Here is a 284,318-nt window from a genome sequence, read left to right as displayed (position 1 = left end):
GAGTAATCTTTGACAATACAATTTACAATTTACAAGGTGAAGGAGAAGGTGCACACACAGTATCTCCTTTTTGAATTATAAAGGTTTGTTATTCATTACAATTACAACAGCTACTGTGTTATTTGAGGAATAATGATACAATAATAAACAAAAACCTATGAAAACATGTGGCATTAAAGTTAGATTTAAATAGTTTGTTGCAGTTGAAAGATTTTCATTTAACACCGTTTACTCAGGTTTATTTGTCCAGACCATAATATGATGTGTTGTCAGGACATTTCCTTTATGTCAATTGTTTGTCCTTGTTTGACCTTGAAGGTGGTCGAGTCTGCAACCTACAACCACACACACACACAAGCAGTCAAGTGTAGTTTTGATTCTGCATTTTTTAAACATTTTTACTGCCACCTTGTGGTTCAAAATGTATTTGCAATTACAGAAGTGAAGCGTGGACAGTGTTTCCATTTATTATACAGGAAAAGCAATATTCCTAAATCTAAATGGTTGATTATAAATTAGTAAAGAGATTGATTATTAACAATCCAATTTTACACTTTAAGAAGATGAGTACAAAAAAACCTACAAAAGCATGAACTTTACATCAATACTACTACAATGATAAACTTTTATCTAGACAAGGTGCTGAATCACGCCAACTGTCATCCCTTCAAAGGGGCAGGGTTCCATTGTGTGTCTGCCTCCTTTCCTCTTCCCCCCTCCCTCCTTCCTCTTCTTCCCTATTTTTTTTACAGACTATTGTTCAAACATCTATATATCATGGAAATGTCTGTTTTTTTTCTCTTCATTTGATAAGTGTTTGAGACATAACAGCAAAAATTTGCCGCTATTGATATTCTTATATTTATAATGGATCACAATCCCCTTTTAAAAGTGGGTCATCATATAAGACTCATATAAGCTCTGCTGAAAATGTGCGTGAGTTCAAAGCATCTTCTTTTTTTGTCAGCATAGTTTACAGGGTTCACACTGAATAATAGTAATAATAATAATAATAATACATTATGGATTTATTGGTCATTAAACAATCAGAATGGGCTGATGCTTAGCAGTTTGTGCAGAATTTAACACAGAACAGCAATTTCCAACATGTGGGCTGCATGAAAGGTTAAAAAAAGAAGTGATTCTCAGTACTGTAGCTAAACTTCAAATAACCATGAAATATAAGCCACTTTTACCACTTTATTAGGCGTCCTCTGTTCCTAATAAAGTGGCTGGTGGGAGAAAATGACTATTTTTAGTGAACAATCTGGAACACTAATAAGAATCTTATGCAATAAACTGCATTGTAACCTGTGTTAACATAAAAATAATAATAATAATAATAATACTAATAATAATAATAATAATAATAATAATAATAATAATAATCCCCCCCCCCCTCCTTTGTGGTATACTTTAGAGGAGTATGTTAAACTAAAGTGTCCCAGGTATATTGAGGACAACCCCAAGGATTAGACCCTGTTCTGTCCTGGTGTTAACGTCCACCCTGAGTGATCCAATCATGCATTTTGTAGACCTGTACTTAGAGTGTGCGCTCACATGCACAGACAGACCCAAGCAAAGCCAGATCTGATCACATGTGGTCACAGGAGACATCCAGGACATGTGATCAGATCCCTGAGGATGGATGTCAATAGCAGGTCCTAAGGGGGCCAAAGTGTCATGTCACAGATCTGTTAAGGCAGCTTTGGTCAACAAAGTCAAAGGTTAAACAAACATCTGACTGTATAATGGATAACGCACAGGGGGCAGCAGTCTGTCATACACACACACACACTCACAGTACAGTGTTTTAATAAAGCCTTTGTCATGTGCCCAACTTAATCTGGTGCAATCTCGGCCTTTATCAAACGTAACCCTTGACTGCTCAATGTGGTCCTCAGCAACATCATAGTAAACTCTAGTAATATTTAGCATAAATGAAAAGCACACATTTTGCTTTCACAGAAACCCGCGCCTGGTTCATTAGAGAACAATCTCAGTTACTGGTTATTATCATGAGGGCAAAACCTGGACATGCTGTAGCTGTACTGCTCACAGATTATGCTCACTTTAACAGGGATTATATGCAATTATTTATTATTAGTTCAGGTGTTGCAGCAGCAACAGTTTTGGACACTTTGGATTAATCTTGTGTGGTCATTACATGATTATATAAAGAGACAGAAGACACTTTAAAACACACCAAAATGTTCATTTTAAAAAGATAATATAATGTTGTTTCTTGTGTTTTATTTGACATTTGCATTTTGTACTGTCTTTATACTTTGTATGGTGAGTGTCCTGAAAGGCACCTATAAATGAAATGTATTATTATTATTTCAAATGTAGCTTTTAAGGCAGTGGCACATAGGTATGAGACAATGTATAATGTTTTTGCACATTAAAATGACTGAGATTAATTTCCATTTTCAGGATAATCTTGAATAGAGAAAGGATTCATATTTACCAGGTGAAAAGTCCTCCAGCACACAGTCCTAGTGATTTATTCCCACAAGTGGAAACCTGAAACTTTCCAGTCATTCTCAAAAGGACCTGATGATATCCATTCTTGTTTTTCATTTTAAAATATGTTTCGCTGTCATTTATTTCTTGTTTTTTTTTTTGGTATAAAAGTCAGCATTTAGTGAATTTTCTTTTACTAACCAGTCATATTTTCTGTACATTTGCTAATATGAGTTTGTACTCTACTGTAGAGGTTGCACTTTGATCGTTTACTTTTACAATAAATGATTGAAGTGACACATAAATGGGCTTAATCGTTGAGAAGTGGCTCACAGCACCTGAGCTCCATTTGGGGATTAGTTAAAACAAATATACAAACACGCACATAAATAACAAAAAGCAGCACCATGGCTCTCATCATGATGTAATAATGAAGCGAAGTTTGAAATGCATGGATGAATGAATCATCATTTAAGATTTTATATAATTGCAACAGACAAACAGCAGTTAATCATGGAAATGTTTGCGCTACATTATTTAAAAATTGAACATGTAAATGGCTGAGGTAGTAATGTGAAGAAAACTATTTAATTTGATAGGACATTAAAAAAAAGGCAGTGAAATATGCTGACATTCAACACAGTAATTACTAAAGAAATATACACTCCATAGCCACTTATGTACATCTATACAGTTGAACATGTTCTTCCCAAATGTTTGAAAAAGGCAAAACATTACAAAGTTCAACACCACTACAGAACCTCAGTTATAAATATATAGTTAAACTGCTATCTCTCTCTCTCATAGTGTCAAAATTAAACATTATCTTTGTCAAAGAATGTTAAAAATGGTTAGACTGTCCCGTTAGATTTTACTGGTGTCATTTTAGTGGCCACTGAGTGTATGTGTGTATATATGAAGGGTTTCTTTTTGTGACACAGTGTAAGCAAAATGTTTCTTTAAATCGATATTATAACATTGTGGTTTTCATTCAAATTCACAAACATCTCAGTAAATGTATAAACATGAACATGGGTTCACTCAAGGCGAACGCGTTTCCTCGGCGACGCCGGAGACTCCAGGGAGAAGGCGGTGGGAGAAACGGGGCGGGACTCGGGGATGTACTCTGTCTGATACTTGTCAATATATGGTTTGGCCACGTGCCACACCTGAGGCAAAAATGGACACAAACAATTTAAACAAAACAAACAAAAAAAAAACACAAACATGGACAGTGTGTACGTCACAAAGACCACAAGTCCACTTGCCTTCTGGTCAAGTATGAGACGGTGGACGGCTTCGATGTCCGGAGACATGAATCTGTCTTTAATCCACGGTCTGTGAATGGCAGAACGAAGACAGTCAGAAGTGGAACAGTGGATAAAAATTAACCATCATTTCAGTGGACTGAAAGCTGTGTACCTTGGCCACATCTGTTTGACTTACTTGACAACGCTACGCACAAGTTCATAGACCTTCTCTAGTGGAGTGGTGGTGCGGAGTGGGCGGAGGAACTCGATACCCTGACAGGCCGCCAGTAGCTCTATCGCAAGAACTAATCCCAGAAAACATGTTGAGCAAAAATCATATAGACATTTTCTTTGTAAAAAAGGATACAATGTTTTTAGAATGATGTATTAAATCCAGCTTTTAGCGGATTAAATGAAAGCTTTATACAACTTTTAATGTCCCTGCTTTTGTTATGTTGAATGACAATACTGAACAATCCATGGTTATCTCAGAATCAGTGACACTGGAACAGGATTTTTTCCTGTGCTATTAGAGCAATTTTATATTAATTTAATCCTCATATATATATAAGAGATAATGAACTGAAATGGTCCATACTACACTTAGAAAAACATAACAGAGCTACTACCATGTTCAACAGTCACACACAAAAACATGTTTGTTTGTTTGTTTTCTTTTAAATATATTCCAACTATTATATCTTCTTGTGTATTTACATGTAAAAATAAATGTAACTACAGTAGTCTCTAATGTATTTAGAATTGTAATCTTTTAACTTGGAACACTGGAAGAGCCTTAAGTCCATGTAAATGTTTATCCACAGTTAGTGTACACTGGCATGATCTTTGCCCCGTCTCTTAACAGAATCATTGAACCAGTCCCAGTTGCCTGGTGTCAGTTTACAAGCTCATAGAAAGCTGGGTTATTTTTTTGTAGATCAGTGACTTGATGAGTTATAACTCGGGATTTGTTTCACTATTTACAAGTACAAGTATTTGGGATCCGTCTGTCTCTGAGTCTCAGTCCAATACCAAGATACAGGAGAGCAGCTCAGAGCAGCATTTCAAATAGGTCAGTGCAGAAAAACACATAATATTCCTGATTCAAAAAGAACAGACTCCACTGTCATCTGTGTGCACTGCTAACAGAGAGAGGGCAGGGTGCGACTCCTCTACCGTTTGTTTACCAGCTGCTTTGATACTGAAGCGTTTACGTTTACATTCTGTCCAAACACTGATGAACGTGGTTGTAAACTGGTTTCATAGCAACTTTCACCCACTTTGAGAAAACATTTATGAGAGTGAGTGTGAACCAATGAACTAAAACGTATCAAAATCCTATTAAAATACTACCAATTATAAACTCAGGTAATATGAAATAAATAGCATGACCAGTCTGCCACAAATAAAGCCCTGTTACACTCCACAGCTAATAATGTAGCAACATATAAAGACCTGCAGCTGGTGTAAATGGTCAGGTCACACTCAAAGCACCAGAAAACCTTAAATTGCAATTGCAGACAATGACTATTGTATAATTTTCTTTGTAAAATAAAAATAGTTTCATTCTTTTTCATTCTCATTACTTTGGTAGTTCTAGAGTCAAAACACGCCCACATCTTCTCTGATTTGATACTTCCCATCCCCATGACTACAACTATCCTATTAGAATTGGGAGTAAATGAAAAATGGCACAAACACAAACAAAAAAAAAGGAAAACCCTGACCTTGCTCCACATGCTCTATGACCCGCAGGGACTTCCTAGCAGCCCAGCCTCCCATAGACACGTGATCCTCTGTGGCAGCACTCGTGGACAGGGAGTCCACAGAAGATGGGTGACACAAAACCTTATTCTCTGAAACTGAACACAGTGGAAAAATGACATTAGAGTTAGGTTTCACATGAAAACCTTGGCTCAAGTTCCACTCTAGTGTATGTTTTTAAATACCCACCCAAGGAGGCAGCAGTACAGTGGGCAATCATGAATCCTGAGTTGAGTCCTCCCTCGTTGACGAGAAAGGCCGGCAGCTCACTCAGAGAAGGGTTACACAACCTCTCAATCCTCCGCTCACTGATCGAGGCCAGCTCATGGACTCCAATTGCTAAAAAGTCTAGAGCCTAAGAGAAAGGATGGAGCAATAACAAGAGAGGAGAAAATGAAAATGGACATTAAATGCACATCACAACATTTGTCTTTCTTTTGTATGAGTCACAAACCTTGGCTGGATATTCTCCATGGAAGTTCCCGCCTGAAATGGTCTCACCTCGTTCAGCAAACACCATCTTAGATTAGCTGTTAAGGACAATTCCTCATCAAGTGATTTGCAATGATTTACATTTTTGTTTTTTTTAGTGCAAAGACAGACTTGAAGGATACAGGATTGTCAGTGGCACTGTTGATTTCTGTGTTGATGATGTTCTGAACAAATGTTATCGTGTCGTTGACGACTCCGTGAACCTGTGCACACAGGGAGAAGTTATATGCTTTCATTATGAGTACTCACATTGAAATACGTTTGTGTACATACAGTATCAATAACAGTAATCACAAACTTGACTTGAAGTTACCTGAGGACAGCATCGCATGGTGTAGGCGTCCTGGACTCTGTCACAGAAGCGGTGGCTCTCTGGAAAAACACCACCGGACGATAAACCACAAGTACGACATGTTGAAGTGGACAATGAAGGAAAAATGTGACGCTAAAGGGAATTTCAGCCTCTGCAATTGAGGGCAATATAGAGTGCAGAACCTGCACCACATCATGCACAGCAGCTACATGGGGCGAGTGAAGTAAAATTGCTTGTTGGATTATGGCTGAAAAAGCCACGTAGCATCAGTTAAAAGTGTCAGAAGACGCTTCTACCGCTCAAAACAAAGCTGGACATTCAGCAGGGCTGCACAAATGTGTTTTTGTATGTATTACGTTACTGTCCAATAGCGAAAATATGTGCTCTGCTAGTAGAACAGTAAATCTAACACTCCCTAAACCACTGCCTGACTATGTGCCTGCATGTGCAGATAACAGCTGCTGCTGTTGCAATTACCATGCAGCTCCCGATTTCCTGGACACAGTCTGGACGCATAAATAAATATAAAAAAGCCTTCTACACAACAGATAACTTACTGAGATATTGTGGAAACAAAAATATATAATATACTACAGAATGTGAGACAGTAACAATAATAACATGTTCTACTCCGTTTGTTTTCTGGTTTCTGACCTGCAATCTCAGATGGATGGTGATCAGAGTCCAGCAGCGACCGGAAGCGCTGGGCCACTTCTATCTGTCCCGGATGAGGCCGGAGCTTATGGATGTCTATATGGGAGGAGACACAAAGTGAGAAAGGATGGACAAGGAGGACAAGATGCAGAAAAGCTGGAGCTCTGGAGGTAAATACTTTTGATCAATGTGGGGGAAAAAACAATTCACCACCACCGCAGCTGCTGCTCACCACTGTCAAAAGCCTTGGTGGTTCCCTTCAGCACCTCCAGAGTGAGAGCAGCGATGATGTCGGCCTGCCTGGCGATCGCCTGAGCTCGCTCCACGGCCTCCGCTCCCAAAGACGTGATCATCTGCGTCCCGTTGATTAGAGCAAGGCCCTGGGAGGAAGAAATATATCTAAATAAGCCACTCTTGTACTGTGTAACTAACTAATTGAACCAAAGTGTCTGAATAACGTCATTGATCTGGGATGTCTTTCTATTTCTATTTTTTTCATGATGTGATTTGAAAAATTTAAACACTGAATGGGTTACTTACTTTTTTTATATATCTCAATAAATATTGTACCATTGACTTGGTACAGAGGTATTTAACAGTGAGATTATCACATCATTACAAGCCTAATTGTAAGTAAACTGAAGCAATCAGGCAACTTAATGTATCCGTTATTTAACCAGGTAAAAGCAACTATTTTTCAAGAATGACCTGGTCAAATGCAAGAGAAGGTGGCTGTATTTATAATGTATTACCTCTTTAGGCCTTAGGGATATTGGCTTTAGTCCATGGGCCTCGAGAACCTAGGCAAAGATGAAAGGAGACGAAAACATGTAAAAAGTCAAAAGGTCATCAAAAAGCAAACATGTTTTTCAACCTTTCACTCTCACAAGCCAAAGACACACTTCCTACAGCATCAATTCAAGGGAAGTCCCTTAAATTGTTACTGTAGGGACATTTTTGACACGATTAGACAACAGTAATAAAACATGACATCAAAAATATTATCAAACCAATGCTCCAGGATCCATTAATTAATTGTTTTGAAACCATGATCTTACATATTTGGCGTCAGCCCATCCGCTCTTAGGAGACCACATTTTACCCTCTCCCATCAGCCCCAGGGCCAAGTGAGAGAGCGGCGCCAGGTCTCCACTAGCTCCCACCGTTCCCTTCTCTGGGACGAAGGAAAGGCAGGAAGCTGCAGGTTGTTGTTGATAGAGAAGAGCATTCGTGAGAAGAGTCATATGACAGGCAGCCACCCCATAATTGATGATTCCAGGTCTTTATCAGCAGTAAAAAAAAGTTAAGTGAGATGGAAATTTACCGTTGAAGGCTTGGATCATGGCATGAAGGGTTTCCAGAGAAATCCCACTATGACCTTTGGCCAGAACATTAATCCTCAGAGCGAGCAACATGCGGGTCCTCTCCGGGCTTAAGGGGTTTCCAACACCTGTACACCACAGCATATCACTGACAATTCTGACATTTATATTGTGCATAAAAACAACTAACATACTGCACGGAGCAGTAAATGTGATATTTTGAAATAAAAGTAGCTTTATTACCTGCTGAGTGTGATCGCACCAGGTTCTCCTGAAGCTCTCTGTACGGCAAGGACAAGACCATGAATTAGCACACAAGTAAGACTTTCTTCTCCAATAGCTGACAATGAAACAGATAATAAAGCAATATCTTTACTTAAGCTTGCTGACAGGAATGACAGTTCGGGCAAATTTGCCAAATCCTGTTGTGATTCCATAGACAACTGATGGCACAGAGAGAGACACAGAGAAGTGAACATGGCTGAGGTTTGCAGCAGATGGTAAACATTTAAATCAATGTACCTTTGTTGACAGAGTCTTTTATTCTTTTAATTTTATCTTAACCTTTGTTTTCCTTGACAATGGTGTCCAAAAGGTCTCTGGATTTCACAACTTTAGTTTCTGCCTCGGGAGTCAGCTGAAAACGTCAAGTAAATCGAATGAAAGGTTGAAGTCAACAATTACCATGATCAGCCGCGACAACAGACACAATGTGTTGATTATTACCTGTATCTTGTAGAGCCCTCTGCCTAAATTGACCAAATCAGTGGACGTCAGGCTGTTGCCATCCAAGGAAATAAACTACACATGGAGACGTGTGTCACAGATTACAGTCATTATGAAATATGATACAGTACTTGAAAATGGGTGAAGTGAACACTTACATCTTCGGGTTCTCTGTATGCTGCTGTACTAAACAAGTTTAGTTGAGGATAATATTCAGCAAAAACAGTAAATAACATGTTTTATTACATGAAATGCTACATATACATCCTCTCCCACCAGTCCCAAAGTCACATTACAAACTAACTGTTAATATTGTTTGGCTGACACTACACTATATATTCAAACTGCTGCACTTTTTAATTTTTAATTAAATGTTATCATTGCTTGACTTCTTTTTACACTGTTGTTCTTCATGACTCTGAGTTTAGGAAGCTGCAACCTAAATTACATTTTAATCTGCACAAATACAAATCTATTTTATTCTTTTCTATTACAGAAATCCCCCAAACCCCATTGTTATATTATTCACTTTATGACTCATAATTATGTTATCCTTCAAAATGACTCTTAGCCACAACTGAAAACAATGTGAGGGTATGGACAACAACATAAATCCATTATACGCATTTAATATTGCACAAAGTTTAAGGATACAGATGAGAAACCCCGGGCTGGCACGGGATAAAGTCAGGAGACATGGTATCTCCTTCAATAGCTGAAAAAACAGGATAATAACAGAAATAAATTAACACATTTCCTCTTATATGGTGATTTTGCAACGTTTCTTGCGCCATGGCACAATTACGCACAGATTACGCACAGCTACAGTGAACCATTAGTTGCCATAAATGTGAGGCATATACACTTGAGGCGTTTATTTTAAAGCAAGTCAGTCATTACCAAGCTCGACAAAGTCATTATCCTCCAGAACATCGTCGATGGTGTCATCCGCGTCCAACAACCCCGAACCCTGACACCTGCGCACAACGAAGCGCGTGTCCTTCACCTCGGCGATGCCGCCGTTGTCCGGTTTATTCTTCACGTAACGTTTCAGCGCCTCGAGTCCGAGCCACTGGATGGTGTTGGTGGTATCCCGGCACGGCACTGCCAGCCACTCATCTCGGATGTGGATAGTAAAGCGAGGCATTGCGCTTCAGCGGAACTCTGGTGCAGTGAGCGCTGCTCGCCGCTCTGCAGGTCATCACCTTCAGCCGCGGCAACATTTACCACCAATCAGACGCGCCGCAGGAGAGCCCCGCCCGCCGGGGGGGTCACACCTTCGCCTGGGGACCACAGGTCACTCACAAACCGAAACGTTTGGACATACTGACCTAAATGCCATCAGGTGACGCAATGAAAAAAAAAAACTATTTGCACAAAACATCAAAGTAAGTGTTCACGTGATAAGAGCAAAACAAAGTTACTGATAAAAAAAAGTTGTGAACAGAGAACAGTGATAATCTTACAAATTATGTTTTTACTTCCTATCATTTTAGATTAGTGTGTCAAAGGGAGTGGACACAATATTATGAATATGTGTGAATAAAGAGTCTTCACCTTTATCACTCAGTTTAAGTGGATTTGTATTCATTAAATCCCTTGAAAAACAAACGCCCCTCACGTGTAAGTTGTCAAATGATCTCAAATGCATTGAATTACGCAAGTCATTTGTCATTTGTTATGTTCATGGAGATGATCAAACGAGACATGGTGTGTTTGTCTGGCAGCAGCAAACACAGTCTGTTATAAAGTTTGCTCTCCTCAACTGCAAAGACTTCATTTGCACAACATAAAGAAGAACACAGGACAAACACCCTCATCTAAGTGAGAGCTAGAGATGTGACAGCAGTGAGTGGAGATCGTAATGCACCATCATTTCATAAAAGAAATTAATTTCACCGATCCTTTCCATGAATAGATCATACATAATTGCTGATTTTGAGGTCAGATACTATAATGAACTGGTCTTGGTCTTGATTCACTCTGCCAAGGTCTTGAAGCTGTCTCACTCTTGGTCTTCTTGAATAAGTCTCGCCCTGCCTTGGTCTTGATCTTAAGTCTATCTCACTTTCTTGGCCTATTCTGTTCCTGTCCTGCCTCCTGACTGAATGTCCATCCATCTTCTACCACTTTATCCTCCACATGAAGGTCGCAGGGGGCGCTGGTGCCAATCTCAGCTGACATAGCGAGAAAGGCGGTGTACCCCGTGGACATAATGCCAGTCCATCACAGGGACACATATGGAGACAAACAGCCATTCACTCTCACACTCACACCTATGGTCAATTTAGAGTGTCCAATATGCCTAAATCGCCACATCTGCATGTTTTTGGACTGTGGAAAGAAACCAGAGAACGCAGAGAAACACATATCTAAAGTATTTCACTGGCATCAGCTTTAATGTCTTGACTTAACTGGCTGTGTCTTGCATCACAAATTTAACACGGTTTCATAACAAAGCAAACATTTAGCCGGTCAGCAAAGTATTATCACAAACAAATATTTGCACTACAAACACGTAGCTTCGTTTGAAATATTAGAGCAGCCTGTGGCCAAGCGGAAAAGGAACTCAGCTTGTAACTGGAGGGTCCCTGGTTCAAGTCCCCACCAGGTCAAAAGGGCTGGGGTACCCCTGTGCATGGATCACGTTATTCAAATTCCACTGCTTCACTGAGCTGAAAACATCCTAAAGCAAATGGGTTGGTGTGATATCTGTGGCAGAATAGAAGGCCCATCCTCTGATTCAACAAAATCCATAAATATTCAGTTGAATGATATTCCCCAAATAAAACATGAGGGAGTTCTGATGAAATCCTGCATTAAAACATTCTTGTCCAAAGGTAAAAGAATGTGTGTCTTCTTCAATTGTTTGCCTTTTTTGGTTTGACCTTAAAACTAAAATGTAACTGCTCATATCCACGCAGCCTGAAATCTTAAAACAGATTTATAGTTTCAGCAGCTGTTCATCAATGTTTTTTCCCTGCAAACTAACAATACATTCATTTGAATTACATTTACATGCACTGAAACTGAACTGTCTTTCATGTTTCTACTGCTTGTCCTTGCAATATGATAATCGATATGCCAGGGCAAATATCAATATTTTTAATTAAGGTCCTTGAGTGAGTTTGTGACCTTGACCCATTTTGACTTTGTCAGTCATCATCTACCGCTTTATCCTCTGCCAGAGGGTCGCGGGGGGTGCTGTGCCAATCTCAGCTACATCGGGCGATAGGCGGGGTACACCCTGGACAGTTCGCCAGTCCATCGCAGGGCCACACACAGATAGAGACAAACAACCATTCATTCTCACACTCACTCCTATGGTCAATTTAGAGTGTCCAATTTACCTAATCCCCACATTGCATGTTTTTGGACTGTGGGAGGAAGCCGGAGAACCCGGAGAGAACCCACGCACACACGGGGAGAACATGCAAACTCCATGCAGAAAGGCCCTTGTTCCAACCGGGGCTCGAACCGTGTGGCCCCATTTTGACTTTGTGTGTTTACATATTTTATTTTGTCAGCACTTAAATGTGCCTTTAATTAAAAAATTAATATTAATATTAATATGAATTAATATGAGATTTCTGTCCCCTTCTCCTTTTTGCACGACACAAGAAAGAACCTTATCCTTGTTAAGATTAACAAGTTTGTTAGACGAGTACTTTTACTTGTTCTTAAGTAAAACTTTATCAAAATAGTGGTACTTTTACTTGAGTAGAATATTTCAGTCCACCTCTGCATTAACACACACAACAGAGTCAAGTATGGAAGTACTGAGATTTAGAATCCAGTCTTCAAAGTAACAAGGCGTACGTGAACGCACCGCGGCGGCCTGCTGCTGACTGATGATGATGATGACGTTAGTTCAGGGGCTGTAGGACTTTTGTGCATCCTCCGTGAGCACAGCAGCAGGCCCACAGTCAGCGCACAAGAGGAGGGGAGGGAGGAAAAGTGTGTGTGTTTACACAGACGGCAAACTGCCTGGGGAATCGTAGGGGAGAGGAAGTGAGCCGGCTCTGTGTCTGCCTGCTCCAACTTCCTGCTCTGAAAAAGAAAAAGCACAGGATCCTATTTCAGTCCAGCAGCACAACTGTGAAAGAAAGGGCACAAGTAAGCATGGACAAACACGGAGTCGCACAAGTTTCGCCGTAGAGCTTCGCGGAGGGAAAAGACAAAGTGAGAGATCGCAGGTAAAGTGAACAAAATAAACCCACTCTTTCTCTGTGAACAGCGCTTTTGTTGTCTAATGATGCCTCGGCAGACTGACGGCTGCTGTTAACCCTTCTGTCTGGTTCGGCTCGACTCTCTAAATGTTAGGTTATTTTTGAACGAGATTTGAACGAGAATAGCAATGGATTCGATTTAGTCATAGTTGTACCATCGTCTTCCGGTCCGAGCAACATCTTGAAAATGAGTCAGTGGAGCAGTGATCATCAGACAGACTGCGGTGTGCGCAACAGTTGCCGCAACTTTCAGCTCCCGGATACGAGAGCAGACACACGCACACACAACAGGAGCACAACTGCTAAAAACAACGAGAGTGTGGACACAATTGTATCATACTTATCGATACCCGGTAATATTGTGTTCATTATTTTGTTTGTTTGTTTTTTAAATACATTCTACAGATTTTGAATTTGCAGCCTTTTTTATGAGTTCATGACTCATCACCAGAGATGGAAAGAGCACTGAAATATTCTACTTAAGTAAAAGTACCACTGTTTTGATAACATTGTACTTACAAGGAAAAGTACAGGTCTAAACATTTACTCTAGTTCAAGTAAAAAAAAAGTAGCTTGTTTAAAATATACTCAGAGTAAAAGTTACTTAGTTACTTTTTTAACAAGTTTGGGGTTTCTTCTTATACAAATGTCACATGAATTGTTTTTAATTCAAGGCAAACCTCTACAAATTAAAGTGCTGACAAAATAAAATATGTAAACACATAATATATCAGTCAAAATGGGTCAAGGTCACAAACTCAGTCAGGGACCTTAATTAGCACCAACTCACCTGTCCTCATCATTCACCTGTCCTCATCACTCACCTGTCCTCATCACTCACTGCCAAAGTTACCGGTGTGTGATTTTTTATTTTATTTCAGGTCAACATAATTTTTACTCAGATATGGATTGATGATTTAAAACGTAGAAAAGTTCACTACTTCCAAAAAAACATATATATACTTATTGTATATATGTTACAGTATATACTTTATATATAAAAATGATTTTAGAAAACACAGAAAACCTACTCAATTACAGTGTAGTACATGTAATTCCACCTCTGCTCATCACATTGTGCGATGACATGGATCTAATAAACTTGAGATTGACAACAAGATGCACACTCACCAACCACTTTAATGGGTACACCTAGTCAGGAATCAAGAGGACCTGCAGAACCTCAAACCGAGCAACAGGATGGGGAAGACAGGTGATTTAAGTGACTTTGATCACGGCGTGGTTCTTGGTGCCAGACAGGCTGAGACTGCTGATCTCGTGGGATTTTCACGCACACAACCCTTTCTCTGGTTTTATGGAGGATGGTCTGAAAAAGAGAAAACACCGTGTAAGTGGCTGTTCTTAGGCTGAAATTGCCTCATGATGAGGTCAGAAGAGAACGGCCCGACTGGTTTGAAAAATGATTGAAAGGCAACAGCAACTGAAATAACCACTTGTTACGTCTGAGGTATGCAGAAGATCACAACAACACGTGATCCCACAACACCTCAGGCCTCGAAGCAGCCCGAAGACCACTGGGTCCATGTAGACTGACGCTGATGGCATCTGTGAAATCCCAGATTATGACACACAAGTTAGTATAGAACATAAAAACCTTGTAGCAGCACACACACGGTGGGACTTCATATCTAGTGTTGAGGAGCCACGAAGACAGAAATCACCACAACTGTTTCACACTGGTCATATTTTGTCTGGGACACCCTAAAATCACACACTGTACACCGGGCATTAGATGAGTAAACATACATGGATGGAGCCCTCTGGCTGTACTTTGCCAACCAAATGTTTTCAGACGAAATGCAGGTAAATATGGACAATTGTCTATATTTGTGACACACATACAGAGGAGAGAGCTCATTTTATTAAATGTGCAAAAAACTACCTGCCAATATTTGATTTGCAAAATGTTGTAATGGTACAACCTGGGAGTGTGCAAACCAACCCCTATCTTGCAAGGTCAAAAAAAGTTAAAATCCTGAATCCAAATCCGTGGCTGGATCACCACAGAAATCTAATCTTTTCATTCTTGGACCATAACCTCCACAGAAAATAACATCACAGTTAATTTCCTTTTCTTTTTGAGTTTTGCTGCTTACAGACAACAGAAAACAGGGCCTCTGTTGAACGAGTGGATGCTGAGTCTCCCCCTTGTGGCACTTCAAAATAAACCGCTTGGACTGTATGTTGGTGAGCTAGACGGCCTTTTTAATGACGATTTTCTCAGCTTGAATTCAACTTTGTGTGAGCACTTTAAATGATGATGTGCATTAACATATCACAGATATTGTCCCATCGTTAGTTCAGATATAAGCTCTTTTGGGCCCCTGTTGAATTTTCCACCGTCTGCAAAAGGAAGAGTGCACATTTAGTCATGGCTAAGTAATGTCTGCACACACCATCTAATCTCATTAGGAGTTTCCGTTCGGTCAACACAGTGGATGTCTTTGTGCGCGCGACGAGGCTCCTCAGTCTGAGCATCCACAGCAGGGCAGCGCATCCCCGACCAGAACCACCATAAGTGATGTTCTTAGAAAGTGTTATAACCCCCAGCCGCGGTTTGCTCCATTGTAGTGCTGTGACATAATATTCTCTCTGCATGTGGTGAACCTATCACTCTAATATCGGTGTGTGTCAGCTGCTCGGTGATATGTCGCGTTGCCTCCTGGTGGTCATTACCATGTCCACTGTGCTATTTGCAGCATCTTTGGTGTTCGTTTAGAAGTCATTCTGGTCTAATTGTAGAGCTGTCAGCTGTGTGCGGCTCCACGTTGGCCACCTTTTACTTTTTGCTTCGAAATGTTTAAAGGCCAATCTTAAATGTTGGTTGAGAGTGGGTTAAAGCGAGGAGCCATGGAAAGTGGACAATGATTTGATCTTTTGGCCCACTCCCTCTGGGATTTTGTGGGAAGTGTGGCATGACTGGGGGAAATGATCCCCTGCTGTGGGATCCCTTCTCCTCACCATTTGTCCTTGGAAGTAGAATAGGAGGAAGTCCTGACTTTGACAGGTTTGTAGTTTCACATGGCAGATAAAAAACTCAGGGGATAGCTGGTGTCGGAAGTGAGTTCAGCCCTGTCTTTCTCTCTTTTGTCTGGACAGAGATAATGGCCAGTGTGTTTTCATTGTTTCTGTGAACATCAGTCACTAATCACCTCTCACATCCACTGATCTGACCAAAGATAATACAAGGCGACGGTTGTGTCCATTGATACTGGACAACAGTATGTTAAAAGTGGAACTTTTAATTTAACTAGGGCTGCAACTAAAGATTATTTTCATAATCGATTAATCTTTTGATTGTTTTCTTGATTAATCGAGTATTTGTTTGGTCCATAAAACGTCAGAAGATGTTGAAACAATTCTCTCAATCCTGGAAACGATGATGTCTTGTTTTGTCCACAAAACAAAATGATTCAGTTTTAGTGATTTCTTTGTTATATGGAGTAAAGAAACCAGGGAATATTCACATTTAAAAAGCTGAAAAATTAGAGAGCTTGTTTTAATTATTTGTTGATGATTCATTTAATAATCAATCAATATCCATCCATCCATCCATCTTCTACTGCTTTATCCGAATGCAGCCATACATTTAATATAACAATATTCCACTTTTGATACAAACTAAAATATATTCTAATATATATATTTTAAATGAAAAGTCCAACATTGGGGAAAAAACACTCATTTACCTCAATAAGCATCACTTTAAACAATTCTGTAAATGTATTTATCCAATAAATCTAAACCAACTATGATTGTGATCAGACAGCTTCTAATACTGGGTGCTACATAGTTATTATAGTCTGTAGTAAAAAGGTATTGAGTGTCAAGTTTGAAGAAGAATCAGAAGAAGGCATTAATGAAACATGATGATGCCTTTAAACACTGCTACCAAACAAACTAAACAACTTTTTAAATGTCACCGAATTTCAAATAAAACGGTCACAAATGCCACCTTCCATGATCATAAGTCTAAAATATTAAAATGACTTATCTTTTGAATTAATTTATAAGTGAAATAAACAAAGATCTGAGTTCACACAGTGTTGCCCCACATGACTCTCTGTGGTTAGATTTTGACCAGTGACATTCCTGCGCTGCACACAGGAAGTGATTTGTTTTGAGTCAAGACAGACGGCGGCTGCGCTAGTAAAGCGAGACGGCAAGGGAGATGTTTTCTACCTGAACGCGCTGATGCCAAGAACCCAAAAATAAAACATAAAACTCACTCTTCAAGCAGATTGACAGGATTAATGCCTCTTGTCCCCGCCCACCACTGCGCTGCCGGTGTATGCACTCAAACACTCCCTCAGTCAGGTCTCACTGTTTTCACATCGTTTGTTTTCAGATGAAAGACGCAGTGTCCAAATAGAGTCAATTAACAGCAAAAACAAAGGTTATTTTTCAATAATTCCACTAATTGATAAATGGTCTAACTGTTTGAGCACTCTGTGGCGTTAGCCCCCTGTGCAGCCGGAAACAGTCCCCCCACCATTATTAATATGTGAGCTGGTAGCAGGCAGACAAGAGCTTGGAGGCTGCACATTCCTCTATTAAAGGAATAACCCACCCTGGGCCCGTCATACTTCCTGTGGAGAGAGGGCCAGGTTGAACCACAGCATATTTCTGGCTTGAGCTGTTGTTCCTCCTTATATGTGTTTTCTCTCTCTCTCTCTCTCTTCTGCTGCTGCTGCATTAAACTACGGTCTGTAACACACTGTTCTATTCATCGCCGGTCCACATGTGTAAGCTTACGCAGGCTAGTCCCTCTTCAGCCAGTCACCTCATATAGTCTGTGTGGGGAATCAGGGGAAAAAAGGGCATTTAAATGACATCTTTAAACATCTTGTTTTAAACTATCTCCTGAAAGATATGGTATGTTTTATCCGTACTTAATAGATAAGAATGGAAACGCTCCGAGCCAATCGGCTTGCTTCCTTGGAAAAACACAACTTGTATGGGGAATGATGATAAAAAAAAAAAAAAAAAACGACCTATGGGTGCTTTGACGTTGAATATTCTGCTCCATTTGAGACACAATTTGTCATTTGTTTGTGTCCCTGCAGGTATGGACAGCGCCATCACACTGTGGCAGTTCCTGCTGCAGCTGCTGCTCGACCAAAGCCACAAGCACCTGATTTGCTGGACGTCCACAGATGGCGAGTTCAAGCTCCTCAAGTCGGAGGAAGTGGCCAAGCTCTGGGGGCTCCGCAAGAATAAGACCAACATGAACTACGACAAGCTGAGCAGAGCCCTGCGCTACTACTACGACAAGGTGAGCTCGAGTGAACTCTGATGGAGCACAGGAGCCGCTTCTGTTTGGGGGTGGTGTGACTATTCATGGCGGAGCAGCGGAAAGGATGTAGTAGACGATAAGAGATCTTTGTAGTGCTTCTCTTAAAACCCACAGTGTCCCCTACAGTCACTTCCCCTTCCTCTTTCTCATCAAACACACAGTGGAGCTCTGCTTTTAATGTGACACTCAACACAAAATGGTGTCAGTGTGACGGCTTGCCCGGCTGTTCAACACCCAGAATTCATTTATGTTCTGTTGTTGTCTTGTTGATGATAGATGTCTTTTTGTAATTAATGCAGCACCAAGGTCAGCTGAGGTTGTTTTATTTAAAACATGCGATAGAAAATAATACTCTTTAACTTACAAACTGTAATGCACAACTTTAAAATAAAAACAAAACCATTGCCACGTTATGACAAAATCTATAATCTCCACGTCTCTCTCCGTGTTTGTCCGTATAGCAGATCTTGCGTTGCCTAGCAACACTCCTGCACTAAACACAGGAAGTGATTTGTTTTTGTCTTGCACAACTTTGACTGAAAACATGAAAAAAAAACATTTAAGGGGAGAAATGCTTCTCGACTCACCTGCTACTGCTCTGCTGCTGCTTACACTCAAATCCTCCATCAGTCAGGTCTGAGTCCGTCCGTCCGTTTTCAGATGAAGGATGCTGCAATCAAATAATTCTTTGTGAAGACCAAACCAACATTATCAACAACAAAAAAACATCAAAAGTCAGCTTTAAGTGAACTAAATGCTGTTTGTCTGTTCCACAGAACATCATTAAGAAGGTGATCGGCCAGAAGTTCGTCTATAAGTTTGTGTCCTTTCCTGAGATCCTGAAGATGGACCCGCAGGCCGTGGAGATGGGTCTGGCCTCTGGGCGCTTTCCCCTCCAGGAAGGAGAGGCTCCTGAGCTGGACGTGGAGGAGGAAGAGGAGGAAGACGGGGAGGAGGAGGCACAGAGGAGGGCCCTGGCAGCGCTGGGGGCTCAGCAATGTCGTAACGACTACCTCCGCTCAGGTCTCTACTCCTCCTTCAGCATCAGCTCCCTTCAGAACCAGCCGGAGCTGCTCCGAGCCCTGCGTGAGCGCCAGGAGGAGTCCTGCTCCGTCATCCGCTTTGGCACCAACGCCAACGAGAGGAGCTCCCCTCCCTCTGCCAAGCCAGAGTCCTACATCTCCCCCAGGCCGTCCAGGCTCTCCTCTCATTCCCATTCCCCATCTCCCCCCCATACCCAGCCTGGACGAAGCTGGGGCACTGGTGTCAAGGAGGGGGAGGGGGACTCTGACCAGAGCGCTCAGCCTCTCAACCTCTCCTCCGGGCACCGGGAGCGAGCTCTGCAACCTCCAGAGAAGAGAAGCAGCAGCAGCAGTGGTAGAAGTAGTTCTGTTGGTAATGGTAACCATAGAGATGAACTCCCACCAAAAAGCAAGAAGCCCAAAGCTCTGGAGATCTCTGCCCCATCCCTGCTGCTGGCAGGAAGTGACATCGGCTCCATCGCCCTCAATAGCCCAGCGCTCCCGTCTGGCTCCCTGACTCCTGCCTTCTTCACTGCACAGGTGAGATGATTTACCGGACCTTTCCTTAACTTGAATACCAGCTGGGACTGATCGATCTTGTAGTGATGGGTGGTGCTGATACCGAGAGAGACGACCTGGTACTGATCCAGTTTCTGGTTGTATGAATTGTAAATATGTGATAATCTCATTTTAAGCGCATGCCTAAACAATAATCAAATATATTTGATAATTCCGGGTCATAATTATTAGTTTTACCGGCTTACAGAAAAATCAAACACACAGTAACACACAAAACAGGCTGAAGATGAGTGAAACAAGAAGAGTGTTGCCATTATTGGACAATAATACAATTTCATGCCACAGTTACCCTGATCAAAAATAATCACAAGTCACAATATTTTAGGGATGATTGTTTAAAAAGATGCTTTCGTGCATTTTACTTTATCTGCTGAGGTTCAAAATTTGGCGCAAAGGTGATTTTAATGTCTTTGGGCTGTTTTGGAACTCTAACAGTGAGTGCATTATTGTACTTGATTTAGTCTGTGATTTACTATAGCCTCGTGTAACCTTTCATGATAACAAAACAAATTGTATCCAAGAAAAAAAAAATGCTGGGGCATCAGGAAAATTCCCAAATCTGAAATTGGATTTGTCCATTTATCCATGGATGACATGCTGGATGAAGCGTAGGCACCGTTTTCCTCCTCTTTCCTAATCTCATGATTCAGAGAGTCTACACATGGTGATGATATTAGCTTTGTGAGAACACGATCAACCATTCAATGTGTCACTCAGCCTTAGTTTCCCCAAAATACACAACAGTTTAAAAGTTTGAGACACTTTTCAGGACAATACTATACTGAAGAACTAGTACTATTAATATGATTTCTTGCTTTCGTTTAAACCTGCACCACACACACACACACACACACACACACAAAGACATTACTGTACACTATCTACATTACAGAAATAAGTGGAGAAATATTGTAAAACTTGCAACTGGCAGCATATGTAGGGATCAAAGCTGCTCAATTTTGTTTATAAAAAAACAAAAAAAAAATCCCAAATCCAGTTCCCTGTTCACCAAAATCGAATGATTTCCTCTGTTAGGCCATTTATCCCCAGAAAACGTCGTTAAAATTCATCCTCTGCCTTTTGAGTTCTGCTCAAAATCAGACAGGCTGTAAACACAACCTCCTCGGTTAGTTAATTACTCCTGAGATTGCTCCATAACCTGCCTTAATTTGTCTGGTTAAGATCAGACTCACCATTACTACACTATGACACATCGCTCCAAGTTTTCTTCTTTCTGCTCTTGGTCATTTTTAAGAAAAACTGGAGATCATGTCTGAGTGCCAGCCTCAGATGAACTAGTTAGCCCAATACTAATCCAATCTCAGAAAGAAGGACAATAATTCTGTGATGCTATCTGTGCCCATCCCCTCTGTGCACTGGTCTGGCAGGGGGTGGTGGCATGATCACATCCATGCAGAGAATGATGTCAGTGTCCCTTAAGCAATCAGAGAGCGCAACAGAGAGACATGCAAGGAAACCTGGCACGTTTGGAGGAAAGGCCACACTTATGTTATCTGGGCAAACTGTTGTTAAAAGTCAGCCATAAGTTTGTACTTCGTACTTTCGCTTTGAACTTGAAAGACAAATATTAATGACATCGTTTGTGGATCTACTGCAACTAGTAGAAAAATGTATGTAACACATCCAATATTTACTTTTTGACTTATTCTGATTGTTCAGTCTAAAACAACAGGATGACTTTAAAATTTGACAGTACAATTCTGTCACAATTTCATTTATTTAGGTCCAAAGTCAACTCTGATGAGCTTGTACTTTATTGTCTTTCTGCTGTGTGACATTAGACGTTACTCCTGAGGCTTAAGCCACAACTTTAATTTAGTTTAAACAGATTGTAAGGTTTAGGTGAAATTCTGTCTATTTTGCTGAAATCTAATATATAATTATATATTGATAATGATGTTTTGTTTTTAATGTACTGTAATGATTGTGTGAATGGACAAACTAAACACTTAAGAGTCAGATTGTAGTCGAGCTAGCCTTAGTTGGACTAACATACCTGGATGATGCCATTCATAGTCTGACTACTCCTGCATGTATACACGTAGTCGGACTACGGAGGCGGAGTCAGACGAACACGGCCAGTAAATAGTTTTTCTCGTTTTCTATACTCGGACTCAGCAAGTTGTCCGATTGCCTGTCTTAGCCAGAATGCGGCCTTAGCTCGATCAAACTGTGCATGTAAACCCCAGGTTTTCCTACATTCTAGGAAGGGAAGAGGGAAGTGAGAGATATTCAGCTGCAGCGTAACACTTTACCCATAGATGTTGCCAAATCCTATACGCTGTAGCTTTAATGGAACAAGAGAAAGCGCTCAGACAATGCAAACCTCTGCCAAGGCTGCTTAGTGTCCCACAGTATCATTACACTCCCCTATTTTCAAGGTTAACAATTGTTTAAAACATATTAAAAACCCCTGAATCTGTACCTGAATCTTCTTTGGACCATAAACCACATCCCCAGAATATTTCATTCAAAAGCATCCTTTATTTTTGGAGTTATGCTGCTCACAGACAAACGTGGCCAAAAACAGAAACTGCTTGGAGAAGGTAACGACGGCTTCTACGCTGAAGTTGCTCCAGAGAGAAGTGACGCTGCTGCGACGTTTGTCCGACACGTACAATCACCGTTTTCTGTTTATTGGGTCGCTAAAAGTGGGATCAGAGGAAAACAACCGATTTACAGAAATCTTCTCCAAGCCCAACCTATGAGAGCAGGGAAGAGGCCCTAAGTGATGCCATATGCTCCAATAATTCCATTAATAATGGGAGCAGGGCTGGTCCCTCTGCAACACTGGCTCACGTCTGAGGTGACACAGGGGAAAGTAAGGGGGAGGGGAAGGACAAGACCAGGGGAGAGAAGGAGAAATTGATTTCATATGTTTTCTCTCTAGTCTGCGTTCCGAGGGCTTGAGGACCCCTCTTCCCTCCGCCCTGATCAACAACAACCCCCACTGTCCAGCACCTCTCCTCCACACGTCACCCCTGTATTCTAGGGGGGAAAAAAAACCTCAGACTTCCTTCCTGCTTCGTCAAGTTTGTTTTTCCAAACGCCAATACACGTCCATTTACCGTTTCAGCATGTTTCGCATTACCAGAGCCCTCGGAGAAATCCTCTCCAGCCAGTGGGTCTCTGTCGGGTAGGGTTTTTTTGTCACTGGTTTTGCACTTATTTACATGAAGCCTCCCTCGCTCTCTCTCTCTCTCTCTCCCTCCCTCTCCTCCACAGACTCCCTCTGGTTTGTTGTTGGCTCACAGTCCGCTGTTGTCAGGCATCCACTTCTGGAGCAGCCTGAGCCCCGTCGCCCCACTCAGCCCCGCCCGGCTGCAGGGCCACAGCTCCCTTTTCCAGGTAAGAAACACTGTGGAGAGAGGGCGTGGTGAGAGAGAGAGAGAGAGAGACGAGCGGGAGATGAGAACAGAACAGGTTAATTGTTTACTGGTAGTAACAGTCGAGCAGGAAGTGGTGAGACTGCAGGTGAAAGTAAGAAAAATCCCCCGTTCTTTAAATCAGTCGTTAAAGCTGATGAGCCAAGGTAATGACTTTGGAAGATGAACCGGTTTACAACACACATTTTGGTTTATCTTTTATTACAAGTTGTAAAATGATTAGCTCCAGTTTTTATTGGCTGAAACTCCAGTATATGGAATCCCTTTATATCTACTAGTAAATAATTATCAGTAGTGCTCCCATCAGATTTATATTCTTATCTTTTTAAATTGAAATCATCAGCATAGAATTTGTCCTTTTTAGAGCAGTAACTACATATGTCTAAACAGAGCGGGCTTACCTTTTATTATTGTTTTATTGGGGTTATAAATTTGAACCAAACATGATGAAATTTGACTTTTTGAGTCATTAGTGAACACAAATTTTGGTTTTAAACCGTCTCCCTGACTTAAATGATATGTAGAATTTAAAATACAAACACAATGTTTTTGAGTTGTGAAAAACAACAGACATAAGCCGTGGTGAAACTAGATGTGACTTAGTGAGCAGGTCCAGCAGAGGTGTCCTGTTTCAGTGCTGTGAGCGGGAGAGGAAATCCTGTGAATACTTCCTGTTTGAGCCCAGGGGAGCCAGTTTGAACAGGGTGGACTGGTTTGAGAGCTGCTCCTCATTTGTGAAATCATACATATATATACACACACACACACCCCTCAACACACACACACACACAAGGATGCAACGGATTCTTTGTGAACAAATAATGTTGACTACTTCTTCTGTTGTAGAGGTGCAGGGGACAGAGATAAAGGCGAATAGGTACAATGAATTATTAAAAGAAAAAAAAAAAAAAAAAACAGGAAGCCAGAGCAGTGACAATGCTGCAGTTCCTCTCCGGAAAGCAGCCTTCATAGACCCTGTCCCCTCCTCACTAACTCTCCACCCCTTTCTCTTCCTCCACAGTTCCCGAGCCTAATCAACGGACACATGCCTGTTCCTCTGCCAAACCTGGAAGGAACACCCTCCTCCCTGCTCCTGTCCCCCAACACCCACAAATCCTGATCCAGGGTCTGTGAAAAACCTCCCATCTTCGTCCACCTCTTGTTGAAAGTCATTGTCACCATCACCATCGTCGTCGGCACCAGCAGTGACCTCTTGTCAAAACCCGCTTCAGAAAAGTCCTACGAGACAGTATGTGACCTCAGTTTATTTTGCACTTGAGTTGCGTCAGATTCCAGTGGTTGAAAGCACTTGGTTTAAAAAAAAAAAAAAAAAAGCCATATTGCCGCGATGTCTGTGAGGCGTCTGAGGCCATTTGTGATAAAGTGCAGCACATGCCCATGCGACCCTGTTCACGATGAACAGCAGTGATGTGTTGCGAGCTGAAAGACGCTAGCCCGCCGCTCATTCTGCGCTTCATGCGCAGTTGTTTTTAATCTTGCTAGACACAGATAAACAATGTTTTTTTTCCCTAAAATATTCATCACAATGCGAGACCGGTTGTTTCACTGGTGTGGTATTGTATGTAACGTATGCACTATGCTTCTCAGATAGTACCGGCTGTGCCTTGTTGTCCTTTTTTTTTTTCCCCTCTTTATTTCAAAAATATTTTAATGAAGACGAGATTTCAAATCAACGAAAAAAAAACAACTTTGTAATGCTTGTAATGTTCTTTTTTTATATATATATATAATGGACTTGGTATACAGTATGTATTCTGTATATTTTTTTGTATTGTGAAGAATGTCGTGTCATTTTCAATAAACGAAGCATTGAATGCTTGAACCCCGGTGCCTTCAGGTTTTACAGGAGCTAAGAAAACCGAGAAAAACATCCAGACCAATTGATGTGAATTCTGTTTAAACTTTTAGATTTAATTTTCTTTACTCTGGAAAAAAAAAAAGCTCATATGGAAGGGCATCTGCAATGAATTCCCACAAATAAAGTTAAAGAATATCATACAAAATATCTGGTAACACTGTTAAATAGACTGACTTGGTATCTCATTCACAAGGGGCAGAACTAAAGCTAGCGCTCCCTGAATGTGTGCTTCCTCATACAACAGAACAGACATGCAAAACAATGTTGAAGGTCATTAAAGAAAAAAACAAAACAAAAACGGAGCCATGTTTTTTTTTACAGTTGATATAGATGGGAATGGCAGAGAGGAGAACACATCTGAAAAGGATTCCAAGACCTGAAATTCACTTTGCTCCCTCTCTCTCTCTCCTGCAACTGGAGGATAAAAGAACAAGCATGAGGAGGTTGTTCACCACTTAAATGTTTAGGAGGCGTATCGAGATCCTGTAATGCCCTTTAAATTCCATGTTGCCACTTTCCTCCTGCATTTGTTCATTGGTCACGACAGAGACCACAGCGTCCTGGAATGATATAATGCCAGTATCTGACGAAAAGATTTTTTTTCCACAGAGCTTGGCAACATTTCACTCATAATGAGCCTCCAGTTAGGATAAAAATGATCAGTTATTAAATCAAAGCTGGCCTCGAAAACCTTCAGGGTAAATGGTCACAAATAATTTGTGCAGCTGAGGACAGCGCCGCAGAAACAACATGAAACCCTTCAGAGCTGCAGCACAAACGTCCCTCTGTTTGTCTGCTGCGGCGCCTCACACACACACACACGCGCACGCTCGCACCGAGGAGCTTCCATGTGCAGATTTTCTGTATGAAAATGGAAATAATGACTAAAAATACCACCACTTCAAAAAAAACAAAAGAAATTCAATCTATATACATTGCATGTACTCATTAAAGTGACTGAGCCCATTAGAATTCTAGACAGTAGTTGGATTTAGCAGCAAATTCTCTTCTCAATAAATATAGATGTACAGTATATAAATGTCTCTTTTGGGGCCAGGTTCAGGCCAAACATGAGGGGGGGGTGGAGTGGGGGTGGGTCGCAATGTGGACGATTTTCCCAAGTAATTTGGGGGAGAGGCGATGACAGTGATGCTCCATGCCAACATCCATCTCAGCTTACTGATCCTGAAGAGCCAGGACATCCTTCCCAAATAAAAAAAATACAGTCCACAGAGTCTAAAACAGCATGCTTTGTCTTCTGCTTTTTCCATTGCCTGAAGGGGAAAAAACACATTTTTAACACAAAACTATACCGTTTAAAAGTACTAAGCAACACTTTTCATACTCTTTTAGAAACTTATGCATGCATAGTATCTTTTTCTCCACACCCTTCAAATTGTCCCCTATCACAATAACATCATTAGTCACCTGATTCAGGATATGATGAGTTCCGATAACCGGGATCCCTCTGCAGATGCACCTCCTTCAGTGTAAATATGGATGTGTCTGTCACACAAAGAAAAAGAATCATGGAGATCAAACATTGTGCCAGGAGAGTCGTGTCTTTGTTTGGAGGCTGTAAGTGATCTTCACTGTGCACTGCAATATCCTTCTGCTTGTACCAAGTGTAGGCTGCCAAGTCTGCATTATTGCGTTGCCATTTCATTACTCACTCTCTGGCAGTGCGTGCACACGTGGCCCCAGGCTCCTGAAGTACGGCTGTCTCATTGCTTCATCAGCAGAGATCCTCTTTTTGGACTCGTACTGAGATTTTGGGCAGAAAAGAAACACGCGGTCATCCCCCCCACCACAATTAGAAAAATGGGGCACGATTGCATGCAGTTGTCGTGCCTCAATGCACTTCCTGCACAACCACAGTCCTAACATAGCTGCGAAATGTGTCATGCTGCTTTTAATATTGTTTTAATGCCTGTCAGATAATGAGAGACTCACTCTTAGGAATGACATCAGCAGGTCAATGCCATCAGTGTCCAACCTACAGGGAGGGAAGGGGAGAGAGAGAGAGAGAGAGAGTGAGAGAAAGAAGGAAGGTCAGTGGAGGAGGGAAGAGTCACAGACACATGGCGAGTGTAAGGAAGGAAAACACTCAACTATTCCACAGGATTTCCTTACAGGAAGCGACACAAAACACACACTGCTAACTAAACAAACCAATAATACTAATGTGTAACTCGCTAGGCGCTAAAAAAGCTCTACCTACAGAGCAGCTCTGTCTTTTACCTGGGTCTGTTCAAAAACAACTGCTCATTTCCATCTCCAATAATAAGAGGGCTAACAAGAAATGTGAGGGATCTTTGTTTTAGTAACTTTGAAGGTATTAACAGTCAACGTGTGGGACTTCAACAGATGCAGCATGCTATTAAAATGTGGTACACTAAATGTGGCGTAAAAGTTGAGTATTAACGTCAGTCTTACCTCGGTGCATGGTTTATCAGGGGCTGGATCTTATACTTGGGGAACTTGTAGGACTTGAACTCGTCGATAGAGAATATTCCAGGCCAGCTGTCCTCTGTTGGAGTGCCTGCGGAGGGACATTTAATCCACAACATTACAGTCATGCTTTACTAAGGCATGAGACGGGTGGGGGGCGCTCTCATATTTGAAGTTTCACAGCTTCCCGGTCAACAGAGGGCAGCACTTACCAAGCAGCCTGAAGATGAGATGCAGCTCATCCTCCACTGTGGAACCGGGGAACAGCGGCCTGCCGGCAGCCATCTCATAGAATATACAGCCCACACCCCTGCGAGGAAGACAAGGTCTGAGTGAGGACTTAACTCTGCAGAGTTATCACTGTTGAGACTCAATACAGATCACATTTGAAGTGTCACACGTCCGACGATGACCCACATGTGCGCACTGTCCTGCATAGTTGTTTAAATTTAAACAAGGGGCGGTTCACTTTAATGAACATCAGCAAGTAAACATACCATAACAACTAAGCTGATGGCACAGAGCAAATTTACAGAAGTACACACAAGACTACCATGAGGGAGAAAAGCACCACAAAAGAACGGATAAAAATAAATAGCAGCACATGCTGTAAGTAATCCAGTAAAAAAAACAGAAAACAGGGACCATATGGTCTTCAAAGTGCTTAAGGTGCCAAAATACTGTATGTAATTAACTGGTGCTAAAGTGCTGTGCTTGCTTTGTTGTATATAGCTTGGTAAAGAATAAATTGCACATTGTCCTTTTGTAGAAAGTTTCAGTCGTCAATACATAGACTCATACCTTTCGCATGGACATGCATCATATATATATATAAGCAACCACGTACTTGAGTGATAAAGGTCAAATGCAACAACAGGAATTAATGAGTTCTGTGACTAAAGAGCCCTGAGTCACATCAACGTTATCAAAAAAAGAAATAAATCAGATATAAATCACTTCAGCCTGGTACTGTTCACATAGTCAAAGTCTCCTTTTCGCAGATTTAAACAAGTGTGCTCAGAAGAACATACACGAGCCCACTTCACAGTGAGGAAAAACTAAATTACAAATTCATGACATGGATTCTTTGTGCTTCACGGCCGCATTTGCATGTGAACCTTCTGTGCGCGCGTGAGTAATCATACGGGAATGAAGAGAGTGTGAGTCGTGTTTTCTGACAGTTGTACAGGCTCCTGTCGAGCGAGGCCCACTCACCACATGTCTATCTGAGTGGAATACTCTGACGAGCCGAGCAGAACATCAGGAGGCCGATACCAAAGTGTTACCACCTCGTTAGAATATGTCTTTGTGGGAACAGACTTTGCCCTGGCCAGACCTGCCAAACAGAGACGACAAATATTCAGTCACAAGGGACACATTCAACAGAAATTAAAACCACATAAATTACTATTTTTATTATTGTTATTATTATCATCATTTCTCTATTTCATATTCACCCTATATTTGTATTATTGGTAGTATCACTTTAACGTTTATATATGCACTAGTATCTGTAATTTTGCATACATGTATGCTGTATGTACATATTATTTTACATGTGTGCATGTGTGAGCAGGAACAATGGAATATTTATATAGGTGTGATCATATGTACACAATATTATAAGCAGATAATGTTGCGAGTGCTAATGTATATACAGTATATATGTATGTGTTGTCTTTTATTTATTTGTGCCTTTATTTTCTGTCATTATTACAATTATTATATTACATTTGTTGAAAGTTTGGGTTGGGGTGGGGAGGATGAGTACTTGTTCAGAATTGTTTCTTATTTTGTAATCTATATAAAACAAAAAACAATAAACATGTTTGGGGAAAAAAATGAAGGAATTCATCACAGAAGTAAAACCATATTCAGCCATGTCATGCAGTGTTACAAAAACAAACGAATAGATTCTCAGAAGTGTAAAAAAATTATGGGAAACAAACAAAACTTTATATGAAGAGAGAGAGAGATTATTATTTTTTTTTTTACCAAAGTCAGCCAGTTTGAGTTCTCCTCTGTCATTGATGAGTAGATTCTGAGGCTTCAGGTCCCTGTGAAGAACTTTCCGTTTGTGACAGTACCCCAAGCCTCGCAGGATCTGAAGCAGAAAGAGCTGCGGAACAATGTTTTTTGATGAGTAAGTTGTTATTATTGCTAAATGCAGTTTCAAACAGTATGAATGTTGTTGCATGAATTACTTAAATCACATAATTTAAAGTTTATAGGAGGTAAAAAAAACACAAAAAAAAAACTACTACTTATTCATGGAATGTTTCTGGTAACATGTTGTTTAAACCACTGTTTTTTAACCACGTTGCCCTTAACTGAGAATATAGTGCAGGAGTAATGAGGGATTCACATTCACACGTCTATTTCACCTGTTTAAACTTGTTTAAATAATCAAACTATTAAAATCCATTTAGCTGCCTCAGTTTCTTTGAGTATATTGTATCACTGCCACCTAGGATTTGAACAAAGCTGTCGTTAACATAATAAAACTGTGCTTTTCATTTCAAAATTACAACAGCTAAATGTGTCAGTGCTTTCCAGCCCATTATAATCTTTTAATTTAATACACACACAGACAAAAGGATAAGACAACACATTTTACATTTCCCAGTATCAACACTCCACCACCAGGGGGCAGACTAACTGTGTTTTTCTTATACTGATATAAAGTCCTGGACGTTAATGAAGTTGGCTGGGCCAGCAGCAGTTTGCCTGTGACAGCTCACCTTGACATTCTGCATGCTTAGGATGTTCCCACAGTCGTCCATGTACTGCTTCAGGTCTTTGTCCTAGACAAGAGAGCGAGAGAGAGAGAGAGAGAGAGAAAGAGAGAGAGAACACATTAGAGTGGAGAGGCTACAAGTTTACAACATCAGAGCTAATCTCATGACTAATTATGATGTTAAACAGGTTTACTTTATGGAGGCCAGAGGCTTGGTTGCTCTTACCAGGTACTCGAAGACCAGTGTGAGCGACTTCTCCGTGTGGATGATGTCATGCAGCGTCACGATGTTGGCGTGTTTCAGGTCCTTCAGTAATGACACTGGAGGACGAGGGAAAAGAAAAGGTGACGGTTGTAACAGGTAGGATGTGATCATAACACTTTCATGCGAGGAAAGTAAAAAGTTAAGTTTTATTTGAATTTTGTATCTTTTGGGATTATTTATCCTAGCTTTTGTTATCAGCAACTTGTTTTCATTTTTTGTGTACAGTTAAAATGTCCAAATCAATAAACTGTCACTGAAATGTCTCTGTATTTCTCTCTTTTGTTGAGATGTTCTTACAAGAGATCTGTTTGGCATTTTAATCTCAACACCACCACAATGATATGCTGAGATTTTTGTTGGGGGTGACCAGGATGGACAGGATTAGAAATGAGCATATTCGAGGGACAGCTCGGGTTCAAAGGTTTGGAGATAAAGTAAGAGAGTCAAAGTTGAGATGTTTGGTCACATGCAGAGAATGGGGAATATACTGAAAAAAGGATGTTGGAGATGGAGCAGCTGGGCAGGAGGAAAAGAGGAAGACCAGAGAGAACGTTGTGAAGGAGGACAAGAGGACAGTCTGTGTTAACGAAGAGGACATAAGGGATAGCACAAGATGGAAGTTAATGATCCAACTGTGGTAAACCGCTAAAGGGAGAAGCCGAAATAATAAGAAGAAGAATCTCACCACCACAATCCCTGTGTGTTACCACTTAATAATACTTCTCAAAACTAGTATTGACGAGTACTGCTGGGTTTACACTGATCAACCTAATTATTTACAAAACCTTACACCCTACAGAAATGTCACAACATAGTGTCATGTCATAGTCACACTTGTCTAATGGTGCAATGAAGAAAACTTCACACATTGCATGTAATACCTGTTTCCGATTGCTGTACACCCCAGACTAACAACAATTCCCTTTTTCTTTTTCTTGTGTATGTGCTAACATGCACGTGTAATCATGTGAAACTTAGTTCAGACACTGTGTTTCCAAACACTCGCAACAAATTACCTCATCGCAGTAAATGTGACGGAACATATCCTGTAGTGGACGGGACAATACTGCTGCTCATCATGGACTAATATGATCTATCAACAAGTCTAACTGGACGTTAGTGGTCACACTAGTTCGTACCTTCTCGAATAGCTGTGCAAGGTGCCCCTTCCTCGTGCTCCAGTCTGATCTCCTTCAGTGCCACGAGGTTGTCGGTCAGTTTACTCCGCCCCTTGAATACTGTGGCGTAGGTTCCCTGGAAGACAGAAAAAAAGAAAAAGAAAAAAGGGTCAACACAGGCTTTCTGTCACCAGAAGCAGTTGATGTAAGCTTCAGTGAGTTTATACTACCTTGACATGCAATGGCTACTGCGATTACTGTTCATTTTCCCCAATTATAGATATGTACATTGTAAATGACTGTGTGAACACATAGAAAATACAAAGCCTGGCCGATGTGAGTAACTTAATATCATTAAAATAATAGTCCAAACCCAACTGGCTGTCAAAACTGCACTCAAATATCGAGGCAGAGCCTTAACACAAAAGTCTGAGGCCACCATTACACTTGTTGTTTGAGCAATGCTATAATGACATGCAGTATAATTATTTCTCAATCACTTTATTGGAACTCAGCCAGAACAGCTTGTACAGTTAAAGTGTCGAGTGTTTTGGTGTCCCCTCACACTTGAGCAACAGCACAACCCCCAGCTCTCTTAAACCAGGAGTGGAATCCTAATTAATGTTCCAGGTAAAATCTGGCTAAATCCTACGATTCCGTGCTGACAAATACCTGCTGTTACACCAGGTTTATTCAAGACATTGTTGTTTCAGACATGTATGTTTTAGACTTCTTATCTAGTATAGAACTCAAAACACTCAATTGCAGCCTTTGCCAAAAAAGTAAATTCACAGTTGGATATCCATGTTTTGCAGGGTAGTCTTGCCATCAGCAGCCAAATGTAAACTGTGACTGAGTGTGTGGATGATAGGTCCCAGAATGTCCCTGACGATTAGCACCTGGAAGAAATTTGCAATGAAGTCATGGTAACGTACCTCCCCCAGTTTGTCCAGTTTGATGTAGGTCTCCAGCTTCCCAAACCCAATCTCTGACTAGAGGGGAGAGACAAACAGCATTAAAGCAGGTAGCGTCTTTATTAGCAGTGACAAGTGTACAGACACCACAACAAATCCTTCTGATGGCCTTGAAGCAACACAGAGGGGAATGTGACGAGGTCATACCATCCCCAAACACCATCATAGTTAATCTCTTGTGACAAAGGACCGATGGCTTTTGGCTTTTTGCATGAGGCAGTACATGCAAATTCCAATTTTGCATGTCCTTGAATAGGTTTAATACACAGTTTTGGATATTCATTTAAGTAGCTGAAATTGCATATATATATATATATATATATATATCAAAATAAATCGTCTTTGGCTGAGGGAAATAATAACAGGGATTTCAGCTATGTTCTGGCATTTTATAGAGGAAGTCGTTAGTCAGTTAATCAAGAAAATAATCAGCGACATTAGTTGAGCTTTAGAAATCAAATATGAGGAGATAAATTGGACATGGTTCACACTTCACAGCCACTCAGTTAAAACACAAACACATTAGTTTTCTAACCGACACTAAATATTGAAAGACAGCAACCGCTTTTGCCTTCTTCAAAGTGCATTTAAAGTGATAAAAAAATGTATCTCCTGACTTTGTCACCCCTTAAGAAACTGTCACTAAACCATTTTGAATGAGTAAAACGTTGCTAAGTGTTTAAAATTAGGTTTCAAATCATGGAAAACTCTGCTCTGAAATGCTGGGAGTTTTTCCCCCTTGAGGAGGCAAACACAGGCGCACGCTTTAGTGGCAACCATAACAGTTGAACGCCGCTGTTTCGCCAGTGCTTGTACAGAATATGAATCTAAACTCCAGTATCAAATGACTTGTTTATTAAACATGTAGTGAAGTGACATTTTCACCATTTTGGTCACAGTTTAACAACATACTGTACACAAACACAGAGCTGGTTTAGCTAAAGTCCTTCTCCCTCTCCCTCTCTCTCTTTCTCTCTGTCGGTGGTACCTGCAGCCCCACAGCAGGAGTCTGCTCTTCTTTGTGTTCTTCTCGACTTCACTTCCGCATATTTAGAAATCTCAGCTTGCTGGCGAACGAAAGGCAGTGGTGACGGAGACGGTACTACTAAATTAAAGTGAACAGGTAAAGCCCTGATAAAGTGCACCGAGGGTTTTTTCACATGCTCTTAGTCACCCTTTTCTAACATGACGTGTAAAAAAATAAAGAGCAACTGCATTTGCTGTCCACGCACTTTAAAGTTCAGTGCTGCAGGAAAGCTATGACAGAAACTAGGAGCATGATAAGCAAAAGGCAGTGTCATCAGGTTTTATGGGTCCAGGTGTTGAACACATATAGTATTATGACGCAAGGCTGTTTAGTGCTTCATAAGAAGCATGAGTGCATGCAAATGCAGATGCCTGAGTGAAACTAGTGTCCATATCTTTCCTCTGTTTGCCTTTTTTTCAAAAGAATTACCATGAGTTAAAAGTAAAAGCTCAAGCTCATTATTGTGAACACCGAGTTGTAATGTAAACACATTACTTTATCTCCCCCTCTCTCTTTTCTGTTTCTTGCAGCCTTTAAATAAAACACAGGACTCTCTGTCAGTGGTTTCATTCTGCAGATTTTTCTACACAGCCCATCCTCATGTCTGTACTCTTCACTCACATGTGTGGGCTGCCAGTACTGTACATTTACAAGAACAGTTTGGAGACAAGACACCCATACAATTCATAGTGAAGAAGCTCTTATTTTAATACCTCTGGGGCTGTTAAGCCACTGTGTGTGATGTGCAGCACTTCTTCATGGCAACATTGCATTTGACACATTTTCAAAAACATACACAAAATGTATCAAATTATGTTTTTTTTAGGTAGCTGGATATAACAAAAATGATGTTGTTATTCAGATTAGCCACTAAGTCTTTTACTACCACCTCTTTCTTCTAACTGTACCCTTCTCTCTACCCCTCTCCATCCTCCCTCTCACCAGTGATGCTCTGCGGGAACGTCGGCTCAGCGGCTGGTCGAAGGGTGGGCTGCTCAGCTGTAGTTTCTCCAGGTAACCGTCAGGTATCCTGATGTCAGCCGGAAGGGACAGACGCTTGTTCAGGTCCTGTAGACAAAAAACAGACACATGCATAAATGTGAAGAAAAAAAAAAGACAGCAACAGAGAACCAATTAAAAAACAGTGTCAAAAAAAATAAGAGTAAGCAGAATGAACTATGAATAAACACTGATGACTGACAACTAAATGGCAGAAATCCAGAGTAAACAAGTAGAGTCAGTAAGAATCTGAGCTTTAGGCCTCACTGGTCAACAGAGAGAGCAGTGTGTGTTTTAATACTCATGTAGGAGCATGCATCTATATAGTTTTGTGCTGCAGAGTGTGCCTGTAGAGTCATTTAAGAGTTTCCATTTTCCAGAGCAACAAAGTACTCAAGCATGATCCCGATGAGTTGTTATATAAAATCAAACACACACTCTCAACTGTGTCTTTCCTCTATATGTAAGATTACTGTTAATGCGGTCTCTGCCTCTCTCTCGCACTAACTCTAGCTGCTTAAAATCAACTTCCACCCCCTCTGAGGTTAACACTGGTGACAGTAATCCCTCTTCCTTCAAACTGAAACACAATTACAGGCAATTTTGAACTTTCCACACATTCGTACAACGGGTTCATTGATCAATGTGTCACTGAAGCCTCTTGCACAGCTGAACCACAACAGTGACTCAACTAACAATAACCCTAAACCCAACAAGACAGACATGAGACATGGAAGAGAAAAGCTGCAAGACACATTTGAAAAGCCAGACACAGCAAATGTCTGGTTAAATCAAACACTCGCATTGTTTTCCATCAGTCAGCTAATCCTTTCAACAACTGTTGGAACAAAGAGATCAACACACTGATGGTGGAGAATGGATTAAGACAAATGTATCATTTGTGAAGTGGAAGTGTTGTTTTGTTTGCATTTATACATACACTTAAATATATATAATATATGTATATAATTTGGAGCAATTAAATTAATTAATTTAATGCATTACTGTAGAGCTAAAACAATAAGTTGATCAGAAAAAAAACATTTGTATAATTGTTGAAAGCTCCAATTGTGGTAATAATCATCATTTTCAATCAGCTAACTGTTTCAAGCTCTAAACCAATCAATCATGTCCTCATTAATCAATTCATGGCTTTTAAAATGGTAATACTTGCATTTGTTTACCTCTGTGATAGTGGCAGGTGTCTGGTATTAAATAAAAAAGAAATTGTATAAAAAAGGATTTTAGAATTTGTGGCAGTAGTTTCTCACAATCTTATGGGATTTTTTGGAACAAATTATTAATGACAGATTAGCGGACAATGAAAATCATTTATTTGCAGTCATGTTGACAACAGATGCTCGGCTTGAGCCCACGCTGCTGTGACGTGCATCTGTGTTTTGTTTTTTTATTATTATTATTTTCTGCTGTGATGTCTGTGCTGCAGGGCCACGATTGGTGGTTCATCCTCAGAACAAGCAATGCCACCCTCCTCTACTTGTCCAATCAAGCCGGCCTAATCTGTTCATCGGGGGCCCATCTGGACCGTATTACGGTAATCCTTGTGATGTAATCTCCGAAACAGCACTGCTTCCTCCACCGCAAGAGAACAGATACTGACGACACTACCTGACACTATTCCTCCACCTCTTCTGCTGTTACAGCAGCACAAAGAGAGAATGGGGCCACAAAGTGGTGCTTATACCAGCACAAACAATAAACTCTGTGTTAGTTGGACTCTAACAAAGAATAATCTGGTTGTGAAACAGTCACAGGAAGTGCGAGGTAGACTGCGCACAGACGCTCTCGATACAGAGACAGGTGACATGTCATGTAGCCCCAAAGACTGTAACCTGCTCAACTGCACGTTTACAGATTCTTATTTTCATGCAGTCTTGCAGACTCTGCTGGTATGTGCTCATAAATTGAAAAATCCCCACAAGTGTGTCCCAATCAAATGAACACTAAAATAAATAAAAATAAATATATGGGGAAGTGCAGACATATTTTAAGACTCATTGGAAATCTTTGAATGTATGTCAGATAATCTATATTTTTATAATCTATAAAAATAGAATCAATGGTAAATAAAATAAAGGTAAACATTTCACTTTCACCAACTCACTGTGAAACTGAGCAGTCAGTGTGCACTTGTAAAATCCCATTAGCAGCCATTAAGACGGATTTAAAGGGCTTGTCTTGGCTTTGACAGAAGTTGTACTTAAGGCCATTTAAAACAATAAAAAACCAAAGGTCACAGCAGAACTAAAATGAAACTAAAACAAACTGAGATATGCAGTATTTAAGTCTCCATTAAGATTTAAGGTTTAAAACTAAAGATGGAATAATGATTATGTTAAACATATAATAAAGGAAAGACTGATGTCATCTTTAATCAGGTTTTCTTTAATTATAACTGGAACCTACAGAAGCATGTGACTCATGTCAGTGTGTCACAGATCTGCTCCACACTGAGCAGACTTTACAGCGACTGTGAGACACAGCAGTGTGCTCCTTCCTCCTGCTTCACAACGCCTTTCATGTGTCAAACCAACCAGCGTGTGCAAAGCTTTCACTCTTGATCAGGTTGCCTTCAACAATGCTTCATCAAATCACGCTCAGTATGACGTGGCGCCCTCGCAACCGTGGTTTTAAGGTTGTGCAAGAATGAAAAAGTCCATGTGGTGTTTAATGAATGGAGGTGGTAACGGATGTGAATGGTGATTTTAGAAGTACATTGAGAAGCACAGTATGTGTGTTATATATGTCATAACTGAGGGCTGAGATTATAAGTGATTCATCATGAGTTCATCATAACTAACACAATATTCAATGCCATTGCTTGATCTGACAGAAAAACAACTCTCACCTCTGCAGAGATGCGTCTGTTCCCTCTGTTCCTCAAACAGACACCCGTGGGCGACTGCACCTCATCAGAGGAAGTACCCGATGCCTGGTCACTCTCCCCGTCCGACCCCATCTTCAGGTTCTCATGGACGATATCTAGAAGGGAGAGAGAGATAAAGAGTATTGGGATTTGAGAGATGCAGATTTGTAGAAAACAAGTCGGTGAGTCCAGCTGACCCTTTTCTACAACCAGAAAAGCAATATTTTTGTTTAACACACTAACAAGCCCATTAATCGAGTCGTGTGAAGCTAATGGCTGTGTCCCACAGATGATAAACACAAAAAGAATAATGGGTTAATTAAGTTTGACAGATATACTGTATATCAAAGTCCCTGCAGTGCTGCAGAACCTTAGACAAACCCATAAATCACAGTAATTATACCACGTTTACATAGTATAAACACTGCTGTCTCCTCCAGGCTTTATGTTCATATTAAAATCTGTTGCAAATTCAAATATTGTATATGAGCTTTAGGATCTAAGAGACAGGTTTGCCTTAGAGCGTCAAAAGTCATTATTTTCATTTTAGCCTTATCTAAAAAAACAAAACAAAACACTGTTTTACTGTGCGATTGAATATAATATAACTGGATTGACTGGCCTGGTAATTATGTGCGTCTCTGGCAACATATGCCTCTGGGAACAGTTTCAGCACATCTTACATAATACTATACATCACTCACTGCTGATTCAGCAGAAATACACCAATCAGCTACACAGGTTTTAGTGTAAAGCTCAGTTTAATATCAACAGGAAAGATGTATATTAAACCTGATCATAGCCTGTGTATACGTGGATAAGTGTTTATGTCTCACCAAGGCGACTGCCATTGCGAGGCATGGCCATGAGAGACCCCACTCCTCCTCCGATGACACTCTGTGGTCGTCGCAGCGGAGGTTTTTTGAAGGAGCCGGTGTACTGGTGAAGAAAGGAGTGCACACTGTGGGCAGATGGAGGACGGCCATTTCTCACGATGGGCTCTACAGGAGAAGACACAAAGACTTATGAGCAGGGTTTGGAAACAAGCACCATTCTCTACCGATTGTCCAAAAGGAGGCATTGAACGTTAATGTACATACATAATCAGTTTATTCTCTTTTTCAGGAGGAATATTTGCTGATTCATTGAAGACTTTCTGATGCAGGAGAATGACGGGTGAATCCACAGCATAAAACCCACAGTGCATAATCACTATATTACATAAGTGGTTTTAATCTACTGATGCCGATGTGCATGTTATATATTAACTGCTGTGAGTTAGATTGGCATGACAAACATTTACTATAGCACAACCACATACAATGGGTGCACTTAAATTAATGGGTTTTATGTAAGAAAGCTGAATTTGAAAGTAGAGAGTAGAGAGAAAGGGAAAACATAAGCTGTTATACAATAGTTAATACAGTAAAGTTCACAGGAAATTGTGACATTGTCATATTTATAAAACTCATGAAATCATAAATAAACAAAACAATTCAAGGGTTGGGTTATCTTTTTTTTTCCTTTAATATCACTTTTCTGCAATCTCTACTATCAAAAGTGGAGAGGTTACAGAGTTTAGTGTGACAAAAATAAAACAACACAACTTTTAGTCCTTTCCCTAACAGAAGAATAGCAAGAAAGAATGGAAGTGAGAGATTTACTGTGCACACAGCTGCACATAAAACACAGACAGTGGAGACAAAACAGAGCCCTGTGGTAGGTTTTTTGTCATTTATGAAGCTGGAACCTGAGTCTTAAAAAAATGTTTTGGCGTAGTTGGTAGGTTATTGATAACAGCATTGTGCTTTTTAATTGACCTGCTATGAAGCCTGTTGTGACTCTTTAATTAAGTTTGAATTAGATGACACATTATCATTATAAAAACCAGTCTGACGGTGCTTAAACATCACAGTTTCACAACTGTTCCTCTTTCCTTTCTCTTTTCTCCATTTTTCTCCTCTTAATCTAACCAGATTAACCAGATTTCCCCTTCACACTCAATGGATGTTTCTTCATGTCACTGTGGATTTTTACCATGACCAGTCTCCAGGGTCAACCGTTTTTTCTTATATACGTCTTATCATTAAAAGTAAAGTACACACGACTTGTGCTGCATATTCAAAGCATATTCAGAGTGCAGAGGGTCAGCTAAAAGCTTAAGAAATACAAAAGGGGATTGTGCTAGTACACATGCCTAAATTTGGTACATTTGAAGTCAGTTTTTTTGTTGTGCTTAGACTGTACTGTCCCGCGATTAACTGGCGACAATGAATGAATGACAGTCTACTGTCAAGGAGTCAGATTGGTCTCAAATTCCTTTTTTCTTATGACACAGATTCTAACACCCAGCCAGAGACACAAGGGACCAGTGACAAGAACAACAAAAAGCAGTTCAGCAGATGGTCTGGCCTCACAGAGACCTGATCTCAAAATGACAACATGACAGACACACTCACGACTGTTTGACATAACTATTCATGATGCTATTTATAAAAGCATTCTGTAAAAGATTGTTACACAGTATTATATTGGGTACTTCCTAGATTTCCTGTGAAAACATAAATAAAGTGTTACATAACCAGATCAGAACCAGAAACAGCCCACAATCACAGAGTTCAGATCACATCTGATCCGTCTACTCCGTGGTGTCTCTTCTTTACCCTTCTGACACAGACTGCTAAAATCTCCCTCACACAAGCTCACACACACACACACAGTTATGTGTCTCCTCTCACCAAGCAGAGAACACTCTGCACAAACATGGTGTTAATCACTACACAAAAAGCTCCTTACAAAGCCCTGTTAGTTCTTGGATGATGCGGATTGAAGAAGGGAAAAACTGAGGACAAGTCTGAAAGAAACTTGGAGGAGAGAGAGGGAGAAAGCTTGGTGTGCCCAAAACTTTGAGAAGAGGAGCTGGTGGTGGTAAAGATTCCTCGCTAGTTCCACCAAGTCATCCAAGTTGCCGGGGAAATGTCATGGGAACTCTAGAATGTTTCCAGACCCTGAGTGCCCTGGTAACAATTTGGTGGTCTGCTTTAGGGCTGCGATAAACGATTATTTTCATAATCAATTAATAGAGTACTTGTGTTCAGTGTTTATCAAACCTGGAAATGACAATGTTCTCGAATAACAAACCAAAAAAAAGATTTTTGGTTTGACTTATGTAGGAGCAAAGAATCCAGAAAATGCTTGTTTTAATTATTGAAAAAAACACTTAAATCAGTTAATCTATTATCAAAATAGATGACAATTATTTAGTTATCGATTAATAATCGATAAATCGAATAATCATTGCAGCCCTAGCCTGTTCCCTCCCTCCTTTCCTGCAGAGTTTGTGAATATCAGCAGAGATAAGCTGTGGTGCTAGTCTGATTTTATTTCAACACTAGTGTATCAGAATGTGTATCAAACTGTCGAGTATAAAAATACCTAACAGTCTGTGTTAGCACATGACTCTGCTCTATATGAATACAAAGACAGTCACACGTTAACACACAAGTCACTCTGAATTTGCACCACTGTCAGAAAAGAACTAAGCCAAGATAAGTGGCATAATTGCAAAAAAAGCCTTATTGTGCTCATTCACAGGGCTGTGCATACGACAGCTGTTTTTAAAAAAAATATTCAGGTTTATACATTTCGAGCCACTGCAATATTGCTCACCACTATCCTTGAGGCCATTCTCTTCAATGGTCATCTGCTCGGCCAGCTCAGACAGCGATTCATCAATGGTGTGGCTGCCTCGCAGCGTCTGGGAGAGACGCCTCTTGAACCGCTTCATCTTCTCCACGGAGCTCTCAGGAAGGGGAGGCCTGGAGACGACACAAAGAACATTTAGAGTGGTTGTAAACCATGTAAGACAGCAGGAATCTACATACATACATGTTTTAGCTACAAAAGAATGCTCCTGCTATCTGTGAGCTGTAGTTCTGCAGTGTGACATTTCACTAACTAAAATGAGTAATGTAAACGGTCTATCATGCAAAAGAAAACACATCACGCGCCTGTGGCCATGTTTCACAATCCCACATCAAGAGTCAACCTGAAACTTAAGATATGGGCTAGATCACCAGGTATCTCACTGGGTGAACAAAGACTCAGACCAGTATCCACTCTGATGTTAATTATGACTCAGCTCATTCAGGCTCATTACTTTACATTCTTGTCCCTGGGAAAACCTGACAAGTTGGTGAGAGATTCTTACGGTTGAGTTTAGAATACAGTCCATGCACACACCAGACCGCTAAAGCAAATCCTAAACCAGGGGATTTGCTGCTGAATAGAGCAGGACTAGCCTGGGCCACAGTGAGTCCAAATCTCACATTCCAGCTTCGTTTACTCATGAGCGCGAGTTTGACTGACAGTAAAAGCTAGATAATCAGTGAGAGGAAAGGAAAAGGCTTCAAATAAAGACAAAAATTTATCTGAGAAATGCGAACGTGTGGAAGGAGCACTGTTACGAGAAGCCTCTCCCTGTGACCTCAGTGAAGGGATTGTGACTCCACTCTGTGCGGGTCTGGACCTGTACTTGTCCGTCTGTCTGTCTATGACGACAATGATGGTGGCGAAGATAATAATGATGAGTAAAAGCAGACATGAAAACACATGAGCAGTTCAGTCCCCCAGGGTTCACTGCTGACAGTTCTTCCTCTTACAAATATCACTCATAACCTGAATTATTTGCAGTGACACATCAACTAAGCAGGAATAAAGAAGAAACGACGAGAACGTAGGACATGTCAATAGTGCCGAGATTGGCTGAAAATTACATTTTCACTCTAAATGTTGATGTCGAGCACCTTTTTTTCTGTTTGTACACAAACAGAAACTGCCTGTCTTGAAGTGCTGCTTTATTAATGGTCTAAAGGCCCATTTTTAAAATCCTCATTAGTCCAAAGTTTGTTTTTTTTCCCACATGAGAAGTTACAAACAACAAAACACATATATTATTCACAAAAGATATAAATCATTCATTATTGGAGATAACTTAAGGGGTGGAAAAATCAGCTTAAACTAGCAAATAAGATTTGACAGTGGAAGTCAGTGAAACATATGTATGTTTGGAGCTACAGCAACTAACAATAAGAAAAGAAACATTCCCTATACAACATAGATGGCAGCAACTGTCTGTCTGAACTGGGCGTAAAGCCAAAGCAAACTGTCAATAACAGAATATTAAAACTTCAGATGATGGGCATTTAGGCTATAGAAGAAAACGCATACTTCATAGACAGACTGAGATAGCAGTGAGGTACATGGAAACTCTGAACTAGAATAACCACGTATTATGTGATAAGTTGGTATTCCCCTGGAGTTGGTTAACTGGTTCAATGTATTTCATGCCATATATCACGTCCTTGATTTGTTTCTTGTTGAGAACATTTATTCCACCTCCATATCTCCTCTCAAGCTTACTATCTCTCTATATTGTCACAACACTAAACAAATAATAAGATAATCATTTCTTGGCATGTTCTGTGAGAGGAAACAAGTACATCTACCCGACATTTGAGTTTTATTTTAGCAGACAGCATCAATGTGGGTCTTTGCTCCCCATCAACTTGGCATTGCACTCTTACAACATCAGCAAAGTCAGGTTGGAATAAGAGAAAATATCTAAATCCATTCAACAGAACCAGAGACACCATCCTCGAATTTGTCCTTAATAAAATCCTGCACCTGCATTGCCCAGGGTCAGGGATTCAGGTGTGTTCTCCAGGTGTCAACTTACACATCCATGAGCCACAGACCAACAGTAGAGAGGTGGAGCAGCTACAAACTACACTTTTTTTGTTATAAATGCCAAGTCATACTTTCTACATCTGCCTGTGGGGGAGGTCTGCTGGGGTTTACATGATGTAAATTTCATCATTCAACCATTTCTACAGTGGTCCATATGGTTCATACACGCTCATACTCAGGTGACCCTTGTCTTGTATAGCTTTCATCCTAAATTTACACTACTTATCTATTTTGTGTTGTGTTGTGTTGAACAGGAGAGGAGGGTAATCATTACGCAGACCACCATAATGGCTTCACATCAATCTGCTGCACCTCATAACAAATTAGCTCAAACATGGCCAAGCAGTCTGTCATCTACTGCTCACAGCTCACTGCATTACTCCTTCACACTCCTGCAGCAGCCGCACACGCACACACACACACACACTCTGCACCAAGAGGGTTGGTCGAAAAAATTATTTACTGCCGACAGTTGCACTGGAAATGACAGTTTAGCTTACTAATTAAAAACACTGTTGATTTAAGTCTATGCATTAAACATTAGCACATTGATTATTGAACAAAAGAAAACTAATCAACAAACTGGACAACTGATGAGATGTTTCAGTCAGTTCAGCCAAAGCAGAAAAATATTTGTAAAATAGAACATGTCAGGTTTTCTCCTGCTGCTGGTTCGGCATGACGGGAAGTTATTTTAAGCTTTATATTCACTAAATTGTACACTTTTTTAGGCTTTATGAACTAATATTTGACAGATTCCACTTTAATAATTAATTTATTCTCATTCTCACATTTGATTGGTCAAACATAAACACTTTTATGTCTTTGGGCCAACCTAGATTGTTTATCTTAATTGGTGGGACAAACATACCATTTACTGCTGACTTCCATGGTAGTAGCCTGCACCGTTCTCTGTGAATGTACTGTATACAATGAGGAGGATACAAGTGAACATGTAAACATCTCATTAACAAACTGGATATAACAGACTAAGTGATTACAAATCACTTTCTGAGAGCATCATAGAAAGCCAACAATAATAGTACAAAGAAGTGGAAGGCGAGGGCTGTCTACTGTGGATCAGTAGCTGCTGACCCACGTTCCACGTTTCCTGGGATTCCTGGGAAAACGGTCTTCATTACCATCCGATTTTCTGGGCAAAAAAAACTGAATCCCTAACTGGGACTGGGAGAAGGGAGGAGGGAATGAGAGTTGCAGTGGAAGGGTCCGAGCACTGCGCTGATTCAAGATTTGTTGCCATGGCAACCCCATTGCTTTTTCCATGTTGAAAATGCAGAGCACTGCAGGGGACTACATGCATGCTGATTTTCCATCTCACCTCCCCTTAAACAACCAACAAAACCCACCACATGAATCTCACACTACAGACCAACTCTGACATCCCCAGTTCTATGTTAATCTGCATTTCCCATCTCTACTTTTCTGGAAAGCAGAACACATCGATGGGGATGTCAGGGAAACAAAAAGAGGGGGTGGGGTGAAGCATTGTGTATGCTGCAGTGGTGACGGTAGACATACAGCACGCCAAGCATCATATGGATTATGTCCTTTTCCCCCAGTAGCCATGAGCAAACAGTAACTGTGCTGATGATAAACAGAAGGCTACTAAAAAGGGTAAGGCCAGAGTTCCTGCTGTGAGGAACCACCTCCCCCACAGCAACCCAGTAATGCCAGACTAGCACTCCAAGCCAACATCGCAGTGGAAGTCTGTGCAATTGTCCCAACTTCCCCAAGATGAACCAATCACACCACAGCCTTGCTACAGGGTGACTGTTGCCCAAGCCACACAAACACACAAGGAGGAAGACAGAGGTCACAACCTTTGTGTGACCCCTCCAGGGTCAACTAAGTTTCCCAATGTCACTGCCTTTAGGGGGGCTGAGGCAGATCGTCTCCCGTTTCTGGTTGCCTCAATCGCACAAGGCAGTGGGAAACAAGCGTGACTGTTGGCATGATTCACGGGTGAGATCAGCCTTGCTTTTTCTAAAGAGCAGCCTTTTCTCATCCTGGCCGAGACAATGAGGACATGAGTGAAGGAGCTGGCTCCATTATGGGGGCCTTATATAAAGGCTGCATTGTGCACAGTATAAAGTAGGCTTTTTCATAAGACGCAGGCAGTAGTGCTGTGCTGTTTGGTGCTGAGCTGAGCAGTGTTAAGCATGACAACCAGGCATGCGTCTCCCACACAGCGCAGCAGCAGGTGAGACTTTATTTCTACAGTAAGATACATTTGAACTTCATCAAGGACAGACACACAAAGAGTCTTGTCATGTGTTTCTTTGCCTATTTAGATCTACAGTCTTTCTTCTCCATGCATTCACACTTGTCACCCGTGTCTGTAGAGCGGAGCGATGATGACAGACAGGACAGTGTATGTGTGTTTTATGTGTGTGAGGGAGACGCACACACCTCAGCCAGAGCCAGAGGCCAGACCGATGATGCAAAGGAACAGATCTCACAAGCAATAAGACTGAACACAGGCTGATTGACACTGCTGCTATGGTTACAAAGGCTTGCGTGAGGCCTGCTCCTCTCTGAGCTTTCTTTCAAAAACTGCATTGTACCAAGATAATAGTAGTTTTAATGTTATCAAGGTAACTTTTTAATATTAACAGGTAATTGTTTTCATTATCACTAAAACTTCCATTTTTAAATGTTAAAGTTTCATTTGATGATTGTGAAAAAATACTGAATAAGGGCGGCAACAATTAGTCAATCAATAATTCATGTCAATTTGACTTTGCTGCTTTTCTCAATGTTTTAGAGATCTGACCATTCATTTAAAAAATAAGTAATTATAGTAAATAATCACTACCTACGGCCCTAAAACAAATATCAATTTATACTACTCCCTTGCCTGACCTGATGGACTGTTCCCCGTGAAATCAAGAAGCATAGTATATGCAAAGGTCTATTTTAAACAACGAGCAAATAGTGTGAAAACTTTTTACATCTCATCCAAAAAAGCCTCTTCTTTTCTAAGTAGGTTGTGGTGGAATCCTGGTATTTACCCTCTGTGGGATAAAGTTATAGCTCATCATGACTGACCACAGTTAAAACTGAAGAAGCCTCTTGGATGAGAGGTGGAAAATCTTCAGGTCTCTACAAACAAGCCAAGTTGCTCCTGATTTGCTTTTAGATAAATATGACCTGGATAAATAAGAGTCTCTATAACTGACAGTATTCAAAAAGAAAATGCCATATGTTTAACGAGAGTGGCTGCTGTGTAGACCATCATCTATTGACTACAATGATTAAGAAAAGAGAGCCATCAGGATCTGCATGACTGACCACTTCATCACTTTTGCTACTAAGCTAGTCAAATTCCAAAGATTAAAAAGAAAGAAAAGGCAACAAAAACATTTGAGGGACAGAACAAGCTGACTGTCATGTTTACCATTGCTCTCAATGTGCTAGTTGCTGGCTCACATATACACATGGGGGCAACTAATAGAATTTTAACACAGAAGGACATGCAGAATACAGTGTATGTCAGGAATATGTACAAAAAAGATCAACAATGAGTTTGGAATACAAGAACATAATTCAGCGAAAATAACACATCTGCACCTCCACTTACAAGTGATAATACATTTTATGAATGAGATGAAAAAGGCCAGTATGACAGATAAGCCTTGTGGACACAGCTGGTTCAGAGCATGGTGGTGTGATCAACACATAGTCTGATTTTATCTGGCACGTAGCAGTAAAGTGCCACCTAACATGATGGACATTTCAAGCTTTTTGAAATACATCTAAGTTCTGCAGAATTTCTCCAGCACAATGAACAAAATAATGTTAGAGAGTAGAGACTGCATCTTGTGTGGACAAATTAGACATTGGGAGACAAGTCCCGCCCATAAATATACTTATCTCTGAAAGACAGATGAGACTTTAACATAGTAGAAATAGAACAGTGAGTACTGTGAACGTCCCTTGGCGCCTCCAATTTTGTTGTTTTTGTGTCTGTCAAATGATGTGCTCACTGGCATTTGGATTGGAATGATGTGAATGAAAGTTGGTCTTACATATAAGCAAGATGTCTTTGAGTTAAACTCATACAATATGTGTATGTAATGATCAAGCATGTCTTGAATAAACCTGGCATAATAGACTTTTTCACAGCAGGCATATGTTGACACGAACTAGTAGGACAAACACAGGCAGGTTAACAATAACATTACTTATGGCTCCACTCCAGATTTAAGAGTGGCAGGGTCATGCTACTCTTCAAGTGTAAGAGTAAGTGACACTAAATACTTGACACTTTAACCGATAGAAGCTAGGGTTTTTTTTCCAAAAATATTATTTAAAACTGCATACATGTTTCCAGTATTTTCTGAATGTGGTCCAAAAGATTGAGAAAGAGATAATTATATTGTAGTGTCATTATAGCATTGCTAAGACAACACATCTAATGGTGGCCTAAGACACCATATATTAATGGGTTATTGCTTCATAGCTGACAATTATTGGATTCTTTTCTATCAACATAATCATTTATTTCAGTTGTTGTTAATGTCAGTTTTATACAGTAACAGCAGGTGTATGTGTTTGAAGTAAATGGGAAAACATTTTTTTTCCCAAGCATGCTTCTTGATGCTTTTTCCAACAAGTTTGATAACGTCATCAAGAAGGTAGCTGACAATCATTTCTTGATGTTGAAGAGCAGGCGATTTTCTCCGCCAAGTGTGCAATATGGTTTTAGAAATTCTGTTAATTTAACTCAGGGAGTGCAAACCACCAACAAGGCTGCTCTATTTCCCACAATGTCAATGTGGGAAATAGCCATATCTCACTTAAAGCCATAAAAATTATGAATATGTATCACCAAAAATAAAAACTTTCTCCTTGGCCCATGTCCTAAATTCTCAGAAAACAGTATCCACATCCCAAAACATCACCTCCTTAGCGGAGGTAATAAGCAAACACTGTGATTTATAGCAAGAACTTAATTATGTACACTTCACCTCTAATTAAACACGGGAAGTCACTGCAGCTGAAATAACATTGGTGTGGCTGTGGATGAAGATGCAAATGTCTGCTTCCAAATAAAGACCAGGCATGTGTTCTGACAGCTACTGCATATCCTGCCAAGAGTGACGAGAAAAAGCAATATGTGTCCCTCACCTGTTTCAGACATTAATACAGAAGATGACCCAGATATAAGGTGTTAGGTTATTACTGTATAACTCAATCAAACAGGTTCACAGCCAGCTGGCTCAAGTCTTTTGAGGGAGTGGGGGTGTTTGGGCCCAACATACCATACACTTTCACATTCAGATGGAGATGGAGAATAAGGGAGTGAAAAAGCAGCAGTTGTGTTGTGGGGCGAGTGCCTGTGAGAGGACTGAGCTGCACATCGGTGCCTGAATTCTTGTGTTAATGCAACAGAGAAAAGAGGAAGAGTTTGTATTCATGGCTATCTATAGACAGGAGTGGTGCCTGTGACATAGCAGCTGCTCCCCAAAGAGAGGTGACACATTAACCTTCAGCCAGTTGTCTTGGCCTGCTGCTTCAAACTGAGCTCATTTGCTCTCAAACAAACACACATACATGCTCAAAAAATGCAAAAGACTCGACAAGGATATATGTTTGGTTTTACATGTGAGGGTCTGGCAAAAACACAATGTTGTGTATTCTCAGACACACGTCCAGACTGATATGCACCTATACACATACTGGACCATCATCTGATCTGCACTGGGACTCGAGGGATCAGCACTACGGTGCTACAGCTGTCTCTCAGCGGGTCAGGTTACCCTGTAACCTCCATCCCCAAGGCCTTCACCAAGGGAACGACCCCACGTCAAACCAATACACTGCCCCCACCAGCAGCACCACCGCTGCCCTCCTGCATGTACCAGGCTCAGAGTATTTTGAGCTCCACAGCGACAAAACCTTCTGGAGATCACATCTTTGGTGAAGCGTGTGACTGTTAAACCGAAACCTTCTCACAGGAAATGAGAAAGAAGTGCTTTGACAGCTCTTTCATTTAGACATCAGCAAAAAAACAAACTACAATTAGTGAAAAGCATGGCTGCACATCCACCTTTGATGCTTATTTAGTACAAAGACCACAATGTTTCCGCTGCACAGTATCACACAATACTGAGAAGCTGTTGGCTCTGAATGCTTGCTTCTTCTATTTTGTTTTTAAGCAAGGAGCAGGTATTTTCTAGTTCATATTTCTGCCACTACATATATAATTTATTGTTCAATAAGATTGGGTTGTTCTGCCGAACGAGAAAATGACTCGAGAGAAACATTGATATAAAAGTATGAGCTACACAGCGTTTAAAATAAACTCAAGTATTACTAGCAAATCAAAGTCTCTCAACTTGTGTTATTTAATGATAAATTCAATTGAGTTAATAGATAAGTTAATTAACAGAAATTTAATCAGATAATTGTACTAAAATTCATCCTGGGACGATTGGAAAGTTGCAGGCTCCACTTTGTGGCACTTGAAAATTGGAGATGGGCGTGAATATTTGACTATTCAGTTATTTGACAAAAGGCCTACTTGAAGCAACAAGGGATCATGGGAATTGTCCTCTTATTGTCTTGTTAGTCATGATCAAATAGTTACAAATACACAAAAAAAAACAACACACAACACACTGGCTAAGTAGTATCAAACATTTCACAGGTTACTCGCTGGAGACGGGTGAAGCCAATGACATAAATAAAGCGGCAACCAAAGTCAGTTACCTTGAAAAACATATAACAAGTTAATCCTTTTCAAATATTTTAAGGCAGAAACGTTACAAATGTTATCTTTAACCTAACCATGATTCAGAACGTAATCCTCGTTGAGTGTAAACAGATATACGCACTAACCAACTCTGATTTATGAGGCTCTTCTTGGATAAGTTCCCTCCTATTTATGTATCTTTCTGCAAAGAACTACAAGCCACTGCACTATGCCTTACACTCCAGTAACATCTTTCACTTGACTCTTCCAGATGTTAGTACTGAACTGGGGAAAAGAGAATTCAGTTTTGCTGCCCCTCCGCTTGAAACACTCTCCAAAAGGAAATCAAAAAAACAAAACTAATTTCATTGGAAGCTTTTCACTCCATCTTAAACAAAAGACCACAGAAATCCATCGAGCAGTGCTTGTGTTCCTGCATTCCCAACTCCCTACTCTTTAACTGTCAACTTCTTTGCACTTTTAAACCACTTTATTTAAATGTATTGTTTTATTGTTGTTTGTTTTATAGTTTATTAAGACCTTTTGGCCAGGTCACCCTTGTAAATGAGAGTTCGATTTCAATGGGTCTTTCACCTGCTTAAATAAAGTTTAAAGAACCCATAAAGTTCTACTGGTCCTGGATGAGTCGATTTCAACACCAGAAACGGTAATTAAAAGGAAACCAAAACTACACACACACACACACACACCCAGGTGAAGTTCCCTATGAGAACAAGACCTCGAGTATGGGGATTCATTAAAAGCTGGGATTCCTAGAAACTGCAGAGACTGAGTGCTCGTGCTTTTTCCAGTAGCAGGCTCCTAACATGGCCTTCATTCCTTCCTATCTGCAGCCGCAGCTGAGCTTAAACCTGTTCGAATGTAAGAGCAGTCAGGCGGATTCACTTGTGCTTCAAGTTGCTGGTGAAAAAATGTGGACCAGAAAGACAGGACAATCTGTGAAATGTGGGTCACTGAATGTTTTGGTAGCAACTATGCAAGACGATACACGCAGTGAGCCCTCCCCCCTTTTTTTTAAACAACTCAGCCACGTACAGTTCAATTCAGAGACAACCAGCACACTGTTAACATTTAACAACACAAACGTTAACTCGTGTGATGAACTACGAACTGTTTCAACACTCGCTCTTCACGATGGAGACCTTCACTAACATTATTCACTGACTTGTTCTATGATTAACCATTGACCAGGTGAATGGGACAACAATCAGCAGCTCACACAAAAACACGGCAGCAGTCACACCGAGGACCGTGAAGTAAACACTGCTGCTGCATTGTTGAGCTAGCTGCTTTCTCTTCAGCGCAGGTTTTGGTTTTAAATGTTTTTCCCCGTCTCTTTCTCTCTCTCCGGCGATTTACCCGCCGTATGTTTGTTTCTCTGCGGTAAATTCACACTCGAAACACACCGAAAATGGAGGTGCTCTCTCACCAGAAACGATGAGCGTTGCTCCGTCCGGTCTCCCCGACCTCAGAGGTTCTTCTCAGGCCGGACGCCGTCTTTCTCTCCGAGCGTGGAAACAGAAAGAGAAGAAAAACACCGACCGCTGCTTCTTTTCCTCCTCCGTCCCCTTCTTCTTCTTCTTCTTCTACTACTGTGTGGCTGCGGGTGGTGGACGCGACTTTCGGCTCTTCGGAGTCGCTTATGTCCGCGAGGTTGTGTCGCCCAGCAGCATGGCTCGTGTCCAAGCTTAAAAGTTTCAGCCCCGGCGGAAAATAGGACACGCTACCGTCGCTGTCGTGTGTCCGTGTGTGTGTTTCAGCTCGGACAGGTCATGGCAGCAGCAGACGGTGTTGATATGACTGGTTGGTTGATCTGAGCGTGTGTCCTCCTCCTCCTCCTGCCTGCCTGCCACCACCACCACACTCACAGTCATCTAAATGCCAGCGGGGAAACAGCGCCATCCAACTGTTGGTGCGTGAAATTACATCGTCACAGAGGCGGCCAGTGCAGCCCCACAGCGGCTCCTACTGGAGGAAACGTGGCACTCCTACTACTTTAGACCCTGTTTTGGTGAGAAAGGGATTGATTGTCAAGACCATAGTTTCAGGCGACTACACGTTTTCTTAACGACTGAACTGCAGAGGACAAGAAATTAAATATCATTTGTTGGTACTTTAAGAATGTTCATATTTTTATAAAGCTGAAGAGATTCACCCATCAAATTTCATAGCCTATAATTCCATCTAAATTTTACCAGATAATGAGCTAATTGTTGTAATTATACAGATTGATTGCCCCACATGCAACTTATATTTCTTATTATTAGTATTTGGCCGGAATTAACCTTTAAACTAAGCTAAAGGTGTTAGGTGGAATAACCCTTTACTTGTTACTTTCAGAAATGCAGTTAGAAACGGCAAACCCTTTTGATTTGATATAATTTTATATTCATTATTTATTTTTATAATTTTCAATGTTTTTAGTTTATCTAACTGTATATTTAAAATGGTCTTACTTACTTCACTTTCATATGTTGTATTGTACTGTATAATACAATAATTCACTACTAATAGATTACTGTAAACATTACAACACAATAAACCATTACTAGATAATGAATAAATGTACAAGGAAATACTCGATCCTTTAGACAGATAGTAGCTAGTCTGTCCGACAGGTTGTTGTGTCAACACACTCGGTCAAGTGTTTATGTAATGTTTGTGTGCTGTACATGACAGCACACAAACATTACATAAACATACGTGATTCAGTGTGAAGTAGCACGTGTCCATCCTGTTACCATGCAGTCGAAAAGGTAACCTTGAGCTTAGCTTCTTTGTTTTATTCATTTATTAGGATTTGCTATTATTGTACTGACACCATGACTGCAAGTATCGTCTTTATTAGTAGTACACATAGTCATCTTGAAAAACTGGGTACACATATTAAAAGTTTGGGACAGTGTGAATATACATGTATTTGCAGTGTAATACCAGGCACCAAAGTGTATATTCAGTAATATTAATACATAAACAACCCTTGTCTTTACACTGTGACTGTGAAAACTCTCATTCACTGCCATGTTTCACTTCAAACATAACATTTATTTGGACCATATTAGTGAAATGATCCTCATTCCTCTGCACTCTACCTGAGCAGAACACTCTCCCCTCACATACTTTCAGTCCCTCGATCCAACTATCACCTCATCCTGTCTCACAAAACAATTTAAACATTCACTCTTCTCTGGGACACAGCCAGAATCCAAGTGGGTGGAAAAACACTAAGCAAATAAAAGGCTTCAGTCTTTCCAGCATAACTTCTACACGTAAGCATAAAGACAGTGGCCTCTCTGAGGTGCACATTTCAGCCGCACCTGCAGATGAGACATTTCTGGGCAGTGGTTTGGGATGTCACTTTTTCTTTTTATTGCCAGAAATGTCAATTTTTTTTTTGCTATTTCTTCCATCTTAGTGCATATTCAAAGAATTACCTGTAGGGGGAAAAAAATAACCAGACCATCATGGACCCATGATACCATGAGACAAAAAGTAAATCTTAAAATTCAAATGCTCTAAATGCATAAGATGCATACACTGCCCCACATGTACAACAGAAGAATGAGCATACTGTCATTTTAAACTCCTGTTTTTATTTATTAAAACAATAAACCCAATTTGCATATAGATAAAAAAAAAACATTGTATTAACAGATCATATTTTCCTAAAACATGTTCTTCCTTCTTCCTTTTCTCTGAATTACAAGATATTTTTAACCAAATAATGTACATTTTGTGTTGTTTACTCTTGAGAAATGTGTTTGGAGACATATTTTTGTTATGACAGCCACTGTTTTCCCATTTTGAGGGTTTGTTTGTTTGTTTGAGGTTGCAGGCCTTTATGCTTTATAAAGCTTCTTTCAGTCTGGACAGTATGTTGTTGCTCTTTTGTATGTTGTTTGTTTTCTGTTCATGTGATTTGCACACAGGATCCAAATTATGACGTCATCTCACTGACTTTAATTGCGGCACAATGACAGAAGAATGGAGTGTTTAAAGGAGCATGACGTGATTATCAGCTCAAATTGAACGGACAGCACCTTCCTGTCCTTTCTCTGCAGCCTCTTATCAGATCGGCCAAGTCACTCCCTCCATATTCTGACAAGCGCTCAGTCGTCTTCTGAGCTCTCACACCCACCTCTCACACACACACACACACACAGATCTTACCTACTACCTCTCCTCTTCCTTGTCTCCCTCACAGTTAGTAAATCAGACACAGAGCTAAAGATGGCCTTCATGTATGCATCCCTCCTGGCTCTGCTCACTGTGCTCCTTGCACTCTCCTGTGAGTCTGATGCAGAAGAATGTTGGATTTTACTTTTTCTTTTCTTTAGTTGTGTTTTTCATGCACAGACGCTATGATCCTGTTCTAATTTTGTTTTTCTGTTCTCTGACCCAGTGACTCCAGAGGCCGACGCTGCAGCTGTGCCCAGCAGCACGGCCAGCGCTAAAGATCCACAAGGTGATGATGTGCATCAGCTGCAACTCTGTCTGCTGAACATCAATGCCTTTATGTTGTGAGGTGAACCTCTTCCTCCTCCTCCTCCTCCTCCTTCTTCTTCTTCTTCTGCTGCAGGTCCACCAAAGAAGATTTTCATGAAGGAGTCGGATGCCTCACACTTCTTCAGAAAACGCAGCAGGCGAGGCGCGAAGTCTCAGGATGAGATAAACGGTGAGTTCACCTGTGGTAAATCAACACAGTGTGTGTGTGTGTGTGTGTGTGTGGTTGTGTGTTGGTGTGTGTGGTTGTGTGTTGGTGTTTGCACTTCATCATGTAAGAATTCACATTTTGAGATTAATTTCCACACTCTTAGATCACAATGAACACCATGTTGTATTTGAATTGGTAATGGCATCAATTACAATTAATAAGTATACTTTTTGCACTTTAGGGGGATTTGCCTTACACCAGTGCTTCTCAATCCTGGTCCTGGAGACCCACTGCCCTGCATGTTGTACATGTTTCCTGGCGCAAACACACCTGATTCACCTGATTCTGAATAGTCAGCTCATCACCAAGCTCTGTAATGGCCCGTTTATTTAAAACATGCAGGCCAGTGGGTCCCCAGGACCAGGACCAGGACTGAGAAATACTGTCTTGAATAAGTTTAGAAACCTCTGGTGTCAAGTCAGAGTTAAAGAGTTAAACACATGATTTATCTTCAGTTTTAGGAGTAAATTAAATGAGCTTTAGCTGAAGGAAAAACAGGTTTAAATGTGTTTTTTCGATGACTATGGAATCCAGCAGCCATTTACTGTTTTCTGGATCAGAGACCTCCGACCTGTCTGTGTGGTCAGACAGTAAGCAGCTGTGGAGCTGCTGGAGACTGCAGCAGGAGCCAAAGGGCTGTATGGAGCTGACACACACACACACACACACACACACACACACACACACCAGTAAAGACATGTCAATATTTTACTCAAAAGTTTTGTGGAATTTCACACACTGTACAATGTTTGACATTCTCCAATTGATTTAAAAGCTTTCTTATGTCCAGTACTGCCACTGGAAAGGTGAGAGCACACACACACACACACACACACACACACACACACACAGAGAGAGAGAGAGAGACTGCTGCTCTGGATTGAGGTTGTGTAACTGTGAGACTGTGCGCATGTAACAACAACACGACACTTCTGCACTGCAGGTAAAGGAGAAATAAAACAAACACAAAGTGGAGAACAGTGAGTGAAAGGACTGAGATGGACGAGTGAGTGGGTGAGTGTTTGGGAGGTGAATGTGGAATGTGCCGGCACACAGGCACAAAGAGGTCAGAGAGAAACCGAGAGAGAAAGTGAGACGGATAAATTGTGCTCACTCTCGACATGAAAACACAGAATGTCTCTTGCAGGCATATGAAATCTGCAGAGTTAAAACGTTTGATGTGTTTCATAAAAGTGTGAGTGGGTGTTGTAGGGAAAGTTTTTGACATTCAAATGTAGACATTAGACGACACATACAGTAAATGTTTTTGTTTGACTGAAGGGTTTGTGGAAGCAGGACAGTTCAGTTTCCCACACAGTCAGTACAATCTTTCTGTATCTGGATCACTACCGATATCTAACAATTACCTCCTTGGGTTACAGCTAACATCCTCAGAAATCTGCATTCATTCATTCATTCATTCATCTTGTGCAACTTTATCCTCCACATGAGGGTCACAGGGGGCACTGGTGCCAATCCCAGACATAGGGTGAAGACCACAAGTCAAGAGTCCTCAGAAAGTTTCATTTGATTAAATCCACAGAGAAATGGTGGCAAATAATAATAATTTTATAATTTAAATAATAATACTGTAGGTTATTTCATTTGCACCTTACACTTGAAGGAAATAATAAACCAAATATTGTATATCTCCACCTTCATACTCCTTTTAATCTAAAAAATCTCTAATCCTGATTAGAGAAATGCAATTCATCTGTAAATATAAAAAAAAAAGTGACACCTTTTAATTTGCAACGAGGAGGCTTAAATTCTCAACATGAGCGTGTCCAAAGGTGATATTCTGATGTCCAACGTCCTCAGCCTCACTTCTCTGTTTTTATATTCGTCTAAATTCTAATTGAAGCCAAAGCATTTATATTTAGCAGCATCTAAAGATCTAAAGATCTCCCCCCCACGTTCATGAAAGACTTATTGAAAGCTATAAATAGGCTTTCTGTCCACACTGGCACTGAAGATATTGTTTCCTAAAAATAATTCCATTGTTCGAGATGTGCGACCAAAGCATTGTCTCTGTGTAAAATATATTCAGTAAAAGTAGATGAGTTCAATAAATCAGGTCTTTTTATACAAATGTCCCTCTCTTTGCACCTAAGAGTGAAGGTTTCAATAATCTGTTAAAATCTGAAAAAGATGAACAGTAGATACCTATTTAAAAAAAAAAAAAGCATTTAATGTCATTGAGTTAGCATGTGTTTGTATTTATCACCATTTAAACTTTCTTTTTGAATTCATTCCTACTAAACACACTGCACTCAAACTGCGTCATTAATATTTTTACTTTCCAGTCGGTAACGAACTAGAGGAGCTGAGCCTGTGAATTAAATGTAAATTCTCTGTGTAAATGGACGTAGAGAATGCAAACCTGTCCTTGAACATTGCTTTCTACCCACACACGTCTTTGTGGATGGAGGAGAAAAGGCTGAGACATGAGTCACTTGTGTCTCCTCATCACTCGGGGATCCAGGTTGTGTGTGTGTGTGTGTGTGTGTGTGTGTGTGTGTGTGTCAGCCTTGGATACAATCACCTTGTGTGAATCACAGCCTCATCACAAATACCAGCCTCAAGTAGTTCACAAAAAAGCATTGTCTCTTCAGACTCGGTGATTCAGGTCTGTGGTATGTTTTTAAAGGTTGCAGTTGTGTAATGTTCAACAGTCATTGTGTTGACTGAGTGTTTTTCTTGTAAATGAGATTAGAATTGAAACTGCGGGTTTTTCTTTGTTGCTGCAGTTTATCTACAAACATTTCCCAGGATGGAAAGTCATTTTCTTCTTTCTTGACTTACTCTATACCAGAAACATATGGAGTCCTTGTCAATGTCAAAGATAAAACACCTGATAAGTGCATTGTTTACTGTGTGCTTCCAGCTGAGCAGAGGCTGGTTTTGGCCGCAGACGAACGCAAAAGAGAGTTTCACGAGGAGAAGAGGAACGAGTTAGAGAGCTACTCCGAGGAGGACCAGGACGGTATGTGAACTCCTCGTACCTGATGCAGATGAGAGGGATGAGGGTTTCCACTCATCCGCTGACACCTCCTTTCCTTTCAATCCTCCAGAACAAAATGAAAGGAGCAGAACGAGCACCGAGCAGTGGAGGGAATTTCACTACGATGGGATGGATCCTCCGCATGAGTACAACCGTCACTCCGTCTGAGTCTGAGAGACAGCGAGAGCGAGAGAGAGAGAGAGAGAGAGAGAGAGAGAGAGAGAGAATACATGTGATGTGACATGACTTCAAAGAAACATCTTGAGCTTCACGGCCAAGCTTTTCACCACAGTTGCCGGCAGTCGCTTAGTCAAGATATTAAGATGTTTTTAACTCATTTTTAACCCTTTTGTTGCTGATGCTGGCTTTTCATCTTCATGACAGGCCAGACTGTTTATGATATAAAAAAACACTCTCTTCAAATTGACTAAAACCCTCTTTATGGATACGTACTGAAGTGGTAATGCCTTTATATATGTATATGTATATGTATATATACATGTATAATTTGATGAAAATAAAATAGAGAGAGAGGCATGATGAACTTTACTCATAATCAGGTCAATAGAATTTATAGGTTAGAGACAATTTCGATTATTTCTCATTTCATGTTTAATCTGCTGTATATTTTTTATGATCAACTGATTAAATATTTGCTCTCTAACACCCAAAGTTTACAGAAGCAAAGAAAGTCAATTCAGTATTATTGTTTAGTGGATTTAAAGCTGTCATGTCTGAAAAGGTGGAACCGATGATTGTTAACAATACATTTAAAGGGTTATTCACAGGCAAAGAAATGCACTGAAATGCATAGTTTTCATAAATCATGGATTTACCCATGTTTGAGATCAGTTACAACCCATAAATGTCATCAGCAAGGGAAATAACAACAGGCCACAAAGGAGAACTATTTAAAGTATGTGGTTCCAGAAGCAGAATGACTGTAAATATGCTGTTTCCATTTAATATATATTAATCCAATTTGCAATGGCATTAGATAAATTGTAATTTAAATAATCTGAAAACATTTAGAATAACTTTATTTTCAGTCTCGGTCAAAAACAAAACAAAACAAAAAAAATACTAAAAAAATTACACATGCAAACAAGCCTCTTTTTTAATACATCAACTTCTACAAGTACAAACAACAGTTCAGTGACGATATGTATTACATGCACACTGAGGGACTTTAAATGCACCATATTCAGCTTTCTTTTCATGAGAAAAGGGAAACGGGGAAGACAAACAGATCCAGGTAAACTGTCGTTGTTGAGATTGTATTTACAGCAAATAGTGGTTCACTATTCAATATTTCATATGGTATACGGAGGGATTTAGCTTTTCTCTGTTCAGTGCAAGAGAGAGAGAGAGGGAAGGAGGGAGGGAGGGAGGGAGGGAGGGAGGGAGGGAGAGAGAAAAGAGGCTTTCTGCTAAATTCTACAGGCTGGTATGAAAGCACAGTGATTAAACACAGAGAGGCTGCCATTTCATGAGCAGAGACAGAGCAGGATATTTTACACTATACTCACTTCATGATTCCACAATTGGAGCGATTGTTGTTCAGGTACATTTACAATTTTAATTTAAATCCAAATCTGTAACCCAGTGCATTTCACGGGGATACAACGCGTTTAGAGTGATTGACGTGATCTCATATGTCAGTAATGTTGGATTTTTGCAAAGGGAATATTTGTCAAACACTCCCAATGATACATTAGCATAACATGCAGGACTTTACAGCTATATTTCAGCAGCAGTGTCTGACCTCTCTGAGAGGGGGTTTTTGGTCAGATTCACGTTAGACCACATCCCTGAGAAATGGTCACTAAAGCCACAACGTGTGTGTGCCCTCCTGTGGTCAAGGAGGATGTCACAGTCACAACAGAAGTAGTTAATCAAATCAAACGGCAAATACAAAGTAACACCTATAAGATACTGTGTCTTTATCCATCATGTTCAGTCCTGTTTAATAGCACATTTACACATTCCTCAAAGTGATAGTCTTGGAAAAAAGTCATAATATATTGTATAAGAAAATAAATAATCCGATAGATTAGTGCAATGCACCGGCATCCTCAGCGATCACGCTCTGTGACTAAAGCACTTTCTCCTGCTTGTGTCTCATCGTCTTCCACGAACTTTAAAGCAAAGACACACACACACACACACACACTGTCATACTGTCGGTGTCAAGACCCTGTGAGCCGTCGTAGCAAAATACCACAGCAAATCAAAAAAGAGCTCAAACAACCATGAAGTTCAGAGTGCAGATGATGTCACAATTAGTTACCACAACTTGAAAGCTTATACTTCACGTATCACTCCACGCTACAGTTCTAGGATATTTACACAAGGCAAACAGAAGAGCGTCCATGTCTCAGGACACTCAGTCACAAATGACAGCAGGTTCAACACACCGTTCCCCCCCCTTTTTTTTTTTTCTAGCGTGACACTTCCCGGAACCACCAGGTTGTCGGTCTGATCACGATCCCTCCTGAACATGGCTTCACACAATAACAACTTCTGTCTCTTCCGTGTCTCGATGTCTATATGCGACGACAGGAAGCGAGGCAGCAGGTTTCGACTTGCTTGGACCACGACAAACGGAGCCGAGCCAATGCTCCTTAAATTCCTCCCACGGGTTGTCAAAAAAGAAGAGAGGCTGCGGGATGGGCAAACCGGGCAAACGACCTTAAATCACGAGACCTGGGATGGTTTGATCCGTCTCAGAGCTCAGTGGTCTCCCAGCTCACCTCCCGCGGAACCTGGCGTCATTTAGTCCCCGTGTGGATGACGGTAACCGTGGAAGGTCGTGGCCGTGACGGCTCGGCCACCACGGAGGTCTCCTCACATATAGGGGCTGGAGCATCAGAGTCCTGATTGCACACTTTAACAGCAGACGGCAGAGGGGCTATGGGAGGACCTGTGGAACAGAATATGGGACACGTTGAAGTTTAAAGTACAACTGGTTCAACTCTTCATTAGATATATACCTCTTCAACTGCATGTTAACATAAATATCTAATAAGCCAATCACACGAGTTCAGAGACTTTTTGCATGACATGGTTGTTGGTCTGGTCTGGTCTACTGTTTACAGAGAATGATCCGGAACAAAAGAAAACATCCAGTGAGCGGCAGTTCTGTGGGCGAAAGAGTCTTTCTCTTCTGACCTCTAGCATCATAAAGGTCAGAAGAGAAACGTTTGAAATGATAGAAAGGTTCGAACAGTGACTCAAACAACCACTCGTTACGTAACGATGGTATGTAGAAGATAATTTATGAGCGCACATCACATGAAGCCGACGGGCTCCTGCCACTGTATTCAGTATTCTGTGTACCTAATAAATTGGCCAGTGAGTGTAGGTTTTAATTATTTCAAAAAAAGACACCTTAAAACAGCTAGTTTGCAAAACTAAGACCATTAGTTTCTCTTTAAGATGTAAATCTTTAAAACAATAATGTAAATAAATAAATAAGGCTCAATGATTGCTGAAAGCAGCAGGACGCTGCGGTTCCCAGCAAACGTTATTCAAATAACAATAAATGTTGAATGTTCCTGCGACTTAATTGATGCACATTTAGTCCAAAATGCAACTTTAATGATTTAGACTGCTAACTTAAACGGATTCATGATGAGTCATATCATTGTTTTACTTCTGCAATAAAATAGTTCAACAGTTGCCACTGAGCTAAATGGAGATGGGAGTATGGTGAACACAGCTCAGCTGAGTGCGGCACTAAAAGTTGGACGTGTGTGTGTGTGTGTGTGTGTGTGTCTGATGCGTCACTCACAGTCCTTCAGAGAGAGCGGGGCACAGTCCACAGACTGGCTCTTGGTCGGAGCTCGGCTTTGAGGATTGGACATTGAGTTGTTGCTGGAAATGCTGCTGCCAAAGCTGGTTCCCAGCTGCAAACGCCTCATGTGGCGGATTACAGCTGTCGCATTGAAGGCTTGCTGTGGAGGGAGAGAGGGAGAGAGAGAGAGAGAGAGAGAGAGAGGGAGGGAGAGAGAGAGAGAGAGAGCGAGCATAACACACAGGTGTGAAGTTAAACATGGAATCCTCCATGGTTTTGCAAGAACAAAGAAGAACACTTAGAATACTTTGCAAAACCAAAGCAACAAATACTGCGAAAAGAAAACCAGGAGTTCACTCTCTTTCTATTTCACTTATACGTGTTAGCAGGCACAAAGGCTGACGCCTCTGTGGTTGTATCACTGCACATGTGTGAGGCAGCTCAGTAGGTAGTTGTGTGTTATTTTGGACTTCCTTCATTCATCATCTACCACATATCCTCCGCATGAGGGGGTGCCAATCCCAGCTGACACAGGGCAAACAACCATTCACTCTCACACTCACACCTACGGTCAGTTTAGAGAGTTCAGTTAACCTCTGCATGTTCTTGGACTGTGGCAGAGGAAACCCACACACACGGGGAGAACCACACCCACTACACCAACAGTTCACAAGAACCTGTGAACTGTGAGAAACTCTACTTCACACGATTGAGATTATCAATAAAGTTCCTATGACAAGGAATAAACTGTGCATGACCGACTGAAAAAAAGACATGTTACAGCCAACAATGAGAGTTTATGTGCAGGACATCGCACAGGATCGATGTCTGTGATTGGCTGCACATGCAGGTGAGTGATAGGGAGGCAGATCTATAACACGGTTACTACGGTGATTACATTTATAGGAGGTCTTGACTACAAAACAACACGGGTAAGCGACTCTACAACAAGTTATTTGACTCAGACGGTAACGCTGTAATGTCTAGAGCTGAAACAATTAATCGATTAATCGATTACTTAATTAATCGACAACTGTTTTGATAATCGATTCATCGGTTTGAAGCTTTTTTCATGATTAAAACAAGATTTCCGATTGTTTAAGCTTCTTAAATGTGGATATTTTCTTCATTTCTATGCACTGGATAACAAAGAAATCATTAGAAGTTAATCCTTTTGGTTTGTGGACAAAACAAGACATTTGGGAACATCATCATTTTCCGATCAACATTTTTTGGTTTTCTGATATTTTATGGACCAAACATTTAATCGATGAATTAAGAAAACAATCGACAGATTAATCGATTACGGAAATAACAGTTGCAGCTCTAGTAATGTCACAAGGTTGTTTTGATCAAAGTCATCGCGTAATGTAATGAGCTCCTTTTAAAAGCCACACTCTCAAACACGGCTCGAGTTCGTTTGTGTAATGTTTGGTGTTCTCGTGTATTTATCATGTCGACCGTTCTGTACTCACCCTCCATTTGCTTTTGGCAAAGTTTTTCCGCATCTGTCGACTGACGGACTCGTGTATGTTCTTGCAGAGAGCCGTGTCTCCAGCAATCCTGCAAATCAAAGTCAAGTCCTTGTAGATCACGCAAATAAAAATCCACCTTGGCCCCAAATGATTCATAGTTTCTGTATCTGTAATAGGAATTCACACACAGTACGGTGGGGTAATGGTTGTTTTTTTTTTTCACTTTCTGCCACATTCATCATAATATCTCTGTCAGGAAACGCCATTTCTCACTTGTTAGTGGTATCAGAGGGACCACCTGCCCAGGACCCCAAACACACATTACTCACTAACAGACATATTCATAAAGGCTGCTTGAGCAGGAGACGGCAGCCCATGCCAACTGACTCCTTGTTAGCTCCAGCTAAGGCCTGGAAAGACATCTTAATTGTTCATTAAAGCTTCCACATTCTTCAAGGATCCTTCAGGAAGCTAAGCCACTTATTGGCAGCCATTAATTCAACAGATTTCTCTCCGGAGGGCTGGTTGGCGAGTTTGTGGCACGAAGCCATGGTGATATGGAGGTCCTGTTCTCTGTGACAAGTGCATGAGTCTGGCTGGCTGCGTCACACCAATATTTAATCACACTGAGATGTAAGGTTCCCTGTGATTATCTGGGGTGGGGGACAGTGTGTTTCTCACCAGGGATGCTCGAGAGCCTGGTCACATGTGAATCTCTTCTCTGGGTCCTTCTCCATTAGGCAGCTGATGAAGTCTTTGGCTGTGAAAGCAATCGAAAAGGTCAAGAGCGCATCCGGCTGAGAACATGTGTCATTCTCTGCTGCACTGAAAAATCTAATGCTTCATTTTACAGGTCTGCTTGTCTGAAAGTTCCTAAAACTAATTACAAAGACAGGAAACATCACTACATTTTGTTTGTTTTTTTGGTTCTTAAAAAGGTCCAGCGTGTAAGAATTAGAGACGTTTAATGGCGAGCGGTTTAGCGAACTACGGTGGCCCTCACATACCAGAAAGCATGCTGTTCTTCTACATTTGCACAGTGAGCTTGTGCCATTTGGGCTGCCGTATATTCATGAAGGCACAAGATGGTGGCCTGGATAAACGACTATTAAAATGAGATACGAGAGGCTTATTATAAAAACAGATTTTTATATAATACAAAATTACTTTCTACCAATTAACCCCTAAATTTCCACACTAGAACTGTAAAGTGGCTGAGAGCATGTGAAAAAGTAAAAGTCAAAACTCCGCAGTGAAGAATTATGAGAGTGAGAACAGTTTTTCTCTGTCCATCCTGGATAAAAGGCTCCCTCCTCTAATGCTCGACCAGAGGTTTCTTTAAAAGTTGTTTTTTTGAAGAGAGGGTGAAAACGGCCTATTTTTAAGAGGTTGTTTCATATTGCACGTACTCCAATCCCCAAATTTGTGATTTATAATATAACCCCCACCCTGTATAAATAAATGTATTTGACTTGGCTGAGCAGGAAGCAGGAAATGACATGTAAACTCTGAGTTCAACAGGAATTTCCATGAAATAACAGGGACAGAAAAAACTAGGAACTAGGGACATTTATCATTTGTTAGTTTCTGGACTACAAACATAACATTTGTTTAGGGTTTTTATCTTGATTGTAAAGGGACGGCACGACTCTGTAACACAGCAGCCAATTTAACAGGTTGCAGTAGTTAAAAAAAGGAAGTGAAATTTATTTAAATTTCAGGGTGCATGCTGGGTCACCGTCACTGTTTCTATAGAGCCACTATTTACATTTAAGCATTTAGGTGGATCCAAGTGTAGAAGGAGATAGTGCGGGGTAGGGGGTAGGGGATAGGGAGTAAGTTAAGTGCTAGGACAGAAGATGCTCTTTTGTGAATATTTGTAAAAAAAAAAGAAGAATAAAGTAGTAGATGTTTAGAAATGTGTTTGTCATATTGTACATCACAGTCATTTTACTTGCTTGATTTATAATCAACTTGATGAAGCAGATGAAGGTGAACCAGGATGTGATGTTAAAGGTGAGAGTGATTTGTACACAGCTGGCGTTAAAGCTCCCGAGTTTCCTCAGGAGGAACAGGCGTTGCTGTGCCTCCATGTACACTGCGTCACTGTGACGGGGGAATGACACGTGAGAGTCAATCTCCGTGCCGAGGTATTTAAAGGCCACTACATGCTCCACGTTTGGGCTAAAGCACGTCGAAAATGGCTGCTGTGCAAAGGGCGAACGGTTTCTTTGAATACACCGCCGACATCGACACAAACATACACAGTACATGTCCGTGTCGTAGCTCACCAGAGTCTGATATGTCATCCCAGTACGGCGCGTCAAACTCGTAGTCCGCCCTGAGAATCTGCTCAAACAGCTTTGAATCGTTCTCATCATAGAAGGGAGGGTAACCGCAAAGCCTGGGGAAAGAAAGGGATGGATGATTGCACAACAACAGTTTATGTGAGTGCTGTCATCCAGCTGGTGTGAGAAACTTCTAACCCAAATCTAAAAGGATTAGCTGTGGCCTAATCTCATACACGGGCAGTTTCATTTTTATATAGCATGCAAGGAGAGGTGATTCAGAGAGATTAGAGAGACGACATGAAGACTAAGAGGAAAAGAAATTAGTCCATTTTCATATGATACGGAAAAAAAAACATACATGCAAACTGTAGATTTGTTTTGTGTCTGATGATGAAACAGCATAAATGATTTCATCACCAGTGGGATTACATCATGTCTTCCACTAAATTACCTTAAAATAAATGAATGCAAACAAATGGACAGTGAGACCTGGGATTTCCTACTTTATTTGATTAGTTTGGCGTATTGTGTAACACTTTCAATATATATTGTGTGCGAGAGCAGATCAGGGCATCACTATAATCTTAAAAGATATAAAATGTCTTAACAGAGCAGATTAGATGATTGTCCCTCAAACTTGTGATGATTCCTTTATTCTTAATAAACCTTCATCCCTTCAAATTTTGAAGCAAACATCCACATGGAAACAAGCCACTTCAAAGCCATACCACAAAAATATCAAACATGTTTAACCCAACGCAAGTGCACTTTGCACTTTGCATTACCGTAATTAAGCGACGGAAAAATTCCAATGGTTTCCGAAAGCTGAGAAGTTGCATGTCAAAGCCAACATGAGGTTATTACGGTAATTTCTATCACCGCCGAATTAGCGTCTTTGTCACCAGAGAGGAGAGAGTTGGAATAGTTTTATATATATTTTATAATATTTTTTTGGCTCGTTGTTGGACATTGAGACAAAGACTCAAACAAATGTTATTTTAAATGTTATTCAAACTACAGGGTTTTTTCTGAAGACTTTTTGTTTTTCTTCATTTTAAATTGTTTAAAACCATTTTAACATGCAGTGAATTGTAAATTTACCTGCCAGATATTGAAAGTGATTCCGGAAAAAAGGGCAAAACACTTAGTCACAGGACCCTTTTTAAGGTTAAAATAAGCGAAAAAAGGTGTTAAAGGGTTAAGACACCTTCACACAGGAATTAACACATAATGTGTGAAGCTGCTTGTCAATCAAACCCCAGCTCTAAACCTCACACATCCATTCATGCGTTCTAAATTAAGATTCAGTTGGTGGCTGAATTCATATATGACATTAGTTACTCACAGAATATATGCGATGACCCCAATAGACCAGCAGTCCACAGCTTTACTGTATGGCTTCTGAGCTAAAACCTCGGGAGCTGCAACACAGAAATATTATCGTTAATATAAACAAAATGTCTGATACATTGATTAAGTTCACTATGTGTGTCTCAGTATAGCAGTGTTTGAATCCTATGAGCCTGGCAACGTCCCTGCACTGCACACAGGAAGTGATTTTATTTTCATTCTTTTGCATTTATCCTTGATTTAGCCAGGGAGGTCCCATTGAGATACAAGATCTCGTCTTCCAGGGAATCCCGGTCAAGATAGCGGCAGAACAGAATAGAAGAGCTAAACGGAGGTCATTAAAAGAGACATTTGTTTTATGTCAACACAGACGGAGGCAACAGCAACAGGAGGCTAGTAAAGAGAGACGGCTGCAAAATGAGGTAGGACTACTACAACTGAAAAAGCTAAAATAAAAAACGAAAAGTGAAGTGAAAAAAACCCAGTTGTTTGGCAAATAAATACTTCCTTCCCCCCACCCGCCCGCGCTCTGCTGCTGTATACACACAAACGCTCCCTCAGAGGCAGGAATCACTAAAGGTTAAACACTGCAGCTTAAACAGTCAAAGAAACTAATACTGATGGAGAGAAAATGCCATCAGAGCTTGTTCCATGCACTTTGGCACAGAAACTGGAGAACAACGGGAACGCTTGGTGCAGCAGATGGCTAAGGTTAACCTGTGGCACTTAGACCGGCTCATGTTTTGCCAACTGCAGCGTCTAATGATCTCCGAGCAAGTTTCCACCACAGCGAGAGCTCAGAGGGAATTCTCACCCACGTATCCCGGAGTCCCGCAGGCGGTGGCCATCACGTCTCCTGTTCCCTCCATCTTTGAGAGGCCAAAGTCACTGATCATGATCTTTGAGTCATCATGGGGACTGAAGTACAGCAGGTTCTCGGGCTGAACAGAGAAGGAAAGGGTGTAATTATTCCAGGTCGAGTAATTTCAAATCACACACACGTCAGAAGTGGGTGAATCACACTGACAGCTCATGTAGTTCCCACACACCGGGTTATATACTGTAGCAGGGACTTTCCCTTTCTCTTCATGACTCAAGACTTCTCCCCAGCAGTACATTTAGAACTCTTCAAACGACTATGAATATGAAATGCTCGTCTACCTTCAGGTCTCTGTGCACTATGCCCATGGAGTGCAGATAGTTGACTGCGTCCAAAACCTGCCGAATGAGTCGACTGGCATCCATCTCTGTGTAGAAGCCCTTTTCCACGATGCGGTCAAACAGTTCACCTCCAGACACCCTGGCAACACAACGCAGCACATGTCCACGACAATTAAATCCTTTAGTTAAGGAGCACTTATCCTCATGGTGCTTTACAAACTTTACAAGCTCTTTAAAAAGGGCAGACGTAAGGTGGATCAGAACAAGGAATAAGAAAATATCATAACATGTTTTTCTGTGTGTGTGTGTGCGCACATACATTTAAAAAACAGTTTGAAAAAAATGAATGAATAAAAACACACGCACATACAGTAAAATGTGACATTAGAGATGCTGATTCCAGCAGAAACACAGCAGATTATCAAATCGACAAACTAGAAGAGAGACAAGGAGTGGATGTAAACAAACAAACACACACAGTGGTGGGCGTATGTACTTACAGCTGCATTATAAGGTACAGGTGGTTTGAGCTCTCATAGATGTCCTCCAGTGCCACAATGTTCTCATGCTTTATCCTGGAGGAGACAGCAGAGAAAATGTACTCATTCATTCATTCATTCATTTCACCACAGGACACTAATGAAGTGCACTTAGCCCTTTATTTTATTAAATATGGCCCCTCCAAATGAAAACAGCTTTTTCTTTGCTTCCCATGGCAGCACATTAACACATATTTACATTTAATGTGTGTTTGTTTATCATGTCATGTTTGTTAAAAAAAAAAAAATCATCCTTGTTATCATGTGGGAAAAAAAACCTTTTGTGTGTGTGTGTGTGTGTGTGTGTGTGTGTGGGGGGGGGGGGGGTGCGATTCTTAGAGGATGCTTATCAATGAGTCATGGAGCGGCAACCCCCGTCAGCAGGAGCACCTGAAGAAAATAATAAAGGATGGATCACGATGCCGCGAGTCTGTGTCCAGGCAACCGAGCAACAAGGTTTTAGGAGGGACAAAAACAGCCTCTGGAACGAGATATGCAGATGACGGAGCATATTCAGTGGGGCAGGTGGGTGTAAAAGAAAAGGAGGGGGTGGTAGATGTGGAGGTGGGGAGACTCTTTACTTCCTCTCTCAGTGCAAAATAAAAAATGTTGTTGCGGTTTCAAGGCTGTTTAAACAGCACGTACAAGTATGAATAGAGAGAGAGAGAGCGAGAGAGGGAGAGTGGGGGGGGGGGAGAAAGAAAAGAAGTCAAAGGATAGCAACTGTAGCCAGGCAACTACACCCAACAACGGGTGTGCTCCCTTCAATAATGACTGATATTTGAGCTTCTCTGTGGAATTACCCATCAGACCCTGGAGGTGGGTGGATGGAGTGTCACCTGGTGTCAGCGCAGTTCTGTCATACGCTGTGGTGTACGTGTGTGCGAGTGTGTGAGCGCGGAAGAACCAAAGAATGGTGGAGAGAGGAGATTTGACAAGAAAAGGCAATCAGGCCTGACAATGGCTGCGTTCAGATCGGAGATAGAGTTGTGCAGACACAGAAATGAGGTTGTTCATTCTGATTTTCCAATCAGATCGGTGTCACTTCCGTATGTGGTCCTAAATCAGAGATACTATATCTGATATGTGAATGACAACAGCCACATCAGAATCCACGAGGCACTGGAGGAGAGTGTCGTTCTCAAGAACTAAGTCTCACCCACAAATGTGTTGTTTTCTGTTGTTGTTAATGCAGTCGCGTTCGGATGGAAGACACTTTTTATTTAAGGTTGTGAAAAGTCAAATCTGATCTGTATAGAATCCGACTTCAACGCGGCTGGCGAGAGCCAAGATGGAGGAGAGATGATAGTCAAATCAAGCCAGGTGGCACTTACTTCCTCAGAACAGCGATTTCATTTTCGATGCTCATCTCCTTCCCCTTCAGTGCCTTTTTTGGGATGCACTTGATTGCGACCATCTTCCCCACGGCCTTCTCCCGCGCCATCACCACCTCAGAAAACGCGCCACTGCCAGAGAGAAGAAGAAGAAGAAGAAGAAGAAGAAGAAGAAGAAGAAGAAGAGGAGACATGTTAGCCCTGCTTCATATGCACTTGGGCAATATTGACAAAGAAAATCTATGGCTAGTGAGCACACAGAGGGCACTCAGAGGCCAACAAGCCAGAGTACACAAACAGCATATTGAGAACATTTACTGAGAACTGGCAAAGTCCTTGACTGTGGCCAGCAGCCGTCTGTGCTGGCTTACGCTTGGTGCTCATATGCTGCCAAAAGCATGGCAAACACTTTTAAAACACCCATTTAGATGGACAGATAGTGTGTCTTCCTCAGCCATCTGTCTCCATACTCAAGAGCCTTTAAAACAAATACTGAATTAAGGGAATATTTGCTCAAGCAATCAGTGTCTGTTGCTATGATACCACATTCAGGCCACTTTCATAATTCTTGCTGAGCATGCAGCGTGATTGCTTTCCCCCCCCCTTTTTTTGTTTTGTTTTCATAACACACCTTCACAGGCATCTTTAACTTCCAGGTGTCCTCAGTCAGGAGACCTTGATGTCAACATCTTAAAATGACTGAATATTTGATCCACTCTGGGTGATGCTTACTGGACCAAAGTCCAATATCGTCTAAAAGACTCAATCACTCCTTCACTATTACTGATAAACTGATGCAAAATATGTGTGGACAAAACAGAGGCTCTCTGAAGTACTGTGCTTCTATTCCAGGTGACACATTTCTGACACACATATAAAGTCATTTAACAGAACATTTCACATAATGCCCTTGATATAAATATCTAAAACTTAACTTTAGTCAGCGCCTCTCACTTCACTAAATCCCACCGTTGCTATCAACACTAATCCACGCTAATCCCTCACTCCACCATCACACAACATGGGGGGGGAGGGTCAATCAGAGCCACATTATAAACGCGCACTGTGCACGACACACTACCTGATCACAGAGCCCGGGGGCAACAAGGTGCAGCAGACACATAAGGGGCTTGAAGCGAACGCCCCTCTGACTTTGACCTTAATCTGATAGGTGGGACAATAAGTAAAGGCAGGGGCTTGTGTAAGGGAGTCAGTGCAGTGTATTTACACACACACACACACACACACACACTTACCTCTCTATAGCTGTGAGGGCTTTCATTAACACAATACATTCACTAGCCCCGAAACCTGGTTCCCTGACCGTGACCCTATGACACAGCTCATGAAAGTTGCAAACATGTCCTCACAATCTCAAAATGTGGGTGGGTTTAATTCAAAATGTGTCCTTGCAGTCTCATAAAGACACGCACACACACGCACACACACGCACACACACAGCTGTTGCCGTGAGGACAATGAGCATCATTTCTATTCAGAGCATGTGACCGACTTCCACAGCTGGACGGACATTTACAAAAACAAATTCCTCCACCAGCATGTTGAGCTTCTTTCTTTTCTTTCTCTCTCTCTCTCTCTCTTCTCAGAGCACGCTTTCTGCTCTCTGCAGCACGAGCCACACGGTGATAAAAAAAACCAAAAAAAACAAACCACAGCAAACCTGTGAAGTGACAGAGCGGTCTGTCAGAGCTCCATTTGTGTCACCATGCTCTCCACATTGACGAGCAGCAACATCATTTCCTGTGAGTGACAACATGACACATCCCAACCCTGTGACTTCCCTTTGCTCTGTCAAGTGCAGGAGACGCGATGACAAACGGCACCCGAAGCTCTCGGAGCATTCAATCCAGTAACTCATAATTTACCGGGGGGGGGGGGGAGTGTGATGTGTGATAGAGACTCACATATGGAGAAGTTACACTGCACACCTGCTGTATCTGCACACACACCAGACACTCAAAAGAAAAGATGTTGCCACAATTTAGATCTTTTCTTTGTCTCAGTGAATGAACCTTTCATTCCTATTTTTAGATTTTGGATAGATGCGATGGGTCCTTTGTTAGTTCCTCTAATAATTTCACAGACTCTACAATGATCAGTTTTTCTGTGGTCGATGCAGATCTTTTGTTCTCAGTGCAGCCAATGTCTGACATATGAGGCAGTGCATTGCCCGGTCTGACCAACGGCCTCTTTCTGTGTGGATTTTGCATGCTCTGCCTGTGTGTGTGTGTGTGGGTTTTCTTCAGGTTTCCTCTGGTTTTTCTCATGCTGAGGTTAAATGGACCGTAGGTGAGTGTGTGAGTGAATGGTTGTTCATCTGTCTGTATGTTGGGCTGGCAAACTGTCCAGGGTGTACCCTGCCTTTAGCCCTGTGTCAGCTGGGAGTGACTCCAGCTCCCTGCGACCCTCATGTGGAGCACAAAGCGGGAGAAAATGAATTGATTAGAGCTGCAACTAGCGATTATTTTCATAATCGATTAATCTGTCGATTATTTTCTCAATTAATCGATTAATCGTTCAGTCCATAAAATATCAGAAAACCTTAAAAAATGTTGATCGGTGTTCGTCAAACCTGGAAATGATGATGTTCTCAAATGTCTTGTTTTGTCCACAAACCAAAATGATTCACTTAATGACTTCTTTGTTTTCCAGAGCAAAGAAATGAAGAAAATACTCACATTTAAGAAGCTTAAACAATCAGAAATCTTGTTTTAATCATGAAAAAAGCTTCAAACCGATTAATTGATTATCAAAATAGTTGTCGATTAGTTTAGTAATCGATTAATAATAATTAATAATAATTGATTAATCGATTAATTGTTTCAGCTTTGATGAAATAACAGTTCATCAAAAAATTTAACTTAATAAAATAACTTTTTTGTTGTTGTGCACTAAGCTCCACTTTAGTTTCTGTCTCCTGTAGCATAAATAAAATCATGGTCTGTTGAGGTGCAACAAAAAAAAAATATCCACTTCATCTTCTAGTGCACTTAATTCATCTGTGGAGTAATCCTTGCCGTGATGTGGGGCAACACGATGTGACGAGAGAAAGCTTCACCTGAATTGGACCCTGTATTGAAGCACGTCTCGTTCTATTACACAAGGTTAACATGATTGTGTTGCTGCAAAACGCACCCGGTGTCCCAGACTGCACCACAGATTCAGCACGCTGACTCACATGACTGAATAAATAACAATACTAATGATTATTATTATTATTATGATGATGACATGAAGCATAGAGCTCCACAGCTCCTCGGCTGAGTGCGTGCTGGTCTGCAGTTACACACCACCACACTGACTCATGTGAAATGTGAATGTGGGCTGCTCTCTGTGTGAAAACAGGGACCGACGCAGCAGATGCAAAGAGAGACCTTGTGCCACATAATCATCCACAAAACTTTTTTCCGGGTTTTAGACCTCAGCTGCTCATCGTTGCGCGACTATGAAAATGAAATGCAGTGGACTCACAGTGTAGGAAGTGGGCGTGGGGGTTTCAGGGACCGAGGCTGGCTTATTGACATTCAAAAGGCGGTGCGCGTATTGCGTTGCTGCTGAGTAATCACACTGAATCATCTCGAGTAAGATGCAAAACCGCAGCTTGTTACACAACATGCAGGTGGAGCCACTGCCAGTTTCACCTACTGAGCTCACAAAGACACAATGTAAAAAAAAACACACATTCAGTCCTAAGTATGACCATAGACCGCGTATTAAAAAAGTGGTCGTCATCTTACAGTTTGCACGCTGAATCCAAGCAGGAAGTTACAGTTGTTTCTCTATTGGAATGGAAGTCTATGGGGAAATGAGCAAACCTTCTCACTTGATCGACAAGTAAACATTTCCTAATCTTTAGTTTCAGGTCTTCTTCAAAAACACAATGTCAATTTTGTAAATGATGTTCCCATTTGGAGGCGATAATATGACAATAAAACATGGCACGTATGAGTGGACACTGTGTGATGTCTAATGCAGGGGTGTCCCAGTGGCCAATGGTCTCTTTAGATGCTTTTTTTAAACGGTTAAAGTTACATGCAAACTCACCGTTTTATAATAACGTCATTCTCATTGTCACAATTATCATTTTTAAATGGTACTGTAACCAAATCCAAGCCACGCAAACAATTAATCGATTATTAATCGATTACTAAATGAATCGACAGCTATTTTGATAATTGATTAATCGGTTCAAAGCTTTTTTCATGATTAAAACAAGATTTCCGATTGTTTAAGCTTCTTATATGTGAGTATTTTCTTCATCCTTTTCTCTGGATAACAAAGAAATCATTCAAAGTTAATCATTTGGTTTGTGGACAAAACAAGAATACATCATCATTTCCAGGTTTGACGAACACCGATCAACATTTTTTAAGGTTTTCTGATATTTTATGCACCAAAGCAACAGATTAATCGATCATGAAAATACATCATAATACATCATAAAACTGAAGCTACAGGCTGTACAAAATCTGACTGTGGGCTGCACTTTGGACATGCCCGGTCTAATGGTTGTGTGTGTGGTTGCAAGGAACCAAGTTTGTGAAATTCCCGCTTCAAAACACTGTAATATGTCCATAAAATTGCAAATCTTGAGGCTTCGCACTGGCAGTTTGTTTTGCAACAGGAAGACCACGTCCACTTTGTGACGAAAAAATGAATAAAATGATGGTGGATCTAATGTGGTCGTAAATCTGGTGTAAAAATAAAGTGCAAATAGGTAGATACCAGATAATTTGATATAGCAGCACGCATGTCACGTTAACACTCATTTACACATTTTAGTTACACATTCAGTCATAAAAGTTGTACTGGCAGCAGATCTTTTGCAATTACACAAACACGTTTTTCTTCTTTTTTTAAAGCAGACTCTGCAGCACCATCTGCTCGGCGGAGATATGCTACTCTGTCTGCACAGAGTTTTTTTTAACCTCGACTGTCAGCAGGACCTTTTTCAGATTAAACGCATGAATCATCATCAACATCCTAACAGTTGCGCCCCAAGTTTGTTCCTTGGGTTTCGTTCATTTTTCTGTCTCGTTTTTTTTTTTAGAAGTCAAACTATCACGACCCAGTTCACAGTATAAATAATGACCAAACCAAATGACTGCCATTTCAGTAAGACCTACGAACAGACATTTCTCATATATTGCATTGAATAATAAGGTGGCTTATTTAAACAACAGTACTCACAAAATGTGCTGGTTCTCACATCTAACTAAAACAAACTGTGTATTCTTCATTTTACCGACGCCATCTCAGGCTACAGGAAATTATACAATTTCAATAAAGAATTCATAATTTATAGGCCAAACAATCAACTCTAGAAGATGAGTGGCACACTGACATGCATTCAATTTAACTCAATCTGCATTAGTTACCATAAACTAATGAATTACCACTATATCATGTTACTCAAGTACATTTTAATTATCTGAAAATGTACTAATATTACTTATCAACCTGTCTTTCCACATTTAATGTCATTGTGGTTATGGTCTCCAGCTTTGTCCCCTTAGACACAGGTTAGGAGGTGAGATTATTGAATTTATAATAACACCAACACACACCAGATCCAAGGCTACTTTCCAGGGATACGCACTCTGTGTTTACTAGACTGTCAATCAACGGAAAAACACGAGCAAGATGGTGAGTTCACAAGTGGGTAAGAGCAGCTGCCAAATAAACAGACAAAAATCATCCAACACACCAAAAAACATTTGGCAGAAATGCGACTGGAGTCACGGAGCAACGTGAATTATTCCAATAAGGGTGATGACGGCCTCGTCAACACTCTGTCTGCGGTGGATTTCTCAGAAAGAGGGGACATGAATACAAATGACAACACACAGCACACTCTGTGTCGTCTGAATTATTCAACTTTTCATCATTACAGTGAACGACAGTCCTCCCACAGTGAACGGAGCGCGTGGACAGTGGTGGTGGTGGAGAGTGGCAGGTAGTGTCTTCTTCAAAGTGTGCAACCAATGGCTCACACCATCCCAGTTGCCTAGCTGCCATTTCCACAGCTTCAGGCTGCTTTCAAGAACCCCAATATATTTTCTACACACAAGCTGTGCGCTCAGTCGATGATCAATGCAGGAAGGCAGCGGCGGACACGCGCCAGGGTCAGTTTAACAATGGCTGTACGATCGAGGCCTCTTGATTCCTTCTTTAACATCTCAGTCAGAGTTGGCAGACACAATGATAAAACAAAAGTGACACGAATGAGCGAGCTACAGCTGCAGCTGACGGATGATGATTTTAGCACTTTAATCTCAACATTTAGGGATTACAGAAATACATGTAAAAGCTTCTACTGCTAAATGAACGGCTGCTTTACTTAGTCACCAAGTAAGTCGGACCCATAATTAATTTAGACTACCCTTTTTAATGGATGGCCTCGTATTATTTACCATCTAGCACAAACTTCCATTCTTTATAACGATCCCTTCATTGACTTTAATAAAATGTCTATCATTTGAATGTTTACATTAACAAATGATTACATGGTTGGTTCAGTATCAGAACATTTCTAAATGACTGTAAACACATCTTTGGCATTTTGGTTCTTTGTGGTTCTTTATTGGCTACTATAAACTGTGATGACCATATATCACTGTCCCACTTCACACCAAAAATGAGACAAATAGGCACAAAGGTGGCTCAAAAACACTTTTCTTTCTGCCCGACACCAATGCCGCTACTTTGAGTATCGATACAACACCAATATTTAACATCTTTTGAACAACCAAGCTGTTATAAACACACTGTCCTGATGCATTTACCACCTATTCTGCAGCCCACAGGCTGTGCTCACTGAGGCAATTATGTGAAATTCAGGCGTTTGGAACATACTGTATGAGATGACTACATTTCATATGTTCATATTTCTTCTTTTTTCAAACGTCTGATCCAGTGATTTGGACCAGTATCATGTCATCTCAGCACCTTCTCCTTCATGTATCTATCTGACTTAATATATCACTATAAAGAAAGACACAGAGTTGAATTAGTGCATCCAAGCACAAAATAGCACAAGACAAACATTAAGTCTGTGTTATGCTGCACATTTACAACACTGTGCCCCCCCTGAAGACAGTTGTGGTCAGGTGACTTAATTTGCTTCCAAGTATCAGCAGCTTACAGGTCTGAAATTAGCAACGAGCAGCCGAGTTGGCGGCGAGGAAGGGCTTCAGTGATGAAGATCTCATTAGCGTACAACATCTGAAGCAAGAACACCAGGGGAGGACGTGTGGTCAGAGGCTTTCTGCTCACAAACTCCTCTGATTATCTGATCAATCATCACATTCACACACTGACTGTTTGCCTGCTGCTGCTGCTGCTGCTGCTTGGGTCCTTTCTTAACCTTTCTTAATTGCAAACTTTGGTCTTGCTAATTTGCTTTTAAATGAACCCATTTTAATGTTTCAATTTCAATGTTCACCATTTTTAACGGCTCTAACTTGAACAACTGTGCCACGCACTACGAAATAAACCGTCCAAGATTTGTAAGCGATGATGTGTGCAGCATTTATGAATTTATCATTAAGTGTATAATGAAACACACGATGTGTAATTTCTGTTGATCATGTGGAATCATGGGAACCGTTGTCTGGGGAGAGCCTTGGCAAAAGAACGCACGAAAAATGATAAGTAGTCGTCATCAATTAGTGATAATTAAACACGATAAAATGCAAAAACAAAGACAACACACTGGCTGTCTAGTAGAACCAAATATTTCCTTCCTCACTCTGATGTTTCACAGGTAACCGAAAGTCAGACGGCTAGCGCTGTGAAATACACGGTATAAAGGAAAGTATGTAGGAGAGTTGAGTGTTCATGTTGGTACTGTCTCTGTGATCATTTTGCAATTGAGGATAAAGTTGAGGACATCTTTAAACGGCAACCAAAACGCAACGGTTTGTTATGTTGAAGATGTAAATGGATTCCTATGGTTTTTTAAGGGCACCACTCTAAAAACATAAATTTATATTGTAATGCAGAAATGTTATCTATTATATCTTTAGAGCCTCAGTTAGACTGTGAGGTCATTTACATGAAAAGAGATAAACTATATTTTATAAAACAAACTAATCTTAAGTTAGTTACACAAAACTTCCTGGGCAAATTATACAGAGCAGATCTATGAACACTAGGTGTGGGAATCACAGGGTACCTCTCGATATGATACCAACTACATGGTCCACGATACCAATAATATCACGATACAACGATTCAGTGATTATCAATATGTTGCAAGACAATCATACGGCGACACATCACGATATCTGTCTCACTGAAGAAAACAAAACGTCTGCGAAAAGTTAAAAGTGCAGGATTTCTCTATTTAGTCACAACATGGAGAACAAAGTCTATGTATTGTACATGGATGGAGCATCTCTTAACGTAGCTTTCTCCGCCATTATCCCGCTGTAAACTCCCTCTTCTTCAGACAGGTAACTCTCAGTTTCCCTTCATCCTTTTGAGCAGCAATGAAGGAGGGGATGTCTCCTATAAGACACTGATGGGGAAACCTGATAAGGAATGTACAATTGAAAGTAAGCACAGGAGAAGGAGGAGGAGGAGGAGGAGGAGGATAATCTAGGTCTCTTCCTCTGACCCACAGTCCTTCCTCATCCATTTTTAATCCTCAGGTAAAGCTGCAGGGTTGCTAGGCTTTTCTGCCCTGTGTGACCTGTTTTGGACCCCACAACAGACACTCCCTGATTAAGACACAGCAGAGCTAGTCAAATGGGATGAGAACACAACAGAGGAACAGTGTCCAACTGGCCTGGAGATGTGTGCTGCGTTGCGGGTATTGAGGGATGTGTGTTCCTCCTACCTGCCTGTTGTGTGGACAGTAAATCACTAGGATTTACTGGTGTTATTCACTGGCCTCTCACACATAAATTAAGGCCTTGGGGAAATCAGAACTGGCTCAAGGTAGGAATGTCAGACTGTTTAGCAGAACAACTGAAGTGTTGAGTGCACTTCATGAATCACCAATCTGTTCTTTCATGATGCTGCCGTTCAGGAAAAACTAGCCGAGCAGGCTGAGGTTTGACAAAACCATTAGAAACCAAAACCATTAAAGACAAGAGCGTGCACATCGTACAACAGCAAATCACGACGAGCGTTTGTTTGTTTTGAAATGCTTGTGATTCCATCCTTTTCCAGATTATCTGCAGAATCGCAGTGACTGCAGGACTTATTTGGCATGGCCTTCCACTTTCTGAGGCCAAATTATTTAAAAGCAGTTCCCGAGGGAGACACGGCCTTCCCCGACTCCCCAGCACAAACATCACCACATCACTGCTCAGTCAGTGGAGGAGGGGCAAGACTTCAGGGGACAACAACCAGAGGGAAAACCACAAACACTCTTTAAACGTGTGGTAGAACCTGAGAGCCATTTCTGTCTCACATGCTTGATCATGTCATGTCAGTTTGCTTTAGCAGACTAGAGAGCTCAACTCAGGAGAATACTTTTTTTATCCTGTGTGTGCAAGGCCCTGGACCAAAGATGTCCCTGAAGACTTAAAGAGTGAGTCCAATGAAACTGCTGAAGCTGAAGAACAGTTCTAAAAATGTCCTCATACAACACAGTGTTAACTGTACACACACGCTTGCGTTTACATGCATGTTAACAGTCTGATTTTAGTCGGACTAAGACAATAATTCAGTTTTCTTAATGTCATGTAAACACATTAGTCCGCCTGACTCCTATCCCTAAGGACTGTGTCTCTCTATAAGCTAGAGCGTATTGAATCAGTTTCCTGTTGACCTTTACGTGACAGAAAAACAGACGTGGATCGTGCTGTGGTTCTGTATGTTTCGTACCTGCTGTACATGTTAATCGTGATACAAATCAGACGGAGCATGGATTGCTGCGTGGTTGCTGCGTTGTCCAAAGAAAGACGCTGCCGCCACCATATGATTTGCGGTCGGGCTGAACAATTTTAAATAAATATCTAATTGCGATCATTTTTGACAGGAATTGCGATAGCGATATCAGAGGGAATGGTCATGTTGACACGATTATTCTCATTTGCATTCGAAAAACAGATTTAAAATGATTACTGTGTGATGTTTGTGCAGATCCGTGAGAAACAAACATGTTATCTTCAGTACAACAGTACTGCATCTTATAAGTCATCTCCTTCTACTTCCGGGTCAAAGACCGGGCAGGGAATTTTGGTGCTATCTGACTCCAGTCTGACTAAGTGTATACTGTACATGCAGGAGTAATCGGACTATGAATCACACATATTATCCAGGTATGTTAGTCTGACTAAGACTAGCTCGGTTTTAGTCGGACTAACATGTTTACACGACATTAAGACCAAATTATTGTCATAGTCTTTAACATGCATTATTTTGACTAATATAAGTGAACTACTCAACAAAATATATAACATTTGTCTCATCTTTTGTTATCTTTTAACGCAGAGCTGTTACATACTGTATCTTTAAATGAGACAGTGCGATAACATCGTGTATATTTGTTGTTATGTGTGTGGCTGCTTTGCTGCTGCAGTAGTTTCTGAATGAACTGAAACATAATGAGAGGCGTCCACCCTCACACATGAGGCGTGTACAACCCACTGATGATGGTTCTGAGCATTTCAAGTTGAACCACCCGGTTCTCTCCGTCTGTCGAGCTACTAAAACAAATATTCAACAGCTGTCTGTCAGTCAGTCAGTCAGTGTGCTCCTCTCGTTTCCGTTAAACGCTACAATGTGGCGCTAATTGTGCACAACAGCCTAAAAGACAAAGTTTCTCGTCGCCCGCCGAGGCTTCAGCTGCAGCTGCGGCGTCTCGTTACTCACGTGCCAAGGACTTCCTTGAAGTCAAATATCTTCTTGATATCATCGACGTGCTTTTTCCACGAACCCTCGCCGGACTCGCCGTTTTCTTTCGCCATTGTGGAGGGTTAAGGGGAAGAGGAGAAGAACGGGGAGAGACGCTGCTGCTGCTGCTGCCGCCGCCGCTGGTGGTGGTGGTGGAGGAGGAGGAGGTGGTCAACACAGCCTCATCCAGTCAGAAAAAAAAAGAAAGATAAGAAAAAAAAAATGAAAAGAAAAGTAGTGCACTTCTGTGTTTCACCCAAATGCTTCCTGGCTCTCTGTGAGACACTGTTGCTTCGTCAGTTCATTGCAGACAGGAGATAATGTTCAACCAGCGGAGGTTATTTGACTAATCTGTTTGACGTAGCGGATCCCGAGCCTGAGCTTCCCCACTGTTCACATCACTGTGACGGGGAGACACTCACACTCTCCTCCTCCTCCAGGTCCTCCCCCTCCTCCTCCTCCTCCTCCAGCCGGGCGGGACTCAGTCATGTGCCGAGCGGCTCTGCGGTGATCTGGGGTCGAGCCACCTGCAGCAGCAGCAGCAGTGAGAGCAGCGGCAGCAGCAGGAGGAAGACGACACTTAACAGTCGCATCCGACTCGTAGCGACCGGCCTGTGTCGGTGGTGACAGCAGTAAATGAGGAGTGAAAGGTTGCTGCCCACGTCTGTCTGCCTGCCTGCCTGCCTGTCTGTCTGTCTATCTGACAGTGTGCACACAATGAACGATTGAAGTGTTCGCATTGCACCAAAACCACCAAAAACAACAAACTCTGTGTCTCTGCTGAGACCACACAGTCACGTCACACCAGGTCTGCTCTCTGAGGAAATGTTTTCATTTTGACACACGTTGACATTTAAAAGCAGGGGCGTAGCTGGGAGTTATGGGGGTTCATGTGGGCTGCAGTAGGTGAGCCTCAAACTTCAATAAGCTTGGGGTCACTGAGCGTCTTAAGTCATTGGAACTATAGTCCAACTTTCTTTTTTTTGGGGGGGGGCACATGTTTAGTAGATGTGAGCTTAATACTATATAACAATATTCCACAATATCTGTGATGATATGTCACAGAATTGGGATATGGTATAATTCACATAAAATTGATTGGAGGGCCGCAAGTTTGAGGCCTCTGCTGTGTTCTATGGCTACTGTCCACTCTGCGTCAGCATGTTCAAGAACCTGAATACCAATAAGTTTAAAAACACTGCTGTTGTAAAACTTTTTGTCCGTCAGGCAGAAACTTAGACCATTAAAAACAGTGAAACAGTAACTCGTATAACTTCCTGACTGGTTCTTTCCTTATCAGTCACTACTTAACTGTGAACAAAAATGAACAATTTCACACCAGAGCTGTTAGGTCTGCTTCAAACGGACCAGAGTTTGTTTCCTCGGGTAGTTTGAGCAGGCGTAAAAAAAGCTCTTCCGAACTCTGGTACGGACCAAACAAGCGGACTCTGGTCCGTCTGAAAACGTGGGTGGTCTTCTTGCAAGTGAACCCTGGTGCAGTTCGCTTACAGTGGGAAATGCCAACGAACTATCCAGCGAAACCAAAGAGAGGAAGTGAACCAAAGAGAAGCAGCAACAATAGCTCACTGTCTCGCCTGTAGCTTCTTGTGAAAAACCAATTGGGTTTGAGCACCAAAGTAAAAAGAGAAACCCCCAAGACCGGATACATTTGGTGTTGCTCAATCGTTTGTTTTTGTGGTGAACAAGATTTGCATTTTCGGTCCTGGCCACTCGATGAGCTGGGTTTTCTTCTTCCTCATGATTTTTTGCTTCCTGGTCAGACAAACCACGTTGTCCAGGTGGTTTGGTCTGCTTACAAAAAGTGCAGTGTGAAAGTGAACCAAACCAAATGAAGGTGTGCAAATGTTCAGCATTCTCCCAGACTATCCTGGTGTGAATGCACCCTTACTTTTAGTTTCTCCATGTAATCACATGTCATAACAAAAATACCCACTCTTTTCACAATCGTTTCAATGTTTATGCGTGTTTAAGTATAGAAGCGGATTACTGTAGCTACAAAGCTGAAACACTCGCCTGGACACTCGGCAGTAGTAGAAGCTCAATAAATCCTCTCTTGGATCCCTTGGAGATCCTCCTGCTGGTGTTAACACATTGTCTTAAGTCTGGCCCACACTAAAGCATAATCGGACAGATTTAGGTCCCGATCTGGCCCTTCCGATAATCATGGGTGTCTTCCGATTTAATGCTGATTTAAACAGATTAACTGGCCAAATGATCCTGTTGTGCGATGCATCAGATGCACCAGAGACCAAGTCTTCGTAAGTCCTCGTAAGTATTAAACATGTTTGACATTTACGACTGAACAGTTTGGGCATGAGCAGAATGTGAGCGAGTTGACTGGGAAACAGATGTTGCGTACTTTCGTTTAGAACCGTAACTTGTACGAGACAAGTTGATTCCTTCCTCTCAGCCATGACTTCCATGACTTTTGGTGTTTCTCAGCACAAAACATCGCACAGACACGACAGTCCGCCTCAATGTCTGTTTATATTCTGAAGTCATGTTCAATCACCCCGGAATCTCCTGCCTGAAATTGTTTGATTAAACGCCAAGTGTGTGGTCTTGCGTCTCGACTGGATTGTCTTTGCCGTGTTTGACACATGTGAACATGTGACGCTTTAGGTCGATATTAACCGTGTAATAGATGTATTCTATATTCATATTGTAATGCAAGGATGAACAGTTGAAGATATGAATGGCTTTGAACAAAAGGACCTTGCAGCGACATTAATGTATAACCCTTGGTCAAAGGCACTCCACAACCCTTGACTAGAGCCTTTGCAATGTGCTAATTGCATTGTTTCACGTATTCGATTTAAAAATGATTAATTGTTCAGTGCTGTTCTAAATGTAAGCAGTTGTGAGAAAAGCAACTCACTCAGACCACCTCTATAAAGCACACCTGGATTTAAAATTCACCACAACACCTTTATTCCCACTGCCAGAACAAAATAAAAAAAGGCGACTGACTCTTCCCAGAAGAGTTTGCCTTCACATTTTTCCCACCGTGAGTCAAGTATTACATCACAAACAACCCACAACAGAGCAAAGTACCACGGAAACCAGAGATTTAGGTGTTTTCGGTTGTTTTTTGAGTGTAAAACATCATAACATCACATTGGAAAAGGTGCAGTGTCAGCAAATGAAATGCCACAATAAAGTAGAAGAAGAAATGAACATGCTCACTCACTGTCAATCAAAGCTGAAGACTTAAAACCCCCATCAACTGCAGTCACCTGACCTGGAAGTGGAAGCCACACCCACTGCAGACAAAAGCCAGGTTAATTAACATTTAGGGAATAATTAAATGACTTTACTTAACAAGTGAGTGAACAAGCATGACTGACATTTCCTGAAAGAACAGCGCACAGATGTGAAAATAGATTTATTGGAAAAAAAATCTGATTTTGTGACTTTGATTATTTACATTAGCCCTTTGATGCAGTACCATGAACGTGAGTTCAGTCCCGGCTTATGCTCAAGTTCATACCATGATTTAATAACCAATAAAATAACCAAGCGTTAGACGCATTGGTACCAATTACGACTCCCAAATGTGTACCATGAGAAAAAACATTTAACAACACTGGTAACAATTCATGTTTGTTTAAAATGTGTATACATACACACTCACATTGCTAGTGTTAGTTCAAAACCAAACCAAACCATATTTAACCAGGATAAACGAATGAGAACTAAACTTGACACAATCCTGTGTGCTACGAACACAACGATCGGCTCCAAATCCTTTTGTACGACAAGGCCTTGATTCAGATCTGAACCATAATATGAGATGAGTGTTCTCTTACCAGAAAACCAAGTAAACAGTTCAGGCTTTACCTTCAACCCACATAGACATAACAATCAAGACCCATGTTTGACTATAATAGTACAATAAAAATCATTTTCAATGATTGAACCATTTGTTTCAAATCCAGCAACGCTGTCAGAAGGTGTAGCAGCTTCCAGAGATGACAGTGAAATTTATGTAGTGTCGTATTGAAGCCTGGCCTTTTCTGGTTCCCAGTCTGCTAAAGTCGCTGGCTACATCCGTACTACTGCGTTTTCATTTGTAAACCGAGCTTTCAGATTAAAAACGAGTACTACTAATGAGAAACAGCAACGGTAACATGGAAGAACAAGGATTTAAGAGTAATTAAGTGTAAGTGGACCTGTTTGTTTACAGTTGATAGTCCACTTGTGGCTGATAAGAACCAACCAGGAAGTGAATGCGGGTAACTGCGTCATCACTTTGAATAATCTCCGTTTCCGTTTTCAAACAAAAACGGAGCCAGTTGCAATTTCAAAGTTCTCCATTTTTGGGGCTGGAGAGACCTGGGGTCGTGTGAACAGCTGATGTATCCGGAGCAGAATTTGTGTGTTTTTGAATGAAAACAGAGTAGTGTGGCTGTAGCCTTAAGAGAAGGTCGCAGTGAGGATGGCCTCTTGTTGCTGGTGATGGAGGATCCCGATGCCGACAGCAGGAGCAGGCAGCGCGGGCCGACTCACTAACCGGAGCTGAGGACGACAGAGGAGCAGGTGCAGCTTAATATCAATCCATTAGGCTATGTATTATAGATTGAATAATTCCACATGCTGCTCACCTTGCGGGCCAGCTGCTTCTCAAACCTGGGAGCCACAAAAGACCAGGGACCCATGTTCTGAGGCTCCTCCTGACTCCAAATAAACTCTGTGGGAGGATCGAAAACAGAGAATGATACGATGTGAAGATGCAGGAATGAAACAAACGGATCAAGTGGTACCTGGAATAAAGGGTTTGTTCCAAAAAAATAAAAACTAATAATCCAGAATGACTTTTAAGTTCATTTTAACATAGAATAACACTCTGTGATGATACACGTCCCGCTGAGGTCTTTGAACTTAACTCTGAATTATTTCTAACATTTCATGAAACCAATGACTCATCATCTGGTCAACTATCAGCAGGCCGATTAAAAATGTATGTAACGGAGTTGGAGCGCTGCCAGTTATTATTATTATTATTATTGATGACAATCTAATCTGATGTTCTTAAAGAGGTGAATTCAGGATTTTGGTCTTCGTGTGAAAACTGCCTGTAAGTCCATCATCTTCTGCTAAATGTTCTACAGTTCATTAGAAGAGTAAAGTCCTACTTATTCTCCCAATTGTGTGCCATACAATACCCAGATATTCTGATACCAGGGGGAGAAACAGTTCATCTAATACAGTTAACAACGCACACACGCAGAGGATTTAGTGGGTAAACAGTCGTGAAGCTCATACTTTAGATGTTTTTGATGCATTTCTGGTTATCTCACGCTGTGCTGGCCACTCACATTAAGACAGCGGTGACTGCCAGACTTTTTATTAAAGCCTGACACACTCGTGAGTGCAGTTAAACTTACGCTGTGACTCACTCACAAACCTGCTTTTATGAACATTCATAACATTCTATGACGCTCAACATCAGCTGACAGTGTCCTTCATGGTCAGTGGTCCTTATCGACATGTTTACAGGAGAAAAATGCACCAACGTAACATAAAATAAAAAGCCCTGGCTGAATGTTCCAGTCGCAGCAAACCTTAACATAAGGAATTAATAACCAAAATGGAAAAAGCTGGCGTAAAGGTGCATATACTGTCTGTTAGGAGTGTGATGGAGGTCTGACAGGCAGACAGGAGAGATTGGTCAGTTGGTCAGTTGGTGGGTCAGTGCAGGGTCACACACACACACACTACAGTACCTGTAGCATTGGGATACTTGTTGAGCTCCTGCTGCAGAGTCGCCAGAGGGAACGGACACAGCTCCTCCACGCGGATGAGCGCCGTGTTCTGGTTTGCTGGCGACGCTTCTCTCTGTTTCAGCAGGGCATAGTAATGCTTCCCACAGCACAGCACCACCCTCTGGACACTGAGAGGAAAAACAAGGCAAAGTGGGCATGCGTGTCATTTACACTGGGGACACTGAGATGTACCCATCTCTTTCTGTAACATGGTCGATTTTGTCGCCATCACTTATTTGGTGAAATATCCTGTATGGACTACAGACATTTTTCACAGCAATTTTGAATATCTTAGAGAACATGCATTGTTCCACTATCACAGTGTTACTTGTTCAGTGGATTTGCTGCGGGTCGTATGCCGAGTATTTTTATTTTGTTGACCTAACGACTGGAGCATGGATCCCTGACCCAAGCCTGTTCAGGGTGGGTTCAGTCGTGTCAAAAGTACATTTTTGTTTGCTGTAGCCATAAATAAATAAACTTCAGCTTACTTTAACTGTGTCAGTTTCAGATTGCTTCTTGGACAAAAAAAATATAGGAAGTGGGTCGGTCATTATTCACTCGGGCTCGGTTAGATTTAGACAGAAAATTCCGAGCTGCACTCCACTGATGACAGCAGCTTGGACCCCCCCCACCCCACAATGTCCCACAGAAAATGTGTGTACCTCTGTGCCGAGACTGAAGTATCACCCAAAACTGGTTTAAAAGACGTTCCTGGTGCCAGCTCAGTCAGACTGGACACTGCGCCCTGTGAAAAGAAAAACATAAATCACTCCCTTGTATTTTATTTTATTCAAGTGAATAAGTTGGAGGATAATATGTTAAAAACTTGTCTACAGTGCTTACAGAAAACCTGAGCAGCATCTTGGGTGCAGCCACAATCAGAGGCTTTCGGAAGTTTCGGATCATCTGTCGCCTCAGCAGGTGGAAATACTGAGCGGGAGTGGTGGGGTGAACCACAGACATGTTGACGGTGTCATCGTCCACACCGTCCTCTTTACTGTCACACATCTGGGGAGTAAACACGGGACGAGTTAGGATATCATTGGCACTTCAGCAGCTCATGTGCAAAACACCAACACACAGCCAAGGAGAAGCTGCTGGAGATTCAGTTAAGAATATGAATTTAATTACATTCAGCAGCAGAGACTGATTATAGATGATGATGTACAGGTTTGTTTGTCAATAGCGGACATTTCTGAAATGGCCACATCAACCTGGGTGTTCTCCATAACACATGTTGGAGACAATGGTCAAAGGTTCTCTAACATTCGATGACGTGCCAGCTTTCCAGATCTAAATGTGACTCAAACTGACCAAACTCATCTTTTATGACACCTGACTGTTAATGTTTAGTTGTATGCTTCAGCATTATTGTGTTTGTACGGCATTTTACTTTCAAATCCAAGTAATAAAACCTGTGCTTGCATAGCCTTCAATCCAACTATGAGAAAACATGCATCGCTTTTTATAGATTAAAAAAGAAAGTATGACCGCTCATCCCGGGGTGACGACACACACTCAAGAGTCTAAAATGTCAATTCACGGCTAACGTGAGAGCAAACTGCAGAGTGCATTATATAGAGAGTGATGGGAGTGATTGAATAAGGGGGATGCATTTGGACACAGTCTGACATCTGATGTCTTCTGTCTGGTGCCCAATCAAGACACATTATCTCCATTGATTTGCTCTTAAGTTTCCTGTAAATAATACGCTCTGTGCTGCACTCTCTTCTTCTACAGTGGAGGAACGACACAGACTAAAATGTCTTTATGTAAATGTCTTTACCGTGGTCTTTTTTTAAAGCCTGCTAGTGCATGTTTCCTCAGTTCTTCTTCCTAATTCAAAACATGTCAGTTCATGTTGTCTTATTGAGATCTTCACTAGGGGTGTCACGGTAAAAGTAAGAAACAGTGGTTGACAAAGTACATTTTAACACGATCACAGTGCATGGCTCACTGTCCTGAACCTACATGACCTGACCAGAGCCACTGTTAATGTGATCAGGAGCAACTGTGTTTTTTCCTGCAAAAGCAATGCAAATGTTTTGAAAACGAGGCCGACTGGGTTAGAGGAATCAGGGCAGGTTATCGTCCACAGTTAACAGCCTTTTTTAGTAAAACTAATCTCTTCTTGTTCCAATTTTACTCCTGCAGCCTAACTCAAAAAAACAGAGGGAAATAGGCTGGAATGATAGCTGCACATTTTTGCTGAAGCTGCTCTTTACCTTCAAAAAACTCTGGAAGACAGACGTTTGATGTGTCCAGCTCAGTATAAAAGGAATTTTAAAGGCCGGTATGGACATGAGGAATGATTACACCAAATAAAACCTGTGTTAATGTTCACCTGAGCACATGACTGATGTTTTGAGACATGTGAACAAGTGTTGTTAGTAAAAAAACACCTCACAGCTACAGATTTTCCTCCATTTAATGACTTGTGAATGTTAAAGGAGACATATTATACCCTATTTCTCCAAGTTAAAATAGTTCCCTGGTGTCCTAATGAACATGTCTGTGACATGCTTTTGGTCATAATGCGCAGGGAATTCAACATCGCGTGTTTTATCGCCTATACTTACACTAAGGGGGACCACGAAAAAAGGACTGAGTATTCCTTTTCCACACTTTGGCGACTGGTAGGGCCTCCAGAGTCCCAAATATAAGTATAAAAATGATTAAAAAGTTGATTTTGCATATGTCCACTTTAAAGAATTGTGTCCTTTCATGAGATCACTACAACCATTTTATTCTGTTCGACAATTCCATGATAACCAAACGGTAAAGCAAGTGATCTGAGCGAGAACAACACTTGTGTGTAAAAATACACAAGGGTTATAAAATAAAATAAAATAAAATAAAATAAAATAAAATAAAATAAAATAAAATAAAATAAAATAAAATAAAATAAAATAAAAAGGGGTTCACTGTGAAACCAAGGCAGAGGTCAGAAGGCTGTCTCTGATTCATCCTGGGTACAAAACAATCTCTAGATGCATTGTGTGTTTAGAGTGGGATATTTTACCAATCGTAGGGCAGTTTTGGAGAGAGAGCAGATGCTGTGAGACCAATCTGTATAAAAGGTCCTGTACAGTGTCTAGCACTGATTTTCTGTCTGCAAAAAAGCCTAAAAAAGGCAGAAGTCAGATAATCAACCAAATAAAATGTATGTCAATGTCAGCAGAGAGTTTTTTTAAGAGCATTTTAGAGACAGAGAACATGTGTGGGGTCATTTTTCCTGAAATGGGTAAGTTGATATGACATGGATGCAGCATTACACGCCCACAGACCTGGAGGAAGCGCTCCATGCGGCAAGAGGAGTGTTCGGGTCCGGCACCATCGTAACCATGAGGCAGCAGGATCACCATCCCACACTGCAGCAGCCATTTAGCTTCACCTGGAGACATGGTTTTAAAATGTCACATACGAAGAGACGGAAACACTAAATCTAACATCACGTGAGAAAGGTTTTATGGCAGACGCTGACGAATAGTCAGGGGTTACCTCCTGAAATGAAGGTGTCAAAGATGATCTGTGCTCCGTTGAAGAAATCGCCAAACTGAGCTTCCCAGATGGGAAGAAGCTTTGGCTGTGCAATACTCATACCATATTCAAACCCAAGCACCGCCTCCTCAGACAGGGGGCTGTTACACACCTGAGCACGCATGAAACATAATAAGGATGCAACAGATGGAGATAAAGGCAATTTAAGGTCATACAGAAGAACTAACGTTACCTCCAGGAAGCCAGTCTGCTCAGGACTGATGTTGTTCAGAGGGATGTACATGTCGTTGGTGTCTTGACACACCACCATGGCGTGGCGCTGACTAAACGTGCCTCTCCCAACATCCTGTCCGCTGATTCGAATATTAAAGCCTGAGAGGGAAAAACTATTTGAAATCAACAAATCAAGCTCATGATCAGCATTAAATGTGTTTTTTCTGCCTGAGCCCTCACCTTGGCAGAGGAGCGAGCCAAAAGCCAGGGCCTCCGCTGTGGACCAGTCCAGTTTGGTGCCGTCTTCTAACTTATGCAGCCGAGCCTGAGTTCACACAATCCACAAGCTGTTGCTTCAGACCAACACAGGACTGCCAAAAAGATACAAAAGAGACTACTGTGTCCATACCTGTACATGGGTCTTTCCAAGGTGACTGTGCAGCTGAATTTCTTCAGGGACGGACACAGATTTCGCTCCGACAAACTGCAGCAGAGGAACGGGGACACCTGTATCCCAGGTGGTGACTCTGGCCTGGGGTTCGACCAGGTCTCCCCAGCGGCCCTGCAGGTTGGTGGGCGGCGGGCTGTACACGGTCATGTTGGCCAGCTTGTCGTTAAGCTTGCCGTAGTGTTTGGATTTGATGTCGTCGCGGTCGGCCTCGGTCATCAGACCCTCTGCGATCAGCTGGTCCGAGTAGGAGTCGGGGACGCTCTTACGGGAGCTGCGAGAAAGCAAAAATGGGACATTTAACTGAAGTATAAGAAGCAGTTAATAAAGTTAGGGATGGCTCGACATGACTTTTTCATGTCTGAAAAAGTCATGTCTTAAACTTGACTTGATCCAGACTTGATCTCGATCTTCTTTGGTCTAGAGCTTAACAAGTCTTATATAAACAGCGATGAAGGTCTCGCAGGTCATTCCAGTGACTGTCTCAGTCCTGATTAGATGCTAGAATCACCTCACCTGGTTCCTTTTGAAGGAACAATACCTTGTTATCAGAGATTCATTCAGTGTTATAATGCAAAGCAAACAAATGGAACTGACCGGATGATCTTGTACATGGCCGGGTTGGTGAAGAAAGGCTCGTCCATCTCGTTGTGGCCCCACTGGCGGTAGCAGATCAGATCCAGGATTATATCCTTCCTGTAGCGCCGCTGGTACTCCACCGCGAGACGTGTGGCTCGCAGCACCTCCTCTGCATCATCTCCATTCACATGGATCACAGCGCAGTTCACCATCTTACCTGTGATGTAAATATGACATCTTTATTGCAGTGTCATAATAATAATAATAATAATAATCACACACACACACACGTGATACCATTATTCGAGTGTCACTGACCAACATCACTACAGTACAGAGAAGACCTCCCCCTCTCTGATGGAGTGGTGTAGCCCACTTGGTTGTTCACAATGAGGTGGATGCTCCCACCAACTCTGTAGTGTGGGAGATTTGAGATAGTCAGAGTTTCTGGAACGATCCCTTGACCAGTGAAGGAGCCGTCGCCATGGACCTGTGGAGGAGAGGACGATCACACAGGGCGTCTTTGACATCTCACAGCTTTACGTGACTCTTCCTTTTGCTTTGCAGTTGTACCAACTTTGTCATTTTACCATGTGAGCAGTGATTATAAACTCCTGAAGTATGGAGGGCTTGTAATTGCTGTGTATTAGCTGGAGTACCTGTAGACAGATGACCTGGTCCCCTGGTTGAGCGCTGTCTTCGGGTGAATAGTCCCCCTCTTTCCTGAGCTGCTGTCTGGCTCGGGTTTTGCCCTGGGCGACCGGGTTGATAGCCTCCAAGTGAGACGGGTTGGGCAGCATGGTGACGTGAAGAGGATGTCCAGCTCCGAAATCCAACTCCACTGAGGAGGTGAGGTGAGAGAGAACATCCCCGATTGCAGGTGAGGTGTCAGGGAACTCGCTGAGGCCACGCATCTTCCGAAACATGAGCTGGAAAGAAAACATTGGTCATGGATTTTAACTGCAACTCGTGCAGAGGAGCCACAGAAGCCTCAGCAACAGGCTGCTCCTCCCAAAGTACAGGACCAACAGGCTGGGGGACTCGTTTGTCCCCCGGGCCATGAAACTGTACAACTCCTCACTGGGGGGGAGGAGGGCAAACTAAAAAAAAAACCGGTACGAACTAAACAAACAACAACCACAACAATAACATAATAACATGTGCAATAAAACCATAGACATGTGCAATAAAACCCTGGGCATTACGGGGTAACTCTAGGTGTGTGTGTACCTATGTATGTGTATATATATATATATATATATATATATATATATATATATATATATATATATATATATATACACATGTGTTGTGTGTATGTAGGTATACATACATATATATAGCATGGGTCACTTTCATTTTTATTTTTATTTTTATATTTTTATTTTTATTCTTATCTTATTTTATTCTATTCTTTATTTTTAACAGTGCTGTGTGTGGATGCTGGAGCTGTTAATTTCCCAGAGGGAACCTCCCAAAGGGATTAATAAAGTCGTCTGTCCTTGTTTACAGTGGGAGGAAATGAACGGTCATAAAATGTAACCTGACCTTTATCTAAGTCACAAATATAGACAATCACAATGTAAGTAAGAGCGTGTTATAATTTAGATTTAAGCTGGGACTCTTGGGTTTACTTTGAACCTCGGTGATCATTAATGTGTTATGACACTGTGGTGGCGTCTCAAAAATAGAATCTGTAACTAAAAAGAAAAAAAAGACTACATCTCAGTTGCCATTGCTCACAGCCTGTCATATTCTGCTCAAAACACATGTGCAATAATTGTGAGTCACTAGAGCTGCAACAAACGATTATGATCATTATCGAGTAATCTGTCGATTATTTTCTCGATGAATCGTTCGGTCCATAAAATATCAGAAATCCTTACAAAATGTTGATCGGTGTTCGTCAAACCTGGAAATGAGGATGTTCTCAAATGTCTTGTTTTGTCCACAAACCAAAATGATTAACTTTTAATGATTTATTTGTTATCCAGAGCAAAGAAATTAAGAAAAGAAGCAATCGGAAATGAAAAAAGCTTCAAACCAATTAATCGATTATCAAAATAGTTGTCGATTAATTTAGTAATCGATTGTTTCAGTTCTATGTGTCACTACACTTTTCTCCTGTTCTGCTCACTTCCACAACTAATTATGTGTGCAATTTAAAATATATATAAACATGTACACAGTAGGTTTAACATTTTTGTTTTAGTGGCCCTAGAGAGGGAGCAGCTGAAAGAAGAAAAATGTGTTTCTGCACACCTGTTCATCCCTCCTCCATTGTTTATAATATTGTTATTGGACTTGTGGATTTCCCACGTGTGGGATCAATTAATTTGAATCTAATTACTTATCTGACGTGTGCCCTGCTCTGTGTGCATAGAGATGCTCAATGCTCCGTCTGTATTAATGCATAAATCATGTCTTTGTTCATTAAAATGGCTGTCAAACCTCTGGTGGGAACATGAGCAGGCCTGTGAGGAGGTTCAGTCGACCTCTGTGGGGCATTCCGATGACGATGTCAGTGACGCCACTGTGGGCCGACTGGTGGAAAAGCTCTAAGAAAAAGCCCATCATGCTCTCTGCCCCTTCTCCTCCATAACGCTTCACAGTGGAAAACTTGGTGGCCAGGAAGTGGTCGAATTCCTACAGGTTGTGAGAGAGAAAAGAAAGGATTGACGCACAAAAAACACATCATAAGAGATTATATTGGGGGTTTTATCTCATCCTCTGTGCATCTACCTGAGACTCGAGCATGATCTTGGCCAGCCGCTTCCTCTCCTCTGTGGAGAATTGCATCTTCTTGAGCTCCTCAAAGCGGTCAGAAAACCACTCCCTCTCCTCCAGTGTGCTCAGCTGGCTGGTCTCCACTGACAGGTGGCCACAGTAAGTTTCCTCCAAGTAGGCCTGAACTTCTTCCAGTGAAGCCTCCGCCTTTCCAAAGTGCCGCAGAGCTACAGAAACACACACACACACACACACATATAATAAGCAGCAAACTCCACATGTGATAATAAGATAATAGAAGTGAGCACTGCTGCTGTCATAGGAACAATAATCGAGTGATAACAAGCACATTTCCTCAGGCACTTTGCAAAGAAGAAATATAAACAGACATTTAACTTTTTCTGAACATGTTCTTTTACTTTTGGTCCTTGAACATATGCTAATAACAATATTGTATTTCGTTTTACTTATTAAATCATAGGGATGATCACACATATAAAACGTGGAGTAAAGTGGAGTAAAAAATAAATAAATACAGCAAACCATTTTCAAATAAACAAATAAAATATTATTATCATTTTTTTCTTTAGCAAGTGAAGACAGCCAGATTAAATTTGGGATGTAAATTGTGTACATGCGGTCATTATCCTGTAACTGTGGTGTACTATACGTCTCCATTATTTACCCGAGGTGTTGAGCTGTCCTCTTACGGTGCCACTCAGCATGTTGATCTCCGGGACACTGTCAGCAACAGGCTTGTGGGGCTGTAAGGGGTTAATTTTAGCAGCCTTGTGTCCATGTCCTCTGTACGTCTCCACCACGTGGGCAAGAGCATGATCTGATGAGTACAGAGCAAACAACAAGACACTGTCAGTCAACCAAAACAAGGCCTCCTTCTCCATAATGAAAGTTCAAACAGTAATTGTATTATGTGTGTAAAAAAACAAACACTAGAGGAGAAACTCAAATTTGAAAAAAAACAGAATAAGGGACTTAAAGGGAACTCTATCTTCTAAAACATAAGCTGGAAAGAAATCGGCAACAGTGTTCACAGATTTTAATTGCAACTCATGTTTATCCTTATTCACTTTCTTCCCCAACATCTGATAAAATGAAACACAAGTACACAAAATTGCCTACCTACATTGTGTGTTTGCACCGCACTAATACAAATAATATGCATATGTAACAGGCCATTAACTAGGAACTGTGCTGATTATTAAAAAGGCAAACATCTATATCTTATATAATAAAACAAGAAACAGTCACAACAAGTTTATTTTGTTGGGTTTTCCCATGCAGGATTATCATGAAGTATCTACTTAGTTAACTAGTATCAGTTCAAACATGTGCACATCTTCTGAAAGCTTTAAAGTCTCATACAAATGACAATATGGACAAAAGGCCCCGCCCCTTTTGTTTCCAAAATAAAAAAATACTACTATATTTCAAGCATTTTTTTACAATTGCCCAAATAATGTTGTGAATGGAAATTATTAACTTTGACTTCAGTTTATAATTAAGTCTGTAAGTTAGTCTTACCATGCCTAGTTGATAGCCTGAATCCTGAATATACCAAAACTCTAATCAAATGTATTAAAATGATATTTCTGATTAATATTTCAACAAGAAATTCAAATATGACGCAGGCTTCCTGTTGGAGCACTTCCAAATAAACCACTAGGACTCTTTGCTGGCTGTAGCTACACTGTCAATGATTATCCCGATTATACGACTGAGTGTGTTTTATGGCGATAGCTCCGCGATGATAATAATAATAGCGTATATCACGCGATCTTCCACACTGACCTTGGTACAGTGCGATGATGCGCTCGTTGTCCAGCAGGTGGTCTCTGTCGGTCTGCTTGGGCCGGTATCCGTACACGCCTCTCTCGGTGTGATAGCGGCCGCTGAGCACCTGCCGGGTGACTCCCGGCGACAGTCTGCTCAGAGACTTCCTCAGCAGAAGCAGCGCCGACATGTTTGCAGCTACACTCGTTAGCCTGTGGAAGAACTTTCAGCTGCTACACGGCGGCCATGTTAGCCGGCGACACATGACATGACGGGAGGAGACGCAGCGGCGCGAGCCTATTGGCTCAACACGAGGAGGGTTTTTTTGTTTTTTTTTGGAATGCTTTATTAAACACCACAATCACAGACAAACACTAAGGCAATGTGATGTGTTTAGGTGTAAGAAAGACAACACTAACTCAACCGACCAAACTCAAGGTTTCACAAATCAGAGGCTGTGTTATAATGAATGTTTAGCCACTGTAGGATAGTTTAGTCCAGATTTGAGAGGTCTAGGCTTAGTGGTTTTTGATCTGGACCTGGTCTAATATGGTCTAGGTATAAAACAAAAATGGGGAAATCGCCACTTTAGCATGTTCACCAATAAAATAAAAGTTTCACAAATACAATAGTGAATTTACAGCATTACTTGAGTATAAGTACAAGTATCTTGCCAGAAAATGACTTTGGTAGAAGTCACTTAAAGTATATGACATTTACTGTACTTAAGTATCAAAGGTAGAAGTAAAAGGTTTTTGTTTTTTTAAAGTGTGGAATAATGATTTAGCCATGGTAGCTCAGTGCTAGGGCGAGTTGTGATTCAACTGGAAGGTTGAAGGTTCAATTTATGGCTCTGCAAGTGTGTCCTTGAGCAAGACACTTACTGTAAAGGAATACTTCACCAATTTGCATTTAGCTTTGTATTACTAGAACAGGGGTAGTATTTTTGAAGAATTGTGCTTCCCAACCTCAGTTTCCCCTGAGCCGAGAAATATCTTCATTCTTTATTCTTATTCTAACCCTAACCCCATGTTAAAGCATGAATGGGTTTGATCATCTATATAAATACAGACCATTATCAACTCTTCTTCTAATTTTAACAAAGATAGAGGAAATGTAGTGTAGGTAAAAGCAAATGTTGCTAGAAATATAAATAACAAAGTAAGTACACAGATACATGGATGTTGCACTAAAGTACGATCATGAAGTATATTACAAGTGTTAGTGTATTTCTTAACGTATTTGAATAGAACAGAATGTCTTGCCATTGCATTGAATCATAAACAGTTTTATTGTGATTTTAAGTGATTAACATACAAGGAAATTTGACAACAATTAGACAACACAAAATAAAAAGAGAAAACTAAGATTTGTATTTAACTGTACTATGCGTACGATTTATATAATGTGAAACAAATACAACAGAATTGCTATTAACAGTAAAAGTAGCAGTGTTTGTATGGGGGCAGCCAGCTTGGAGTCCTAACTCAAGTTCAGAGGTCGTTCCCGTTGAAGGAACACATCCTGACCTCGGAAAATTGCGACTACAAATGGAACGTAGCATTAGGGTCACTTACCAGCCCAAACTTACTGTATGTCTTCATCAGCTCATCCTCCTTAAAGGTCCAGTTTATGAAGAATTAGTGACATCTTGTGGTGCATCGGCAGATTGTAGCAAACTGAGGACTCACACCGCTCCCGTGCCTTTACCAAGACTGTGCTTCAAAGAGGATGTCGTTTTGTTTGCATAATGAGCTTCTAAAACGCTTTGGCTGGTTCGTCTGTTTGGGGCTACAAAAACCAAACTATTTTTTATTTCAAAGCTATTATACACTTCAATAAAACACACTTATGGGCATTATATTGAATTTCTGCATAAAATCCTACTTTAATATTACACACAGGACCTTTAAGCTTGTCAAGATTCAGTGATCTCTGATTATTGTTGTTGATCTGTCAGCATTTCTTTAAAGAGGCTTGCGTTTACATCTCTTCTCCTCTCTATGTATCTATAGTTTACAATAGAACATGCAGATTCATTCTTACATGCTCATTATTGTACGATGAATTTGCACTCTCTCGTCATGACATGTCACACTGGCTGAAGTCCACTGCGAACTCTGTACAGCTCTTAGGGTTGTTTTGGTTCAGTCCAAACATGTTTTCATTGTATTATCATTCTTGCGAAAGACAGATGTAAGTCACAAGTGTTTTTGGTTTTTTTTTTCTAATATTGATTTTCCAGTTTAGTACATGCTGACACACCTTAGATTAAAAAAAAATTACCAATTAGTCAGTGTCAACCTTACTGATCCAGGATGTGATGTTCTCTTAAAAAAAAAAGAAGCTTATCAACAGTTTATTATCAGGGGACTTGATATTTCCCCTGTGAACATTTGCAAAATCATGATTCTTTTATTACTTCTTTTGTAGGGATGTTAAAATGATGACCAGAACCAGGAGATTTCATACCTTATGTGGAGTTATTTCAAATGGAACAATCCTAGCCGTTTAACAGAATATCGTCATATTGTCCAATATCAATTTTGCCCGTTTTCTTCTTGGGGCCTCCATCACCATTTGTGAAGTATATCACAGTATTTTCTAGTAGAAAAAACCCCAAATCATGTTCATTTTATTGCTTGGAGAAGGCCTATCTCGATTCTCTGCTCTGCAAACGGTTGAGTCCACAGAAAGTCTTGCTTTACCAAGTATATTTCATGTTTCTATGGTAAATTAAAGTTTAGTCTCCATCTTTCTGTCATAAATGTCTTTGGATGACACAATTCAACCCTTTATGCATCAACCATAGACCCTGTAACCAGGAGCACAATTTAACAACCAAGGTGACTTCTGCACAACATTCATGGAAAATAAATGACTAGATAATAGAGGTCAAAGTAGGCTCCATCTAAAAGGAAACCATTTAATCACTAAGATAACCTTACCTTGTGCTGATCTGTACAGTAAATTAGCACAGGGAATATTCCCATCCCGCTGTGGTTTCTGATCACTGACAACATATTTTCATTTCAATTATGTCTCACTGTCACTTCATGTACGCTTTCCCAACAGAATAATCACCTAATGTTACTGAGGAGCTTTTGAAAAGGTATCACATTATATTTTATAATTTAAAGGATCAGTCTTTTAGCTGCAGACTTTTCTCTTCAGGTGAAAATAGTTTGAAGGTCTAAAGGTCGCCAATGAATGAAGTCAGTCATAGATTTCACCAACAAGTCATCCTTAAAATTTGGGCTTGAATCGCTCATTCGTTAGTGACCTAGCCTGTAAAATGATAAACAGCTTATGTCAGTGTTCGATCGAATAATAATTTCATGAATCCTGTGGTTTGTAAAATGTAAGGAAACAGTAAATGTTAGCATATTCAAATTATTTCTTACTACAAAAAAGCTATTCAGGTGATTTCTATGGAAAAAAAAAGTAGCATTAAATCATGACTGAGAAATAGGATGAAGCTAAATTTAAAAATTCTATTATTGGTTTAAGACCGATTTTTTTATTATATGCAACCATTGCTATCGACTCTGAAAATAATGATCTTGTCAACCCTCTAATTATTTCACATACTAGTCTAAATACAAAACATGTCAACCGTAAACCATGGGAATGATGGACTGATATCTAATTTGGCTGTACAGGCCATTTTCTTATAATTGCATCGAACACCTCAACCAGCACACAATCCCCCGCGGCCCCAGCCCGCTACTTTCTACAGAGAAGCAAAGAGAAGCACGATGAAGAGAAACAAGTTAGCGAGACACGACACACTGGGGAGGGAGGGGTGGTTTGTAAAATGTCTTTACAACACTGGACAAGCACAAACGCACAAAGACACACAGTCCATATTAGGGGAAATGGTTTAATTTGGAGACCAAGGCAAAGAAACACACCACACATGAACAAACATTGACCAAAAAAGAACACAGAGTCTTTCAGCTACACACTCCGCTATGGGGAAAAAAAAACCAAACAGAAAACGCTACACAGGTAAAAAGCAAGGCTCAAACTAAACAGATAGTTAACTCTTCAACTAACAATTATCCACACAAATTGTCAAAATCCTGATGACCATTAAACTATGTGGACAGCACAAATACCAACATGAAACCTACCACGATTTATTGGATCCCACCCTCCCCCCGCCCGCCCGCCCGCCACCAAAAATGAAACCGATCAACGAAGCCAGGAACACGCAGAGATCCATGTAAAAGCAAAATCAGGCATCTTTTAGAGACAAAAACAAAAAAATTGCTTGAAACCACCAAGAGGCCAAACTCAAGACCTGGTCAAGGTGAGGCCACATTGAGAGGCCAGACAATTTTTTTTCCAATATAGATTTTTTTTTTTCCTTTAATTTCCAATATAAAAAGCTTCACTGGTACAAAATACATATTAACAACCAGTTGTAGAAATCGGAAAGCCTGTGTAGGTCTTTTTTTTTCTTTCTTTTTTTCAAATCCCACCCAGTTTCAAAAAAATTGATATCGACTGAACAGAGAGAGAGAGAAAAAAAAAAAACTACTGTATGTATGATACAGATCACATCAAGATGCACCCACTTTGGCTTTCATCAAGACAAGACATCTATTAAATTATTGTTGAAACATGAACAAAGTCTTACCAATTATCAGACAAGAAAATAACACAGGAAGATTTGTTTCGATCTTCTTTTGGATAAAGGACAATATCTATAGAGATGCAAAGCTACCACACTGTCAAAAAGAAATAGCACTTCAGAATATGTAAATAACAGAAGAAGAAGAAGAAACGTGATTGTTAGAGCTTGAACAGGATTTGTAATGGAAGCCCCTGAAGTGAGTCTACTTCTTGTCCGGACTGCTAAGGACTGTACATTGTGCTTCCTCCCCCCTTTAAATTCATTCAGAAGAACCACTCCAACTCACACCACAGATATCACCACAGACCCGCAACCATTCCAGTGTTTAACACATGACCTCAATCACTTAACGTGGCTCCCGTTAATGTTTTTCATTTCCCAAATCACCACCTGATCACCACTTGTTTATATCGCAGTGCTAAAATACAGGTGTTCACACTCAACCTTCAAATGTATAGGGAAGTTTATTGTTTATCTACAAGTATTTTTTTTTTTGTTTTTTTGTTGTTTTTAACACCAGCTGTTCAAATTGAGTACATCACAATACACATTTACCAGCAACTCAACACATAGTGAGGGAAATAGAAAGGGGACATGAGCAGGTGACAAGAGCTTTAATGACACTGGCATAAATGAACAAAAAAAAAAAAAGGCGAAACTACAGCAATCTCTAAACCAAGGCCTAATAAGAATGTATAGGCAGTTTCTAGACGTATATATATGGCACTTTGAATATTGTATTGCATTTGGATAGAAAAACACACTGTAAAAAGCACATGCCCATATTAAAAAGTGAAATCAGTGGTACCTTGAAGTTTTTTTTGGGATCACAGTCACACACAACATTCTGAAAAGTGAATAGTTCCCACACATGTGCTTCAGTGTTTCCTTACAAAACTGCACTTTCCTCAAGCACTGTTTTCAATTTGGTACTTTTCTATTACTTTTTTTTCTTTTTGGAACTTATTAGTATTTCGAGAATAAAGTAAATCAAAACTGACCAAACTGAAAAAAGGTCAAATGTGACAATTGTGCATTTGTGTCGTAATCTCGTTTCTCACACACACAAAAAACCCCTGAGTTGACAACTTTTAAGCGCCATCAGGTACGCAATTTTAGGGAACCCTTCCCTTTAAGGGGGTGAAGTGGTGGTTGTTTTTTTTGTTTTGTTTTTTTTTTAAACCAGGATTGTTATTAACAGACAAAATGCCACCCTGATAAAAGTGTAAACTTTGTGCTGAAACAAATAAAATAAAAATGGAATGTACTTGTAAACCAACACTATTGTGGTTGACTTAGTGGTAGTAACGTGCTGTGTATGACTGAGAGGTGATACGGGAAGTCACAAAAGAACAATCAATGGAAAAAGAAAAATTTAAATTAAATGGCAAAATTAAAAAGCAACCGTGTTTTGTACGCGTGTGTCTAAAAACTGCGCAGAGACCCACAGGTTGTGTCATGTGTCCAAGTGATCTCTTCCTTCAGGGGCTCCCACATTTGCAATGACAGAGTGGTGTGTGTCGCAGCGTGCACGTGTGTTTAAGAAAACCAGGTTACATTACAGGAAGAAAAAGTGTGAAATCAAAAACACTTTGACACATGGGCACTTCAACAAAAAGTGAGAAAACAAGAAAGCATTGTCTGGCATCCGCATGATTAACAGATACTGTAAATCATCTTTCAGCATGAGGCATCCAAACTAAACCAAGAGTGAAACATCAATTACTTTAAATTATTAATGAGAAATTCACAGAAAGTCAACAAGACGTACCTTGAAATTTAACACTAATTTTTTTTTCTTCTTCTTTAAACGCAGGGAAAAAAAAAAAATAGCCTACATACTCAAAATGTGACTATTTATTTAAAAAAAAAAAAAGTACTTTTTCCCAAGAAGTTGAAATTACACTTAATGCAGAGGAAATTTGTCTTAAAGTGTTTTTAATCTACTAGAAATGACCCTCAAATGGTCACACCGGTCTGTCCTCTTTAAAAATGTAATACACTGAAGACCCCCCCATCCCCCCACCCCCAGACACAGATGACATTACAACGTAATCTACAAAAAACCCAACGTTTTGCCTGGGTTCTGTTAGTTAAACTTCTATAGATTCAATGGTATAAAATATAGGTAATCTAAGTGTGCATTTAAACCACAGATTGTCTATTTGTGAATCAGTTCTAAAAAAGTTGACTCATGTAGGTAGTCATTTCTCTAAACAGAGCAAATGTACCTGTTATTGTGCCATCAATAGTTTAAAAAAAAGTAAATACACTGGATATTTTTGTAAATGAAAAGAAAAAAAAGTATATTTTCAAATAGCCTTGGTGTAAATCTTCACACTGCCCGCAAAAGTAGAGATTACAGAGCACTGAGTTGTTGTTTTTTTTTACTGGTCAGACTTTCAGAAGTGTTGGAAAGTGGTCTGAAGCATGTTTTTTTTTAATATATATAAGCCAACATATTGCTAATGGCACCAAATAGCACAGCTGTGTGCCAATCCCTGTATTCAACTTTCAAGTGAAGTTTACTGAGAGAGGTAAAAATAAAGCAACATAAAAAAACAAAAGCAAAAAGAGAAAAAAGCTAAATTAAAATAAGAAATCCCACAGGTTTTTGTTTTAAAAAAAAAAAACATTCACAAAAACAAAACGTTTTTTTCTTTCTTTTAAATGAATTCAACAAAGGTAAGTTTTCACATTGATTTGTTTGACCTCTCTCCCACCTATCACATTTCTATACAGAAAAAAAAATACATGCAGAAAAAAAAAATTTCAGGTTGAGCTAAGGTCAAGGGTCAGTGGGTGGCCAGGTATTGGTCAGACGAGCTTAGAGAGACATCACAGACAATGGTGGGATGATGAGGCCAGGAGTTTGGCTTGGCTTTCAACATCATGAAGACATGCTAGGCTAATGATGAGCAAACAGGCATGGAGATTTGTTCTAAAAAAGGAACAAAAACACGAAAGGAAGAGAGAGAGAGAAGACAAAGGAGAGAAGAGAAAGTTAGGGGCACGGCACAAGAATCGTTTAGCCATGAGGCACAAAAAACAACAAAAACAATGCCAGTCACCACATACAGTAAAAAGGACAGTGCGGTAAACACCCTCCTCCCCTCCCCTGAGACCACCCCCCCCCCACACGCACAAAAACAATACACAGATTTTTAAAGAGGGGACGACACCACCACACACATGGCAGAGACTCTGACATGCAAACTGTACACTTGGCACCCAAAGAGATCCATCTACAGCCAGGCCCTCTGTGAGGACTTGGTGGATGGATGGAATGACTGGAAGAGGTTGTTAATAGAGAAGTAGAGAGGTAGCCTAGCTCAACATGACTTGATCATGATTGGACAGAAGATGGGAGACAAAGAGCGACAGATGGGGGAACAGAGACTTAACAAATTCAGAGTGAAAAAAGATTTTCACACACACAGAACGACACAAACGAGACGGAGACTTTATGTAAAACAGCCAAACACAAGTCGAAGCTCTGGGGTCTAACGTGGCCTTGGGCCTCGGCCGTTCAACACAACAACTGATCCTTAGTCAACCTGCCTTAACATGACCTGAAGGCAATGAAATGGCATGGAAACACACCTGATGCTCTCCATTAAATACAGTGACAAAATACCTCCAGCAAACACCGACTCCAGTGATAGTCATAAATAATCATACACATTAAAATATTCAACCAGACTCAAATTACATGAGAAAACCGCAGGAATGAAATACATTAAAATGTGGAACGATCATTGCAACAATTTTTTTTTTTTTTAGTAAAAGGGTAAGTCTCCCCCTCCTGTGGTGGCCTCCTTTCCCCCTGCCCCACTGAGTCTCTGCTGTGGTGACCTTGGCTGGAGGGCGAACTTACCCTAGCAGTGCTAGCATTATAGCTGGGGAGGGGGGAAGGCCCCGGGGCTAGGATCAGTAGGGTTTGCTGTCGTTTTTGGAGCGTTTCAGCTGAACCTTCAGCCTCTTCATTCCGATCTGGAAACCATTCATGGCCTGAATGGCAGCCTGCGCGGACACAGGATTGTCATAGCTGACGAACCCTGGGGGGAAAAAGGGTGAAAGACAAGTTACATAAATATATAAATATAGTAAGATGAAGAGGGAAAAAAAAAACAACAACTAAATGTTACATTTGTGGAAAGAACATTTGCCACAGTTGTGAATTTGTATGTCTTAAAAGCCAGTGTGTAAAAATGAGACATCTTATCTTCACAAATCCTGTTCTAGAAACATTGCAGCACAAAATGGTGGCCACCAAGAAGGAAGACCCTTGCATAAAGTACAAGTGCTTATTCTCAGGCTATAAAAACCAAATCATTAAACATTGACAGTGTATTACATTTCTGACAAAAACGTTTCACACTGGACTCTTGAAAATACATTTGGGACAGACACATTTGCTACTTAGCTGTCTTTACATTATTCAAAATGGCGACCAGTGAAAATCCACAAAAGACATTGGCACCAGGAGGACCAGCACACTTACCAAAGCACTTGCTCAGATTGGTCTGTTTGTCAATGAAGACTTTGGCAGAGACCATGTTTCCGAAAGGCATGAACATCTGCAGGAGATCCTGATCCCCAAACTCCTGGGGCAGGTGATAAATGAATAGGTTGGCGCCCTCTGGACCTACTCCAGTTGGTAAGAAAAAAATCAAACACTCAAGTTAGATACAAATTTGTACACAGGTTTGTAATAAGTAAAATAGCTCATCTTCATTTTACAAAAGATACTAAAAATTAAATGAACCCAAATTAAGATCATTAAGATTAAACCTAAATAATGCAAATATGTGGTGCCACAGTGTCCCTCCTGTAGTGTGAAGATCTGCTCACCTTCCTTCTGACTGCCAGCGAGCTGCTGCTGCAGGACAGACTGGCTGTAGAGGGAGGGCAGGGCGGAGGCTGTGTACTGCTGCATCCCTGAGTAAGCCTGGGTCAGAGCGTCCATGGAGCTGGCTGCTGAACCGTTGGCCATGGAGGCTCCCAGGCCTCCATTCAAGGCCCCCATACCTGTGATTCCAAACATTTTGAGCAAGTTGTAAAATGCCCCTTTTAAAAACAAGTTTTAATCTTGTGCGATAGTGTAACTAATACTGTGGTGGTTTATCAGTGATTTACAAAAGTAAGGGACAAGGAAGTGATCCAGTCTGTCTAGCTCTAGCCCTCGATTATCTTTCATTATGATAAATTGGGGATAAAGGGATCGACTTTGGGGCCGATTGGTCCTCAAAACCCACACCTGCCTGATCGAGTGATAAATGCGCTTATGACGTGTAGCATTATACATCTCAAAAGGGACAAAAATCCTTTTAATTCAGCAGGAGCGTACGGCATTTATTACGTAGTTGGAAGAAAAGAGGTTCTCACCAGTGACGCTGCTGGTGAGAGCGTTGAGGCTGTTGAGACCTACAGAAGTCCCAGAGAGACCCTGCAGGGTGCTCAGCGACGCCAAGGTGTTCATGGCACTGGAGCCTGCTGTTGAACAAGCTTTTGAGACACGATAAACATGGGAATTATGGTTACAAGTGTGAAAAGCTCAGGTTCAAAACACCTCCATCAATGTAAAACAGCATTGCCACATATTGTTCTAGTAATAAGAAAGTGGCAGTGATGGGAGGGCAGTTAAGTCTGTCTCCTGATGAGTGGTCATTACCACGGCAGCAATCTGCTAAACTCAGACAGAAGGAGTCAATGAGTATACATTGGCTACAGATTAAAAAGGAAATGAGGGCACTCGTAAAATTTTATATGCGGGTGATTCACTTCCATAAGATCAATGAGCAATGGCAGATGACTTGTGGATGAGGGAGGTTTGTAAAGCACTTGGTAGGTAGCCATTACAGCAGCAGGAGCGCCAATTTATGGACATTTATATCTCCATGGGTGAGGAATTTTAATGTGGCCTTGTATTTAAATGTAATGTGAAGACATTTAACCAATTGGAAACAAAACAAGGTCAAAAAGATCATCTATAAAACAGACATCAATAAGTAATTAACACAAACATAACAACTAAAATCATTAACGCTGGATCCAATGCGTGTGGATACAAAAAAAAAAAATCATCTTAAATTAGAGATTAATTACCTGGATTGGTCAGAGCTCCCAGAGCTCCAGCGTTTGTAGAGAGACTGGCGGCACTCGGGCTGCCAGAATTCTGGGCTGCAGCTGCAGCCGCAGCCAATGTAGCCAAGTTTTGCAGTTGAAGTGGATTCACACCTGCTGAAATAACAGAAAAAAGGGGGGGTGATTACGAAAGACTATGCTCTCATGTTCTTGCAGAAAAACCTGTACATAAAGACTTTGAAAGAACCAACTTCTCCCATCTATCTCTTTGCAGTTCTGTGATGGGATGTGTTTACTTTCTCTGCCTCCTCTATACATCTACAAAAAAAAACAGTATCTTAAGAAATGTAGTCTTAACTGTAATTATGCATATATTAACTAGATGTATCTGTTTAGTAATCAATCAATCGTATAGTTAAATAATACAGTGACACAGTCAATTGTGTAGGCCTCTACAGAGAGATTGTCTGCTCAGGCCTGGAACAGCAGCACTGATTATTAGTGTGTCACTGATCCAACAAATTTATATGATTTACTGTACTTGAATCCACGTGGTCGCTTGAGTCACAAGGTTTGCTGACATGAAAATTGACAGGTTTGTTCGCCAACGGAATATTTACCTCCAAGTCTCTGAATACCATTGAAACTGCCTTGGTTACTGGCAGATGAAGCTTGTTGGAGCAACTGTGGATAAAGAAGAAGAAAATAGACCAATAACCAAACATACATAATGTCAGTTGTGTTGCGATTATGCTCAACAAAAACAATTTACAGCTGGGAAATTATAAATTATTGTTTTAGTCTTGACTTTAATACACTCTAGTGAAACCTTCTTACCTAATGTGTAGTTTTGTTTGTTTGCAATTGATCTAATTTATTAGCATTCATTTGATTATGCAAGGGTTAAGGTTAGTTAGGTTTTGGGGCCAGACTGAAATATACCATGTTATTACACAGTTTTAGGGAACATTAAATACAAATGTCATGTTGTCTTGCTATACAACATTTCTGTATAGCCCACAGATGTACATGATATATAGATAGATTAAATAGCAGCTCTTCAGTTCTCTCCAGTTATTAATTCAGTGTATGCATACATATGTTGTTTGCTTTATATTTACATATAGTTTGAGTATTGCTTATACATGATAATTTAGTAAATATATTGAGAAACACTTACTGCCAGGTACTGTGGTGTGAGGCCCCCCAGGCCAGCCAAATTCCCCCAGGTGGAGGCGCTGTTGAGCTGCTGAATCTGCTGTACTAGCTGCTGCTGCAGGCGCCGCTGCTCCTTATCCCTCTGTGTGTCGGCAAACTTCGCCACCAGAGGTGAAGAGCAGCCCTGAAGCCGTGGAGAGAGAACACGTTAGACCAGCTCAGAGACAAACAGAAGAATGCATTTCATTAACAAGTGCAAGGATGCAGTCATTGCAGGGACTAAAAAAGGGACAGGGGGAGGTTATCATCTATGCCTCAAGAAGTATTCGTTTTGAAGCTAACAAACAAAAGGTCAGTCACACAGTCTGCCATGCATGGCTGGGCCAGGCCACATTCCAAAAAAGGGGCACAGGACAATACTACAGACACCAAAACGTAATAGTGCTTTAAAGCTGAATCGAGTCTACAAACAAGTAGACAATAAATGGAGACATAACATTAAACAAAGATATTTCAGTGGACACAAGGAAAAATACATTACAATACACAACAATCTCGCAAACAGACAGTCACATACTTTAGAGACAGACGTATGGACACGAGGCATGCGGTGCAAAAAGTATTTTGATAGTTGAGAGCCAGACAGGGACCAGGCTGGACAGGGAAAATGGCTTCTGTACCAGGACTACCTCCCATAGCAGAAAACTTGGGAGGTTATGATATGGAGGGGAATAGGTGGCGGCACCACTGGGCCCTGCCTTTGATCTGATAGGAGTGTTATGTTAAGTTGGGCTCCAATTAGACTTGGTCTGATTCTTCACTGGGGAGCCTCTGACCTGCTAGCTGTCAAATTACTGCTGCTCCACTTCCACAAAGACGACACTGGATACACAGAGATATGGACCCAGTTTCTGAAGAAATCAATTAGGGTAACTGCTCCAGTCTAAAGAACTTCTCTGTAACCTATATTTGATGCTGTGGGCTGATTTCCCTGTGGCCCAAAATAGACAGATTATGGTAGACTGTGATGGTAGGCTCTCAAACATGTTCAATAAATGTGATCCACTTGTAAATTCACCAAAAGTAGAAATGACTACAATTCATCATGTCCTGCTGTGTCCTGTTAATGCTACGTGCAAGGCAGTGTGTCAGGTTTAATTTAATTATTTTGCAGATGACAATGCAATTTTTTTCCATTATAGAGTGGTTTTGGAAATGATTTGTATGCTCTGCAATGACTGGGATTTGAATCTGCTTTGGACAGGTTTCTTTATCTTTCCAACACAAGGGGGCAGCAGAATGTAAAAAGGGGTGAGAAACAGGTGCTAAGGGGTACAGTACCTCCATAGTCTGAGAGTGATGCATGGTTTTGATTGCATTCTGTGCCATTGCCCTGGTAGCAAATGTGACAAACGCACAGCCTGTAGGGGGGGGGGGAACAATAGGAGAGGGGGGGAGGAGGGAGGGAGGGACAAGAAGAAACAAAACAAGACAAAAGGTTTGGACAACTCGTTATGAACCCCAAAAAACCACATTACAGTACAAAGAATGGCAACTCCCAAGCACACAGAACCACCCTCACTGGTTAGCACATGAAGAAAGAACACAACAAGGAAAACAGTAACAAATGTCACATGAGCACAGTGATCAACAGATTTAATAGCCACCCAGAGAGGCTCAACTACATGGTGTCATGGAGGAACACAAACTACACACAGAGTGAAAAGATTTGCTGCATAAAAAATAAAATCAACCTACATCAGGATTAAATTATCTATTTCAAAATGTCATATTGCGTACATTTACCAGAAAAAAAGCACATATTCATAGCTCACTGTGAATGTGTTTCAAGTGTACATCGCCGACTATCAGACTATGAGGCTTTTGCCGCAGCAAAGATCTATGTAGGAGATGCAACGACAGGCTAATTCTAGCCTTTGTAGAGTGTGAGGAAGGAGGCGGTAAAGGAGGAGCAGAGCTGAGCTGCCTGCCAGCTGAGCCCACGAACACCAGCAGCCAGTGGTTGCCAAGGCAACGGGCCATTGTGCTGGACCACGAATGCAGCTGCCATTCACTGCGAGATGTGGAGGCTGAGTGTCACAGTGACGGGAGGATGCAATGGGTGCTAGTGGAGGTGAATAGCACTTCATTTGAGGGTGAAGGGGGTTAAGATGGAACGGGAGGGGACTAGATAAATACTTGATAAGAATTTGTACTAGGTTGCGTTGAAAGTGGTGGCTGCGAGTACGAGAACACTGCATAAACCTACCTCGGCTTTGACCGTCTGGTCCCCGGAGAATTCTGCACTCTTCGATCTGTCCAAATGACGAGAACATCATTCTGATCTCGTTCTCGCCATATTTCTTTGAAACCATTCCGATAAACAGTTTTCTATCTTCTACCGCTGCAGAGGGATGAAAGAGAACAGCTCGTCAGTAACACAAAAAACAATTACAGAGCTATGAAAGCAGCAGTTCTGTCAAGCGCAAAATCCTTCACACCTCTTCTTCATACTCAAGATACAGGGCCCTAGAGTGCGACCAAAAATCTTTGCAGACACATTTTTCTTTGGTCACACTGGTGCACCTAACAGTTTCCAATATATTGATCAATACAGGTTGACACAAACACAGCCCCTGCAACCTATATCAAACGATAACATGAAAAACAATGTTAATGGTATTTTTTCATCTTCAACCATCTCGGTTTGCAAGTTTGGTAGATAGCATTAGCTTGCTAGCACCACTCTATTGGAACCCAGACATGGCACAGTATCAACATTATCACTCCCTCCCCGTTTATTATCTAACCAGCAAAGCACACTCCTGTGTGTAAACTGCGTTTGGTGCGACTGCAGCGTGTGTGCATGCAAGCGTGTTAGCACACAGGTGCGTGGGTGGGGTGGTGACTGACAACATACGCACTACAGTAGACGACACTACGCTACCATATAGTATGATAGTATTCATTACATAGTATGGTAATATATTTTCAATAGTTAGTACTAAGTTAATACTTAAAGTTCACCTTAGCGTTAATCTATTTTTTATTGTGTGAAAGTGTCAAGATGTAGACTCTAGAGCAGTGAAGATTTGCAACTTGAAGCTTTGTTTTCCCTCAGAGCCAACTTCTCTGGACTATATGATCCATTTATGCTCTCCTTCAGATCTTCTGATCTATTGTATGCCTGGCACTTTTTAAAGCCTTTAATCCTCCTGACCCCTGACACTATATGAAATTGTGCATTACTGCACACACCCCGACCTAAATTCTTCTTATCTCCATTTTTGGCATTAAATAGACAGCCAAGCCTCTAGCTATATTTTTATTTTTTTCAACTTGCACCCCAATTTTCCTGGATAAATGTGTCCTTAGCAGTAAAGAATCTAGTTCGAGTCACTCTGCATTTCAGGTCCACTTACCACTTGTTTTCTCGCTGTCAGCGGGTTTCATCTGTATAGGATGATGCATCTGGAAAGAAAGGGAAGGGAAACCGTTACAACACCCGATAGTGTTATATATTATACTGGTCTCTACCAGGTTATCCTTTATCACATCATACCTCAAAGCATTTCTCTCTGCCTCTCATTCTAAGACCATCATCCCACACCACTTCAAGATACAGTGGGGGTTGATGGCAGGGATCAAATTCTCCACTATCTAATTTCACTTCTCTTGTAGTGCAGACTTGTGACTGATTAATCGATTCCTACAAACAACACCGCTCATCGTCTTTGAAACTGTTATAAAGAGATGGTTGACAAGCAAGCAAATAATCTGTTGGGATTCAATGTACAGTATTTTTTTCCATATTTGATATAATCATTTTACTGAGAAAGGAGAAGCGTTAAAAAAAAACTTGAGTCATCTCTGAACATGTTATTTCTCACAGTGTTCATTTTGTGTGAGTGAATGCAGAACAACTGCTCAAATAAGTGTACTAAGTGAAAATATTCAACAAACACTTCTTCACAGACCTTCAACAAGATGCATTTTTTAGCACATTTAAATGCCATGAGATGCAAAAGAAGAAATAAATTTCGCTGTGAGATGCCTGAGCAGGTTGTACGTATGTGAAGTGGCGGGTTTGTTTTTGACAAGCACTAAAGAGAAGCAGACAGATGGTCTGCTCAGTATGGGTACTGGCTAGCGTCACTGCCCAAGGAGAGCAAAGCACAGAAGGGAGAGAAAACAGTAACGGGGAAACAAGCTTTTCCACAACCATGCAAACCAAACCCAGTCACATGCAGTCAATGCCAGAAACAGTATGACATGGAACTGGGAGGACTGAGCTGACCACACTTATTGTGAATGTCTCTCCGATTGATAGTCCTCCAGTGAAGCACCAGGCATGTACACTAACCCTACTACACTCATTTATCAACCTGGTTCAATATTCATCAGTTACCTCACTGACAGTGGCTCTTTTTCCAATAGACTGGACTATTGATTTAATTGACAGTCCGAGTTGTTTGGTATAGACTAAAGTGATTGAATGGAAAGTAATTTAGAGTGGTGTATGGGCAGGTTAAATTTGTTGACGTTTAACAAGCCACGGCACTTATTCCAGTAGACTGCTTTAATCTCTCTAGATAAATCAGGTAAGGAATTAGGAGACCACACATCTCTCGCCATGCTTCATTGTTAAAAACACTAATTTCTTGCCTGCATTTATAATAAAATGTAGATGATTCAGGATGACGAGCATTAATCGCTTGTTCCCCTTTTTGGCAGCTGGTTCATGTGCCTCACTGAATAACCTGCTGCCCGGACAAGCGCACTTTACCTGATGATACAAGTCTCTGTGTGTGCATATGTTGAGTGTGGAGGTAGTGCATATTGAGGGCTTAGATATTTCTCAGGCCAGACAGCAGAGAGCTTATTATCAGCCAGCCAACAGCTCATAGCCAGCATCAGGGATGTAGATGGGCTCAAGCAGCTAAAAGCAGTTCATTCTGTGCTTACTCACCCCACTTAAAGTCTTTATGTTGTGCAGTGCATTTTGGGCCTCCAGTGCAGCTTTTCTTGTATAAAAAGTTACAAAACAGCATCCTGCAGAGAAAAAACAGGGACAAACAATAGGCAGGAAAAATTAGATGAAACGGCTTGAAGTTATCTAGCACAGGCAGAAAATGTAACTACAGCAGAGCAGAGTTAAAATATGTTCTCAACATGTCACATCATGCACGAAATATGTCAGGATACTCTCAACACACGGCACACACAGCTCATGTAGGAGCTTGCACTGAGGACATTGGAGTTACGAGATCGCTGAGGGCTTTTTTGCGACATGGTCATAGAGAAGATGACAAGGTGAGATGGCGGTCAACACATTGATGCAGTCTACAGGTCAACACAGCTTGGGCAAGTCGGGGCTGGGTACCATCATGACAGAGTTGCCACACTGCATAAGAATCCAGTCACACTGGAGATACATACAAGAGCCATAATAGCACAAAGAAACCAGAGCAGAAGAGCAGAGAAGAGGAATCAGGAGGAAAAACGTTGTGGGGGAGGGGGATAAAATAAAAAGAGCGGGGGAGGGAGAAAAAAAAAAAAGCCTCTCATCCTTCCGTCCCAGCAGACTGCCAGTGGCGTTCCAGCCTGTCAGTTTCACTGGGCTGGGGAAGTGGAGCACTGCAGCGTCTTTGACCTACATAGTGTGTGTATTATGCCGTTACTGGAGCTCCCAGGCCATGGGGAGGGCTGTTGAACTCTAATATCATCAAGCTCCTCTTCTCTTTAAAAACCAGCTGAGTTCTCACTCTCTGCTGCTTAGCCCTTCCTCCTATTTACCAGAGCTAAATAAAACATCCAGAGAGGTGTGATGGTTATCAAATGATTCTTTTCATGACCTGCAGTAGAGGTGGCCTAAAAACAGCCACAAATCTGACAGCAGCTCATTGGATCTGTGGCAAAGTAAACAATCAAATGGAAGTGGGACTATTGAAGTTTGAGACAAATCAAAGTAGGACCGGCATAAACATAAGTGTGGGGTGCATTATTTGCCATGTAAAACGAGAACAATGATGGCACGGGGCTGAATTTAAGGCCCATCCACATGGGAAACGAATGTAGGCAAATCTGCACAGATTTATCTTATTGGTGTTTCATCCACACAGAAAGGGTGTATTTAGGTACTTATTCAGTTGCAGCCCTAGTAAAATAAGTGTAGAAGATTAGCAGTCAACCTAAATTGTAAGATAAGGGGAAGAGAAAACAAAACCTATTTTCACAGACACTTTAGTTGAATGAAAAATACAGATGAGTGATCTGTCCACACACGGTCAGCTATGCTACACATCCGCAGCTTGTTCTCGTCTTTTTTTTTGGGGGGGGGGGAGAAACATTGCTGGGGGTCTGAAAAGTCACATATAGCAACAAAGTCACTAAGTTGGCACAACAGTTGGGTCTGTTTGCTTTATGATAGCCTTTATTTTCTCTTTTATTTCCCTTCCTCTTGCCTTGGCATGATCCATTCTCTCAGTTTGTGTGATTGTATACATTGTAATGTGTATGTGTTTCTGGTTTAGCAGCATTACAGCACCATTTACAAGCTCGGCATTATGTACTACAGCTTTTAGAGTCATTCGATTTGTTTACGGGAAACCTTTTCAAAACGACAAAGAAAAAGATTGTTTACGCCTAATTTGCGTGTGGATAGGGCCTTATACTGGTAAAGGTAGAAGGTGAAACGATGGGCGTGGGAGTACAAATGCAACAAATTCACCTCACCCATGCTGGGAGAGCCAACTTCCACTGTGATCGGACCAGATCATCTATGAGAATTAATTAACATGGCATTAACATGTCAATAGGCTATCACAGCTGACACTCCACAGAGCAGGGGAGGGGGCTGTGCTTAAAAAAGGGAGCTTTGAACTTCTGAGCCTCCCACTGAGCTGCACAGTGATTTCTTATATTCATGTACACACCACACAATGAATAGTAAGCACCCTGGAGAATTTTCTGGTTTACCTTTGAACACATACAGGATTATTGGGTGTTGTTAGATACGCGTATATTTTGTTTAAGACGCCTGCTCACATGGACTCATGTGCTGTCCTTATGACAGAATGAATGTGTTGCTGCAAGGGCTTAATCACACCTAAGGCTGTTTTTGGCCTCATAGACAAAGGGACTTGAGAAACCCAAGGAACTAAAGGGAGTCTAAATTAGGGCTGCAACTAATGCTTACTTTCATACTTGATCTGTCAATAATCTTCTCAATGAATCGGTTCGATAAAAATTGTGTTCCCCAAACCTTAACAAAGATTGTTTTGTTCAAACCAAATCTGTTTAGTTATATGGAACAAAGAGAAAACTCAACTGATTCAATTCAATTAAAATAGTTAGCGATTAGTTTAGTAATTGATTATTCCATTAGCCCTAGTCTTAACCATAAAGTATGCATTCACTTTTGCACAATTTACCCTTCAACACCTGCATGTTAAGACTGATAACCAGTGAAAAACTAGCATTTTGACTGATACAAAGGCTGTGCTCATGAACGCAGATTCATGAGCTTTTAAAATGACTGCTATGCATCAGAAAGGGACCAAACATTATACATTTTTTAAACGTTTTTGCCTGTCAAATGCAAAAAAAAGAGAGGCAAACCACATAATCAGTCAATATTTGCCATGTCAGCAAATGTTGGTATTAAATATTTCGTTTTTCCATTTACTATATAGAGTGCAGAAACAAAGTGCAAATACGTAATTGTTGTAAAATAAATTTTAATCTGAAACATGAAATACTGTGTATAATTTGTTGATAAACGGTTATATTAATGAAGCAGCATTCTTCATACTTTTGGAAAGATTAAAGATTCATCTGGCCAACCATGGTGCATGATTGGCACACACTGGTGAATCAATAAAAAAATAAATTACTGATTGGCAGAGCTCAACCAGTCAGATGACATGGGTCACGAGCTGTTATCAAACATGAACTTCCAAGATACATGAGCATTTTCAGAAACAGACTTTATGGATCATTTATGATCCATAATGTCATTTATGGCAACATGTCTAAAAGCCAAAACACCCTCCCCAATTAATTAGTATGTTTACATACCTTTAGATAAACTAAAATTTGTCATACCAGACATCCTATACCAGAAAGCCACCTAACTAATAAGCTGAAAGGGGGCGTATCACCACCTAGTGTAGAGGAGGTTGACTTACTCGAGTCAATAAATTACATATCCACAGTAGTCCAAGTGAACAGTGCAGTCAAGCTACAGTAGTAGCTCAAATTTACTGGGCATGGAAACGTATCGAGTCTTAGTCCTGAATGAGGCGGATAAGGTCTGAGAGCCTGCTGTTCTTGACACACCTAGGAAACTACAATGCCTGGCCGGAGACATTCAGTGGTAGTCAGAGAGTTTGTAAGTCAGCTCAGCTTCAAATATGGTCCCACCACATTTCAAATCGAGAGTGGATTTGTGACTTTAGACAATGTGATTTGAGCAAACATCAGGGGAATTGTAATGATGTCATAAAGCCTGGACAGTTGCATCAGGGAAACTAGAAGCTTTATTCACCTTCAGTTAAGTTACGGGAGACTAAGCACTTCCAGTCGCACTTTGCAGCGAGCAGGTTTCCACTTCAATCTCCTTTAATTGCAACCTGAACTGAATTGCTCAACTCAAGCACCATTTCTAAGGCGAGTACAACGGTAGATTTTTTTAAATTCAAAATCGCAGTTGAATAATCCAACATTGCAAAGTAAAAGGGAAACAAATCTAGTATAAAGCAGGGTTTTGAGAGAGGAGTTTATTTAACCCTGAAACAGACCTTTGAACCATCTCATATTTAAGCACAAATATAGCAACAATGCATGTGCAGACAAGCAATGTGTGTTCTGAAGGAGAATGTGTTGAAATGTGGTGGCAGATGAGGTAATAACAGAGATTTGTGTGTTGCCCTTGCCCACAAAAGCCAGGAAAATGGCCGCAAGGAGGCCAAGATTTTCTCACCACTTTGGTACCAAGCTAATTTATTAACCAATTAATTTAATACTCAAGAAATAGTATTATACTCATTAAATAGAATTGCAGTTATTTAAAGAACTTTCAACAACTTCTGCGACATGGTAGAATGAACACTCAAATAATTGCATGTCCTTGCTGTACCTTTGCTTTGAGGGGGATTCTGAGTGCGATCACGGAGGATGTTGATCTGGTGCACCGCTCCATAGGGCTCAAAAAGCTCTTTAAGTTCAGTTTCTGACCAGGAGCGTGGAATCTGCCCAACAAACATTTTGATGGCATCAGGGTCCGGCTGGTCCAAATGCTCCAGTGACCCGTTCATCTTGCTGCCATTGCTAAGGAGGGAGAAAAAAAAACATAGTTAGCATGTAAGCTAGGGCTGGGTAAAATGGATAAATGATATTTCCGAATCATATCGATATTTATGTGGAAGAACCTATACCGATTCATGAAATCTATATCATGATTTGCGATTTGATTGTGGTAGCCTTGCGTGACAGACTGTTAGCTAAGCTAACATTGGAGTCTGCAGATCTGTTCATTACTTTATCATCTATGATGTAGAACTTGCTGTACACTGCTTTTCCGATGCTTTGGTGTCTTCTTCTGAAGAGCAAAGAGGGTATAGATGCAGGCCAAGCTGCACTTACAGCACCCCTGCTGGACAACTTTAAAATGCCTGGTCTGTGATAGATATTCTGAACATGAACTGATTTAGAGTTAAAATTAACACCCTTGGCATATCATACCAGTTTTTGGTATGAACTGGTATACCGCCCAGAACTACAAACACATATACAGTATTTGTTCATTAAATAAATATTAAATCAAACAGTAGAAATCCAGTTTTTTTAGGGAGCCAACCGGTGGGTGCTACATTAACTGTCATATTTTATGTTGTGCGTGTGTATTTTAGTCACAGCATATCTAAAAAGCTTAGTTTGGCAACAACAAAAAGTGGCTTCATGTTCTACTTCACTTGATCAATATTTAATTATCAGCTTACAATTACTTATCAAATGCAATGTTTTGCTTTCCAAAAAATCTAACCAATTGACCCTGAAATAAAAACTTTTACCTTGGTGATTGCTACTACAGCCATCCTATGCCACATCCATATCATTTCAATACTGTCAACATTTAGACAAAAGGTAGATGCCAAGACAATATGTGGTTTTCAATCATAAACCGTGTAAAACCCACTGAACTGCATATTAAACAACATAATGAGTAACAATTGGAGGTAACGGAGGGTAGTAGAGCAATGATGGAGATGAGCGAAATAATAGATTGTGCCAATTTCTTTTGAGGCCAGGCTTGGTGACCGAGAAAACACCAGTTTACCCACGACTACAGCAGCACCTACATGTCACACACAAAATCAAGCGAATAAACGGTTGCTGTCAATGGTTAAGGTGCGGGAAACTAGAAATGAGGCCAAAGCAACACACAACTATGGGTATTGTGGCAAGTAAATCATGTTAAGCATGAAACATCACTCCCAGTACATGCTCAGGATCAAAAAGAACAATTCATCACAAGTGAGGAATAAAAAGTGGGGAGTGTGGTGCACACACAGTTCAGTGAAACTGACAAATAGATACACTCATGTAAAATCATTTTACACACAAACCTTTGGACGCGAGCCATCCATCTCTTACAAATTGAGCCAAGCCGTTCCGCGGAAACACCAAACTCCTTGAGGGATTTAAATGACATGCTAACAAATCACACTTCAGTTCTTTTGAAATTCAAGTCAGCGCCTCAGTATTAACAGTTCCTCAATAGACTGTCAATACATTCAATGATGACATAAAAACTGGAAAAGACGCCACTGAAACAAAAGCCTCTCCACCCAAAAGAGGGCGAGTGCCCCCTCCTTCCACCTGCTTCGACAGCTAAACAAAACAGTGCAAAGCTTGAAACCTCCAAGATTCGCTGATTAGCAGTCAGCAATTTTGCGTTATATCTCCTCTTCAGGCGATTTGGCGATGGTACAGAGAGTAACCTACAGCTTCTTCAGCACAGCAGGGGAACAATCACATATTGTTCCCCCCCACTGGAGAACACTATTCACCGTTCCTCAACAGCACAATGGGCCAAGTCACAGAGATGCTGTAGAACACATAGAAGGCTACGTCTGCTGAGGCCACAGTACTGAGTGAAACCATTTATCCAGTTCTGCCACTGACACTCCGTCGCCATTTTACCAAGAGCCTTTGATGAGATCTCATTTTGAAAAAATTACAAATCTCACTTAAGAACCTGGATTTGAGTCTGTGTTCAAAACAAAGGCTCAAAAATGAACTCCCTTTACCCTGGGTAAAGTTACCATCTGCCTGCAGCTGTGCAGTCTCTAAAGAAATACAACTGCAAAAAAATATTTGGCAAGGACATCACAGCCATGCAAAAATGTCTGTCAGAAGTTTAAAGCACTCTGTAAACTTCAATTCATGTATTAAAAATCACCAATTCAAACCCTCTGCCCAAAAAGGGCTTTCAAGTGTTCCAGTGGATGTGTTGACAGCAGTGTCACACTAAAGCCCGATTTATACTCCATTGCTCAATACTTTTAATAAGTGTGACTTGACAAAACTGAACAAGTTGTGTAATGTTAAGGCATCAGTCGTTTCCAACCACACATCTCCAGCTGGCTTTTTCAGTTAACAGTACAGTCAGCTTGTTTATTTATATCCATACCTGTGAGTGCTTTGACGATGGATTGAATTTTTTGAAGTTGTTGATATAATTTAGAGGAAGACCTGCACACTGCAGGTGTGCAACATAAGAGGAAAGTGTTCATTTGACACATTTCAAAATAAATTCCACAGTGGAGTATAAATTAGGCTTTTACAAGACTCCACTTAATGCTACTGCTGCAAATTTTAAACAACTGTGGTGCATTTTGAAAAATATACTTAAGGCTAAATGGGGAAACTAACATATTGTAATAAAATAAGTTATGAAACTCATTCAACTTATACGAGGAAATCACTGTAGCAAGAAACTCTGGACCATGAAACAAGTGATGCCTTAACTAACCACTTAATTCACTACTACTATCCCTGGTTATTTAACTACCAGACAGGTGACAGTAGCTGATAAGTAGTAACAGCCATCAGTGAAACTAGAGTATAAAGCTGTTTAAGCAGCATAATGTTGTCAACTGGGCAACGGCATTATGCCAATACATTGGCAGCATTACTCTTAGCAGGTTGCAAAAGCGTGAGTTTCAAAGAAAACAGGTCAGAACGACCACAACATTGTTTTAGTAGACATGTTGGTTGTACTTTTTAAATGCCTCAGATTTTTTGCTGTACAAAACATATAATAAACGATGCCCAAAAAGCCTTTTCTACTCCCTAAACCAGCTGTTCTTACAGACAGTATTGATGAAGCATTTTTCAGAGCTTTCACAAACGGCACCGTATGTGGCAGCTCATCATGCTGCAAGACATCAAGCAGCAGCTGACAAGTCAGAGCCACGACAGTTGCATGCTTACTGCTGCACCACCCATAAGAAGAAGAAGGTGATTTATCTGGACCATGTGTGCGTCCTGTTCATGAGCTCTGACCGTGCAAGAATGCCAATGACACCTTTGCTGCGCCCATAATAGAAAGTCAGCCAATTTGCCTGCAAATGTACATGGATTTCCAAAGCTCAGCATTGTACATAAAGTACTGATAAATCGGGCTGGTGCAATTCACATGTGTCACTTTCTTTTTCAAGACCCTAGAACTTGCTTCTTTGCCTAGAACTGTTTTGACAACTAGCAGCTCACTGCTGTCATGGGTCACTGGAGATGTTTTGGTTTTTTTTAAAAGGCAAAGTTCACACTGATACACATTTGGACAGAGGGGGGGAAAAAATCCCTATACCCATAATAGTGATGAGATGTTTCTTTCTTTAAGGAAACCATTAGTCTTATAAGCAAACACCGAATGTGTTTCATGCTTTGGTAATATCTTTGACATCTGTCAAATAAAAAAATAAATAATTAAAAGACACCAACATTCTCTTTTTGACTCTACTACACAGAGATGCAGTGTGTTCTTTGACAAGGTAAATAAAGAGTTGACAAGCTTGGAATAAAAATATCCTCAAGACAGTTTTGAAGTTGTAACTTCAAAAACAGAATAATGCTTGTTGTATTCAATCAATTTGGCACGGAAAAAAAATATTTCAACTTTAAATACCAAGTGGTCAGACCTATGCAGTGCACCGTGGCCCTGCATGCAAGTAATTAAGATGTTTTCATCTTTGCATTGATTGATATTACTGTTGAATTTTCCCTGATGAAGACAGACATGTTCAATCAGCCTCTGAATGGGTTGTATGTTAACAGGCAGTCAGCGTCTGATATGAGGCCCTCCCCACTAGCCCCATGATGATTATGATTGTCATTGCTTAAGTAAACCATGTGTGAAAGAACAGTGTAGTCTTTAGAAATTTGAATAGGATGACTGCACATAATTATTCCACATGGTCTGCAAAAAAGATCTGTATTATTTGTACTTCTTAAATCAATTAAATCTTCTTAAAGGGCACCAAGCCTGAAAAGTCAGGAGTCTCCAAGTGAGGAGATGAGCAGTTCCCCATAAATAAAATGCAGCATCCACACAATTAGCATTGGGCAGTGCAAGGCTGCTGCAATTATGTTGTTATGTCACACTCATCAACTCTTAAACCCAACAGGGCTAATATGTTAGTTAAAATGCCTGTTTAAAACCTAAACCTTAGTAATTATTTTATTGCACCCAATGTAACCTATTAATTTTATATGGCAGTTACTATAACGTTATTATTGGCTTTACAAAAGTGTGAATAAGTCAGGGGGAAAAATCAATAGCATAATAAGAAAACACCTACCAACAATGAACATACATCCTGAGTGAAAACACAATTCAAACCAACTTGCCTATATTTGCTATTTCTATAATCAAGCAGTCAAACATAGTGTGACACCAAGTGTTATCATTACAGTACAGCAGGATAAACATCCTCAAGGAGTTAAACACACAAATATATTTGCTGACATTAATCAGCAGAAGTTTCACATGACAGTAATGAAATGCACATGTGCTGCTATTTTCAAATACCATGGTGTATCTAGTTAGCTTATTAACACCAGACTCTGTATGCACAATTCAAACCAAGTCAAAACTTGGTTTCGGTGTGAGTAAACAGCTCAAATGTCACTCTCTGTTCTCCAAGTAGAGACAAGGTAATCAGACTGAACAATGAAACAAGTTCTACTAACATCTCCGTCAGCATCAGACAGAGCAGGAATCTAAATTTACAGGCGGAGCTCACAAAAACAGCCAGCAGCATCACCAACGAGACAAACTGTCTACTTAAGGCAACAAAGGAACTTGATCACTTTAACAGAGCGAGCTCACTGCATGGACTCATTCAGCCATTATCCTGACCTGTGATAAACTGCAGATCATCTTTCAGACACTTCAATATATTTTTTGAGTTGCAAATGTTTTAAACTGCACTTCACCAATTTCATTAACTTCACTAATGAGCAAAAATTGTGTGTAGTTAAATAGTTATTGTGATAACCTTTTAGACCATATCATCAAGCTTGAGCGTGAATGCCCATAATGAAAATGCAATAATGTAAATTTCCCTTTGTAATTTTCAACAACCCAAGGTGATGTATGTAAATAGCCTGTTTTACCAGTCAAACTGGCTATAACCAACATTTACATTTGAGAAGCTGGTGCCAGAGAATGTTTGTCATACTGTCATTTTACAATTTTTGAAGATGTATTTGAGAAACTTCTCCTGACATTACAACCCAAGAAGTCTTTTTTTAAAACAAATCAGCTGATAACACCTCATGATTAAGCGCAAGCACACACTAATAGCTCACACGCTTGTATAAACTAATATCCAATTTTAGAACTTTCAGCACGGTTTTGCTAGATTTGGTTAATAACTCGGTCATGCAGTAGAGAGCTTTGTGAGCATGGTGGCAAATCTGCTCTTACGTAACCCTGTCCCGTAATATCTTTGTTTGCAAAGTTTGCTCAACCTTCGATCACACCGCCCCACACTACAGATGGGGGACATGATTAGGAGCCTTTCAAGGCTATGTGCACAATATAGCTCCAGGACAGTCCTGTTGTTACTGCAGTTCCGAAGTAGCAGCTGGAGCAGAGAAAACAGGTGACATCAGAGCCCTTATCAACATCTGGTTGCACAGGTCTCCCCCCACCCTCACAGCAAAGGAAGAGAACAGCTGCTCCGAGTAGCCACTGGACCCTGTGCCAAGATCCTACACTTTGCACAGATCAACAGCTCCCCAGCCACAACAAAGGGGATTCACTGTGACGCTTAGCTTAGCTTACTGACATCGCACGATGGCTGCATTTGCTGCCAAAAGACCTCACTTAAGCTTCGCTAGTCACTCTCACTGTCAACAATCAGAAGAATAAATCCATCCATTACAGATGGGGCGAGATCTATTCACCAGCTCACTGTTAGTATCTCAGTTATCTCAGATATTGTTGGAAGAAAAAAAAAAGGTCCTCAGAACACTTTTTACTTTCCAACCGTGCATATTACACACACACATTTACAGGATTTCCTCAATTAAGAGTTATAACAGGTTGCCTTAAAACTAAGTTATAATCCATCTATTAGTTATGACTTAATTTGGTTATTGTGTGGGAAATTAAAATGTCAATCCGCCTTCTTAGAATTAAGGTGACATACCAGTTACTATGACATAAAAACAGACTTTTCTATTATCAAAAAAATTAAATCAGTTGCCATAATTACTTTTAGGCTTGTGTCTGACAGAAAACTAAAAACGATTAATCACCAACCAGTCTAACAAATGTCAGTCAGGTAATTTGATCAAGGAAAAATGCCAAATAACCTAATGATATGCGACCACTGTTTAACTTATTTCATCCACCTTATTTCTTTTTGTTTGTCTGGGGGCAATTCTAAATTGTGGTGTGTAGGTTATCTGATAATATACTAGTTTCATAATAAATGATGCACAAATAAAAATTATGTATAAACTCAATAACATAATATATTTTGCTTCTAACTAGAGCTGCAACTAACAATTATTTTCTCAAATATTTCTTTGGTCCATAGGTCAGAAAATGTTGAAAAATGTTGATTGGCGTTTACCAAACCTCAAAATGATAGTCTCAGGTGCCCGAATAAATAAAATCTAATAATCGATTATCAAAATAGTTGATTAATTCAGCAATCGATTAATCATTGCAGCCCTGCATCTAACTCTGCTGTATCAATGTAAATTTCAAATGGTTAAGTCACCTATATAAGACATTTGATGAGGTTATCATGTGTGCTAGGTACACTGCTAGTTTTTAATACATAAAATTAACTGAGACTTTACTAAGATGTGAAAGAAGAAAAAAGGTTTCACTTTGAACCCGAGTGCAAAGTACAAAGATGACCATGAAAATTAAAAGGCAGAGTCTGTTGTTGCCTGATAAAGAAGAAGAAAAAACCATGAAAGTGCAAATATGTAAATCTAGCATAGTCCTGTTTAAAAGAGGGCAGTGGTTTCTGGAAATGTTTTCGTAAAAACAGGCTTGGCTGATGTTATGTTGAGGCCAACATGGAGCTCTGTGCTCGGTCTTTCCTCTGCTGTTTACATGTCCTGTCACAAGATTCCCATTAATGAGTCAGTAATGTAGGAACCACGTGTTTGGTGCCGCTCAGTAAGCACTCTACATTCAACATGGAGGAGGAACGGAACCCGAGAAACACAAGAGACACAGGGCTGCAGCTAACAAATGCTAGCTCAACAGCTAACAGCAGCCTACAAACATTCACATCAAACTGCCGAAAAAACACCACGTATCATAAAATACCAACAATAAAACCATTCAATTATGACGCCGTGTGGTTTATTTTACGTATATACAACATGTAACAATAGTTTTCGGGTGTTATTAGTTGTTAACGTGGTTGCACAATTGCACGTACGATGGCGCTAACTGGCGTCAACTTGGCTAGGTCTCACTTGTAAAGTAGGTTTTTAATTTGAATTTCAAATGTATTGTGCAATTAATGTTACATTAAATTATTAACAAGCCTCGGGTCAACTTTGCACTCTCCACTCGACGCCTTTCGGTCAGTATTGAACGATCTCGTAGCGGTTTTTTTGACGAGCGTGCACCAGCGTGGATAAACACTAATATGACCGAGTGTATCTTTAAAAGATACTCGTTTGTTTGTTTTAAAAAAGGGGAATCGATGCTGTTTTTTTCTGATCCGAGAAACCGAAACGCGTGATCTCCGGAAGCACATGCCACAGGACGATAGTAGCGCCGAGCAAACTGCGTTTTCTCGCAGTCACTCCCCGGGTAAATAACACACGTTAGCCTCGTACGTGTGTGCATGCCCTGCCATTGTTGGGAATGGTGCTACATCTATTAAATAATGTTTGCATTTAATTATTTAAGTGACTTCTGTTGTGGTTGAACTCAAGTTGAACAAACTACTTCCAACTATATGGGAGCGTACCGTGTCTGTAGCAATATTAGCACGCCTGTGAAGCTAATGCTAGCTAACTGAGGCTCGTTCTCTTTTTCCTCCCCGCTGCTGCTTCCTGTCTCACAAACGTTAAGAGGAGAAGTCCACATACGAAGATTAGTTGGATTACTTACAGTGTCTCGCCCGAAGTCATTAACCGACTTTCCGTCAGTGGGTGGTAATCTAGGTTGAACGCCGAAGTCATGCTCTGAACCGACACCGTCGTCTGTCTAACAATGAAAGGCGACGTCCGCTCGCTCTCAAGCGGCTCAACTAAACTAACTCCTGCGAGAAGACGAAGCAGAACAGGTGCAGAGAGAGAGAGGGAGGGAGGGACGTCTTCTTCAAAACTGCATGAGAGACAGAAGAAGAAGAAGCAGAAGAGGAGGAGGAGAAGGGTGGCGACCTGGTATCCGCCTTATTCCTTCCTTATTTCTCTCTGTCGGCCCTGGTTTAAACACATTCAGACTATACACTACTGTCTGTCTCTCTCGCTCTCTCCCTCTCTCTTTCTCGCTCACTCTCACACTCACTCACACACAGGTTTTCGCAGCTATTCTTCTTAGGACACTGCATTGAACATTGAATTCCATTAATTTGAACAGCCTACACATTGCGTTATCCCTAATCCTTAACCATCGCCTGACCATCACCTTAACCTAACCACAATTCAACTGGACCAGCAACTCCTCATTAATGAGGTTCTGCTTTATCAGGACCAGGGTGTTTTGGTCTCCACGAGGACTACTGGTCCTAACAAGATCAGTGTTTGTGCCAGAAAAATATCTAAAGAGCAAATACAAGTACACAGAGAGAGAGCTGCAGCAGAGCAGAGGCGTGGTCTTTTCAACAACAGTCTGAAACCATGCTGCTGCTGCTGCTCCTCACCCCATGTAAAATCACTCGGATTTTCCCACTGGGACAAACACATGGTGCTCTATTCAGAGTTTTATTGACTCATTTGTAGATAATGGGGTTTTTATCTGCTATATGGCATCAAATAACACACACAGCTAAGCATTGGATGATATGGAATTTTCCAGTCACAATTATCCTACCAGAATATTGTAGATGCTTAAAGCCTCGTCATCTATCTACATTTCATTTTCATCGGTGTATGTAAGCATTCAGAAAATGTGCACAAACAAAGAAGAATATCCGTGTTTGCTCATATGCAAATGTCCGTATTTGCTGTAACGTTACGAAAACATGAACTGATTCCTTTTAGAAACTAATGTTACAAAATGCCACTGACGGGGTCAAAAATGTTACATAATGCGATGTTGCAACACATGTAACAAAATGGTCAAGAATCTTCAATGAGTTTATTATAAATCATGTGGTCCTGGCATTCCTGGAAAGATCCAGGCTTTTTGAAACTTAGATTCAATCACTAGGCCTGTGTGGTGGCAAGATCGACAGCATTTTCATTGTCACTATTTACAGTAAATATTAACTGCTCTCCGTATCCGATAATGGATAGTCACTATGACCAACTAACTTACTGTGGTTGCTTTATGTTTTGATGCGCCATAATATTATATATTTGACCAATTCCAATCTTCAGAATGAACATGACGAGAATCAGATCGTGCGTTATGAAGGGAGGATGAATCAGGGAGCTCATGATTTTGATGATAAAGGCATTTATGGTGTTTAAATATAGTATCTGGGTCATTACCACTAAGATTAATAATGCTTCTTCTGTTTCCACATTTTCTCAGGCATCTGAATTAGGCACCTTGCCTTTATACAATAGTAAATAAGATCATTTCAGGCTTATTTTTTTCCGGGCGTTGAAAAACCTTGCAGTTAAAAGTGCGATGGTTAAAATGCAGTTTTTCACGCAGTCTTCACTCTTGCTTTTCCACAGGGGCATAGGTCATGTTCCCCGTTGTGCTTTGCTGTTGTTCCCCTGGGGGAGGGGAAGCCTGTCATCTATTGTTGTGCTGGACTTGCAGGCGAGGCCTGTACACTTGGGGGAAAGGTAAAGGGGGGGTTGTTGTCAAGTACTGTGTGCCTTGGCAGAGAGGCAGCGAGGCTGTGTGGGGGCCTAATTATCAAACCATTCATTACTGCTCCAGCAGCTGCACAATCCAAAAATATTATTCACTGTGAGTGTTAAGAAACACACCATTTACAAAAATCCGGCTAAATTCATGCATCCATAGCAATTCCGAGGCAACCTGGCATCCGCATAGATTCTGCTCTATTAAACGCTGCCTAAAAGAGGTTTGTATGCATATTGAGATATGCGACCTATTTTGCCATACACGCAGACGAGCCCACTTTGCAACATGCATTACCATTAAGCTTGAGGGGATGCTATAAAAGGGGAGTGTAAACCTCTCCGGAGAGTCAGGTTTCATTAAGATGGAGGAAAAATACAATAATGTCATCCCATCTGCAGCATCCACATATTTCCTTTGACTCAATTAGATCTCGGGGGATCTCGTTGAATAGATTTGTTATGGAAAAAAAGCAGCTTTCATGTAAAGAGCCACCCTGTTTCCCCCGTCCTGTTTTCTGTGCAGTACATATTGCCATTGCAACCGTTTATTTCTACTCCCTCCCTGTCTTCAGAGATAGCGGAGTGGATTCCAGAGGCCGGTGCTGAGTTGCTGGCACCTCCTAATACTAACCTCCTGTTCTTAATCTGAGATTATTACTACTGTAATCCAATCCAAATCCTCCACATGTACCATGCTTATGTTGTTTACATCAAATGTTTTCCCCCCTCATGCAGTGGAACTGGATTCCCACGAGTCAGTCATCTCATCTCCATCCTGCATTTAAATTTGCACAGTATTGTAAATAAAATAAAAAAACCAGGTCAGCGCCACGCTGTGTTTTGGGAACACATAATCCGGAATATGAAGCCGGGCTTTGTCTTTCTTTAAAGCTCTTGCAGAATGGCGACCAACTAAAAATGGAGAAAATGGAGAAACTTCATGTTATCATGGTTTCTGCTGTGCAGAGATAAACTGAGCACACACAATAACACCTCCTTATCAGTGCAAATTCCACAACTGTTCTCATTCTCTCTAAAGATCATTCGATATATTCTGTTCATATTTCACTGAAGACGTACAGTAAGGCCTGCTGTGGTTTGAGTCGAGATCTGATCTGAAAGATTTTTGTGTCTTTCAGTGGCCTCTTCTTTTCAGACTCACACACACACACACTCACACACACACACAACTGCATCATCGCTGACACATTCATCTTGTTTTCTCTCATTTATATTTGATGCAAATATAGAGAATATTTAATGTATATGCCAGTACACTGCTGAACATCCTGAATTATACGTATTCATTATTTGTGTCTCGTGAAGATGAGATTGATTTGAGCCTCTCTCTCTCTATACATATATATGTATATATATATATATATATATATATATAGTTATATATATATTCACTGTGAGAGTACACTAGCACACTCCTCTTCCCACAGTCACAATCACAGCAGGCAGATCACCTCAACTGGAAACAATACATCCTATGACAATATCCAGCCGAGACAAAGAGGCAGTCCAAATACAGACTGCTCCACAAAAGCTCGCCTAGATTTGAATGAGGGGGCCAACCCCAACCTACCTCATAGGCAGGTCCTCATTCCTGACAGAGATCCCAGCCGCAGAGGGGGGACAGCGCATGCTGTTGGCATACAAACTCTGCACCAGAGCCAGCTCAGAAGAGTGTTCCAACATCGGTGCTCTGGAAAAATCCACCCGGTGCAATGGACACTTTCTTTCTCTTTCCCTCTTTCCTCTGTGTTTCTCTCTCTTTCGCTGTCTCCCGCCCACCTCTTTCTCCTTGGTTTTAGTGCAGCAGAGCGGCGCCCACCCCCTCCACTGACTGGCGTGGCTGAAATAATCCTCTCTGACAGCTCATCATGCGCTAATGCATTGTGCTGCCTGCGGCAGCCCAGTTTGCAGCCTGTAAAGCTGTGGCCACAGTAGCACTCCTGCACTAATTGACACCCATATTAGGGAAACTTGGGGAAATTGGACATAGATGATTTATTCCCTCTGTCAGATTGGGAGGAAATTAGAGGCAGTGCCACAGTTGCCACAAGAGCTCATCCACAACTTCATGACTCTGTGAATGCTGGCTTGTTTTCGAATAAAGGAAAGTGCTCCACAGGCAAGGCGAACTCTAATAATAAAGGGATTCGTTACACCTGGTACCCCCCCCTCTCTCAGCACCTGCACATATTGAAGGTAAACATTAAAACCATTCTCTGCTCAGCCTCTGTGAGTGGACTGATAAAAAAAACACAAAACCCTGTGTGTGACAGGTGGAGAACTTTCCTTCACCTGAGCGGATGTGGTTAACACAGCGTGTCAGATCATGGAACAACACTGACCTACATAAAATACTATCCAGCATAGTTTACTCCGTATTGGCGGCATTTGCTGTATACATCACTACTGGCTGTCCTTATGCTCAGCTGAGGGCAGTATTCAGGTCATAGGGAAGGTAGTTTTTCTGAAAGACACCATGTTCATTTGCATTTGACAGAGTACATTTGCGTGTCCTATGAGCCACATACTGCAGGTTGGAATATGGTGAATGCAAAGATCTTTGGAGGTGCTGTACATTAGTGAACTTTGTAATGAATCCTGTCATAACTGACAGCACCTATTTTTTTTTCGTCCCTCCATCATACCATCCGATTAAAAATTAAAGAGCAATTTGTCACAATTTTTTTTGCCGCACAAAAAACCCAGGAGAAATTAAATCTAGGCCTCGTTGTCCCTTGGGTGCTGTGTCCCTGCAGAGTAATCTTGACATTAAGCAGGAAAGTCATCTGAAACAGGGTCATGTCATTGTGTGTGCTGGTATGAGTGCAGCCGAGCACTTCCTCTGATCGTGGCACAGATCTTCATTTCAGCCGTGGTCTATTCTGCTGACATGAATATTTTAAAGAGTGATGTTGAAATGCAGTTCTGTCAGTGCCACGGGCGTCAAGCAGAGCGCAGAATAACAGAGGGTCCCTCTCCACACACTGCAGTGAGATTACGCGGTGTGGACTGTGTCGCATGATGGTTGAAAGTTAACTCATTCAACAACACAAAATGGGTGCTGATGCATGCGTACAGTGCCGGATGTAAATGCAGCACGGCTGATGCACCGCTCTAGCAGGAACATGCTGAGTGCAAGTGGGTCTTGCTGCTTCCGTGCTGCGGCTGCCACTCACATAGGTCAGACAGCAGCATCTAAACAGCTCTGCAGGTGGTCTCGTCGTGAGTGAGAGTAACCACCAGCTTTCCCTTTTCCCCGATTGTGAGGCCCCGTGGGACTGCCACGCATGAGCAAATACTGTCTGTGTTTTTGTGGCTTAAAAAGTGAAACTGTCACAACTCGGTGCACATTGTGCACTGTAGCGTGTGTGGATGCCACGCACCGTTTGCATGAGCTTTAAACGTTTGTAAAAGTTAGTTTGTTACGTATGTATATACATTGTCATAATTATGATAATAGAATAGTTTTCTCTCACAGAATCATACTTTCTACTCGCTTGATGGACAGAAAGAGCTGAAAGTACCAGTTGCCAGTTACAGTTCTGTTTATCAGTGTGATCTGCAATCCAGGCTTTTGAAAAGACATCGGTTTTATTTGATTGTTGTTTTTTAAACGCACCCATTTGTCCTGTTTTGAGAGGGTGACCAGCATTTCATTTTATTGTCAGTCAACACTGAGTAGGCGAAGCTAAATAAAACACCTCATTTTCTACTTGGCCTGGTTGTATTCATTATTAACAGAACTAGTACATTACCGCTATACCATTCTATTTTGATAAATGCCAGATTGACATGAAATGTGGATTGTTTTGGAAATGTGACCCGCAGGTTATTGTCTCAAGAACTATTTTACTCACTTTTAGTTTGAGGAAAAGTTTGGAATTCCTAAATTGTTGTTTGTAATCTGTCTTTGATGACCTCTTGGCCAGAACTTTATCTGGTTAAATAATAGTTAAATAAAATAAAAAATACTATGAATCAAATTTCCACCCAAGTATAATGATTCAATCAAAAAGATTTTGAATTATAGCAGCCGTCTCCTGTTTAACAGGTTATGTAAATGCATCTGGACATGATGAGGTGAAGGTTTTTTTTTTCTTTCTTTCTTTCTTTTTTTTCCCTTTACAAGAAATAAAACTTTAACTTATGTCAGAAGTGTCAGAGCTCTACAGGTCGCACAGTAAAATTTATGGTCTAACAGATGCGAGGAAAAAGCCCGGCCTGTATGAATCTGACACCAGCATGTGTGATCGGAGACGGAGGGAGGACCTTTCACATCAGACACTGTTCGGGGAAGAATCTGAGGCTGCTGCTAAAATAAAAGAAGAAAACATTTTTGTTGATTTTTTTTCCCCCCTCCACGACAAATGTAAGAATTTAACATACTGTGTCCCTGTAATGTGTAAAGGGGACGGTCTGTGATGGCAACATGTTTTTCATATGATAAAGAGCTGCACCACATTGAAATGTCAGTTTATTTTGCATGGGCAGCAGCCATTTTACTTCCCCTTTCCTCTGGTCACACATCACTTTTCCACTTCCTCTTTAATTCAGGGTGATAGACACACACTGTGCAGATCATCATTATAAGCCAGTGGTGTGTGACGTGCACTCAAAGTGAGAGGGGTGAAGTTAAAAATTGAAAAGTGAATCATTCAGGACTGTTTTATAAATAGCAATGGCATCTAATCAAGGTGTCGTATTAGAGCATTCATTCTATTTACTGTTTGACTCTAAGTGCATTCACCAAATAAGGACATTGGACTCATTAGTGGTGGGTTTGCCGTTATATACCAAACTCAACCTTTTACAACGTAAATAAAACTGGTATTTGGATGAATTTTAATGGGCTTTTCCAGAGCACTTTGTCAGCAACGGCTCTTTCAAACACTCTGCTCTGCCAAAGACAGGTTTAAAAATACTGCAACTCGTTTTTAAATGACTTTCCAATGTGCCACATTATCTACCAGCTGCACTTCTGAGGTCAACCAGCCCCTCGATTGGACTGATTGTTCCCAGAAATAAGAAGCAGAGTAACGCTGATGCGCCTTTCACAGTTCGGTATATTAAGTTACACATGGGTGGTAATAAAACCTTCTTTTCTGCATGTGGAACATTTAATCACTCCTCTTTCCTGAAACATGTGCAAAAGGTTCGGTCAAACGTGTGTCATATAAGTGGCTCATCCACTGGAACCGAGGAGGTCACTATCTTAAAGCTCATTCTTCTCTGCATATTCTTAGGCGAGAGGCTTCCGAGCGGCTGTATGTTCTATTTACACTCCCAGTCATCAGTAGGTCTCCTAATGAAGGGTGACATGCCTGGAGCTGGTTTAATTTTCAAGGCATGCTGGTGAGTTAAAAATTCCACATCCATCAACTAAAAGACACCTGTTGCATTTCTGACATACACTCATACATGTGTGTGTGTGTGTGGGGGGGGGATGCGTTATGTGAGCCCCGCCAGGCTCTTCTATACATATCAGAAGGCAGCATGCCACGATGACTGTGCATAAAGAATGACACCATGTGGTTGTTCAGGGGAACTGTCGCAAAACAGCACAGGTTTTCAAGACGTTAAATCATTTCAGAAAACAAGTTTTAGACTCACAGTAACTGTCAAACCCTCTCGTGTACTCACAGGCCACTTTATTAGGTACACCTGTTGAACAGGTGTATTAGGTAAACCTGTTCAACAAACTATCTTATCGGCAAATCTCCACAACGCAGCGACTCAATGTACACATGGTCAAGACCCCCCAGGCGTTCAAACCAAGCATCAGAAATAGAGCTGAAACAATTACTCGATTATTAATCAATTACTAAATTAATCGTCAACTACTTTGATAGTTGATGAATCGGTTTGAAGTTTTTCCATGATTAAAACAAGATTTTGTATTGTTTTAGCTGCTTAAATATGAATATGCTCTGGTTATTTTGTCCCAGATAACAAAGAAATCAAAATATTGTGGACAAACAAAACAAGACATTTGAGAACATCCTCATTTCCAGGTTTGACAAACACCGATCAACATTTTCTGTCATATTATGGACCAAACGATTACTCGAGGAAATAATCGACAGATGAATCCATTATGAAAACCATCGTTAGTTGCAGCTCTAATCGGCAAGAAAGGTGGTTTAAGTGACACGTTGGTTCAAAACAGGTCGAGTATTTTCCAGAAACTGCTGATCTACTGAGATCTTAACACTCAACCAGCTCCAGGGTTCACAGAGAACACAGAGGTACAAAAAGGACTAAATATGCAGTGAGCAGCAGAGAAGATACATAAACATTGCTAATGCCAGAGGTCAGCAGAGAATATGAAGGCAACAGTAACCCAAATAACACTTATGCAGAGAGCAAACTCTCAATTCCCTCAAAACCCTCACTTCACACGTTGCCAGGTTCACATAATACCTAAATAAGTAGCCAGTGAGTGTGGGTGTAGTGTGGAATCACATGTTAGTAGAAAAGCACCAAAATCTAGGCTAATGCATTGCACAGACTGCTGCAAGGATGAGCTCAATCTGTAACCATAGGTGGTTCAGTTCAACATCAGTTTGTAAAAAAATATCTCCAATCGAAAACAAATGCAAGCCAACAGCGACTGGAAAAAGAGTGTATGTAGAGATGTCTGTCAAAGGTAAAAAAACAATTAAAGATGTAAAGATGCAGAAAATTTAGTAAAAAAAAGTACAGTTTTGATGGCAATGAGCTTTAGGTCTTAAAGTCTGCGAGTACACAGACTATTCATCTTTAATATTGAAGTATCAGCGAAATTAGTTACATTACAAGCATGGCTACATTATAATTCCGGGGGACAAATCCATATGAAGAAAAAAATAAAAATACAAACTTTAAATTTAAAAAATGTACAGAAAATGATTTGAGTTAAAAACCAATATCTGAAAATGGATTTAACAATTCAGAATCCTAAGGACAAAATGCACTTGGCTTGGATGTTGGTATTTACACTTTTATACACACACACATACACACACGTCTGGTGCCATCATCACTATGTACAATGATACTGCAGAAAACCGTGGGAAAGTTCGACATGGTGGTCATTCCTTTGAAGCAACATGAAGGAAAGAAATGTAGACAACATATGTGAGCTGTTCTCCAGTCCTGCTCTGTTTTAGCCCTCAGCTCACACAAACTGACAAGTCTCCTCATACAAACACAAGTGTTGTGATCTACAACTGGACAAGCAAACAATTTACTGGTGCACCAGAGGGGAAACCAGAGCTCATATGAGGACAAAGGCTGAATTATGTGCTGGTTGAAGCCATTTCTTCTTAGTAAATCACAATGCATCACGGCTGACATCGTTAAAAAAATCATTACAAGTTAGTATCAGCCAAAAATTTCTTTCTTTTTAATTTTACAGCAGTGCCACAAATGTTCAGTGATGGCTTTCAGTCTGGAAAAAAAGTCCAAAATGTGTGCTTTTTTTGCATAGTCTCAGTGTGGTTTGTGTTTCTTTTTCTTGTGTTTTTTGTCCTTCTTCTTGCTGGAACATTTAACGCAGAACCACGACTGGTCCTCGGGTGGCGCTGCGTGGATTCCAACACAGGGCCTGGGGGCAGACAGAGGAAGAGAGTTGAGCTGGAGGAGAAACTGCTGAGTAAACGTTTACTTTTACATTTCGATGGGGATGTGGGGGGTGCAGAGGAACAGATACTAATCGCAAACCATTACAGGATGTAAAGTAAAGTGGCCCAAAATTATTATGATGACACAAGCAGTTTGAAAACAGAAAGAAGAGTTACCTGTGATAAAGTTTTAGGATAAAAAAACCCCAGCATGTCCTATCTTTAAATAAAATAATAATGTGCTGATGTACACGCATTAAAGTGTTTATTACAAAATGTAAGTTATTTGCTTGCTATGTTATTATTTTCTCTCATAACTGACCCACATGAAACTATGAGGACAACAGAGATTACAGGTCTTAACAATTGAGTCACGAGTAAACACTTGTCTGAGTGGACATTATAACATTAACCCTACATTTGTAAACATGTACATTAGAGTGTTTTGTACTAGGGATGAAGCATTACTCACACAAACTACCGCATTACTATCACTAATTATCATACATCACATGAGAGGCTTCTCAAAATATGGAGCAACCAACTGAAAACTCACCCAAAAGTGAATTTTGTGTATGTTTACACTACAAATTCTGAACAATAGTAAGTAAATTGTTTGCTAAGCTCAACTAAACTCTTCTATTAAAAACACAAATTAGCCCGAAAATAGACAAATAAAAAGGGAAAATAATTGTCTTACCAATGATACCAATCATCACAATCATCACATCCTATCATGGGACTGCCATCATCAGGTTTGTTGCATCCAGGACAAATCCAGATCTTGTTTCCCCATTCGTCTCGAATCTTAGGATGAAACACAAACCAGAGGATGAAAAAAAACAGTTCCTGCATAAACATAATCATATTTATCATACATAACTCGCCATGTAATCTCACCTAACTGTAATTCATACACTGATCACCTAGACTGAAGAAAACCTGTTATAGCTGAACTGCACCGGAAATGCATGCATTTATGGTTGGAAATGAATAACATGTTGATACCACAATGAGCACTCACCACGTAGGCACTCACAGTTTCAGTAACTACGCTGCGGACTGGTGGTTTGACGGAAGTGGCAGGAGAAGACATGGGGCCCAGCGAGAGCAATGACACCGGAGCCGGAGCTACTGGAAGTGGAGACGCAGGTGGAGGCAGAATGGGTACAATTGGTGTGAGCATGGGAGGAGGTGGAGGTGTCCGAGGGCGATTCCCAGGTCCAGACTTGGCAGCAGGGGTCTTTGGCGCTGGTGTCTTTGACTCTGAATTCGGAACCACCTTGCTGATAACACTAGACATGAACAGAGAGAAAGACAAGTCAGCATCCTGGATATGTTATTTAGGTAGCCGTGTACGCAGCGGCGTCAGCAACATAAATAGCGTGACTTCATATCAGGTTGATACGGCATAGCTGGCCAACAAAAGCTGCGTTTCCACCACGTAGAACGGTACGGTACATATTTAGTAGTACCAAAATAACAAGCCCAAACCATTCCATATTTCGGTACCCTTCCCTTGGAGTACCGGAGTAATGGTACGGTACGGGTGGAGCTAGACCCGCGACAGTCAGCTAATTGGATGACAGAAAAGCATCACTCTCGTGACTGGTGTTTCTTCAACGCCCTCAGTCTATTCTCATACAAAGCTTGACGTCTTGTTGAGACGAACAGCCACAAACCGAGCTTAGCTGCTAGATGTCCTCCATTGTTGTCTGTCGGGTCACGTTCAATGTCATCGTTCATTAACGTTGTTCGTTAACGCCATGCTACGTATCTCGCTGGCGCGGCCATTAGGTACAGTGCACACCGCACACCCCGCCTACCAAGTAAAGGCACTGTTCTAAGTCAAAACACAAGCCTGACTGAGGGCTTTACTGTACCAAACCGAACTGTACCATGATGGAAACACGACTAAAGGGTATCGACGGAGGATGTCCTGCATTCTTGCGTTCTTGGCATGTGCAGGTACAGAAGGGTTATTCAGGTACCCTTCTTGATGTTTGACAATAGAAACACAAGAAGAATTGTGACGTACTAAACTAAACCACTCGGTGGAAACAGTCTATAATATGGTACAGTCTTGTTCTTTAACCCGTGCTTGAAAATAAGATCACAATGAGGTTAAAGATTAAATTCTATATGGAAACCAAAAAAATAAAAAATACTACAAAAATCTTCCCCCCCCCCCCCCCCAACAACACAGTTTTTTGTCATTAAAGACAGATTAAAACATTTTAAAATGTTAGATTTGCTAATTTAAAGCCAAATGTATGATTCCATGAGTCGGCTGAGGTCCCCATGACATTAATGTCGTCCGTATAGATCCACAACAGCACAAGTGGATGGAACCTATGCAGCCCAAACATTTGTGAGTGTACATGTCGACTGCACATGATCCAGGAGGGACATTATTATGGAGTGGAACAGAATGTTGGATTAGGTAGACATGGCACACTAGACTGACAAGGTCCCTCATTTTAGAATGACTGGAATTGTGGGCATGCAGGCTTGAGCAGAATGACTACACAACTCTGTGTGGACATGGAATGTTTAGAGAGGACCTTTTATGGTACACAATAGGCAACAATCAGATTTTAAGAAGTATTACAAGCAAACAAGACAACAGCTCTGACCTCACATTTGATACAAGCTATAGGTAGCTTGGCAGCACTTTGGTCAACTCAGTTGTTTTGAAAACGTGCTATAGAAATAAGTTTGGAATGGTTCTTGATATTGCATCTAAAGAAGCCTCAAGGAAAACCTCACCTTACATACAAAAGAATATTACTGATAAGATTTATTAGATGCTTACATTTTGTCTTGGCCTGCTCCCACTCTGAGTGTCAGTCGGGGGATGACTGGAGATGGTAAAACAGCTGGAGTTTCATCTTTTACCTGGGGAAACAAAGGCAAATGTAAGTGACATTGTGAGACACACCAAGACAAAATGTCAAACTGAACCAGGAAACTTACCTTCTCCAATCTAATTCTCTCTTTTTCCTTCTCCTTTTCCCGTTTCTCCTTTTCCCTCTCCTTTTCTTTCCTCTTCTCTTCTTTCTCCCTCTCCTTTTCTTTGGCCTTTTCCCGCTCCTTGTCCTTCTCCTTATCTTTCTTTTTCTTCTTCTCCTTCTTGTCTTTCTTCTTTTCCTTCTCTTTGCTTTTCACGTCTTTATCCTGGAGCATTGGAGGCAGAGGAGGAAGTATAGCGGGCATGCGAAGGCAAGCTGACGGGCTAAACAGTGGTAGGACTTCACCCAGAGCAAAGGGAGCTAGCGCAGACTGTTTCTGCCTGTCGTCCTTGTTTCTGTCTTTATTCTTCTCCTTCTTATCTTTGTCCTTTTTATTTTTTTCTTTGTCCTTCTTTTTGTCTTTGTGCTTTTCCTTCTCTTTTTTAGGGACATCTCCATCTCTGGACTTTATCTTGATGGACCCCTCAGGCAGATTCAGGTCTCTCTGAACAAAGTGCTCATCATCCTTGATTCCAAAATCCTTCCAGGGCATCTTGATATCTTTGGAAAACTCCTTGTTTTTATCCTTGTTCTTATCTTTATTCTTCTCTTTTACCTTGCCCTTGTCCTTTTCACGATCTTTGTCTTTCTGCTTGTCTTTATCTTTCTTCTTCATTTTAGTTTTAAGCTCCTTCTTCAGCTTTTTCTTGACCTCTACTGATGACACAATCTTATTCTTCTCCTCAAACACCTTGAGCAAAGGTTCTGGTGTAGGTGGTGAGGCTGATCCTGATGATACAAATACTCCTTGGCTTGGTGGGGGTGCAGACGGACCCCCCTGGTTGACCTTTCGGATAACCTCATTTATTGAATCGTCCATAGTCCAGTTTCCTTGGCCTATGTGTGCCTGTAGATGAAGAGGTGTTGATGTGTCTTTCATAGAGTTGCTGGCCCCACTCTGGTTTTTAGGTGTAGATGGCTCCATGATGGTCAGCCTCCTGGGGCTGGAGAGACCATTGCTATCTGAATCAGAACCTGATGAGAAAGCAAAAGGATCGGGCTCCCGCTCTGCACAAGCTCTGGCTATCACAGCATCAATTGAGTCATCTATAGCTGTGTTATCAGGCTCTAGTTTCTTGAAAGCACCTTCAGCTAATGCCCTGTCCTCTATATTTTGACGCATATGGATGTTCTCTTTGCCCATCCTCTCACTGATCGCAGACAGCGGTAGCTTGTGCATACTCTCTGTCTTGCTTGGCGGTTGAGATGCTTTGACTGAAACCATCTTTGGGCTCTTGGGGCTTTTAGGACTCTTAGTTCTGCCAGGTGATTTCTTCCTTTCCTTAGATGGATTTGGAGAATGGATGGGACTGCCACCCACCGGAACAGGAATGACCCCTTTAGGGGACTTAGTCCTTTGTCTGCCAGGAGATGAGACTTTAGGCTTCCTTCCAGGAGTGGTGAGGCCCTTTTGCTCAGGGTGTTTTGGTACTGCCAGCTGAGGTCTGAAGGAAGGCAGGGCTCCAGGGGGAGACTCAGGCGACAGGGGGTCGAGGCTATCATGAGAAGGCAGTATGCCTGGGGGAACACGTTGTGGGTTGAGAGAAGTGAGGGGCTCCCGGGGCTCAACCCCCCATTCTGGGCTGAGGCCAGGGTACATGCGTGGTCTCTTAGAAGTCGGCATCATGCCAATAGCTGCATCGGGACTGTCTAGGTGCCTTTTCAGTGGATTGTTCTCATCATTGACTGCCTCGTCATCTTCAATCTCCTCCTCATCCTCTTCCAGTTCCACCTGCATTGCTTCAGCTGAAGTGCCCATGTCAGCAAGGACCTCCTCCTCCTCTTCTTCTGGAGAGGGAAGCAACATAACATGACTTAAGCATAAGCACAGCATCTGTTTTAACACAGCCACTTCTTATTTTTATGATAACACTACCATCAAACCAATAAGACTAAGATTTTATATGTGCAGCTGCCACATTACGTAGACTTAGTTACAATTTAATAATCCCACTTTCATAAACGTTAAAATGGTCAGAAGAGTTGATTGTCTTGATGAAGAGTGTAGTTTCTGGTGCTGGCTAATGATATTTCTAATCAAGCATTCTAATCAAAATAAAGGAAAGAAAATATTGGAAACAAAAACAAAAACAGATTGTAGCCACTATCAACATTGGATAAACTTCATTACTTCTGCTAGATATATTAATATTGGAGGAGTGAACTGGTAATGGTGTCCTGACAAATTTATCAAACAATCTTAAAATGCTGAATACACACTCACACACAAATGTGGTGGTAGGGCAACAACTCTGTAACTTTGTAACTCACAATATTATCTGTGTTAAGAGCGCTATAACAAAGGTTCAATTTATATAACAAATTTGTTACCTTTGTTATAGTTACCTCTATATATCGATATCACGTTTAAGCTTTGCACACACTCCAAGATATAACATAATATATTATGACCTCCGATTTCTGACGTGTTTCTGTTTAAGTGTATTTTCTCAGGAAGAACCACAACTGACAGGTTTCTTCAACTTTTACGACAGAGCAAAACTCAATCTTTCATTATCTGGCGTTTATCATGATAGTTATTGATATCTATTAATCTGAAAACTTTTCATCGTGATCATTTTTGTGATTTTCGGCCTCATCACTCCACGCCATATGTGGTAAATGTTTTGAGATCTGACCTTCTTGTAAGGAGACCAGGGGTGGCATGTGATGTGGAATGTAGTCCTTCCTTTCCTCTGCATCTCGGGCTCCAGGCTGGGGAAACTGCAGGACATTGTTTTTGCTAACAGGAAAGAGTGGTGTCTGATGGGCAAATGTCACGGGCTCCAGGTTGTGCACATAGTCCTCCAGTTCACTCAGACTCACACCCAGCAGCTTGAAGGCCTGGCTGACATCATCCAGGACAGGATCTGTTCTTCCATCTGAAATTCAGCATCAAAACAGGCCAGTCAACAGAGGGAAGAATAAGTCCTGGAAAATATCTAGTTGCTATTTATCTGACAGATACAGATACTTTGATGGGCAGAGAAATGAAAAGAGAATTGTACTTTGTTCAATTTAAATATTTTTCTATAAAAACCACATTGTTGGTGTTAAATGTACGCGATATTTCTCAGTGTCCACATAGGTGTCTGGGTTTGTGTTAGCAACAAACCCAGAGCAGAATGTTATGGCATAGTGCATGCTTTCCTGATATCATACAGCCCTAACATGCTTTGCTATGTTCACAGCTACTTCTAAATCTACTAATCTAATGTAGATTTAAAATATAATGGAACATTACCACAGGAGACAGCATCAAATAACTGACCAATCCTTCAATGTTCTTACCATACTGCACACTGTATATTATACATTGCAGCCTTTGCTAACCGATAATTGCAAAGGCTGCAAACGGCACTTTTCATTTTAAAACCAATTCGTCGTTCAGCCCTAGTTCAACCTCAGATTAGGATCTGACGATAAACTGAGAGCAAAGGTTTGATTGCTGCTCATACGAAGAGGTTCCCTGACTGTTGTTGACATGCAAGCTAAAGCAAGTAATAATGCTCAACAGGTTTCACACTAAAAGTGACTCATTTACAGACAACACGGCAAACTGCTAACTCACACACACATACAAACACTGTGTTGTCCACAGATAGACAACATTTCGGTGACAGAATAAAAAACAAAAACAGAGAAAGGGGAGAAAAAAGCTGATTAGCTTTGGAGCCACTGTACTTTTTGACACATCAACCTTTGCTAGGTAGGGGGCGCCAGCTACAGAGCCAGTCAACAACAACGTGATCGACTTACTTCAGGTTTATAGGTTCAAAATGAATCGAGGCGGCACATGAAGTACTTACAGAGCTCGGTGTACCGGTGGCAGACCCTGGCCATCTGCAGGATATATCGCTGCAACACATCGGACAGCAGATCGCAGGCAGTGAGCTGAACGGCATCCCAGCCCAGAGCCTGGCAGATCTGCGCCACCGACACACGCAGCAGCGAGCGGGCATAGCTCTCGCACATCTCGCTGACTAAGTTTCGGTATTAAACCCGGTCAATTCCTCTTCCTGAGCATGTTTCCAGTCTTCATTTTTCACAAACCCCCGAGGGGCTGGAGAAAACCGGCCTACGCGGTTAATTTTAGACATCTACTTCAGTAAATATATTGGCGCTTTTGCCAGAGTCGCCATCTTGATTCCATCGATAGACCCATCCCCGATATTGAACCTGCGCATGCGCACTAGACCAGGCTCGTCCACTCAGGAGAAGGGTCAGGCTGCAGCCCTGTATCGCTCACGACACGCCCCCTACAGCAACTCAACCCTTGATCCCTAACCGTCACGGCGGAAACATGTCGTAAGTCGAAGGCGTGTCGTGAGCGCTACAGGCTGCAGCCGGATATTCTTGACGCTCAGCGCGTTACTGTGTTCGAGCGCTTCATCACCGTCCGACGGTGCGCAGAAATACTCTTTTATTTTATTTTTCCAGAAGAACTTGATGGACGCCAGCTGCTGTAAGACACCACCAACCAACCAAACTTTTTTTTATTCAGAAAATATTGTATTCCTACATTCATTTACACTTAAGGTTTTTTTTTGTTTTGTTTTGTTTTTTTTACACAATTAATTGTTTATATTTGCATTTGCAAATGGTTTAGGGCATGTATTGGCAGATATGGAAAATACTACCCATAAATATTTTGCATCATGAATAGTTGCTTGCTCATACACTTCTTTTTGTTTAAAAAGTGTTTTTTGTTAGCTTAGATTGAGGTTTTATAAACACCATAGGCCTTGCTTTTTCAAAGGCAGTAATATTTCTACAGCAGTCCAAACAGACGTGTTTTGCGTTTTTAAGTGGAAGCGTAGCAAACAACAGAGAGTGAAAAGAGTTCTGAGAGAGTGTATATTTCTTTTGAAGGCCTCGTTCCCTGACACTTGAGAGAGGGAGCAGTCTCACCTCTAGATTCCACTGGCTTAATGCCTTTGTCAATCACACATGATTATTGGCCAAAATACATGTGTCTGAAGCCATCACATTGATAAATCAATTAATTCTATTTAATGTGCAAAGCTGGCCTCTCACAATTATCTAAACCCCCCTCAGTTAATACTTCCTGGTGCCAGACCTGATGCAGTCGATAATCGATCATAAATGACGTGCAATTTGTAAATTATGGTCACATTTAGAGGTAGATAGGCAATAAAGGCTTTAATAAATGCTATATAAACAAAGTTCTAAATAAAGTAAACAAAAGTAGGGTATGCTACAAGGTGTGGCTAGTGTTGACCTAGTGTCGGTTAACTCATAAATCTACATTCATAAATATATTGTTTTTTATGGCTTATTTTATGTTGTAGAAATTGTTATGTAATCATATTACATTTTGGGTAATTAAAGGGATTTTTCAAATGATATACAAAAACCGCAGGCAAGTTTCAACATTTCAATGTTCAGGTCACAAAATGCATAATTGTTTTTATACATATTGAATATCTATGAAGCACTGCATGGGTAGACTTGTTTTTAAATGATTTTTATTGAATTTTAACAGGATTGAGGTATTTAGAGGAGTACAGCCTTTGTGGGGGAGACAAAGCAGTTTGAAGTTTCTCTGAGACGCCACCAGTTAGAGGTTCTGTTAAAAAAATATTCATCTTCTATCAAATCAAATTATGCAGACAGTAATCCTGGGGTTGAACAATTGCCTGCATCTGTCAGGCTGTTAACACTTTATTTTATCGTTTACTTCAATAACTGCTCACTGTGTCAAATGACAATCAATCATTTCTTGATTAGACTTGATTAACAGATTCATTTGCATAGACATTTGAACTGATCAAACCAATTGGAATGTTGCTTTTGCTGCAAAATGTTAAATACAATGCTTGCAGTCACTGTTGTGAAAGACATTTTATTTACTCCCAGTGACGCCCTCTTCTGGTGAAATTTAGGTACAAATAGTTTTCCATTGTAGTTTATTCTCATTTATTCAGCACAAGCTTGTAATTATTCTTCTTTGGTGACACCCGTGTGTAAACAGTTGCATGCATGGGCTAACGCAGCCACTCATGTCTGTGTCCATGTCCTTAAAGCCTGTTACTTAACTTGTGGTTCCCAAACTAGATAAAGATCAAGAAATTTTAGCCATAAGTCATACAAGAGCTAATAATTGCAGTTACATTTAGTCCCCCATGGAACAATTGAGGTGATAAAGTAGTAGCAGCATCATTTTATGGCACCACAGAAAGATCGTGAGATGCTCATCATTTTCTTCGAAGTGAAACAAAACATTTTATTCTCTGAACTCTCATTTGTGCTCTACAAAAATGTATGCTCATAGATTTTTAACACAATTCAAGATATTCATCATTAAGTTGTGTTTGTCTTGCTTGACCATGAGTTAAAAATCCTGGACAGTAACCTTCACAGTATATACACTAGCGACTGTAAAAATGTCACACATCATTAAGAACTGGCAAACTTCACTTCGTTGTACGGACCGGACAAAGCATTGCAAAGTTTACAAAATATCACAATACACAAACACTATAAACAATTATGTTGCACTTGTATAAAGTCAGATTATAAACTACATGACGGATTTACAAATATTTAAACATTACAAAACAACTGAATGGATTTATTACAAAATAAATACGCTATGCACAACAAAGCTGCAAATGCATTGGCATCATAAACTGAATGATAACCGCGTTTACAAATAAAGAAAATGTAAAACATGTTGAAACATTAATTATTGCTGCCTACATCGTTAGGCATGAAGTCATAAGTCACACTGGTGTGTATTTAATGTCTGGACAGTTTTGTCCTCACATCCAGTGAGTCTTGTAATGGTTGTGCGCTGAATCATCCATTGGATTTTTTGAATAAAAATATTTCACTTGAGGAATTTGTCAGGAAAGAGTTCACCGTCAGAGTGAAAATTCCATTTCTCCCAAATGTACCATCTGTAGTCGCATCTGTCAGAACAAAAAAAACACATTATTCCTTCTGGTAATAGAGGTTAACTGAGACATAGATCGACTCTGACAAGGAGCAAAAGTCATTAACACTGTCCTTTAAAACATTGAGAAGAGCGTATTTGGATCTCACCTGTTATGAAAACAGGGTAGCGGGCTGATATGTTATGGACCTGCAAGCGAACCAAACATGTGAGGTAGTCGGGCTGATGTCTTGACATGGCGTCACACTCGTGGTAAGGCAACACCTCCAGTATCCCAGCGTCTCGGCAAGAGTTTAAAAAGAATTGCTTCTCTTTTGCCTCTGCACTCAGCCTGCACGTGGGAGAAGAATACGTAAGTATGTATAAAGGGACAAAGTCGACTTTTTTTTCTTAAGGAGGCTTAGGGCCATTTAACATCTTCCAACCCCTGCTGTGCAGGGTTTACCGTTCAGCAGTGGCCAGATCTGGACAAGCTGATCAGGAAGGCCAGCTCAGTGATCGGGGCTGAGCAACTACTGGAGACACACACACACACACACACACACACACACACACACTATATATGTATATGTTATATTATTTAACTTAGTAGTGAAGTAGGGAAGTTATCTGAGGAAATGTGTGGTGTTATGTTTGTCTTGAAGCTGTTGTGGCACTGTAATTTCCTGTAAAGGATTATTAAAGTATCTATTCAGTATCTAATGTTGAGTCAAAAGACCAGATTTTAAAAGAAGAAACAGCATCAGCCGAACACTGAGAGATTTACATTTGACATAATTGCACACAGGTATTACTACACCACCTTTTAACTTAAGCTCATTAGTGAGATTGGCTTTTTAATTTTAAGGAGTGCTGGATTCCCTGGATTGGTATTTTGGGTCCAATGTGTTGAGATGGATGTTAAAAAATTACTTTTCTGGTCATATAGGCAGTACTTGCTGCCTTTTTGAATGCACATACACAAGGAAAACAACCTAAAGATAAAATGTTTGTGACTGAAAAGTTAGAATGTATTTTTTCTCCACTCTGTTTGTTACCGTTCCCTCATGTTTAAACTCCGAGACTCCAAGACCAGCTGCATCCTGCCATACTGGGAAGTGAGAGAAAGTTATTTTTTGTCAAGTTGCACCTACCTGGCATTTTCTTTCAGCCGTCGACTGTCTCTGTAGTGAACCATCCATTTCCACTTCCCCGTTTTGCTTAGCTCATGCAAGATTTCTGAGCATTTTTTCATGTTGCCTACAAATCAATACAAAGTTGAGATCATGAGTGGCACTTGGATAAAATATGAGCTCAAATAATACAATTTTATACAACAAAAGGTTCACATACAAAGACTGATGTCCCCCAATGCTGCTCTGTCAAACATGATGAAACCACCCTGAGTGAAGAGCTCCTGGTGGGTGAGATTCACAACGTCATCTGGTTCATCAATTCCAGCAAACTGCACACCTGGTGTCTTCTTCAACTCGAGCAAACGAGGGACCTTGGATATCAGAGAGCATGAATTGATGATTTTCTATTGCAAAAAGCCTGTTATAATCTTCTGCAGCAGATGAGCTGTTACCTTGGAGATGTGCTCTGCAATGTCTTCATTCCTGAGGATGATGAGTAGGGATGAAGAACTATTCTCACCATGGAAGAACTCAGTGGGCTGAATAGCAGAATGGCCCTCAGACTCCATCTGTGCCTGTTGAAAAAAAAAAAATAGGAAATACAAATTCTAAGAAAACAAATCATGAAATTACTCATTTGTCAAACTGACAAATGTCTACAATCAAATTCTCCCAAAACAACATTTGAGTGCACCTTGGAGTGTGATTATTTTTTTTTAACCTCACAATTGTGATGAAAGAGACACTAATATCAACACTGCAATCACGATGACTGAATATAAAACAGGTTTAATGCACATTCTTCCTTTTGAGCCCCAAAATGCCAAGTGCAGACACTGCCACTGTGACCCGGTGACATCAAGAGTGGAAAAATGGCTTTTAAACCCCTCAAACCAACCCAGAGACGGTCTTGGCTATCATTCTTGAAGTATTTAAATACACCACAGCTGAACATGAAATAAACAGCTGAACATGCATCAGTTTGATAATGGCCAGTTTTATGACCCAAACTGCAGCCCTGTTTTAATTAAATTTCTGACAGCTGTCATGCAGTCCCTATTCATAATCAATCTTTAAGTTGGTTACAATCAGCCTATTTTATATGCACATTTATGATAAATGCCAAACCTGAACATTTTGAAAATGGAAAAAAATAAGAAAGATAAAATTTTAATTGATATCCCATTATCAAATGCAAATAAGTGATTATGGAAACAAATTCAGAGAGTAAGGAATTATGAAGGGAAATTATTCTTTTACCTTTGTTTCTTTAAAGAGGTCGTCGTCAGATGTCTCCAGTATGTAAAATCTGTACTTTGTTTTCCAGGATTTCTTCACAACTGAATTGAGATAGCTTCGAAAGCTCTCATCCATCCTTCGTTTCATTTGATCACAGACGTCAAAATTATGACTTGGTTCCACATTTTTGTTATTTCTGTCTTTTTGGAAGTGCTTGGGTGTAGATTGGGCCTTCTTGGCAGAACAAACTTCATCCATCATTGTTTCATATGACCTCACACATTTTGCAGTCACCCCAGAAAGTCCACCATGTTCTTTTAACTTGTCTATTTCTGGTAATTCTTTTTCTTTTGTGGAGTCTGCCATGCCTGTTTTGTTGGACATGTCTACCTTGATTTTTTGTCCAACAAGTGACGGTGCATCTATGAGATCCAGCAAATCCTCCTGATCTTCTAGACCAGAAAAGCACACTGTCACAGGACTAGAATGAGACAAATTCAAATGGCCATGTGTGTCCTGTTGGCCCGTGGTTGTCCTCTTCCTTTTCAAAAGTTGCTTCATTTTTTCTGATAAGATGAGATGCTCCTGTTCAATTGATGCTTGTGTGAAGTCATCTTGTAGGCATCTCTTGGAAACCTGCTCCAGAAAAGAATACGAACTCTTCTGGTCGGTGTTAAACACTGTACATGTGAGGGAAGTTTGAGGTTCCTTGATGAGACTGTCCTCTATAGCACTATCGTCATTGGCAGCCACAATTGACGTTGAAGCTTTGGAGCAGTCTTTGAGTTTCATCTCAGAGTTGTTCTTACTTTTATGTTTTTTTGCTGATTTCAGTGATTGCGCTGATAGAGATGAAGTCCTGTTCCGTCCTTTGTACTGATATGAATGATCTAAAAGCGGGTTTTTTTGCAAAACCAAGTTGGCTTTAATGCTGTTGATATTTGACAGGTGACTACTTCTGGAGGAAGACTTATTTGATTCTTGCTTATCATTTGGTTTGGAATTTCCCATGAAATTTTCTGACCCTTCCAATGGCATGGTGATGGGTATAGTGCAGGTCACTTCAGGGTATTCAATGTGTCCATCTTTGGTGATGCGATCTGCTTGACTTTCATCACTCATAGAGGGTTTGACAGCCACAATGGGACGTCGACTGTGTGAAAAAGATTCATGATTTAACCCGGACTGTGATGTTTTATACCTGTCTGGGACATTTGCTTTCTTGGCTTGAAGACCCTCGGTAGGGGATCTACAGATAGGAGAAATACCTTGCCTTGTAGAGGAGCCCTGTAAATTATCTTTTCTTTCAAAACTGTCTTGAAGAGACATGTCCATTTTGTCTAACTGCAACTGTACACCAAGTACTTCCACTAACTTAGTTTTGAGAGGTGAGTTAGAAGCTGACACCACAACTGGTTGTAAATACAAAATCTTCTTGTTCTTTAAGTTCCTTGAAATGTGGCTTGGATCTAAACCAGCGGGTATGGGTTTACGGTTAGGGTTTTGATCAAGACCGTTTTTATTAACAGCCGTTTCAACCTGGGATGCATTGTTGACGTGGTTTGATGTGGAGAGGAACTTGTCTACACTTTGAAGAACTCGTAGGGTTCTTAACTCGAGATCAGGATCTTGACTGTAATGAGGACTGGGATCACAATCAAATCTGGACTTTTGACAAAGTTTTTGCTTAGCTAGCATCTTATCTTCTGCAGGTTTTGAGCCCATGTCGAGCTGTCTTGGAGAAGTGTTTTCACTGATTTTTGCAATATTGCTATCCGATGTAGGACCAGGTATGGACTCTGATGGCTTCTCATCCAAAGTTGGGGTAGGGCACCTTTCATCAGACTCACTTCCAAAGACTACTTGTTGGATGGTTTCAGTAACATTTAAAGGGAATATTCTATCAGAATACAACTTTTCCCTCCTACTATTAAGGTCAGGTGTTTTTCCTACCTCAGTCAGCAAGTTAGGGTCGACAGCATCACTAATAAGAGGTATTCCTTTCTGGCATTGAACATCTTCAGTTTTGTCTTGTGGGTGTGTGGTGTCTACCACATTTCTACCACTAAATGGAAATACAACCGCGCTTGAACTTATTCCCATTTGCTCATTTGTTTTGTCCATTTTCACACTTGTTTCTTTGGTTAATGCCTCTTCACACTTCTTCATAACCTCATATTGTGGTGGAGGAGAGTGGTGGTGAAATGATTTTTCTCGAGCTGTGTTGTCATCCATTCCCTGTATCACAACTGATTTTGTTTCCTCAACTTCATGGTCGTCACTACTGATACCAGAATTGACTTGCACTACCGTGTTTTTGCTTCCCGTTTCCAAGCAGTCCTTTTTCAGGGGAAATGACTCAGTTACACAGGACCCATCCAAAGAACTATAGCTCTTGTCAGCAACTGGTATTGCTACCTCCTGATAATGTTCCCCCTCATTCAAACAATGATCCATTTCTGGGGTTTCCTCAACTGCAGTGTCCTTGTTAATGGATTCTGTTCCACATGGAATATGAGGGGCTTTTTCTGAAATGACATGTTTATCCGTCAAAGCACTCTTCCCCAAGTTCAAATCATGGCAGGAATCTTCAGCTTGAGATGCTTGTTCATGAATTAGTGTTTGGAGGCTACAATCTGTTGGACCACCCTTCTCAACGGAATCTGGGCTGTCATGCAACATAGGTAATGGCTGATCATACTTCTCATTGCCAGTTTCCATAGCTTTTGCATCAATCTCATGTCTTCCAAATGCATCTTCATCTATAATCAGTTTTCCTTCATGTACTGACCAAAATTCCACATTATTTTCAGACTGGGTAGGTGTAGCTTTATGTTCCTCCCTTGAAAACTTTTCCTTTTCAAAACTATTGCCATCAATGCAGGAAGAATCTTTGTTAGCAGCACCTTCACCTGTACAAATCTCCATTTTTGGAGACAGTTCATTTTTGGCTTCCTGGCATGGATTCTCTTTCTCTGGACAATTTACCCAATCTTTGGTTTGACTTTCATTATTCTCATCTGTATGATCGATTTCTTTGCCTCCCATTGTGGACTCTTTTTCTTTACCGTGTTTGGATGAATCCAATGTATGTTGGATGTATGTCATCTCTGTAGTTTGGGGAATATTGGCATCACCTTTCATACATGTCTTCCCTTTGCTAAATCCATGTAGCATGTGGCCAATTCCTGAAGCAGCTGGGTCATTTTCTGTCAAATTGGACACACTTTTCATCTTTTCTTGTGGCAGAATGAACAATCCTTTTAAGGATGGCATACCAATGTCCTCCGAGCAGCCAGTTTTTTGTGAAGGAATACAAGTTTTGTCATCTTCACAGTGACTTCGGTGATCATCAGTTATCTCTGTAGAGTCTGCCCTTGTGCAACACTGGAAAAAGAAACAGTAAACAGAACATAAGAATTGAACATTATGAACTATGTATTCCCCGCCTATCGCCCGATGTAGCTAAGATTGGCACAGCACCACCCGCGACCCTCTGGTGGAGGATAAAGCGGTAGATGATGACTGACTGATGAACTATGTATTGCTATTCACTTCTTCGTTTCTCTTGGGCTTTTTCAATATTTTGATATTTTTGCTTTGATTTCTTTTGTGGTCTGAAGAAAGCTTCTAATAGATGCTGAGAACTATTTGTGTGTACATTATATGAAAAATGAAGCAGAACTTCAAAGCAGAACTACAGCATCTTGCCCGCACTTACGAGAATATCAAAACAGGGCACAGCCACTATTCCAACCTACTACAGGCTGTGCTACATTATAGTATATTGGCACATATTCCTTTGGAGTGCCAGCATAAGTTCAGACTCTACACATCAGATTATCTAAATGGGATAGCTAAGTCTTAATTGAAACATACTGTAACTATGACTATTTTATATCAGACAGACCAAATGAAAATTCTGACAAAAATCACAATTTAGCCTTCTGTATACCAGCATTTATAGAAACAAACCTGTAGAGTGCTTGCTTCCTGTAGTCCCAGGGAGGGCTTGAGTGTGCTCAATTTTTCACTTGCTTCTTTTTGTTCACCAGACACAGAGGCATTTTCTTGGTTGATATGTGGATCTGAAGTGACAGACTCTGCATTGGAGTTCCTTAGTGACAAATCCAAAACCGTGGATCCTTCATCCAAGACAACATTGTCCGAGTTATCCTGAGTGCTGGCTATGCTTGACAAGGCATTTGGCTTAAGCTCAGTCCTTAGTGGTGTTGGTACCGTTTGAGTGGACATTTCCAAAGACTCACTCTCTTCTGGACACGGGTTTGTGAAGTTCGAGTCAATGTGAAACAATCTGGGTGTTGACCGGCTGTAAAACAGACCTATCCACATGTGCACAATGAGCCGTATGTCTTCAGTGGTGTCTTGAATGGTGAAGTCCCATGGCCTAATATGAAATGCACAAAAAAAAGGAGTAGTTATAGTTACATCATTCTTAATATAATTTACAACATTCAGCTTTCAAACATTCATTTATTCATCCATGTGAGCATTGTGGGGGCTGCTGGAGCCAAACCCAGCCGACATGGGGCAAACATGGGGTAGACCCTGGACAGGTCACCAGTCCATTACAGGGCCAACACACGGAGACAGACAACCAACTCTCACATTCACACCTACGGTCAATATAGAGTGCATGTTTTGTAGACTGTGGGAGGAAACTAGAGTACCCGGACAAAACCCACTCGCAGTTTTAATATACACTGCCTGGCCAAAAAAAGTCGCCACCTAAAAAAAAGGGTCACATCGTTGGACCGCCTTTAGCTTTGATTGTGGCACTCATTCACTGTGTGGCATTGTTTCCATAAGCTACTGCAATGTCACAAGATTTATTTCCACCCAGTGTTGCATTCATTTTTCACCAATATCTTGTATTGATGAGCAAAGCCTTCTCCAGCACATCCCAAAGATTCTCAATGGGGTTAAGGTCTGGACTCTGTGGTGGCCAATCCATGTGTGAAAATGAAGTCTCATGCTCCCTGAACCAGTCTTTCACAATTGAAGCCTGATGAATCCTGGCATTGTCATCTTGGAATATGCCCATGTCATCAGGGAAGAAAAAAATGCATTGATGGAATAATCTGGTCATTCATTATATTCAGGTAGTCAGCTGACCTCATTCTTTGGGCACATAATGTTGCTGAACCTAGACCTGACCAACTGCAGCAACCCCTTACCCATTTGCTTAGTTAAATCCAGGTGGCGACTTTCTTTTTGGCCAGGCAGTGTATGTTGCACAAATCTTTAAATCAGAACATTAGCATTACTATTAAAGATAGGGTGGGAGATCATTGTCTGGAGCATTTCCTTTTGTTTAAAATCCTCTTCACAACCCAATTGTAACCCAGAAATTGATACATTGTCACAAAAATGAAAAATGTCAGTCAGCTGTGGAATGGCCTGAACAAATTAATTGGATTGTGATGCATCAATCAAACTGCCATCTGATCTGATCTGATGCCATCTAAATGTAGGCCACTAAAACAGTTTTTCCAGGATCCCCAACCCTACCTTCAGATTCATTGTAAAAATAACAATATACTGTACATACCCATGCAAGGCTCGCATGACACCTTTACTCTTGGGATCACTTGCTAACTTGCTGTCGCCATGAAAGTCATATTTTCCTTTCCATTGCTTTGTGACTTCAACAGATTTGTACTTGTTGACAAAACTGCGAGAGTGGCTAAACTTCTTCTTGCATTCCAAGTGTTTTTTCATAGATTCTTGTGTCCAATAGGTGCTTTCACCCCCATCTTCCTGACAGACAGAAGGGGGTACTTTTTCAGTTTGATTACCATACAACTGTTGGTAATGGTGCAGCAGCCTGGTAGAACCACTTAAAGGGGGTACCTGGAAAGGTGTACCTGACAAACCCAACACCAGAGGGGAAGACAGGGGCAATGAGTAATTATGTTCTTTGGATATTAAGTCAACCATTTCTTTGTCTCCCATGAGATGGCTTGAAGAACACTCAAGAGGTTGAATGGGTCTAGCAGCAGGCTGCCTTAGAAGAGCATGAAGAACTGACTCCTGTTCTGCACTGGCAACATCTTTTGTAAGTTCACACCTCTTCTTATTTGTCTCAGGTTTTCTCCCAAATGTTGCTTGTGGTGGAAACAGGTCATTACTGGCACTAAGTGCCAAGTCAGCAAGTAAGTTCAAAGCATCTGCAGATGAGCAAGTACTGTTCATATTTTCCTTTACAGTCTTCATGACTGAAATATCTTTAGCCTGTTCTTTGTACTTGGGTTTTTCAGCATCTAAGCAAGCTGGTGTTTGAAAATGCAACCACCCTGTGAAGACAAAACAAAGGAGAACGTATTACTGCCAGGAACCAAAATGTAAACTATGCTATTGTTTCAGTAGAAACAAAAAGAAAATTGGTTTGTAAAGCCACCTTTGGGTGCAGATGGATCATACTGGCAACAATGTAACAAGCAAGGGCAAAGCAAAAGCAAACTGAGCGTTGGCAAATAATTAGCAAAGCAAAGACAGCATAGTAGAAGTAGTTATAAAGACAGAGGAAATAAAATGTTGATCAGTTCCAATGGCATGCACATGTCTGGACTGAAAAAATGCGTATTAAAAAATACTGAAATATTACTTACATGTCTTTTTAACACATTCTTCAGAGACGCTTTGATGTTTTTTGAGCGTTTTCGTCCTACGCTGTTTTAAGAGAGCCGATGGTATAATTTGAGGTTGTTGTTTGCTTACAATTGTTTGTTCTTGTGTCTCTGATGAGACTCTCCTTTGTTGACAATCTCGACCCTCACTTTTCTGTACCTCTGGCTTCTCTATAGGAGTCAGTCCAAGGGCATATGCAAAAAGAGGGTCAACCGACAGCATTTCTGAAACTCCCTTGACAACCACATTGTCCTGGCCAGTCAAAGCCTCATCATTTATCTTCACTACCCCAGCATCAGAGTCACCTTTGCCTTTCTTGAGACAAGGCTCAGTGTTATCTGCAGAATCTTTAGATCCGTCTGTCATACATGTTTTTCTCTTTCCCCTTAGGAGAACTGATTTCAGTTTATTCAACAGTAATTTGCCTTTTAATGCAAATTTTCGTGGTGAGGTGGAATCAGTGTTCTTTTTTGTGGGTTCTTCTGACGAAGGATGGTCTATGACATCGGCCTTTGAGGAATGCTCACCATGTTTTGGATTCAAAGGCTGTGCACCATTGTTTGATTGTGTTACCGGGATATGCTCCTTTAAACAACTGGCCAGATTTTCAGTTTGACTCACTTCACTCTTGGATGTTGTGGTCTCAGTGTCCTCCACTGCTGTTTCAGTGCTAGAGTCTTGGTCCATTTCGACTTTGTTACATGCATTCACTGAGGCATCAACCAATTTCTTTTCTGGGTCATAATTTTTAAATCGAACCTGATCCTTTAAAGATTGTATCTGAACAGTAACTAGAGAGCCATGTGGGACCAAGATTCTTCCACATTCACTGACAACTGGCTTTAAGTCCCAATGCTCAATTTTCTTTCTGGGAGGACACATTTCATGTCCCATTAAAAGTGAGCCTTGTCCAATTTTTGATGACTTTCTCTTCTCTGCCACTCTCAAACCAACAGAAGAACATCTCACAATCTTATTTTTAGACGACAGTTTTCCAAATTTCCATCTTTGCCTTCTTAATTTTTTCCAATGAGTATTTGAAGGACTGCTTAGTTCCCTGGCCTGGTCTTCTTTCTGTCTCATGGAGATGCTCCCTGCTTTTTTGATGGTCTGTAAAGTGAGAGTCTCAGAACAAGCTTTAGGTGCCCTTTTTAGAACTATGGAATGTCCCCTTCGTAGTTTCCTTGGTTTTGCATTAATGAAGTGAGTGGCCTGAGGGGAATCTTTGCTTTTGATGTCCACATTCTCATCATGCAGATGGATCAATTCTGCAGTTTGCAATTTGGCTTCAGAAATACCTGAAATCTGAAAGTCATCATGCTTCATTGTTGACATGGTATTGATCAAACTTAAACTCTCATCAGTAACACTTCGTTCAGCTGAAGTGATGCTGACAATTAACTCTGCTGGAAGATCATCTGATGTCGCAGGAGTCAAGGGATCTTTTGCTGCTATACCATCAGTTTTGATCAGTACAGTCCAGTTTTCAGAGTCACTGGTTGCATCTTCTGGTTGCAAATCATCCGATTTATCATTTTGAGGCCCAGCTGTTAAGTCAACATGTGTTTCAATACTTGTCGTACAATTGTTCATAGATGTCTCAACATTTACAGTTCTTTGGCCTGTCACCTGATCTTCTGACCCATATAAGCGGTCTGTAGATGTCTCAACATTTGCGGAAGGTCTTTGTTCTGTCACCTGGTCTTCTGACCCCATACAAATTAAAGTGGTTTGTACCTCTTCAGGTGATGATGGACGGATGTAAACATCATCATCAAGGTCATATCTTTGCTCGTCTTGTTGAACTGCCATGATTTCTGAAGCCTTTGACAATGACAGTTGAAATGAGGCTGGTTTGCTTACGTATGACCTCAAGCTGTGCCATGCCTTGTTAGTCCACTCAGGTGATGAGTAAAGGTGTTTGTGGGCAGGCAGAATGTCATATTGTTCTGGAAAGATGCCAACTTCCCTTGAGGGACTTAATTCCAACCCAGGATTAATCAGTGCAGCGTAACTCTGCATATGCTTTACCAAAATCCCAGACAGCTCTTCAGTTGAATCACAGCTCAGCGTTTTTTCAACTTCACCCTCCGCATAATTTAGTGCTGGCAGAACTTGAAGGATTTCAGATGACACTGTTCCCTTTCTCTGTCCAGATATTGTGCCTGTGAGGAACACAAAATAGTTTGTTAAATGTCCGCATTGGTTGAATTGAATATCATTAATGCTAATCAACATGTAGTGCAATTGTTATTATTAGAGTATCTTAATTATCAATTTATTCAAGGGATGTTAATAAATTAAACTATCCATACTGTGATTACCCTTGTGTATATATCGGGAGTCTGGAAAAACAAACATAGCTTGCATGACCTCAGTTGCCTTTGACCCAGACCCTAAAACAAAAAAGGACATGAAACTGAAGTGGCTTTGAAAAGATAGAATTCAGAGAAATGTTGTCTTTAGAAAATCATATTAAGAAAATCATTTTCATATCTTACCATTGTACATGAGGAAATGGGAGGAGTGCAACAACATGAGAAAACCACCATCATTCAATGGAACAGGGAGAGCCTGAAGGAAAGAGTTAGCTCGTCAGTAAGTTTTTAAATGTATTAGTCAATGTAAATTACTTTATGACTAGTGAAATGATTCTTATGACTCTTTTCAATGATTGACAGTTAGTTTATTTCTTGTTTTCATGGTAATGTCAGTCTAGTTCTTTACATTTTTGCGTAATGGCTGAGCCAAAAAACTATACTGTTCTTTTTATGACATTAATTCACCTTTCAGTCGGAAAAAGGCCTGTATTAACAAAACTCACAAGATTTTTCTCCTTGATTTCCTGCAAAAGCAGAGAGAATGATTTGTTTTCTTCTGTCTCAGAAGGAACCAGCTCACACAGACTTAAGTAAAAGCCATCCAGAAAGACTGAAATACAGCAAAAGAAAAACAATAACAATACAGTACGATAATTCCTTTCAAATGCAAATTAGGTGATTTTTCTTTATCTTGAAAACGTACCTTCACCAGACAAGCAGGTTTCAAAAGCAGCCCTCGGCAACAGCTGCAACAACTCTAACATGTATATGGCTCTGTCAATTTTGACAACTGGTGGACTTAAAGAAAAACAAACAAGTAAAGAAAATGTAGCTTATATAATGTAAATGATGATGAAATAAAAAAAAAAAACAAGATATTTTTTCATGAGCACATTTTACTCACAGTTTTATAGGAATCAAGGCAACTGCTGCAGACCTAAGCCCAACATCAATGAACTGGGTACCGATTTGAAGTTGACCCATCCAGGCCACATAATGAAAATCTGAATTAAAAAATCAAATAGAGCAAAAGTCATTATTAGTAAGTTAAATACACTCACATACACTTTATTAGGTATACCAGTAGTACCAAATAATACACCAACTGCAGTACTATTGTACTTGTTATGACTTGAGGAAAAAACACTTACTTACCCAGTTTTTTCTCCTCACTGAAAAGAAAAATGAGGAAACAATTGATCATTTGTATTAAATACTATGGTATCAGGGATATACTATAATCACAGAACATGTCACACAATCATGTTACAGTACCTTATCTCATGTGGTGCATGAAGCGTTGCTTTGGTGTCCGTGTATGAAAACGACACAATGGCAAAAGGACAAGCAGCACTGGGAGATTTCGCCGTTTCACAGCTACCGTCATCCAACAGCTCATACATGTAATACTACAAGAAGAAAACATGTGTTTAAGCAGTCTGGTGTCTCGTCCTAACCTTTCCTTCTCAACATGCTGTCAAACATCTAAGTGCTCAACAATATTGGGTACAGTAGCACATATATGGACAGACAGAATTAGACATCTAAAAATACAAAATTCAAAAAGAAAACTTAAAAAGCTTAAGAAATAAAAATGTCCACAAAATGGTTATGTGTGATAAATAGCTAAATTTGTCATGGCAATGCTCCTATTTAAAAATGTCTAGTGTTTTAACTTAGGTGAGGAAAAAAATCAGTGAATAATCTCTACTGAATTACCTTTAACACTGCTAAATTAACAAAGTAGACACATTTACATACATAAACGTGTGTTGACATCACAGCAATGGGCCACATGCCTCCTTTTACCTGAGTTCTCTCAAAAGCAAGAAAGGAGCTGGTTTTGGCTGATACTGAGGGTAACTCTTCAGACACGTGGCAGTCGTATCCCAAAGTTGGTGGTGTGAGATTCTGTGTGTAGTTTTCAAAAACCCTTTTGACTCTCCCCTAGCAACAAAGAAACAAAGTTTATCATTCATAAATGATGTCGTCTCACCACCCCCATGACAACACAATGACTACCACTTCGCAACACAAATATTTATCTCAATACCTTTGTCAGCCTGAAGATGACAATGTATCCAGATTTCCCATTATACCAGCGATTCAGATCCAAACAGTCAGAGTACATTGATATGTAAACACCTGAGTAAACACAGAAAACTGAATCTTCAGGTAGAAATAAAAAAGGGGATGGTTGAATTAAGGTTTTAATGAGACAACAGATTTCAACAAATAACTTAGCAGCAACTTTCCAAACAATCCTACTGCAGCACAGCCACACCTTTACAGATGAATGTCTCACTGACAAGGACACACACACGTTTCACAACTATGATGTCATCCACTGCAACTAACTATGTCCTCACTTTACATTTAACAAATGGAAATCTAAACAGGGTTAAACATTACTGATAATTTAGGCACAGTGGAATTTTAAGTTGAACTCAAGTACATTTGAGGCATTAGACTAAAATTCAGCAGAAGTACATGAAGCCATGCATTATTCATTCATTTGCAGAATAATTAGTTAAGTAGTTTCATGGTGCAGAAATCAATAGGCAGTCAGACACTGGGTTATTTATTAAAAAAAAAAAGAAAAAAGCATTTTAAATTACTATACTATAGGACAAAACTATAGGACAAAAAAGAAAGTAAAAAAAAACAGTCAGGGACCCGTTCGACAGGTTTGGTGTAACTTTAGTACTCCTCCAGTCAGAGTGACTAAGGACAGTATATTCTTTACAAATTTCCACAAATGTCTTTGGCAAGTGGAAGGGAATTGGGCTTGTAACAGGATAGGTCAAGGGCTGGGGAGCCCCTGAGCAATCACCATTGCTACCCGGGCTGATACAGTGGGCTTCTTGGCTTGGACTTTGACCTGTGTTTACAGCCCACACTTAACACAGCCTAGAATGGGTGCCGGTCATGTTAAAATAGATGCAGGTGTAGATAAGAATAGATAACTTCGTACTAAGGTCCAGCCAGGTCAAACCAGGGAAATATGTACAGGTCTAAAACTGGAAATGTTTAGAGGGGACCTAAACCTGTAATGCATAAATGGGTTAAAAAAAAAAAAAAAAAAAAAAAAATTCTTTAACAAATCTAAGTTTCGGTGTAACAATACACATTCTTTCACTTTCACTTATATACATTTATACAGCCCCTGCACTTGCTTTCACTTTTAAAAGGGAGCACCAGACACTGAACATACCAACTGCTCAGCTTGAGCTGCACTGAAAAGGTCATATATACTGGATTCGACCATAAGGTAATTACTTGACTTTCTCTATCTATCTGACTGGGTGTCAAAATATAGAAAAAAATATGTATAATTTACCCTTCAAGGGATCTCCCAGAGTTGTGCAAGTGCTGTTTCCTGTGAGAACACCATTTCTTCCAAGTGCATGAGCCTTTTAACGAAAAATAACAATTTCAGTAACATCAAGAGATTTGTAAGAACATAAACCACTCTTATACTATACTGTATGTCTAGTCTGTACCTTGTTGACGTCATCAAACAGCAGAAATCCATAGGACTCCTTCAAATCCTCTTCTGAATATCCTTCTTGTCTCCTCTTTGCTCGGAAGGCATTATACTAATGAGGAAGGGAAATGAAAATCATATAATGCCGACTTCATTTTACTGCATTTAAGATTAGTTCCAAATCGCCATCATAAATGTATTTATGCATTTTACTTCACAACTGGACTTGGCGGGTCAGAAGATATAAAGATAAAGAAGATTACAAGTTAATTTTACAATATTTATAATTTGAAAGATATGTATAGCTCAAGATAAATAATGTAGATTGAATGACTGGCTGTAGGATAGTGTTTCTATCACATGTCGATAAAAGAAAAAAAACTAAACATCACAAGAAATACAAATTATATGTTGTAAATATATAAATAATAAAAACAGCAACACACTTTTAACTGTGTCGTTTCTTTTTTGATAGAACGTGAATGTTTGACTCTTTTTTTTTAATTAGCTCAAATGTGTAAAATGCCTGTAACCGTAAGACACTTGATGTTGAGGTATCAGACACGAATCCCTAACTCAAATGGTGAAGTTCTAAAGACTAAGACCAACCTTTTCTTCAAGTAGAGCATTCTCAATCAAGACAGCGGACTTGTATCTGAAAGACTGTCGAGACTCTTCGTACAAGTACGCACTTTGAATAGGAGCCACAATAGAGTTCTCAAAGATGTCAGAAGTGTCCCGCACAGGTAATAAAACACCTGGAAATCACAACAAAGCAAAACAATATGAACGCTTAACATAAGCGACCCAGTGAAATGACAGGGTGCTGTGTTTTCACTTTCACTAGCGAAAAGTTTCACAAGCCAGGAACAGTTTGTCCCGTGAAGGAACTACGACACAGTACGCGTCCTCACACGTAGACCCGTACAACTACAACAACAACAACAACGACGACAGCAACAGCAGCAGGTCTATGTCAGACATAGTGGAAAATAACTAAACGAGTCACATTCCGTGTCAAAGTTAAACACACGGACGAAATGATCACCTTTGAGCGAGGCATCGACATTTCCACTTTCCATCGCTGAACTCTTACGAAATCTGCTGCTCTTCCATTGTCCTTTGCGAAAAACACTTTGCTCTGGTTTTGAAAATTAAAATGACATCATGAAGTTTAGTTTGTCTCGTATCCAACGAACCTTCCAAAGTCATTTCAGCGTTTAGCGCAGATTCGTCACAGAAGGAAAACCAGGAAGTCACAAAGTAGACAGTCTAAAGCAAAACACGTGGGGACAAATACTACAAACGAATACAAATACAAATTACACACGCAGTAGACCTATTTAAACGTTAAAGCGCTTTGGTTTCCAACGTGTCTCCACGTACGTACTATCGGCCATTGACCGTCCTTTTCGAAAAAGAAACAGAAACCTATCGGGTGAAGGCATCCATCTTGAAAGTCGAGACCAAACTGCGGCAAGTGGTGAGGCAGCATAAAAGCTGTGCTTCGGTTAGTTAGTGCCTGCGCCGTTGTCGTACTTCACTCCATTTCCTGTTTGCCTTGAACAAAATGAATGATTGATAAACGTAAACAACCCCGTCAGACCTGTCTTTTCTGCCTAATGTGGTACAAAACGTGTTATGTGTTGGTGCGATTGTATTGAGCATTCTAGAAGGTAGAGAAAGTTGGGACTGGTGATATACAGTATATTCCACCAGCCACTTTATTAGGTACACCTCTTCAACTTATTTTTAACCACAACACTGTAGGTAATCCACCAATTTCATGGCAGCAACAGTGTGCATTCACCACATTGTACCCATATTCTAATGGCTAACCTCAGCATGGCAAACAAAGCTCAAATAATCTCTAATTGGTTTTTTGAACCTGAATAATTATTTCAGACAATAAATAAAGCCCATGGGCCAGTTAGTGTCTGTTTTAATACCTTCTACCTTCAAAGCTCACCAGTGGCCCACAATCAGGGAGGCACTATGGAATCCTCATTACCCTAATTTCTGTTATCTTTCCCTAAAACTACTTGACTACTACCATAACATTGTGTGATTCTATCTGTTTAAGGGTCCTACATTAAACTGAAAAGTCATTGTCACCTTACAAGGAGTATTTTAAAGTATTAGACAGTAGCACATTATTTATATATCACTGGCCCTTTTAATTTCTTAAATTTTCAACACTAACATGACCTAAAAGTAAAGAATTTTTAATGAATGTTTTCACAGTGCAAATTATTTATGGACATTGTGGACATTACCTTTCACTTTTCCGAATATATATGGTGTATAATTGCTTTGATCAATATTTGATGCTAACAAAGTATGGATATTGTTAAAGAAATAGAGATTACTCTCCCTTGCAAATTCTTAAAAACGGTATGGATTACAATTATTTTTCTTCATAAAATGAAAGTGTAATTTACTTTCTATTGACGTTTTAAACATAAGAAACGCCCTTTTTGTCCTCTGCAAGCACCTGTACCGTAATACCTAGAGTAAATTAGCACATGTTTTTTTTGCTATCTTCGACTAGCTTGACGGATGAAGGTGGCTGACTTTACCGCTGTCAGCAACCGAGCACCCGGCTTGTTTTCATACTAATGCTGCTGTCTTGTCGGTGGTTATTGCAGAATGAATCACACGCGGGGCTAAATCTCTGTGATTCAGGAGGAGGCGTAGAACTTTATGCTAACATGAAATGGAGATCACTCGGACCAGACCGTCCTTGTATGGAGAAATCGGTAAGTAGATTATAAAACGTAAAACCTGAGCAAAGGATCTGGAGGCTTTGTTTGTAGCTGCGACAACACTTTAAGACAAGACTTAACGAGCTGTCATGTCATTGGCGACTCGCGTTCGGTCTCTGTCGGCCGTATATGTTGGTCGATGACCATTAGTAAGATTTACATCGGCAGCAAACCGTAAATCCGTCAATAAACACTTGACAGTGTTAACGTTGCGCGGTCAACAGCAAATGTGATAGTATAGGTTTTTGTCGTTAAGCTTATTATTACAGTGTAATATTATATAACATAGAAAGTGTATAATATGCATTATACTGTAATACACAGTGCTACTGGTGCGTAAGAAGACATTACACCTGTAATGGTGTAATGTCATTAAAAAGTTGTTGTTATTGTCATTAAAAAGTCGATTAACCACTTCATAAGTGTTTGGCTCAGTTTCCTTAAATGGGATAATTTCATGTATGAAACATTTATTGTAACAGCAAATGAACCTACTAGCTAATTTAAAGCACACATTTTCATGGTTAGTCAAATGCTTTGGGGTTTTCTGACTCTAACTTGGATTGGATTCACAGTGAACTTAGATAGTTAAAAAAATAATCAGATAAACCTATGATGAAAACTAGACAAAACTCTCAGAAGTGCCAAGGCCACTCTATTCCCCACTGTGTCATACAGTCAGGTGATCCGTAATCTAGGTCACCATCAAAATCTAGTAATTTCTTCTTTAAATCAGTTATTACATGTATTTAAAGCCTTAGGTCATGCGGCATGCATATGATGTTATTGTGACCTTTTGTCATGTAAAGCTTCCAAATCTGATTATGAGTGATAAACACATTTCCCCTGAAATAGTCTTCAATTGTATTAACTACATTTTGCCTCATGTTCTGCACTTTAGAGTCAAGGCCAAACTAAACACAGCAATTTCCCAGCTTTACTGGAATGACTGAGTAAACTTCAACCTGAAGAGAGAATCTTATAAACCATATGTCAACACCCTCACACCCAGTAACCTTAAAACCCTCATACATAGACAGGCTCAGCCTTTGTTTGGTGTCTCACATTTTGCAGCTCATGGTCTTGGATTCTGGACAGACCGGTCAGCAGTACACGAGGCTGCTGCACAGGGCAGAGTCCTCCAGCTTCAGCAGCTGATCGAGGGAGGTGCAGCAGTTAACATCGTGGCTGTTGACTCCATCACCCCGCTGCATGAAGCATGTACACAGGGACAGACCCAGTGTGTTCAACTGCTGCTGGGCGCTGGTGCACAGGTGATTCAGAACTGTTTCGACAGCGAGAAATGGCTTAGGTTGTCGTGGTTGACTGACTGTTGTGTATGTGCTTTGTTTTGCCTCTGTGTCAGACAGGTGGATGCTCGTAACATCGATGGCAGTACACCACTGTGTGATGCCTGTGCGGCTGGTAGCCTTGAATGCGTCAAGCTGTTGTTGGAGTACGGAGCGACAGTTAACCCTCCACTGTTTACTTTCTCACCTCTTCACGAGGCATGCATGGGAGGTGTGTCTTGTTTATTTACTAGGGCTGTCAAACAATCGTTCTTTTCTTAATTGCGATAAATCACAGAAGTTCATAAAGCCTGCCCCACACGAGAGGATAATTGGCCAGATTTCGGTCCCAATCTGGCCCTTCCGACAGTCGTGGGTACCTTCCGATTTTAGGTTGATTATCTGGCCAAACGATCCTATAGTGTGAGGGTTTAATAGACACGATTTTAACGTGATCGAACGCAAATTTACGATATTTATGACTGAACAACGATTAGGGCGTGAGCAGAACCCCACAATAACGAAAGAGAGCGAGTTGTCCGGGGCTGCCCACAGTGGGACGAGGATGAATGTGAACAAAGAGGATAAACTTGTGCATTTATGGCAACAGTATTATTGTCTGTTCAATGTGTCCTGCAAGACATTTTGAAATCACGTTAAATCACACAAGTTTCTGTGAGATCCCAAATCCCTGGAATCTCGTCCCTGATATCGAATTGATTAAACGCCAAGTGTGTGATCCTGCGTTTGTCTAGTCTGTGCTTTCTCAGGATTAAAACATTGAAAATCATCTTTGAAAATCCTCTAGTGCAGGCATTAGGTAATCACAATTAACCACATTTTCATCACATGTTTAAAATTCTATTACTTTGAAATTTATTTAAAAGTTCATATTAACAATGTAAAGCAACTCCTCACCAGTGTTCTCTTCTTGATTCTCTTGTTTGGGACTCAAATGAATGCAAAGAAAGTTACTTTATTAACTTGTCTTTTAGCTTTATTTACTTTTTTCAAATCTTAAAAAAGCGCAATAAACTGGAGATAACACAATGTCTGCAGTTTTATTTATATTTGAGCATGTAGGAATATTTTTGTCGTGTCTCACAACAGGTAATTCAGATTGTGTTCAGCTCATGATTGATCAAGGAGCTTTCATGGAGGCCCATGACTGCCACTATGGGACACCACTTCATGTAGCCTGTGCCAGGCAACACTATAACTGCGCCAAAGTTCTCCTCAATGCAGGTGAGTCCATGTTTGTTCTCTACAAATCAAAGAATGGGAAAATTAAATCTAAGAAGAACACGTTGAGTTCAAACATTAAATATGAATAGTTTTTAATAAATTGGTCATTTTTTCCAGAAACAGTTTTGAAGATCTTACACTGAAACACATATCTGAGGGACATCATGATATTCCAGAAATGAGATAATCACACAGCAAAATCCACTGCATGGTCTCTATGGTACAGTAATAATATAACTGTAATGACTGCAATCTGTCTGTGCTTTGTAGGCCACAGTCTCACAGAGCGCATGCTGCACAGTGAGCCTTCTGTATCTGCCATGCAGTTTTATTCATTTGGTTAACTTTGCTAAGATGCTACACCGGTATGAACTCATCCCACATAAATGAGATTTTAGATTTATTTATTTGGAATAACAGCTTGTGTGTTTTCATGTTCACTGCTAGTAATATATAAACACATTCGCCACGTCTCACTGATGCATTTCTGTCTTTCTTCCACGGAGGGGCAAACGTTAATGCTGCCAAGCTACACGAGACTGCCCTTCATCATGCAGCCAAAACAAATAACGTGGACTTGGTTGAGCTACTTGTGGAATTCGGGGGGGACGTGTATGCCAGAGATACTCTGAACAAAAAACCCATCCAGTACACCAGTGTTGGATCTCCCTGTTACCTCTGCCTGGAGTTCTATGAGAGTACGTTTGTTTAATTAAAGAGTGATCAGTCACAAGTGGACACGGAAGTCTGACGATAAAGACCGACCCGTTGTCAGTGTGGCAGAAATGCGTCCACATGCGTCCTAAACCATCTCTCACTGTTGTCAGAACGATCGGATCGTGAAGGTGTTTTGGTTGTGTTGCACAGCGGTCTACTTGTGATTGTATCACTCAGGGTTTACGTTAGCACCAGTACTGTGTCTGAACGGTTCCTAAAAGCACCAGTGAAATGCAACCTCTGTTGTTTTCTCTTCCTCAGATACCCCGCTCAATCTACAGCAGATCAGCAGACTGGCTTTGAGGAAGGTGCTCGGCACAAGAGCATGTGAAGTTGTTTTCAAGCTTGAGTTGCCCAATCGCATCATACGTTTTCTTTCCCACATGCCACCTCCAGTTATTGAACTCCCATCACCGAGAGACACTCAGGATGTCTGAATCCTGAGATTTTAGAATAAATAAGCAGGCGTTCTACATCAGCAAAGTTAACTAGTCATTTAAATAATCATTAATGTTGTAGCTGATGTTTTGATTGCTGGGGAGAGAAAGCCATCCCACATACTGTGTACTATCAGGTTATGAAGACATAATGACTATATAGCTGGAAACACAAGTGTGATTTCATCCTAGATGCTGTTAATACTTTGCTATGATTGTATCATTGTATTTATTTGTACATATATATTATATTTTAATGTAAATGTGTAAATAATGTAGATGGTTTCACCTTTTATTGATGTTGTGTAAATAAATAGACCAAAACAATTTTTTCAGCAATGTGTATGTTAATACAATTTCATTAAAATATTTAGAATTCAATGTGGTTATTGGGTTGCTAACTAAATAGTAATCAGCAGTTTGAAGATGTTAGATCAGGAGCTTTGAGACGTGAGGAGCAAATTTGACTCTCACACAGGGCTCCTGTAGGACATTTATTTGTCAGAATGAATTTATAATGTCATGTCATGTAAATACACCACATGAATACACATGACTTGTACTGTATGTTAAATTGCTTGATAAACTAACATTTCATGTGGAGATTTTTGTTTTGTTTTTACAGCACTGATATCATCACATGAAGGAGCTCAGAAACATTGGCTATCCAAGAGCAGTTTTTGTTGATGCATAATTATGTTAGGAAAACAAAGACTCTGCTCTGTTACCTGACTAAATAAATTAAATACGTTGATACAACACACTTGTTATCGTCGTCGTCGTCTTCTACTTATCCAGGTCTGGGTCGTGGGGGCAGCAGCCTTAGCCAAGAAGCCCAGACAGCCCTCTCCCCTGCCACTTATACTAGCCCCTTTTGGGGGGATCCCAAGGCATTCCCAGGCCAGCTGAGATATGTTATCCCTCTAGTGCATCCTGGGTCTGACCCTAAATCTCCTCCCAGAAGAACATGCCAAAAACACCTCCCCAGGGAGGCATCTAAGAGGCATCCTAGACGCCTAGGCATCCTACCAACCCAGATTCCTGAACCACCTCAGTTGGCTCCTCTCCACATGGAGGAACAGCGCTTCTACTTTGAGCACCTCCTGGATATCCAAGCTCCTCACCCCATCTCTAAGGCTGAGCCCAGCCACCCTGTGGCGGAAACTCATTTTGGCCTTCTGTGTTCAAGATCTCGTTCTTTCGATCATGACCCAAACCTCATGATCATAGGTCAGATTTGGAACTTAAATCAACCAGTAAACAGAGGGTCCACATCACTGCAGATGCTGCTCCAATCTGCCTGTCATTTTCCCGTTCCATCCGTCACTCACTCGTGAACAAGACCACGAGGAACTCCTCCACTTGAGGCAGGGCCTCTCCCCTGGCCTGGAGTGAGCAAACCACCCTTTTCCAGCTGAGAACCATTGCCTCAGATTTAGAGGTGCTAATCTTCATCTCAACCACTTCACACACATGCTCTGCTCTCGATGAAGCTAAGAGGACCACATCATCTGCAAAAAGTAGAGACGAGATCCTCCCGCCACCAAACTGGACACCCTGGTTAGTTGAACCTCATATTGAGGAGGAGGAGCAATGTGGTTCTCCTCCTGGTTGTGGAACCGTGGACCACCTCTTTACCTTTGCTGGGGTGCTGAATGGTACATGTGAGTTTGCCAGTGCACATGTGTTTTGTGGACTCCTCCGGGGCTGCCCTTTGTCAATTCTGTTCATGACTTTTATGGCCAGAATTTGGGCTGGAGGGTGTGGACACAACACACTCTTTCCTGCATTTCCAACAACAGAAACTGCAGCAAGATGTCAGGAAAATGTGATCCTACCTGAAAGCAGAGAGGTCAACACCACTAGTTGCCTTGAATAAAGCAGATTTAGTTAGATGTGTAGAAATGGAGCATTAGAATAATATTTGGTTGGAATAATATTTTCAGTTTCCTGAGGGAATCATGAACTGCTCGATCAAGACAAAGCATTAAGGGGCAATGGTAAGATGATGGAAACAAATACCAGAGTTGCCGTTTGCATAAAACTTGGGTGTCACTCAAATCAATGGCACAATGTTTAGCTAAGAACTGAAACTGTCCTCAGAAAAGCTGTTGTGTTGGCAGCATTGCTATAAATAACACCAGTCCAACAGCTGACATTTGCAAAAAAGCCCCTATGAATACTTCCTACTTCCTCCATGAAAGGTACGTTTTTGGACACATTTTATGTCTGTCCATTGAGTAGGTTATTGTAAGTTTTTGTACTCTGAACTGAAAAATGTGGAATACCTTAGAGATACAATTCTTTTCAAAACCAAGAATGAACCTTAAAAAGAACCTTTACTTTTTTATGCAACAAAAGGTTGCAACACACTGTCAAACAACTATGTCAACAGGGAAAGGAAGTGACTAAGAGGTCAAAGTACAGCAGAGAGGATGTGTTGGAACAAACAATCTCTCACTCAGGATTCTTCTTTTAAGTACAAAAAGTGGTTTATTTTTTTTCCCCCCCAGCGATTAATAATTGCCACTGATTATATCTAAACTGATTTGCTTACTGAGAAATGTTTTACTGCTTTTAATTATATCTTATCTCAAACAATTACTGACCACTGTCGCTCTACTGTGTTTCGCACAGAAAGCCGAGGTATCAGTTTGTCTGTGCATCTTGGTCTATTGTCCGGGCACAGGTAACATTCAAAATACACATGCTGCTCTTCCTAGAGATGATTTGACAATATGATTACAGCAAGTGACTAGCAATGGGCAAGTGAGTAGCTGTTTTTCTTTTTTTACTGGGGTAAACACACAAAACTCAAATATACCCAACATTTTGCTGGTGTAAACATACATTTCAGCTACACTGGCTTGTAACACTTTTTTGTTAACTAATTACACTATTTAAAGACATGAGGTTTATATACATTTGGACGGACATGATTGGAAAGGAAAGTAGAGAGATGAAGTAAAAGAATGAAACTGCCACGTGACAAACGGGACACGTGGAGTCAATGTGCCTGTCTGAGAGGAAATCATGAGTGAAGCATCAGGTTAAATGTCTACACTACAGTTTCCATCCTCTTCTTTACCGGGCCTTGTAACTTCTGGTCCAGTCTGGTTTTGGAGAGTGTCTGAGGTCTGAGCTTGGGGCCCAAGGCCGGTGGACAATTCTCATCTGTCTCTTTGTCACAGATGATGTCTGAGGAAGTGGAAGAGCGGCGTTTGGCTCTTGTGGCGTCTTCCTGTTGAGCTTTGGGTGGAGTCTCCTGTTGCTGGGCCATTGCAGCGCGTAGACAGTTGAGCCACTGCTGTTTGTGGTAGACGTCATTGACCTGCAGGGTGTGGGACTGGCCATGGGACGGATCCAGAGAACTGACACGGAAAATGTTCCGAACTGGAGAGAGCGAGCAAAGAACTGGTCAAGAAAGATCTGTTATGGCTATGAGTCTACACAATCCAGGAGAATGATATTAAAAAAATAAATAAATACATTTAAAGTTGTACAGTTATAGAAACACCCAAAAAATAACTTATGTATACATATGCAGAAAGTTAAATATGATGTGATAAAAGACAAAGGCACAATCAAATGACCAAAAGTGACCATGAAAATGTAAGTTGCCAATTCTTCTGTGGTTAATTTGGCATAAACCTGCCTGTGCAACAGCAAGTGTTGCAGAGAAGATTCAAGTTAAGATAAGATTAGTTCTGCCACTGAACACTGGAGTCCCAAGCAAACCTCTCCCTCACAGTTCAGGGCATGTTTACTGTGTAACAAGGTAACAGTCATGATTTTGAAAAACCTGGAAGATTGACAGAAGGCGTGGGGCGGAATGATAATTATACACTGCTCCAAAGGAAGAACAACAATGGTCGATTGTTTGTTGTGATTTATCCGTCTGATATTTTTATATGTGATCCTTTAGTCTATGAAAAGTCGGAACAAAGAAAAAATCCCAAAACAAAAAGGGTTTTATCTAAAACTCAAATAGAATAAATATACAATGAACCAAAATACAGAAATTGCCCCACTGTTGGAATAAGGTTACAATCAATAATGACATAAAAATGTCTCAACACAAGGGGCTTCATTAAGATGATCATTAGCTGAGCATTAGGGCCGATTTTGCTATTTACACAGTGCGTAATCTTGGCACAAGGCACAAAAGGGGTTGTATTTAGTGAGTTATTTTTAGGTGTGTTGTGGCACAACATCAAATAAGCCAATCAGAGTTTCACTAAGCCAGGTGTGGCACATTCAAATGGAGAAGGGAATGATTCTCTGCTGAGGAGATGGCTAAATGCGAAATAAAAACAATCGGAACTAAAAATCAGGGTTAAAAAAGAAAGGTTGAAGGCGGTGTTTCATAACTCGTCAATAACACAGTGCTTTCTGCTGCCTCAAGATAGCGAAATGCTAACATTGTGCCTGACCAAACCTTGTTTTAGGACCAACATACCCTCCACCACACTGATGAGTGCAAGTGCTTTTGCTACCTACACAAGGTGAAAATGAACTGCTGTTTGCGCCAGGCATAAGTTAGAACCCAAGGAGAAGTACAACACAAATCAGCTCACCTTTCTCGGAATTGGTGAAAGCCCCTCTGAACGACCCCCCCATGCGGATCTCTCCATCCTGCAGGTCTTCTAGAGCCAAGTCTCGAACTGGGATGGGTTGTCGATACACTTGGAAGCAGCTCCTGTCATTACGTGTCACTGGTCGGGTCAAAACTAGCAGCTCAGAGAAGAGAAACACGTGTAGCCTCTGTGGACAAACATGATGAACAGAGCCTGACATTTACTGTGAAAAGAGGCAAACAATGGTAATTTTAAAGCATGCAGATCATTATGAATAAAGAAGATAAATTCTGATTCTCACCGTGCCGCTCTTGATCCGCAGCTCACCATGACAGAGCAGGATTTTACAGTTGTCTATAAGAGGGTCCCGCTGCTTCTCATCCAGGTATTCCAGTTTATCTATGTAATACTGGCACTCAGACTCCCCCTTCCTCACATTGATTTCGGACAGAATCTCCTGGATTATAACAATCTGGATTGTTGAAAAAAAAAAAACATATCAGATGAAGGCTCAAAAAGCAGTATTATAACCTAAGTATAACCTACAGCCATGTGATAAATATAAGCCATACATTTTTATTTGTGATAGCAAAGACAAAGTAGAGTATCATACAGCTCTCTCCAGACTGACTACATCTGGATGATCAGGAGGAGTGTGTCTGAGGATCTCTCGCAGCAGCAGGGGGTATTTCACCAGGCGCGAACGTGGGATGTCCAGGAAACTCCAGAGGTCGAGTTTTCTGCTGAAGGGTGACTCCAGACAGCGCTGCAGGAAGTCCTGGACCCGACTGTCCTGCTTCTTCTGGTCTAACAGGGCTTTAGCTGCAAGCTGGTTGCTGCAGTAGTTTTTGTAAGCATTCAGACCTGGCAGCTGAGAAAATACAAAACTAGTTTCAAACTTTTTGTACCACACAATTAAAAGGACAGGTCCAGAAAATTAAGTAATAATAATTAAGTAATAATTTATTATGTCTACATATTCAGTTTTGAATTGTAATAAACAGACATTTCTGTTATAACCACTGAAAAAAGTGACATATTCTGTAAATTGTGAACGTACCCAGTTTATTACTATCTGTCCAATCTGAGCAACTGTTCCATCAGGACCGGTTCCCTCAGTCAGTTTTATCAGCAAGTCTGCAGATAAAACAGTGAGCACATGGTCAGAACCATTAGTTAGCATCTGAGAACATTAACTGTTAGTGATAACTTACCATCATGTAAGGGGATGTACGCATCCAGGTCCCCAAATATGTGAGACAGTTCCTCCTCTGTCATGATGGAGAGCTTTAACATTGGATCATGGTACGCCTGAAGGTAAACAAACAACAAACCGTTGACAACAGGGGAATAGATGTTTAGATTTTTTTTTCTCAATGTTTATATTTAAATTCTAACCTTTCTTGCGAGTTGGAGATCTTCAATGAGATCCTGCTCTCCCCTGTAAAGCTCATGAATTGCCTGGAAAGAGAAACATAACGAGAGACATTACTTTTCCTGCTATCTTTGGTTTTTACACTGTAAACTGTACTTTAGACTGTTTTTCACAACCTCTTGTCTCTTGATTTCTTTGGTGGAGAATGTGCTCTTCTGGTGGACGTCCAGCGTCTCAGACCACAGTGTGCTGTTTCTCCGTTTAGAGGGAGTGGGTCCTGCTGCCTTGCTGCCAGTTTTGAGGGATGTTCCTGGTGATTTGCTGTCTCCACGTAATGACATTGTCTAGAAAAGGAAAACATAGGCATCAAAATCAACTGAATACATTTTAAATTAGTCTCTTTCCAGAGCGTCATTAAATGTTACGTTATTTACCTGGAAGGTCTGACCAAAGCGTCGTACTGCCCCATTTTTGGAAGGAGATATCAAGTTGACGAGAGATGAAACTTTGGCCAAAGGTCGAACACGCTTGTTACAGGGTTCCTGGGAATCAAGGAAATTCATTTCACTGAGAATTTTCAAATTCTGTTGCATCTAGGTTAAATTTCGCGGTATTGTTATTACTGTATTCGATGTTTAGTGTGTAAACAACAGATTACATTTATGTGATTTCACTCAGATTGTGCCAGGAAATTCTCCAGTGTTAAATATCACAGTGGATTCAACTTAAATTGGATGTTTTCAGTAGAGCTGAAACAATTAATCTATTATAACTATTTAAATCGAGAAAATAATTGACAGATTAATCGATTATGAAAATAATCGTTAGTTGCAGCTCTAGTTTTTAGTATTAAAATGCAAGAATTGATAGTGTAAACGTGTATTAAACTTTAACGTTGAGTGTTTAAGCATTACAGTGGTTAACAACTGATAATGGCTAAGATTCATTTCACCATTATACTTGTTCAGACAAACACTGGTTGAGCCAGTTTGAAGGATGAAGGTGGGATTATGCTGAGCTTATAACGTTGTCTGTGTAGCTGAATACCTGAGTCATGCAGAAGGATTAAGTTTTGTTGCAGCATTCATTGGTGCTGGAGAGCACACTTGGGACCATCTGTTGTGACTCTTACCTTAAGGTCGAAGCTCGACAGACTGACCGTGTCATCATCCTTCTCTTTGCGCTTTCTTTTCTGTGGAAACATAACATGGCCTCCTTTTTACTTGTGCATCAAAAACAACATAAAAACTGCACATAAAATATTTCAATACATGAAAAAGCCACACTTTACTTTCCTATGTTGCATAAATGTATAAAAGTGCAAGAATGTTACCAGAGGAGAAAAACATGTCATTAACTCACTAGACTGAAGTCCCATGGAGTCCCTGGTGTCAGAAAGGTGAAGGAGCTGCCTCTTTGCAGTGGAGGTCTACAATAAATTAGACAAATACAATTATATTCACTTCAATGTACTTGATGTCTAAATGTGCCGAGTGCTGTGGATGGAGATAAAGCAGGGAAATTCAGAGTGAAAGGAAACGGGTCACTGGTTCAAATCCCAGGACATGTCAAGTGCTGTGGTGTCCCTGAGCAAGGGACCAACCACCATTTCTCCCTGGGCACAAGTGCTGCCCACTACTCCTGTGTTCAGGTTGAGTGTGTTCACTACCAGTGTGTATCATTTCACATTCTGCACTACGTGACGTTCATGTTCAGAGTCCAGTGTTTGTTTCTACTGTCTTAAGTTTTTATTTTCAAATTTTTTGGTAAAAAAAAACCCCCAATATCTATCAAGATGATCTGTTGTGGCGACCCCTAAAGGGAGAACATGAAAGAAGTATATATGAAAGTGGTTATGAAAGAATATGTATTGAAAGTGTTTAAAATGTTTCATTAATGTTACATTCAATAACTTCTTGCCACGTGTGTCATGGAGGACAGCATAGGCAACCTAAATATACAAATTGGCAAAATGTGTAAAACAAGTCTAAATTTTAGTTGTCGTTTTTTTTAAATGTGGACTATATATTTGAATAAATAGTCTGCACATATGGGTAAGGAGAGTACTGGCACTTATGTTTTATCATTCCATGCTATGTGTATAATGAACTTTTCTTACATTGCTGTTGAAGAAATTGTGATAATTACTGTTATTGAATTATGGTCTAGCCTGAATTACTACTTTGGCACTTTGAAATCATACATTTTGCCCATTATAAACACGAAGCATATATGCACTTGACAATCCTGTGCAGTGAATCTCTGCAATAACATGGAAAAATAATGCAGTAAAAAAAATCAGCATTGCTAGAATTTCCGAGCTGTACTTGAAGACATCGCATACCAGTTACCGGTCGTCGTCACTCTTGACTAACCAAGTGACGTTAGCTCTAATAACCATGTTCTCTAACCACACGGCTGCCGAATTAAGAGTAATTCTACATTTAAAGACATGACGCACGTACTTTTTGGAGTTATTTCTCTTTAGTGTTTGAGGAGAAGGCTCCGCTGCGCTGACGGTACTGCAAATGGACGTCCTCGATGACACTCTACGAATCTTCTGCTTCTTCTTCTTTCCCACCGCTCTTCCGCACACTTCTTCATTTTCCTCCATTTTGCGACAGCTCTCGTTCCTAAATCACTTATATTAAGGTGTAGTTGCAACAAAGCGAGTAAAAAACACGACGTCCCGCCGTGTAAAAACTCGCCTCGCTATGTACAAAGAAGAGAGAAGAAAGCAGGAGATCGATGACAACAGAACACACACACACCACGGCGGAAGTTTGAATATGGCGGATTGTTGGAAACGGACCAATCAGGAGAGGGCTCAGTGCTGCGTTGCTGCGATACCGCGAGATGGGAGGGGCCAGATAAGATTAAAAAAAGACATTGAAGGTGGCAGAGAATAAAAGAAACCAGGGTGATATTTCATATAAACGTTGTTATTCTTTTTTTTATTTCTTAATTAAATTTCTACACGAATATATATATATATATATATATATATATATATATATATATATATATATATATATATATATATATAACATAACAGCCCACCTGGATATATAACATACAATATCTACACATTAGGCCTATGATAGATATCTAGCTCCATCATCTCTGGAGAGTCTGTTGCTGTTTCCAAGCCCATAAATAAACTTGCCATCTGGTTTTTAGTCATTTATTTATTACAATCAACAGCTGATGAAAGATTTAGGTACTGATTATATTAACGTTAAAAAAAAAAAAAAATCAACAGTTTATCCTGGAATTGGTTTAAATGGGACACTTTGAGAACTTTATACTAAAAGTTTATTGTAACAAGCATGATGGTGACATGTAAGAAAAAGAAAAATTAATTTATTTTACAACATTCATGCCTCTGGAATGGTTTTTATTTTTCAGTATTTAAAAAAATACAGATTACCTCAGCTGTCACTCACACAGTGATCCATAAAACATTTCAGCTTTAAAAACTGTATTAGATTAAACAAATTCATTGATAAGATCCTTACATACAGACTTAGTCAGTATTTTTGAATGGAAAGCAACAGTTCATCTAAACAAACTTCAGACAGACTGGATGTATGTAACCTAAAGAATAGGCTTTAGAAGTCAGCACAGGAGTGCTTCCTTTTACCATTGGACAGTTTCTCTGTGCAGGCCAGTACAGAAAATAATTCCATAAAGCTTATATAATGCATCAATACTGTAGCTCAAACTCAGTCAATAAAAGCAATTATACATGAATAGGTGGATTCATAATGATTTCTTTATTGTACATGTTGAGTTAAGCAACAAGCAAGAGAGGGGGGGAAAGACACACACACACACACACACACTAAAGAGAAACACAACAGCAGCTGTGACCAGTTAGTGACTGAAGCAGGAGAGAACAGATATTTACACAAATGTGACCTACTTTCAGGCATCACAGGAACATGGTGTGTTTCAGTTCATTCATGCACAGTTAGCACATGCTGATAGTCCACCTCCCAAAACACTGATTTCATATGGTGCTAGAGACTAGTTACAAACATCTAAGCCACCAAATGAAATCAGTTTCTGAGAGCAGTCCTTGATTCAACAAGTGTCCTGATTGTTAAAGACCGAATGTTAGGCAACACAAAACACCGCATGTTGGACACAGGCTGAAATTGTTGATGTGTAATAACAGAGAGGCTCAGTTTGCCAGCTGGATGCAGATGATCAAAGGTTGTCCAAAGTCCTGCATCTGCTTCCGTCTGTGGTTGCATGATGGTCTACTCCGTTCTACAAATGAACAGCAGAGGGGGTGGTTACATCGTAAACCAAGGACTCACTCACACACACAAAAGCAAAACTCAGGACATTCCCACCCATGTCATTTACCTGGATCAGAGCAAATCAAATCACAACATTTAGATTCTGTCTGTGATGGAGAGAATGCTTTTCTGAGTTGATGTGTTTAAGCAACAGCTTGGCATTTTGTAAAATACTGGATATGGATTTTTACCTTAATGCAGAGAGTATAACAACTGCCGAAACAGGTCTCAGATGCAGGACACAAGACATGAAGAGGGTTACAGCAAAAGTAAATAAATCAAAATGCAGTCAGGTCACGTGAGGTAGCAGTGACAAAATTACTGAGCTAGTGTTTAAAAAACAAAATTGGAGAAGCAACATCGTGTTAAGCAGAGACTGGTAAGTGGTGCCTTTATATTGTGAGCTGATGAGATAATTAGAAACAGGTGTACCTATCAGGGAGTGGCCTGTAATCTCTGTGGCAGGAGTGGAAGTGAAGCTGTCTTTAAGGTCCACTGTGAAACAGCTAGGAGGGTTTATTGTACTTAAGGCAAAGGCCACTATGTTACAACTTCTACAGCAAACAAACTAGCAGAAGTTACCTATCTACTAACTAATTATCTAACATGACTATGATCTAATGTTTCACAAACTACAACATCTGTGCGAGAGCCTCATCAGCTGATGGACAACTCATCGCACTTGTTGACGACTACATCCTTTCTGGTATATGAGGGCCACCGTAGTTAACCTGTTTGAGACTGGCACAGGTAAATAGAGGGCAGCCCAGGGCCAATAGGAAAGGAATTGGGCTTGTATTGTGTGGTTACTTTTGGGAACTTGGCTCCCTTTCACGCAAACAGAGATACATATGCAGATGAGTGGTAAGTGCAGATTAGACTGCCTGTATAAGTGTGCATGTGCACGTATGAAGTGTCAGCCTCCTGTCATGAAAAATTAATGGATGGATTAATATTACATTTAAAATTGGAGTCCAGCACGTATTTCCTTTAAACTCTTAATTGTATGATTTGATGTTGCATGAATTAAACTAATCAAAAAATTAAGTCACTGGTTAATTGTCCTCTGTTTAACACATATACTCCAACCGCCTTCACTCTTTTAGTTAAGGTAATCTAACCAGCTGTAATGTCAGATTTGCAGTGCAGGAGAGTCTTGCCTGTAAGACTTGCTTGTCAAAATGTCAAGCTATTTTCATCCAAAGACAAATGCTCATATGAATCAATGCAGGTTAAACACACGGATACTGCCACAGTATTGTCATGGTAGCCATACTCATCATCTCACAGGGACTCATCCTCCATTTGAGGTTGATTATAACATCAAACTCTGAAGTCTAAAAATTACAGTTTTGACTTGAACAACAATCTGACATTTGACAGTAGACTGGTCGCAGGCAGCCTGAAAGGTGAATTAAAACCCGCACCACGAATAATCAGCTCAGAGCTACAGACAAAACAAAGATTGTTTACATGAAATGTAAAGGTATCAGGTTTATTAATAATCTACCTTAGGAGCTATGACTCACATTCGTTCCCAGATGGCATGCAGTCATTGGAACAGAAGCTGAAGGGAGAAGGTTTATCATATAACACACTGTTCATCACACCTCCGTCCCCCTTCCTTCCTGCCACCTTCATGGGCCAAATATCATCTGTGTAAATAAAAATCCAACATGGTGAGATGAAAAAGATACTGAAGAAAGTTGAAGTAAGTTCCAAGGAAAAGATCAGTCACAGACTGTTCCGATTTGCCCCCATCACAAACACACGCGCACACACACACACACACACACACACACACACACACAGACAAAAACAACACCAGATGAGTTTAGAGAAAGGAAATTAAATTCTGCCCTCCTCAGGCTTTGCTGGTAAATGCTATGCATCATCAAGCTGTGATGATGACTGAGCTACAGCTACTTTAGATTGACGACCCTACGAGGCCAGGGGCCGCCCAGAAACCGTAGTCATCAGCTTGACTGTCATCGCGCCAATTTTTCCGCCTGGTGTCATCAAGCGTCCGAGAATCCATTGTGAGTCAGTCAGTGGTCATCATTCATCTGTGAGGAGCACACGAGCCTCAGCAATGAGGAAGGGATGGTTGTGGTAAATCATTTCCTGGCCTCTCTGTGACCAGTCGCCGTTTCATGTTCTGTATTGGAGGCGTTCTTAACTGAGTTCACACACAGGACAAGCAGAGCACTTATCCTTAATGGCCAAACGTATGACCCCATGAATATGTGCAATCATGTGTTCGCCCTGAGCAGAGGTATGAGGAGAGAGTGGAGCTGCTGGAAAAAGGTTTCCTGTTCATCATGACACAAATTAACTCACCAACGAACATCTGACATTTAGGCCCGTGAAGTATTGACCGCTCTGTCTGACCAGAAGTTTGAAGTTCAGCAGGTCAGGGCATCATGAGTCAGCCACACCACAGGGAAGACTCAGAACAACAATTTGAGGAATCTCCGTTTCAAAGTGGCAGTGGATTTACTTTACGACAAAGCAGCACAAATAGCTGCATCATTTAAATGGATTTAGGCATGTATTGTCAAGACGAAACTGCTGACTTTCAAACTGAGCATCAGGACGGGGAAGAAAGGTGATTAATGTGACTTGGCATTTGGTCTGGTATTACAGTATTTCACAAAGTGGGATTTTTATGCACAGTCATCTCTCGGGTTTACAGAGAATGATCTTAATAAGAGAAAATACCCAGGGAGTTTCAGCTCTCTGGGCAGTAAATGTCTTGTTGATGGAGGAGAATGGCCACACTGGTTCAGTACAATAACTCAAACAACCAGGCAGCCTGACTGCATTTATTGGTAAAAACTCACACTGTGTGTGATCTTCTCTTCAAGCCAACGGGATAATAAAGAGATAAAGAGTATTCCCCCATCAAATTTTGAACTACTGCTTTAAGGCAATAAGAGATGGTAACAGGAATCCACGGGATCTTGTTGAGATCTGAAACCCAGTAAGGCTTCAGGCATTTGGCAAGATGGAGGTAAGCTCCACCTACCTCAGCTCTTTTTGTCCATACAGTCTATGAAAGGATGTGAGTCATGTCCAAAGACCTAAAGCAATAGTGAGAAATTAGTCAAAACATTTCCTGGACTTCATTTTTCCCATTAATTCATTCTATCTCTTCCTCTTCTCCAGCCCCCCCCCCTTCCTTTTCACCCACCTCTCCTCTCCTCTCCTCCTTTCTCTTTTCACACCGACCAGTCACTGGCTTTACATCTCTGAGTTCTGCCAGAGATTTCTCCATTTAAAAATGACTTTTTGTTTCTCTTGCCAAGTGTTTATGGTATTGGCCTTACTTTGAGTGCATTGTGCATTGAGATGATTGTATACTGTGATTTTGCACAATACAAACACAATCAAATAGAAATAGAAATTAGGGTGGTTACAGTATAAATACCACTTTTGTGTGTCCAATACCGATATCACAAAGTAATTTTAGGCCATTTATGAACTATAAGGCTGTTAACCACATATTTGTGCTGAGTCATTCCAAAGACACAATTCTCCAACTTTGTAACAAATATTGTTCTCCCAAAAAAGAAGAATTAAACAGCCCAAACATGACTCAGCTAAAATGCTTTTTGCTGATTTGTATTCACATTTTTACAGTCTATGCGTAGTGAAGCATGCGACGTATACAGTTTCTGGATTGTATCGGATTTTACATTTTTATCTGTCCGATCCAGTGATTTTGACCAGTATCGATACATATTCTCATCCCTACTGTGAATGAGGATGGATGAGTAACAGAAAGAGAACTTTGTCACGATGTGATAACCTGAAATGTGTCTCTACAGAATGTATTAAACATTCTGTATATTTGATGTTGGAGCGTGAGGAACAAGTGGAAGTTAAACTAAAATGAGTCTAGACCCTCATCTTTTTTCCTCACCTTTTTGCCTGAGATCAGTGACTGCGCAGACAGAAGGAGACTTTTGTCTGTCTACATCTACTCTTTGTCTCTTTAAACAGGAACAGAAGCTATTTCAATCTATGTCCCCATCAATACAAACTTGTGTATCATAGATCAGTGATTAGACTGGACTGGACTGCAGTTCAAAAATAGACTATGAAAGTGAAACTGCCTCGTCACTTTCTGTGAAAACCCCTCAACATGACGCAGTTTAACACAAGTTGTGACACAGGAGTGGGAGTGAGTACACACAGCATCTCTCTCTCGCTCTCTCTCTGTGACACAACATTAACACACACACACACACACACACACACACACACACACACACACAGGACGAGAACAGACAAACCCACTAACCTGTTGCAAATGATCCAACATTATTTCCTCCATACAGACGTCTTCACACTTGCTGGTCCACATGAAAACAAGTCCTGACACTGAACTACACTATTATACTGTACTGTACGAGCTGTGCCTCTGTGTGTGTGTGTGTGTGTGAAAGTGAGTGAGTGAGTGAGTGAAAGAGTGAGTAAGAGTGCGCATTGAGTTATAAGATGGAGATGCCACCAAGAGCACAGCCCCTTTGCCTCTCTCTCTCTCTCTCTCTCTCTCCTTCACACACACACACACCCACACACGCACACTCTCTCTCTCCCTCTCACACACACATGCACGCTCTCCTCTTTACAGACAGTGTGAGCTCCCTGTCCACTGCTGCTTTGCCAGAGTATTTATTGTAACTGTGAGTCAATAGAGCTCTCTCTCTCTCTCTCTCTTCACACACACACATTCTTGTACAGCACTCACAGTGAGGGCACTCATAGTCATAACCCTTTACCCTAACCATATCCATCATAATTAAATCCTAAAACATAGTCTTAACACCTTGAGTCTTAACTGTGGACCAGAGGCCTGGCTAAAATGTCCTCACAGTCCACTATAGACTTGTACATATATATAGATACAAGGAACTCCCCAGCCTCAAACCCTGACCTTACACTAAATGCCAAACCCTAAGACTTGGCCTCACCTCTCTACACTACAACGCTGTAACTCCATCCCTCACCTTAAAACTAAGAGTTGCTAAAATGTCCTCACAGTGTCAACACGACCTCAAAGCGGTGGTTTGTTCTCTCACACAGACACAGACACACACACACACACACTCACTCACCATGACAAAGCATACTTGCGAACACAAACAAACAGCTACTCAATTTTCACGCTTCACCCACATAACACTCTGGATGTGTTTACTCCACGCAGCAGTATTTCAGTTCTACACGTGCGGACCTGGATCAGACTCCTGACCTCCTTCAAATTGACACAATAACTGTGTGTGTTTGTGTGTGGAGAGACCAGAAGCTTGCAGCACTTGTGTGTGCAACTAACCATGACTCGGAGTAAACGTTCAGTTATGACCAGAACGACGAGGCTACAAACTTAGAGACTTCCTTCATGAGTAAAACCGCACAAAGTGGGGAATTTCCCAGCGAAAGCGGGAAAGGGAAGGGTGAAATTGTATCCGCATGGTGATGGTAGGTGAGAGGGCACGAGTCACACAGCAGGAACCTCACCATGGATTCCTCTGCTGTGACGGGAAAGGGAATAATTGTGCTCCTGTCAAAGACCAAAGGCTTTGTACAACTTGTTCATACATACACACACACACACTTCCTTTCTTCTATCCGTTCCTATATGGTGAGTCAGCTCACCATATAATGAGTCACTCCTTCTTGTCTCAACTCTCCAACCTGACGATGCCAGAGGAAGTGGCTGTGATGGCTGAGTCATGTCAAACTTTCACCCCGATTTCACCATAAACCTCTCTTCCTCCTCCTCCTCCTCCTCCTCCACTTCACTACAACAACATAACCCGCCCCTTTGATGCAGGTGTCAGTCACCCCGGCATCCTGCTACAGTGTTGTATGCACCTGCTGCTGCTGCTGCTGTCTCCTCCTTTAACCTCCGACTCGTACCCTCGTTGATTTCCTTTTCTTGTACTGTTCCAGCTGTGTATCAATCCATAGTCTTAGTTAGAAACGCTTCTCTGGAAGTCCACAAACCCACAGCCGACTTTCACCCGCGGCTCCAGTCCTCACCAGAGTTGTCATATGTTAAGGCAACTGTCAGAGACACTGAAAACAGATCCTTTCTTCACTCGGCTTTACTCCTCCTCCTTGTTGTCTTTTGCTCTTTGTGTAATAGTGACAGGCAGCACCCTGACCTGAGCTTCAGCAGATCAAGTCTGACCAGTCTACTGAACCAGACTGGGTCAATGCTGAAGGAAGCAATCTTAAAAAGTTCCAGTGTATAAGAATAAGGACTCATCCACTCATTCTTCCCTCCCTTGAGTCTGTTAGGGAACTGAGGTAGAATTTGCATTGCGAGCTTCCGCTTCAAAATTGGAAACACACACTTGGCTTATTTGTCTGTTAGTTTAAACTGCAGGAGTAATACGGCATAAGATGGTGGCCTCTGTATTAGTAGTATATTAAATGTTTTGACAATAAACCCTTCCACACCCTGATGTGACACGTGTGGTGATGAAGACTGATAGAAACATGGAAACTCAGAGAAGTCACTATCAGGGGAAATTACACAAAATCTTGTTGTCACAATGATTTATGGTTTATCGCTATAACAGCAGTTTTGACTACGTGCATTAGCCATCTGCCAAGTTTTAGTTCTAGGTAAGTCATTACCACTGATTTAGGATTGTAACAATTTCATTAGGGCTCGAGCACTCACACAGTGGTGCGAGGACCTATTGGAATTTCTGGAATATTCTCTTTTTCTTTTGAGGCAAATGTAAGTGAAGAAAATCAGAACATCAATCAGAACTGGCGAAAATGTTTTCTAAAATAAGGGGAATATGTAAAGGTGGTGCAAAATGGCTCAGTAGTGCCCCCCGAAGGTGAAACCTGGTAGGTCGTAGCCGAAACTAAGTTGCACCAAAGTTCCACGAAACTTGGTGGAAACATGCCACAGCCCAAGACCAGCAGAAAAGTCCGCTGAGGCCATGGCCTCAACGCAACAGGAAGTTGTCCATTTTGAATTTGGCGTCCATGTTGGCAATTTGCACGTTTCGTAAATGAGCAAGTTCCACCATTGTACCACCATTAAAAAATGTGTCAATTTGTACTAGACACATCAAAGATGAAAATTGATCAAACAGTCTCACAGATTTAAAAAAAAGGGTGTGGCCACGACAACCATTGGAATTTTAGTGAATTTTGACCATTCACCGCGAAACAGGAAGTGCCCAGTAACTTCACCATACATTGACCGATTGGCTCAAAACTTTATATGTGACACAAAAGACAGCTTTAATCTACTCTTGTCTTTTTAATGATAAAACATTAAGACAATATAGCCTCCTTATGCTACATATTTTTTAAGTACAATCACGTTTATAACCTTTATAACACCCTCCGGTTGCAATTGAACATAGCATTCAGGAGTTATAACAGACTGAACCGGTTTGTCTGCAAGTTTGTTAGCCAATTATAGAATAACATAACATTGGTTGGGTGATTCAAACAATGTATTTATAAGTTAGGTGAAGCTTAAGCTCAAAGATATAGAATAGGGAGTCAAAATTATACTGAAAAGGAGCATGATCTCGCACCCTCCTCTGAAGCCAAAATATATCAGCCCAAACCTTTTGCATTGTTCTCTTTAATCATCACCACATGATGACACTGACACTTTGGAGCGCATGTACGTGGATGCTACTCAAGTTTCACTCTTTAGCTGTGAGAAGCCACTACATACAAAACTGCTGATACAGTGGAGAACTGGCTTGACGAACACAGTGGAGCGTTTAACAGCTAATGAGACACACGTTCCATTGGTGAGCTGTGGTAAAGACCAAAATAAAGCTAAAAGGAAATGTATCAGGTGACTCCTGCATGACCATGATGGCGTTTTATTCAGATAGTGCTCTGGATAGAGAGACAGTATACGATGTTAGTAACAGAATAGACAAGGTTAAGATGAAACACAGGCATTTTTCTTACCCTCTTTAACATCTGTAATGGAAAATCAAAAAAGTTATACAACCAGACACGGATACATGATCACTGTGTGAGTCTGTGCATTACAAGTGGATTCTGTTGTGCCTACGGTGTACATGACCTGTGCCGTGTGCCACTGTTAATGTAATATCCCATCAGACATCACATTATCCCATGGGAGCAGCAAACAACACGATGACAAGAGAAAATGAGGTGGAAAACACACATACACACACACACGCGCACACACACACAGAGTTATGTAACAGTTCTACTCAAGTAGTCTGCAGGTTTCAGACACGTCCTTGGTAACTATCACTATAGCACCGCCACAGAAAGGACAGGATTGCATAATCACAAACTCCAAAGTCAATGAAAGCAGCAGCAGATCTGAGCCCACATGTTGAGTACAGGTGATAGTGGGAAGTGTCTAACGCTTGGATCAGTGTGATTCTACAGCCAAAGTGTCCATTTCACGAGTGAAATGGACACACAGCTCTGTGGCTTCACAGTTTAGTTTTGTCTTTTCATCAAAGCCCCCACAACTCCCACGTCCACAGCTAAGGGAAATAACTACTTTCCCTTCAAAGATTTGTTATCACAAATTCTGTCACTGATAAGTTGTAATGTGATGCTGGTGAAGGCAATATGCCAGCCTTATATAAGTGTGACGTGAATTATTTTGTTTTTCTCTCTGAGTGGGTGATAAGGTTACTGTGACAGGCTTTTGTCTATAGAACGAGAAACTGGACAAACACAAATCCGCCCACCTCCTTTGCTCCCGATTTTGTTATTTTGCTTTTTTTGTATTTTTGCTCCTCATACTGTAGTGTGCCTGGTCAACTTGCATTTATTAATCCACCCTCCTCATTTCAAAGGATTATGTATGTCCCTAGGAGAAATGCGTGTTTGTAAGTCTTCCAGCAGACTGCCAGCATTTCAAACACAGAAATTATGACGACTGGACTCTCATCACATCTGCCCCCACACACAAACACACGCTTAATCATACAAAGCTGATTTTAAATTTCACTTTGTTTACGTAGTCATAGGGTTAGCACTTTATTCAGCCACACAAATGCAATAGAATAGACAAAAACAAACCCAGCAGCGACAGAAGCAAAGTGCTTATACTGTACATGCTTGTCCTATATTATCCAACACCTTTGAAAAAGGAAAGAAAAAAGAAAGAAAAATATGTACCTACATATACTGTATGTATGTACACAATCAAATATTTTTGTATCCCTCAAAAATAGCACTACAAAGTAAGTACCTTTATTTAAGTACACAATCCTAAATTCATATTTGTACTATTCCATAATGTAACAACAGAAAAACATGTCAATTTTAAGACATTTTAGGCTTGATTCACAATTACATGAATCTATGCAATCATATTTACTTTCCATGTTTACTTTTCCTGTCTAAAGGCACTTAAGTCTTAAAGTGACTTATAATGAGCTTACCTCACCTTAACTCCAGCGTGTGCCCAGAATCACCAGTTCTACAGCAGCCGGTCACAGTTAGAGAGACACATTGCCACCAGAGGAGATGGACGCACAGATGCAACATCCAGGACCATTTCATCATCTGTGAGTCTGCCCACTCCCCTGTTCAAAGAGCAAATGTAAGGTCTGACTACAACCGGGCCACAAGAGTGAAAACAAAGCAGAGCTGATCTCTCTCTTTTTCTCTCTCTCTCTCTGTCTGTCTGAGCACAAAGACACAGTAGAGTTTAACGCTGTGAGCAGTTCAGTTAATGTTAAACGTGGAATCATTGTTACTCACCACTTGTGGTCAGGAAAATCCACATGCAAATAACACCCACATATTGTCACTAAATTGAAGTTGACGAGGTGAATGTACGAGCTGTCAGCGTAAACTAACCATTATACAGTAAGTATACACAATGTAGGCCTGTACATTGGCTTAACACCAGTAGTCTCTCAGACAAATGTAAATATATATTGTTTAACGCACACTTTTGAGCACAAACAAAAGAGCCACTCGAAGTACAGTGAACACTCAAACACCAGTGAGTCACTTCTTCTTTCGTTTAGTAGACGCGGCGAGGACGTGACGCAGAGAGGTTTAATATAGATTTTGTACATTTTGTACAGTTCATTTTAAGCTTTGGCCAACTGCTGTTACGTAATAACGTGAGGTCACAGAAACATAATGACGTCACAGAGCCTTGTTTTTAAGTGGACAGCAACAGAAAAAGTCTGGCTCAACAACACTGGCTGAACCTAAACAACGCACATGTAAAATGCCAGATGTCATACCACCACGTACATACTGTAGATAAAAGTGAATTATTTATAGTTTGCATTGACAGGAAATTGGGTTTTTTCTTTTTGGGATCCTAAAATAAAAGGTAACAGTAGTTTCTAGCTCAACGATTTACTGACATCTAACAGTGAGACTGAAGATTGTAATATAAGGGATTGTAACCTGCAAGAGCTCTTAGAGCAGGCTACCACCAGACAGACAAGGAGCATCTTAGTCGATGGCACTCAAATATTGTCTTGTTCTCTATTGTTATTCTGTGCAGTTTTATCCTTTGACCAAGCCAAATTTCTCCGAAGTAAGGCTAATTAAGTGACCTTGAACCTTGACTCCTCCACTCACCCGTCCATTTTCTTACTTTTTCTGTGTAGAAGGCTTCCATATCGAATGACAAAACATGGTGGCAAGCAAGAGTCTTGCATATAAAAGGCTTACTCTAAGGCTACAGAAACTTAAGATTTTAAGGTGATTATACACTTTACAAACATACTTATGAGTAGCACAATAACAAATTTCTTCTTAAAAAAAATTTAGAAGACTCTTAATGTGATAGAACAAACCAGTTTATTGACACCCATTCATATTTTGTGCACTCACCAATAGTTGAAGGTAAAAATTCCCTGAAATAAAATACTAACGTATGTCATGTCCAAATCTGCTCCTTCAACAGTTCTTACACTCGTTACAGCTTTCGACACTTTAAGGCAGAGATACTGCACCGATTCAGTACGGTAATGTATCCTTTCACAAAGATTCACACGGGTGTCAAAACATCTGCGACAAACGTCATAGTGTTGTCATTCACGACTGAAGACGTGACTTAAAACTAAACTGCATGTGTTTGTCGACTTGAAGACGCACAGGCGTCTTCATCGAGTGGTTCATATTAACCTCCAGTGCTCACTTTATTCTGTAGATGGGGGGGGGGGGAAAGGGGTAAAAGTAAGTCAAGTTAAAATATAAACGAGTAAAATAGTAAAGTAGAGTCTATTTATAGGTTCAGTTGTACCTTTTTGGCGTTGTCTACACACTGCATGTAGGCCGAGGCAATGCTGGAGCAGGACAGAGTCTTTCCTGCGTTGTCTTTGTAGCATTTTAAAATCTGACTCTGCAGGTCTCCACAAACTGGCTGGATATTGAACCGGCTGAGAGAGAGAGAACAGGAGAGAGCACGTAGATATCAAACATCACACTAGTTCAGTTCATGAATCCTCAAAACCTGTGAAACTTTCAGCGCTTTATATATTATTATCATTAGGACAAGGAATGTTTTAAGGGCCACGTTTAATTGCATTAACCCTGCTGATACACATTTTATCATTATAAAAATGCCATATCATGATATAAACAATATAGCCGACAGAGCCTCAACTTATAGTGTCCAAAATTGGGGATTACTTGGGGAGGTTGCATGTTGCAGCTGAATTTCCCTTATCACTGGAAAACCTATGAAGCGGAAACGGTGCCTGAAAAGTTGCTGTACGCACAAAATACAGAAAATGCTTATGCACATAAATATTCTGATTAATAAAACCATGCACACACACGTCCCACGCCAGTTTCCCTTTTTTCACAGTTTCACAGTCGAGCACATCTTTTCCGAGCTTCAGGTAACGCGCATACTTGACCATAAATAGTACGAAAAAATGTCCCAGATTAATATTCATTGATAGGGGAGTGTCCGCAAAGTCATAGCAAACGCAGAGAGAAGAAGAGGAAGTTCACAAAGTCCGAAATCGAGGCACAAAAAAAGGTTTCATACAGTGTCGTCAGCACTGACGCCAAGAAAAGGCGTCAGAGTGGCAAATGCTGTAAACGCAGAAGGCCAAGATTGCTGCTCCACAACATGCAACCTTACATACAACATGTGTATGCCAAGCACGGATTTGTTTGGTTTATAAATAAGCCTTGTTAAGCATTTATTTGAGAGTGTTCATTTATACTAATATTGATATTAACACTAGTTGATTTTACTGTTATTGTGACCATCTGCCACTCTATTAGCTTCTGTTTCCACTCTTTTATGTTTACTCTTTTCTAATCTTCCCTTTGAGGTAAATACTATTTGTGAAGTTATATATATACATATATATATATATATATATATATATATATATATATATATATATACATATATATATATATATATATATATATATATATATATATAGATACATAACACATTGGAACTCAATGATGGAAACAGAGGTGGATAACAGGTACAGACAGGATTTACATAAATGACAACATGACTTACGCAAAGCGGTTGTGTGTCTCCTCTTTGCCCTTCTGGAAACTCTCAGCAGTAACTTTGTAAAACTCGGCACACTGTCAAAAGGAGGAAAAACAACAAACATTATCAGCAAGATAAAATGATAAAATTATCAAAACTATCATTCAAGGTAAAAGGTTAATTATCTCTGACGTGTCACACTCAAAGTCATTTTCAGACATGAACCCTGGGTAATGTCCAGAGATTTGGGTCCCTGGGTTACACACAGTATGATGAACGTAGCAGGACATTGTCTGGGTGAGAAGCATTCATAACAGCAGCAGAATCTCCAGAGGATCCAGGTAGAGGAGGAACACTCGCTAATTCACTCCCTGTGGATCCACTGGAGTTTCCCCTGCTGCGTTCTCACATAAGCTTGCTCCGATATTCCTCCGATAGGAGAATCTGTTCAGTGCATGTCTGTAAACCAGTATATACAGTGTATATTCAGGGAGTACCAACATATATAGATCGTCTTCCATTTAGAGGGAAGTCCCTTATAATTGCTGAACAGTTTGTGGAAAAATAATGCTTATATCAGCATTGACTTACAGCTCATTTTCTTTGAGACCAATAGACCAAAAGTGGTAGAGTATTGTATGTCTGTGATTTTTTTTTTTGGTCTTAGTGCCCCTTAGTGGTGAAAAGCAAATCATACAGCTTGAAAAAAAAAATGAAATATAATACCTTTGCTTCAAGTTTTGCAACGTGTTCCTTGTAGAGAGTATTTCGTTTCTTTAACTCGCTCTCCCTCTGCTCCAGCTGCTGGGCCTGAAAGTCCACAGTTATTTAAGTAACATTAGCCACACTCATGAAAGCACAATATTCATAAAATCACTATATTTCACATGCATCCTTAACAGATGACTTTGCAGAATAAAAGCAAATAAAAGATAATTGTTCCCGGGACTAAATCCCAGAGGTGGAAACTCTATGGTGACGATACCTTCATTTATCATTCGTTTCAGCTTTATGTAAGCAACAATAACATCATCATTTTGATGTTATTTACACAGTAAATATCAAGATTATTTTGTATATATTCTGGTATTCTATGTTCATACTACATATTCTATTTTATTGAATGTTTTTACTTATATTGTATACACATAGATGTGAAGTGCACCTTTAAGTATTACCTTTTACCTTGACTGTCTTTGCTGTACAGACCCACAATGCAGTTTGGCAACACTTGACACATGTTTCAGTTGAAAAGCAGTGATAAACATGACAAAACCAGCTTTAATATTAATAATTAGTGTGAGAAATTAGAAAATATTAAGAATTATAACACATTTAGCACGTTTTCTACAGTAACAGCAGTGGTTCATGAGGCTGGTGATCATGAGGAATATACAGTTTGGTTGTATTCCAGTTCAGTGAATGGAAAAGGCTTTGCTCTACAAAAGAAAACCACCATGAATCACTACTATGTAACCTGCTGAGGTCACTGTTGCTCAGCACAGTGTTGTGCTGTAGAGTTTGCTGCCACTGTGGCCAAGTCTCCCCTGGATAAGAGGTAACTAAGAGTGAAAGTGAAAGATTAAAACATGCAAGAAATAAATTTCTCCCATCTTACCTTCAGCTCCATCCACTGGAACGAGACGACAGGGCAAGACAGAGAAAGAGGCACAGTGAGAGGAGCAAGAGTCACATTTACAAGAGATGTTGACACACACACACACACACAGTGCTGTGCAGAAGGTTTAGGAACTTCAGATGTTAGATAGGGAGGTATCTTATTGGTACAGAATCAATTATCCTGCATGAAAATTCATTAAAATCTATCTTGTGTGACCAAAAGAGAAAGAAGGCCTGGACACCACAGAACCCTGAAGACACCACAGAACCCTGAAGACACTGAATCACATAGGAGCTGTGACGGTTTCTCACAGGCTATGTTTAGACTGCAGGCCTAATCAGATCTTTTCACACAAACTTTCCACATGTTTTATTTTGATTTAAAGTGATCAAATCAGACACTTGCTCTTGACATCAAGACGCGGTATATAAATGCAGAAAAGCTCAGCATCGGATGAGACCAGTATACCTATATTCTAGCATTTTTTAACTGTTGTAATGGCTGACTTCAATGAGCAGTGAGGGGTGTGGTGCTCCCCTCATCAGTTTTGATGTTTTTGTGTGTCAAGTGATCCAATCAGTGATTCAAAAGTCAATATGAAATCTGATTTAAATAGTCAGAGCTTTCAGACTATTTGATTTTAATCGTATTTCAAACCTTTTTTTGCTGTCCAGACTTTTTAAACTAATCAAAATAAAATCTGTGCATCTAAGAACTGTTAAAAAACCAAACACATACATCCTCACATCATTTTTTTGTGAACAAACCTCTTGCACAGCACTTTACATAAAGAAGCATCATGCTTGTGTTTGTCATCTTACATAAAGCTGCGCCATGAGATGCTTGTCGTCCGTCTTCATTCGTTCCTTCACGAGGGCGTCCACCAGGTTCTCCATGTTCGCCGCCTTCTCGACCTCCAGTGTCCTCTTCACCTGCTCCTCGACCTGAGCCTGAGCCGCAGCTATGGCCTCTGCCCGAGCCTGAGCCCTCATCTCCTCCAGCCTTTACATGCGGACACACAGATCATAGATTAGAACAAAGCAATGAGTCAATTAATGGACTAGTTGATCTGCAGGGAGTTCATCAGTGAACGATTTAAGCACGTCACAAAAATTTCAAACAAAAAAGCCAAAAAAGCCTAGATTAGAGTTGGGCTTTCATTTTTTTTTCTTTTATCTGCTCATAACACAATTAGATTTGAGCTCCAGGACAGTTAGTTTCATAATAAATAAAGCTTTATTAATCTGATGCTTCCTATGTCCAAACTCTAAACCTTAACTTTTCAGAAAAACAGACATGGGTCCATCCTCCAGTGGACTCACCACCTGCAGGAGGAGCCTTAAGGGTCTGACATGGAATGTCACCTCTCTGGCAGGGAAAGATCTGGAGCTTGGAGAGATACCGACTCACCGGAACACACAGCATCGGCTCTGGAACCAAGCCTCTCAAGATGGTCTCTTTTTTAGAAGGAGTTGCTCCAAGTGAGGGATGTGTTTGTTGACACACCTTTGAGAAGTTGCAAGATCACACTACACTATCACACTACTCAGTCTCCCTGGGTAGGTCTACGCGAGGGTGCTGGAGAGGAGACTATGCCGGATACAGATCCAGAACACTGGACCAGCTCTATACACTTGCAAGGGAAGGGACATGGGAGTTTGCCCAACCAGTCTACATGTACTTTATGGACCTGGAAAAGGTCCCTCGAGGTGATATGAATTAGTCGCTGACTAATTAATCTGTCCCAAATGTGTTTGGTTACATCGTCACATGGCTTTTTTACACTGTGGACCTGGACAATATGGTTTTCAAACAGAGTGACACATCTCACGTTCTACCTATCTCACACTTGCAGTGAACAGCAGGAGGTGGCAGGTAAACATCAGAGCGACACGCTGCAAAGGCAGTACTAGTGGCAGCAGTGTCACGAGCAGCAGGGTTTCTAAGTGGAGGAGTTTAAGTAGCTAGGGGACTGCTGCTGACCAGATCACCAACAAAATCAGCAATACAGCTAAGCTAAACTGGTCTTGTGGTAAAAAAAAAACAGCTTCTCACTGTTGCTGCAGCTCCTGCCTCCTCTTGTTGACCTCCTCTTCCAGACTCCTCTGCATCTCCTCTTTGACCTGCTGCCTAATGTCTTCCTCCACCACTTCAGGTGAAACCGGTGCAGCTATTGGTGAGCACAGGAAAGATGTTTAGAGAGTTTGCTGGATTCAGTGAGACTTCATTCTTCACATCCAAACATTACCAAGCTCTGGTAGAACCTTTACAGTTTGCCATGTTTCTTAATACGAGCAATTAAGTTCTCACTGTGACTGATAACACTCGTTTAAATGCAGTCTAATCGAGCTAAGGCGTAGTCCGACTACTACAGGCATTCGGACAACTTGTGGAGTCCAAATTATTGTCTTAGTCCGACTAAAATTTTTCACATGCATGTAATCATACCTACAGGTTTTTGAAGTGTGGTTGAGAGGTATTGACACACTTTTAACACAGACTTTGCCAAGTGTGCTGCTGTTTCTATGAAGCAGTCTGGAACCACAGACACTTGCTCTCAATGTTAACATGGCTGCTAGGAGTGGCAGGTTGTAAAACTGATTTTAGTCACTTAAAAAAAGGCTCACCTAATATACTTATGCACCTGTGTAAGACAACCTTTTCCATTGTAATTTGAAGTTGGTTAAACACTTTCTTCCTGCACCAAAGTCCATAGAGGAAATCAATGATTTTACATGATGACACACAGGAGTCGTTGATCTATTGCTGCCTCCATCAGTAAGTATCTTTTTTGTTTTGAGCGACATAAACAAGGCAGAAACAGTCAGGTAGCTCCTGTGTCCCAGCAAGCCATAAATACTGATTTTCTCTAGGGACTTTGGTGCATTTGGTTAAGTGAGCAATTTACAAACTTCAGTTTCCATCCAGAAAAGGCTGTCAAATAATAATAAAGATGCATACATGTCCGGGTCCCAGACTAGTTCTGAAAAATGGTGGAGGTTAACACTCGAATCTAACTGACCTTGTGCAGGTGGAGGCACTGGGGTAACAGCAGGTACTTCATCCTCTACAACCTGAGGTAGAGATGGGATGGGGGTGGACTCCTCAGGAGCTGTTACTGTTTCTGATGGAGGTGGTGCTGGAGACTGAACGAGATGTTCACTGACAGGTGCATCTGCAGCTACAATGGCCAACTCCACACAGTGACACGGTGGGTGGGGCTCTTCAAAGGTAAGCTCTGGAGCAGGAGCTGCTACTGGCTCTGGAGGAGGAGGAGGAGGTGGAACAAGTTCACACAGAGGTGGTGGATGAACAACTGGAGCCACTTCTTCAGCCGGAGTCACTATGTCAGCTGGAGCAGATGGAACTAAAGCTGGAGTGGAATCAACCGGACAGGGTGGGATTGCTGGTTCAGGAGGTGTGATTTCAAGACTAAGTGAGGCTTGAACTACTTCCACTGGTGGGCTCGATGGAACGATGTTTTCAAGTAGTTCAAGGACTGGAGCTGCAACAGGAGGTTCAGTAGGAGTAGGAGCTGACGTTACAGTTTCAGAGAGAGGAGGTGAAGCTGAAGGTTCACATGGAGCTGCAGCGGCTGTGGATGACTCAACAGGCGGTGGAAGCACAAGTGACTCTGGGATTTCAAGACTAAGAGGGGCTTGAACCACTTCCACTGGTGGGCTCGATGGAACGATGTTTTCAAGTAGTTCAAGGACTGGAGCTGCAACAGGAGGTTCAGTAGGAGTAGGAGCTGACGTTACAGTTTCAGAGAGAGGAGGTGAAGCTGAAGGTTCACATGGAGCTGCAGCGGCTGTGGATGACTCAACAGGCGGTGGAAGCACAAGTGACTCTGGGATTTCAAGACTAAGAGGGGCTTGAACCACTTCCACTGGTGGGCTCGATGGAACAAGGGTTTCAAGGAGTTCAAGGACTGGAGCTGCAACAGTAGGTTCAGTAGGCGGAGGAGCTGGCTTTACAGGTTCAGAGAGAGGAGGCAGAGCTGAAGGTTCACATGGAGCTGCAGCTGCTGTGGATGACTTAACAGGTGGAGGAAGCACAAGTGAATCAATGGCTTTTTCTGGAACAGGTGGACTCCCTGGTTCTATGAGAGGAGGTATGAAGGCTTCAGGAGGAGGTAGAACTACTGGCTCCAATAAAGGAGTAGGTGGTGGAGGAGAGACAGGCTCAACGTTTGCATTAACATCTGGTGCAACAGGTGGTGGGGGAGGAGGTGTGGCTGGGACAACAGGGTCAGTCAGAGGTATAGTTTTGGTCTCTGCAGGTGGTGGAGGAGGTGGCAGCATTGCTATAGGTTCAACAGAAGTTGGAGGTAGAGAGTGAAACTTCACAGGAGGAGGAGGAGGCACTAGCTTTATAGGTGGGGGAGCGGGTTCTGCTGATGGAGGTATAGATGGGGCTTCCAGAGGAGGAGCAGGAGGATGTGTCACATTATCAGCAGATGGTGTGGACAGTGGAGTGGGTGTTTGTGTTTCAGGCGAGTGTGGAGGAGGACCTTGCTGTTGTGAGGACCGAGGACGACCGACAGGTGAAGTTTCTTTCATCCGGTGGATGACTTTGTCTGACAGCTGCGTGAGACAAGAGGATAAACATAAACAACAGATATTTACTGACGTGTAGTCAGGTCAAAGTTTTGACCTTTACTTATGGTACTTGGAATGGAATGTAGGACTTGTAAGTTTTTACTTGTAAAGTTAAAGCAATGAATCTGAACACTGGTACTACTGACAGGTATGTAGAATATGAGAGATAATTATAACATAATAGATCAAATATTATATAGTTATAAGTTCATAAAATGACAACTCATATTTGAAAGTCACAATTAAAATAACTTTTTATGGCCATTTTCTTGTTATGTCATAGAACACAAAATCCTGACACTGATCCACCTTTAAATGTAGTGGGTTTTTTTGTGAATTTAAATGTCTCACAAGAATATCGACTTGAGAGTGATTGAGAACAACTTGACAGATTGTAAACATTACGTGGATAAAACGTTGTGAATGTCAACCAAAAAAAATCTTAAAAAACAATACTTATTTCCATTAGACAGTGAAAATTAAACAAATGTTTTCCCAAATGTTTCTTTTTTTGCCCGAGTATTTCTTTCCGATTAGCAGCGAATTGATCAGGTGTGTGCTTGTAGTGAGTCACCCTGAGATTCCACTCACCCGAATGCCCTTCACAAAAGTTACTCCACCCTCCTCATGGGTGAGGTGACTCGGACTGTTTCCACCCATCCTCACCCACAGAGGCTGCAAACTCACTATCGGCACTGATTGATCGCAGCTATTATTTGATCCAACGTGGATCTGAGATCCAGAGTAAGCGAGTGCAAACAGCTACGTCAACGCCCCCTACCGTCGAACAACAGCAGCTGCCATTGGACAGCGCTGAGTAACGGCTCACCGTATTGGTCGAATGGGTCTCAACACCAGGAGAACACTTTGTCCTGAGAGAAGAAGAAAAAAAGTAACACTAAAAAGACCACCAGTACGTTTAAACATAACGATTTACCTCAATAACGTGATTAATCTCGTCAGTATAACAAGTCAACCTCACAAACACAAAGCAACATTTTCTCTAAATCCATGTTTCTCAAAGTGTGGTATGTGTACCACCAGTGGTACGCTAGCTTCCTCTGGTGGTACTTGGAGGAAAATCAAAAATACTGTTCCACTGTAGAGCAGAGGAATAAAAAACAACAAAAAGGAACAAAAAATAAAAATAAAATAATTAAATATGAATAATTAGTCACCTTCTTAATATATATCTTACTATTGTAATCTAATTTCACTATAGCAGTGACTGAAGTATATGTGAGGAAGAAGAGCATGATGAGCAAATTACCTTATTGAGAATAAATCTGCCTCCTGTGAGAAGTCCGTAGCTGACTTTGCTCGACGTATTTACACCACTGCTGTTACTGCCGAAGCGTATTGCATTCAACTAAAATATGTTTTTATGAAATTTTTGTGAATGAGATAGCGGAGAAGCTTCCCGTCTTGTTCACTGAATTGAAAGCAGAGATGACCCAGTTGTTCCGTTTAATCCAGTTTGATATCCAGTGAAAGAAATGTCTTTAGTTTTTCAATTCCTCATCCAGCATGATGAAAATAAATGGTGGTTGTTGTTGTCGGGTAAATTAGCCAACTGCTAAATTGAATAGTGGACCTACAGTAGAAGGCAGTTACATCAACATGCCACGTGGAACTAGCATCGTACGGCTCAGGCAGGCTGACTGGGCTACATGATCCTCCTGGAGTCCTTCCAGTCTATGGAAGCATATTGCAACCAGCTTCCGTTAGATGGGTTAGTAGGAAAAAAGGAAATCTCGTAAAAACAGCCTTTTAAAAAATTATTCAATACTCTTCCGTATGTTACTTTATGGTACTTGGTATATAAAGCTTGAGAACCACTGCACTAAATAATCACATACTTTACAAGGTTTAAAATGTTTGAAAGATAAGAGCAGTAAACATATGCTAGTTTAATGACTGAATTAAATTTCTGCATGGGGGCATTTAACTTCCAGAAAAGATAGGAAAAAGCTGCTGAGAATCTGACTTGTTTTTAGGTATGGTGATAGTTACTGATGATGGTACTGTGTACCTTCAGACTTGGTCAAACATGAAACAATACAACAGGACTAAGACAAAATTAACTTTTAAGTCACATTGTTGTGGAATTAAATCTTTCAAAAAGCAATGGACAAAACCCAGTTTCAATGGATAATTGATTTGTTTTTTGACTGACATTTATGTCATAGTAGGTTTTATACATTTTATATACCAAATACCGCCAAAGACAGAAAACACAAAAAAGTAGCTATGTTGTCATTTTAATTTGAGTGATTAGTAAGTAAACGTCCTGAGCATGTTTCTACGTGTTGGCAAACACTGGTCCAGTTAACCTGAGACACATGAGAAATAAGATGCAGCAGCTACATGATCTCTACAGATGATATGTAGCTCAATAATCCTGATTCTAGCTCCATCACTGTGTTCAGTGTAAACCCACTGATCCACACAATGTATGAGGTAAATAATAAACATCCATACAATGCAGACAAGAAAAGGTGAATTGTGGTTCATCTTGGTTTTGCATTTATACAGGCGAATAAGGTACCAACGTGAAATCTGTATAGCGAAAATGATCACTACACATAACAGATTACATGAATAGACCAAACATTGATTGATATGAATAATGTATCATTGAGCTATACACAAAAAACATCAGCTCTATAACTTGACAGAGTCTAAACCACAAAAAGAACATTATCCTACGGCTCACTTTTATATCAATATGCAAGTTCACATTCTTCCTTTTAATCAACTAAATCCAGCATCCAGATGATTGGAAATGCATTAAAACTGTTTCAAAATGATATTGCACATACATTAGTTATGCATTTAAACCTAACTGGTTTTCAATTAATTAATTAATCAGATAACAAAGCCCATCACGATTATCACTGGGCACATATTGATGACAACAAAAGTTTTGTTTTGTTTGTAAACCTTTAAAAATCCTAAAAATACTCAAGTTTTTAAAAAGATAACAAAAACCGGCTAATTTAAAATAGTTCCTTATTTAAAAGGTAGTAAATGTAACATTCAGAAATCCATATGTATTGGTGACACCAGTGGCTGGTAATGAAATCTGCAGATGTAGAAACAGTCAAATGACAGGTTTCCATCAAACATCTGCTTACTGAAGGATGGGTAATGTCAGCCTGGAGACAATGCATTTCTACAAAATTCTTGTGCTGCGAGCCAATAGAAAAATGTCTAAATTAAAGTGACCTACTATTGCACACTGTTGTCATGGTAGAGGAGCATAAGAGACGCACTGGGCTGCAGTGCTCTGGAGTGTAATATAAACCTTTCATTGTCTGGATTTACCGCAAATTCAGCTGCTTTTAAGACTAACCATGTCTTCAGCAAGCACCAGACATCATGTCAGACAGGTTTGAGAGGTGGCGTAATAAAATGTCGGTAACCAAAACATATACATAACAACATATAATATTAATGCAAACCAATAATATGTGATCAAAAGTTTGACTTAAACCAATAAAAATCTTTGCAGGGTAGTCGTCCAAAATCTGTCAAGCCATCAAAATTGTTGCTTTTCTATTCTTATCTTCTTCACTCAGCCTTCTTGTCCTTGATGGCAGGTCCACGTAGAGCTGTCCATATGCTGCTCAGTACCTCTGTGTACAGCAGCGTACCCAGAAAGACCACTGCCGTGCCCACCCAATGCCAGGTCGTGAAGGGATTTTGGAAGTAAATGATGGAGAAGATGAGGCTGAGGAATTTTCTCAGTGTCACCACCAGGGTGACGGTGAGTGAGGTGCACTCTGTGGTCAGAACGAAAACACCACGGATGCAGACGTATCTGAAGGAGCCCGTTAAAGACTTTAACGACTGTTGTCATAATTAGCAGTGACAGATTTACAAGTATGTTCTTCATGAGTTCTTTCTGTGTCAGCTTTGGTGACTGTGTATCTCCACTGCTGCTCTTAAGTGGGGTCCCTCAGGGATCAGTTTTCGGCCCTCTTAAATCTTTTCTTAAAAGTCATCTATTTTCATTGGCCTTTGACACTTTTTTAAATTGTTGATGTTATTTTAATTTATTTGGTTTTTTGTTGTTGTTTGTTTTTATTGTGTTTTATTGAATGGCTGTTATTTCCACCCATATTCTGTTGTATTTTATTGCTTCGTATGAGCTTTTGTCTTATTTATTCTGTATTTTATTTATTATGCACAGCACTTTGGTCGACTGTGGTTGTTTTAAAGTGCTTTGAAAATAAAGTTGGATCAGATGTATTTTTTTGAGTGTTTTGAGGATTAAATCTGGATAGCAACTGTTGTGAGATTTTCAGCTTTAACAAAGTGTGACTTCATATACACCCAGCTGCAATGTGTGTTAATCAATCTTTCAGACAGAATCAAACTTGTGCTAAAAATAATCAAATTTAATGGACGACCTAATTGTAACTCCTTAAACTGAAGCAATAAATCTGGTGTCCAGAGGCACAAGGAGGTAAATCAATGAATATTTACGTTCTTTTTTCCCTTTTAAAACTCTTTTTCTTAAAGCTGTAGTGCATAACTTAAATGTAATCGAATGTCTGTTACATTCTAACTATTGTCAGATGAGTTCACACAATGCAGATTAATAAGGCTGGGTTAAAAAAATACATTTTCCAATTGTATCGATCTTTGCTTTAAGATCAGATATTAACTCTATGTTGGTCACAAGAGATTTGACTATGATAAGTTAAGAGACCCTAGCAATGTTTTGAGGATAGAAGCTTCACACCAAAGATTTAGTGACTTTGTGGAAGCTGAGAGCTACTGAAGATTATGTAACACACAGTTCTTAGATTAAAATCATTTTTTAAAAGGATACTGTGTGATGACGTTGATCAGCAGGTAGAACCACATTACTGGCATGGTCAGTCCAAACACAGGGATGACGACAGGAGCTGCACAAACAAGAACAATTCACTTGACATCAGTGAGAAGAGAGAAAAATCACAAAAACACAAACTTTTCACCCGTCACTCACCGCTCTGAGTGAAGAGGTCACAGTGGCGATAGATGTCTGTGGCGAAAAGCAGGAAGCCTGGCAGTGGCAAGCAGTGCTGAGAAGAAAGAGAGATAATTAGGAGTTATCTGTGTGTCTACATCATTTAATTAGAGGAATACAAAACATTTGATTGAACAGTGACAAACGACTTATTTACAAGGTAGAAACTCAGAGGAAGTGTGACGTGTTCCTGTGGGAGTTTGAATGTTTGCGCGTGTCAGAGCGAGAAGAAAACTCACATTATAGAAGAGAGCCTCTTTGGAATGTTTGCCATACTGCTTGTAAAGCGTCTCCTGGAAAATGCCCATTCTCGCAGACATCAGGAGAGCAAACGTCAACATGGCGATACCTAAAAGACAAATATCAATATTAATTTTCATAATCCCCATCACTCAAACAGATGAATTAACCATGTTTGTGTGGCTTGTCTGTGCAAATATTTTATCACCATGATAGTGACACATTTATGTAATCACTAAACAGGTTGATCGGGGCAGTTGTAAAAATAGGTTATGTGCTAGGTGTGTATTTGAATACAGGGCAGGTGAAGCCAGATCCAAATCTCATGTGGTCACAGGAAGTGCATCCAGGACACATTTCAATTTATGCCAGGTGTGGACAGTTTTAATTATGCAAAAATAAGAAATGATAATTAGTTTGGAACCCAAAACTCACCAATAAGCCATCGCATGAGGACATTAAATCCGTCCTCTGATCCCTCACTGGCCACATTCTGCAGAAAAGAAGCAACAAGTCACAAATACCCTGTGAGTGCATGTGTGTGTATGTGAGCATCAAATATTTTACAAGTCAAAACTGCAGTATCTACAGAGCGAGCACAGAATATATAATATGAGGTCATTGAATGACAACCAGTAACAAAGTGTGGATAAATTGAGTTGTTTTGCAGAAGACTCACCACTTGTTTGGCAGACATGATGGTGCAGATGAAGATACCAGCTGAAACTAAAACTATAGACAGATATTTGCTGGTTGAATACCTGCAGACGGAGAGATAGAGGGAGTGTGATGCAAATAACTGCATTAAATCTGCAAGTTGAATGTACTGTGATGGTGCAAGCAAGAAACAAGCCGTCATTTGAAGGCAGTGATACCTTTTCTTCAGGATGATTATTCCCAGGATCATGTTGGCGATTAGTGATCCCTGCAAAGACACAAGCAGCAGGTCAACCGTGGGTATCAGACAGACAGATGGAGGTCAAGTGATAACAGGTCACATGTAAAAGTTCAAATGAAACACAGGAATCCATACCGATCTGAAGATCATGTGCAGTGGCATGGCAATGTTGAAGTTGAGAGCATAATTGTTGATCACACTGACTGTGAAGAACATTGTCACCATGATCACATAGTTACTGGAAAAAGAGACAATGACCCATGCGTGTAAGTGTCAGGTTTCTTTTAAGTGACAGAAAAAGGGAATTTCAATGTATAGGTTTTTTTTGGTTTTTTTTACCGGATAGGAATTGTTGGTTTCTTCCTCCCAAAGTTTGTTTCAAAGATGAAACCTTCTAATGCGATTAATAAAAACTGAGCAAAGGTGACAATGTTGCCGCATCCTGGAAACTCTCTATAAACAAAAGGGAAGAAAACAACAAAATAGTTAAGTACATCTTTATTCATCATCTCATATCTCATATCTCATTGTAATAGAATTTCTACCATCAGTGTTTATAGACTCTAGACTGTTTATTAGTGCTGCAATTATTAGATTATTATGTTTCTTTCAATAATTAAAACAAACTCAGATGTTTCAGCTCCTTAAATGTGAATATTTTCTGGGTTTTTTTTTTATTCATAGAACAAATAAGTAATTTTGACTAAATCATTTTGGTTTGTGGGCAAAACAAGACATTTGAGAACATAATATTTTCAAGTCCAAAATGTTGATCAGTGTTTCCCAAACCTGGAAATGATGCTCTCAAATGTCTTGTTTGTTCACAAACCAAAATTAATCGGTTATAATGAATTGATGATGTAAAAAAAATACAAAAGACAAAACCCCCCAGCTACTGCAAAATGACAGTACACAAAATAAACCAGCACTAAAACGCTTCAGGTGATAGAAAGGCCTGTTCAAACATGGGAGTCTTTATTTGCTTTTTTAAAACTGTCACTGTTGCATTTAAGCCAGAATGTGGCATTAAGGTGTGGCACCTACAACAACAAATTGTTGTAGAGAAAAGGATCATGGAGACATATTGTGTAAGTATTACAGCGCATGAGTTTTGTGAGGTTACAAGTTTCAAAGAAACAACCATGGAGCATAGATACAGCTCACCCAAGGGTGTTGACAACATTATGTGTGTGCTGTGTAAATGTGAGTATGTGTGCTTGTGTGTATTGATAACTAGCTGTATCAGTTCTTGGGATAAATGTCACTCTCACACCTAGGGGATTAATGTCCTTATATTTTCTGTCCTTTAATTCTCTCAAAATAACCTACCAACTCGCCTCAGACATGGTCCAACCTACTTTTTCCACTATAAAGCCCAACATGGCTGTAACTGATTCACTGGTTATCCGTTTAAAAAAAAAAAGGTGATTGGGCTTTAGGGCTGCAAAAATTATTTGATTAATCGATTACTATATCAATCATCAACTATTTTCATAATTGGTTAATCCTATACTTCTTTGATCCGTAGAATATAAGAATGGAAATGATGATGTTCTTGAATGTCTTGTTTCTCCACAAACCAAAATTATTCAATTTGAATGATTTCTTTGTTACATGAAGCGAGGATTCAGAAGTTGAAGATTGATCATATAATTGATTCATCGAATCAAGCAGCACTAAAGCCCAATAACCTTTTTTTCAGATGGACAACTAGACCTTTAAGACCTCTAAGACCTCTGGCCTGGAGATATATGGATAGGATGGTGGCTGATTATACAACCACTGCCTGAGCAAGTCATATGATAAGGGGCAACACTGAGGAGCTCCTTCTTGTCTGGTTTTAGTTGTAAAAAATGTAATCAGGCAGTCATGACTTTTTTTCAAAAAATATAACAATTTCAATATATAAACAGAGAGCGTCGGGGTAGTGGAGTTGTGTATGTGATCATAACTACATACATCCTTGGTATTTTAAGACGTGTTTGGAGTAAACTGATCGAATTAAACTACCACAGACACTTTTTCAGCTTAGCATATGTGGTGCAGCAGTGAAAAGGGTCCGCCCTCGAATAGTGTTTCGCTGCGCCACGTTCCGTTTATCATATACCGGTCTTCTGCAATGTGGAACAATTCAAATCATAAAATAAATAATTACTAGTTTGTCGATATGAACCGGTATACCGCCCAACCCTAAAACAGGTACACGAGATTCCTATGGATTCATTTGCTCATGACGTGTGACCTAAAGGCAAGAACGTTGTAGCCCTGAGGGCACAACACAAGAAAGAGTAGCCGTTTCTGATGGACACAGATAAAACACCTATCAGAAAGGGAAGAGCTAAACTACCTGAATATTTGTTAAAACAAAATGAGCATTACCAAAGTGTTTCCATCAGTTGTTTTGAAGTTATGTTCAACATTCTAACTTCTCTGTCCAACAAATCTTAAGTCTGCCACATTTAAAGTCTGGAACTTATGTTTGTTTGCATTTTCGACCTGCGAGCTGGGTTGTTAACAGTACTATATTAGACAATAACTAATATTACTGTAGATTCTAAAGTGTAGAACCAGGGGAGTCAGAACACACAAGAACACATAGGCACGAAGTTTGTTACTGACCTTACAAGCAGCTCCAGAGACACCACATTGCTACAGCATCCGATGAACACAAGAGCCACGGCTATTCCAGTCGCCATGGTGACTCGCTGCTGAGGCAACTCACTGTAAATGGAATGGAAACGGTGTCACTTCATAGAGCAGGTTTCTGACCGGTGCATGTTTGCATACGCACAGCGGTTTGTATGTTAGGGGAGGTCTTTCTTCCTTCAACTGAACCAACCAACACATCTGAACCTGAGATGGCGCTCTAGGTTATTGTTCGGTGCTCATGGGAATTGTAGTTCAACCCCTTAACATCACGGGGGAGGGAGGAGAGCACTGCGTGTCCCTGTCGTTCACCACGTCGCGTATTAAACTCACACATACGCGAGACTAAATACTCGAGAATAAAACGGAAGAGTAAAAATGAATGAACATAGTTTAGTCACTGTTCAGTTGTGCGTGGCGTGCTTACGTCATCAGTTGAGTCGAGGTGGGAGCTTTTCAAAAGGAAGAGCACTCACTGTGTCTTAATATCTGAACACCATAAACTACGCATGGGACTAATCCAGGGACGGTGCTAGAGCTTTACTGGGGCACAGGCCCCCACAAACTAATTGCCCTTTTTTTCTGGAACGCCTACTGCATGCAAACAATGTAGTATACAAGCAGTTATTATGCAACATATAACCCTATGATAATATTTAACTTTTACATACTGTATATGAATGCAAATAATACCTTTGAAAACTTACTTACATTTAGATTCTTCAATAATCCGGTAATTGGAGATGGAATAGCAGTGCAATATGATAACTGTCTTATTGAATAATAAAAGAAAATTGCAGGATTTGTGTATTTATTCAGCCTAAGCTAGTATCACTTTCACAGATTTGTACACTACCTTTTTTGTTTCTTTCTCTTTTTTTGTACATTTGTATATTTTTTGTACTCAGGTTATTAATAGTATTATATTTGATCTTGAGTCTTGAAATTAAATAATTTTATGTTACATAATTTTGTTATGTCATAAGCCCAGTGAGTGAAAAAGATAAGAGAAGATAGTCCTTAATTTGTCCCACAGTGGAAAAATTTACATCGTTACAGCAGCAAATTGAAGGGACTTTAGAGTGCCGTAATTTATTTATTAATTAATATTTATATATTTGCCCTGGCGTATTGATTACCATTTTGCACAAGGAAGGACGACGATATATCAGCAAAATGATAATTTGACCTACCTCTATTCTTTTTCCACTTTAAACTGTGTATCTCAGTAACATTTTGTAACAACAAAGTTATGTATGACATTAACGAAGCACTAGCAAATAAGTGGAAAAGAAGGGGTGAAAAAAATAAGAAAAAGAATATACACTCTTGTGCGCGGGGAGCAAAACCCCAATGTAGGTGGTGTCATCTTTCTAACATAGACGATCTTTGGCAGAAAACGTCATTACGTAGCTACAGAGGACGTGGCGAAACAAACCGCTAGCTTCATCGTACCGCTGCTGCTGCCGCTGCCGTAGAGACACCAGTGTCGCCACTAAGTTCAGCGCAAACGTAAAACGCTGTGGTTGGTTGATCTTCTAGAGAATCGCTGCCAACACCGCCGCCATGATCTCCCTCACTGACTCGCAGAGTAAGTGTGACTCCTCGCTGCTCTTTGTCTCTTTAACATCGCCTCTCTCTGGCAGAATCCGGTTCAGCAGAACGTGTGAGGATAAAAGCTCAAACATGATTGGTTCGAGAGCTTCGTGACGTCATAGTTCATTACGTCACGGCAGCGTATCAATGAAAAATAAAGTAGTAATGCCCTTATTCTGGATTATATCATCTGTGACTTGAAAATGTTGTTTTTTGGTTTATATTTTTGTATACATATATATTTATTTTAATCTAAATTGCATTATTGTCTTATCTTTTTGTTGATTTCATACTATATTTTTTAAAACAATCTTTAATAAAAATATTGTAATTACCACACTTAAACATTTCTTATATTAGATGTAATATTATATATTAGTTCTTATGTAGTATTTAATATATAACATCTATGTAACATCTATGAGCTGCCCTTTCTGTCACAAACCATTTTTATCAGTAGTTTATGATGGGTGTCATTATCAAATATTACATAATAACAAACAGCTCCTTTGTCTTGTGCAATCGACAGAAATTGGAATGGGGCTGACCGGGTTCGGGGTGTTTTTCCTTTTCTTTGGGATGATGCTGTTTTTCGACAAAGCCCTCCTCGCCATTGGAAATGTGAGTTGATCCGTGATGTCACCAAACCGTCAGATCTCTGCCCTGACGTCAGCCTTGTGACCTCTAATGTGTGTCTTTTTTTTGTGCAGATTCTGTTTGTCTCCGGTCTTTCCTTTGTCATTGGGCTGGAGCGCACATTCAGATTCTTCTTCCAGAGACACAAAGCAAAAGCCACTGGTTTCTTCCTGGGAGGAGTTTTTGTGGTCCTGATTGGCTGGCCAATCATCGGCGTTGTCTTGGAGATTTACGGTTTCTTCCTCTTATTCAGGTCAGCTGAAACACAAAACCGAAACGAACCATTAAATTGCGGAATCAGCGTGAATCATTCATGGTCTGATCTCAATCTCTTTAACAGGGGGTTTTTCCCGGTGGCGGTCGGCTTCATCAGACGAGTACCTGTGCTCGGCTCTTTGCTCAGTTTACCAGGAATCAGTTCTGTGAGTACCATGGTGAACATTAAACCATGTTGAACATTAAACACGATGAGTAGTCGTGATGTAGTCATGATGCACTCGTGCACGGCACGTTTTCTTTGCTTTTCCATTAGCCAGAATACCTGGTACTTTTTTTAGTACCTGCTCTGGCGACGTTCCAAGCAGGGCTGAGCAGATGCTATGCGTGACATCGTCATCAGACTGCCGAGAGTGCTGTCACTGGAAGAGGCATTAGCGCGACCTAAAATGCAGGGAGAAATCAGCATGTTTAATTTTGTTCTGGGGATAAAGAGATTGAAGATTCCCAGTGTCTCCACTTTTGAGGTCAAAGATATCCATGAAAGTGTAGTCGCAGGATCATTGAACAGAACTTTTTGTTTTCAGCATTAGAAGAGATTGAACTACCAGCTCATGTTGTTTAGGAGGAGCATGGCTGCTGACAGATGTTTTAGATTTACAGGATTAGATTATATGAGAAACATAAAAGTTTATTGTCCTGGGTTTTTGCGTCTCAGGCTGTATGCGTTTGGTCTGATGTTACTGATGTTTGCTGGATTTGGACTGTTTTAATGTTGCACTTTTATTATTTTATTCTATGATTATTCTGTAAAGCAGTGATAATCGATAATTGATATAACTAGTGTTATAATTAAACAGTAAATATTATGTTAATTATGATAAATAACCCTGGATTGTCTTTTTTTTTTACTTTCAGCTGGTGGACAAAATTGGGGAGAGCAACACGATGGTATAACAGCGGGCTGAAGAGTGTCAGTATTTATCATGGCTTCTAATAGTGACTGTATATTTCGGTTTTTGCCACTACATTACTGTGAACCAACATTTCTGTTCTGCACAGAAGACACACTTTTATCTGTGGACATTTGACTAGCATGAAGTTTCTCCTGTCGGAGGGGAAACAGTTTTGTATCTGACTGCCACATGGACACAGTTACCAAGATTTAGTTTTTTGTTTTTTTTACAATAAGGTCAGAAGAAGGTCTCTCCCTCTTTTTTTTTAATCATTCCAGTTTGATATTGATGGACTGATCATGTGGGACCACTGGATCTATTTGTAGCATCCACTCCTTCAGACTATGTGCCTGCAAAGTCACTGAGAGCATTGTTGATTTCCTCCATGACGTGTTACTGCAATTTTGTACATTTGAGATGAACAAGTGAAAATGTCACTGACGTAAAGAAGAAACCTGAGCTGTTGTAGAAAAGAGATGTTGTGGAGAAGTTTTACTGTAACTTTTGTAAGTGTGTATTTGAAATAAATTGTCTTTCATAATTTGTATCCTGTATTTATGTGTGTGTGTGTGTATAGTCAGTTTTACATGGGCTGCTACCTCTTCTGACTTCAAACTGCCAGCAAGGTGACTGAATACAGACAGAATATATTACTATATATGTGTATATACATATATGTATATATATATGTGTGTATATATATATATATATATATATATATATTTGCTAGTGCAGTGTATTTTTTTATAATAGTAATAATAGGACATTCAATATTAAATTTGACACATAAGCTTGTTTATTTTTGAAATTGAAATACATTATTATTCTGAAGTATACACCGTTCCGTATCAAGAACAAATACGTTTTTGAATATATTATCATGATGTAAATTGTGCTATAATTTTAACGCATATTGCCTACCCGCTACTGTACAGTTATTTTTTTTTCTCCCCTCTCGACCAGACTAGATACTCATTGGGCCCCAGGTCATTTAAGTTTGACACCCCTGCCTTATTTGAAGATCAACACCACTGCCAACTGTCACTGTTGCTGCCAATAATGTGAAATGAGTGTGCACAAGTGTAGTCATTGTCGTCACGAGCCCTGGGTTTTCACAGGTCGCTTTTTGTTGAACATTTATTCAGTTTAGACTTTTATTTTCTTTGTAGTTCAGTTTCTGGTTTCCTGTTTTCTTTGCTTCCTGTTTTATTTTGGAGTTTTTCTTTACTGTGTACCTTGTGTGTGGTTTTGCTTCCTGTCCTGTCTTCCCTGATTGTCTGCCCCTCCCTAATGAGTTTCACCTGTTTTTGATTGTCTCTGTGCTCCCCTGAGTCTGTGGTGGGTCGTTCTGTCACCGGTGTTCAAAAAAACATGAACAATTAAGAAAAGAGTCTTTCACAAAAGTAAAAATGTAAAGAGTGAAACATAAGCCGAAAAACAACATGTAGCAGAAACGTGGGGAGTTCAGCAGGAGCATAAAAAAACTGGAGAAACAGACAGGACTTGTAACCAAAGACACAAACGCCGGGGAACACAGAGACTAAATACACTAGGGACATCACATACAGGTTTGACAAACAAGACACAGGTGAAACTCATTAGGGCGGGGCAGACAATCAACAAAGACAGGAAACCAGAAACCAGAATGAGAACTGAAAACTCCACGTAAAGAGTGAAATGTTCAACTCAAAGCGACTTGGAAAATCTAGGGGTCGTGACAACTGTGGCATGAATTGTAATACAAAGGATGCTGCTGTCAATTCTAATCATAGTGTCACAATAATGATGACAATACTCATCAGACAGGCCCCCACACTTCTTGTTTTCATATCTCGTTTAAAAACACGTTAAATTTCGTTGGCTTTTAACCCAGAGCGAGTTGTGTTATTTAGCTTATTTTATTGGATTTAGCCCTCTTATAGTTGATTTGTATCATATGTACTGCACTTTGGTCCACCCTGTTGTTTAAAAATGTGGAATACTACAACTGGGTCTGGATCCTGTAGCCCTGGAGTCACGGGTAACTGCAGAGCGGGACAGAGAGGTTATTATTAAAAAAATAATCACAATATCACTACTGCTATATAATAGTAATATAACATTAGGTCTGTAGCCACAGGTACCTGCAATACGAGGACATAGAGGAAAGGCACAAACTATGGGACAACAAGGATAAGGTATGAGAACTAATAAACATGCAGCCTTTTTTATAGAAAGCATCAACAGGTTTGTCAGCGTTTGCAGGTTGTAGACAAGCGTCAGACACAGGTGTCCTGCAGGTGTCCACACATACTACATACAGGCTGTCGTCACATCAGCCTTATCCATGCTGCTGCTGCTGCTGCTGCTGCTGCTGCTTAAAAATACTAAAGTTTAAATGTCTCTCGTGTGTGGTTAATGAGCAGTGACAGTTTTAACAGCACCTGTCATTCTCATCAACGTATGACGTAATCAAAGTATACATGGGCCCGATCAGTGACGCTGACCGAGGTGTTTAACATCACAGCAGGGACGACGACGACAAACACAAACATTTCAGAGCACAAACTACAGCCAGAGGGAGAGCAGAAAAATAACATTAACAGTAAGCTATGGTTTTTGTTGTTGTTGTTATTAGTTAAAGTGATGTTGTGAGTGAAAGTAGTTGTATTATTATTAGTTTCTTAGGTTTCTATTATCTTATTATTTAAGTTTTCACCATTGTACTTCCATTTACTTGTAAGATGTTGAACATTTGAATTACAACTACTGCATTATGATAAATATGATTAATGTTTTTTTCTGTCAGAGTTAAGATTATGCCTCACATTATTTTCCTTGAAACGTTGCTTGTTGTGTGTATTGTGTTGTGTTATGTTCAGGGTACGTTAAGGATTGTCACTTACTGTGTAGAGACTGGAATAAATATATATTTATATATATATAAATATACATACAAATATATGGAATAAAGCTATAACTATTTGAAAAAAAAATCCAATAAATCAGTTTTATTTTACAATTAAGATTTGTACAATTAAATGTACAATTACTACTTTTTTTAGTTAGTTCATTTTGGTCACAGGTTTACACAATTAAATGCAGATTAATTTCTGTTGACACATATTAAATACACATTCTTATAGATTATATAGCAGCATTGTGCACATAAAGAAATACACCAAAAAGGTGTTGGCTTAAGCTCAACTTTATTTTGTTAATGTCAGTGCTTTTAATATTCAGACCCTTATAATCAAAGTTCAAGGAAAAATACAGACAAAATATGTCTCTGTCTTCATATATGTATTAATAGTCAAAGTTTTAAATGTTTTTGTCAAGTTCGAAAAGTTAATTTTAATGAATCTGTGCAGCTGTTTTTCCTTGATATTTGTTCTAAAAGTTGTTGTTGTTTTTTAATTAAAAAAAAAAAAAAAGCATTTCATTTACTTTCTCTGGTTGTAAACAGATAATGATTATCCACTAAGTTGTAGAATTGTAATGTCTGTAGTTTCAGGAATAATACATTTACATTAAGTACAATAGGTGATAATACTTATAGCCCGATTTTGAATAATGGAAAGTGTGTTTGTGTTAGTATATGGCATTAAGAAAGAACAACATATAATAAACAGACTAGTTTTTATTTAAAGTATATCTAGATTCATGTAATCTAACAAATACTTAAGATATTTTTGTTTGTGATTTCCTATTTCTATTGTGACGTTGTTAAGCATTATTTCTACTTGGTTTTCAACTTGACGGTTTGAGAATATAATACATTTAGTTTTATCTATATATTTGATATATATCATTTATCATTCATTACAGAGTTCAACAATGTCTCTTATGGTGACACTGTTTGTGGTGGCGTTTTTTACCCAGAGCTGGACTGCACCACAGGTGAATGGCAGCTCATTTGTCCTCGTGTTTATGTTTATTCTGAATCAAATCATGAATGTGTTGTCGTCATAGACGAACCTATTTGTCATTTCAGTGGAGAAATTGGACTCCTCAGGCTGTTCTATATCTCAAAGGAGCGCGTAAGAACACGTTCACAGCAGAATAAACACTGATATCAGTCTGATCAATGAAATATCTCCAATATCTTTAACCTGTGTTAAAATAAAAGGTTCACAAAGAGAAAACCGTGTTGCACTGTGATGTCTTTCAGAGAGACATCGCTCAGTGTTGGAGCGCGCCAACAGAGACAGAGATGACACTCTGCATTTAGGTGAGTCTAGTGTGTAAAACAGCAGTTGAATAGGTTTTTTACAGTACGTCTTTTATGTTTATTCTGTGTGTCTCTGTAGTGACTCACAGCCAGAACGGTGACGGACTGGGTTTATCTTGGGCTTCTCTGATCCTTCTAGAACTTCTGCAGCGACGTGTTGATGAAGGTAAAAACACTGATGTTCATCACAAACTCACTGCCTGAAAATCATCATTTCATCACCTTTTCTCTTCCTCAGGTGGACACAAATTAGACGATTACCCGGATGAACAGGCGCTGAATTTTTAGTATTTGTGAAGTGAGAGCCAGGCTCACTCACAATTTTTATTTATTATATTTATTATCTCCTTGTATTTGTTGTTATGTGCCTATTGCTGTTTGAGTTGTAATTAAATACGCCAGATCAACAGCCTTGTCTTTTTTTTTTACATCTTACATCTCAGCTCGATGAGAGAGGATTTCCTTTCACAGTGATACAACTTTTAGCCCGAGGCAACAATTAAGTGATTCTCACCCACAGTCGTTAACACCAGGATAAACACCAATCATTGAGGTGTCATCACATCATCGGTCACTAGAAGAGGACTGAGTTTAATTGGGAACTTGACCTGGTCGTCAATGGGTCAAAGAGAGGTCAACAGTAGAACATGGAACATGAACAAGAGTTCAGTGAATCTCACATAAGAACAGCAGAACACCTTTTGGGATGTCTTAAAACAGGCGATTGGCAGCGTGAATATGTAGCTGACTTAATATGCAGCATCTACATGAACAGTTGTTGTTTTACATTCTCTACAGGAATTAAATTTCTTTTTTTATGATTTTCTACAACTGCTTTTACAATGCAGACGGTGATGCTATGGAAACAACCATGATCTGTTTGAACAGGTGCTTTTTTTACCTAAATCTAACCACACATCACTGGTGTCAATCTCAGACATAGTGTGAAAGGCGGGGTACACCCTGCACAGGTCACCAGTCCATCACAGGGACACATATAGAGACAAACAACCATCCGCTCTCACATCTACGGTCAATTTAGAGTGTCCAATTTACTGTGGGAGCAAATCAGAGAACCTGGAGAATTAATGGGAACATGATTTATAAAATTAATAAGACCTGAAACAAACAATTGAGACCATTAAGTCGTCGGGAAAATGTTAACAGACATTTGTTAGACTCAATTCCCCACAGACTTCCGTTCAAACTGAATCCTTGTTGCAAGCAGTTGAGTTGTAGTATTTAGTATTTAGTATATTCATACATTTCTGGTTAGCTTTAACCAGCAAAGAAAGACTCCACACACTTTTTACATTTACGGTCTGTGGCGACAACACACAACATGATCCTTGTGACTGGGTTGAATGTCAGCATGCAGCAAAATCTCCACCATGTTTCCAACACATGAAACCAACGCTGTTTTCCCTTGAGGGCAAATGGCAATAAAGTGGGCGTGAATATATCATTTTGACTTAATTTGTGAAAAAAACAATAACAAATGCACCAGTTGCGTCAATGAATGTGTTTTTATTACATATTAAAGCCACATGAGTGACACATGGTCCCCCACTGCATCACAGTCAAGGACAAATGATTTAGAGCAACATTTCACTTGGTTGTTGTCACAAAAGAGAACAAACTCTGACAATCTACGGCTAAATAGCCTCCATATTTACGTCTGTGACTCTACAGAGGGCAGTGGATTGAAGCTGTGGCAGGTGGCGGTGTCTGCACTGTGATGGCAGTCAAGTAGGTGTGGCTGTAGCGCCCCCTGTTGATCAGCTAGATGTCCTTCAGGTCCTTCTGGATGTCCCACAGTGTGCTGCCACTGGCTCGCAGTTGTGCCACCTCATCGTCCTTCAGGGTCATGTTGATCACACTGGCCACGCCGCCACTGTTGAGCACGCAAGGCAGACTGAGGTACACCTCATCAGTGATTCCATACATGCCCTGTGATAAAAAAACAAAAATTCAACGTATAACGCCTTTGTGTACAGTGAGTGGAAAAAAGGAAAGATATGATATATCTATATCTCTATCTATCTATCTATCTATCTATCTTTCTATGTATATCTATCTATCTAGCTATCTATCTCTCTCTCTCTCTCTCTCTCTCTCTATATATATATATATATATATATATATATATATATAAAAAAAGCTTTTAATATCATATATCTGTGTGTGCCGATACAGCTCAAAGATTTCATGCACGTACAGAATGAGTGTGTATATTATCATCCTTTACCTTGACCATCGTGGAAACCGGATGAATCCTGTTCATGTTCCTCATGAGGCTCTCTGTCAGGTCAGCCACGCTCAGACCGATGGCCCAGTTTGTGTATCCCTTTAGTTTGATCACCTCATAAGCACTGACAGAAACACAGAGACACAAACTTAAAACAACTAAACAAAACCTTGGACAGTTCAGTGTTTTGCCTTCAGTGTCGGAAAAAGAAGAAATGACACATGGTGTTAAAAATAAACTCGTTGAAGCAGATTTTTATATTGAATTCTCTGATACAAGAAAGGTCTCTTTTCTTACAGTCATTCTAGTGATTGTTCAAACACAGAGGGGGGAAAATGTAGATGACATGAAATAATAAATTGTCAATTTACCCTCTGTTAATTTTTCAGTATTTTACTGGAGGACAATTCAATAAGCAGCAGGAAAAGCACAGGTGGAAATCTCCATTTAGCTCCAGCAGCATCAGGGTGCATGCTGGATCAAGTGAAAAGAGCCATCATTAATGTGATCCGTTGTAGAGATGGGACGATAACACTTTTTAATAACACAAACTCAAGTATCTATTGATACTATGTTAGTCCGATACAGTCATTTCAGACCACTATGAACTATGCAGCTGTTTGTGCTGAGTCATTTCAAAGACATAATTCTCCAACTGTGTAACAAATGTTGTTCTCCCAAAAAGAAGAAATAAACAGCCTAAACATGACTCAGCTAAAATGCTTTTTGCTGATTTTTATTTACATTTTTACAGTCGGAGCATCATGAAACATTCGATATATAGGATTTTTGGATTGCATTGAATTTCCGATATCCAATCCAGTGATTTTGACCAGTATCGGACCTATACACATTTATTTTCTTGCAAAAATGTGTCAAAATGTGAGCTCTGAAAGTGTGTAACTTTTAAATACAAACAAATGTCTTTTACATTCAAACCACTGTCAAATGAGTTGTTACGATGCTGAATAAGGTCGTCAGCTCCATGTGACTCCAACTTTCCCACACTGCACACAGTGACACCTACAATGACTGAGCAGGCGAGGCAGACTAAAGTGATACAGCCTCATATAGTCACACTATAAACACCAACAAAGTGCCCAGGAAGTGAATTCAACTGTTTAAAATGTACTTCAGTAGAATTTTCACAACTACGTGTTTATCACAATCACAATTTCGGCTTCTCGCAAAGCTGCCGACTACAATATGTGCCCACAGATTCAATCACAGCTGCTGTTGTTTCCAGGTAACAGGTGAAAAAGTGAGAAAAAGTGACCTGTACCTCTGCACCACCATCTTGTGGGTTTCCTTCCAGTTCTCTTCGTCACTGTCGGTGCCAATGTTTGGGTTCAGCGTCTGCAGGTTCACACCGGCTACGTTGGTTCCGCTCCAGACGGGCACTAAAACACACGTTCACGACATCATCCTTCTTCAATGCTGGGTCATTTTTCACTTAGTATATATAACAATGATAACAATAAATATAATAGCAATAACCAGTTGTGACTCAAAGTGTTTTCAGTGTATGAACATTAATGTACATATGTATTGAACCTTTGTTATTTTTTAGATTGAAGATATCGTATATATCAATAATATATTTTACATTAATATGCTGTATAATGTGCTTGTTGTTTTCTGTTAATACAAAGTTTAACACTACAATTTACTCTTTAAAACAGTAATCGTAATAATTATAGTCATCATCTTGTTGGAAGATGTTAATTGCTTTGGTCCATCTCGTCCAGCTCTACCCTCCTTATATAAACCTGGAGCACAACTGAGATATTCTCGTCCTTACCACTGGTGTCTCCGTGTTCTCCCAGGATCCACCCGTGTAAGCTGCTGGTGTGGATTCCCAGTTTGTCGGCCACCAGGAAGCGGAAGCGGGCGGAATCCAAATTGGTGCCACTGCCGATGATGCGGTGCTTGGGAAGGCCGCTCAGTTTCCACGTCACATACGTCAGCACGTCCACTGTTGAAAAGACCAATTATTTTTTTTAGCAACACTGTCTTTTGTGTGATGTGTTTGCACTGTACAAGAGATATGTTCGTTAACGTATCAGGGCATTGTGTCAAGTATGGAGTTAGACATTGATTATGAGAGATATTGCAGATGGAATTGAAGTTTTTATCATATTTTATATCCATGTGATTATGCATTATCCTCCACATGAGGGTCGTCCCAGCTGACATAGGGTGAAAGGCGGGGTCACAGCCTGGACAGATCACCGGTCCATCACAGGGCCACATAGAGACAAACAACCATCCTACCATCAATTTAGAGTGTCCAATTTGCCTAATGCCCTAAATCTGCATGTTTTTGGACTGTGGGAGGAAAATAGGACACACACGAGGAGAACATGAAAACTCTGTGTAGAAAAACCCTTGTTCCGACCGGGTCGTGAACCCAGGTCTTTTAGCTGCAAAGACAAAGTGTGCTGCTATATTTAAATAAAGATGTGTTGGACAGCACCTGGGTTGGAGACCACAACAATGATGCAGCGAGGGCTGTATTTGACAATCTGTGGGATGATGTGCTTAAAGATGTTGACGTTCCTCTGGACGAGGTTCAACCTGCTCTCCCCTTCCTGCTGACGGACTCCAGCCGTCACCACCACAATGCGGGAATTTGCCGTCACAGAATAATCTGAGAGAGAAGAAGAAAAAGTCAATTTGTTGTGTTGTTGGAAGAGGCAGAAACCTCAGTATTATGAGATATCAATCTCCACTGCCGGGTATTAAGAGGAGATTGGATTGATTTCCAGTCACCTGCACTCAACAAATACCTCAGTTAGGATATAAACTCACCTTTGTCTGCAACTACTTTTGTTTTGAGGAAGAGGCTGCCGTGCTGCAGATCCATGGCCTCTCCTTTCAGCCTGTCCTCCGCCACATCCACCAAGGCTAACTCATCAGCCAGCTCCTGTGTGCGTCAGGGAAGGTCAGAGGTGACCTTACAATGAACTCATCCAGTAAAACAACAGCTTCTTACAGTTTGGTATTGAAAGATTTACAAATCACACGGACAAATTATTTCATGTTGGTGTTCAGACAGGAAGCTGCTGCACAATTTCAACTGAAGAAGTAGAACTGCTCTGATGACTATGTTTTCCCCTTTTAATTAGGGATGGGATTCGGTTACAAAATGCAATCCACTCCAAAAATCTGATATATCACATGCTTCATTATTTAAAAATGTAAATAAAAACCAGTTGAGTCATGTTTGGGCTGTTTTTTTGGGAGAACAATATTTGTGACATCGTTGGAGAATTACGTCTTTGAAATGACTCGGCTTCATAGTTCATAAATGGTCTCAAATGACTAAAATCGGTGTCGATAGATACACGAGTTTGCGATATCGTATCGGACACAAAAAAGTGGTATCGTCCCATCCCTACTTTTAATACAAGTACGTTTTCCTATCACAACACTTTGTGTAGGGATGAACAACCAGATCAGACACCAAGAGATCAGTAATCCACTGTCAGTCTCAGAGGATCTTGGGCATTACCTCAGCCTTTAACACGTAATATCACTCTACAGTAACAATAATGGTAATAGTACGGTAATAATTCTGCATAAGGGAGGTAATATTATGGTCGTACCGTCTCATTTCTATAGTAATCACAAAGTAATGGCTTAATAATACCAATAACTCCCCTTTTTTTTTACCAAGTTGGAAGGGACAGTATTACTGTAATATACCATCTTTTACAGGCAGAACCAGTGGGGCTCTTACCCTGAGCAGGATGCTGACAGCACAGGCCATGCCGACCTGGCCCACACCCACCACGGTCACTTTATTTGCGGGCGGCTCTGGAGGACCAGTGAAGAGGGGAGCGATCAGCTTCTGCACAACTGAGGCCATTTTAAATGCTGAAGAGAGTAAATGAAAGGGAAGAAAACAAGAGTCTTTAGGTCAGGAACACAGCCTTGTGTTGGTTGTTGGTAACAGACACATCCAAGGAAACTCAGAAAGCAGATTTTTGGCAGCAGCACTGAAGGTTACATGTCTTCTCTGACATCTAAATCTATTACAAGAGACAGAGAGAGACACATTATCCTCCTGCAGAGTTCACCTTCAAATGACACAGAGCCAGACACACAAAAACACCAGCAATACTTGCATTGTAGCACGATGCTCCGAGCTGAGAAGTATAAATACCACCATGTAATCAGCATGGCAGACTGAGAGGACACCTATGGTGCGTTTCCACTGGATCTATGTGTCACTCTGCATCCACAACACCTCCCACAGTCACTGTCAGTCCAGGCTGAGGCAGGTGTGTGACGGTCTGCTGCTGCAGCTCATGTGACTCAGAGTCAGAGCTGCGAGCTGCTCCTCTGCCTGCATTACCCTCCCCTCCCAAAAATGGAGGGGGGAGCATTTAATCCAGTGCCAAACTTGACTGACTGACCGCACAGTTTAGAGGAGTTGCTGTAATCCCTTAACACTGCTTCCATCTGCTGCACCGGCAATTAGATGTCTTTAAAGAATATTATAGGACAAAAAATCAACCTTTATTTTAGATTATTATGGATTTACCTTGATTCTCTCTCTGAGATGAGCATGGGACCCAGTAGCCAGATAAAAGAATTGGGATTCTGTGTATTAATGATAAATAAATATCATATTTACATACATTTAGGTTTAAATATGGATGCTGCACATTGAGACTGAGACTTGAGTGATCAACACATTACATATAAGAATATAAGAGACACTGTGTATAAAGATTAATCCATTCCTTAGTCCTGGGAAACCGGATTACCAGGAGAAAGCAGCACATACTTCAAGCATATAAACATGAGAGGTTAATGAGTTGGCTTAGCCTCCAAGGTCAGATCAATGACACAGATATAACGTTTAATGAAAACATTAGTACAAAACCATATCAACTAATTATTATAAGCTTAATTCCATAGAGTGCTATACTGTAGGGACCATGCATGATAGTTTGATGATAGTATTTGAAAAGACCAATTCAAATTATTTTTCAAATGCAATGTTTTCATTCTTATTTAACACAGTCCCAGACAGAACTAGAAATAACCTGCTCTGAAAACACAGAACTTACACACATTTACTTAAATGTAGGTAAACGTGGTCAACGTTCTTTATAGAAAAGTAAAGACAGCTTTCTTTTAGTGAAGGAGATGATTATTCTATCAGTGTCTCTGGTCCCACTCTCACTGGTCATTGTCTGTCACTGTGAGTACATCCACTACTGAAGAACTGAACATTTAGCTGCTGCCCGGGTTGTAAAAAAGGAAAAGGACAAGTAATATAAAACCTGTAAAGAAACAAACCAGATCTCAGATCGGAACTGTCCCAATCAGATTTTTCAAGTGATACGAAACATGCCTGTTCACCTGTTGTCGAGGATCTGGCTAAATTCTTGTCCTTGTCTCCAGTGCTACAGTAAGACTCCGCTGCAGTGTGTGTGTGTGTTACTTACTCCTCTCCTTACTGTGCTGTCAGGCTACAGGCAGTTGGATTTATATAGATAAGTCTCTACATCCCTTACAAAGTCTCAGTTTGGCAGGTTAGTCAGCTGGTACTACTCTCTCCACCCCACCTCCACTGGCAACACCACCACACAGTCGACAACCTCTGTCACATTACACTGAAGTGAGTTATTAATAACATACATGAGAATTAGTGGCTCATTTTATTAGTGATTAATAATTTTTGGGGTTGGTGTAGCGTCACTGCATGTGTTAGTCCAGTGAAAACACTCTGCAGTCAGTGACTACATTTGACAGTGGTGCAGGTTAGATACTGAAGTCAGCACTTTCATTAATGATGATCGAATTACAGATACAGATAAATTAATGTGCATCTGAATGTACATCCAATTGAAGAGAGCAATGTGAATTTCAAGCCTCGAGTCATGCCAAAACCCATGCCAAATGTTTCTATTTTTAAATCCAAATATAACTGCAGGTTGATGAAATTGATATAGTTTCCCTGATGTGCTGCACAGACACTGCTCATCTGAGCATTAATACACTTGTAGATACAAAATTAAAAAAAGCCAAGCCAAAGTGACAGAACCAAAACTGATTTAAAAAAAAAGGTTGTTTATCCTATTTCTGTGACCAGAGTGTGACTGAGTGCACAGCTGCCCAACAGTGCAGGGTGAGAAAGAAAAAGAAAATCACAGAATGCATCATGTTCCGTAACTCATGTGCACTTAAAGTGAGAAAACATGCATAAACAGACAATTAAATCATGAATCAATTAATAATCACATAGGCTGAAGTCAGAGAAAGAGAAGTGAATGAGAAATAACTGTACTGTATGGTCATTATAGCTTCGTTAAAACAACAGATATAGAACTGTTGCACAGTACTGTACATTGTGAGTGTGAGGGAGGACTGTCACTCACGCTGGACTTCACACGAAGCAGTAACGCAGCTCTTCTTTGCTCAGTAACTGGTAGCGGTCTGAACAGAGAGAAAACTAGTTGACAAACATGCACCAACACTGAGACTTCACTGAAAATAAAGGTGGTTTGTCCAACAATTAACTCTTCAAATCAAATCAGGACTGTTGAACACATTATCATCTAATGTGTTGCAGTGAAGTAATTCAAACCTGTACCAGATGTCCAAGCAGAGGTATAGAAAATAATAAAAACGGATATGGTAACAACCAAGTTTATTTTATGATACACTGCCTACATTATCACAAATAATCAGATTAAAAATCCTTACCCACACAACCCTTGTCATTTATGTCCATTGTGAGGAGAGCTGCCTGGCGAACGATCAGATTAGGATACTCTAATTACTCGCATGGATTACATGCTTGATTCAAACTCTAAAATGTGCTATATAGTAAGTTAAACACACCTCTTTAGAAAAATATCAAAATAGAAACAATGATGCCCCACAAATGTTCCCATCCTCGTGACATCACCTCCAGTGCATAAACCCTCCCCCTCACACCCCCCCATCCAGTGACCAACAGCATCTCCATCTCTAGTAATTTGCACAGGCAGAAACAGTCGAGAGTTCTTACGATAATAAACGTATTAATGTCCCAACTTTTCAAAACTTTCTTCTTGTGTCTTCCATGTCCGGACACTAATTCAGTCAGTGAGATGGGCAATGTGGGTGCATATCACCAGCCAGTCCTGCATTTAGGACTGAAGGATCAGAAATCTAATAAAAACAAAAGAAAGCACAACAGAGCACTAAAACTCAAAGCATGTAAACTTATATGGCCACACTGGCAGGACTGGGGAAAAACAATAAAAATTAAAAATCAACGTATGATTAAACACTGCAATATTCACATCCTCAAGGAGTGCTTGTCTGATAAATAGTAGATACTAAAAAGTTGTCTGTTTGCTGACAAGGATTCTGAAACAAAGATGCCAAAATTGTCAGTCTATTAAAAGTTAAAAACTATTATTGAAATGTAGAGGAAGCAGAATCAAATCAGTTTTACAGAAGAATGTTGCACTCAACAATTAAAAAAAGAAAGAAAGAAATGGTTTCGTTTTTACTTCAACATGAATGTGGGCTGAATTTCCTCATGCAGTGATGTGACCTGACCACGTGTCTCCTCCCAGCACAGACCACAAAGAAACGGTTGAGCGGAATCTTCCTGAGCACCATAGAAATAATGAATCGTTCTAACTACAGTCGTCTACAGCTACAGAGCAAATTCTGAAATTCGTATAGAAACACATGTAGACATTCTGGCATTAGTAGTCGCGCGGATTTGTGCGTGGAAAATGGGAGGGCGCTAAGAGTGTCCAGGCACTTCACCTTCAGAAAAACACCTGGCACGGAGCATTAGAAACTACAGTATGACCTTCAAAAACTAGAACCATGCATGGATAAACTAGCCTCTCTATTTTGCACTTGTTTCTACAGACAAGGGTTAAATACGCACAGACATAACAAAACATTTCACAGATTAAAACATCAAAATGAGTCTCTTGTGACTGCCACAAAACAGTGTTATCCAGAAGCTACTGTTTGAGTTACGTCTCCCTAATGTGGTGAGAGTAGAGAGCTGGAATCCAGAGAAGAGACAGTTCATCATTCCAATTACATCGGTCCTTTTTTTCCTTGTAGGACAAGAGTTGATAAGAGGTGAGCAACGTTGTCTGCTTGAGTTGTGGTGTGATGTGTTGTGGCAGGCGGGAGGTGGCATGGGCATAGCAGGGGACTGCTGAGGGTCTTTACTCGTCAGCGCTCTCAGTAGCACTGCCAACGGTGATGTTGCCCAGGTAGGCGGCTGTGTTTTCCACAGCCTCCTGGATTGGGACGATGACACTGTCCCGGAGGCCTTTGAGGGTGTTGATCTGATCTTCATCCAGGTTCTCGTAGACATAGTACAGAGAACCAACCACCGCAGCAAGGAGGAGCAGCTTGAGCAACAAGGACAAGACGCGCCGACAGAGCGTGGCTTTGCTTGAACCGCCGGAGCTGCCCGGTCGGACGAGAGACTCCTTATGCGAGCGGCTCTCGGTTTGGGCGCTGTGCTGCACACGGGATTGATTTAACCAGTAATCACTTTGTTTTAAAGGTCGACCAGCAGCTCCTCGGATTGGACGCCTGCAAGTGGCACTACTCAGACAAACAAACAACAAAAAAATAATGTTTCAGACTAATGTTGTACTCAACAACACAGGTTCCACCTGACAAGCTATTTTCCAAACTTTCACACAGATTACAATAGGTGGATTTCCATCAGATTTGTCAGTGTCATACTGGTGTGACGACATCGAACGACACAACAGACAACAATGGAGGACTTCCAGTGGCTCTTTTTTTCCTACTTGGTTCGTGGCCATTTGTCTCAAGATGTTTAGCTTTGTATGAGAAAAGACTGTGGGCTATTGCAAAGCAGTGATGTTTTTCTGTTGCCCAATCCGATGACAATCAGCTACATTGGCTCCACCTATAATGGGTGGAGCCAATCTAACAGTAACATAACATTTTACACTGGTACCCCAAGGGGGCATTCCATTGCCGAACAGTGGAATGGCTGGGGTCGGTAATTTTGGCATGTACTTTACTGGACCAAGCCGTTCCACTCAGTGGAAACACAGCGATAGACTGCGGCTGATCTCAGTGAACCATTGCCCCATTTCCCAGAATTAGTTTTATAGCAGGTGATGCACATTATTACAGATTTGACACTGTCCATAACAGTTCAATTTGCTCAGCTGGTGCTTAGATAGCCGTCACATCATCCACAAAGTATATACGGTGAAGTTGTCCCTCTCATCTGTTTGTGTTGTTCTTTGTTGTAGATGGGACTAAACTTGAGCCCGCTGTACAAGATCATGAAATGTGTCTGAAGGCTCTAAAATAGCTGGTGAGTGAACTTTGTGTTCAACTGCAAGGAAAATTTACTTTTCCCTGCAGGATTATAAGTAGTGTGTGTTTTAGTTGCAAGCCAGAGACTATTTATACAAATGGACATTCCATGGATGCCACCAGCAACCTATGAGGCGAACTGTCAATCACACTGGTGTCCACTTAGGTGCCATGCTTTATCTTCTATTTCCACACATGTTGGGCCCTTATTTACAAAATTGACATCATGTTCCAACTAGGAACTGCTACTCTTTTCTAACATCTTGGGCTTTACTTTTCAACTCAGAAGACATAGATTTCTATACAGCATATGGTGGAAGCCTAAGAAAAAGTCACCTGATGCCTGTTGGTGTGCTTATTTCATTGGCAAGGATGTCTTCAACAGCGCTCTTGCTGGCCTTCTTTGGAGTCTCTTCGATCGTAACCTCCTCCACCACCTGCTAATGAAAGAAAAAAACATCCAAACAAATGACAATGACTCTTAGGTTGTTTTCACACCTAATAGTCCGCTAGACTCTGTACGATTGGGGACTCAATTGGGGGCTGCAACATTCAGCTGGTCTGAGTTTGCTTTCACACTGCACTGTAGTGAAACAAACTGAACCTCTTGAATAACGTATTCCCCTCCTCGCCTGAGGTGGCGCTGCATCAGAATTACTGAAGGATAAGACAAGAATGAACGAGAAAAATCGCTCATCTGTTGGTTAATGCAGGGCAACTTCTGTTTCCGTCACATAAGAGCAAAACATGTAGCTGCATCAAATCCTATCGTTTTATGTGAACATATGACACATATGGTGGAGTGGCTCAGTGGTTAAGACTGGTACACTGTGTGCGAAAGACATCATGGTCACAAGTTCGACTCCACCCCTGGCTGATTGTACTCAATTCCATTGTAAGTCGCTTTGGATAAAAGCGTCTGCTAAATGACATGTAATGTAATGTAACATATACACTGCAACAATGGGCTCAGCAATTTCTCCCGTTCTATACGCCCGTATGTTTTGGTTGCGTTTACCCACAATGCCCTGAGTTGTAGTCGGCTTCCTGCATTTGGTTCACTTGACGGGAACTGAGACCTATGTTTTTAGGCAAACCAGAGTTTGCTTCTTTGGTGCGGATCAGAGTTTGGTTGCGCATTCACATCTACCCAAACAAACTAGGGTTCGATTAAGAAGGAGCTGGTGTGAATGCACCCTTATTGTCTACCATGGTAAAATCAAAGGGTCCTTCACCTTGGTTTGTCGTCTGCTGCTGGTCCTGGCAGTGACTGGAGCTTTCCCTCTGCTCCTCACAGCCTTCTCCACCACAGGAACTGGCTCTGGTTCAGGGGCAGCAATCTCTTCTGATAAAAAACAACAACACAGGTTATATAAACACAGTTGTGAAACATTGCAGTGTAGTAACCAGGGGTTTTTCCAACATTTAACAAGCAAGAAGCAGGTTATTTATAGATCACAGGCAGTGGGTGTTCACAAAGCTCACCATCTTCCTTGTCACTATACTGGTCGGAATTTGTATTGCCATTCTGGTTACTATCTGCCTTGGGGAGAGCTGTGACGTGTGCAGGGGGTTCAGGTTCAGGTGGAGGCTGGTTCATCAGCTTCTGCAGCTTCTGCTCATACAATCTACGTGTTGAGGCTGAATGGCAGAAACAGACGTAAATACAATTTAGTATAATATAATAATGGCAGTGTTGCTGAAGCAGGATCCATACATCTTTGTTATGACACAGACATAACCAGACAAGACAATCTCAGTTACCTGATTTACATTCAAATGTATCACGAATTTTAAGCAAAGTTTTGAAAATGTGTGTGTAAAAAAAAAAAGATGCACACATGTTTCCATCAACTGTTGCCGTTCCAATAAAGTGATTGAGATATAATTATACCGTATGGTCATTTAAGCATTGCTAAAAAACAACCAGTTGTATTGAAACAAGTGTAAATACAGTTCCTCACCAACAATGGGTCCTGACTCAAAGCCATGCTTTGCCAGCTGTTGTCTTAAATCTTCATCTGTGAGGTCTGTCACCTCAACTTCCACAGAGCGTGGCTTGTCTGTCTTTTTGGTAGCTTTCTGTAGAAAATATAAAGATATAAAATACCATTAAAATTGGTGGCAGACAAGTCACTTTTCACTCACATATGACCACATCATATTACATCCAACTACCCAACAAAAGACCCTTTGTGTCATCTGGGCATAGGACAATATGAAAGTTTCCAATACCAATTGTCCTCAACAAAATGAATGCAATCAATATTTTTGTTATGGTAAATGGGCAAAGCCTCATCCATAATCTACCTTCATTTGGGCTCTAAATAGGAGACTGGAAGTCAAACTTATTCTTATTGATTCCTCTGTGAAAAACCTATCTCAAAGACTCCTAACCCTAGACAATATGATGACATAACGTACATCAAAGGGCATTTCAACATGACATGAAAGGACAGGGCTTAAGAGCTTTATCATACCTGCAGGCAATTTTAAGCAGGATACCATTCCTATTTATCCAGGCTTGGAACTGGAACTGTGCACCCCCGTTTATAACAGGCAAATTGGGTTTAAGTGTCTTGCCCAGTGACACTTTGGCAGCAGCATCAGACCCCTGACCTTCAGGTTGAAAAACAAACTAACCTGATATACTTCAGACCCATGGCCTCCCCCAAATGAATTAAATGATGTATTATTACTACTACAAAACAATACTTAGGAATAACAATACACTTTTTTTAGAGCAAACGAGAAAAATCATGGAATGACTGGAAAGATACTAGCTCCTCCTTGTGGCACCAAAAAAAAAATCACTACAACTGTAAGGTGGTCATCTTATAAAGCCACCAACATAAGAAAATAAGTTTCTCCATTAACGACTCACTCGATTGTAGAAAGTCACCACAAACGTCTCATTTAGCGTTTTCTTATCGTAGAGTCCAACAAACTGTAACTTACCCTTCCAGAGCGACTTTTGTTGGACACCACGGGCGCGGGCAGATCTTCATCGCTGGAGAAGTGGTCTGTGGGCGGGCTCTTCTTGTCGTTCAGTACGGTTAAGTTTTTCAGGTACAGCTGCACATACACTTCTTTTTTATGCTCTCCGCCAGGAAGTGGCACGTTGTTGGCAGCGAGCTCATTCTTCAGCTTTTCTTTAGTAAGAACCGACGGGTCTTCGAGGAATTCTGCCATGCTTGACTTTTCTTCTCCACTCCCTGTGTGGGTTTTCTCCCGTGGCCGCTTCAATTTAATGCTGCAAACACCAACAAAGACCGGGAACTGAACACAACAGCACTGTTGTCAAACACGACTGGCGCGTGCCCGCTGCTAGCGGGAGATAAGCGACTTAATACTAAATGAACACTTACTTAAGCCTTTTAGCCTAATATCTTGGATGTTTGCGGGTAGCTGCGATTTTTCGAAAGCACATACACGCATGTGCTGCAAATGGAAGTGATGCAAAATTTAAAATTGAGTGGCGGTAATGAAAACGAGTTAGCTTAGCTTCACACCGGTCCACTTGCGTCTGTCTGTCCGCGGTCGAGACAAGGCCACATAACACGCTGCGCCGCCATTGGCTGATCCCCGCAGTAAGACGTGTTCTGATTGGCCGGTTATGAACGCTCCATTTGTGGGCCGCCGCCACAAAGAAACAATATCCTGTGTGTTTGAGAAAAAGACTACCCGAAACCCATCGATTACATTTGATCAATCTATTACTTTTATAGACGTCCCGGCAATGATTTGTGTTACTAAGCAGAAACATGTGGGTTTAAACGATTCATTCGACTCGCGTCAAGTGATAACAGAAAACGTTAATGGCGGTAATGACTGTGAGCAGCGTTTACACGGCTTCACTTTCATTTTTGTTACTCAATTCAAATCTGACTCTAACGGACCAGAAAACAAACAAAGAAAATAGTAAGACAATGCATAAAAGAGTGCAAAAGCACACATATATTCAAAATAGTAGCATTATTATTAATATATTTGTGTTTTTTTCTATTAAAGCTGATACTGTACTAAGATAAATTAATATTAGCTATGCAAAGCTGGGACTGATAATGAACAGTGCTGATTCTGGCTCAAAATGATGTTATTAATTGACACATCAAGCACAGCAAATAAAATAAAGAACAGATTCTTAAAAAAAATGGAATCTCATTAATTTAATATTTTTAAAGTCTTAAATAAAAGAAAACTGAAATCATAAACCAGATCTTTTATATAGTGTTGACACTGTTGCCTCTTGGTGTGTTCATTGACAATGCTTTAAAATGGACAAACAGATACTTGGTTATTAAGAGCAGTTTCTTCCAAATAAGCCTTCTCGGGAAGGTTACACCTTATCTCCCCACAAACGATTACTGTAATGCTTTATACTTTGGGGTAGATTAGTGTATCTTCACTGTCTTTAACTGGTCCAAAATGAAGCAGCACATATGCTGACAGGGAAGAGACTGCGCAATCACATCTGGCTTCACTGCTCTGTCTTCCTGTCACCTACGGGGTCCAGTTCAAAATTTGTATAGCTCGTTTTTATCTGACTGAGTTGTTGCACCTTCACTGAGGTCAACAACTCCTGGACGTTACCATACACTCCAAAGTTTTAAGTCTTTACGATTATGATTTTAATACCAGTTCCTTGTAATTCTAAGGAATTAAAAACAACATTTGCCCTTAAATGTGCTCTATAAATACATTTGACCTTGACTCATGCTGACAAACAGCACCATCAGTAAGATTCTAAGAGTGTCATTACAAGCCACCTGAAGTATCTGGTAGCTTAGTGTGGACATAATACTGTAAATCAACTGTATTCTGTAGTTGGGAATGCTGAGTACTCACGCTGTTGCCTTTGATTTTCCATCTCCATACATTTCCTATGGGAGAAATGATGCATAAAAAGTTAGACATTTCAAAAAATATAAATAGTAGACATGAATTGTTGAACTTGGGGAAAAAATATAGGACATAACTCCCTAGACAATGCACATGGGAATTAGGAGTACTTTAGTTGTGTGTGTGTGTTTCTGTCTGTTTAACTCATTGGCTGCCAGTGACTGCTATAGACGTCAATTTGACCACTGCTCTGAAAATGGCTGGCAGCCAATATTGTTGACTCGGCATTCTCAACTAATCATTTGGCTTTCAAAACCACCACCTTAGGTTTTAAAGCAGCATACACACGTATTTGTTAAACCCTAGTAGTAATAGTTTAAGTCAACAACTCTGAGTCTGATTTGAGTTCCAAGAATGTTCCGCTATGGCTCATTATAGCTGTCATACAAAAATAATTACTCAGCAAAGAATAGTCACTATAAGACCCATGGTGCATTCTTGTTGTAATCAGATGTCGAAATTTCCCAGTTGAAAAGTCAGCACAACCTCACAAACCCCCGATCTCCGATGTAAATGTCAGACTTAGCTTTTGGGAGTTTTTGTCTCTCAAGTACAAAAGCAGTCAATGCTCGAGTCAGAGCCCGAGGACTAATGTTAACGTGTTCAAATTATTAATGTCTGTTTATACAATAGTGAATGTAAGATCAAACTTGAAGAGTTAATGACAATTGACCCCTTACTTTACAAGGGGTGGGGCCTTGTGGGGCTTCGACTGTTAAAATGTTAATTCCTTACACAGGTACTTTGTGATATCCACAACATTTTTCAACTGTAAAATAAAACCCAAACTGCTATGATCTTCAGTCTCAGCAGACTTTGATCTTTAATCTCAGCAGGCTTTGACCTTTGATATAAGCAGGCACTAACAACTTGCATCCATGATGTTGCATTATTGCCATATTTTGGAGTTAGAAAACTCCTGCACTACCCAACCCAACTCTTTCTTTCTTCTCATCTGTCCTTTTTTTATCTATTGTTTTCCTTTGTCCTCTAACACTAGCAATCTAGTCCAGGCTTTTAATTCCCTCCCTGTAGGGTCCACTCTCCTCCACCCCTCTCTAGTTTTCATATGACATAATGTGGTGGTGGTGAGCTAATGTTAAGGCCACTTAGATGAAAATCACTCATAGAACAGAAGAGGGCAGCATGGGTCACATTATCATGATTCCTGCACTTTGTTTCCTCACAAAAAGGCTTACAGGGTTAACAAAAATTGAACTCAATTCACAAGCTCTTCAAATGTGTCAGTTTGAATGTTGATTTTTAATTGCAAAGGTGTCAACTATGTCTGGACCTTCATCCTGTGCTCTCAGTCTTGGCACTATGTGTTTTTACTTTTTTTTTTTAACATACTGTGAGAACTGTGAAGACTACAACCACTGCTACTATTTTAATAATCAGCAAATCAAGTATTGTTTTTTAACTCATTTAACTAAATTAGTTTGTAGTCTTAAGCACATCGATGATAGAAATTAGGGACCATTAAATTGTTTTCACTTGAGAAAATGATCTCAGATCTATCATATACAGTATTCCATAATCCTTTCATATTTACAGTACTATTAGGGGCCTAACAACAAATGTAAATTAGATGGAGCTTCCCTAATATGATAATTTGCTGTTTCATTAAAAACTGCAAAAACTTTACACGGGGACAGTTGCCAGGAAAAAAAAAATGGACATTTCTCAGTAGCCTGATAATCTGGGTGAGCTAAGCTTCCATTAAGGAATTGCTCAGTGCAGACGTCTGGAAGCAGGCTAATCAATAGTGAAAACAACCTTTAGAAACAGCCCTTTGCACTCGCACACAAATCTGTCTTTCTTGGGTCTCTGAGCATGCTGGTCTCCATCTATGTGTTGCCTCCCTCAGTCCTTCCTGCTGTGGAGACAGTGGTTTGAGGTGGCACTGTGTGGCTCCCCACCTGTCCTTCAGACCTGCCTCTCTGGGACTTTCTGTGGATGCTTCTGCAGAAACCAAGCAATAGATCCCCACTTCAGCTCCAAAACCACACAAAAATACAGCACTTCACAGATCAGTTCAGCTTTTCCAATGGAGTCGAAGTGTAAAAAAAATGTTCAGTCCTTGAGAAACACCTCTTAAGCTTTCTTTGTATGTAATTTATACAGAAAATAAGGTTCAGGCCAAGAATCACAGAGTGTGCCTCTTTAAGCATAACAGTCATGGCCTCTGAAAAATGATCAAAGGCCGCTATTTAATCATCAACATTCACATTTTCATGATGGATTATTGTAAAACCAGAGAACTAATGAAACAACGGGCAAATAAAATAATAATAATAATAATATTCAGTAAAGGCCTGTATGGAGATGCAAGAAGACAAGACTTGAAATGTCAAATGTTATCTGACAATATGTTCAGACATAAAGGCATATCAGAACGTGACATCTGAGTGCTCAAAGTGGATTTATGATCACCAACAAAAATGTTTAACACAAACTTGGTCGAGTTTATCTTGGATTTTAAGTATTTCTAAATCCCAGTTGAGTCAACCACAGAAGTAGCTGAGGAAAAGTCAACCTTTACCACCCAGAGCATGTCTTATCCAATTCCACTGACACAACAAAACACATACTGTGAATTTAATCAACGATCTGAAATGTACACTGTTTGATCCCTGCCCTGTCATCTCTTCAGTGTATGCATGTTGCTTGTTTCAGCTTTACATAATAAACAAAAACTGAAGTTGTAGATTTAGTCCCCCCCCCCTTTTTTTTTTAAAAGAAAAATAAAATGTTTAATTTTTAAGAATTTCTTTCCACTGTTTTCCTGCACTAATCTAACATAACAATCTCTAATCCCCACAGGATGTTATTACTCACTGCCAAACTAATTATGATCAAGTCCGAGGCAGTTTCCTGTACAAAAGGGAGGGTAGGATGCGGGCAGCGGAGGCACTGTATTTCACAGGACTTGAGATTTGTGTGTCCTGGCTTAAGAACAGCCATCTAGTCGTGCTCACACTGTATATTTTCATCTGTTGACTATCCAAACTCTATTTAAAAGGACACACACTTAGTTGTAGACATTTCTGTCAGAAGGAAAAATGAGACTGCCTCACTGGGCCCTCGCTGATGCCCATTTGGCCCCCTGCCTGTTTGTATCATAAGCGCTACTCCATATATTTGCATTACTATTATAATTTGGGTATGTACCGTTTTATTTGGCCATTGAGTGCAGAGACAAACTTGCCCATGTCCTCGGTGAACTTCGGGCAAACAACTGAGTGTGAACCGGTGGCAAATTAAGAATTTCTATTAGGTCCACATCGAGGCACCCACGGGATGCTATGTTGGATCATTTAGGGGGAAACCTAATGTAGGCCATCCGTCTGCAAGAAATGTATTGCGTTGGCGTAAAAGGATCAACACAAATTTGATCTGTTGGAGCCTCTGAAAGTGCCTTACTGCAGCAGCTTGTTTTTACTTAGTGTGCACTAAAGGAGGTTCCGCTTCTGTAGATAGGATATTTACTTCACAATTCAGGAGGTCGCAGATAATATATGTATAGCTTAAGCTGCAGCAGTAAACTCTGCACTGGTGTCAAGCATGTAAATATATACTGTGTAGGTACACAAGGTGCAGGGGGACACACTACACAAATTTCACAGTCGTTACCAATTTTGAAAAGACTTAGAGTACACACTAACCGACAGGTCATCTTTCTGCCAAGACAAACTGTAAAAGATAAGCAAACCTTAACCTTAACCATAACATTTTCTTAGTTAAATGACAGTGTGAATAATTCAGACTTGTATTTTCTATGTTCAAATGTGCAAAGGTCTGCTCGGGTAAATTTTGTCACCTGCCAATTTCTGTGTCATGAACCCAACACAAACTAATCCGTGCACAGGGACCAGTTTGATTCGGCGTGGATCGTATGTGTGGATTGCGCATGTTGCCTGTAGCACAACACTTTCCAGTACAGTCGATGGCACGCTCTTGTTTTGTTAACAAAAAAGACAATGAAGTAGACAGTAACCATGGAAAGTTGCTTGAGATCATATGAGGAAGTCTGCCAGCACCGACATTGTACAGCTCACTGCTAAAAGAATACATGGAAATACGAGCGAGGGCGATTTCCTGGCGAGAAATCACCGCTAGTGAGATGGAATCTGAGGCTGAGTACGCACATGTGCAAACGCGGACCCTTGGGTAAGATGCGGAACATAGTGGGTATGACCCAGCTAGCCCTTATGGTTCATCACCAGGTAGGCCTTCTACTTCATGATCGTCACGGCTAAACTGAATCACTGGTGGCATGCATCTCTAAAGTGAGAGGGCAAACTCTCACAGGTGACTGCCAGACTCTTGAGTTAACAGGAAAGAAATATTTCCGTGCTTAACTTGGCCCAAAGATCTCAACAAACCTGCCTCTACTTAGTTTTTCGGTCCACATGGCTGAACACTGGTACCGGCCCAGTATAGGAAAAGCCAAAGTGTTTTCAAAAGCCTCCTGTGATGTGCCGACGGTGATGCTGCCATGCCCCTAAACTGTTTCCTCTCTTTCCCGGATGCTTGGGGTCTGAGCTCACTTCCCACTAGGGAGTCTCAGCATTAACCTAATGAATGTGGAGAAAATAATAGAGACTCAGCAGCACTCATAATTAGCTACAAGCCTTAGATCAGGAAAGAGGCCAACGTCTCAGAACATTCAGCATTTTTTTGCATTCATTGGCAGGACTCGAACTTAATTTCCAATTAAGTATTTAAATCTGACAAGAAGAGAAGACCCCTTTAGAGACCTTTAAATTAAGCACTTTCAGAAGATTGGCATGACTTTGTTTGTCATTTTCTTAATAGTCAATTATAGGACTTTCTGGTTTCAAGTTTTTTTTTAAAGTAACAGCTCTCAGCTGTCGTATCTCCCAAAAACATGATACTTCAGCTGATATGATCTTATTTATTAAAATTTGACAAATGGAAACCATTAGACCCCCCATTGTATTGCTTCCTGAATGGACTGTTCTTCAGAAATATTTGGTCAGAGGACCAGGAGATTTACCTGGTGGAAAAAAAACACTTGATGTCATGTTTACTGTGGTTTCAGGAGCCAGTCTTGACAGGTCGGCTTTTGTAGCAGCTCATAGTTTTGGGAAGTAAAACACCGGGAGCCTATCGATAGTCTGCAGTCTGACAGCGTGGCTCATCTGTGCCAGCGGTAAAGGACAAATGTGCCAAAGTCTGCTGGGTTTGGCACTTTTCTCACCCCCCTGGCTTCTAATACTGATGTATCCAGCTGAGGTACAAAAATTTGACACCTCTTAAGCAGCTGGACCCTTTAGCATGACAACCACCGCTTTGTTTTATATTCCTGCGTATTTTGAACGCACTAAAAATTACAGTCAGCAACATCTAAACTGTTTGGACTTTTGCCCCTCCCCAACCCATTCAATCTCCTTTATCCCTCCCTTTCCTATGTGGGATTTAACATACACTTTGTGGTAACCTTGCTAAGATATCAATTTTTTCGACGTTCTCTCACACTGAATAAAGGCTTGTTTCTCTGCGCCTGCTTGTTAAGACATCAAGGACAGCTCCCTCCATCTGGCATTAAGTATTCCTGGTGCCAGTGTCGGGTTAACTGACACTCCTGCACTTAAACTAATGGCAGCGAACAGTCATCTCCCATGAGGTGCTCACCTTGGAAAAAATCACCCAAGTTCCCTCATCCCCAATCACAGTCGTGCTCTCACCACCCACTGAATGAAACCATGGGCATGAAAAGGGGGATTGTTTCACTGTTGAGGCATATATAAGGGCAAATGAAAACATGTAATACGCATGTCCTGTCTTGAATTTGCCTTCCTCCCAAGTTCAATGAAACGTTGAGAAGTAGAACAGCATGTAAACAGAAAACGACACACTCAGCAAATCACAATCTTCATGAGAACTGAAACATATTCAGATGCTTAAAGAAATTATTTTGATGTGCAACAAATAAAAAAAAATCTTGTTTTCCATGGCCTTGAACATGTGTTTACGGATGTTCTTCTTTTTATGCCACTGGTCAAAAATTAACATGACTTATTTAACAGGACCTATCTTTTTATTTAACCACATTTCACTTGGTTGGGCAGACAAAGACAACATACATCTTAGATAGTTGTAACAAATATGCACAGGTGAGCCTCGGGTAAAGAGAGGCACCTCTCAGACCACATGAGTGCAGCATCACCACCCGTTCTCTGAACCCTCTCAATGGAAACCTAAACAGCTTTTTAAGAATGAAGAGGTTTTTCAGTTTGTTACTAAATATAGTCCAGCCCGGTGGGAGGTGGCAGGTTCCAGAGCCATTTTCAACATAGATGAGCCCCATGTCCTGCCCAGTGCCCGGCGGGTGGTGACTGCCGGTGGTCCGCCTTTCTCTTATGCACCGGCTCTTAAGTAAACACTGCAATCCTGCGGTCAGCTACAGCATGGCAATGAGCGAAAGGACTCACTGTGCAGTAGCACACAGCTATGGTGTGTTGCCTACTCTGGCCCACTCAATCCTGGCCCCACCTCGTCACAGAGGCCTGGGTAGGGTTTGGGGGCCAGCGACATACCTTGATGTGTGATCATAGAAGCTTGCTGGGAACTCCTGGTGGGAGCAGTGTTGGACTTCACCTCCCAGACCCTACTGACTGACTGTTTTCCATCTGGAAAAAAAAGTCTAAATTAAGAACATCATTACGTTTATTGACATTATGCTAATTAATTGTTGAGTGAACTCTCTCAGGATGGCCTGTCTCTAACACTAACATTAATAAACCCTAATCCAGCTGAGGCTTAAAATAATATCAATTGACCACCAGTGAACAGATGTAAAATAATTTCATCTCATCAAATTATGATACTTGGGGGAAATAAAAGTTTTGCAGTTTGAGGCATTACAAAATGCATAAACAGAGATAAGTGATGAGAGAAGCATATGGGATTATGTAATTATTAAATGTAACAGCGCAGTGTGTTAAAGAACAACTCCCTGAAATACCAGATTCAATCAGGAAATAACTGAAATCTAAATGTTTTATCAGAGAACCAGAATAATATGCCATTAATCATCAAGCTCACATCCAATAAAGTGCCAGATTAATCAGGAAACCTGACAGCACCAGTCCTTATCCACTGAGGAAAATAAGGGGCAACAGGTAGGCCCTTTATCCATTGAGCTCTGTTCTTGCATTGCTCCCCTATACATGTAGATCATAATTTGGGGAGTCTCAGTGGCTACCTGTAAGGACCACAGGGGTGGCAAATAGCAGGGTTGTGGCTTTCTGAGCTTCTTACTGGTGTGAGCAGAAGGATTTACGGTAACTCTCAGACAAGCGTTCACAGCTTGGACTCTTGGCATGAATTCGATATTGTCCCTGGCTGAGCATCAAACCCACTGAACCTGAGGTCCAAAAGTACCTACACAAAACCCTAGGATGTTTGAATGATAAATCGCCGACATTTAGTGGCAGAACAAAAAAAATATTGCCCTTGCTGGGGATATCAGCTTTAATTTTTATTCACACTGAGTGCACCTACTGGGTGGCTTGATTAACCAGAGATCAGCTTAGTTTAATTGATATACTCTTCTCTTCTCTGCGAGCTTTCCTTGCAAATTCAATACAGATGCAACCGGAGAAAGCAACAGTGGTGTAAGAGTTGCAACAATTGCCAAAAGGAGGTTTTACTAAATATAAACACTGACCAAGTTATCTTTAAATTCACATCTGGTCCTTCTGGAAGACACACTTTATTTCTCTTTGTAACTGGACCTTCTCTCAGTCTCTGCATTGACCCACCACTGCCAACCCCTCTGGTTTTGATAAACGAGAGTTCAGCTCCATATGATTCACTGAGCAGGAGTTTGATGATAAAACCATATGGCAAAAAAACAGCTTGAAAGGTTTATACATCTGACATGCAGAAAAGCATAATGGATCAATTCAATAATCCGTTCTGGTAAGAAGGATTAGTAGACCGAGGGTGTTTTTGAAATCACTGGTGTCATTATCTTCTGTGTTACACTTGGTCAAAAGCATCATATACAAGGTTAAGGCAGTATTTTACTAATGTGCTGACTGCTGATGATGCCAAGAGGTGCTTTACAAAGCCGCAGGACTGAATTTAAGGTCAGCGAGGATGCACGGAGCCAAACACACCAACCACTGCCCGGGAGAGAGAAAAAAAGCCATGGTGCTAATATTAGAGAGAAGACTGATTACAGTACTTCTATTAGGTTTTGGCGTTGATTATGGTCCAAAGAAGTAACGCCCTCGGCACTTCACTTTGGTGTTCATGCCCCTGGTCCTCAATGGCACACTACATGATACTATTAAGAGCCAGACCAAACATGCCAAAGCCGACCACAGTGTTACTCACAGCCCCTGCACATTCTTTTGAGGCTGAAATGTGACCCGTTCCTATTTTTCAGCAGCTTGTCAGACTCAGTGTGGTGCAGGGTGGTAAACTAGGAGGGAAAACTGTTGTCACCCTTCTATAGCTCTTACTTTTCCTGACTGACTAAATGTCAACCTCAGGTGTCAAAATGAGACCAGAGGAGTCAGATGAATGAGTGCTGGCAGTTATGGTGCACATGGAAAACAAAGATTTACTTACAACATCAGCAGCACAGAGTAAATGGAAATGAGTTTATTGTTGAAGCTTTGCAAGTTGATGGACACACTGTTAAAGTAGTAAGTGCAGTAACCACATGCATTAAGACATATAATGCCATATGTGAGGCTGAAATCGAAGTGACAACATAATGAGCAAGGGTGAGTTTAGTGAAAATATCCTCAGCAGCTTGAGGAAACCATACAAGTCCAGTTGTGCATGTATGTTCAAAACATGGCTTTCATGGCTGATGTCTGCTCCGCTTCTCGACGAAACAAAAAACAACAACATTTTGTGTTGTCCTGCCCCTACGTTGTCTATCATGGACAGTGTCATCAGAGAGCTGGACTGGAAATAGTGCCGGGCAATCAATGCAGTATGTCTGTGAACTTGTCATCATTTGAAGCTTATTTTGAAAAATGGTTGTTATGGCGGCTGAAAAATCATGCCCACCCAGTCTTTCCCATTCCCAGTGAGAGGAAGAAAGTGTGGACGATGCTTAGGTGCAATCTTTCACATCTGAGACCTACTGGTGACAATATGCAATTTAATATTATCTGACAATTAAGTGACAGAAATATCCTGTTTTTTTTTTTTAACAATACTCATTCCTCAGCATATATCTTACACGATGACAACAGAAACAACAGAAAGCAGCAGTCAAACACATAATAAACACCTGTGCTTAAGAACAACTTTATGTTTTGACATTTACCAGGCATCCATGTTTTCTCAGTTGTCAGGCACCCTAACCTAATGCCATGGATGTTGACAAGTGGAAGGGAATAGGGCTTGTAACCAGACAGTTGCCTGTTCAAATCCTGGGACAGGTCTGACCAAGGTACCCAACCTCCACTGCTTCCCAGGTGCAGATTAGTGCTGCCCACTGCTCCTGCATCTGGTTTGTGTTTGTGTTCACTGGTGTGTAAAAAGGATTGGTTTGGTGTGTGTGTGTGTGCAAATAAAACTAATTCTAATTCAACATCTGCAAAAAGTTACACTGAGTTTTTGTTAAGATAACTTTAGTAAAAACTTAATTGCAACTTAATGTCCTACATTTCCCACAGTATTCCCAGAATTGTTGACATTTTATTTATGTCACTATCAAATCAAATTAATAGTCAGTGTTATGCTCTACTGGAAATGATTTTGGCTGCATATCCACAAGAATAACTTTCACAATATTTTCATGTTAAACATGAAAGACTGCTGATCAGTCTATACCGTGTTTCCAGCATACCATTACTACCAGTTCCAGTAGCTGCAGGTTTCCACTGGCCACAAACCTACACACACTCCTCCCAGCGAGCACAACCACAAAAGCATATCACCTCCTCGCTGACCAAAAATCACTGTGAAACTTAAAAAAAGGGCCATAACTCTCCAAGAAACACAGCCAACTTTACCACTGAAATAGATTTCAATAAATTTTAATTTCCGCAGCCACTTTTGCCACTCCTAAGAACGTAATGAATTAGCAAACAAAAGCCTCCAAAAACTCCCTCACATATCTCTTTCCTCAATGAATTACTGTTGACCACAAAAGAAAAACAAAAGATGGTACATTTATTTTTCTGTGGTGGGGCTGTTTCAACAAAGCAATTATTCACTGACATTTCCTTCAAAGGGTCTTTAATCAAAGTGTACAGGCACGGCTGATAGGGCTTAGTGACAGCTACATGAACATTACAGATATTATGAAGGACATTATCACTTCATCATAAATTAACGACTGAAAAGCATGTTTTAAAAGGTTTAAAGTCTCTTAGGCATGGCTTTTATCTGTAGCTATACTTGCTGGTCTCTTTTACTCTTGCACACCAAGGAGCATGTTGTTCACTGTGTGATAAAATGTGAAATGTAATTATTGAACACAGTTACGCTGCGATACAATACGCGATACATGGTCCACGATACCAATAATATCACGATACAACGATTCTGTGATAATCAATATATTGCAAGACAATAGTATAGCGATGTATCACCATATATGTCTAACTGAAGAAAACAAAATGTCTGTGAAAAGTTAAATGTGCAGGATTTCTCTATTTATTCACAACATAGAGAACAAAGAGCATAAAGTCTATGTATTGAACGTGGATGGGGCATCTCTTAGCGTAGCTTTCTCTGCCATTATCTCGTTGTAAACTCCCACTTCTTTGGACAGGTAACCTCCACCCAAGTTTCCCTCATTTATTTGAGCAGCGCCACCATGAGGAGACATCAGGTGGTGACGCTGGGCGAGTGAAACTGGCAGGGACTGTTTACTTTAGAGTTCCTTAATTTGTTAAATATCAATATTTGCTCTGGTGCATCGATTATCGTATTGCACAAGGAAGCACAACGATATATCATAAAATCGATATTTTAGATCATGTAGCTAGCTTGCAGTAAAACACAATGACAAAACAAACACCACAAACAAAGTCACAGTATATAATTAGAATCACTGCTCAGAGGTTGTATGCCACCAGTGACCAATGCAGTCCCAGTCTTCACAATTTATTTCCAGACTCATAAAACATGACCTATTTGACCTAAAGGGAATTTGTGAAATTTCTAAGGCGACGTGACTTTTGACCAACTATTTCTAATCAGTTCAATTGTGAAGTGAACATTTGTACTAAATATGAAGAAATTCCTTAATATGTTCACGATGCAAAAAATGTACCCAAATCAAAATCAAATCAGGGTATCCTTGAGTCCAAATGAATGTTTTTGCCATGTGTCATGAAATTTCCTACTTCCTGTAGTGAAATTCAAGCAAGCAGCTCAAGCAAATCCAGTTGCCTACAGCTACTGTAACTCCTGAAGATGACTATGATGTGGACGACTAAGAACCTTCACAGACAGTGAAATTAGATGGTGAAATTTCCTACTCCTACTCAAAGTGCTCTTTAGATATTGTGTGTACAAACATAGATACATACGTACAGACAAACAACCATGGGACCACTGGCTGTCGCCATTGTCAAGGCAAAACAGTTCAGAATTACACACATCTGCTTCACGGTTTGAGGTTTTGTGCCATTAGAGATGATCTTCTGCATAATTTGGTTGTTATTTGAGATACTGTTGCCTGCCTCTGTCATTCCAAACCAGTCTGGCAATTCTCTTCTGACCATTGGCATCAATGCCCAGAGAACTGTAACTCACTGGAGATTTTCTCTTTCTCTGATCATTCTCAGTTTCTTAAATACTCTGACTCAGCCATTTAAATCAATTTAATTCCCCTCTATCTTTGTTCTGAGGCTTGTGTTGAATTTTAGCAGGTCATCTCGTCATGTCTTTCAACCTAAATCCATTGATGTTCTGCCATGTTATTGGCTTATTAGCTATTTGCATTGACACGCAGTTCAACAGGTGTACCTAATAAAGCAGCCAGTGAGTGTATAATGTAACATTATTGTCTGTCAATGCTGATTATAATAACATAACTCATTGTGAAGGGTTTTGTGCATCATGTGCCAGAGACACGTTTTCAAGCTACTACACTGGCTCCTCAACAACCAGCTTCATTTCAAACACAGACTTCTCTGCAAATAAGTGGAATGTTTATTTCCAGATTCACAATAAGAAGGTACTTGTACAAAAATGGGATTTAAAGTATGGTTGCCAGCAAAAAAAAAAAGTAATTACTGTGCCAGTGGCACAAAACAGACTGCTTACAATTGCCAAAAAGCACCTAGACAAGTCTCCAAACTTCTGGGGGAAAAAGTGATTTGGAGTGATGAAACCTAAAAGCCTAAATTGAAATTTATGGTCACAACCATAAACACAACATTTGGAGAGAAGTCAACAAGGTCTATGACGAACACCACCCCCACTGTGAGGGATGAAGGGTGAATCGCTGATGTGCGTGAGGGTATTCAATCCACACTGGCTAAGGTCAAGTTGACCCTTCAGGAGCTACAGCAAGAAGCAAAAAAAAAGAAGGCTCTGGAGTAGCCATCACAGTCTGCTGACCTCAATACCATCGAGACACTTTATAGAGATCTTTAATGTGAAGTTCTTACAAGACAACCAAAGGATTTATGGAGACTTGGAGGCTATTTGCCAAAAATGAATGGGCAGCCTAGCTGTCTGAGGAAATACAGGGCCTCATCCACAGCTATCACACGAGACTCAAAACTCTCACCAACAACTAAAAGAGACAATTGCAGTATTTAGAACAATGAGTGTATGCAAAGTGTTAAACGAATAAACAATATTTCCTGTAATTGTTATGGTTTGGTTAATGATTTAGCTATTCTGTGATGCCTTACACTTCCATTTGAATCCCGTTAAAATAACTGTTTTTACCTGATGTTTGTAGTGATAACCCCACCACCCAGAGGTCAATAGATTGAAACTATCCTTGACAACGCCTATAAGACTCTGTTCTTTCTCTACCGTATCCACGCACAGTCCCACCCACAGATCCACTGAAAAATTTGACACTTCAAGCCCCAACTTCTATTTCTTTTTAACTTTCTTTTCTTTTCTTTTTATTTTAATTCTGCTGGGCGTGCAAACTTGAGCAGAACTGTAGTTGTGTGAGTGATTTTCTGTCCATCATTGCAGCTCAATACTGTAGAGTACAGATAAATAGTGATGATACAAAAGGATGGGGAGTATGAAGGGAAAAAAAACAAACATACATGGCTGATTGCACAAAATGCTTGGATGTTTGTTTGTGTGCACTTGTGTTGCTGTGGGTGTATACTGTGCGTGTGTGTGTGTGTGTGTAAGTGGGCTGTGTGTGGTCAGACTCGCTGGGCTGATCTTGGCCCCTGGCTGTTGCTGGCGTTCAGCATGTCTGTAAAGAAACAGCTGGAGGCAAAGCCAACACCGGTCCCGCTCAGAAGCTCAACTCTGCCAGCAGCGACAGAGTCCAGAACTTTCCATGGTCCTGCGTCGCCATGCCAACAGGTCTTGGCACCACACAGCTGTCCTGATCTGCACACCTGGCCCACCATGAGTCCAGAATCACCTCTCCTGTCACTGTGTGATGAACAGGTCATTTACAACCCAAGTGTTTGTGTGTTTTTAAGAGTTATGGGCCCAGGTAAAGAAAACACCGTGGCAGTGGACCTCCTGTGTGTTGCCCTAATCAAACAGAGCTGAGAACCTTAGTGCTGTAGAATAGCAGGATTTGAATTTGTTCAGACTAGTACTGTGGAAAACCCACACAGAGGGACATTCAAGAAGAAATGTCATTATGGAAATGGGGCTCGATTAGGATTTGTTTTGTTCATTTCTGATACTGCCACTGACTTTTGTGGTTTCAGCTCGATCACGCTGCAAAAGAGCAGACCATAATGTAGCTGCAATGTACAACTTTATAGGCAGCCAAAGGGAATCTTCTGAAGTCCAGTCCTTCAAATTATGTAACACATTTATCATCTCTAATACTTTCCACTCTGACTCAAAGCCCAGGGTTCTATGGATAGAGAGGACACCAGCTGGAAAATGTGCAACTTTTCTCAGTATTTTGCTATTGTATTAGATTTCTCCAAACAAGCACATGCCAGTCTGTTTTAAAGGGCCAGTGCGTGAGAATTAGTGACATCTGAAGGTAAGACTTGTGAGTGAAGCGAACAAAGGACTCCTCCACTCACCACTCTTTTCCCCAAATGCGTTGAGGAACTGAAGGCCTTTGCACATCAGGAAAAATCTCACTCTTCTTTGTTTAAATAGTAACGAAACACAAGCTCTGGTTGGTTTGTCTGTTTGGGCTGCTCTAGAAACATGGTGGTACAAGGTGGCAACCTCCATGAAGTACAAATAAAGGGCTTATGCCAAGTCTACAAAAACAAAATGATTTTTGTTTTATACAAGGTCTGTTTGATTTCCTCCAATTATCCCTCCTAACTGTTACACACTGGACCTTTTAAGGTGCTGAAGATTAAAGTCTACTCGGCATTAATTGGGTCAACAACCTTTTATTTATGAGCTCCGCTAACTGAGCTGTGATAAAAAGACACTAACAGACGTCCATATCATGTAATGTCTCAGGTCCTGGCTGTCTCAGATGGGGACACAGTATTTTTCCTACTAGAGGACATTATTTCTGACAAAGTGAAGATGGGTGAATGAAGTGGCTGCAGTAGTTTGCAGGAACAGCAACAGCATATGTGAACAGAAAGAGAGGGACAAAAGCAACAAAGCTGCTGACAGCAAAAGCCGAGACACAGAAACAAGCATTTAAAGATGAGGAGACTGATGCTGATGATGTTTAGACTGAGGTGCATAATACTGGTGATGGTCTGCTTCATCTCTCCACTACAAAAGTTCCTTGGGATGAATTTGTGACGCAGCATTTGAAACATCTTCGCTTCCTCTGATGTTTGCCAACGATAAAATACTGCAACAAATAATCCGTTGTTCCAGAAGGAGAGGTAATGGTTCAAGGAGGAAGTAATGTAATATTACCAATTACTATTAAACCAAAGAAGAATCATTCAGTCAAGAAACAGAAAAATACCAGCAACTGTTCAAGTGATTAGAATGTGAGGTTTTGTTGCTTTCCTTTGAAATATGACACAAAACTGAAAAATCTGTCGGCTAAATTAAACCTGCAGGTTCAACACCTCAGACTGACTTGAAGTAAACAGGCATTTTCTTCTCATTAATTGAGAAAGTCTGCGAGTAACTGTGAGTATTTGTTGATACTGCTGGGTACAGAACATAAAGACCAGATGATGTTGGCTGCTCCACAATAGTCATATTTGAATATGCTGAGTTTCACTAGCATAAAAATGAAGTATACTTTGTTCTCTTTTCATTTTGCTGGGCACAAACTGACTGTAACAACTGTGACTGCTGAAGCACTGTGTTCTTGGGAGGTATGCTGACGGACTACAAACTGTAATCTGAAGAGTTCAAGAGTTCACACTTCAAATCATTCACAGGCTGCGTGCGCGTGTCCAACGACGACAATGTAATTTATGACTTTTCTAGTATCAAGTGAAAAGCGATAATTTGATGATGATGATGTTTCAGTGGTGAATCTTTGGGAGGGAAACTGTTTTTGAGTCACTTGTGAATAACTACTTCAATTCAATTAGAGAAAACCTGATATTTAAGGAGGGAAAATAATGGGTTATGGACGTCATAAAAATGCCCATTCACGTAGTGTATCTTGGCTCTACATTTTTAAAAGAAGCCCAATTTCATTGCCATAGGAGGAAAGGTTGTATTTTTTATTATTTTCTATTATTTTTACAGTGGTGTACGTATGAGAGACACTGCCTCTTGTCCTGTTTCTCTGCACACAGCTCCCACCCATGACATCCAAGTCTAAACTTACACGCAAACACACTCACGCATTAGGGGCAGAGGGCGGAGAGAAAACATGATTTGTGTATGGATGTCGGACATGTGAACATTTTGATTGATGGGCAGCTAAAGAACACAGGGTGATCCTTATTAGAGGCTGCAGGCTGCCAGCTCTGAGTGATGCGTGGGCATGTCCTCCTGGTACGTGATCAGGTGTTTGACTCTGTCTGGTGGGAAGGAAGTCCTTATTAATGTTGAGGAGAAGGCAGAGGCTCAGCAACCTCAGACTTGCCCGCACACACACACACACATGCACATGTTCATTACTATAGAGGAGGGCTGGTGCACTCTTACACGAAAAGTCCTGATTGGGAACAGATATCTAGAGGTGTGGAGGTGTTAAAATAAATCCATCTGCATCTTTTACTGTTTTTACCTCCCACTGTGTTTTTCTTCCTCTCCTGGTTTTTGGTTCATCAAAAATATTCATTACTCGATCAAGCTGATTTACTTGGCCACTTGGGGGCAGCAGAACAGGATAAAACACACAGGCTGGATGTTGTGATTTAGCAAATATCAGACTAAGAAATTAGCATTGTTAATTGAACTTATTTTATTTGTCACTTAGATGAGAGTTAGATGATACTGGCACACGTTGTCATCTATAATTAGCTTAGTTTATCTTAGTGTGTGTATATATATACTTGTCTGCTGTGCTGGTGCTGGAAACAACTGCACTATGTGGCTATAGAAATAACACTCATAAAATGGTAAGACTGAAACATCCATCCATCCATCTTCTACTTTATCCTCGCAGGGTGCTCTGTGCCAGTCTCAGCTGACATAGGGCGAGAGGCGGGGTACACCCTAGACAGGTCACCAGGGACACATACATACACCGACAACCATCCACTCTCACACTCACACCTACAGTCAATTTAGAGTGTCCAATTTGCCTAATCCCCAAAATCTGCATGTTTTGGGGACTGTGGGAGGAAACTGGAGAACTCTGAGAAAACCCTCGATTAACGTGTCGTTTGTTTTTTCATGATGTTCTCAAATGTCTTATTTTGTCCACAAACCAAAATGATTCAGTTTGAATGATTTATTTGTTATATGGAGCAAATAAACCAGAAAATATTCAGATTTAAGAAGCTGAAAAAATCAGGAAACTTGTTTTTGATTAGTTAAAAAACACTCAAGTAATCGAGTACTTGTACTACACGGAACATAGTAAGTATAACCTGGCCCTTAATGCACTGCGTTGGACTCCAACGCAGAACGCCACCATTCTATTCAATGATATGGAGAGAAATACCATTGATTTGTGAAATCAACACATTACACACCTACGCAACTACTCCACTCCCATCATTAACACTGAACTTTAAAGCTCTACAACAGCTCTTTTCCCCTGTAATCCATCTGCACCACACAGCTCAAACTCAGTATTTCCACATACACACACATCTAAGCCGAGAGGAAATCTATAGGTCTGAATCATTGCCGCTTTACTTACAACTCTTACAAAACAAACTTTTAAAAGCCAATTCCTCTTTTTGCTCATGCAGTGCGGAGGCAATGAAAGCCAGGTTGTGAGACTGTGGGCAGCACAAAACAAACAGCTCTGCCTTCCTTCCTTTGCTTTACAAGGGGATGCAAATTGAACAAATATGTTGGCCGTTGTGAGCAAATCTGCTTCATGGATTTAGACTTTTGGGAAACCACAGTCGGACAGAAAACAAGCCACCTGGCCAGAGTGCATGTTTGAACTACACTCTGTGTTCATTTATCTCCTGTCTAAAGTATGTACATGTAATCCACTCTCTAATGACTCAGTGCTCATTAGTGAATTAACACTTTTTCAGCATTTACATCACATGTTTATCATTTATGAAAGAAAACGTTATTTTAGAGGTTTCGCTCCGAGACTGGGAAGATTTTCCTTTATATGAACCATTCGGAACAAGTTTTATTAGCTATAAATAAAAAATGAATGCCATGACAATCTGAAAACTATGACTATTTCAAAGATGCACTAAAGGATCTGTAATTGTTATACCATCGCCTGTGTTTTGAAATACTATTATTCCAAAGTAATCACTATAGTGAATACATTTACTGTACATATTTTTGAACCTGTGTTATAGGTTAATACATCCACGCAAAGTTATATAGTTAAGTTAATGCCATGTATATAAATGCAATGTACAGCATATAATGTCAAACCTTTCATCAAAGAAACTGTACCTTTATCTAGTATTTTATTGTTTTATGTTTTTAGATTTAGCTTCCATCATTAAAATAACACTTAGAGATGATAAGAATACTTGTTTTAGTGAGATTTACAATGATTTAATCAACGTTCTTATCACACACTTTTGTAGTTGAAGTGGAAACATGGAAAAACACTCTATCCACGAACAGCGTCCCCTCTAATGGAGACATGTTTTTTAAGTGTTGCTCTCATTTAATGTGTCTGAGACAATTAAATACTTAAATGACAAAGCTCGTGTCATTTTTAACGTCTCTGTGTAGCGTCATTTTAAATGTCTCTCTGTCTGTGTTTGGGGTAATCTTCAGTACAAAAGATGTGGCCTTCAGTAAAAGAACATGATGTCACTGTTTACCACATTGTAACAATGTTAGCTTTATAAAGCGAGGGGAAAGCACTTTCAATAAAATAACAAATTCCCTCTTGGAATGTCGCAGATTTTGTAGCGTCTCGCCAAACAAGACCACACATAATAAAAAGCTTGTAAAACATGACATATCCAATCATTATTTCACACCAGTGAGGTCTGACAATTAAGTTTCTCCTTCTGAACTTTGCTTTGCTGCAGCCATAACACTTGGGTTTGTATATCCAACATGCCACAACACTGACCCACTTTCATTTCTCATGTTTTCCTTCGAGTTCTCCAGTGAGATGACTTATCCAAATGGTGCCACAAAAATATTTCTCGTAGGCAAACTCAATAGGGCTGTGTCTAACGAACTATTTACATTAATGACTGTTTTGTCCAGCAGACCATGACATCCAAAAAGGGTTCAGTTTACTGTCACATATAAAACACCACATTTGAACCAACAAATATTTGGAAATGTGGCTTAAAATGTCAGTCAGCTAATCTATTAATTGACAAACTGATTTTCCACGAATATTAAATGAGGCAGCCAAAGCATTCTCAGTCATAACTCATGTTGTATTCGAGACCACCACAGATTTGAGGCCGCGTATTCTCTGGCCCGCAGTGACATCCTCTCTCGGTTGCAGGGCTTTAAAAAGTGTGCAGTGTTCTCCAGTTCTCTTGGAGAAGCAGAAAATTGAGAGGTGAAAACTGAGGCCGGCGAGTGCCCGTGCCAGTCACTGTGCCCTGGTGAGCGCGAAGCGGGTGGCCTCGCTCGGCGCAGGATAAAGCTGTCCAGAGGCTGCCTTCAGCATCCATGTCCGTCTGCCAAGCACTGCTAGCATGTCCCAAAGCAGGTTTGGAGAACAAGACCGCTCAACAAGGCCTCTGCATTGAGTGCAGTCCATTTAAAATAACATATGGATAAATAAATACAGGACCTAAGTTCTCTGTGCCGTAATTGGTCAGGAAACCAACAGAGACAAGCTCATTTACAGTAAATGGATCAGCGTTGAGTCAGTAAAGTGAATTTGGCTCACACTGTGAATTATAACTATTTGGAAATTTCAAGTGAGGCATTTTTTTTTTCAGTGTTAAAATATTAACTGAAATGTCTCCGAGATATATATTTTTCCTCTGGGAAAACAACAATTTTCATGTATCTGTGTGTTTCCAAGAATGCTTTTAAATAAAGAAACATGAGTGCACTGAGGATGGAAATGCAAATTAAGAGCGAATTAAATGAAAAGGAAACTCTGACTAATTCTAACACTTGTATATCAACCTCCAGCATGTGTAGTGAGGACACTCATAGACACAATGCATTCTCTAGCCCCTTACCCTAACCAGAAATTAGGTTTTGTCACATAAGGGCCAGTTTTTGGACTCCAGTTCAGTGTGTGTGTGCCAGAAAATGTCCTAAAGAGGTAACAAATACACATACACACATACACACACACATGGTGTGGCGGTTAGTCTGGCCAACCTTGTTGACCCACTGGCTTAGCTGTGGTTGCACGCTGGACGCAAAGCAGTCATTAACGATTTGAGCCTGCTCTTCACTTGTGCAAACAAACAGACTCAGGCTGTCATTACCGTAACACCATGTGTGTGTGGTCTTCTCAATCAGGCCTTTATTGATTCTTCAATTTTCGCCGAGGTTGCGGCAGCGCAACATGGCAAGATTTGTCGGGGGAGTTAAAGACGTGGAGGCGCACGCAGACTTGTGGCGTGTGCATTAAAAAAGCTTCACACACACACTGGCGGACACATTTTTCATCAGCCTCAAATACTCCACAGTAGTTGTGGCCGTGGGCAGGAGAGACCGCTCCACAAGCAATGCCACGGCATCACCACAAGCCACAAAACATAAAACATCACAGTCGGTTTTATGTCGCATGTAAAATGCACATTATAACCAAGCAGTGAGCAGTGAGCCCTGTCCACCAGCTCCACTTTTTCTTGCCCACAGACAGAGCTATCTTTACATGGAGGAGCAGTGCAGAGTCTCAATGTGTTGCTTGGCAGACAGGCAAAAGTTTATGGTAATGCTTTGGGTGATAGGTCAGGGGCAGGAGGGTGGCGGGTGGCTGCTGGTGGTGGCTGTGTGGTGACTCTGTGGGATTTCGGGCCTCGTCCAGCTGGTTTGGGCTCTGCCTCTTGAGGTCAGGAGAGTGAGGGGGGGTGCATCAGACATGGGGCAGATTGTGGTTTGGGGAGGCAAGTAAGGAGCACGCTTTTCCCAGAGCCTGGAGCACAGGGCCACAGCAGAGCGGCCAGGCCACAGTCTGATACCCCACCACCGACATCTGCTTAGAGCGAAATGCAAATGCAGTGTGTGCCCCTGGCCACAGAGTTGTTCTTTGTACCTTTCTTTTTCATTTTCAGTCACTTATGGGTCACGATTTAATACACAGTTAAATCATAAAATGGACAACATGTAAGGTTTTCACTCGAAACAAGCTCTAACACACTGAAAAGCGTAAAAGTGTAAAAATCTGCCTCTTCAGATGAGAGCTGTGCCAGGCAGGAATCATTTCATCTTAGAAATACATTTTACAGGCAAAATAAGCAGTGGCAGTTATTTCCTGTCTGAAAAATAATGATTTAATATACCTGTTCTGTAGACTGAGTCAGGACAACATGCTTTTGTTCTGGCTGGACCTCCCCCGACTCACTGTCTCCAGGAGCTTGACATTTATGGGTAACATAAAAAAAAAAAGTAGTTGTAAATAAGAAATCAGCCCCAAAGCACAACCTGAGGAGGATTATCATATATCAAGCAGCAGAAACTGAAACAGACAAATCTCACAGCTATGTTCAGATCCAATAAATGTGTGACGAAAGAGACCATGTTTGGGTAACCCAGAGCAGGAGTTAGGTAATGTTCAGGATGCACGCCTCTTAAAGTGTGGATCAGTGACTCTTCACCGACATCCTGACTAACTTTCCGTGATGCATTATGGCTAAAACCATAAAAGTCTGCATTAACTACTGGAAACATCAATTTACCAACTTGTAAATCTCCACGTACACAGTACAAGGAATTTGAAAATGTAAAACATTGGACTAAAAATTATTGTTTTAAGTGTGAGAAATACTCAATATTCATACAACACTACATCCACAGTGGTGGGATCCAGGTTGAGCGTTGATGGACCATGACTAACATAAGCAACATTTTACTGTCGCCCTCCAAATAATAAAACACTGCAGTGATGATTTATGTGGCCACTTGGGAAGAGTGGAAAAAGGTTTTGAACCCAGCACTGATGTATGAACATCTTTTAAGTTGATGTGGTGAACTGTTGACTCACATTAGTCTACGTGATGAATGGTGTTGAGTACGATACTCACTGTTTTTGCTCTGTTTTTGGTCTCTACCAGCTCCTGAGCTGCTATTCTCTAAGTGTCCATTTGAAACTTTTAAAGTAACTTCAGCAATTCAAATTTCTAATATGGTTTGGAAATGGTGCCACATGGTTGGTGTAGTGGTTAGCACACAAAGGCCTTTCTACATGGAGTTTGCCATGTCCTCCCGTGTGTGCGTGGGTTTTCTCCGGGTTCTCCAGTTTCCTCCCACAGTACAAAAACATGCAAATTAGGGGATTAGGCAAATTGGACACTAAATTGACTGTAGGTGTGAGAGTGGATTGTTTGTCTCTATGTGTCCCTGTGATGGATTGGTGACCTGTCCAGGGTGTGACCCGCCTGTCACCCTATGTCAGCTGAGATTGGCACCAGTGCCCCCCGCAACCTTCATATGGAGGATAAAGCGGTAGAAGATGAGTGATAGTGAATTAGAAAATGTTCATTTGTGCATAAGTAGTTAGTAATAAGCCCTGGGTGATTCAACATGGCCTAAAATGAAAAAGTTGTTTCAATTTAAGTGTTGCGGGTGGGACAACAGCCTCTGTGCACAGCCTTCATCGTCACTAAACACTCTTGGTAACTCCTGCACACACACCGACTAGATAACGTCTGTGCATTTTTGACTGCTTACCGGAAATAGTTGGGCTATTCTATTGCTTAAATACAGGTTTCCTTGTGACTGCTGTTTACCTGGTACAAACTTACCAACAGTAGACCAGCAGCACCTTAAACCCCCCTCAAGCTTTTCCTTTCACATCTGGAGTCAGATAACATAATAGGAGGTGAATGCGTATATCTGTCTGTCATCACTGGGTTGCGAACCTGGGACTAAAGCGCAGCTCCTTACCAGCTGGGATAATGGGGATGACATGTGAACCATGGTCGATTTGTCCCAGTCCGTCCCTGGCCATAAATAATGCATTATAAAACCGAAGCTGCGGGCCTTACAATATCTGACCATGGGCCGTGATTGGCCGGACTTTGGACAGAGTTTTAAATAGTCAGAGTAAGAAGTTAATGTCTACTGTATTTCATGTATTTATGAAAAGCTCCTTCAACACATCAACACTGACAACAATAAAGGAAACAGAGCGTCCTCTTAGTAGCCGAGCTGTCGAAAATAGCTGACCATCGCAGAGGGAGGTGAAAAGGAATACAGGGCATTTCTGGGACGACAGATATGATTGGTAGGTGTGGATGATTAGCAGGAAACTCTCCCAGCTGCCCACAATATGACATTATAAAGCATGGCTCCGATGAACGAACTGAAATGGGCCGTACAATAACTCACCGTTAAAAAACCATTAAGAGGGGAAAGTAACTCTGCAAAAGTCATTTCTCAAGTGAGGTTTTCCAGGATAACAAACCTTACATTCTCATGTGAACAAATGGCGAAGTGATCAAAGCCTTGAGTGCATTATAAAGAGACCATTATCAAATACCCCGTAAAAACCTCTGATTCTGTTCTCCACGGACAAATGTATGGTTACGGTACATATGACATTTGAATGTCATGCTCAATAGAAACTGGGCTGAATTATTTATGCATATACTGGATGTTTTTAGTGAATGTGTCTTCACTTTTCACTTCTCTGCAATGTTCAAATGTCACTTAGCTGCATCAGCGTTGAGAGTTTGAGGGCAGTGGTGCTTTGACATGGTCATAAAATAAAATAACGCAGGAGGATGTAGACAGCGTCGGAGGGCAACTTTCATTCGAATTAACACCGAATTACTGGAACAGACAGAATTGTAGTGGGCATGCCAAGTACACAGTGAATGTAACTCCACAACAAAAGCAGGAACTAGAGAGGGTTTATGACATAATTGGGTGGGCCAATATAGGGAATGTGTACAACAGTTTCAAAAATAGATGCTGAACTCAGAGTTTTAACATGAAATGAGGGTGTTTGTCTGGATGTGTGTGTGTGTGTGTGAGCTGGCTGCTTAGAACCAGAGTGTATAAATTCTTCAAAAACTGTGGAGTGTGCGTGTGTATAAGTGTGCTGTACGTGTGAATGTGAAGTGAAAAATGCACAGCAATACTGTTCTGCGTTGAGAGTGCAATTTAGCATGAATCAAAAGCAGCTTTCCTGGCTCCTGTTCCATATGCCGCTGTCTGCCAGGAAATGGGATTTTTTTTTTTTGCAGGTAAAGTCTTTGCAGAATGGAATCAAATGAGGTCTTTTTTTCCCTACCGAATGTTAAAGTGTTGGAAGTTTGGGGCAGACATGTTGGAAACAGAAGAAAGCCGAGTTTTCGAGACAGCAGGGGGGTCTGCCATATATTTGTCCCAGCCCCAAACCCCTTGTGGACCCCTCTGCTGAACTGAATCATGACTGCTTGTAAAATACTGAGCCGTCTATTAAGTAATTTACCACCAACTGCTCTGCAGTCTTGCCTGAAGTGATTCTACTAATCATCACAGCTCACAGAAATAATTTATGAGTTTTATTCATGAGGAGAAATGCAAGTTATTCCATCCAGTAAAACAGAGCAGGTAAGTAGAGAAAACCACTTAGGACTTTGAATGGACTGTATTCATCTTAAATTTTACAATGACTCTCATAACCGTGACATAAAATTAAAAAAGACAGAATAATAAGTGGGACTGCTGCAAACAATCTCACTATATGCTGTTTTGCGGCAGCCATTTTTGGTGCTTCTTCTTATTCCACTGTATTTATCCGTTAACTAGTCCACATACTTCTACACAGAAACTTCATTTAAGCTTCAAATATTCAATGTTATTTGCACATTTTTCCCTTTTAAAATGAATTGAAAACTAAGCAAAAGCAGATATTTTCAGAGTAATTTTACAGAGTAACTTTTATAAATTGTATACATTTTAAATTAGCTACTTTGATTCATTTATTTATGGAGGTTTTACTTGAACTTGAGTGAAATATAATCAAAGTAATAGTACTTTTACAAGTTATAAGTAGATTCATTTAGTACATTTTCCACCTCTGTTTACAATGAATTGGCACGCCAACAGACTTACCACGTGAAACTGAGTCACACCTAATAATAGTTCAAGAGAGACGGCGATGGAGTGCAATGTACTGTCACCATAAGGGCATTTGTAGTTTTTACAATGACAGAATTGGTGTTACTTTATCAGCACAGGCTGTTCCATTGTTTTCTTGTTTTACTGGATGGCTCATGACTCAGGAATAAATCCCGGGAACATTTAACCAGTTTGAGAACAAACTCCAACCACAACTGACGGACTCCCCCCAAAATCAGAGTGCTCAGACAGTAATATTTTCATAGGCCATAGACTGTTATCTTTCATTCAAGTCCAATTACAACTTGTGTCAAAATCACTTTGAACAAATGCATTCAACTCACTGCGAGTGCTGTGGAAAAACTGCGTAAGTTAAGATCCCAGAGTTCCTTAGGTGGAACAACAAGCACAGTTTCGGGGACTTCAAAGTAAATGTGTAAGATCAAAACACTGGCAGAGTCTTATATAAGAAACCATGTTAGCAGTGTTGCTCAGGGGACGGTAGTGTTGACCGACTGGTTCTGTCTATGGAAAAAAATATCGATAGAGGAATTATACACACATCACCACATATACTATATGAACAAAAGTATTCGGATGCCTGACCATTACAGCAACAGGCACTGTAATGACGTGTTCAAATACATCTAACAATGGTGGGAATAATGGTGGAGATAGCTACGTTAAGAGATGCCTCAGCCACGTTCAATACATAGACTATCACAGAAGCGCTGTATCGTGATATTATTGGTATCGTGGACCATGTACATATACATATAAAGTACTTTAAGATGTAGTTAGTCCCCCTTTTGCATCTATAACAGCTTCCACAGTTCTTGGAAAAAGCTCCTTAAGATTTTGAACTGTTGGCTCACAATCTGACCTGGCTCACAATCGCTGTTCCATTTCATCCCAAAGGTGCTTGATGGGGTTGAGGCCAGTCAAGTTCTTCCACACCAAACTCGTCAAACCATGCCTTTATATTCCTTGTTTTGTGCACTGGGGCACAGTCATGTTGGAATAGAAAATGGCCTTCCTCAGACTGTTGCCACAAAGCATATCATTGTCCAAAATGTCTTGGTGTGCTGAAGCGTTGAGATTGTCCTTCATTGGAGATCAGGGGCCGAGGCAGAAACCTGACAGAAACACCTGAATTCAATACTTAACAGATGTGGCCTTATACTTCTGTCCATATAGTTTACCTCTGATATGGAGCTTGGATGCAGATCATTTTAATCTGAAAACGCCATTTCAAATTAAAACACAATAGCAGGAATGTAGTATGTAATATATGAGGAAGAATTGATAGTGGACTTAAGGGAATATAAAACATGAACGGAACTCTCTAGAGCAGGGGTGTCAAACTCAAATGACCTGGGGGCCAATGAGCATCTAGTCTGGTCAAGCGGGGGCCGACATAGAGGAAAAAAAGTGGAAAAAACAACTATTTAGTAGCCGATGGGCAATATAAGATATTCATTATGATATTAGACAGAATTGCAAAGTAAAAGTGCTTGTTTTGATATAAAATGATGCACAATAAAAACATATTTATGATGCACAAACGAGGATAATTGTGATTAAAACAGCTTAAATATATGTAATTTCATGTTGAGTGTAATACATTTAATAAAGCAATGATTACAACCAAATGTCTTATTACTATTATAAAAATATTGCCGGCAAATACATTTAGTCTTATATTCCATCACCTCGCACAGTGGTGGGCGGGCTGGGGGGCCGCATGTAATCGACTGGAGGGCCACATGTGGCCCCCGGCTCACCAGTTTGACACATGTGCTCTAGAGCTATTTTTTGCCCTTCCATTGTGCACTACTAAAGCATGACTGTGCAACATGGCCAGCTCTGTGAAAAACTTTAACATCACAAAAGCACAATGTTCAACAAAAACAATGTTCAGTTTCAAGTTCAAAATAACAACAAAAATTAATTAAAACAACTTTTGCCAAATAATCTACTTAAAAACAGACATCCATTTTAAAGCGTTTGATTTTGTGTCCATCATCTCCTAATCTTCCCTCTTGAGTGAGTTTTAAGACTAAATATGATGGCTAATTGAAAAAAAGGAGGTGAAGTCACTGACTCACACACTTAAACATGCATAAAGATAATCTATATTTTCCAATATTCAATTAATTTTTAAATTACTCAAGCTGACTTATCAAGAGCAACAGAAAAACAAAATAAAAACTGACCGAGAAGTGCAGTCACACTATCAGCAGACATGAACCATATTCTACACACTCCAAATATAATATTTGCAATATATTTCTAAATTCAATATTCCTTAATTTCATCTCGAATCAACATCAAACTAATGCAGATTTTCTCTGATGTAATTCATAATATGGCTCCCATATCACCCACACACTGGCCCTTTACATATATGGCTCAGTGCCTGAACATACACAGAGGAATGGGATTGTCTACGGCTGCCTCGATGCAAAGCTCATACACTTTCCTTAATAGCTGAATATCAGAGATACCTCAGCACCCACTGTAACCATTTGGTGGTGAGCTGGTTTGCTGAGGCAGAGTGGAGGTGAATTCAAAGGTCTTCAGTGAGCGGCTGTGGGTTAGGTTTCTCTGAGGTTATGGTCATTCTCCCATGGGAGAGTGGTTAGGCCTTGCTGTTTACTTTGGAGTAACCCTGCCCCTCCCCTCATACTGTACATGCTCTGCTTGGTAACCAGTGATTACCTCCACTGGTGCACACCTGTCATCTCTGACCTCCATATGAGGGAGTTACCTCGGTAAGAAACTGCAGTCATTTGAAATGCATTGCAAACAACTTTTTATGATCTTAAATAAAGAGTGCTCTTTGTTTTCTGTTGCTCTGGATGCTGCACGTGCACTACCTTCTCGCCACAGCAGGTGTATTTGAAGGGTTGGGGGAGGGAGGGAGGGAGAGAGGCGAGGCGAGGGCTTGGGAGTTTGGGGAGGGTGTTAGGACTGGACTTAATGGGTAAAAAGCTATAGTGTAGTGCCTGCATCTTCACCAAAAGAGGAGTTGGACTTTCCCTCTGTGCCTCTCTCAGACAGACTCACAGCGCTGGACTGAAAAAAACGCCTCACAGCTCTGCTCTCAGCTTCGGGGCCACCTGAGAAGATGCTTCAGCGTTAACTCCTCAGGAGATTACTCTTCATGCTGCACTGAGAGGAGTTGCAGCTCTGCAGCTCACGAGCTGCTGCTCTTTCTATCTTTATCTCTCTTTTAATTGGGACGCTGGGGAGAAATAAATAGCTCAAGACACACTGTTGGGAGGCAAATGAATGGAGCAGACTGACAGGGGATTTCCCCAGGCTGCCTTCTCACCAATGGACCTGGACACAAGTTTTGATATGGCCAAATTGCATTTGGCGAAATGATTTTTCTTAATGGTTTGTAAACTGATTTTTACAACAAGATCATCGCTAAAGAACTTGCAGACTGACCCTTTAGTGGATTTTCACTAAAAAAAAAAAAATCCACATCATGTAAGTCCATGACTCTTCTCACCTTTAATAAACTGTTTATTGGCACCTGTGAGATGTTACTACACAGCTACTGTTGTTTTTCTGCTACTAACAGAAACAATGAAATAACAATAAAATGAGTATTATTCATACAAAAAAAGGTTTTACTTAGTTCATTTTGCTTTAATAAGTGACTGAATGTAATGTTACTTATGTCCTTCAGATGTTTGGCTTAAAGATGTGTTCAATAGTCATGCTACATCAGTGGAGTCTGGCTGTGTTCCTGCTGTGCTCCCCAGTGACTCTCGATTGGAGACCAGTTGATGCACTTAGTTGCAGAATGTGAGTTATATTTGACATTCATTTTTGAAAAAGATTGGAAAATTATTTCATGCCATGCACTGAGGAAGTTTAACAATGAAAGGCTGGTTAAAAAATGTCAGATGGTTGAACAAAAACATTCCTGTATTGTGATTTAGAAAGCAAAACCACAGTTTCTCTGAACAGAATAATGTAATGTACAGGGGAAATTTGCTGCTTCAGCTCTGGCTGTTTGAGAGTTTTGAGCTCACAGAAACTTGCTTTTGCTGCCATCTACTGTCCTGAGGCATTCATAGTGCCTGACCTTGAATTTTAGCTGCAGACACTTCTATAACTGGTCCACACATTAAAGTCAACGCCACAGAGTGAAGAAGTTAATTCGGTTTTGCTTGTTTCATTGAAAATCTAAGAGAAATCAGACACACTGGCAGAAATGAAAACACAATTCTCTCAGCATGGGTCTAATCCTTTTAAATTTCACTTTAAGGAGGAGATCAGTGAGCCATGCCCAGCTGATGCACGACAAGGGCCACTCCTTGCAGGAGTTCAAGCGTCGCATGTGGCTGCAGGAGCTGCTAGAGGAAGTGCACACGGCCGATGAACAAGCAGCACCTGTGCAGAGAGGAACCACGAGCCAAACCTTCAGTGGTAATACTCTACACCAGAAGCCCCCAGGAGCCACAAAAAACCTCCCTGACAGATTCAGGCTGGACAGAGAGGGTCCGAATTTGCCCCAGGAGACCAACAAGGCTGTGGCCTACAAGGACCAGCCACTAAAAGTGGCCACCAAAAGGAAAAAGAAAGTCAGGTTGGGCCGGCGAAGAGAGAATGACAAGCGGCGGAGGCGGGCACGGGCGGCCACAACAGCCATGGAGGATTTGGCAGCTTGGCTGAGGGACAACCAATAGCCTTGATATGGTTGGTACTGCACTAAGACATTGACACAGTTCCAGCTAGACTGAAAGCCTGACAGACTTGAGCCACACCTGACTCACAGCCACAGTCACATGAAGGGCCCGGAGCTGTGCTTGTACAATAATATTTTTGCTATGTGTGTGTCCTGTTCTGAAGCAATCGCATACTTCCTGGAGTTTCATCGCATCATCTGAAGTCCATATTTATTTGGGAAAATCTTCACACGTCTTTAACGAATACAAAAAAAAACCAAAGCATTATGTTACCAGCCCCTAACTGCTGTGCACACAAGTAAGAGCACAGGAGGAAATATTTATTGCTTGAATATAATGCAACTTCACAAAATTTGGGATGCGGAGTGGTCCACTTTTCTTTGGCTGTATACAATGTGTTGACTATCATGGACTTACAGTTACAGACAAACCGTTAATACAACTAATACATTTCTTTGAACTGTTCTGCCATAATTTATTTCACTTTGAAAGTGTATATTTATTTTGTGAATGTATCCTGGTGCTGCTGACGAAATTCCATAATGCACTTTAGTTCTATCCTGTAAAAGTTCTTTTGTGGTTTGAGTTTTATTTTGATGATCCTGCTTTCCTTCCCGACCCTAAGATCCCTCATGGACGTGTAACTTATTGGATGCTTCATTAAACCCACTCTCGTCATTTTACATTATAGTTTATTTTTATAGAACAAGCCCGACTCGGGGGCTGTCAGACTCATTTAATGTTCTTCACTTGCACTGAGAACATACTGTACATGTTTCCAGTTAATCAAACATTAAAACTGTAGCCATTAGAAAATACTTTTGATTTATAGTGTCTTTGTTCAACAGTCAACCACACGGTTGGTGTAGTGGTTACCACTCTTGCCTTTACAGCAAGAAAGACCCGGTCGGAACAAGGGTCTTCCTGCATGGAGTTTGCATGTTATCCCTGTGTGTGCGTGGGTTTTCTCCGAGTTTTACGGTTTCCTACGGCTTAGATGACTTGGACACACAAATTTACCACAGGTGTGAGAGTGGATGGTTGTTTGTCTCTATATGGCTCTGTGATGGACTGTTGACCTGTCTAGGGTGTACCCCGCTTTTCACCCTATGTCAGCTGGGATTGGAACCAGTGCCCCCGCGACCCTCATGTGGAGTCTTTTAATCAATTCATCAAGAAAATGAAATGAAAGGAAAAGAATGGAGAATAATTATGGTCACATGTTCAAAGTACTTGCTTCGTCTCCATAACAAAACCTGAACATATTCACATTACAATCTTGAGGACACAAAAAGACACAAGTCCTCATATTTGATTAATGCAATCTTTCTTTTTTGTTGCTTAGCTAATAATATACGCTTTATTGTGAAAGAGTGGGAGATGAAATGACTACAGGCCTGACAGTGAGCAGTGAGTGTTGTGTGTCCTCAAAGTGTCAAGTATCATTTTTTTGTACAAATTGGTTTATAAGATTTCATTGCAGCTTTTAACCTTGTTATAAAGGAGGGGGTTTTACACAAGATTTGGTTCAAAACAGGTTTTCCATGTTTGCCATAAAGGGCAAAAATGATGTTGTTTCTTGTTTTGGTTGTTGACTTTTTCCAGCACAAATAGAACACTGTGAACAATGAAGCTGTTAATGTCCCACTTGAGAACATGTGGCATTTTTAACAGCCCGCTGACTGGATGGCACGGAGACTGGTAATGGAGGGAATAGTAAATGCATCAGCGTCAGCTATATCCTGTGCTAAGAGCAGCAGTGTACACCATAGGCCATTAGCTGACATAATCATAAATGCTGTGGAAAGCCTGATAAAGCTGCCGTCAGGAGCCTGCAGCTCACACCGAAGAAATCAATCAAACAATGGAGAGAGGCATTAATATCTTCAGAGAAGGGGAGGAACCCAGAATGTAATCAATGGACTGGATTTTTTTTTTTTCTCCATGGAGGGTGACCAACTTTCATTTACGTTTAGAGGCTTTTATCCAAAGTGACTTACAACTGAAAGGGACAGCATTAAAGCCACAGTGCGGTAAAAAAGACCTTGACGTAAATACTAAAGCAAGTAAGGGCTAAATGTGCTCAATGAGACAAAGTGCAGGAGATCGAGTAAGGAAAGTGCAAAATAAGTCCTGTAGTTAGTTATTAAAGGGTGATAGAGGAGGTGTTAGGAGAGGAGGTGCTCACAGAGGAGACAAGTCTTCAAGTGGCTCTTGAAGACAGAGAGGGACACTGCTCTGATTACCCAAAGATGACTTGATGATAACAAGCAGCCATGGTTAGGGGTATTGATTTGAAAATATCATCAACGCAGTGTTAATAGAATTAGACCATTTTCACAGTTTATGTTTCAAACTAAACAGAAACATAATAGCATGTCCTCAAAACAGAACAGGTATGGTAGGCACGTCGCTGTTTTCTCAGCACCTGTTTCAGAGGCCGTTTGTCTTTAAATCAAGTCAACCAGAATCAATTTGACCCGAGTGATGTTTGCCTTTCTGCCCTCCACGTTCAGTAATCACACCCTGTAATGAGCCGTGAGAGGCTGCCACCTCTGCCTCTGCAGTCCAGTTGAGCAGGATGGACGCCGGTAATGGAAGAAAATTCCAGTTTACATATATGGGGGCAGTTCACTCACAAACATGATGAGAGGAGACGGCTTTGAGGAAAAACAAGGGTAAGTTTGTCAATCCGACAACATGATTAAAAAAATGAAAAGCAGCTGATAGTTGTGTCTCATTTTGTCCTTAAGCAGACAGAATATTGTGATGCAACCTCTGTGTTTAGATCTTGTGTTACTTTCCATTTTTACTACAGTAGTTACAATCACTGTCATTATTGATTAACTTATCTTATTATTTAGTCAATTGCTTTGTAAATGTTTAAAGATCCTACGATGATGTCTCCATGTTTTCTTGTCAACAATCACAAACCAGAGACTTGACGTGTAAAGGTCCAGTGTGGAAGAAGTAGTGACACCTAATGGTGAGACTGCAGAGTGCAACAAATGGAGGGCTCCTCCATTGGCCTTCACCTTGTTGGTTTATGCATCACATTTATGTGTTCAGGACTCATTCTTCTTCGTTTGTGTAGTTAGCTTCCACTTCAATACGTGAGACAGCTTGTCTGTTTAGGCTGCAGTCAAGGTCAAGATGGCAGCCTTCATAAAGCAAGGCCCTTTTAGGTTTATATCACAGCTACAAAAATCCAACTATTTTTTTTATATTCAGGGGATTATAACACTTCTGGGTACGATATTCAATTCATCTGCCAATAAACCCTCGTAAATATGACAAACTGGATCTTGAAATTTATTATTTGTACAAAAGGTTTCTGCTTGACAAATCCAAAATACAAATGATGTTCTTTTTCCTACTTTAAAAGGTGATGTCAAACCAATGATACCAACATGTCTGTTCCGAACACCTATGGACTGATCTTTGCCTGTACCTGTGGAGTGATCCTGGGCATTGGACTCTGTGCCAACCTGCTCGTCTTCTCCCTGTTTGCCAAGTACAACACCTTACGAAAGAACCGCCTCGACATCCTCTTACTCAGCATGACTCTGGCCGACTTCCTCACCCTGCTGCTCATCCCCTTCACCCTGCACTCTGCTGTCAGCCACTCGTGGCCTCTGGGTGACGTCTCCTGCAAAGTGTACCAGTTCCTGCTGGCATTTAGCCTGGCAGCCAGCACCTACTCACTGTGTGCTGTGTCCATGGCCCGTGCCATGATCATCACCAACCCGTACCAGCCGCCCACCATGGACCTGGTCATCCTCATGTTTGTCCTGGTCTGGGCCCTCAGTTTCTTCATCAGCCTGCCTCTGAGAATGTTTGCCAACAAAGAGAGTATCGGCCCAGACCTGGCAAACTTCACCTTCTGCCTTCCAACCATTCATGAGCACCACTACCAAGTGGTCCTCAGCCAGTTTGTCCTTTACTACTTTGTTCCAATGCTGGTCATTGCCTTCAACTATGCCCGTCTGGCTCTTTTCCTCCACAAGAGTCCTGTAATGTCAGTGTCCAGTGCCAGGAACACCCGCAGAGCCTCCGTCATGGTGTTCTTGGCTGCTGCTACCTTCTCAGTGTGCTGGCTTCCTGGTTATGTGCTGGAGCTGTGCGTGTACCTGGGGCTGTATCGTCACGGACAGGCGTGGGAGATGTTCTACTTTGTCTGCACTATGCTCCAGTACCTGCATCCCTGTGTCAACCCCGTCCTCTATGTGCTGCTCTCTAAGCGCTATCGCCACACGAGGGCAGCGTGGCTCTTCAGCTGTAACAGGAACAGAGTGCAGCCGCAGGTCGTCAGCATCACCACAGACAGTTTTTAAATTCAGCTCACCGGCTTATGCGTCATGTAGCCGGCGAGAGTTGGGGACACTTTTTGCTGTTATGACAAATTCTCATGTTTTGATGCTTAATTTTACAAATATTTTCATGTGATATGTCATAGCTGATTATTTTCATTAAATCTTCTCAAGCGTATCCACTGCAAAAACGTCTTACATTAACTGCACACAAATAATGACATTATTGATGCTGTGGTTTTCAGTCTATATTTCATTTCAGGACAGCACATTGATGACAGTATCTCTAAATGTCAATGTCTTATTGCTGTGTTTACTTTTATAGCTGAGGACATTTCTGCCATGTGCTGTATGTTGCTAGACAAATAAACTCTGTGAGGTTGTTTTGCATAGTAGGCTATTTTTATGCCTTTTGTTGACAAATCATGGTGCAGAATTATTTCTTTAATCACCATTATTCCAAAAGTTGTTTCAAAAATACTGTATGTAGGCCAAACCTAGTTTTCTGCTATTGCCATATTGCCGTGTCAGCATTAATTATCAGTTACTATATCACAATCTCTGCCCCCAAACAATATTGTCATTGACAATTAACAATAAACTATTACCACCACCTATCTACAGCAATAAACCAAGTTAAGTGGCACAACAAAATGTATGTATAGTACCTTTAAAAACTGTTACTGAAATCAAAAACAACTGCTGCTCTGTAAAAATCAAAAATCTGATTAGAATAAATTAAATGACTAACTGATGCAGCAAGATAATATGGATGATTACAGAGATACTGACCTGCTTTGTCTAAACGTTAGCAAGTAAAAAGACATGGCGATGCTGGATTAGTTTAATATTGGTATGTTACACTGTATCTCATTTTATTATTAGCCATAAAATATGAGCCATACAGTGCGATCCACTACTACCAGACGACATACTAGGAATAATAAAAAAACATTGGGTTAGCGCCAACCTGTCATCTTTATGTCCTCATTAAGCCATCAAATGGGATGACTCAATTATATTATGACAGATTTTTTTTTTTTAAAAGTGTAATTAAAGTGTGTGTGGGCTTTCTCTTGGTTCACCCATTTCCTCCCACATTCCAAAAACATGCAGATTTGGGGATTAGGCAAATTGGATGCTCTAAATTGATCATAAGTGTGAGTGTGAGAGTGGATGGTTGTGTGATGATCTGGTGACCTGTCCAGGTTGTACCCCGCCTTTCACCCTATGTCAGCAGGGATTGACTCTAGTGCCCCCTCATGACCCTCATGTGGAGGACTGCAAAGCTCATATATTATTATGTAAAGACTTGGTGACTTGGTGAACTGAAATTCAGCAACTATAAAAGGGATTTTGTTCATATTTACCAAATACTATATAAACTAAACTACTAATATACCGTCTATACCGGTGCTTGTTGTCTTCTAATTACTGGTTTTTAACCATATTTTAACTTTTTCCTTAGATGATCACTGAATGATTTAATAAAATACCATGATACCTACTTGTAATGCTTTGCTAACAATAGCACACACGGCTATAAGCACACACCTGTGTTATGGGCCTGGTTACACAGAGCAGGCTGTGTAACAGGTGCACGTAGTTATAGAGAAAGCAAAGGGATTCAGAGAGGGAATTACAAGGCTGGCTGAGTTCTAGTGGCCATCGCAGTAATAGGAGACAACCCGCCCCTCCCACTGTCAGCTCACCCCCTGACTTTTGGCCTTCTCCTCAGTGTACAGCATGGGCAGCTGGCCTGACTCGTATAGAGCTACCAGGGTCCATCAGCATGTTGGATTTGGTGAAGCAATAAACATCACATGCTTTGGATCTGCTGTCCTTCCAGTGGAAATCCTGAATATATTTCCGAGAGTAGATTAATCTGTAACTTCTGAGAAGAAAAACACACTATCCACACACAATAAAACCAGAGATAAATCAAATAAGGGGTGTGGATTGCTCAGTGATATTCACTCTTCCTATAAATGTTGACAATAAGTCCAGAGATGAGTTAATATTCTCACAAACCTCCGCTGCATTTCTCTTGTATTTGCTTTTGTCTCATTTGCTCTGTCCAGTATTGATTATGAACCTGCTATCAACAATTTTATTATTTTTTTCCAAAATCTATACTTTTTCACATGTCATGTGACTACTGTTAACGCTAAGCAACCTCTGACTCACTCGCAACCATAAACGTCTGTAACAGCTCTACCTAAGACTCAAAGTGACAGTGCCATCTGGGGCCACTAGGGGTCACTAACACCTGACAGAAACAGATACAAGCCTGTCAGGCCAAAAGAAAACCTGTGCTAAAATAATACTTATCTTTCCACCAACTTAATTGACAAACTCTGAACTCTGATAAATATTTATTGGCTGGCAATAAATGTAAAGAAAAAGTTTGAGTTATTGATCTAGTTATTGATCTATTAAAACTTTGCTGTTCTGATTTATGTGAAAGAAATTACAAAGTTATGTCATTGTTATTTTTCTATTTCCAGAGGTACAAAGTTTACATATCAGCATATATCAGATACACATAAACTATATGGACAGAAATATTTGGCCACACCAGTTAAGTACTGAATTCAGGTGTTTCTGTCAGACAATCTTAACACTTCAGCATACCAAGACATTTGATATGACAATGCTATGCTTTGTGGCAACAGTTTGAGGGAGGTCCTTTTCTATTCCAACATGAGTGTGCCCCAGTGCACAAAACAAGGACTATAAAGACATGATTTACACAAGTTTGGTGTGGAAGAACTTGACTGACCCGCACAGAACCCTGACCTCAACCCCATCGAGCACCTTTGGGATGAACTGGAGCCGAGATTGTGAGCCAGGCCTTCTCGTCCAACGTCATAAAACGCCTGACCTCATAAATCCTCAACAGAAAGAATGCACACAAACTCCCAAAGAAACAGTTAAGACTAAATCTGTGCTTGCCAACAATATGTGAGTCAGGTAATCCAGTGTAGCTCACTGTTAAACAATGTCGTACAGCCAGACCATAAATCTTAAATCTCCCTTATCTCATCCTGATGCATCCACTATATGAGGTAGTCTTCGTGACCCAGCTTCAGTAATTAAGATGTTCAACACCACTCTTTTACTAGAGTATTTGTTATCATTGTCTCTCACTGACTCTCTCATTGTCATCTTTTACTCAAGTAAAGGCTTTTTCCTTCTACGACCAACCAATGACACTTTATGAGAGCTGTGTTTTAAATATCTAAATATCCTTAACAAAACTTTAACGTTACTTCGTTAATAAGTACACTGCACCATATAGCGTAATAGTTGTATTCACATTGACCTACCAACACTCTCCCCCTCACACCCTGCTGTAACAAATGATTATTTTACTGCAACACTTGCTGATAATTGTATTTAAGGAAACATACGTACATTACGGGCTAAACACATTTTGTGCATTCCTGAGAGACCACATTCTTGACACACTCCACCAGTTCAGCGATGCACATAGCGGACAGAAAATAGTTGTGGCTACACACTGTAAGATCAGAGAGCTCTTGCCATGAGCTAATCATTCCATGTGCCATATAGGCAAGTGTTGAAGGAGCATTGCCTGTTTATTTATAGGACTCTCTGAGGTTCCACAGCAGAGGGTTACTCTCTGAGCTGGATTCAATTACAGCCCCGGTGAAAGCTGAAAATACTGCATCTCTACAGGCACAAACATGAGTATAAATTGTTTATATGGATCTATAGGCTCGGCTCATTTGGAAGGAGCAGGAGATGGGGAGCATAATGTCTTAAAGAGAAATGTACTGTACACTGCAAATGAAACATTTCTTTAAATGTAAACGTGGGGAGACTTATGGAGGACAGCTGCAATAAAAATAGGTTGTGAACGTAAAATGTAAAAAGGGTAATGTATAAATATATAACAAGTATGACATCAACATCACCTACTATAGTTAGTTCAGCACTGCATGTGCCGACATCATCATAAAAGCCAGATGGCCAGTGCGTACAGACGGAAACCACAAATCCTCTGAGCTCAAAAGAAAGTTGTTGTGTGAAAATTTCATTCAGCTACACAACTAGAAGACGACGAGGACGACAAAATTAACTCCCTGCAGACGTTAGCAGCACTGAAGAAAAGATGGACAGAAATGACAGGCCCCCATACTTAGCAATGGCCTTGTTTGTAAACATAAACAAGACAAGAAAAAAAAAAAAAAGGACAAATAAGCAGGCACAAGTTAAAGGATTTCAAGGAAGCCAAGGAAATGAGAGATGCCATCAGACACCTGGCAACATGGTGCAGTCCAGATGGTCAGGACCTAGTCGGCCACACCTAATGTCACAGTTCAGCAGGCCACAAGTCTGTTTACTTACCAGAGCTCACTGTAACACGGAGAGCATTGAAGGAGTGAGACAAAAAGAGAAAAGGCTGCTAATGTGTTACGTGAGTGAGCTTCCGCACAAGTGAAGTCTCATGAAAGCCAGAGTGAACACAGCGCTTTCTATAAATGAAAGTGGAAAACCTACACGTACTCCAGTTTGAGGAGAGCCAGGGCTGTGCTATTGTTCAAGTGTCACACTAAATACTTGACACGTCAATCTCTAAAAGCAGAAAAGCAAAAAAAAGTGTTATTTTAAAACTGCATAAATGTTTCCCTGTTGAAGATATTGAGGAAATAATTATAATATATAATACAATAAATAAACAAATAATTAGACAAATTATAGTCAACCTGTCACTTTACTTCAACATATTGTGTGATCAGAGATGATCTGAACTGCAAAACAGTTCATTTCAAGCCTGACATCAAGAAAGCATAATTTTTGCCTAAACAACTGCTGCTCACTGGATATTTTTTTCTCTTTTTCTGACGGTTCTCTACAAAAATCCTGCTAAATCAGCAGTTTCTGAAATACCCAGACCAGCCATGTCATAGTCAAAGTTACTTCAGCCTCTTTTCTTGGCTCCTTCTGATGATTAGTGTGAACTTTGGCAGGTTGAGGTCGTCTAAACATGTCTAAAGGTTTTGAGTCGCTGTCACGTGATTGGCTGATTACATATCTGTGTTCAAAAGAAGTTGAACAGGTGCACCAATAGAACAGTGGCCAGTGATTGTGGAGCCTGTGTGTGTGTGTGGCATGAACATTTAAGTTAATCCTGAAAACATGAGGGAGTATAGATTTGTCCTTAAACTCTAAACTAACAGTCAGTGTTGTGCTAATCCTAGCCTAATTTAAAACGAAAACAACCTCAAAGGTTCTGATGTTGCCCGTTTGTGTTCATTGTTTAATCTACTGCCCTCTTGGGGCCACAGCAGGAAACTGGGTTGCTTCTATCATTCCTGTGATTTTCATGGCTGTATCAGTTTGTGGACATATGTGCATGAGCCTTGTGGACAATGCTGTCACTTTGATAGGTGATTAACTATTATAGTGACATAAATGTAGTTTGTTTAGCCACCCTTGACTGTGCTTCTACAAAGATCAGTTGATCTTGGAGACATTTTTATACATGGGGTCATTCCCCCCGCTCTGCTGGCCAGGCAGCCACACACATCAATAAATCACATAAACACAGCTTTAACCACAAAAATGAATTCTGAGACATTTGAAGTCTTCCTTGATTAATAAGCCATGTGTGCTTCTCCTGCGAACTGATCCTCCTGCAGTTTCCTCTGGCCTGGACTTAGGACGCCACAGTCTACTAAAAAAGGGAAAGGCTTCATCAAGGAGTGAAATGATATTTCGCAGGAGGCGTGGGATGGGAGGTAGTTCCAAGGAATCCTGCCCTCCGGATCTGAGGCATCCAGTTTCATGTCTCTTTGCATGCCTTGTTTCCTATCAGCAGAAGTATGGGTTGACATCAACCCAAGATGACATGGGGCTAAAATTGGTGGTTATCAAAACCCAAGAACTGGCAAGAAGCTTGGTGCGAGGGGGGATCCTCTTGTGAGGGGAAGAAGCTCTGTTTTCAGACACCTCATGAGGTGAGGGGACTGCGTGCAGAGCGGGGACTTCTGACAGCGTCAACAAGTTCCATTGGGCAAAAACGTTGACACTTTTAATTAGATACAGCTGCACACACGCCACACTTCTCAGCCATGTAAACTGACCAAGGAAATAATAAGAGATGTGTTTTTCACACAGTATAACCACTGTCACACCAGGCTCAGAACAGTTGAGCACATATTTTGTTAATTTGCAGGACAAATCATAGTGAGGAATTCAGTAAAGCTGCACTAAGGTGATACTAGGTCCAGTAAAGGCTTAGTGCAGATTCACTATATTTGTAAAGTTGCTATATCTCTCCCCTTATTTCTACTTTCACGCCAAATGTCCTAGGCAGACAGCAAATCTTTGAGTCTGGTTCTGTCAGTGATTTCTTCCTGTTACAGGGAGTTTCTTTTCTCTCCACTGACACTAAGTGCTCGATCATTGTGTGAACTGTTGCTCTATATTATAGAGCAAATTTACATCATAAGGCAGAAACCTTACAATATTATAGTCTATAATATTGTAAGGTTTCTGCCTTATGATGTAAATTATGGTACCTTCAGATAATGTATGTTGTGATTACACTTGATTTTGAGGACACTGGCAAATTAACTTAATGTAAATCTATGTAGGTTTAAGTAGCATATATAAAGAATACAAACATATTTACTGAAACTAAATTACAATGACATAATCAGCTGCTGGATTTTCAAAGTTATTAACATGTCAGTAAAATCAATACTAGACAGGTCTTCAATGTTAAACTGGGCTAAAGTGAATGTTTTGGTAGAAGTGAACACCAACTTTGAACTACTCTTCATGTGTTCGGCTCCTCTTTACATAATTTGATACCTAATTTTAAAAAGAATCATTCAAATTTGGCAAGGTGGTTAGTAAAACATGTTCCTAAAGGGTGACAAAGTCAGAGGAGATATTTTTTATCGCTTAACACTAATTTAATGGCTCTTGCCTTTCAAAACGGAGACTTTGTCCTTTTTTATTATTGTTGTAAAACAATGTTTTTTCATTTTCAATCATCAGACAAAACAAGTGACAATAACAAGGTCATTGTGTAGAACAAATTATTTATCAGGACCTTAAGATTGGAAGAGTTAAAACTAACCAGAATAACTGTTATCACGGTATATTGCGTGGTATAGTAAATGCAATAAACTGGTAACAGATTAACGCACCAAACTGGTGTGTCTAGTTTTGTCAAATCCATCAGACTGAATGAATAACTGACAAATGAAAGAAAAGGTGACTTCAATTGTCCATAGAGATCCAAAACATATTGATATAAGTGATATTAAAGACTACTACTCTGACCGATGGTGATCTTATACACATGCTTTGGAGTTGCCCAATTTATAGAAGAATTTTGGAAACGTGCCATTGAATTAACCTCAAGGGTAATAGGAATTCAAATTGAACAGGACCCAAAACTATGGATTCTGGGGGACACAAGCTCTATTAATGTGACCTACTACAAGAAATACTTTATTTTGCTTGCGAGCACTGCAGTGAAAAAATATATTCTGATTAACGGGAAATCTGAAAATTCATCCATCATTAAGACACTGGATTAATGAGCTCGTGTCGTACTGCACACCTGAAAAGATATATTATATAATGTGAGAGGGAAGCATGCAGCCTTTGAAAAAATGTGGCCCCTTCACAGATATTCTGCCTACTCTGGACTTGGCTGACTGAGGTGGTGTGAGCCTTCCTGGACCGGATTCAAATTAGTCCTCTGCAGGTTTCTTCTTGTATAACTTCCTCATTGATGTATTTGTTGTGGGTAGTGTGTTGTTTTTATATGGATATGAATATTTACAGATGGCTGTATAGACTGTGTAGGTATATAAGTGAAAGGAAATTGAGAACCATACAAGGGAGGAGGGTGGGAAAGTTTGTGTAATATTTTTGTTTAGTTTTGGTTCTCATGATGTTCAAAAATCAAAAAATCAAAAATCTTCATCCCTTTACGGTGTGTCTGTAAGGTTATATATTTGTGTATGCTTCTTTTGTAAAATACATCTTTCAAGGTAACAAACTGTAGATGTTTGCTACACACAATTAATATCCTGTAAGAGCTTCTGTTAATAAAAACAAACCTTGAAAAAAAAAAAAAAAGACTACTCCTACTACAAAATCATTGGAATAGGCAAATCCTTTGACTTGTGTTACACCAGTTTGTCCACCTCTTTCCAAAAGTTCACTTTACTTCAAACGTTATTTGAATCAGCCACAAGCCTCATCAGCCTCATGAAGATGTTGAGTAAAAGGACTTCATGTGAAGCAGCTTGAACGAGAGCTTCACCTCTACAGACTTACTTCAGTGTCCGAGACACTGTCATCGCCTGAGTGAACCTCAGACTGAGTCAAATGTCATTCCCAGCACAGTATCTGGCAGCAGAATGATGTAATCTGAAGGAGCTGTTGACGAGCACACCTGACCTTCAAGAAACTCACTCAGGTTATAACAGTCTGTCTCTCTCACACACACACACACACACACACACACTAACATAATATACATGCGTTCATTCACCATTCATACTAATAGCAACGCCGGATACGCACTTACAGAAATACACACACACTTTGTAAATACTTGGCGTGTGGTTCAGGAGGAGGTGAAAGCCAAAGGGAGTCACTGACACAAGTTAGTTGTGCGATTACCTCACGTCTGTAAATGGTTGGTAAGGAAACTCATCCCGTCTAAACCAAGCTTTAGAGGACAAGGTGCAGTTAGTCCTAAGAATAAACAACAAAGGATTCAATCTTTTAGTTTCAGGTTATCATCATTTTTGTGATCATTTTCATACTATTCGCAGAAATGATAGTCTTAATGGATGTTTTTCATTAATGCTGTTGCGACAGACGTGTCACAATTGATAGCTGTGTTAATTGTCATGTTATTTAAATGATTAAATCCCGATGATGGCATCAGTGTCTATCAGAGATGAATGATGTTTCTTTCTGAAGAGAGAGCAGATGTTTTCCTTGCTGTGAGTCCACACTATCTAGTTACCATGGGGGTCTCCTGCGTTCATAGGTTGAGCCATTAGAAACGATGGGAGGTTCCTCGCTGTCAGCATTTGTGCACCCTGCAGGCTTCATGGCATGTGTCCCCCAGGCCATGTTTCATTACGTGTCATGCAGTCACCGTTAAATACACATATACGTCTCCAAAGAAATGTATGGATTGGATGATGGAAACATACACACGCGCGCACATGGCTACAGACATAACAACATGTCCAGGACATTTGTACACTATGTTTAGAATTAAATGAGTTAATAATGAATACTGTTCTGAAATAATATGATTATACCAACAATAATGAGATTAAAACACCACCAAGATAGAGGTGAAAGATCATGTTAAGTGTTGATCGTGAGTGAATGAATCGTCTCAGGTTATTTTTGTTTTCACTTTTGCATTAACTGACAAACAGCACCGGAGTCATGTGTCAGTTCCTCAGCTTGTTTATGATTGTTTGTTTCCTTGGATACAGTCAAGGCCCGACACCTTGGCTTGACCCAGACAGCCATTTGGTGAACGCTATATGCTAACAAATTAGCAGCAGGCGGCACCGTGTCCTGACACTGACACTTGACTCTGAAATCCAACCCTTTGTTCTGTTATGGAAAGACCAAAAAAATGTGCTCCTCTGGGAAACTTTGACACAAACATACTAACAATAATGCTTCTAAAAAATAAAAAAAAATAAAAACATCCTTCACAAATGATTGTGATACTCGCCAAAGAATTTCTGCATCTACATAATAAAACAAACGTCATCAAGGTTGGTTTTAAGTAACACTGATTAGCACCCATGGGCTATTATTGTTGCGCTGCCGTGTCCACAACTGCCCCGAGTGACGTAACTGATAGCCTACAGCTTTATGAAGCCAATGAAAGTGGAAAAACAGGGCTACAAATAGACCACAATGCTGCACTGCATGTAAAATGTCCCTGTGTCCACTGGGGTCATGTGTTCTTAGAGTTTGTATTATACAATTTCTAGAGGAAAAGAAAATCAACTCTAATTTGACTAAATGTAGACTAAAAAAAGTTGGAGCTTTTACTGTAGTTCTTGAGTAAGCACTTTAAGGACTAATAAGACATTGAGACATTTTTACACGATAGTGACCTCAAGGCCAGGTCACATGTCCTATGGGGGTCCCCATGTTCCAACTTGTACAATTGAGCCCTTTAACTGCAATGAACAGTGAAAGTTATTTTGGCCGAGGCTTCCTGAAGACTCTATCCTCTCTGGCTACTCAAGTGTCAGTCAAACCAGCAGTTTCCATTGGCTTGGTCCATGAGAGGCCCTGGATATACTGGACTCAAAGCATTCAACATATTTCACATGATTAATTTCAAGACACACGTGATATGTAGCTGCAGCTAAAGAGCCGTCGCTACACCTATGCGGTCGATGTATTTATCTTGTTCACTTGTAGCGTTTCTAAAACAGTGGGCCGGGACCCAAACTCCACATGTAACGGAGTCTTGGAGGTTTCCCTTGTGACAAGAATAGCCATGATTTCATGAATGAGGGACCTGCAGGGACAGAGAGACACCATTTCTGCATGGACTCTGGCTGTGAATGCGTATTTGTCCTTACTCGACAAAAACAACAATGACTTTAACTTAAAAATCGGATTTTTTCCACTCACAATTCAAGTAAAAATATACTTGTAAGGCCACGTGTTTACATGGAAAGCACTACATTGCAACAGTGAGGTGAGTGAGTGTGAGAGGGACAGCAGCAGCAGCAGCAGCAGCAGCAGCAAGTGTCATCTGCTTTTCCAACTTGGGGAGGGCTTTGGAGTTTAAAATGGTGTGAATATGATAGCCATCTCCAGCCATCAGTATAGCTTATGCAAGTGGAGATCTGTCTGCACCATTGAAAGTTGACAGCTTGGAGGGACTAATCTGACAAAAGGCACTGGTGTAAATCAACAACAGCAAAACACTGTGGATATCAGCAAACAGGACTGTTGTTGGGGCCTCGGGAGAGAAAGAAAAAGAAAACACACACACACACACACACACAACGGGACTTTCCCTGAATTTCGGGCGACTGCATGAGAAAGAGAGTTGGGAGGACGCACGGGCAAAAGGGCAAGAGGAAGACACCGAGGAGGTGAGTTTACCCTCGGAGGGGTAAAAAGATGACTGTGGTGTCCCAGGAGAACCACGACGAGACTGTGCTCGTTACCCCTTTATTACAAGATGCTGCAGACGTGGAACCAGCGGAGCAGGAGTGCAGCGAGAGGGTGGTCGTCAACATCTCAGGTCTGCGCTTCGAGACGCAGTTGAAGACCCTGTCCCGCTTCCCGAACACGCTTTTGGGAGACCCGCGTAAAAGGATGCGTTTCTTTGACCCGCTGAGAAATGAATACTTCTTTGACAGGAACAGACCGAGCTTTGACGCCATCCTCTATTATTACCAGTCAGGGGGGAGGCTCCGGAGACCCGTGAGTGTGCCTGTGGATATTTTCCTGGAGGAAATAAAGTTTTACGAAATTGAGGAAGAGGCCGTGGAACTTTTCAAAGAAGACGAGGGCCTGGCGAGGGAAGAGGACCGCCCTCTGCCCGAGAACGAGTTTCAGCGCCAGTTCTGGCTTCTGTTTGAGTATCCGGAGAGTTCAGGACCCGCGCGGATAATTGCCATTGTGTCAGTGATGGTTATTTTGATATCCATTGTGATATTCTGCTTAGAGACACTACCCGAGTTCAGAGAAGTCCCCTACGTGCCGGAGATCGTCAACGGAAGTGCTCAAGGCAAAGCGCCCAGCCCGTTCACGGATCCATTTTTCATGGTCGAGACACTTTGCATTGTGTGGTTCAGTTTCGAGTTCACCATGAGGTTCCTTTCGTGTCCCAGTAAACCCGCTTTCTTTAAGAACATCATGAACATTATCGATGTTGTGGCCATAGCTCCATATTTCATCACGCTGGGCCTCGATCTGGCAGAGCACCAGGGGAGCAGTCAGCAGGCTGCGTCACTGGCCATACTGAGGGTCATCCGTCTGGTCCGTGTTTTTAGGATTTTTAAACTCTCCAGACACTCCAAGGGTCTCCAGATTCTGGGCCAAACGCTTAATGCGAGCCTCAGGGAGCTGGGACTGCTCATATTCTTTCTGCTCATCGGAGTGGTTTTATTCTCCAGCTCGGTGTATTTTGCAGAAGCAGAAGACCCACAGTCTGGATTTTCAAGTATACCTGACGCGTTCTGGTGGGCTGTGGTGACAATGACCACAGTTGGTTATGGAGACATGTGTCCCTCCACCATTTGGGGGAAATTCGTCGGATCGTTGTGCGCCATCGCCGGAGTACTTACCATAGCTTTACCAGTCCCTGTTATAGTGTCCAATTTCAATTATTTTTACCACAGAGAGAACGACGAAGAGGAAAACGTCCAGTACGTACACGTGACTTGTGGACAGCCACAACTCCGCTTTGATGAAGGCTGTTCAATTAAAAGTAGCCTGTCGCTCTCTAAAACGGAGTCCTTTCAGGAAAGCGACGAGCGGGACACTGTAACACATCCAAACACAAACCCATTCGACGCATACACGGGGAAATTGACAGATGTGTAAAGAAGAGATGTGTTTTTTTTCTTTCCTGGTGAGTTGTCTCCATGTAAATATGCAGTGTAGCCTTCTCCATGACGCGTACTGCAGCTGTTTTTACGCACGGTGGTGCTGCAGGTGTTTTACGCACGCATGTGCTTCCCAAACGTTGAGCCTCAGATTTATTTCAAAATTACTCTTTCACGCTTTCTTAATTCATCAACTCAGATCATTCCTCCCACTCGTACAACTTTTGCCGTAGTGACGCAAAAGTTACACATAAACATGAAGTGGGGCGCTGTGGAGTAAAGTAATGAATGGGAAATTCAAGAAACATCTGGGAACCAGCTCATGGGGCACGCGAGGGATATTTGAGGCGCTTACATTGGGCCACACAATAAAAGAAAAGCCTCCATTAGTGACAATGAAACAAAATACAATTTATCTCCCTTTTGATCGAATAGTTTTGTCTGTTTTAACAATCCCAAAGCTTTTAACATACAGGAAAGAGAAAAAAAGAGTTTGGGTTTACATTGGCAGCACTGTGGAGAGGTGCCTGGTGTTACTGCTGCTGCCACCTTAGATACCATGGCGCTTGTTTCGTGCGTCCCAGCATTTGTTGTCTTATTGTGTTCGTGTCGAACGTGTCCATGTGCACAAACCCAAACATGGAGTCACACAGATACACATGTAAACTTGCTTTGCACATACGAGGAAGACAGTGTAGCTTCAGTGTCACTTGTAAAAAAAAAGAAAAGAAAAAGAGATTTAATCTCAATGTGTGTCTCATGTTAATTTAAAAATAAAACTGCAGCTTCGATTTTATGTGGAATAGTGTGATTGCCTCTGTGTGGACTTGCATATTGTTTCCCAACATTCAGGTTTAGCGTTAGATATATGGTCAGTCATAACCAGTAAAACTCCAATTACATAATAAATATTTGTTTTCCTCTAAAAGATATCGATCCCCCAATTCATAAAAAAAAAAATACTGTCATGATTAACATCTCTGACTTTGTGGAGCTTCTATATGTGCCTGCAGTGAAGAGAATGAGTGCGCTCTGAGCGCCTCTCTGTGGATGATAACTATCTCTGCTGCCTGCAGACTGCTCATCAACCACAGTGAGCAGAATTAAGACTTATCCGCTGAAGTGTATGTGTGCACAGTTGCCGCTTCTCGCTTTATTTGCTTCTGAGATCACGCTCGCTGCTGTATCACTGTGCTGGAGGACGGAGAACTATAAGCTTAGTGTTTTCTCTCGCCTCCTCCTCCTCCTCGTGTTAACTCAGTGACATTTGTGTTCTGTTTACTTGCAGGAGGCAGGATGAATAAGTGAAGCTCGTTGTGTTCAGAGTCACAGCAAAAACACTAGTGTGGCCTTTTCTTCCTCTCGATCATATTGGATCGGTTTCTCATGGATTATTCTCGCGTTGCCAGTGATGTAGCCAACAGAGACCTCGCAGTTTGAGACACCGCAAGAGGACATTGTGTGCATCAGCAGTAGAAAGTCAACATTCTTTAGTGAAGGCTTCATCAATGACCACCCTTGTGTACATAAACTTAAACTGCCTTTTTCTTTTTGTAAACCTGAACTTTTCTTATGCAGCGTATGAATGCAACTACATGTCTGTGTTGTCACAATCATTCACAGCCAAACACGCATACAGTGCAATGTCTGCATGACAGAAAGTCATTGTGATTTGTTACAGTGTAATAAAATATTTATTTTTTCTAATTTAAACATGTATGTGAACTTAACTTAATCCTTTTTTATGAATAAATTATGAATCAGAAAACAAACCACTCGTTACAGTCTTCCATTAGTAGAAAAAAAATACAGAAAAGAAAGAAAAAGAAAAGATGCAGAGAAGCCACAGAATGATTGTCTAAATTATTTATTTTGGTGACATTGTTGTCTAACCACAAAAGCAATGAAGTTAATCAAATGCCAAAGTGTTTTATGAGGACATTTTCACAAATTAGAGGAACGAGGACCTGGGTTTTTTTTTGTCCTGGATGTTTGTTTTTATACAAATTGCTATGACAACCAAATCTGTCACAGAGTTTTTAAATTCTACTTTACTGCAATAATTATAGGTTGTTTACGCTTTTGAAGATTTGTGGTTTCCTGAAGTGAATCAATCATGTGCGCTGACCGTGGTGCTGAAAGTGATTTCGCGTCCTCTGCAGAAAACTGAACACCATGAACACTGGAGACCGACTGTGATATTGTAGCTGCATGGTTGGTGTGTTTCTGAGCCATACGCTGCGAAGCATGGGGAAACATAATTTAAAATACAAAATGAGATTTGGAGAATATGACTAAAAGTGGCTGGATGTTAGTTTCAGTTATTTGCCATGGCCTTGTGGCTAAAAAGAGACATACAAATGAGTGACAGCATGGTTTTAGTTGGTCTGTCAACTCCGCTCCAGGGGCCAAATGTATTTGGCTCATGGATGCAGACTTTGGGGTGGGGTGGAAGTGTGGGGTATTTTATAATCAGCATCATGAAGTCTAATAAGATCTCGGACATACAGTAAGACTCCGCAGAGGCTGCGAACCCTGACGTTTTTCTCTTTAGTTAAATGGTGAAGCTGACGAGGTCAAATCAGGTCTCGGACCAGTCCTTGACAAACCAAACAAACGTGCTTACATTCAGGAGTGACAAAACGAAAATGTAATAATAATAATAATAATACTAGCCACAACTGCACTATGGTGACTGAGACTTTTTTTCCCTTACAAACTGTCCCTGTTTGTAATCTAATTGCGCCAGTGCTGGCACGCGAGCGCTCCTGTTTTTGTGGTATATGAAGAACTTCTGTCGGCGTGCTTTAGTAGAGCCGGTCTGCATTGCGTCGAAACCCTCCACCTCCTCCTCCCGCTCCCTCCTCTCCTCTCCTCTCTCCACATCCCCTCCCCATCCTCTCCTCTCCTCTCCTCTCCCCTGCACTTGCATGTAAAATGCAAGGCAAAACATGCTTGACATTGCTGAGAAAAAAAAACAAACAAACATTTGGACGTCGTTGCAGCACATGACTTTCTCCCGCCCCCCCCCCCTATCAATTTCGACGGAGTTCTGCTCTCCATCCGCTCTCAAACAAACACACTCTGCCCGTCATCTTGTCTCCTCGCAGAAGGCAGCAGATTTCTGCTGATGCAGTGATGTCTGGAAATGTCAAGGGCTCGCTTGTTGCCCCATAATGTATCTCCCCCCCTCGAACTGCTGCGCAAGATTTTCTCCTGCGGTACATCCTACTGTAAGCTCTTCACACCACCGTGCCGCCGCGCAAGCAACTACGGACGCTGCAGCTTTGTAACCCTCTCTCTTTTTTTCGGCTCAATCTCCACCTCAGGCTTTCCTCACCATAGACTCTCAGCAGCTGATATCTACCTTGTTTTGTCTCATCTTGTTTCATCGTCTCAAGTCTTCTGCATCCATAAGAGGACACTTTAACGGACACAGGAGGGTGATGAGCACAGTAAGACTGTAAGCTTTTTCTTTTTTTTTTCCCCTCTGGAGGCTGCAGTGTAAAGTTGCCACATGACACTCACTGGTGCCCTGCTGTTGGATGAATTTACTCGAGGATGAGACGCATTCAAGACCGTCCAAGATCGGTCCACGGTAAGCCTCAGAAACTGCTGACTTTGCACAACAACACATACGGGACATGCTATTATGCACCGCAGCTGTGAATGTAAACATGACAATGACACACACACACACACACACACACACACAACTTGTTTCCCCATATTTGAGCCAATATTACTGGGCCAATAAGATGTGTGCATGTAAAAAACATCTCTTGTAAAATCAATATCAAATGTTATGCGTCAGATTATAATCCAGTGGCGTATAGGACACATCACTGCAATGCTCCTTAAGGACAGAAACACTGCAATACAAACTAAAGTGCAGATGCTTGTGGAAATGCCATAGAGGTGTAACTGAAGATACAAATTGCATTATTCATATGAATCATAAGAGAATGTTAAAATAAATTTTTCACAGCTGAAGACGGATTGTAAATATAGAAATAATTGCAGTAGTATCGTTACAAAATTTATCTTTGCTACTCGAAAAAGTGCTCACATTCTAGCCTGGGAAAAGTAAATGAATGAATAACCTGCAGAAAATGCTGAGACAGCAAATAGTTTCATCCCATTATTTCCTCCCTCTCCCTCTCTCTCTCCCTGTGTGTGTGTGTGTGTGTGTGTGATAGAGGCAGCAGCAACAACAGCAGCAGATGCACTGTAGAGCAGCAATGGTCAAGTCAGCGAGAACCGCAGTGGAGCCGCACTGAGGCAGAGCAGCCAACCAGCCCCCTCATATCTGGGGACGTCTCCGACAATCTAAGGGGTGTGGGAAGCTGAGGAGTGGAAAATTTCCCCCTGAACCTGAATGCCTGCTCAGTCAGACTAACTGACATCCCAACACAACTCCTTCTCCTCCTCCTCCTCCTCCTCCTCATCTTCCAACTCCTCCTCCCAAACATGACTGTGGTAGCAGGAGACAACATGGACGAGACCTCAGCTGTCCCCGGCCACCCTCAGGACCCCTACCCTCCAGACCACAATGACCACGAATGTTGCGAGAGAGTGGTCATCAACATAGCGGGTCTACGGTTTGAGACTCAGTTGAAAACTCTTTCCCAGTTTCCAGAGACATTGCTAGGCAACCCCAAAAAGCGCATGCGGTACTTTGACCCTCTGAGAAACGAGTACTTCTTTGACAGAAACCGCCCCAGTTTTGATGCCATCCTCTACTACTACCAGTCAGGGGGTCGGCTGAGAAGACCAGTGAATGTCCCTTTGGATATGTTCTCAGAAGAAATCAAATTCTATGAGCTTGGAGTGGACGCCATGGAGAGGTTTCGTGAGGATGAGGGTTTCATCCGGGAGGAAGAGCGCCCTTTGCCGGAGAAGGAGTTCCAGCGTCAGATTTGGCTCCTCTTTGAGCATCCAGAAAGCTCAGGCACCGCCAGAGGGATTGCCATTGTGTCTGTGATGGTGATCCTGATTTCAATAGTCATATTTTGTTTAGAAACTTTACCACAGCTGAAAGAGGACCCAACGGCTCGAATTGTGGGGAACATAACTATTTATATCAAGCCAAACATCCTCACTGACCCCTTCTTCCTCATTGAGACACTCTGTATAATCTGGTTCTCCTTTGAGTTGATAGTTCGTTTTCTGGCATGCCCAAGTAAACCGGCCTTCTTCAAGAATATGATGAACATGATCGACATTGTGGCTATTATCCCTTACTTCATTACACTTGGCACAGAGCTGGCAGAAGACCCAGACCAAGAGAGTGTGGGGGAGCAGGCAACATCTCTGGCCATACTCAGGGTTATCCGTCTGGTCAGAGTATTTAGGATCTTCAAGCTGTCGCGACACTCTAAAGGACTTCAGATTTTGGGGCAGACCCTTAAAGCCAGCATGCGAGAGCTGGGATTGCTGATCTTCTTTCTGTTCATTGGAGTCATCTTGTTCTCTAGCGCTGTATACTTTGCGGAAGCGGAGGAGCAAGGATCCTACTTTGGAAGCATCCCAGATGCATTTTGGTGGGCTGTTGTGTCTATGACAACTGTGGGCTACGGGGACATGGTTCCAGTCACAATAGGAGGCAAGATAGTGGGATCTCTGTGCGCCATCGCTGGAGTGTTGACAATTGCACTCCCAGTGCCAGTCATTGTGTCCAACTTCAACTACTTCTACCACAGGGAGACTGAGGGAGAAGAGCAGGCCCAGCTGCTTAACGTCAGCAATCCCCCCTCTGAAACCAACTCAAGCCGCCGTAGTTCATCCACCGTCAGCAAGTCTGAGTACATGGAGATTGATGGAGACATAAACAATAGCATCGATAACTTTAGGGAGGCAAACCTCAGAACTGGCAATTGCACTATAGCCAACCAAAACTGTGTAAATAAAAGCAAGCTGCTTACAGATGTTTAGACACTAGTTAGGAACTTTGGAAACTCTATGGGACTGTCATGTGGAGTAGACCATCAGTTAGGAATGCTTCATTTACCTCCTCAAAGCACTCTATGGCATTAGGCCTACAACTATCCTCAGCTATATAGAAAGGAAACAGAAAAAAAAACAAAGTTGTTAGAGTGTATGACAGGTAGTTAGAATAATTAATTCTTCAGATCCTACAAATATATAGGTATATCAAAAAGAAACCATTGATTACTGCGCTTATACAATGCTCCCTGGAGGATGCAGAGCACACATTGTCCCATCAGACAACAGCGTGATGATTAAAACCATATGCATGGAGTACAGATAACATTTCAGCAAGTTGCACAATGCACCAGAAACGTCTGCAGAGACATGCAAGCATCTGCAGTCAAGTGGTAAGCACCAAGAAGTGAACCCCCCCCCACCACCCTCTTTCTTCTCTTCCGACAAAAGGATCAACTATTCAGCAAAGCACCTTATAGGAGGAAGACTGATCTCTCTTGTTTGGATGTAAACAGATGGTGATCTACTTGCTTCACGAACATCCGCAATGCTGCTGTTTTCCGGCAGTTGCTGTAATTGTGATATCACCAAGTGATTCAATGCCATGCCCTTTAGATGCAACACAGCACAATGAGAAAGTGAGCTTCACATGAGCATGATTAGAGACTTTCCATTTTGATATTGGCATGCTTGAGACATATCTCTCACATAATGGAAAGGATCTTCTTTTGGATACCTGCCTCCATCCAAACCCTCCTCATCTGTTTTCATACTGAGTGCACTGGATGAGTTTTTAATTTGAAATGCTAATCATTTAGAAGTATAGAAACTGAATGTTAAATCTTAAGGGAACAGTTACATAAATGAGATCATAGCATGAAAAAAAAGTAACCTGCATTATGGTCTACTGACTACGGTACTTTTGTAACCTGGTATATTTAATGCATGACATGAGTATACAGCTTGTTGCAATTCAGGCACTCTTCAGTGCCCTATACTGTCAGGGAAACTAAGGAAATCAAATTCTGGATGTTTCTGAATTGCGATCAAATATATTCAAACCCAACATGAGGATGCAGAGTTTCTAATTAAAAAAGTAGTCAAAGAAAATAAATAGATATTATCAAAAATGCATATAATCATAATAAGCACCAATTACAGTATTACATCGATAGTGCAGTGCATGGACCTTCTACGACGAAGGAAAATTATTAGTCATGCTTCCATCTCCATGTCAAATTTTAGTACATATTGTTTTGGACACAACTCGAGAAAAAAGACCATGACCAAATTTCAATTCATATCACTGGAAATTATTCTGACATTAGTTGCTAGTGCCTTTATCCCCTTCACCAACAGGACCAGTGAAAGTGCCTCTGTGTACAAAGGTATTGTTGAGGTTGAGCAGAGCTGGTCTACCTTCTGTTTGCGTTTCAGGACACTGTTGGTCACAAAGAGAAGCAAGGTTGACGTTAAAATAGATGAACATAGTAAAAACAACAACAACAACAGACAGATGATCCATGGCTGTCACGCACAACCCAGTTTCCATGCACTTAATTATGCCCTTATGCAGCAATGTATTGTACTTTGCATTTTTACAAATCATATTCAAAAAAGGGAATATCACTCTGATTTCAGCGTCTTTTCATTTATGTCTGTTTGGGTTTTGTGCACCATGCATCCTTTCAGGGTCTCTACCTCAGTGAGGTCATTGCAAACTTGCTGTAGAGTTGCAAGCTTCAATGCAGGGCTTCCTATACCATAATGCAAAATGGAACCTTAAGTGTAAACAGCAGTCATGCAATATTGAATGTGAGAGTCCCAAAGCATCGCCTTTACACAAGCACTTAGGACAAATAGTGTACCAGACTCCTGCTCCTTTTGTTCACTTAAAGCTACGCACAATCAGAACATTCATTTATAGATAGAGTTTATAGAGATTGTGTGACTCTCCTAGCAGGATGAGATTGACTGTTTTATACTTACTTTCTTTGAAATAGTGGTATATGAGGATACTGTTGTTTGAGGGTGTGTTTCAAACATGTGTGTGGGAGAAAGAGAGAGAGCAGAGATTGTTTGATATTAGTTGTTAAATCTTGTCATACAACAAGCCCAAAGTGCAGCCCGCCATTTTTGCACAATCATTTTTTGTTTGCGTTTCTTTTTGGCCGTTTTGAAATATTTTCTTTATTCACTGTGCTTGCTCGTACGTACTCGTGGATTGTTTCTCAGCAAACAACTGCAGACAGACACACAGACCAGGGCAAATTGAAAGGACTACTTGAAAAAAAAATCCACCTATACTTTACATCAGTCCACACTGTGCTGACACTGTCAAATTCTGTCAAATGACAGAAAGACTTTGTACAATTGTGTGCTTTCCTTTCCTTTTTTTTTTTTTTTTTTTTTTTAAATTTAACAATTTCCTGACAAGGTCCTGTAAAAAAATCTCTGCTGCAATGCTACTTGACTGTCATCGTTGTTTCTGTTGGTGCAGCGGCTAATGTTTGTGGTGCTAGTGCAGGACTATTATGGTTGTCTTGTTACCATCATGTTACCTGAAGCTGAAGCCTACAGTAATTGCTTTTTTTTTCCATTCTACAGTATGGCTCTTATTTGTTGGTTAGTTTTGGGCATTGTTTGCTCATTTATTTGGAACAGATCTTTGTACTGTATTGCAGAAGGGTGTCTGCCTCAGGCGAGGTAAATATTCCAGAGCCTCGCTAGATGTCAGGAACTTATCAAGAGAGCAAAAAAAAAAAGAAAAAAGAAAAAGGATATTTGACATCTTATAAATGCAGCTGCCGGGAGATTTGGTCACAAGTTTCTAGGCCGACTATTGCGTGAAATTTGGTGTAACATGTCCTGCATGCTGCAGCTCCACATGCGGTGAAGAAAATACCCCTCACATTAGCAGCGCTGTTGCTTCCCTAGCTGTGAGGGTATGTATGGATGGTGCTATGCATTCAGTTACCCCAAAAGAAACGTGCACTCTTAACAGCAATAGAATAACAGATAACCTGTTTCTTAGATGCTTTTTTGTAATAAAAATAGTTATCAATAGAAAAACAAAACTACTTTGAATGTCAGAGGAACGGTGGTCACTTGACAGACACAACAGGGCTGTTTATGAACCGACCTTTTTGCTCTCTGCTCTGTGATTTTACGAGGTCAGCGGTGTTAAATGTAGGCAGGTTTTGTTGAATTAAGAGAAACTACAAAAATAGCAATCTTTAAATATAAAAATTCCAAATATAGGCTTTGTAATAGTGGCAGTTTCCCATGAACCAGCCAGGTCAGAAGTGAGTTGTTTTGCAGTTCCAAAAAAAAGAAGAAGAAGAAGAAGCTGGTAACAAAGTCCCAGAGGAACAGCCTGTAATGCACTTAGAGAAAAAAATCTATGACCAGTTAAAAGTCAGAGAAGGTGCCTAAATTGTTTTTACATATTCATTTATTTCAGCTTAGTATAAGATGTTACGCTTCTGCAAACAACGACAAGCAAGAAGATAAAAAAAAACAACAACAACAAAGATGCTGATATTATTCAACTAGGAAAAACATAACATTTTATGAAACTAAATACAGTAGCTCCAGGAAGATTAAGAAAAGTAACCACTATATTCTGCAAATATGTGTGATAAACAATTTTAATGTGTGTGTTTTTATTTTTCCTGTTTTCGGGTGGCACTGAGACATGATTGATTTAGGAAGAACATGCCATATAGTGGAATATCAAAGAGCGTATGTTCCACTGGTAAGCCATGATAATGAAAC

General features: G+C 40.7%; 22 protein-coding genes across 38 annotated transcripts; 9 read left to right on the top strand and 13 right to left on the bottom strand.

Annotated features, from left to right (window-relative positions):
• Nucleotides 1-2,932: 2,932 nt before the first annotated feature.
• On the bottom strand, nucleotides 2,933-10,184 carry hal (histidine ammonia-lyase). Its single transcript, XM_058645473.1, has 20 exons — nucleotides 9,888-10,184; nucleotides 9,642-9,702; nucleotides 9,146-9,173; nucleotides 8,988-9,062; nucleotides 8,826-8,898; nucleotides 8,638-8,704; nucleotides 8,505-8,542; nucleotides 8,264-8,389; nucleotides 7,998-8,137; nucleotides 7,692-7,739; nucleotides 7,172-7,319; nucleotides 6,940-7,035; nucleotides 6,286-6,344; nucleotides 6,095-6,175; nucleotides 5,935-6,000; nucleotides 5,670-5,835; nucleotides 5,444-5,578; nucleotides 3,913-4,021; nucleotides 3,735-3,804; nucleotides 2,933-3,635 (listed from the first exon to the last, which is right to left on the bottom strand). The coding sequence occupies exons 1-20, from the start codon at nucleotides 10,132-10,134 to the stop codon at nucleotides 3,504-3,506; spliced, it is 1,965 nt and encodes a 654-aa protein (XP_058501456.1). The 5' UTR covers nucleotides 10,135-10,184; the 3' UTR covers nucleotides 2,933-3,503.
• A 2,734-nt stretch (nucleotides 10,185-12,918) lies between these two features.
• On the top strand, nucleotides 12,919-25,384 carry LOC131469663 (ETS domain-containing protein Elk-3-like). Of its 2 annotated transcripts, none has more exons than XM_058644894.1 (5): nucleotides 12,919-13,183; nucleotides 18,304-18,512; nucleotides 19,310-20,095; nucleotides 23,381-23,503; nucleotides 24,563-25,384. In XM_058644894.1, the coding sequence occupies exons 2-5, from the start codon at nucleotides 18,306-18,308 to the stop codon at nucleotides 24,659-24,661; spliced, it is 1,215 nt and encodes a 404-aa protein (XP_058500877.1). In that variant the 5' UTR covers nucleotides 12,919-13,183; nucleotides 18,304-18,305; the 3' UTR covers nucleotides 24,662-25,384. The 2 variants fall into 2 exon arrangements, with proteins under 2 accessions (XP_058500877.1, XP_058500876.1); XM_058644893.1 differs by lacking the exon at nucleotides 12,919-13,183 and adding an exon at nucleotides 14,319-15,424.
• A 64-nt stretch (nucleotides 25,385-25,448) lies between these two features.
• LOC131469662 (cyclin-dependent kinase 17-like) lies at nucleotides 25,449-52,132 on the bottom strand. The gene is made up of 17 exons (XM_058644892.1): nucleotides 51,795-52,132; nucleotides 41,548-41,696; nucleotides 38,715-38,879; nucleotides 37,861-37,994; nucleotides 34,935-35,060; nucleotides 32,927-32,983; nucleotides 32,013-32,127; nucleotides 30,835-30,929; nucleotides 30,613-30,675; nucleotides 29,867-29,990; nucleotides 29,087-29,207; nucleotides 28,084-28,181; nucleotides 27,857-27,962; nucleotides 27,374-27,416; nucleotides 27,094-27,184; nucleotides 26,849-26,926; nucleotides 25,449-26,694 (listed from the first exon to the last, which is right to left on the bottom strand). Exons 2-17 carry the CDS (start codon nucleotides 41,663-41,665, stop codon nucleotides 26,657-26,659), a joined length of 1,572 nt encoding a protein of 523 aa, XP_058500875.1. The 5' UTR covers nucleotides 41,666-41,696; nucleotides 51,795-52,132; the 3' UTR covers nucleotides 25,449-26,656.
• A 2,411-nt stretch (nucleotides 52,133-54,543) lies between these two features.
• On the top strand, nucleotides 54,544-58,525 carry ucmab (upper zone of growth plate and cartilage matrix associated b). Its single transcript, XM_058645951.1, has 5 exons — nucleotides 54,544-54,653; nucleotides 54,768-54,830; nucleotides 54,945-55,040; nucleotides 57,967-58,065; nucleotides 58,154-58,525. The coding sequence occupies exons 1-5, from the start codon at nucleotides 54,596-54,598 to the stop codon at nucleotides 58,249-58,251; spliced, it is 414 nt and encodes a 137-aa protein (XP_058501934.1). The 5' UTR covers nucleotides 54,544-54,595; the 3' UTR covers nucleotides 58,252-58,525.
• Nucleotides 58,526-58,701: 176 nt separating this feature from the next.
• On the bottom strand, nucleotides 58,702-81,443 carry camk1db (calcium/calmodulin-dependent protein kinase 1Db). The gene is made up of 11 exons (XM_058646430.1): nucleotides 80,878-81,443; nucleotides 70,030-70,161; nucleotides 68,657-68,731; nucleotides 68,157-68,295; nucleotides 67,810-67,936; nucleotides 66,991-67,066; nucleotides 65,646-65,758; nucleotides 64,036-64,114; nucleotides 63,355-63,442; nucleotides 61,877-62,039; nucleotides 58,702-61,006 (listed from the first exon to the last, which is right to left on the bottom strand). The coding sequence occupies exons 1-11, from the start codon at nucleotides 80,970-80,972 to the stop codon at nucleotides 60,855-60,857; spliced, it is 1,239 nt and encodes a 412-aa protein (XP_058502413.1). The 5' UTR covers nucleotides 80,973-81,443; the 3' UTR covers nucleotides 58,702-60,854.
• Nucleotides 81,444-84,289: 2,846 nt separating this feature from the next.
• On the bottom strand, nucleotides 84,290-96,230 carry dhtkd1 (dehydrogenase E1 and transketolase domain containing 1). Its single transcript, XM_058646194.1, has 17 exons — nucleotides 95,965-96,230; nucleotides 94,841-94,993; nucleotides 94,171-94,382; nucleotides 93,880-94,074; nucleotides 92,088-92,357; nucleotides 91,747-91,918; nucleotides 91,447-91,645; nucleotides 90,811-91,123; nucleotides 90,642-90,726; nucleotides 90,421-90,560; nucleotides 90,189-90,339; nucleotides 89,975-90,081; nucleotides 87,531-87,695; nucleotides 87,350-87,432; nucleotides 86,646-86,812; nucleotides 85,524-85,609; nucleotides 84,290-85,437 (listed from the first exon to the last, which is right to left on the bottom strand). The coding sequence occupies exons 1-17, from the start codon at nucleotides 96,134-96,136 to the stop codon at nucleotides 85,336-85,338; spliced, it is 2,772 nt and encodes a 923-aa protein (XP_058502177.1). The 5' UTR covers nucleotides 96,137-96,230; the 3' UTR covers nucleotides 84,290-85,335.
• An 8,235-nt stretch (nucleotides 96,231-104,465) lies between these two features.
• On the bottom strand, nucleotides 104,466-129,164 carry LOC131470400 (CUGBP Elav-like family member 2). 7 transcript variants are annotated; one of them, XM_058646198.1, is made up of 13 exons: nucleotides 128,964-129,164; nucleotides 116,973-117,163; nucleotides 112,803-112,885; nucleotides 111,256-111,304; nucleotides 110,103-110,237; nucleotides 109,175-109,254; nucleotides 107,856-108,017; nucleotides 107,296-107,359; nucleotides 106,697-106,828; nucleotides 105,977-106,096; nucleotides 105,443-105,619; nucleotides 105,093-105,236; nucleotides 104,466-104,646 (listed from the first exon to the last, which is right to left on the bottom strand). In XM_058646198.1, exons 1-13 carry the CDS (start codon nucleotides 129,074-129,076, stop codon nucleotides 104,519-104,521), a joined length of 1,578 nt encoding a protein of 525 aa, XP_058502181.1. In that variant the 5' UTR covers nucleotides 129,077-129,164; the 3' UTR covers nucleotides 104,466-104,518. The 7 variants fall into 7 exon arrangements, with proteins under 7 accessions (XP_058502181.1, XP_058502180.1, XP_058502179.1 ...); XM_058646197.1 differs by having other exon boundaries at nucleotides 106,697-106,831; nucleotides 128,964-129,162; XM_058646196.1 differs by having other exon boundaries at nucleotides 105,093-105,239; nucleotides 128,964-129,161.
• Nucleotides 129,165-134,112: 4,948 nt separating this feature from the next.
• taf3 (TAF3 RNA polymerase II, TATA box binding protein (TBP)-associated facto) lies at nucleotides 134,113-142,188 on the bottom strand. Of its 2 annotated transcripts, none has more exons than XM_058646074.1 (7): nucleotides 141,815-142,188; nucleotides 140,645-140,887; nucleotides 137,971-139,793; nucleotides 137,810-137,892; nucleotides 136,019-136,289; nucleotides 135,695-135,801; nucleotides 134,113-134,978 (listed from the first exon to the last, which is right to left on the bottom strand). In XM_058646074.1, exons 1-7 carry the CDS (start codon nucleotides 141,978-141,980, stop codon nucleotides 134,864-134,866), a joined length of 2,808 nt encoding a protein of 935 aa, XP_058502057.1. In that variant the 5' UTR covers nucleotides 141,981-142,188; the 3' UTR covers nucleotides 134,113-134,863. The 2 variants fall into 2 exon arrangements, with proteins under 2 accessions (XP_058502057.1, XP_058502058.1); XM_058646075.1 differs by having other exon boundaries at nucleotides 136,034-136,289.
• A 1,289-nt stretch (nucleotides 142,189-143,477) lies between these two features.
• Nucleotides 143,478-156,093, bottom strand: LOC131469719 (protein TASOR 2-like). Of its 2 annotated transcripts, XM_058644995.1 has the most exons (10): nucleotides 153,911-156,093; nucleotides 153,153-153,595; nucleotides 152,851-153,059; nucleotides 151,254-151,686; nucleotides 147,300-150,665; nucleotides 146,492-146,614; nucleotides 146,257-146,410; nucleotides 146,058-146,163; nucleotides 145,074-145,255; nucleotides 143,478-144,940 (listed from the first exon to the last, which is right to left on the bottom strand). In XM_058644995.1, exons 1-10 carry the CDS (start codon nucleotides 155,949-155,951, stop codon nucleotides 144,828-144,830), a joined length of 7,170 nt encoding a protein of 2,389 aa, XP_058500978.1. In that variant the 5' UTR covers nucleotides 155,952-156,093; the 3' UTR covers nucleotides 143,478-144,827. The 2 variants fall into 2 exon arrangements, with proteins under 2 accessions (XP_058500978.1, XP_058500977.1); XM_058644994.1 differs by having other exon boundaries at nucleotides 152,851-153,595.
• Nucleotides 156,094-156,221: 128 nt separating this feature from the next.
• LOC131470008 (protein TASOR-like) lies at nucleotides 156,222-161,329 on the bottom strand. The gene is made up of 13 exons (XM_058645491.1): nucleotides 160,786-161,329; nucleotides 160,347-160,495; nucleotides 159,754-159,849; nucleotides 159,591-159,663; nucleotides 158,304-158,395; nucleotides 158,060-158,197; nucleotides 157,526-157,659; nucleotides 157,406-157,422; nucleotides 157,155-157,254; nucleotides 156,954-157,048; nucleotides 156,754-156,860; nucleotides 156,431-156,503; nucleotides 156,222-156,325 (listed from the first exon to the last, which is right to left on the bottom strand). Exons 1-13 carry the CDS (start codon nucleotides 160,817-160,819, stop codon nucleotides 156,222-156,224), a joined length of 1,212 nt encoding a protein of 403 aa, XP_058501474.1. The 5' UTR covers nucleotides 160,820-161,329.
• LOC131469499 (ankyrin repeat and SOCS box protein 13-like) lies at nucleotides 159,439-167,879 on the top strand. Of its 2 annotated transcripts, XM_058644459.1 has the most exons (7): nucleotides 159,463-159,521; nucleotides 162,386-162,496; nucleotides 163,577-163,776; nucleotides 163,873-164,023; nucleotides 164,902-165,036; nucleotides 165,543-165,734; nucleotides 166,015-167,877. In XM_058644459.1, exons 2-7 carry the CDS (start codon nucleotides 162,454-162,456, stop codon nucleotides 166,188-166,190), a joined length of 897 nt encoding a protein of 298 aa, XP_058500442.1. In that variant the 5' UTR covers nucleotides 159,463-159,521; nucleotides 162,386-162,453; the 3' UTR covers nucleotides 166,191-167,877. The 2 variants fall into 2 exon arrangements, with proteins under 2 accessions (XP_058500443.1, XP_058500442.1); XM_058644460.1 differs by lacking the exon at nucleotides 162,386-162,496 and having other exon boundaries at nucleotides 159,439-159,521; nucleotides 163,869-164,023; nucleotides 166,015-167,879.
• An 873-nt stretch (nucleotides 167,880-168,752) lies between these two features.
• Nucleotides 168,753-174,929, bottom strand: LOC131469498 (neuroepithelial cell-transforming gene 1 protein-like). Its single transcript, XM_058644458.1, has 12 exons — nucleotides 174,608-174,929; nucleotides 173,505-173,571; nucleotides 173,275-173,334; nucleotides 172,577-172,684; nucleotides 172,319-172,486; nucleotides 172,166-172,228; nucleotides 171,982-172,078; nucleotides 171,828-171,904; nucleotides 171,381-171,638; nucleotides 171,069-171,239; nucleotides 170,768-170,954; nucleotides 168,753-169,583 (listed from the first exon to the last, which is right to left on the bottom strand). Exons 1-12 carry the CDS (start codon nucleotides 174,754-174,756, stop codon nucleotides 169,249-169,251), a joined length of 1,740 nt encoding a protein of 579 aa, XP_058500441.1. The 5' UTR covers nucleotides 174,757-174,929; the 3' UTR covers nucleotides 168,753-169,248.
• A 12,325-nt stretch (nucleotides 174,930-187,254) lies between these two features.
• LOC131469497 (uncharacterized) lies at nucleotides 187,255-195,948 on the bottom strand. Of its 2 annotated transcripts, XM_058644456.1 has the most exons (9): nucleotides 195,756-195,948; nucleotides 193,586-195,149; nucleotides 192,619-192,733; nucleotides 191,385-191,565; nucleotides 190,561-190,575; nucleotides 189,669-189,752; nucleotides 188,967-189,037; nucleotides 187,719-187,854; nucleotides 187,255-187,619 (listed from the first exon to the last, which is right to left on the bottom strand). In XM_058644456.1, the coding sequence occupies exons 1-9, from the start codon at nucleotides 195,822-195,824 to the stop codon at nucleotides 187,596-187,598; spliced, it is 2,259 nt and encodes a 752-aa protein (XP_058500439.1). In that variant the 5' UTR covers nucleotides 195,825-195,948; the 3' UTR covers nucleotides 187,255-187,595. The 2 variants fall into 2 exon arrangements, with proteins under 2 accessions (XP_058500439.1, XP_058500440.1); XM_058644457.1 differs by lacking the exon at nucleotides 190,561-190,575.
• A 1,461-nt stretch (nucleotides 195,949-197,409) lies between these two features.
• On the bottom strand, nucleotides 197,410-205,565 carry slc35b4 (solute carrier family 35 member B4). 2 transcript variants are annotated; one of them, XM_058646263.1, is made up of 11 exons: nucleotides 205,424-205,565; nucleotides 203,942-204,043; nucleotides 201,662-201,775; nucleotides 201,458-201,560; nucleotides 201,300-201,349; nucleotides 201,104-201,185; nucleotides 200,860-200,917; nucleotides 200,424-200,533; nucleotides 200,164-200,239; nucleotides 200,005-200,080; nucleotides 197,410-198,987 (listed from the first exon to the last, which is right to left on the bottom strand). In XM_058646263.1, the coding sequence occupies exons 2-11, from the start codon at nucleotides 204,016-204,018 to the stop codon at nucleotides 198,738-198,740; spliced, it is 996 nt and encodes a 331-aa protein (XP_058502246.1). In that variant the 5' UTR covers nucleotides 204,019-204,043; nucleotides 205,424-205,565; the 3' UTR covers nucleotides 197,410-198,737. The 2 variants fall into 2 exon arrangements, with proteins under 2 accessions (XP_058502246.1, XP_058502245.1); XM_058646262.1 differs by lacking the exon at nucleotides 205,424-205,565 and adding an exon at nucleotides 205,294-205,310.
• golt1bb (golgi transport 1Bb) lies at nucleotides 205,419-207,913 on the top strand. Its single transcript, XM_058646264.1, has 5 exons — nucleotides 205,419-205,559; nucleotides 206,094-206,185; nucleotides 206,275-206,453; nucleotides 206,541-206,622; nucleotides 207,335-207,913. Exons 1-5 carry the CDS (start codon nucleotides 205,535-205,537, stop codon nucleotides 207,371-207,373), a joined length of 417 nt encoding a protein of 138 aa, XP_058502247.1. The 5' UTR covers nucleotides 205,419-205,534; the 3' UTR covers nucleotides 207,374-207,913.
• Nucleotides 207,914-211,188: 3,275 nt separating this feature from the next.
• Nucleotides 211,189-211,870, top strand: LOC131470006 (spexin prohormone 1-like). Its single transcript, XM_058645490.1, has 5 exons — nucleotides 211,189-211,251; nucleotides 211,346-211,391; nucleotides 211,523-211,582; nucleotides 211,662-211,748; nucleotides 211,821-211,870. Exons 1-5 carry the CDS (start codon nucleotides 211,189-211,191, stop codon nucleotides 211,868-211,870), a joined length of 306 nt encoding a protein of 101 aa, XP_058501473.1.
• Nucleotides 211,871-213,094: 1,224 nt separating this feature from the next.
• On the bottom strand, nucleotides 213,095-219,422 carry LOC131470067 (L-lactate dehydrogenase C chain). 3 transcript variants are annotated; one of them, XM_058645579.1, is made up of 9 exons: nucleotides 219,207-219,422; nucleotides 218,380-218,438; nucleotides 217,573-217,709; nucleotides 216,642-216,756; nucleotides 216,307-216,480; nucleotides 215,632-215,805; nucleotides 215,113-215,230; nucleotides 213,831-213,954; nucleotides 213,095-213,532 (listed from the first exon to the last, which is right to left on the bottom strand). In XM_058645579.1, the coding sequence occupies exons 3-9, from the start codon at nucleotides 217,699-217,701 to the stop codon at nucleotides 213,365-213,367; spliced, it is 1,002 nt and encodes a 333-aa protein (XP_058501562.1). In that variant the 5' UTR covers nucleotides 217,702-217,709; nucleotides 218,380-218,438; nucleotides 219,207-219,422; the 3' UTR covers nucleotides 213,095-213,364. The 3 variants fall into 3 exon arrangements, with proteins under 3 accessions (XP_058501562.1, XP_058501563.1, XP_058501561.1); XM_058645580.1 differs by lacking the exon at nucleotides 218,380-218,438; XM_058645578.1 differs by lacking the exons at nucleotides 218,380-218,438; nucleotides 219,207-219,422 and adding an exon at nucleotides 217,961-218,279.
• Nucleotides 219,423-220,480: 1,058 nt separating this feature from the next.
• Nucleotides 220,481-228,044, bottom strand: LOC131470066 (lamina-associated polypeptide 2, isoforms beta/delta/epsilon/gamma-like). Of its 3 annotated transcripts, none has more exons than XM_058645575.1 (7): nucleotides 228,027-228,044; nucleotides 226,137-226,431; nucleotides 225,143-225,260; nucleotides 224,664-224,819; nucleotides 224,414-224,523; nucleotides 223,515-223,618; nucleotides 220,481-222,422 (listed from the first exon to the last, which is right to left on the bottom strand). In XM_058645575.1, the coding sequence occupies exons 2-7, from the start codon at nucleotides 226,368-226,370 to the stop codon at nucleotides 222,035-222,037; spliced, it is 1,110 nt and encodes a 369-aa protein (XP_058501558.1). In that variant the 5' UTR covers nucleotides 226,371-226,431; nucleotides 228,027-228,044; the 3' UTR covers nucleotides 220,481-222,034. The 3 variants fall into 3 exon arrangements, with proteins under 3 accessions (XP_058501558.1, XP_058501559.1, XP_058501560.1); XM_058645576.1 differs by having other exon boundaries at nucleotides 223,515-223,615; nucleotides 228,027-228,043; XM_058645577.1 differs by lacking the exon at nucleotides 228,027-228,044 and adding an exon at nucleotides 226,547-226,737.
• A 27,913-nt stretch (nucleotides 228,045-255,957) lies between these two features.
• LOC131470238 (parathyroid hormone-related protein-like) lies at nucleotides 255,958-258,505 on the top strand. Its single transcript, XM_058645931.1, has 3 exons — nucleotides 255,958-256,460; nucleotides 256,663-256,781; nucleotides 257,248-258,505. The coding sequence occupies exons 2-3, from the start codon at nucleotides 256,663-256,665 to the stop codon at nucleotides 257,666-257,668; spliced, it is 540 nt and encodes a 179-aa protein (XP_058501914.1). The 5' UTR covers nucleotides 255,958-256,460; the 3' UTR covers nucleotides 257,669-258,505.
• A 2,573-nt stretch (nucleotides 258,506-261,078) lies between these two features.
• Nucleotides 261,079-262,145, top strand: LOC131470550 (galanin receptor 2a). Its single transcript, XM_058646449.1, has one exon. The coding sequence runs from the start codon at nucleotides 261,079-261,081 to the stop codon at nucleotides 262,000-262,002; it is 924 nt and encodes a 307-aa protein (XP_058502432.1). The 3' UTR covers nucleotides 262,003-262,145.
• A 10,729-nt stretch (nucleotides 262,146-272,874) lies between these two features.
• Nucleotides 272,875-276,367, top strand: LOC131469855 (shaker-related potassium channel tsha2-like). The gene is made up of 2 exons (XM_058645257.1): nucleotides 272,875-274,621; nucleotides 275,884-276,367. The coding sequence occupies exon 1, from the start codon at nucleotides 273,163-273,165 to the stop codon at nucleotides 274,591-274,593; it is 1,431 nt and encodes a 476-aa protein (XP_058501240.1). The 5' UTR covers nucleotides 272,875-273,162; the 3' UTR covers nucleotides 274,594-274,621; nucleotides 275,884-276,367.
• Nucleotides 276,368-277,890: 1,523 nt separating this feature from the next.
• Nucleotides 277,891-283,334, top strand: kcna1a (potassium voltage-gated channel, shaker-related subfamily, member 1a). The gene is made up of 2 exons (XM_058645256.1): nucleotides 277,891-278,193; nucleotides 278,795-283,334. Exon 2 carries the CDS (start codon nucleotides 279,066-279,068, stop codon nucleotides 280,527-280,529), a length of 1,464 nt encoding a protein of 487 aa, XP_058501239.1. The 5' UTR covers nucleotides 277,891-278,193; nucleotides 278,795-279,065; the 3' UTR covers nucleotides 280,530-283,334.
• The last annotated feature ends 984 nt before the right edge of the window (nucleotides 283,335-284,318 follow it).

Source organism: Solea solea, chromosome 12 (genome assembly GCF_958295425.1).
Source record: "Solea solea chromosome 12, fSolSol10.1, whole genome shotgun sequence".
NCBI classification, from domain to species: Eukaryota; Metazoa; Chordata; class Actinopteri; order Pleuronectiformes; family Soleidae; genus Solea; species Solea solea.
The sequence above is the reverse complement of the archived record's forward strand: the minus strand, read 5'-3'. Positions and strand labels throughout refer to the sequence as shown.

Bases quoted from the DNA above. Each gene is read 5' to 3' on its own strand.
- hal (XM_058645473.1), bottom strand. From the start codon at position 10,134: ATGCCTCGCTTTACTATCCACATCCGAGATGAGTGGCTGGCAGTGCCG. The intron at 8,705-8,825 runs GTTAAGATAAAA...CTGTGCCATCAG, and splicing joins CATTGTCAAGGAAAACAAAG to TTGTCTATGGAATCACAACA. The intron at 3,636-3,734 runs GCAAGTGGACTT...TTTTTGCCTCAG, and splicing joins GTCTCATACTTGACCAGAAG to GTGTGGCACGTGGCCAAACC.
- LOC131469663 (XM_058644893.1), top strand. From the start codon at position 15,370: ATGCTGAGTCTCCCCCTTGTGGCACTTCAAAATAAACCGCTTGGACTG. The intron at 18,513-19,309 runs GTGAGCTCGAGT...TCTGTTCCACAG, and splicing joins TGCGCTACTACTACGACAAG to AACATCATTAAGAAGGTGAT. The intron at 20,096-23,380 runs GTGAGATGATTT...TCTCCTCCACAG, and splicing joins CTGCCTTCTTCACTGCACAG to ACTCCCTCTGGTTTGTTGTT.
- LOC131469662 (XM_058644892.1), bottom strand. From the start codon at position 41,665: ATGAAGCGGTTCAAGAGGCGTCTCTCCCAGACGCTGCGAGGCAGCCAC. The intron at 32,128-32,926 runs GTACGTTACCAT...TCTGTCTTCCAG, and splicing joins AACTGGACAAACTGGGGGAG to GGAACCTACGCCACAGTATT. The intron at 30,676-30,834 runs GTAAGAGCAACC...TCTCTTGTCTAG, and splicing joins CACTGGTCTTCGAGTACCTG to GACAAAGACCTGAAGCAGTA.
- ucmab (XM_058645951.1), top strand. From the start codon at position 54,596: ATGGCCTTCATGTATGCATCCCTCCTGGCTCTGCTCACTGTGCTCCTT. The intron at 54,831-54,944 runs GTGATGATGTGC...CTTCTGCTGCAG, and splicing joins CAGCGCTAAAGATCCACAAG to GTCCACCAAAGAAGATTTTC. The intron at 58,066-58,153 runs GTATGTGAACTC...TCAATCCTCCAG, and splicing joins CTCCGAGGAGGACCAGGACG to AACAAAATGAAAGGAGCAGA.
- camk1db (XM_058646430.1), bottom strand. From the start codon at position 80,972: ATGGCGAAAGAAAACGGCGAGTCCGGCGAGGGTTCGTGGAAAAAGCAC. The intron at 67,937-68,156 runs GTAGACGAGCAT...TTCTCTGTTCAG, and splicing joins TAGTGCACAGAGACCTGAAG to CCCGAGAACCTGCTGTACTT. The intron at 67,067-67,809 runs GTGAGAATTCCC...TCTGTGTTGCAG, and splicing joins CGGGACTCCGGGATACGTGG to CTCCCGAGGTTTTAGCTCAG.
- dhtkd1 (XM_058646194.1), bottom strand. From the start codon at position 96,136: ATGTCGGCGCTGCTTCTGCTGAGGAAGTCTCTGAGCAGACTGTCGCCG. The intron at 94,075-94,170 runs GTAGATGCACAG...CACAACCTGTAG, and splicing joins AGATCATGCTCGAGTCTCAG to GAATTCGACCACTTCCTGGC. The intron at 91,646-91,746 runs GTCAGTGACACT...TTTACATCACAG, and splicing joins TCTGTACTGTAGTGATGTTG to GTAAGATGGTGAACTGCGCT.
- LOC131470400 (XM_058646195.1), bottom strand. From the start codon at position 129,076: ATGTTGGAACACTCTTCTGAGCTGGCTCTGGTGCAGAGTTTGTATGCC. The intron at 107,360-107,855 runs GTAAGTGTTTCT...CTTTATCCACAG, and splicing joins TCACACCACAGTACCTGGCA to TTGCTCCAACAAGCTTCATC. The intron at 105,240-105,442 runs GTGAGCAGATCT...TACCAACTGGAG, and splicing joins CGCTGGCAGTCAGAAGGAAG to TAGGTCCAGAGGGCGCCAAC.
- taf3 (XM_058646074.1), bottom strand. From the start codon at position 141,980: ATGTGCGAGAGCTATGCCCGCTCGCTGCTGCGTGTGTCGGTGGCGCAG. The intron at 140,888-141,814 runs GTAAGTACTTCA...GCTGAATTTCAG, and splicing joins CCACCGGTACACCGAGCTCT to ATGGAAGAACAGATCCTGTC. The intron at 135,802-136,018 runs GTGAGTGCTCAT...TTTCATCCTAAG, and splicing joins AAACTGTGAGTGCCTACGTG to ATTCGAGACGAATGGGGAAA.
- LOC131469719 (XM_058644994.1), bottom strand. From the start codon at position 155,951: ATGCAGAGTTACGCTGCACTGATTAATCCTGGGTTGGAATTAAGTCCC. The intron at 153,596-153,910 runs GTAAGTAATATT...TTGTCTTCACAG, and splicing joins AGAATGTGTTAAAAAGACAT to GGTGGTTGCATTTTCAAACA. The intron at 151,687-152,850 runs GTATGTACAGTA...ATTTCATATTAG, and splicing joins GTCATGCGAGCCTTGCATGG to GCCATGGGACTTCACCATTC.
- LOC131470008 (XM_058645491.1), bottom strand. From the start codon at position 160,819: ATGGAAAGTGGAAATGTCGATGCCTCGCTCAAAG. The intron at 160,496-160,785 runs GTGATCATTTCG...TGTGATTTCCAG, and splicing joins TGTCGATGCCTCGCTCAAAG to GTGTTTTATTACCTGTGCGG. The intron at 157,660-158,059 runs GTAAAAGGAGGC...TTCTTCTTGTAG, and splicing joins TTGCTTTTGAGAGAACTCAG to TATTACATGTATGAGCTGTT.
- LOC131469499 (XM_058644459.1), top strand. From the start codon at position 162,454: ATGGAGATCACTCGGACCAGACCGTCCTTGTATGGAGAAATCG. The intron at 165,037-165,542 runs GTGAGTCCATGT...TCTTCCACGGAG, and splicing joins CAAAGTTCTCCTCAATGCAG to GGGCAAACGTTAATGCTGCC. The intron at 165,735-166,014 runs GTACGTTTGTTT...TCTCTTCCTCAG, and splicing joins CTGCCTGGAGTTCTATGAGA to ATACCCCGCTCAATCTACAG.
- LOC131469498 (XM_058644458.1), bottom strand. From the start codon at position 174,756: ATGGAGGAAAATGAAGAAGTGTGCGGAAGAGCGGTGGGAAAGAAGAAG. The intron at 173,572-174,607 runs GTACGTGCGTCA...AATTTATTGTAG, and splicing joins AAGAGAAATAACTCCAAAAA to ACCTCCACTGCAAAGAGGCA. The intron at 172,685-173,274 runs GTAAGAGTCACA...CTTGATTCCCAG, and splicing joins TGTCGAGCTTCGACCTTAAG to GAACCCTGTAACAAGCGTGT.
- LOC131469497 (XM_058644456.1), bottom strand. From the start codon at position 195,824: ATGGGTGGAAACAGTCCGAGTCACCTCACCCATGAGGAGGGTGGAGTA. The intron at 195,150-195,755 runs GTGAGTGGAATC...TGTCTCACGCAG, and splicing joins CTTTTGTGAAGGGCATTCGG to CTGTCAGACAAAGTCATCCA. The intron at 189,038-189,668 runs GTATTATATTTC...TCCTTTTGACAG, and splicing joins TTGCAAAACTTGAAGCAAAG to TGTGCCGAGTTTTACAAAGT.
- slc35b4 (XM_058646263.1), bottom strand. From the start codon at position 204,018: ATGGCGACTGGAATAGCCGTGGCTCTTGTGTTCATCGGATGCTGTAGC. The intron at 201,776-203,941 runs GTCAGTAACAAA...TTTTGTTTATAG, and splicing joins TCTCTGGAGCTGCTTGTAAG to AGAGTTTCCAGGATGCGGCA. The intron at 201,350-201,457 runs GTATGGATTCCT...GTGTCTTTGCAG, and splicing joins TGCACATGATCTTCAGATCG to GGATCACTAATCGCCAACAT.
- golt1bb (XM_058646264.1), top strand. From the start codon at position 205,535: ATGATCTCCCTCACTGACTCGCAGA. The intron at 205,560-206,093 runs GTAAGTGTGACT...TGCAATCGACAG, and splicing joins CTCCCTCACTGACTCGCAGA to AAATTGGAATGGGGCTGACC. The intron at 206,454-206,540 runs GTCAGCTGAAAC...TCTCTTTAACAG, and splicing joins GGTTTCTTCCTCTTATTCAG to GGGGTTTTTCCCGGTGGCGG.
- LOC131470006 (XM_058645490.1), top strand. From the start codon at position 211,189: ATGTCTCTTATGGTGACACTGTTTGTGGTGGCGTTTTTTACCCAGAGC. The intron at 211,252-211,345 runs GTGAATGGCAGC...TTGTCATTTCAG, and splicing joins AGAGCTGGACTGCACCACAG to TGGAGAAATTGGACTCCTCA. The intron at 211,392-211,522 runs GTAAGAACACGT...GATGTCTTTCAG, and splicing joins TCTATATCTCAAAGGAGCGC to AGAGACATCGCTCAGTGTTG.
- LOC131470067 (XM_058645578.1), bottom strand. From the start codon at position 218,015: ATGCTGATTACATGGTGGTATTTATACTTCTCAGCTCGGAGCATCGTG. The intron at 216,757-217,572 runs GTAAGAGCCCCA...TGACGCACACAG, and splicing joins CTGTCAGCATCCTGCTCAGG to GAGCTGGCTGATGAGTTAGC. The intron at 215,231-215,631 runs GTAAGGACGAGA...CGTGTGTTTTAG, and splicing joins AGAACACGGAGACACCAGTG to TGCCCGTCTGGAGCGGAACC.
- LOC131470066 (XM_058645575.1), bottom strand. From the start codon at position 226,370: ATGGCAGAATTCCTCGAAGACCCGTCGGTTCTTACTAAAGAAAAGCTG. The intron at 224,820-225,142 runs GTGAGGAACTGT...TCTGCCATTCAG, and splicing joins TGAGTCAGGACCCATTGTTG to CCTCAACACGTAGATTGTAT. The intron at 224,524-224,663 runs GTGAGCTTTGTG...GTTTTTTATCAG, and splicing joins GTATAGTGACAAGGAAGATG to AAGAGATTGCTGCCCCTGAA.
- LOC131470238 (XM_058645931.1), top strand. From the start codon at position 256,663: ATGTTTGGCTTAAAGATGTGTTCAATAGTCATGCTACATCAGTGGAGT. The intron at 256,782-257,247 runs GTGAGTTATATT...TTTCACTTTAAG, and splicing joins GATGCACTTAGTTGCAGAAT to GAGGAGATCAGTGAGCCATG.
- LOC131470550 (XM_058646449.1), top strand. From the start codon at position 261,079: ATGTCTGTTCCGAACACCTATGGACTGATCTTTGCCTGTACCTGTGGA.
- LOC131469855 (XM_058645257.1), top strand. From the start codon at position 273,163: ATGACTGTGGTGTCCCAGGAGAACCACGACGAGACTGTGCTCGTTACC.
- kcna1a (XM_058645256.1), top strand. From the start codon at position 279,066: ATGACTGTGGTAGCAGGAGACAACATGGACGAGACCTCAGCTGTCCCC.